This window comes from Oncorhynchus gorbuscha, linkage group LG19 (assembly GCF_021184085.1).
Source record: "Oncorhynchus gorbuscha isolate QuinsamMale2020 ecotype Even-year linkage group LG19, OgorEven_v1.0, whole genome shotgun sequence".
Taxonomy (NCBI): domain Eukaryota; kingdom Metazoa; phylum Chordata; class Actinopteri; order Salmoniformes; family Salmonidae; genus Oncorhynchus; species Oncorhynchus gorbuscha.
The window spans coordinates 19,333,357-19,621,714 of NC_060191.1; the positions used below are offsets into that span (position 1 = coordinate 19,333,357).

A 288,358-nucleotide genomic window follows, 5' to 3' on the forward strand; every position below is an offset into this window, starting at 1 on the left:
CCAGTTTCCCAGTCCCTGTCGATGAAAAACATCCCCACAGTATGATGCTGCCACCACCATGCTTCACTGTGGGGATTGTGTTCTCGGGGTGATGAGAGGTGTTGGGTTTGCATCAGACACGGCGTTTTCCTTGATGGCCAAAAAGCTAAATGTTAGTCTCATCTGACCAGAGTACCTTATTCCTTATGTTTGGGGAGTCTCGCACATGCCTTTTGGCAAACAGCAAACATGTTTGCTTATTTATTTCTTGAAGAAATTGCTTTTTTTCTGGCCACTCTTCTGTAAAGCCCAGCTCTGTGGAGTGCACGGCTTAAAGTGGTCCTATGGACAGATACTCCAATCTCGTCTGTGGAGCTTTGCAGCTCCTTCAGGGTTATCTTTGGTCTCTTTGTTGCCTTTCTGATTAATGCCCTCCTTGCCTGGTCCGTGAGTTTTGGTGGACAGCCCTCTCTTGGCAAGTTTTCTGTGGTGCCATATTCTTTCAATTTTTTTATAATGGATATAAATGGTGCTCTGTGGGATGTTCAAAGTTTTTGATATTTTTTTTAGAACCCAACCCTGATCTGTACTTCTCCACAACTTTGTCACTGACCTGTTTGGAGAGCTTCTTGGTCTTCATAGCGCTGCTTGCTTGGTGGTGTTCCTTGGTTAGTGGTGTTGCAGACTCGGGGGCCTTTCAGAACAGGTGTATATATACTGAGATCGCGTGACAGATCATGTGACACTTAGATTGCACACATGTGGACTTTATTTAACTAATTATGTGACTTCTGAAGGTAATTGGTTGCACCAGATCCACCATTATTTAGGGACTTCATAGGAAATGGGTGAATACATATGCACGCACCACTGTTACATTTTTTGAAACAAGTTCTTTTTTTCATTTCACTTCACCAATTTGGACAATTTTGTGTATGTCCATTACATGAAATCCAAATAAAAATACATTTAAATTATAGGTTGTAATGCAACAAAATAGGGGAAACGCCAAGGCGGGTGAATACTTTTGCAAGGCACTGTACATGTGAAAACAGTACCAAAGAAACAACAAAAAAAGTTACACCAACCTCCTGTGAGACACACAACTAACCTTGTGGGGACACACAATTTAGTCCCATTCTAAATCCTATTTTCCCGAACCCTAACCTTAAACCAAAAACCTAACCTTAACCCTAATTCCAACATTTGACCTTGTAGGGACTAACAAAATGTCCCCAGTTGGTCAAATTGTAGTTTTTAAAAACTATTTTTATATAATTCAACACATCCACACACACACAAACACACACTCTTGTACAACTAATCTTGTGGGGACACACAATTCACAATCAAAATCATATTTTCCCTAACCCCAAACCTAACCCGTACCCGTATCCTAACCTTAACTGTAACTGTAACCTTAACCCAAAAACCTAACCTTAACCCTAAACCTAACCCTAGCTCCTAACCTTAACCCTAAAAGTAACCCTAGTTCCTAGCCCTAACCCTAATTCTAACCTTAACCCTAAACCCCCTAGAAGTAGCCTTTGACGTTGTGGGGACTAACAAAATGTCCCCCAGTTGGTCAAATTTTTGTTTGTTTACTATTTTTGTATAGTAAAACACGTCCACACACATAAATGCACACCTGACAAAAACACACATATCCTCTCATGTGAAATCCCGATTTCCCCCTAAACTATTCACCAGGCACATCCTCAGAATAACATTACAATTATTATACACTGCTCAAAAAAATAAAGGGAACACAAACAACACAATGTCACTCCAAGTCAATCACTCTTCTGTGAAATTAAACTGTCCACTTAGGAAGCAACACTGATTGACAATACATTTCACATGCTGTTGTGCAAATGGAATAGACAACAGGTGGAAATGATAGGCAATTAGCAAGACACCCCCAATAAAGGAGTGGTTCTGCAGTTGGTGACCACAGACCACTTCTCAGTTCCTATGCTTCCTGGCTGATGTTTTGGTCACTTTTGAATGCTGGCGGTGCATTCACTCTAGTCGTAGCATGAGACGGAGTCTACAACCCACACAAGTGGCTCAGGTAGTGCAGCTCATCCAGGATGGCGCATCAATGCGAGCTGTGGCAAGAAGGTTTGCTGTGTCTGTCAGCGTAGTGTCCAGAGCATGGAGGCGCTACCAGGAGACAGGCCAGTACATCAGAAGACGTGGAGGAGGCCGTAGGAGGGCAACAACCCAGCAGCAGGACCGCTACCTTCGCCTTTGTGCAAGGAGGAGCAGGAGGAGCACTGCCAGAGCCCTGCAAAATGACCTCCAGCAGGCCACAAATGTGCATGTGTCTGCTCAAACGGTCAGAAACAGACTCCATGAGGGTGGTATGAGGGCCCGACATCCACAGGTGGGGGTTGTGCTTACAGCCCAACACCGTGCAGGACATTTGGCATTTGCCAGAGAACACCAAGATTGGCAAATTTGCCACTGGAACCCTGTGCTCGTCACAGATGAAAGCACACTGAGCACATGTGACAGACGTGACAGAGTCTGGAGATGCCGTGGAGAACGTTCTGCTGCCTGCAACATCCTCCGGCATGACCGGTTTGGCGATGGGTCAGTCATGGTGTGGGGTGGCATTTCTTTGGGGGGCCGCACAGCCCTCCATGTGCTCGCCAGTGGTAGCCTGACTGCCATTAGGTACCGAGATGAGATCCTCAGACCCCTTGTGAGACCATATGCTGGTGCGGTTGGCCCTGGGTTCCTCCTAATGCAAGCCAATGCTAGACCTCATGTGGCTGGAATGTGTCAGCAGTTCCTGCAAGAGGAAGGCATTGATGCTATGGACTGGCCCGCCCGTTCCCCAGACCTGAATCCAATTGAGCACATCATGTCCCGCTCCATCCACCAACGCCACATTGCATCACAGACTTCCAGGAGTTGGCCGATGCTTTAGTCCAGGTCTGGGAGGGGTTCCCTCAGGAGACCATCCGCCACCTCATCAGGAGCATGCCCAGGCGTTGTAGGGAGGTCATATAGGCACGTGGAGGCCACACGCACCACTGAGCCTCATATCGACTTGTTTTAAGGACATTACATCAAAGTTGGATCAGCCTGTAGTGTGGTTTTCCACTTTAATTTTGAGTGTGACTCCAAATCCAGACCTCCATGGGTTGATAAATTTGATTTCCATTGATACTATTTGTGTGATTTTGTTGTCAGCGCATTCAATTATGTAAAGAAAAAAGTATTTAATAAAAATATTTAATTCATTCAGATCTAGGATGTGTTATTTTAGTGTTCCCTTTCATTTTTTGAGCAGTGTATATATTTTTTTTAACTAGTGGGCTGAAATTGATTTCCTTTCATTATTTTTGTATGAATGCATGTATACATCTCATTCCAAAATCATGGGCATTAATATGGAGTTGATCCCCTCTTTGCAGCTATAACAGTCTCCACTCTTCTGGGAAGGCTTGCCCACTAGATGTTGGAACACTGCTGCAGGGACTTACTTCCATTCAGCAAGAGCATTAGTGAGGTCGTGCACTGATGTTGGGCAATTAGGCCTGGCTCGCAGTTGGCATTCCAATTCATACCAAAGTTGTTTGATGGGGTTGAGGTCACGGCTCTGTGCAGGCCAGTCACATTTTTCCACACCGATCTTGACAAACCATTTCTGTATGGACCTCGCTTTGTGCACAGTGGAATTGTCATGCTGAAACAGCAAAGGGCCTTCTCCAAACTGTTTCCACAAACTTGGAAGCACAGAATCATCTAGAATGTCATTGTATGCTGTAGCATTAAGATTTCCCTTCCCTGGAACCACAAAAAACAGCCCAGACCATTATTCCTCCTCCACCAAACTTTACATTTGGTACTATGCATTCGGGCGGGTAGCATTCTCTCTGCATCTGCCAAACCCAGATTCGTCTGTCAGACTGCCAGATGGGGAAGCGTAATTCATCACTCCAGAGAACATGTTTCCACTGCTCCAGAGCCAAATGGCAGCGAGCTTTACACCCCTCATGTCTACGCTTGGCATTGAGCATGTGTTAGGCTTGTGTCCGCTGCTCGGCCATGAAAACCCATTTCATGAAGCTCCCGATTAACAATTTTATACACCTGACATCAACGGGTTGTTGCTGAAATGTCCAAATACACTCATTTGAAGGGGTCCGCAATACTTTTGTATATATAGTGAATGTGTACGTATGCGTGCATATACAGTATATCATTATTTTCTTTGCTACTGCAGATGCAGTGTTTTATAAGCCCATGTGGGCTGGGTATCCTGAAGATGTGACACTATAGTAATAACATCAATCAAATCCCTGCTTTTCTTGAGGCATTTCCAGCTAAGACATACTTTGTCTGACACCAATAGTTCCTCTCCATTCCATGTAGACTCGTCTGTGTGTTCTCCCCAGCTTCAATTCATTAATAGCTTTGTGCTCACTTCAACAAATCTATTCCCTGTATTTCTTAGACAAAAATCCCAGTAGGAATAACCTCAATAATCTAATTTGGATAGGAGTGTAATAGTCAGAGTCTGCTCAGACATCATTAAGCAAGTGACTTTGAACCAAGAATAATACCTACAATGCAAGTGTCCCACTTAGCAACACTCTTGAGACATATTTTCAAGTTTGACAAGGAGAAATGTGTTGATGACATTTAAATGTATTAATGAAAGGTCTATTTACTAGAATGATGTTTAGTGGCTTTGGGGTCAGAATGAACTCGGTGTGACGAACATATATTCTATTTGGAAACATACCTAACTCCACGTCTCAGTAGTCTGACTGATTTCATGTGTATATTGTAGTAATATCCAATATGTTGTTGGATGGTGTTGATCTGTCAGTAAAACACGTGGTCTATTGAATGTGTAGTGAAAAAAAGTAAACCCTTGAATCTTGAACAAAATAAAGAAAATTAAATAAAGAGAATTCATTATTGACAGTTCATGCAACAGTTAACATGACATTTGTCCATCAGAGAGCTCATATAAGGGCATGGGAGGACGTCGCAAATGGATTAACAGTTGCTACGTTTCTATCCACAAGAGGGCAGTATAATATTATAAATCTCATGTACATATCCAAAAAGGACCTGTAACCAGACGCCATTCATGTAAAAAGCAGTAAATAAACATCTCAAATGTTTATTGACCATTGCCTAGATCCTGTCGAACATGGAATTTGCTGCTCTGTAAATTTGATTCACAACAGCAGCCCTGAAAGTGGCTTTTGTGCCTGGAAAATATCCTCCATGTACTGTACAGGAAGTTTGACAAGTGTTTCATTTCCTGAAGTGACTGTCTGGGAGAGTTGTGGCCTCTATGCTCTTGGCAGCTCTGCAGCAGAGCAGGCCCACTGTACACAACTGTAGAGCAGACCACTAAAAATATCAGAGTCCCAATCGCTCGCACGCTCTCTCTCTCTAAGTTATTACAGCATGTTTGCTTCTCTTCCATAAAACTCCATGTAGAAATCACTGTACTCTCATCTTTAGTGGTGATGTGGAGCTAGTAATGTCTGGATGCGTTTGACTTGATTCTGCTCTGTTTACAATGTAAATTAAGGGGATCACAAGCGCCTTTAAAGCATATACTTTGCTGTTAATTACCCTGAGTAATCAACCTTTCGATTGGCCACAACAGGATTCTATGATGTATCACATCATTTGAATTAATGAGGCAGAGAGGAGATACATTTGGTGTGAAAACAGAAATTAAATACAACATGAACTATCTCCTTCTCAGACTGCAGAATCCCTATTGGCGAGTATTCTTCATCACTCAAAGATTCCTCTGTTCTGTGGCCCATCTTTATTTTGTGCTCTTGTACTTTGGGGGCAATCTACTGTATGTAATATCCATTAGCAGATGAATGACAGATTTCTTTGTGAAAGTGAGAAATGTGTAATTACACGATACACACTTCTGTATTATCAGCAGCCTCGCACTATGCACGATGGACAATATACATTCATTCTTCACAAAAACAAGGTGAAAAATCTACGAGCTAAGGCTTCACGATCAATTCTTAGGCCGTGCTTCTGGTCTTCACGATCCCCTCTCTCATTCTCTGGCTTTTTACCTGATGGAACTGTAGAGAATCCGGAAATAGCCCAACTCGTTTAAAATGACAAAGACTAAAATGTTACTGCCTTAAAAGAAAATCAGCATTTCTCCAAACTGTCATCTCCTCAATCTCCCAAAGACAGTAATGATCCTTAGGCTGTGCAATTTAAGGAAAAAGTTAGTTTGGAGGAAAAAAAAGAAAGAAGGAATGATGTCTCGGGGAAGGATGGGAAGAGGTTCCGAATCATTAGCTCTGTGGAAGTGCCGCTGTTACGGGACTAATTGAGTGTCCGGGTGAGCCATCGTTGGGTCGGCCTCAAAGCGCCGGCGTCAGCATAACCAGGTGGGCGGCTGTAAAGCTAGGAAAATGAAGCCCCACTTCCAGGCAGGAATGCATTTTAATAGGGGCGACTTTGAGCCGATTCGAGCGGTGGGCGGCATGAAAGGTCATGAAAGGCAGAGCGAGGGAGTGTATGGCGTGTTAAGTGAGGTTAGGTACACGTACTGCTGAGTTAAGCAATTTAATTAGAATGTACAAACACCCGAAGATGTGTAAGGAAGTGGAAAAATGGTCTATTGTCACAGTACACTCCCCGTTCTGTTTGATCTTGTTCATTTCAACAATGACTTTAGAATCCAGGTCACACCGCCTTTCTCAGACACTGGAACAAAGTGAATGGTGGTTGAATGCTTTAGCAGGATCTTATCTTTCTTCAGTCCTTGCAGCCTAGAGTCTTGCAGAATCACCACACACGGGTGGAGGAGCCTTCAGCTTCATCACTTGTAGATCTTAACTTTTAGGATAATAATGATATCATTCCCTTGCTTCACATCCTGCAAGTCACATAAGCCATTTACATGACTCAGTGAACTTGACGTGAAGTTTATATACCCACTCTTTTTTTACGTCAAGAATTTAGAAATGATGGTATTCCTCAAGAGCTATAACCACATAGCTGCTAGACGAGCTACCCACTGAGCTGGAATTTGAAACCAGTTTCATAATCCATTGCACTTCATCATCCACAACTGGGCAGGACGTATATCTCTGCATTCAGGATTTCAGTGCAGAAGGGGGGGGGGGGGGGGGGGGCTGTTTTATAGCGCCTATCCTCTTCAGAGCCAAGTTGAGAACGGCCTCTGTTTAACACTAGGATAACGGGACGCGCTGTGACCACCACTAATGGCCCATGATGAGAACACTCAACCTGTCACTTCCTGTTTCCTCTGGCTCTGATCACCTCTCTGTTTATGCTCCCCGGCCGCTCCATCACAGAGGCTTTAATGGGGCAACACAGAACCAACCAAACAAACAATAATCACCCTGTCAGGTGTTAAAACCCGGAGGTGTTCACCACGTCACAAGGCAAGACACTCAACTTACCTTCCCTAAAGACATCGATAGTTGATGTCGTGGTGTTGCTGTCGGGATAATCGATTTTGGTCTGCTCTCGACTGCAACAGAAAGCCTTGGGTTCCTTGAGGACACAGTCTAAATATAGGTGTAGCTTCCAGGGCAGCTGTGGTTGGGGTTAAGTGTTATGATAGGTATCAGTGTGGACTGGACTGGCTGAAGGCTGTTTAGACTGGTTGTGCTAGGGGACTTCCAGTTGTCTGGCAGGTCTGAGGCCAGCAAGTATTGTGTGTTGGGGGTTGTAACTGTGACGGGATGTCCTGGTCTGGACAGGTGCAGGGTGAACAGGTTGAAACAGGCAGGGAACATGGGAAGAAATGGGAGGGGGCACGAAGGGCGAGGAGTGGGTGGTGAAGGAGGGGAGGGGCAAAGGGGCTCGTCAGAAACGGACAAGCACAGGTGGCTTCTTGTCTCCGGGTGAAAGTGTCAGAAGTGCTGAGTCGAGACCTCTACTGTGCCGGAACGGGCCGGATTGAACCAGCACCCTTCCCCTCCGCCCTCTGCCAACTGGGGGTGTGCTACGGTCCGCGGGTGCCGGACGTGCCGGGCGTGCCAACCATACAGCATAGCTCTCTACTGACCTAAGCCCTTATTGTGGCTGAGCCCAGCGCGACAAGCCTCCTCACCCCACAGTGTAAAGGCCACGTAGCTGGAACAGAGAGTGTAGCACTGTGGATATGGGCATATGTTTCACATTCCCCATTGAACAACATACACACAGTCTGGGGCTTTCACAATGGCTAGCTCAGAAAGGATTAATGAATAAGCCAGTGAATTTAGTTAAACATAATAACTTTCCTGTAAGCTCATTTTATCCAAGCCCATTTTAAATGTCCTGTATATATTTTATGTTCTAGGTCCAGGAAATAGGATCTTGTTTTAGGCAATAGTTGAAAATGTTGAAATAACACTTGAGGTCAGATTTGTGGGCAGAAAAAAAGGAAAGCAATTTAAAAAGCCCTGAAGAGAATTATCCAATCAATCACAAAACATGCAGAAGAGAAACAGAGAAACTGTCTGGTAAACCAATACATTTCAGAGGGAGACTTGATGGTACGTGGTTGACTGCTTTGCAGTGGTAGGAGGCCAGAGGGTAAGAGAGGACGAGGTCAGTGTGATCGTGTTGGGCAAGCTACTGTAAGACCTGCATGGGTCCAGAGTCAGATCAATGTTGAACAGGGGCCATAAGAGGCCACTATATGGTTAGTATTAGTGTAAAAATCCTCACCCCGTGAGACCTATAGCCTAGCTGATAGGATTTCACCCTTAATTCATAATAGGTATGCCTGTCAATTACCCTCGCACGACACATTTGTGTTGGTGATAATGAATTTTGAACAGAGAATGGATCCTATAGTATCTATGTGGTGTAGATGAAATACTATTACAGCACATTCCCCCCACATTATTTTCAGCATGAAAGGGTCTTTCATGAAAAGGCAATAAAGGAAGAAGGAGAGCATGAAAGAGAAATTTCATATTTTTCATACTGCAATTTTCAGGAAAATTAAATGGTTTTCACCCTAGTAGGAAAGAGACTAGAGGCTGCTTGTGTCTGTGCTGTTGAAGCCTTGTGTTTCTCCACCAGTGTTAATGGGTCATTTAAAGGCTCCAAATTCACTGTGGTTTGTGGCCTACTAAACCTTCCCAACTCCTCTCTGGGAGCGAGGCCAAACTGGGCCTACTGTAAAAACAAATACTGCAGAAATAGTGAGGAGTTTGAGTTACGGACACTAGTTCTGTGGATAGAGAGTTTTTTGGCTTATATGTCTGTAAGCTCTTCCATCGTTCTGGCATCCATTTTTATTTCACTGAGTATAGCTTCTACAGAGCTTAGCAATGATCTGGTCAATAAATGTTTTCATTTTTCAGAAGGAAAACCATTCTGAGAGGATCTATTGCACATACTCAAGTACAAGACCAAAACAAGATATTTGAGGATGTGTCCCTCTTCTTCTCAAACAAATAATAAATAGTATTCTTATCAAAGAGGAACATGATTAATTATGATTTTAAGCTATCTTGACTAAATGCACTAAGGGAGTCTTGTAAGGAACGTTTTGCATCTAAGAACAAGCATCATAGGGTACTGGACCAAATTAGTCATTTCAATAACCCCCTTATCTGATCAAATGTGTACTAATGCCCTTCAAAGCGTACCAAAGTTAATTCAAAACTGACTTGAAAAAAGCCTAACCATGGTTTCCTCATCCCCTTGTGATACATACTGACAAAAGATAGCATGCCACTGACTTTTAAGTGAAAACTTCTTTACTGTCAACTTCAGCAAGATGTTTCTGTCGCCAAATGAGATGAAAGCCTTGGTGGTGGAGAATAAAACAAGCTCAAATTAATATCCATTTTAATGAGGAGCTTCCTCCGATCGTTTCCATCGAGTCTTAGGGGCATTCATAAATGGAGTCCTTGTATTCTACTCTCTAGAATAAGCACAGGGTTGAATTTGCCCTCAGAAGGCTGGTCGTCCCTACATCTATTAGTTGAAGCACACAAGCGCTGACTGTGAAAAGAAAGTGAGGAACTTTGAGGTTAGAGATTTTACAGTATTTATCATTCACCAAATAATGTGCAATCAAATAAAGTGTGTTAATATTGTAAAGCCTGGATTCACATTAGTTGAGAACTCAATCAAAGCAGTGGGAAAAGCAGTGGGAAAAGCAGTGGGAAAAGCAGTGGGAAAAGCAGTGGGGAAAGCAGTGGGGAAAGCATTGGGAAAAGCAGTGGGAAAAGCAGTGGGAAAAGCAGTGGGAAAAGCAGTGGGAAAAGCAGTGGGGAAAGCAGTGGGGAAAGCAGTGGGGAAAGCAGTGGGGAAAGCATTGGGAAAAGCAGTGGGAAAAGCAGTGGGAAAAGACTCCACCGTATTTGTTTATTCTGTGGTCATATTTGTTGTCTGGATTGTCAAACAGCAATGCTGTGGTCTGCATAGTGACAACCAGGTGCAGTGAGGCCACATTCTTTGTTTAAGGCCAGTGACAGTGATGAATGGGACTATATGAACGGGCCACATAAAAACACAAGAAAGGTTGATGGAGGGAAAAGTATGAAAACAAGGAAGGGACAAGCAGCATTACACGTGTCCTGAAACCTGGATCAATGTTCTCAGCATCGTCTTTTTTTTGTGCAGGCAAAACCCTGTCAACTTTTCAGTGACAGTGATTATTTCACTGACAGGTCTCGCTGGTAAGAAATGGGGACTGCGTCTGCCCAGCCGTTCAGACGATCCGTTGGGAGACATGTAATGAATTCTGATGCCTGTCGCTAGGGTGGACACATCGGGAATAGGAAGTCATTTTAAGGCGATTCCATGATTCCACTGGAGCTATATTTGTTAGGGGAGGGGGAGGGGGATGGCTTGGGTTGTGGAGAGTGGAATGGGTTGGGGGGTACAGGTAGGTCACGATGGAATAGCTGACAGCATATAAACCTATTTAGAAGGAGAAAAATACATGGTTTGTGAAGTCAACAGTCAGGCGGATTAAGGGAGGTGTGGGACCATGCAAGGTAATTGGAAAATGTATTTTTCTGTCAATCATACGTGGTGTTTTCTTACATCGGTATTCTATTAGTTTTTCTTCGATGTAGAAAGTTGAAGGACCAATCTAGTCCTGGAATTTGCCAGACAGTGACTTATTTCAGGGCGTTTGATTTTTCTCATCAGGAGAAAAAGTGTAGGTGGTGTTCTGATCAAATTTGTTTCACATTCAGGGGTGAAATTCCTTTATTTGAGGCCAGAGGGCTTTTCTCATACACCTTAATTCAAAGACCAGACACACACAAAAAACAGTCTTCCCATATGGATTCAAGTCACACGTGTGTTAGCTTCATTTGTGTCAGATAAACCAGCTTTACGCGTAATAAACTGAATGCAAGCAATTGAATATAGTCTTTAGTTTCCCAAAGTAAAATATTTGCAGTTAAAAGCACCAAAATAAAGTTTATACGTTTAAAAGGACAGCTCTTTCATTAAGGTGCAAAGTGGTTTAAGTGATACGTCTCTGATGAGCCAAGTTATTTCAAGGGTCGTCTACTTATTTGACCACAGCAGTAGACTCCTATTAAATAAATAAAATGCCTCACCTCTGTGTGAGTGGGGCATTTTGACTCTGTAGACTCTCTTCACTCCCACCACTACACCCATGCTAATGCAGTCATGATTACCCAACAGGCACTGGGGATAATTGTGTACGCTAATCAATACAGTCCTGTCAGGTGGAGCCAAAGTCAAGCATTTTCAGCACAGCATTATTGTACCTCATCAACAACATGGAGGAGGTTTACAGCCAAGAGGACAATCCCAGGTCACATCAACACATGTAAACATTCCTCTAGACTAGGATTGAATATTTCCCCAGTATTTTACAAATTCTTTATCCCAAAAATAAATCACTTTTCTCCTGGGAAACCCAGTGTTTCCCGCTAAAACCGGAAGTGTCAATATTTAGCATACAAATACTGTATGTCTGGATTCGAGCTTTGATCGGCATGAAAATTCAAGCCGGACGCTGCCTGATAAGCCATAGACTATGGACATTTTATGAGCTCTACATTAAATACATTTTATGAGCCCAAGCCCAATGAAGCCCAAATGATTATGCAGTCATCCAATACATAACCTATGGTGACTCCCTGCTTATATAAAAGGTCAAATAAAATATATAGGTTACCTCACATTACACACGACAGAAAACACAAAAGCCCATAGATGTAGCTATTCTGTCTGAAACAAGCTCCAGTAGGCTACATTTTTTCTTTGAGTGTGGATCAAGGCCATTCAGAGACTTTCCTAGAAGCCACTCCTGCATCGTCTAGGCTGTGTGCTTAGGGTCGTTGTCCTGTTGGAAGGTGAACCTTCACCCTCAGTCTGAGGTTCTGAGCGCTCTGGAGCAGGTTTTCATCAAGGATCGCTCTGTCCTTTGATCTGTTCATCTTTGCCTCAATCTTGATAAGTCTCCCATTCCCTGCCGCTGAAAAACATCCCCACAGCTGGATGCTGCCACCACCATGCTTCACCGTAGGGATGGTGCCAGTTTTCCTCCATGACACTTGGCATTCAGGCCAAATAGTTCAATCTAGTTTTCTTCAGACCAGAGAATCTTGTTTCTCATGGTCTGAGAGTCCTTTAGGTGGCGTTTGGCAAACTCCAACTGGCCTGTCATGTGCCTTTTACAGAGGAATGGCTTCAGTCTGGTTACCTGATTGGAGGAGTGCTGCAGAGATAGTTGTCCTTCTGGAAGGTTCTCCCATCTCCACAGAGGAACTCTAGAGCTCTGTCTCTAGACAGTGACCAAGGATCATCGGGTCCTTGGTCACCTCCCTGACCAAGGCCCTTTTCCCCCGATTGCTCAGTTTGGCTGGGCGACCAGCTCCAGGAAGAGTCTTGGTGGTTCCAAACATCCATTTAAGAATGATGAGGCCATTGTGTTCTTGGGGATCTTCAATGCTGCATAAATTCTTTGGTACCCTTCCCTAGATCTGTGCCTAGACACAATCCTCTCTCGGAGCTCTACAGCCAATTCCTTTGACCTCATGGCTTGGTTTTTTGCTCTGATGTAAACAAGTGTGTGCCTTTCCAAATCATGTCCAATCAATTTAATTTACCACAGGTGGACTGCAATCAAGGTGTAGAAACATCTCAAGGATGATCAATGGAAACAGGATTAACCTGAGCTCAATTTCAAGTCTCATAGCAAAGTGTCTGAATACTTATGTAAATAAGGTATTTCTGTTTTTTCTAAAGACACATTTTTGCTTTGTCATTATGGGATATTGTGTGTAGATTGCTGAGGATTATTATTCTATTTTTAAATCCATTTTAAAATATGTTTGTAACGTAACAAAATGTGGAAAAAGGGAAGGAGTCTTTCCGAAGGCACTGCATATAATATACACTGAACAAAAATATAAATGCAACATGTAAAAAGTGTTGGTCCCATGTTTCATGAGCTGAAATGAAAGATCCCAGAAATGTTCCTTAAAACAAAGCTTTTTTCTCTAAAATGTTGTGCACAAATTTGTGGAAATCCTTGTTAGTGAGCATTTCTTATTTGCCAAGATAATCCATCCAATTGACAGGTGTGGCATAACAAGAAGCTGATTAAACAACATGATCATTACACAGGCGCACCCTGTGATGGAGACAATAAAAGGCCACTCTAAAATGTGCAGTTTTGTTACACAACACAATGCCACAGATGCTTCAAGTTGAGGGAGCATGCAATTTTGGCTGCTGACTGGCAGGAATGTCCACCAGAGTGGTTGCCAGAGAATTTAATGTTAATTCCTCTACCATAAGCCACCTCCGTTGTTTTAGAGAATTTGTCAGTATGTCCAACCAGCATCACAACCAGGCGTCGTGTTGCAGAGGGGTTTGCTGATGTCAAAGTCATGAACAGAGTGCCCCACGGTGGCAGTGGGGTTATTGTATGAGAGGCATAAGCTACGAACAAGAAACACATTTGCATTTTATCAATGGGAATTTGAATGCACAGAGATACCATGACGAGATCCTGAGGCCCATTGTCGTGCCATTCATCTGCCACAATCACCTCATGTTTCAGCATGATAATGCACAGACCCATGTCTCAAGGATCTGTACACAATTCCTGGAAGCTGAAAATGTCCCCGTTCTTCCATGGCCTGCATACTCACCAGACATGTCACCCATTGAGCATGTTTGGCATGCAGTGGATCGACGTGTATGACAGCATGTTCCAGTTCCAGCCAATATCCAGCAACAACACACAGCTATTGAAGAGGAGTGGGACATCATTCCATCGGCCACAATCAACAGCCTGATCAACTCTATATGAAGGAGATTTTTTGATTCACGCCTATACTTCTTTTTAATGGCGTCTTCGAACAACAGATGCACATCTGTAATTGCCAGTCATGTGAATTCCATAGATTAGGGCGTAGTTCATTTATTTCAATAGACTGTTTTAATTATATGAACTGTAACTCGGAAAAATCATTGAAATTGTTGCATATTGCGTTTATATTTTTGTTCAGTATATATACACATCTTGAATAGGATGATCTATTTGGGACGCAATTTGAATGAAATTGAACACCAAGTGCTCAAGTATCCACTGATTTAAAGCAATTATATTCAAGTGATAGGCTGTTAAAAAACTCTGCAGCTGCGAATAAAAATAAGGATATTGTTACAATTAAAAAGTAAAGTGAACCCCGAAAGATGTGTAAATTAGACATCCATTCAGTCCTTATATGATCCTACTGTGGCAAAGGCTATGCTGCAGCAAATGTAGACCTACCTGTCACAAGAAAAATAAGTTACCATGATAAGATCAGAGACTAGACTGCGCTCCATAGCCTACTGAGATGTCCCAACCCTGAGCGTTGATGATTGATCACACAGATAGTAGAGAGAAGGCCGGTGAGAAGCCAGATTTAGCCAGATACAATTTAACAGTTCAATTTCATGTCCTGTTGTTGATAGAAATAATTTATTACAATTGAAGGGTTTTTCGCAATTATTTATCCCGGGGGAAAAGGGAGTGGGTTTGGGCGGGAAGTCTCGGTAACCCTGTTCCCACTATTCAACCCTACTCTTGGCAATGCTTTATAAAGATGTTAAATACTTTTGCAATAAAACACAGGTAACTTCTATGTGAGAATAACGTGACACACATCAGAGTCAGTGACACACTTGCAATGTATTTTCTTTTATTTCTATTATAAGAGACATACAATGGTATTCTGTGAGACCAAATTCATAAAAGCCCAAGAGCTTCTGCCAAGAGAATGAAGAAATTCTGAATCAACGAGTCCCCCTCCCCCCCTCCCAAGATAATGTATTTACACTCTGTGCAATACTGATAGCTATTAAAAGTCAAATAGACCATTCCCTTTCCCATACAATCTCAATGCAAACTCAAATAAACTTCACTTCAACTCACCAATAAGTACTGTAGCTGCCCTTTTCCTGTTATGAGATATGGTCACATTCAAAATAAAATACTGGTTTCATGTGTAATGGGAGTGATCCATAATGTCTGTGAGGATTCCACTTATGCGTGTGTTGCATCCACACAACTAGTTTGCCTAAAACGCAAGAATGTAGCCATCTATAACGAATGTTGTAGTTTATGCTCATGTATCTATCAGTCAGCCCAAGGTGAATTCAAGTGTGAATGGTAAACTTGGGGTCAGACCAGCTTCATGAATCTAGGGCATGAATAGTATTTTCAGATACAGTAATAGTGTTTTTTTCTCTCTCAAATAATTGACCATGAATCCAGTAACCGATGAAGTAGCCCAGAAAGTGCAACAGCAGAGAGTTCCAGAGGGTGTGGTATTTCTGAGGCCAATCTGACTGCTTTCCCTCGCTCTCCCTGAGGAGAACGCCCGGTGGACGCTTCCGGTCTACGCTCATCAGATCAGGGAGTCCATTCAATTTCTACCTAAAACAATTATAACATCTTCCGATCAGACAAGAAAACTCTAAATCCCAACCTTGTGATCTTTTTCGCTACCTGTGGTGTTGAGGTTGAGACCAAGTGATATGTAGGGAGTATCAGAGAGCCTGAATAATATCAGAGAGCCTGAATAATCTTAACATCTGACGGACTGATGTCCCCCCTTTTAATCTATTGAGTAGCCTGCTGTGCTTACAAACAATCAAAAGGTAAAGTTAGCAATCAGGGAAAAAGCCAACCCAGTGAAAACACATGAAAAGGAGGCAAACAAAAAAGATGCAGCCTCAAGCTGTGGTAGTCGCTATGCCAGGGCTGGCAGGCTCACAGTTCAGGGATATCAAAAACCCTAGTTAGAAATACAAATCTACAATAGATATGACACATTCCGAACGACCGTAACAAAAAAAAAAAAAATCTAACACCTATTATATAGCATCTTGGCGCTTTGCATTTACCCCTACCCCATACCACATACTATATTAAATAAGGCACACATTTACACATACAATTAACATTTGGCTAGTATTATTCCTTTATTTACAACCAATAGCCAAAGTTAATAATTATAATAACTGCTGTCTGTACCATGTTGTGTTTTTTGGGGGTTGGATGGTCTGATCTTGATCCTGATTCTTTGGGGGTTGAGTGTCTGGTCCTCTTTGGGTGTGATACATGATAATTATATTATAATTTACGAGGATCAACTAAGCACCAATGTGATAAAAACATTCTTTAGGAATTGTAGTAGACCGTACTTCATAGACCAGCTGTATTAATGCCTTTCATCTGTTTCTCAGGACTTGGCAGGATAGTAGGGTCTCCATTTTCCAAAAAAGAGAACCGCCTAGCATAGTTGCTTTGAGTAGTTTCCTTTGCTTGTCAGTATCCACCATATTGGCTCTTTTTTTTGAATGCGAGTAGTACATTCACCATGAACTTGTTAATATGGTAAATGATGACTTATTCTCCTAGTCCACATACTAACCATGCTGAAACAGGGGCAGGCGGGGCCTTGCCTCATTTCGAGAACTTCTATTTGAGATGCCAAACACCAACCAGTAATGTATTTCAACATAATGGGTTCAGTTTCAAAGTAAGGCAAAAAGACAGAGCTACCTTTAAAGGAGTTTTGTTGATGTCATTTTACGGGATACATATACTGCATATGTATATGTATACATATACGGTGTAGATATAAACACACATATATATACACACACATGCATATATAGAAACACGTTAGGGGGATCAGGACTGTTTGTCAACACTACATAAGAAAAGGTAAGCAAAAGCAAGTTTCATAGGCATCGCAAGAAGCTCTAGATTCAATCTTAAGATGTCCGATGTTTGATGGCAAACCCTTCCATAACTAAGTTGCATGGTAAATCCACACTGAGGACATTGGCAGCATAATGTAAGGGGGTCGCGTTTCACCAACCATCGTCCCTCACCTTCTATAAGCAAGTAGTTGAGCAATACCAATATGGTACAAAGATATTAAATTGGACAAAAAGGGGGAAATCACAAGTTTGTTTGAGGTTTGTCGACAGCGAGAATGGCTGCCATAAAATCAAGGGCACGTCTTCCACTTTTCACCCATTGAGAGGAGAGGACGAGGCACAGTCACTCTTGTCCTGTTCTCCTCCTCTCCTCAGTAGTTGAAGTTTCCCTGTTGGTTGACAGGAGAGGAGGCAGGGATGAAGAGGGGTTTGGGAGGGACGTCGGGTTTGAGGGAGGTGGTCCGGCGGACTATGGCCCCTCGGTGGAGGTATCCTCCGGTATCCTCCTGTTGCTCTCCATTGTAGCTCTGCTGGCGTGTCAGGTACCCATTGGGGATGAGCGGGTAGTGGATCTCGCAGGCGCTGCCGGTGGAGTTCATTCGAGCCAGCATAGGGGGTGGTTGGTGCTGGTGGCCGTTACGCTGGCTGAAGCTTTGCTGTCGGTGAACCATCCCTCCACCACCCCCTCCGTTGGCAATCTTAGTGGCAGCGGTAATCAGTGAGTGTCTCTGGGAAGAGTGCCTCCGCTCCAGGGTGGACTGGTGGTGAGGGGGCATGTCTGGAGGTACGTCCATACGGCGGGTCAGGCTGTCTCGGGGCAGGGTGGACGAGCTGTAGTAAGGCGCCGACTCGGTCTCTGGGATGTGCGGCTGGATGCGGTTGGCAAAAGCTAGTTGACTCCCATGGCACCCGCCGCTGGCTGACAGGCCGGATGAAGTCATGACCTGGGTGTTCTTGCCGGAGTTGGCCTCGTGGATGTGTTTGAGCAGCTCGTCCAGCGATGTGACCTCCATCACCTTCTGCGGGTAGCAGGGGTAAGGCTGCTGGACCAACATGCGCTCAGTATTGTGGATCTTGCGCTCCTCCAGGTGCTGGGGTCCACCGACCAAGGCATGCCCATTGGCCAGAGCTTGCCCATTGGAAAAGCTGTGAGAGTATGGGTAGATCTGCTGGTGGAGCAGGCCTGAGCTGGGCCTGGAACCTTGTCCCATGTTGTGAGACTTGGGCTCCTTGGCATTGTTGCAGTTCTGGTTCTTCTCCCACTGGTTCTTGAAAGCCTTCATGTTCTTGATGGGCAGTTCAGGGGTGGAGTCTGGGGTGGGAAGACCAGAGAGCTCCGAAGAGTGGTGTAGGTGATGGGGGTGAACCAGGTCTCCCATGGTCATCCCTGGGTGGTGACCACCGTTCCGTCTGGGTGCTCCTTGACGATGCTCCTTCCCGTTCTGGAAGAAGGAGTTGTAGAGCTTGGGCGAGGACACCTCCATTTTATCCTCCTTGTTCTGGCTGTCCAGCAGGCCATTGAGCTTGGCCAGGCTGCGTAGGGACAGGGCGTGAGGGATGGGGGCCTCCGGGTCCTTGGCCAGCCTCTTGGTCTTGCTGCCGGTGTGGTTGCAGTAGCAGGAGACCAGAAAGCCTGAGAGGAAGGCTCCAAGGACAAAGGCCACCAGCACACAGGCGATCAGCAGGGTGTAGTGGACACTGTGGTTGGTCTTCTCCATCTCGGGAGGCCGTCGGACACCTTCACAGAAAAAGAGAGCGAGAACAAAATGGTCTTTAGTGTAATGAAACCAGATACCTAGAAGAGACTATAATTTCTATGAGGTCAAGCAGGCAGCAGCTGGAAAATACCGGTTGTGTTTACAGAAGCTCTACTACGTGGGAGGCAGCATTGCAGAGGTGTTGGAACTAGCCCCTTTGGCTTTTCTCCCTCTGTTAATGAATCAATAAACTATTTCTTGCCAAGACCTCATCTTTCGTCTCCAACTGCAAAGAGTGGCAGAGGGCAAGAGCTCCCCAGTCAGTGAGAAATCAACTCCAAAATGAGTTTGGGCTTTAAATATTGATGGGTGCACTGGCAGGAGTCGGATGTCTTTCACACTGGCTGTGCTTTGAAATGCATGGATCAGGGTGAGTGCACCTGTGATGAACTTGCCAAAAATAACCAACTCGACTAACTAGCTCATAGAATACATCACTCTTTAATTGAACGAGTGTCTGACTGATTCAAATTTTTGTTTGGGAAAACATCTGAACTGCCGCAACTAAGCACCTGAAAATCTCAAGGTTATCGCAACACTATGAAAACGCCCTTGGATGGTGTGACCCTGCCACTATATTTGCCTAATGGCATCTGAGATTCGACAGGAGGAGTGATACTAGCCACCTCTCTCGCAATCAGAGCTCATTTACAAAGGCTGCTGCCATCTGTGGTGTCAGGCCCTTCTCCAACCTTAATGATAGTCTCTGTGAAATTGATAAGTCTGGGGAGGGGAATTGGCCCGCACTGGGAGGAGAAATGCAGGTGTTTCAAATAGGCTAATTGCATCCCGTAATGAGAGCTCAGGTTAGGCAGTAATGGGCAATGATAGTGCCAGCTTTAGACGTAACTGTGGTGATGGGATGTTGAAGATGATGAGGAGGGGGTTGGGGGGGGTCTAAATGATTGGGCCCAAGAGAGACTTGTCGAGGGTTTCTCTCTTTCGATGAAATTACAAAGAGTTGCCACATGCTTCAGCTTTAACAGAGTGAGGGCACTTGATTAGAAGGGAATTTCACTGAGGGAATTTACAATTAGGCGTTTAGCAGAATCAAACATCTCGTACAAGAACTTCACTGACAGCAGTGTCTTACACTTCATAATTTCTTTAAATGGGTTTTGTTCAAATAGGTTGCCAAAACATTATTCTGTCTGAATAAGAAAAACATTGTTGGGTCAAAAACTGGAGTGTGTGAGGGTAAATGCAGGCAGCATATACCAATATAATTTGAAAGATATTCATTCATTTATAAGGGAAAGGGAGATGTGAATAATAACTCACATGAATACAACAAAAAATATCTAGTTAACAGAAGAAAGGAAGACAAAATAAGGACAAAAGAAGGACAGAAGAAAAAGGAAAAGAAAGAGGACAACAAAGTGAAACAGTCAGCACTTCTATTGCAACTTCGTATTTCGTCGTCCTAATGTAGTCTACACTGCTATCTGCCCAGCAGCTAGCCAGCTAGCAAACGTCCACCGTCTACCGAATAGCAGCACTGTAGAAACTATTACACTCAACTGAACGACTTGATTAGTGTAGTGTTAGCTAGCTACATAGTTGTCTTTGCTGTCTTCGTATCCAAGATAATTGTGTAGTTTAGAGCGTGTAGTCTTAGAGTGATTATCTTAATTTACCGAGGTTAGCTAGCCAGCTATTTGTCGTCCTTAACGTAGGAGACACTGCTAGCTAGCCAACAGCTAGCCAACGTCTACTGAATAGAACTTCCGCAATCAAACAACCCGGTCGCATTCCGCTTCGCTCCACAGGTAGTATCACATTTTTCATTTCATTTCATTACAGCACAACGGTTTGATTTGTTTGATCGTAGCTAGCTACATAGCCGTCTGTGTATCAAAGATAATTGTGTAGTCTAGAGTGATTTTCTAGGTTAGCTAGCCAGCTATTGTCGTTCTTTTAACGCAACGTAACGTAATCAACACTGCTAGCTAGCCAGCTAGCCCCCGAATAGCAGCACTGTAGAAACTATTACACTCAACGGAACGACTTGATTAGTGTAGTGTCAACAACGCAGCCACTGCCAGCTAGCCTACAAAGTCAACAACGCAGCCACTGCCAGCTAGCCTACTTCAGCAGTACTGTATCATTTTAATCATTTTAGTCAATAAGATTCTTGCTACGTAAGCTTAACTTTCTGAACATTCGAGACGTGTAGTCCACTTGTCATTCCAATCTCCTTGCATTAGCGTAGCCTCTTCTGTAGCCTGTCAACTATGTGTCTGTCTATCCCTGTTCTCTCCTCTCTGCACAGACCATACAAACGCTCCACACCGCGTGGCCGCTGCTACCCTAATCTGGTGGTCCCAGCGCGCACGACCCACGTGGAGTTCCAGGTCTCCGGTAGCCTCTGGAACTGCCGATCTGCAGCCAACAAGGCAGAGTTCATCTCAGCCTATGCCTCCCTCCAGTCCCTCGACTTCTTGGCACTGACAGAAACATGGATCACCACAGATAACACTGCTACTCCTACTGCTCTCTCTTCGTCCGCCCGCGTGTTCTCGCACACCCCGAGAGCTTCTGGTCAGCGGGGTGGTGGCATCGGGATCCTTATCTCTCCCAAGTGGTCATTCTCTCTTTCTCCCCTTACCCATCTGTCTATCGCCTCCTTTGAATTTCATGCTGTCACAGTTACCAGCCCTTTCAAGCTTAACATCCTTATCATTTATCGCCCTCCAGGTCCCCTCGGAGAGTTCATCAATGAGCTTGATGCCTTGATAAGCTCCTTTCCTGAGGACGGCTCACCTCTCACAGTTCTGGGCGACTTTAACCTCCCCACGTCTACCTTTGACTCATTCCTCTCTGCCTCCTTCTTTCCACTCCTCTCCTCTTTTGACCTCACCCTCTCACCTTCCCCCCTACTCACAAGGCAGGCAATACGCTCGACCTCATCTTTACTAGATGCTGTTCTTCCACTAACCTCATTGCAACTCCCCTCCAAGTCTCCGACCACTACCTTGTATCCTTTTCCCTCTCGCTCTCATCCAACACTTCCCACACTGCCCCTACTCGGATGGTATCGCGCCGTCCCAACCTTCGCTCTCTCTCCCCCACTACTCTCTCCTCTTTCATCCTATCATCTCTTCCCTCTGCTCAAACCTTCTCCAACCTATCTCCTGATTCTGCCTCCTCAACCCTCCTCTCCTCCCTTTCTGCATCCTTTGACTCTCTATGTCCCCTATCTTCCAGGCCGGCTCGGTCCTCCCCCCCGCTCCGTGGCTTGACGACTCATTGCGAGCTCACAGAACAGGGCTCCGGGCAGCCGAGCGGAAATGGAGGAAAACTCGCCTCCCTGCGGACCTGGCATCCTTTCACTCCCTCCTCTCTACATTTTCCTCCTCTGTCTCTGCTGCTAAAGCCACTTTCTACCACTCTAAATTCCAAGCATCTGCCTCTAACCCTAGGAAGCTCTTTGCCACCTTCTCCTCCCTCCTGAATCCTCCCCCCCTCCTCCCTCTCTGCAGATGACTTCGTCAACCATTTTGAAAAGAAGGTCGACGACATCCGATCCTCGTTTGCTAAGTCAAACGACACCGCTGGTTCTGCTCACACTGCCCTACCCTGTGCTCTGACCTCTTTCTCCCCTCTCTCTCCAGATGAAATCTCGCGTCTTGTGACGGCCGGCCGCCCAACAACCTGCCCGCTCGACCCTATCCCCTCCTCTCTTCTCCAGACCATTTCCGGAGACCTTCTCCCTTACCTCACCTCGCTCATCAACTTATCCCTGACCGCTGGCTACGTCCCTTCCGTCTTCAAGAGAGCGAGAGTTGCACCCCTTCTGAAAAAACCTACACTCGATCCCTCCGATGTCAACAACTACAGACCAGTATCCCTTCTTTCTTTTCTCTCCAAAACTCTTGAACGTGCCGTCCTTGGTCAGCTCTCCCGCTATCTCTCTCAGAATGACCTTCTTGATCCAAATCAGTCAGGTTTCAAGACTAGTCATTCAACTGAGACTGCTCTTCTCTGTATCACGGAGGCGCTCCGCACCGCTAAAGCTAACTCTCTCTCCTCTGCTCTCATCCTTCTAGACCTATCGGCTGCCTTCGATACTGTGAACCATCAGATCCTCCTCTCCACCCTCTCCGAGTTGGGCATCTCCGGCGCGGCCCACGCTTGGATTGCGTCCTACCTGACAGGTCGCTCCTACCAGGTGGCGTGGCGAGAATCTGTCTCCTCACCACGCGCTCTCACTACTGGTGTTCCCCAGGGCTCTGTTCTAGGCCCTCTCCTATTCTCGCTATACACCAAGTCACTTGGCTCTGTCATAACCTCACATGGTCTCTCCTATCATTGCTATGCAGACGACACACAATTAATCTTCTCCTTTCCCCCTTCTGATGACCAGGTGGCGAATCGCATCTCTGCATGTCTGGCAGACATATCAGTGTGGATGACGGATCACCACTTCAAGCTGAACTTCGGCAAGACGGAGCTGCTCTTCCTCCCGGGGAAGGACTGCCCGTTCCATGATCTCGCCATCACGGTTGACAACTCCATTGTGTCCTCCTCCCAGAGCACTAAGGACCTTGGCGTGATCCTGGACAACACCCTGTCATTCAAATCAAATCAAATGGTATTTGTCACATACACATGGTTAGCAGATGTTAATGCGAGTGTAGCGAAATGCTTGTGCTTCTAGTTCCGACAATGCAGTGATAACCAACAAGTAATCTAACTAACAATTCCAAAACTACTGTCTTATACACAGTGTAAGGGGATAAGGAACATGTACATAAGGATATATGAATGAGTGATGGTACAGAGCAGCATACAGTAGATGGTATTGAGTACAGTATATACATATGAGATGAGTGTGTAGACAAAGTAAACAAAGTGGCATAGTTAAAGTGGCTAGTGATACATGTGTTACATAAGGATGCAGTCGATGATGTAGAGTACAGTATATACATATGCATATGAGATGAATAATGTAGGGTAAGTAACATTATATAAGGTAGCATTGTTTAAAGTGGCTAGTGATATATTTACATCATTTCCCATCAATTCCCATTATTAAAATGGCTGGAGTTGGGTCAGTGTCAATGACAGTGTGTTGGCAGCAGCCACTCAATGTTAGTGGTGGCTGTTTAACAGTCTGATGGCCTTGAGATAGAAGCTGTTTTTCAGTCTCTCGGTCCCAGCTTTGATGCACCTGTACTGACCTCGCCTTCTGGATGATAGCGGGGTGAACAGGCAGTGGTTCGGGTGGTTGATGTCCTTGATGATCTTTATGGCCTTCCTGTAACAACGGGTGGTGTAGGTGTCCTGGAGGGCAGGTAGTTTGCCCCGGTGATGCGTTGTGCAGTCCTCACTACCCTCTGGAGAGCCTTACGGTTGAGGGCGGAGCAGTTGCCGTACCAGGCGGTGATACAGCCCGCCAGGATGCTCTCGATTGTGCATCTGTAGAAGTTTGTGAGTGCTTTTGGTGACAAGCCGAATTTCTTCAGCCTCCTGAGGTTGAATAGGTGCTGCTGCGCCTTCTTCACGACGCTGTCAGTGTGAGTGGACCAATTCAGTTTGTCTGTGATGTGTATGCCGAGGAACTTAAAACTAGCTACCCTCTCCACTACTGTTCCATCGATGTGGATAGGGGGTGTTCCCTCTGCTGTTTCCTGAAGTCCACAATCATCTCCTTAGTTTTGTTGACGTTGAGTGTGAGGTTATTTTCCTGACACCACACTCCGAGGGCCCTCACCTCCTCCCTGTAGGCCGTCTCGTCGTTGTTGGTAATCAAGCCTACCACTGTTGTGTCGTCCGCAAACTTGATGATTGAGTTGGAGGCGTGCGTGGCCACGCAGTCGTGGGTGAACAGGGAGTACAGGAGAGGGCTCAGAACGCACCCTTGTGGGGCCCCGTGTTGAGGATCAGCGGGGAGCAGATGTTGTTGCCTACCCTCACCACCTGGGGGCGGCCCGTCAGGAAGTCCAGTACCCAGTTGCACAGGGCGGGGTCGAGACCCAGGGTCTCGAGCTTGATGACGAGCTTGGAGGGTACTATGGTGTTGAATGCCGAGCTGTAGTCGATGAACAGCATTCTCACATAGGTATTCCTCTTGTCCAGGTGGGTTAGGGCAGTGTGCAGTGTGGTTGAGATTGCATCGTCTGTGGACCTATTTGGGCGGTAAGCAAATTGGAGTGGGTCTAGGGTGTCAGGTAGGGTGGAGGTGATATGGTCCTTGACTAGTCTCTCAAAGCACTTCATGATGACGGAAGTGAGTGCTACGGGGCGGTAGTCGTTTAGCTCAGTTACCTTAGCTTTCTTGGGAACAGGAACAATGGTGGCCCTCTTGAAGCATGTGGGAACAGCAGACTGGTATAGGGATTGATTGAATATGTCCGTAAACACACCGGCCAGCTGGTCTGCGCATGCTCTGAGGGCACGGCTGGGGATGCCGTCTGGGCCTGCAGCCTTGCGAGGGTTAACACATTTAAATGTCTTACTCACCTCGGCTGCAGTGAAGGAGAGACTGCATGTTTCCGTTGCAGGCCGTGTCAGTGGCACTGTATTGTCCTCAAAGCGGGCAAAAAAGTTATTTAGTCTGCCAGGGAGCAAGACATCCTGGTCCGTGACTGGGCTGGATTTCATCTTGTAGTCCGTGATTGACTGTAGACCCTGCTCAACTAACATCAAGGCGGTGGCCTGTTCCTGTAGGTTCATGCTCTACAACATCCGCAGAGTACGACCCTGCCTCACACAGGAAGCGGCACAGGTCCTAATCCAGGCACTTGTCATCTCCCGTCTGGATTACTGCAACTCGCTGTTGGCTGGGCTCCCTGCCTGTGCCATTAAACCCCTACAACTCATCCAGAACGCCGCAGCCCGTCTAGTGTTCAACCTTCCCAAGTTCTCTCACGTCACCCCGCTCCTCCGCTCTCTCCACTGGCTTCCAGTTGAAGCTCGCATCCGCTACAAGACCATGGTGCTTGCCTACGGAGCTGTGAGGGGAACGGCACCTCAGTACCTCCAGGCTCTGATCAGGCCCTACACCCAAATAAGGGCACTGCGTTCATCCACCTCTGGCCTGCTCGCCTCCCTACCACTGAGGAAGTACAGTTCCCGCTCAGCCCAGTCAAAACTGTTCGCTGCTCTGGCTCCCCAATGGTGGAACAAACTCCCTCACGACGCCAGGACAGCGGAGTCAATCACCACCTTCCGGAGACACCTGAAACCCCACCTCTTTAAGGAATACCTAGGATAGGATAAAGTAATCCTTCTCACCCTCCCACCCCCCCTTAAAATATTTAGATGCACTATTGTAAAGTGGCTGTTCCACTGGATGTCATAAGGTGAATGCACCAATTTGTAAGTCGCTCTGGATAAGAGCGTCTGCTAAATGACTTAAATGTAATGTAAATGTAATGAATCTACAGTACATGCAGAACACAGCACAGAATGACCTTGGATACATTTATTTAAAAAGAAATGCTTTTAGGTCAAGTGTGTGTGTATATCATTAGGTATACATGTGGAGAACAAGTATGCAGTGCACACACAGTATGTCCTCCGGTATATTCTGAATGTGGAGAACAGGTAAGCAGTGCGCACACACACACACTGTAGGCTGAAGAAATGAGTAGCAAAGCTCCACTGCAGCTTCAAGCACAAACTCGTCATGAACCTATACAAGTAACAAAAGCACAACAGGGAAAATCTCAATGTGTCAATAGAGGAGCACAGACATCAGCCTTGAAGCTCCTGGCACTCTGCTCGTAACTCTAAAGGGTACTTGTCACCATTACCGTTTGTCTTCGACAGCCTCTTAATACAAACAGAGAGAAGATGGGGCAGAATTAGCATCAAACAAGGATTGGTTCTTTGGTCTTGAAGGAGCTGCCGACACGAGTGTCTCTTTGCCTGGTGTTGATGGAAAGTTATATGTAGGTCACAAAGTTACAGGAGAAGTGTCTGCTCACGGTCTCTCTCTCTCAGCGCTATCAGGAAGTAAAGGCTTTTAGAGCACTGCAAAGCTCTATATCACTAGCAATTGGGCCATTTGCTCTACATCAGTGAGTAGAGTACTGAGTGCCATTCCGCTATAGAGAGATGCAATATACTGTACGATCACATCCTCCTGGAGATAATGTTAAATTCACAGAGTAAGTTTGACGTGCTGCTTTGAAATCGCGAGTTCTATCCATTCAAGTGCTATATCCATTGTATTTCTATGGCGTTGGCATGGCGATGCTTCGTTTATCCTATCTGTCCTAGGCCAGTGTGTCAGAGTGAGCCGAGGCAGTGTGGCAGCATGGGGGTTTTATGAATAATACAGGCCAGGATGCCCATGTCTCTGTGTGGCTTCCCCCAGCCTCCCTGTGGCTCCCAGCTCCCAGTCCTGTGACTCATCCGGGCACCCTGACCAGGACCCTATGACTATTGAAGGGTTCCACATGGCTGAGGAGCTATGAGTCAAGAGCCACAGTGGGGATACACAGATCTCCAACCCCAAGCACAACCTGTCACAACACGTTTGGGGCTGGAGTGGATGACTCAATCGGGCCGTATGCGTGACATATGGTGGCATGGTCACAGTGAAATTAATACCCACTGAATCATGGCATGGGGGGACTGGTGTGCTGTTAGATGTCGCACAGGAGGCATAGCATGCAGGCAAACAGTTGACGATAAAGCATTGCCTCAATACAGTGTTGAAAGAAAATACCTTTAAAAATTGTCATTGTCAAAATGAATCATTTTATGAGCCAATATTGTACAACACCTCTGATAAAGAGGTGAAACAAAAAGGTTTGAGAGCTTTGCTTTAATGTAACATGTGACCTTTCATTGGAGTTGTCTGCACCTGTGTAGTGGTAGAGTTGCATTAAAAATGTTAGTAAAATATAGGTGTGGTATATAAAGATATATGGTACCGCAGGATAATTGAAGCTACTCAAAGCAACAATAACCTCCTCTCAATGGTTTATATAATGTTAATAACAGTGTTTTTCCATGTTTGTTTTTCTCGGTTGTCACACTATATCTTTAGCCAAAGTGTGGGTTCAGCATGGTCTCTGCTGAACAGAGGCCTACTATACGTGTAATCCGTGACATACAGGAACACACACACATTAAGAACTCTCAAGTCTTCTAAGAAGGTAAACACACATATGGTTGAGATTTGACAGGAGGGAAGGAGAGGAGAAATGGTGACAGAAAGGGAGAGAGAGGGGGGACAGCTGGAAGTATTCATGCTCGAGAGGAAGAGAGCGACAAAGAGAGAGAGAGATACAGTAGGGAGAGAAAATATAACTTCAGTAAGAAACTGCCAGGCAACGGAAGAGAGAGAGAGCGGAACAGGACAGAAAAGAGACGAGCAAGAGAACTAGAGAAAATAAAATGAAAAAGAATGTGGCAGAAAGCTGGGGACAAAAAGTGACAGAAATAGAGTGTGAGAAAGAATGTGCAGGGAGCAGATTGTAAGGGGGAGGCTGGGAGATGATGATGGAGAGAGAGAGGTGTGTCAAAGTGAGTGACAGATTGTCAGCCTGGTGGGTTTTGAAGCCTCGCTCTCAGAAGCAGCTGTGTTGTGGTACGTAGAAGGACCCCGCTTGACGCTCTTTACCATAATGGTAAAAATAGACAAGGCTGTGCATTATGTAACTGAGCTAAAGCGATACGCAACCTGTAGTCTGTTCTGTGTTTCACTAATTGGGGATGGGTTGCGCGAGGAGCGATTCTGCAGTGTGAAGTGCTATTTCCACAGGTGATAAAATAACTCCAAAACAAACAAAAACAAAAGAAGTGAAACACAAACAACGCAACAGAGGGGTTTTCACCTTCGACTCACATCTAACCCTTCTCTGAGATGCTTAAAACCGATAGCTATATAAATCATACAGATTCATTTATTTCCATAAAATGCCCAAATGAACTACTACTTTACATACCTCAGAAGTGTATCAGCGTCATGCTGTGCTTTATTCTACTGTATGCATAGAATCAGTTAGCCATCTGCAGTGTTGGTTGCCAAATGGATGGTCTTGAGAATCAGGGATTTAGGATAAACTGGACAGCAACTGATTATTGAGCTGGGATACTACGGTGCTTTTGGTAATCTTGATTGCTGATACTCAACTATGGCGTGGAATGTTGGAATATAGACACGGCTCCACTTTGGGAGAATTCCAAGGTACAGTACGCAAATGTTGTTTTCAAAGTGAACTATCCCTTTAAAGATTGTGTCAATACACTGCTGCTCCATTGTGTCAATACTCTGCTCAAGCTGGCACTTACAGTGCCTTCAGAAGTACCCCTGTACTTACTCTACATTTTGCTGTGTTATAGCCTGAATTCAAAATGTATCAAATGTATTATTTTTCTTATCCATCTACACACAATACCCAATAATGACAAAATGGAAACATGTTTTTAGAAATGTGCAAAATGTATCGAAAATTAAAAACAGAAATATTTAATTTAATTAAGTATTCACACCCCTGTCAATACTTTGTAGAAACACCTTTGGCAGCGATTACAGCTGTGAGTCTTTCTGGGCAAGACTCTAAGAGCTTTCCATACCTGGATGGTGCAACATTTGCCCGTAATTTTAAGAATTCTTCAAGCTCCTCAAGAACGCTTCATCAACTTTCACGTCTTGCCATAGATTTTCAAGTAGATTTAAGTCAAAACAGTAACGTGGCCACTCAGGAACATTTATGGTCTTCTTGGTAAGCAACTCCAGGTGTAGATTTGGCCTTGTGTTTTAGGTTATTGTCCTGCTGAAAGGTTAATTAATCTCCCAGTGTCTGGTGGAAAGCAGACAACCAGGTTTTCCTCTGGGATTTTGCCTTGCTTAGCTCCATTATCTTTAATTTTTATCTTGAAAAACTCCCCAGTCCTTAAAGATTAAAAGCTTTACATTTTTTATGAATTGGTAAACATTTCGAAAAACATAATTCCACTTTGACATTATGGGGTATTGTGTGTAGGCCAGTGACCATACATCTAAATTTAATCCATTTGAAAATTCATGCTGTAACACAACAAAATGTTGAAAAAGGGGTGTGAATACTTTCTAAAGGTACTGTAGCTAGGCACTGGAAACGACTCCTGAGTACTGTATTTGCATCAAGTAAAGACGTTCCAAAATAGCCTGATTAGTTTCTGTTTCTCTACAGCTGAGGGAAGAATGTAATAGTTCCATTAAAGGGTACTTCATTCCATAGTGCCGCAATGAGTCAAAATGGCCCCAGGCTTCGCAGGCAACCATTAACCCCAACTAATGCCAGAGATGTATTTTCTGCTGTGGAAAACACAACAACAAATCATAGGCTGATATACTACAAGCACTGTGAGTGTTCTCAAAATTAGACACGAACAGGAGTCTGCTAACTAAAATTCGGAGTACTTTGACTGTTCAAATAGCTGATGCTTGGGTAATGATGAACACAGTTAACGCTCTGTGTTTGTGTGTGTGGTGTGTGAGCGTGTGCAAAAGGGAGTTTGGGTGTTCATGTGAATGAATTCAATCATGTACTCTCATTATTAAGAATATGCATAATATTACACATCAGTGCCCAACCAATTGGACGCGGCTTGATTTATGCACACACGAGGTAATATGATACGCTGTAATGTAACTGGTTCAGTCCAATTGAAAAAGAGTGCTAATGACATGATGCCATTTTATTAGAAGTGTGCTGATGCATGTAGAGCATCAAGAGGTTTCACTGAGGAGACTTGTGTTGAATACTAGTCAAAAAATTAAAAAAGGTGCTAATGGAGAGATCGAAATGTACACATTAGTTACCTGGAGGAAAATGGGGGCGGGTCATGCTTTTTCAATTTCAGTCAGGGGGAGGGTTTAGTGTAACAACAATATCATGGAATAAAATATAATAAATTAGGAAATGATAGTTTCTCATATAGACTGTTCATATAGGCCTACCTGTTATGTGGCTGCGGTGTTAAACAATGAGTGGCTTTTTCTCAAATTCAATGATGATCAGGTACTTCAGTTGTATCTGGTTCTGTTGCGATACATCTGAACAGTTGATCACTTTAGCACTGTTCCAAACTTAGACTATCCTCTTCTTTTGTGTGTTACTTTTACCCCTTTTTTCTCCCCAATTTCGTGATATCCAATTTGTAGTTACAGTCGTGTCCCATCACTGCAACTCGCCCACATACTCGGGAGAGGTGAAGGTCTAGAGCCATGTGTCCTCTAAAACAAGCTGCAATGCTTCTTTACACACTGCTCGCTTAATCCGGAAGCCAGTCGCACCAATGTGTCAGAAGAAACACTGTTCAACTGGCGACCAGAGTCCACCTGCAGGCACCCGGTCCACCACAAGGAGTCGCTAGAGTGCGATAGGACAAGGAAATCCCAGTTGGCCAAACCCTGCCCTAACCCGAACGACACTGGGCCAATTGTGCGCCGCCTCATGGGTCTCCCGGTCAAGGACGGCTGTGACACAGCCTGGGATCGAAACGAGTCTGAAGTGATGCTTCAAGCACTGCGATGCAGTGCCTTAGACCTAAGCCGACTATCCTCTTTTTGAACAAAAGCCAGAATTTAAATCTAAATGGCTTCGGTGCTGCAGCATGCGTTCATTCGTTGTCATGCTCTGTTGTGGTATAAAAAAATATTCTGCTAGTCTCCAGTCATTTTCATAAAAATGACATAGAATTGCATAGAAATGCATTTATAAAAAGACATTTTTTCATAGACGAAGTGAATAAGAGGATAGATTCATGCAGTGCTTTTATTATAATGGATATCTTTTCACACACCCTTGTCTGTGGTGGTTTGAGAAGCAACAACCTTCTGGCTACTTTGCATTGTAATTCTTACAAAAAAGGCTCTCGTCTGACCTAAGAGTGAGGGTAAACGGTAAGCATGTTTTTTGCTATCCACTTAATATTTTAATTATTATTTTGGGTATTGGGGAGTTTTTTATTTCTTTTTCAAACGTTCAGGGAGGGTCAGGTAAAAATATATTTTACTGAAGGGAAGGCCATCCATTTTAATTTCAGAGAGATACGATTTTCTCCAAGTATCCCTCATTACAAATAACATAGTCGTGGCCAAAAGTTTTGAGAATGACACAAATATTAATTTCCACAGTTTGCTGATTCAGTGTCTTTAGATATTTTTGTCAGATGTTACTATGGAATACTGAAATATAATTACAAGCATTTCATAAGTGTCAGAGGCTTTTATTGACAATTACATGAAGTTGACGCAAATAATCAATATTTGCAGTGTTGACCCTTGCATGCTGTCAATTAACTTCTGGGCCACATCCTGACTGATGGCAGCCCATTCTTGCATAATCAATGGATTATGGGGTTGTCAGAATTTGTGGGTTTTTGTTTCTCCACCCGCCTCTTGAGGACTGACCACAAGTTCTCAATGGGATTAAGGTCTGGGGAGTTTCCTGGCCATGAACCCAAAATATCGATGTTTTATTCCCGAGCCACTTAGTTATCACTTTTGCCTTATGGCAAGGTGCTCCATCATGCTGGAAAAGACATTGCTCGTCACCAAACTGTTCCTGGATGGTTGGAAGAAGTTGCTCTCGGAGGATGTGTTGGTACCACTCTTTATTCATGGCTGTGTTCTTAGGCAAAATTGTGAGTGAGCCCACTCCCTTGGCTGAGATGCAACCCAACACATGAATGTTCTTAGGATGCTTTACTGTTGGCATGACACAGGACTGATGGTAGCACTCACCTTGTCTTCTCCGGACAAGCTTTTTTCCGGATTCCCCAAACAATCGGAAAGGGGATTCATCAGAGAAATTACTTTACCCCAGTCCTCAGCAGTCCAATCCCTGTACCTTTTGCAGAATATCTGTCCCTGATGTTTTTCCTGGAGATAAGTGGCTGCCCTTCTTGACACCAGGCCACCCTCCAAAAGTCTTCGCCTCACTGTGCGTGCAGATGCACTCACACCTGCCTGCTGCCATTCCTGAGCAAGGTCTGTACTGAACCGCTCTCCTTTAAGTTCTTGATGATCTGATACATGTTTGATTTAGGTGCAATCTTACTGCAGGCAATATCCTTGCCTGTGAAGCCCTTTTTGTGCAAAGCAATGATGATGGCATTTGTTTCCTTGCAGGTAACCATGGTTGACAGAGGAAGAACAATGATTCCAAGCACCACCCTCCTTTTGAAGCTTCCAGTCAGTTATTCGAACTCAATCAGCATGACAGAGTGATCTCCAGCCTTGTCCTCGTCAACACTCCCACCTGTGTTAACAAGAGAATCACTGACATGATGTCAACTGGTCCTTTTGTGGCAGAGCTGAAATGCAGTGGAAATGTTTATTTGGGGATTCAGTTCATTTGCATGGCAAACAGCGACTATACAATTAATTACAATTTATCTGATCACTCTTCATAACATCATACAAACTAAGGCAGCAGACTTTGTGAAAATGTATATTTGTGTCATTCTCAAAACTTTAGGCCACGACTGTACAATCCCTTAGAACCTGGCAAGTAGAGACCAATTTGCCATAATATCTCAGTACAGTACATCACTCAACGCTGACTTTGAAAACCAAGATATTATCTGTCAAAACATGAGCGATAATACAGTTCAAAGACAAATTTTCTATTTCAAACAGCTTTGAAATAGACAGAGTTCAAGTAGTGTCTGATAGCCTCATCCACCATCAAATCAAGCATGGCACTACATGCAGTGGGACATTTCACATGCAGTTGCATCAGGAATAAAGTAAAGAGAATAAAGAGGGCATTCACCATTCAGCACCTGGTAAAGCTACTGTATTCCAGAGCCAATCCCTAACATAACTCCCGAAACAAACATTAACTGTCTGGATAGAAAAGCAGCTCTGGAAGAACCATAGCGTCCCCAAACAGTGGCCTAAAGCCACAGAGAAACAACTGCTTGTAGGCAACAAACACAAAAAGCACAGTTTCAGTCATAGGCTTTGAAACTGGGTAGAGATTTCACAGGGGGAAAAGGGGAAGAGAAGGAGAGGAAGATTCAACCAAGGAGGCAGATAAGGGTTAGTCAGTCCAACCGAAAACAGGCAGGTTAATAGAGAACTATTCCCCAGGGGTAAGGGGTCGAGGAGACAGAAAGGGATAATGGGTTGGGGTTAGGAGTCAGGACAACTGCGTGTGTGGATCTGTACACTGTGGGCCCAAACGTCACTGGGATACTCAACATTCTGATGTTGACTAACACTCTGGTCTCCATGGTGTTAACATGATAATAAAAATGTAATGGTGACACTAAGTACTCTGAACATGAGGGTGACAGTAAACATATAGGAAGTTTCCACAGACTCAGATTAAGCCTAGTGCTGGATTAAAAAGCATGCTCAATGGAGAATCACCATCAGCTTTTGTTGTTGTTGTCCAGGACTAGGGTTAATATGTGAACGGGAAACCAGTCCCTAATGTTGTCAAACAGGCAAGAACATGTTGTGAACAACTTTATGTATAGTGCATGTTGAGGTGTTCATTTTCATTTTGCTGCGTATGAAAAGATGTAGTATTGTGTACTGTATATGACCAGTGGGGAGGTGTACAGTACAGAGCCCTACAGTGTGTGTTTTCGTAGTAAAAGCTGATGTTAATCATAGCTGTTATGAAGAGCGAGTAATTCGGGCAGAATAATTAAAGGAAACTGTGGTCTAGTAAAAGTAACCTTTATTTAGTGTCATTACCACATGACTAAGTAGTGATGCTAAATTGGCTGGAACAGCTGTGACTGAGGCACTTTAGTGAGGTGGGTAACATTTTCCTGGTTATGATGAATAGCTTAATGTACACACCCAGCGTGAGGAGGATGCTGCATAGGATTGTTGATATGCCTAAACTATCCATGTTTTTTGAGTTTATAATGCACAACTTCAAATGGATTTAACGACATAGCATGACTGATGATCAAGAAGAGAGGTGATATGAGTGTTGAGTTGTATTGATGGTTAGACAGGAAGTGATGTAAACCTGGTGTCTATATTCCTCGAGCCACAGAGATATAAACAAGAGTAAGGAACTGGCATCGTCCCTCCAGGACACCAACCCCTTTTCAGCAGCAAAGAGAAGTTCAGCCTGAGTTCATTCTCTGCTCTTCTCCTAGTACTTTAATGAGTTTCAAAGCCCTGCCTGCTTGCCTCCATTATCGAGTTGTCTCCCTGTACTTGTCAGCTAAATTAGCTGCAAGCAAGGTTATTTTTTTGCCGTACCCACACAGGTCCATTTGAATATGGAGACGACCCCGGAGGTCTGTTTAAAATAAGCTAAGCAGGAAATAACACTGGGAAAACAAACAGCGAGGTCTAAAAGCTGGGTCTAAATAATGTGTGTTTGTGTAGGTTGAAGCATTCTGACACTGTAGGGAGGTAGGCGTTCTCCCTTGATGGAAACAGTGTCGAACTGCAGCTAAATGATTGCTGGAAATGTTCATAACAGCGAGGTCTCAAAAGGGGTGCTTGTACTTGTATTTTGGTCAGTCATAGTCTTTATATAATATATTGTTTCTATCCGTAGCTGGATGAATCATGTCACCTTGTATTTGCGTCTGTGTCGGCCTTACATAAAATAAAAACAAAAGCAGTTGGGATGCAATTCTAGAGGGCTGCAGAATTGCTATTACTAGCTTGCGGTAAATTGTTTTTGTTTATTGTGCCAAAGATGTTTCAAACCTGTCTCAAGGACAGCCTTAAACTTACATCAGCGCTATCTAGGCTCTTGTCAAATTAACCTCAGTTTACAGAAGTACATTACGAGTTGTATTGGTGCTGAGCTAGAACAAAAGCCTGCACCCACGGCTGCCCTCCAGGACCAGAGTTTCTTGACCCCTATTCTACCTACAGTGTTTGGGTGAATCAGAGAGAGAGGCCTTCCTGGAACTGCCACGCTGTTACTTCCAGAACAGTTCCTCTCTCGTCTTATCAGCCGGGTCCCCCGTGCTTTTGATTGAACCGGCAGCCAGGCGACACTAGCCCATGCTGAAATAGATTGCGTTGCCCAAGTTTCTATTACGGTTTCCCCTTGTCCGCACGCCGGCTGCTGGTTATTTATTTGTTACAGGCTTTTCTCATTTGAGCCTGGGTGGCTCATCATTGCAGCCGGAGACTCTGTCGGCCTGAATGGAACCCATCACTAGCAAGGATTTATGGACTCCTGACAAGGCGCCAGAGGAGCGCAGCAAGGAGAGCCTGGGCTAAAAGAAATAGCATCAACGAACAGTCTTCCCATCCTGCTGAATATTAGGAGCTCCGGTTGGTTTCCTATTGGGAGTAATCTGGGAATGACATTCAGGAAGCAGCGCTCTAGACAGCGTGAGAAGAGAAGACGTGCTTGGTCGTGTGTGATTATGAAAGTGTGTCCCGCTGGAGAGGGGAGAGTAAGATAACCTAGAATATGGACAAATTAAGAGATGAGGAGACAAGCAGGACTCATTTTGTTTGGACATTGATTTGAAGAGTTAATTGAAGGGTTAATTGGAGCCAATGCAGTATCTATTTAAGTGATTAAGCCTCTCTAACTCATGGTTGCTTCATTAAGTGAGTGGATATATGGTTAAACGTTCAGTGTCCTACACATAGTGTTAGAGTGTTAGTGATCAGCATGGTTAGCAGTGTGCAGTGAAGCTTCAGGGCCCATCAATGCAATCCAGTGCAGGTCAAAGTTCAGCAGACACAGACACCCCACCCCCTTACCCTCCATCTCCACACTGATTGGTTCCGAGTCAGGTGACCCCTGGTCCCCAACTGGGACTGGAGGACCGCCATCTGGACCTGTACCTCTTTCAGAGTCACCTGCCACCTTTGGGAATGGGGCCACCTGATTGGTTGTGCTGGCGGTTGTTGTGGGTGTAGTCTTCCCTGTTGTTGTGCAGGTGGGGGAGGGGTAACAAAGTAACCCGTTAGTGAAATGGAAATGCAGCACACAAAAACACCTAAATATAAAATGTTGTTTTATGACCAGGGAAGGATTCTTAGTGCCTTGGAGAAAAAACGTAAATCCAGCATGAAAAAAAGATTACTGTCATAATTACTGTGAAGCTGATGATGACAATGAGGACATTAACATAAAGAGTGCTTTGAAGATAATTGAATCCATGACTGCAATAAATAAAGTAGGTAGCCTATACATTACACGTAACGCACTCCTCCATAGGTGCAACATGACTCAGCGCTTTAGAACCAACGTTTTCCCCCACTGTTTAATGCCCTTAATAGATAAAACATTCAGGTGTTGCAGCAATTACGAGACATTGGAGAAATACCCTCAGGGGCAATATGGTCATGATTTGGCTGCAGTGCTGGCCTTAAGATTTCCAAACCTGCTGCCTTTGTTACCGAACCAGTGAGAAATCTCTTGACCCGGCACTGCAGCACAGCAAAACCCTGTTGTTGTGGACGCTACCAGCTGGTGCATGAATGACTCTTCCAGCACATACAAACTTTGATATACAGTTACCTTTCACAGCCGATTTTCTTTACTAAGTAGTTTGACAGATGAGGTGAAATGGATACCAGTAGCTGAGGTAATGGTAGGTAGTGATTTACAGCAACTTCCGGTTCTCTGCTTCACTAAACTGTTTTACAGGTAGTTACATAGGGAATTGTCTATGGAAAATGTGACAATGTCAACATATCCAATTAGGATCTATACTGGTACTGTGGGGTCTGAGTCTGTGGATCCAATACGGGTCTGTACTGTGAGAGACCTGGCAGAAGAAAGCACTGTCATCGTCACAACACCCATCATGAGTGTCTTCCTAATTCCCTGACAGTGGATGTCCTTGAGGCCTTGTGTGCAGCACGCCGCTATTGACGTGGACGTTTCGCTAATAAGCCGGCCATAATGTTAGCATACTGGAGGGTGCCAGCCCAGATTGAAAGCGAAAGGCCCGCTCTCGATGCCAGTTGATAGTTTTCATTCTGAATAAGATGCCCTGTCAGAGCACCATCTGCGCCAGGCAAATTAAAACGGCACACCGGGGGAGTTCAGCCGTGGGATGCCAGACAACAGCTCCAAGGGCTGCATTATTAGTTCAATTTATCAACATTATGTGTGTGCATTGTTTTCTCCTTTACAGAGAGAAAAGCACAATATGCAGTGGGGAATGGTTTGATTGTCCACACTGCTGGGTGTTTGTCTCTCGCTGCTTTCTCTATGGGATGGGATTGTTCCATTCCCGGGGAATAGTAAGAAAGGACTTAGGAACCAATGCACACCAGCGGGAATGGTATTGTTCAACACTATGGGGTGTTCTATTGTGGGGAAACCTTGATCTTCAGCTTGGACTCAAAGGTTTTTGTCATTCTGCAGGTCTGAGTCTGAAGTATGACAGTGTGTGAAGTATTTCAAACAGTGTACAGAAGCATGGATGGAGTAATCGCCTGGTGGAATTAGCCAGTGGGGTTGCTCATCTAGTCCCACTGCCCACTGAGCGGCACTACTTCCTTCAGCAGAGAGGATACGGAGAACAAAGGCATTGTGGGAATGTGGAGGTCTGAGGCTAAGCTGCTGTGCAGACAGTATTGCTTCTGTTCTGAAGTAGATGAAAAGCCTGGACTGGACACTGGATGGATGGTATTGTTGAGATATAATGGCCAGCAACTCTCACTAAGATGGTCTCAATGCTGTGTTTATCACTTCTATGGATAAGCGGCCACCATCAGTACCCATGGATAATTTGTAAGTTGACAAAGGGATATACAGTTGAAGTCGGAATTTTACATACACTTAGGTTGGAGACATTAAAACTCATTTTTCAACCACTCCACAAATTTCTTGTTAACAAACTCTAGTTTTGGCAAGTCAGTTAGGACTTCTACTTTGTGCATGACAAGTCATTTTTCAAACAATTGTTTACAGACAGATTATTTCACTTATAATTCACTGTATCACAATTCTGGTTCATTCTTGGGAGCAATTTCCAAATGCCTGAAGGTACAACGTTCATCTGTACAAACAATAGTACGCAAGTATAAAAACCATGGGGCCACGCAGCCGTCATACCGCTCTAGAAGGAGACGCGTTCGGTCTCCTAGAGATGATGGTGCGAAAAGTGAAAATCAATCCCAGAACAACAGTAAAGGACCTTGTGAAGATGGAGGAAACGGGTACAAAAGTATCTATATCCACAGTAAAACGAGTCCTATATCGACACAACCTGAAAGGCCACTCAGTAAGGATGAAGCCACTGCTCCAAAACCGCCATAAAAAAGCAAGACTACGGTTTGCAACTGCACATGGGGACAAAGACTATTGTACTCTTTGGGGAAATGTCCCCTGGTCTGATGAAACAACAATAGAACTGCTTGGCCATAATGACCATCGTTATGTTTGGAGGAAAAAGGGGGAGCCTTGCAAACTGAAGAACACCATCCCAACCGTGAAGCACAGGGGTGGCAGTATCATATTGTGGGGGTGCTTTGCTACAGGAGGGACTGGTGCACTTCACAAAATAGAGGAAGGAACATTATGTGGATATATTGAAGCAACATCTCAAGACATCAGTTAGGAAGTTAAAGCCTGGTCGCAAATGGGTCTTCCAAATGGACAATGACCCTAAGCATACTTCCAAAGTTGTAGCAAAATGGCTTAAGGATAACACAGTCAAGGTATTGGAGTGGCCATCACAAAGCCCTGACCTCAATCCTATAGAAACTTTGTGGGCAGAACTGAAAAAGCATTTGCGAGCAAGGAGGCCTACAAACCTGACTCAGTTACTCCAGCTCTGTCAGGAGGAATGGACCAAAATTCACCCAACTTATTTTGGGAAGCTTGTGAAAGGCAACCCAAAACATTTAACCCAAGTTCAACAATTTAATGGCAATGCTACCAAATACTAATTGAGTGTATGTAAACTTCTGACCCACTGGGAATGTGATGAAATAATTAAAAGCTGAAATAAATCACTCTACTATTATTCTGACATTTCATTTTCTTAAAATAAAGTGGTGATCCTAACTGACCCAAGACAGGATTTTTTTACTAGGATTAAATGTCAGGAATTGTGGGAAAACAGAGTTTAAATGCGTTTGGCTAAGGTGTATGTAAACATCCAACTTCAACTGTATCTATTTTTTTTTCTACCAGCAACTACTTTTAGGGAAAATTGTGGATTCCCATTGAATTAGACTGATACGTAAGTTTGAGAGGAGTGAGCCTGAATTGTTCACCAATTGTATCACTACCTACCTCACTAGTTAACTAACTAGTCGGCTAACTCAGCTAACCGAAAACCATTGAGCTACATCAATAAGAGCAGTAAACAATTCTGCTCTCTGACAGAAAACAGTCATTAAGTCATGGCCCATGGATGTCATTATCATAATTTGAAGATAATTCTACAGTAATTGTTTATTAATGCCACGTTAGAATACATCTCAGCTGAGAACGCTAGCAATGTGCTTTAGCGCCTGCTGCCAGCCACTGAGCTCTGTAGCCACCCTGCTCTATGGCCAGGCAGTGGGGAGTAATGGAGTGTTACAGGGATGATGATTCTCCTTAATAAAAGGGAAGTAGGCAGCTTGGCCACTGGCGCTGCTAGCCTGTTAAACATCCATGCTGGTGCTGCTGCCACGACTAGCTTTGGACAATAGCTCCAATGTTAAAGATAGCTGTTCGTGTGAGAGAGGTGGTGTCGCTGTTCTCCGCAACAAACGTTCCTGAACTTCTCATGTTGCATAACAACTTCAAAAAAGGGGAATAGAGATGTTGCTTACCAGGCGTTGCTAGCGTTAGCCTGTTTGCTAACAACCTCAGACAGTTCGACAAGCTTTAAAAATAGAGGATAAAGAAATGTCAACTGACCATATGCTGAATCAGCAAGAGTGTTTTGCTTGCGTGTGGTCGCCAGGACGTCTAGAGAAGAAAAGGGAAAGCAACAGACATATTGACAGAACAGTACATTGTGTAAGTCTGAGTACTGGTTAAACTCTCAAACTGTGCTTAGTTAAATGTATAATTGACTGCTTGTTTAACGTGCCCATCTGCAAGGGAAAATTGAGAGCAAAATTCCCACTAGGGTACTCTCTTCAGCTAGGAAATGACAGGCTACTTATACTTGTATTGAGTTGCTGATTAATTTCATTGTAATATCATGCCCCAGGTATGGCAATCACTTTTTCTGTATCATTTTGGACAATTAAACGCACTTGATAAGCTTCGCTTGTTATGAAAGAGCTTTTATGATCGCTCTGTGCCAGTAGTGGAGAGCCATTAAGAACAGATGATTGGTCCACCTTACCGTGGCAGCTATCTGGGTAGTGAGGGTAGCCGTTCTCCACATCCTGCTCATATCCGCCCCTGAGGAAAAACAAAACAGAAGAGGACAAAACGGCCTGTCAGCGTGTATGTGTCATTCCTCTTTCACCATTTTAAACACAACCTCCGCTTTCATTAATTGGGTACATTGTCAAGCTTTCCAAAATGCTTCTGTTGATGACAAAGACTTAAATGAATTGTGCTGCAAAAGAAAACCATTTAATTGGTTTTGTCTCTGCAAGGTCAGGCTGACTGTTTTGTTAAGTCACCCGAGTCCAAATTCAAATGGATGTGTCGTGCTATCATCTAGCTAGAATAATGTTTCACCACCTGTTGCATCCATGATGATTCTCTAGTTCTCCACTTTTTCTCTTATACAGCAAAATAAACACTGCATTTTTGTTGAGCTCCAGTGCATTGGACACTTTCTTCTATGAATCAAAGGCTTGTACACATTCAGAAATCATACATTCCCCCTGGTGAGTAATGTGACTGCGTTGATGCACAGTGGAGTGAGTGGCCCCTTAGTCAAGCAGAACATAACATCAATGACACTGAATCTTCTACAATGCAGTATCGACTGAGCAGGCAATCAAAGAAAATAACAGATATAAATACTCATGAACATTCACACATATGAAAACACACACACACACACACACACACACAAACACACAGGCAATCAAACACACACATCTACACACAGACTTTCCAGACGCGTCCAAAAACAAATGACATCTAAATGAGAAGCAGGCCTAGATGAGTGAATACAGACCCAGTGAGCAAATCAAGAGTGAAAAAATAAAACATGGAATTCAGAGGGGAGAAATAATAAACTCAGAGAAATAATAACTTCACTTATCTTTCTATGCTCAGCAGTTGGCCCACTGACAGCCGATAGCATTAGTTGTATTACCACAGCAGAGTGGGTTTGTTTGTGAGTGAATAGGTCGGCCTGGGGAATTTTGCGTGATTGTGTGTCCGTGTGTGTGGACCACAACTAGTTACCAGTATTACCATATGCCTCCATTCCCTTTCTGTCTGTTTTATTCATGTATTTCTTTCTTCTGAGAGATTGTGAGAGAAAGAGCCACGGAGAGAGACCTAGACTGGCCTTTTTGGCACGCCATGTCCCCAGGCGTTGACAGTGATGGGAGAAAGACAGGAAACCATGGAAACGGTTCACCTCTGCCCCCCCCCCCCCAAAAAAAGCAGCCAGAAGGATTTATGCCACCTCTGGAGTGAGAGAGTAAGGGAGGAGAGAGAAGGGGGGGGGGGGGATGTGTCCCCTGTTGCTCTCCAGTCCAGCCCCATTACAGCCTTTATGAGCTGTTGCATCTGTTCTGGAGGCATGGCCATGCTTGGGTTCTGACTATTTCACACCATATCAACTCTCTCTCGCTCTCTCTGACGTGGACAGAGCAGGCACAGCGTAATAGCTCTACTGACTGCATGTATAATATTTGCCAATCTCTTCGGTTCCACTCCATTGGCTTCCTGCATGGCACTGTCCCGCTGGTTAAAAACGTGATAAATCAAGCCTCAGTCCAATTCTGATTACCTGCCCAGCACGTACACACCGCCGCACACACATACACACTTTTGGAATCTTCCATTAACCTCTGGCTGTGAAGCTATGGCAAATAAAACCCATGGGTGGCCAATCACAGGATATGCAATAAGTCAATCCCCAGCAGAATAATCCATTTGAAGCAGTCCATATGACCATTAGGATAGTGGCAGCTGCCTTTACTGTGATGCCTGTCCACCCATCCACACTAAGTTTACAGCCCATGTTTGCAGAGGTGAATACCTACAGCAGGTGATTTAAAGCCACACTGAAAATCAGAGGAACAGCGACAGCCCAGTCCCTGAGTGTCAGGAGGCAACATAGGAGGTGAAATAGTGCGTTCTACTGCCTCTCCTCTACCTCTCTCCTTCCCTCCCTTACTCCCTCCGTTCGGAAGACAGTGAGGTACACACAACATGATTGAAATCCAGCCAGCTGAGCATTACTTTCGATTCCATGCTACAGTGCAGAAAGAGAAAGACAGTGGGTCAGGAGGGAGTCTCAGACAGAGGAATTGATTGGCTTTTTGTTTGCACACACACACCCTGCTTGGTGCTGACGCTGAGTCAGTCGATAGCTCTAAGTGTCAAATGGCCTCCTTCAAGTTCATCAGAATGGATCAGTAAATTACATTGAGGTCATTTTGATCGACACCTTTCAGTCCCAGCCCAGAGTGACGCATGACCCCTCCAAGCAGGTATCTGGGGTTTCATTTCCGAGTGATTGTTGACGTGATGTATGTCCGCCACTTAGAAATAAACAAGATGGATGCTCGTCCTATATGTGAAATGGAGCCGACAGACCAATGTTTTTACTGGAATTTAGAGGCCATATTCATCACGTTGACAATCTGGGCAAAGTCAAACTCCAGATTAGGTATCGATTATTGAAAGCATACAAGGAAGTGGTATGCAGAGTACTATGAAGCTACTGCTACTTCACTCATTTACTGTATGTTTCATGCAAGGTCATATCTATAGCCATTTGAGGTTGATAAATTGTCAGTAAAATGTTATTTTTCTGATTGAAGACTCAACAGTAATATTTGACACATAGTACTTAACAAAACCAGGACCAAGGAGTAGAGGCTAGGGATGGGTTTGGTACTTGGCCTCTAAACCTAATCTCTTATGATTGGCTGCGTGGTGGGGTGGTGCTTATGCAGCGTCTGTGACTTACCTGAATCCGGGCACCACCGTAGCACAGCTCCCCGTCCTCTGCCACACGCAGTAAGGGTCCCTCGAGGACAGACAGCTCCTGCGAGACAGACAGTCAGAGTTCGGTGTGTGAACACTATCAAAAAGTAATAGAGACCAAATACATATTTTAATGAAGACTCTTTGGTGAGGCATGACCTGAAGTGATATGTGATATCTATTCACCTATCAACACCCCCATATTCTGGAGTGTCTCATTAACATCACAGGCCACAGTCACACCAGACGAAGTTAAACAGATCAGGCCAGTGTGTCATTTTACCTCACAGGAAAAACCTGCAATTTCATTTTTTCAACTGCAGAGTGAGCCTAGCTTGTAACTCTCCTATCTAGGAGCTCAGAAAGAGGCAGAGATGAATATGAGAGATGGTCAATGTAGTGTGACTGGCTGTCGGTCTGTGAGGCTGCAGACAGCAGTGTTTGGTGAGAGGCCCCTGGGTGTCTGGAGCCCCCTGGGTGTCTGGTAGCCAGAGGCAGTCATGGACAAGGACTCAGTGACACAGCCCAACTAACAGGCCAGTATGTAGAATAGATGTAGGGAGCCAGAGAGGAGGACTGAGAGTTAGGTCAGTCATGCTCAACATGGTTTACAATTCAGAGGGCCGTGTAGAGTGGGAGGGTGGAGGGGTCCCCACCAGACCAGCATTGACAACATGTCAGAGTTAAAGGTAATGACCCCTATCTCTAGGGGTGACTTGAAGCATTACTGCCGGCTCCTTTTCTCTGTGCCTGTCAGGACATGATGAAGACACAGGTGTTCCTCTCACCTATGGGACCACTAGAGCTGTGTATGGAACCATTCATTAGAAACTGTCTGTCTGGAAGAAAGTCCACCATGTCTAGTCTCTCCTCTCTCTGTGGTGTAAATTCATGGTCTCTCCTCCCTACCTGTGGCTTGTCAGTTTTGCTGATTTTCTCTTCTTTACTGAGAATATCAGCCCTGGTCTGTGGTGTTACAGTTGACCTATTCTGGGTGTTCTCATTAATCCAGCACTGTGATGCAAAACAGATGCAAATGTGACAACTTTTTGTAACTTTTGTGCTTTAATAACTAAAAAGGGGGGAATCACAATGTTATGAACATTGTGTGGGTCAGAGGGTTGAGAATGTCACAACTTTTAATATCTCTCTTTGCCATCTTTTTCACTAAATCTCTTTTCTCTATATATTTCATTCAACGTGTTTCTGCTGTCTGAACCATATCCATTTCTGAAACCTAATAGAAACAGCAGCTGCAGCGAGAGCGAGAGATAGACAAATGGTTTTGCTTTGTGCAAGATAGAGGCTACAGTAAGGTGGAGAGATAGACCAAACCAACCAAACCTAATTTGGAGGCAGACAGATGGAGAGTGTGGAGAGGAGGATATGGGCCTGAAACCTGACCCCTGCAAAGCATCATGGGGCTTAAGGGGCCCCTAATCCCTGGTTGATGTGCACTGGGCTGTTTCAGAGGGATCCAGCAATGGAGAGGCTTTAAGCCCTCTAAAGTGAGCAGGCCCTATCCTTCTCCTCGTCGTGTTGAAACCCTGGCCGTGGGTTGGCCTGCCGCCAATCAGCTGGTTCCAATTTGTGCGTAAATGCTGTTGAGCACTTCTCTAAGGCTCGCAATGAGGGTTTAGCATGCTATGGGGGATACGCATCCCCGTTCAAATTTAATACAAATGTTTTTCTTGGGGGGTTGGGTAGAGGCGGGGGGGAACATTCCTCCACAACCCCAAAATAGGACACAAGATTGTTGAGTACACTAGGTCAGAAAAAAACATCCCTAACAAAACAAATCACCTCCAGTAGTTGCTCTGACTGCAAGGAAGCCCTTTTCACTGCCCTCATAACAACGTTGGCTACTAAACTCTTGGTGATTCATATTTTGAATATAAGTCTGTTGCATACAGCATATTTACAATTTGGCATAAACGATACCACCCTGCTGCTGATTGATTGTAAGTCACATAATGTGTAACTTCACATCACCATAGTAGCACTGGGGGAAGGAAGCCTCTGTAGCAGCAAACACATGAAAAACTGAATTCCACTGCATTATATTGACACACACTTGGCAACTGTTAACAGTGCAGTACTAGCTCTATATAATAGACCGGGTATCACTCACTCCTTGCAGGAGCCATAGTCGTTGCAGCGGCTCAGAGGTACTCGGATCACACAGCTGGAGAAGGCCACGAACAGGGCGTGATGTTCCCTGTCCAGCTCCAATCCCAGAACCCGTCTGTCCTCTCCGCGGATGTTACATCTAGGAAAGGGGAAACAACAAACACGACTCTTATTTCTGCTGGTGGATGGTGACAACAGCAGCATCCTGGGAGACTATGCAAACGAGAGAGGAGTTGAAAAGCTGTTCAGGACACGTACTAACAGCCCCACAACACATATCTCCATCTTATTACAGTGGAGTCGGCTTGAAAGCATCACATACAATAATCATCCTCTTACAGTGGTCAAAAAAAAGAGCGACTTTCGATTGTTGCTGAACCAATACAAGTGAATTATGAGAGGAGTGCACTGTATTATAAAACAAATAGTTTGTATCATATATCTGAAAGAGAATGGAGAAAGGGAGGCTGACTTGGTGGGGTTGTAGACATCGATATCCTCCAGTAGCTGTGTGCTGAAGGAGGCGTTGAGATGGGTGCTGGCCAGGATCTTTAGTACCCTGCCGTCCTCGCTCCCCAGGAACAGCACCGTGTGGTTCTTATAGGGCCCAGCTGACGTATCCACTGCTAGCTGGGTCAACTTGAACCTGGGTGGACACAACAACAGGGTTGTGGTGGTTCAGGGTTAACATGATGATACCTCCGAAGAGACAAAGCATCTGCAATTAAAGATGTGAATTATTGTCGGAGTGTGTCCATGCACTGCAACCTGACACCACTGTGTAAGATTATGCAGGACACTATTGTACGTAAAAAACCATCCTACTGCTCTCAACTTTCCTTCAGTCCCACACAAGTTGACAACATGTTTACTCAGAACGTCACACTAACTGGCACTACGCTAGTTAAATGACTCAACAAAGTGATGCATTCATCTTTGAAGTTCCGTTGTTCAACTCGTCTCGGGAGAGTTCTGAAGCAGATGTGACGTTAGGAGGCAGAATTGAGACAGACAGCGTGCCCTCCCTCCGCTGTGTGAAGACGCCTGGTTGTCTGTCAGACTGGCTCGGCTTCACCATGTAAGTCACGGCAGGGGATCGAGCTAGGGGGCTGTCTGACAGCCCTCTGACACCCACTCTACATTCAGCACCACTACATGTCTGGGCTTCTAATGAGCCACTGGAGCTATTTCCTGTGTTAGTCTGGTAGACCACAGCCGGATGTTGTTTTTAATTGATGCGCTTTTCAGCTTTTCACAGACCCCCTTCTGGTTGGATCTATAATTTGGGGAGGCCCTATCTTGCTTGTGTCGATCTTTGATGTGGTGTTCTGGAAGACCCCATCCTGACTGCGTCTAACTTTAATATTTAAAAGGGCTTTTCATGTTGATACAAGGGACCAACTGTTATCTATTTCACCAAGGAGATCGATTAAATAGTTTTCTACCCATCAATTTTCCCTTTTGTCTTTTCATCCCTCCATCCACCCTGCTGCTGTAGCTACCTGCTGGTTGTGCGTGTGAAGTAGGGCCGGTGGTTGACGGAGGGAACCGCCTCGTCCATCAGGGGATGGTTCTTGATGAAGGTCAGGGTGTCGTCGGGGAAGGTCGTGGACGACTTGTAGGCAGCGGCAGAGCCGTCGCCGGCACAGCAGCCTGGTCTGTGAGACAGAGAGGAGGAGAAGAAGCTTGTCAGTGGAGTTTCAAAGTCAGTGGGCTAGATTTACTAAGCATTCACGCTGAGGGAATATGATATTGTAGATGCAAACTTTTGTTGACAGTGTTTACACTGGTATAAAGTAAATATGTCTGGACTGAGGCTGTCAAAGCTCCAACTCATATGTATAGGTCTTACCTGGGTTTGGGTACCTGCTCCTCAGGCACGGGCGTCCAGGTTGACTCACTGTTCCTCTGCTCCTTGAACTTCCCATTGAAGGCCTTCTCAATGTCATCCATGTAGAATGCACATACTGCTGAGCCTGTGATACTGATGAGGAAAACAACAGAGACATTTGTCATGGGAAAGGCCCATATTAACCCAGGTTATAATGGATTGTATAGCTATAAAAGCATTCAAGACTGCTGCACAGGGTTGTAAAGGACATTAAACAACAATCTTATAAAAATAGACTTTTAAAAATATACAATATCAAGGGGTGATATTGCAAATGTGAACATGATCTTTTTTTCTTTCTATTTTCTAGAAGAAGAGGTACAGTAAAACCTCATTATACTCATATGAGTATGTACTGTATATCTGTATGGCCGTCTGTAATGTTGCTGCCTGGTACTGTGATTGACCTGTTGGCCTGTGTAGTGAAGACCCCCAGCACGGCTGGTACTGTGACTGACCTGTTGGCCTGTGTAGTGAAGACCCCCAGCACGGCTGGTACTGTGACTGACCTGTTGGCCTGTGTAGTGAAGACCCCCAGCACGGCTGGTCTGTGATTGATCTGCAGCACGTTGGTCAGCGACTGCAGAACGTCAAAGTAGAAGAAGGAATCGCCCGGCACCGAGCAGTTGAGCCGCGCTTTGAGGAACGACGTCCAGTAACGCTCTAGAACCCTGGGAGAACCTCCGTTGTCGTTCTTACATACACGAGCCACTCTGGAGAACACAACCTGAGGGGGAAAGGGAATGGAGAAAGGTTAGATTTGATAGGATTTTCCAACAAATGTTCATTCCTTTTGTGTTCATTCAGGAACATAACACAGTGACATTACACTGTTTCACATGACATTACAGTCTATTTAATACAACATTATTGTTCATATTTTACAGCGAACAACAGAAGTTTTGTCTTCTCAACACCCCCAGACAGCTGAGGTTCTCCCAGGGTTCTATAGTGTTACTGGACGTCATTGCTCAAAATAAAATTGATTGGACATGATTTGGGAAGGCAAACACCTGTCTAGAAAAGGTCCACAGCTGACAGTGGATATCAGAGCAAAAACCAAGCCATGAGGTCGAAGGAACTGTCTGTAGGCAGGATTGTGTCTAGGCACAGATCTGGTGACAGGTACCAAAACCTTTCTGCGGTATTGAAGATCAAGAAGACAGTGAGCAATCGGGGAGAAGGGTCTTGGTCAGGGAGGTGACCAAGGACCCAATGGACACTCTGACAGAGCTCCAGACTTCCTCTGTAGAAATCACTGTAGCACTCCATCAATCAGGACTTTCTGGTAGAGTGGCCAGACGGAAGCAACTCCTTAGTAAAAGGCACATGATAGCCCGCTTGGAGTTTTCTAAAGGGCACCTAAAGGACTCTCAGACCATGAGTAACAAGATTCTCTGGTCTAACGAAACCAAGATTGAACTCCTTGGCCTGAATGCCAAGCGTCACGTCTGGAGGAAACCCGGTACCGCTCATCACCTGGCCAATACCATCCCTACGTGAAGCATGGTGGAGGCAGCATCATGCTGTGGAGATGTTCTTAAGCGGCAGGGACTGGGAGACTAGTCAGGATCGAGAGAAAGATGAACGGAGCAAAGTACATCTCTGGAGAGACCTGAAAATAGCTGTGCAGCGATGCTCCCCATCCAACCTGACAGAGCTTGAGAGGATCTGCAGAGAAGAATGGGAGAAACTCCCCAAATACAGGTGTGACCAGCTTGTAGCATCATACCCAAGAAGAGTCAAGGCTGTAATCACTGCTAAAAGGTGCTTCAACAAAGTACTGAGTAAAGGGTCTGAATATTTATGTAAATAAGGTATTTCATTTTTATTGTGTTTTTTGTACATGATCAAAAATATAAAAAAACCTGTTTTTGCTTCGTCATTATGGCGTATTGTGGGTAGATTATTTTTTACTGGTACAGGGTGATCTTCAGATGGGTCTTGAGGCTTGTCGGCGTCCTGGAGCAAAACAACGAACATGTACGCATTTGTGAGAAACTCACCTTTCCACAGAGCGGTCATATTAGTGTGTAAACCAAACTGTTCGGACGTTACAGACAGAAGTTGGCAGGTCGGCAAAACAGAGAACACTATTGTGTTCGTGAGAGTCTCATCTTTCCATAATAGTTTGTCGGACGCTACAGATGTTTTGTGAGAAGATGGATTGGTCTGACACTCGAGCTCTGCCACCTTTCACCGCAGATGTGAAAGTGCGACATCAGCGGATGCAGTGGATTGAGACGCATCCAATGCAAAAAAAACATACAGTGGGGAGAACGAGTATTTGATACACTGCCGATTTGGCAGGTTTTCCTACTTACAAAGCATGTAGAGGTCTGTCATTTTTATCATCGGTACACTTCAACTGTGAGAGACGGAATCTAAGACAAAAATCCAGAAAATCACATTGTATGATTTTTAAGTAATCAATTAGCATTTTATTGCATGACATAAGTATTTGATTACCTACCAACCAGTAAGAATTCCGGCTCTCACAGACCTGTTAGTTTTTCTTTAAGAAGCCCTCCTGTTCTCCACTCATTACCTGTATTAACTGCACCTGTTTGAACTCGTTACCTATATAAAAGACACCTGTCCACGCACTATCAAACAGACTCCAACCTCTCCACAATTGCCTAGACCAGAGAACTGAGTAAGGACATCAGGGATAAAATCGAGGACCTGCACACGGCTGGGATGGGCTACAGGACAATAGGCAAGCAGCTTTGTGAGATGGCAACAACTGTTGGCGCAATTATTCGAAAATGGAAGAAGTTCAAGATGTTGGTCAATCACCCTCTCATCTAGTGGGGCATCAATGATCATGAGGAAGGTGAGGGATCAGCCCAGAACTACACGGCAGGACCTGGTCAATGACCTGAAGAGAGCTGAGACCACAGTCTCAAAGAAAACCATTAGTAACACACTACGCCGTCATGGATTGAAATCCTGCAGCGCACACAAGGTCCCCCTGCTCAAGTCAGCACATGTCCAGGCCCTGTCTGAAGTTTGCCAATAACCATCTGGATGATCCAAAGGAGGAATGGGAGAAGGTCATGTGGTCTGATGAGACAAAAATAGAGCTTTTTTGGTCTAAACTCCACTCCCGTGTTTGGAGGAAGAAGGATGAATACAACCCCAAGAACACCTTCCCAACAGTGAAGCATGGAGGTGGACGACTGCACCGTATTGAGGGGAGGATGGATGGGGCCATGTATCGCGAGATCTTGGCCAACAACCTCCTCCCTCAGTAAGAGCATTGAAGATGGGTCGTGACTGGGTCTTCCAGCATGACAACGACCCGAAACACAAAGCCAGGGCAACTAAGGAGTGGCTCCGTAAGAAGCAGCTCAAGGTCCTGGAGTGGCCTAGCCAGTCTCCAGACCTGAACCCAATAGAAAATCTTTGGAGGGAGCGGAAAGTCCGTATTGCCCAGCGACAGCCCCAAGAACTACAGGAAACGTATGATCTCTGTAATTTCAAACAAAGGTTTCTGTACCTAATATTAAGTTCTGCTTTTCTGATGTATCTAATACTTATGTCATGCAATAAAATGCAAATTAATTACTTGAAAATCATACAATGCGATTTTCTGGATTTTTGTTTTAGATTCCGTCTCTCACAGTTGAAGTGTACCTATAATAAAAATTACAGACCTCTACATGCTTTGTAAGTAGGGGCGGCAGGGTAGCCTAGTGGTTAGAGCGTTGGTCTAGTAAACGGAAGGTTGCGAGTTCAAACCCCCGAGCTGACAAGGTACAAATCTGTAGTTCTGCCTCTCAACAGGCAGTTAAACCCACTGTTCCCAGGCCGTCATTGAAAATAAGAATGTGTTCTTAACTGATTTGCCTGGTTAAATAAAGGTCATATTTAAAAAAAAAAGTAGGGAAAACCTGCAGAATCAGCAGTGTATCAAATACTTGTTCTCCTCACTGTATCTCTAGCTTAAACTGACTGATTTTGATGGGGATTTTTTTTTAATGCTAATTAGATTTTCATGGGGTCACGGAAATTGAATCTAGGGGGCAAAGGGTCTTGCTCAAGGGGCCAACGGTAGGGGAATGTCTTGAGGATGAGAACCCAGCAGCCCTCTAGTTGCCAGATCAATTCTACCCTTTTTTTCAGCGCCCGTCCCGGGAATCGAACCGGCCACAGGTCATTAGCCGCTGGGCTACCTACCACCCCCTTCTGTAGTATTTAACTACAACCCTCTTACTTTGCCAAGTGTGGTGTACTCCACAGCAATCTCACTGAAGAAGAAGTACACGTAGTTCCCGTACTCAATGGCATGGAGGAAATGAGGCTCTGAGGAGACAAAGGGAGAAATATGAAACAGTAGCACTGACTGTCTTACAAGGTATTCACAACAGTTAAGCATTAGGCAGTCAGTGTTTTGGTAGGAAGCATCACTCATGTGGGTACCATACTTTGATTTAGAATGAAATACTGCTCTAATATGTAATGTACTGCATACAAATAGATAATGATATTTGAGGATGATTTTGAGTAAGCTTCTAAAGGTAAATTGACAAGTTGAGACCTAAGGCCAAGGCCAGGGGCTCACCTCGTAGCCATTTGGAGTCGTACTTCACGGTACGAAGCACCGGGCTGCTCTCTCCCAGACTACGGTAAATTACTGCATCACTCGCCAGGAAGTCTGTCATGGTGGCCGAGTAGAAATCACCACCTGAGAGGAACAAAATCACTCATTTAAGAAAGGTTTGCTTTTTTCAAATTAACACAATTGCAATGAAGACTAGAAACCCATGCCTCCCAATGTGTATTTTTACTTCATGGCTACACTTTATGTCACAACGGTTTCACAACGGTTTGATTTGTCTTATCTTAGCAATTTCTTCTCAGCTAGCTACATAGCCGTCTTTGTATCAAAGATAATTGCGTAATTATCGTATTTCGCCGTCCTAACGTAGTCTTCACTAGCCAGCTAGCTAACGTCCACTGATTAGCTGCACTGGAGAAACTGTTACACTCAACTGAACGACTTGATTAGTTTAGTGTTAGCTAGCTACATAGCTGTCTTTGCTGTCTTCGTATCATCGTATCATCGTATCCAAGATAATTGTGTTGTTTAGGTTTAGAGTGTGTAGTCTTAGAGTGATTATCTTAATTTACCGAGGTTAGCTAGCCAGCTATTTGTCGTCCTTAACGTAGGTGACTCTGCTAGCTAGCCAACAGCTAGCCAACGCTAGCCAACGTCTTCTGTATAGAACTCAACTACCCGGTCGCATTCACAGGTTGTATCACAATTTCACTTCATTTTCATTACAGTACAACGGTTTGATTTGTTTGATCGTAGCTAGCTACTTAGCTAGCTACATAGCCGTCTTTGTATCAAAGATAATTGTGTAGTCTAGAGCGATTTTCTAGGTTCGCTAGCCATCTATTGTCGTTCTTTTAACGCAACGTAACGTAAACAACACTGCTAGCTAGCCTGCTAGCCCCCGAATAGCAACACTGCAGAAACTATTACACTCAACGTAACGACTTGATTAGTGTAGTGTCAACAACGCACCCACTGCCAGCTGGCCTACTTCAGCAGTACTGTATCATTTTAATCATTTTAGTCAATAAGATTCTTGCTACGTAGCTTAACTTTCTGAACATTCGAGACGTGTAGTCCACTTGTCATTCAATCTCCTTTGCATTAGCGTAGCCTCTTCTGTAGCCTGTCAACTATGTGTCGGTTTATCCCTGTTCTCTCCTCTCTGCACAGACCATACAAACGCTCCTCACCGCGTGGCCGCGGCCACCCTAATCTGGTGGTCCCAGCGCGCACGACCCACGTGGAGTTCCAGGTCTCCGGTAGCCTCTGGAACTGCCAATCTGCGGTCAACAAGGCAGAGTTCATCTCAGCCCATGCCTCCCTCCAGTCCCTCGACTTCTTGGCCCTGACGGAAACATGGATCACCACAGACAACACTGCTACTCCTACTGCTCTCTCTTCGTCCGCCCACGTGTTCTCGCACACCCCGAGAGCGTCTGGTCAGCGGGGTGGTGGCACCGGGATCCTCATCTCTCCCAAGTGGTCATTCTCTCTTTCTCCCCTTACCCATCTGTCTATCGCCTCCTTTGAATTCCATGCTGTCACAGTTACTAGCCCTTTCAAACTTAACATCCTTATCATTTATCGCCCTCCAGGTTCCCTCGGAGAGTTCATCAATGAGCTTGATGCCTTGATAAGCTCCTTTCCTGAGGACGGCTCACCTCTCACAGTTCTGGGCGACTTTAACCTCCCCACGTCTACCTTTGACTCTTTCCTCTCTGCCTCCTTCTTTCCACTCCTCTCCTCTTTTGACCTCACCCTCTCACCTTCCCCCCTACTCACAAGGCAGGCAATACGCTCGACCTCATCTTTACTAGATGCTGTTCTTCCACTAACCTCATTGCAACTCCCCTCCAAGTCTCCGACCACTGCCTTGTATCCTTTTCCCTCTCGCTCTCATCCAACACCTCCCACACTGCCCCTACTCGGATGGTATCGCGCCGTCCCAACCTTCGCTCTCTCTCCCCCGCTACTCTCTCCTCTTCCATCCTATCATCTCTTCCCTCCGCTCAAACCTTCTCCCACCTATCTCCTGATTCTGCCTCCTCAACCCTCCTCTCCTCCCTCTCTGCATCCCTTGACTCTCTATGTCCCCTATCCTCCAGGCCGGCTCGGTCCTCCCCTCCCGCTCCGTGGCTCGATGACTCATTGCGAGCTCACAGAACAGGGCTCCGGGCAGCCGAGCGGAAATGGAGGAAAACTCGCCTCCCCTGCGGACCTGGCATCCTTTCACTCCCTCCTCTCTACATTTTCCTCCTCTGTCTCTGCTGCTAAAGCCACTTTTTACCACGCTAAATTCCAAGCTTTTGCCTCTAACCCTAGGAAGCTCTTTGCCACCTTCTCCTCCCTCCTGAATCCTCCGCCCCCTCCCCCTCCTCCCTCTCTGCAGATGACTTCGTCAACCATTTTGAAAAGAAGGTCGACGACATCCGATCCTCGTTTGCTAAGTCAAACGACACCGCTGGTTCTGCTCACACTGCCCTACCCTGTGCTCTGACCTCTTTCTCCCTCTCTCTCCAGATGAAATCTCGCGTCTTGTGACGGCCGGCCGCCCAACAACCTGCCCGCTTGACCCTATCCCCTCCTCTCTTCTCCAGACCATTTCCGGAGACCTTCTCCCTTACCTCACCTCGCTCATCAACTCATCCCTGACCGTTGGCTAAAGAGAGCGAGAGTTGCACCCCTTCTGAAAAAACCTACACTCGATCCCTCCGATGTCAACAATTACAGACCAGTATCCCTTCTTTCTTTTCTCTCCAAAACTCTTGAACGTGCCGTCCTTGGCCAGCTCTCCCGCTATCTCTCTCTGAATGACCTTCTTGATCCAAATCAGTCAGGTTTCAAGACTAGTCATTCAACTGAGACTGCTCTCCTCTGTATCACGGAGGCGCTCCGCACTGCTAAAGCTAACTCTCTCTCCTCTGCTCTCATCCTTCTAGATCTATCGGCTGCCTTCGATACTGTGAACCATCAGATCCTCCTCTCCACCCTCTCCGAGTTGGGCATCTCCGGCGCGGCCCACGCTTGGATTGCGTCCTACCTGACAGGTCGCTCCTACCAGGTGGCGTGGCGAGAATCTGTCTCCTCACCACGCGCTCTCACCACTGGTGTCCCCAGGGCTCTGTTCTTGGCCCTCTCCTATTCTCGCTATACACCAAGTCACTTGGCTCTGTCATAACCTCACATGGTCTCTCTTATCATTGCTATGCAGACGACACACAATTAATCTTCTCCTTTCCCCTTCTGATGACCAGGTGGCGAATCGCATCTCTGCATGTCTGGCAGACATATCAGTGTGGATGACGGATCACCACCTCAAGCTGAACCTCGGCAAGACGGAGCTGCTCTTCCTCCCGGGGAAGGACTGCCCGTTCCATGATCTCGCCATCACGGTTGACAACTCCATTGTGTCCTCCTCCCAGAGCGCCAAGAACCTAGGCGTGATCCTGGACAACACCCTGTCGTTCTCAACTAACATCAAGGCGGTGGCCCGTTCCTGTAGGTTCATGCTCTACAACATCCGCAGAGTACGACCCTGCCTCACACAGGAAGCGGCGCAGGTCCTAATCCAGGCACTTGTCATCTCCCGTCTGGATTACTGCAACTCGCTGTTGGCTGGGCTCCCTGCCTGTGCCATTAAACCCCTTCAACTCATCCAGAACGCCGCAGCCCGTCTGGTGTTCAACCTTCCCAAGTTCTCTCACGTCACCCCGCTCCTCCGTTCTCTCCACTGGCTTCCAGTTGAAGCTCGCATCCGCTACAAGACCATGGTGCTTGCCTACGGAGCTGTGAGGGGAACGGCACCTCAGTACCTCCAGGCTCTGATCAGGCCCTACACCCAAACAAGGGCACTGCGTTCATCCACCTCTGGCCTGCTCGCCTCCCCACCACTGAGGAAGTACAGCTCCCGCTCAGCCCAGTCAAAACTGTTCGCTGCCCTGGCCCCCCCAATGGTGGAACAAACTCCCTCACGACGCCAGGACAGCGGAGTCAATCACCACCTTCCGGAGACACCTGAAACCCCACCTCTTTAAGGAATACCTAGGATAGGTTAAGTAATCCCTCTCACCCCACCCCCCCCCTAAGTTTTAGATGCACTATTGTTAAGTGACTGTCCCACTGGATGTCATAAGGTGAATGCACCAATTTGTAAGTCGCTCTGGATAAGAGCGTCTGCTAAATGACTTAAATGTAAATGTAAATGTAGTGGCTGTGCTGCTCTCAATGACACTGTGTGAACTATGTCTAAATGTCACTGGCAAATTGGCAAGATTGAGGGCAAGTTTACTGATCAAGTTGCTGCCCCCAGCTGACATGTCTCTCTGTCTCTGTCCAGAGCAACTCACCAGCGAAGAGGCCGACGTTGGATTGGCGAGACTCAAAGGGACAGCGGGCCTGACCCACCACCTCCTCACCGTCCTGTTCCAGTGTGGACATCTGGGACGAAAGAGAGGGAAGAGGGTACTTCATAAAGCTATTTATAGGAGTGTAACTAAAAAAAATAACTCCAAGGAGCTTATATTGAAAAACCTCAACTAAAATAACTAGGTCAGTGTTTACTGTTTTTCCCTTACTGAAAAATCGATTTCAGTCCAAACTTGAGTATTGTTCTGTTTTATATCAGGTTAGCTTTACTGCTAACTGCCAAGTTATAAAGTCGACCCCTTAAAGTCATGGACAGAATGTGCCTCTAGTCAACCCTGATGAATAAATAGGAACACGTGTCATAAATATACCTTTTATTTAGTACGTTTTACACTGCATTGTAACAACAGTAAAGTCAAAAGGTCAGGAGTAACACTCCTGTCAGCCTGCACTATGGCTGCTACTCTGGCAGCACTGTGAGGAGACAGTATCTCCTAACCACAGATCTTTAGCAGCTATTCCTGCCCCACCGTTAACAAGGTCGTAAACCTCGGCTCAGACAATATGTGTGAATCCCGCTGTGGTAGTGGGGGGTGGGGGGGGCTGCAGAATGCGACCAGGAAGAGAGGTCATTCTCGGCAGCTCCAGCAAACAGCTATCTTCACAAACACACACAGTGACAGCTGTCAACATCTGTGTTTATATTTAATGCTGTGTTCCCTATGGGTACACTCTCTAAGTGAGAAATCCACCAATGTTACTTTGGCTGTTACATCTCTGATCTATCTGCTAAACCATGGTTCTGGGGCTTCAGTACTACAGTACAGTGTGATTTAGACTAGAGGATACAGGTTTTCACTTCCTGGTCTAGCTACCACCTGATCACACAACCCCTGTCTTTGATCCAGCTGGCTCATTGGGCAGAGTGTTTTGTGGTGATCAATTTACATGGAAAATGCACTCTGTGCAAAATAAAACATTTTTCACCCTTCCACACCCACAATCCAATCCACTTCACCCTAACACGCCCCCTCTCCTGACCCCACTGCCCTGCTCAGTCTTTCCAAGGAATGCTGCAGACAGATTGGATGATATGATTTACACTTCAGCACACTATTCCCAGTTCTCCAGATAGTCATCGCTCCCGGTTTTTCTCAGACTGTAGACGTTACATCCCCTCTTCCAAAAAGCACACTGTGAATCATTGCCCAGAACCGTGATGTCATCTCAGCTCAACCAGACTTCTTTTGTATTGGTAGACATCCTGGGGAGTATGAATCCATCTATGCACCGTTGTCACGATTAACGTATCGCTATTTTCCTATTGTATGTTTCCACTCAGCCGACATCTCTCTCTCTGGCACACTTTGGGTTGTTAATCATTTGACCATTCAGATAGCAATAGAGTGTAGGTGGCATGAGTTCCTTCATGGAACTAAAGTAGTGGCTCCCCTGGGATTCTGACTAGTTTTCAGGCATGTTTTGTTTTCTCTCCCCCACTCTCTCTCTCCCCCACTCTCTCTCTCAGTGGATGACATGCTCTCAAATCATCTGCGGTTGCAGTTTATTCCTCAGATGTGTGAATAAAGACGGTTATTATCATCCTGGATCTGTGTTCAGTCAACAGACCGCTGCCAACCTCGGTTGAGTCAACATGTTTCTCCATCAACATCCAGGATAGCAGCACTCCTTTGAAGTGGTTCTGCATTCTGGAGCGCTATAGGGGTTTATCTGTGCACGACAATGTCGACTTGATGATTTTATACTGTAGATAAAGAGAGGACACTTTTTTTCTCACAAAAAGTTAGGAGAAAGTCAGGATGTCAACACCTGTAGGTGATGCCCTTAACTGCTAAACCTCCCCATGCTGACAATTGTTTTAACTAAGCGTATTTACCCCAGCTGTTATGTTTCGGAACAGTGCTGGGTATGGAGCTGGGGGCTTTAGATAGAAAGGTGACTGAGGTGTAGTGTCCTACCTTGTAGTTGCGGCAGGTGGGGTTAAAAGCGTTGGTCCCGCAGGCAAATAGCGTCTCATCGTTGCGTGGAACCAGAACTTTGATGTAGTTGTAGCATTCATCCTGTCAAAGGGAAACAAGCTGGGTTTCAGGGGACGGCAATGTGACTACTGGCTGCTGGTGTTATCACCCCACCTGCAGTGTCATTGCACAGCTTATTATGCACTGAATGGCATTTTGCTAAGGACACACACACACACACACACACACACACACACACACACACACACACACACACACACACACACACACACACACACACACACACACACACACACACACACACACACACACACACACACCCTCTCAGTCATACTTCTGTTCTTATTCTTGTCATTACCATAATCCCTGTGCTGATCTCTATGGTTTCACTAGAGCTCTGGGAGGCTGGCACTGCTGGTGCCAGAGACTGGTTCTGGAACTGCAGATACCTGTGGTGCTGATTTTGATAAGCAATCTATGCTATTGTTAGTGCTACCCTCCCACATCGCAGACCAGACAGTGGGAGAGCGAGAAACAGAGAAAAAAGGGAGAGAGATACTCACGCTGTTCTTCCCCCTCACTGTGCATTTATCCACATCTTTTGTCTTCCAAGTCAATTTCTGCAACACACAGACAGACAACCAACTGTCAGAGCAAGAAAGAGACCCTTTTTTCACCCAGCCATTCAAATGCTATTAGGAGACAGCTGTGATGAAAATCTCATCAAGTTCAATTAAGCTTCTGACAAACAAACATCTGAAACACACGAGGAGCTGTGTCTAACCTTGTCAGCGTGCAACTAAAAACTATTGTTCCTCTACAATCCATCTCCCATACAATCCATCCCAATCCACCTGTACTTCTTAACAACAAAACATCTCTATGGATAATTAGACCAACAAGAAGATCAAGGAATAAGAAAGGAATCTGCAATGCATTCCTATGGGAAGTAGATTGCCCTGATACTAGCTATCTATGGTCCTCCTGGACGTCCTTATCTCCTAGCATTGGCCCCCCAGTGGGCCCCCGCTAGTGGAGTGAATAGGAAGAGATCCATCAACTTGTGAACAAGGTTGCCTGGTTGAAGGTGGTTTAATGCACTGCCCACCAGTGCAGATCCACTGGTCCACTGCCGACTGACTGGGAGGGTGTTATGCTGATCCCGCTGTCCTCCCTGCAGGAGCTCCAAACTCATCAACACCATGGGGCATGCTGGGAAATAGGATTTATCCAGAGACTAAGGTGAAATCCCTCTTTTGGCTCAAGACTCAACTGCTACCCTTCTGGGCCTTAAAGTGGAGTGAAATGTATCCCCCAAGGCTCTTCTCACTTCCCTATTGAAGATCCAATATGATAGGATAAATAGGATAGACGTCAGCAATATGATAAGACCTCTGGCAGAGAGAGGTGGAGTTAGCTATTTATTGCTTTTGCCCATCCAGGCCTTTGATATACAGTATCTCTGAGTTGGGGATCATGGTGGGCCTGGTGAGGAGACTGGGGATTAGAACTGAAACTGGGCAATAGAAAAGGAATAGATCCATGATGAAGCAGACTGTTTTTGATTATGATCAGGCGCACACTAATGAGCTCACTGAGACAGATAAGAAGCATGGGAAGGTGAGAAAGCCAGGTTAGTATTATGGCCTGGCCCATTAGCTTTTCTGAACGCTGTGTTCCCTGCTCGCCTAGCATAGTAGTGATTTCGGTAAAATGTAAAAAAAGAGCAGCAATAGGTGATTTAAAAATTTTACCCCTTTTTTCTCCCCAATTTCGTGGTATCCAATTGTTTTAGTAGCTACTATCTTGTCTCATCGCTACAACTCCCGTAAGGGCGCAGGAGAGACGAAGGTTGAAAGTCACGCGTCCTCCGATACACAACCCAACCAAGCCGCACTGCTTCTTAACACAGCGCGCATCCAACCCGGAAGCCAGCCGCACCAATATGTCGGAGGAAACACCGTGCACCTGGCAACCATGGTTAGCGGGCACTGCGCCCGGCCTGCCACAGGAGTCGCTGGTGCGCGATGAGACAAGGACATCCCTACCGGCCAAGCCCTCCTTAACCCGGACGACGCTAGGCCAATTGTGCGTCGTCCCACGGACCTCCCAATCGCGGCCGGTTACGACAGAGCCTGGGAGCGAACCCAGAGTCTCTGATGGCACAGCTGGCGCTGCAGTACAGCGCCCTTAACCACTGCGCCACCCGGGAGGCCCCTATTGCTGCTCTTTTGACCCTATGGTCACTCGGCTACACAGCTGATGCCCCTAATTTTATTTACCTGTCGGCCCCAGCCTCAAACTCAGGTCCTGTATGTACCTAACTGAGCCACTCTGCCCATTCATCTCCATTTACCCGTTGTTGTCTTAGCTCTCCTGATCAACACCTGTGATTGCTTTATGCCTCTCTCTACTGTCAATATATTTATTTATTTAACCAGGTAGGTTAGTTGAGAACAAGTTCTCATTTGCAACTGCGACCTTGCATATGCCTTGACAACGGCTGTCTTGGCTAGTTCTTATTATTTTATTTCACTGTAGAGCCCTCAGTCCCGCTCACCTTGCCTTGAGATAGCTCTTTTGTCCCACCCCACACACATGCGGAGACCTCACCTGGCTTAAATGGTGCCTCCAGAGACGGAACCTCTCTCATCGTCCCTCAACGCCTAGGTTTACCTCCACTGTACTCACATCCTACCATACCATTGTCTGTTCATACCTAGGATAGGATAAAGTAATCCTTCTCACCCCCCCTCTCCCCCCTTAAAATATTTAGATGCACTATTGTAAAGTGGTTGTTCCACTGGATGTCATAAGGTGAATGCACCAATTTGTAAGTCGCTCTGGATAAGAGCGTCTGCTAAATGACTTAAATGTAAATGTAAATGTTCATGCCCTGAATCTATTCTACCATGCTCAGAACTCTGCTCCTTTTATTCTCAACGCACTAGACAAACAGTTCTTATAGCCTTTAGCCGTACCCTTATCCTACTCCTCCTAAATTCCTCTGGTGATGCAGAGGTTAACCCAGGCCCTGTAGTCCCCAATTACACTCCTATTCCCCAGGCGCTCTCATTTGTTGACTTCCGTAACCGTAAAAGCCAGGGTTTCATGCATGTTAACATCAGAAGCCTCCTCCCTAAGTGTGTTTTATTCACTGCTTTAGCACACTCCACCAACGCTAATGTCCTAGCCGTGTCTGAATCCTGGCTTAGGAAGGCTACCAAAAATCCTGACATTTCCATCCCAAACTACAACATTTTCCACCAAGATAGAACTGCCAAAGGGGGTGGACTTGCAATCTACCACAGAGATAGTCTGTAGATTTCGGTCATGCTATCTAGGTCTGTACCAAAACAGTTTGAGCTCCTACTTTTAAAAATCCACCTTTTCAGAAATAAGTCTCTCATTGTTTCTGCTTGTTATAGACCCCCCTCAGTCCCCAGCTGTGCCCTGGACACCATATGTGAATTAACTGCCCCCCAATTATCTTTAGAGTTTGTACTGTTAGGTGACCTAAACTTGGATATGCTTAACACCCCGGCCGTCCTACAGTCTAAGCTAGATGCCCTCAATCTCACACAAATTATCAAGTAACCTAGCAGGTACAACCTTAAATCCGTAAACACGGGCACCCTCATAGATATCATCCTGACCAATTTGCCTTCTAAATACAACCAGGATCTCAGCGATCACTGCCTCATTCCCCACGTCCGTAATGAGTCCGCAGTCAAACGACCACCCCTCATCACTGTCAAACGCTCCCTAAAACACTGCAGCAAGCAGGCCTTTCTAATCGACCTGGCCCGGATATCCTGGAAGGATATTGACCTCATTCTGTCAGTAGAGGATACCTGGAAATTCTTTAAAAGTGCTTTCCTCACCATCGTAAATAAGCATGCTCCATTCCAAAAGATGTGAACTAAGAACAGATATAGCTCTTGGTTTAAAATCTGGACTCCTACAAATCAGCTGGGCTAGACAATCTGGACCGTCTCTTTCCAAAATTATCCACCGCAATTGTTGCAACCCCTATTACTAGCCTTTTCAACCTTTCTTTCGTATCGTCGGAGATCCCTAAAGATTGGAACGCTGCGGTCATCCCCCTCTTCAAAGGGGGACACTCTAGACCCAAACTGTTACAGACCTATATCCTATCCTACCCTTTCTAAAATCTTCAAAAGCCAAATTAACTTCTTCGAGATAGGGGGCGCTCTTTTAATTTTTGGATAAAAAACGTTCCCGTTTTAAACAAGATATTTTGTCACAAAAAGATGCTCGACTATGCATGTAATTGACAGCTTTGGAAAGAAAACACTGACGTTTCCAAAACGGCAAAGATATTACCTGTGAGTGCCCCAGAACTAAATGCTACAGGCTAAACCAAGATGAAATTTCATACAGGAAATGCCCCATATTCTGAAGGTGCTGTGTTCCAATGTCTCCTTATATGGCTGTGAATGCGCCAGGAATGAGCCTGCCCTTTCTGTTGTTTCCCCAAGGTGTCTGCAGCATTGTGACGTATTTGTAGGCATATCATTGGAAGATTGACCATAAGAGACTACATTTACCAGGTGTCCGCCCGGTGTCCTGCATCAAAATTATTGCGTATTCTTTAGGTCCATGCGCGTTCCATTTCTTCAGAGGAGAAAGTCAACTGCCACGAATGATTTATCATCGATAGATATGTGAAAAACACCTTGAGGATTGATTCTAAACAACGTTTGCCATGTTTCTGTCGATATTATGTAGTTAATTTGGAAAAAAGTTTGCGTTGTAATGACTTAATTTTCGTTTTTTTTCTTACCCAAACGTGATGGAGAAAACGGAGCGATTTGTCTACACAAATTATATTTTTGTAAAAACTGAACATTTGCTATCTAACTGAGAGTCTCCTCATTGAAAACATCTGAAGTTCTTCAAAGGTAAATGATTTTATTTGAATGCTTTTCTTGTTTTTGTGAAAATGTTGCATGCTGAATGCCAGGCTTAATGCTATGCTAGGCTATCACAAATGCTTGATTTAGCTATGGTTCAAAAGCATATTTTGAAAATCTGAGATGACAGTGTTGTTAACAAAAGGCTAAACTTGAGAGCTAATATATTTATTTCATTTCATTTGCGATTTTCATGAATAGTTAACATTGCGTTATGCTAATGAGCTTGCGGAGAGAATTACACTCCTGGATACAGGTTTTTTTCGTAGACAAACGTGATGAACAAAACGGAGCGATTTGTCCTACACAAATAATATTTTTGTAAAAACTGAACATTTGCTATCTAACTGAGTCTCCTCATTGAAAACATCTGAAGTTCTTCAAAGGTAAATGATTTTATTTGAATGCTTTTCCTGTTTTTGTGAAAATGTTGCATGCTGAACGCTAGGCTAAATGCTATGCTAGGCTATCAATACTCTTACACAAATGCTTGTTTAGCTATGGTTCAAAAGCATATTTTGAAAATCTGAGATGACAGTGTTGTTAACAAAAGGCTAGGCTTGAGAGCAAATAGATTAATTTAATTTCATTTGCGATTTTCATGAATAGTTAACGTTGCGTTATGGTAATGTAAGTCGCTCTGGATAAGAGCGTCTGCTAAATGACTTAAATGTATGTAAATGTAATGAGCCTGAGGCTGTATTCAGGATCCCGGATCCGGGATGGCTAGAATCAAACAGATCACCGACCATTTAGAATCCCACCGTACCTTCTAGGCTATGCAATCTGGTTTCCGAGCTGGTCATGGGTGCACCTCAGCCATACTCAGGGTCCTAAACGATATCATAACTGCCACCGATAAAAGACATTACTGTGCAGCCGTCTTCATCGACCTGGCCAAGAATTTAGACTCTGCCAATCACTGCATTCTTATCAGCAGATTCAACAGCCTTGGTTTCTCAAATGACTGCCTCGCCAACTACTTCTCAGATAGAGTTCAGTGTGTCAAATCGGAGGGCCTGTTGTCTGGATATCTGGCAGTCTATGGGGGTGCCACAGGGTTCAATTCTTGGGCGACTATTTTCTCTGTATACATCAATGATGTCACTCTCGCTGCTGGTGATTCTCTGATCCACATCTACGCAGACGACACCATTCTGTATACCTCTGGCCCTTCTTTGGACACTGTTAACAAACCTCCAGACGAGCTTCAATGCCATACAACACTCCTTCCGTGGCCTCCAACAGCTTTTAAATGCAAGTAAAACTAAATGCATTCTCTTCAACCGATCGCTGCCTGCACCTGCCCGCCCGTCTAGCATCACTACTCTGGACGATTCGGACTTAGAATATGTGGACAACTACAAATACCTAGGTGTCTGGTTAGACTTTAAAGTCTCCTTCCAGACTCACATTAAGAATCTCCAATCCAAAATTAAATCTAGAATCGGCTTCCTATTTCGCAACAAAGTATCCTTCATTCATGCTGCCAAACATACCCTCGTAAAACTGACTATCCTACCAATCCTCGACTTCGGCGATGTCATTTACAAAATAGCCTCCAACACTATACTCAGCAAATTGGATGTAGTCTATGACAGTGCCATCCGTTTTGCCACCAAAGCCCCATATGCTACCCACCACTGCGACCTGTATGCTCTCGTTGACTGAACCTCACTTCATATTCATCGCCAAACCCACTGGCTCCAGGTCATCAAGAAGTCTTTGTTAGGTAAAGCCTTATCTCAGCTCACTGGCCACCATAGCAGCACCCACCCGTAGCATGCACTCCAGGAGGTATAGTTCACTGGTCATCCCCAAAGCCAACTCCTCCTTTGGCCGCCTCTCCTTCCAGTTCTCTGCTGCCAATGACTGGAACGAATTGCAAAAATCACTGAAGCTGGAGACTTATATCTCCCTCACTAACTTCAAGAATCAGCTGTCAGAGCAGCTTACCAATCATTACACCTGTACACAGCCCATCTGTAAATCCCATCTATATATTTTTTTGACCCTTTGCACCCTAGTATTTCTACTTGCACATTCATCTTCTGCAAATCTATCACTCCAGTGTTAATTGCTAAATTGTAATTATTTCACCACTATGGCCTATTTATTGCCTTACCTCCCTAATCTTACTACATTTGCACACACTGTATATAGATTTTTCTATTGTGTTATTGACTGTACATTTGTTTATCCCACGTGTAACTCTGTGTTGTTTGTGTCGCACTGCTTTGCTTTGTCTTGGCCAGGTTGCAGTTATAAATGAGAACTTGTTCTCAACCGGCCTGGTTAAATAAAAAAAATACACTATGTATTATGCAATGCACATATTGTTAGTGCTCCTAACTTTTTTTTAAATACATACGTTCTCTTCTGACAATTCTCTGCACTACACATCATTCTGCTCATGTATTTCCACTGTAATCAAATACAAGTCAATAACGTTAGATCTCATTGATGTTGAGTGGGTCCCTTATGGAGATGACTCAAGCTGTAAATGAATCTAAATACAATAGTGACAAGCAAACACAAACCCAGGCCTTAAAGTGATTTTTGTTTAAGAGCAATCGTGTTTGAAAAATGGGATTCAGATGGAAGAGAGCGCAGCACTTCAAAACCAGGAGTGCGCGACATAACTTCTATTGGATATCTGTCTGTAGTGAAATGGCTTTGTATCTGCTTGAATGAAGAGACCGACTGAGTAAGAAGAAAACAACACAAATAACCTATATTTAAAAGATGAGCAGAAAAATAGGAGCCATTGAACGACCAGTAATGCTCTTATGTCCAGCCAGCTGCTATGATACACTACTCTATGACCCATGAGGTCATGACTCATGTAAACAATGTGTTTGTGAGACAACATAAGGCTTACCTGTTGTGGGACGATCTGCTCAGAGGAGGTGCTGAGACTGATAGCAAACACATGATCTCTGTAAAAGGTCAAAGGTCAGAAAACATTTTAAGATGTCTCCTCTCTGCCCTGAAACCCAATCCCACCACACCACACCCAAGCTGCCTGTTCGCAGCCTAAATTAGATTGATTAGGGTCAGTCACACAGTTCTTTAACAGGCTTATTGATGTAGAAGGGCTTCTTGCTGAGCCTGAGGTACCTTTCACATAATAAACCTACAGTATGGAAATATGAACGTAACGGGAGCTATCCAATATGGTTGACTGATACAATGACAGAAATACTACAAAGGGATTCAATGAAGAGTAGTCAATACAGGGTTAATGTAAGGCAGTCCAGTGCATTGAAGATGAGTGAACAATACTGAGGCGTGTTGACTGACCTGGCTGCGATGTAGAGCATGTGGTTGATCCGGAGCATCCTCTGGAAGTCCAGGCCCAGTCGTACTGTATCGTTGTCCGACATGAGGCCATGGAAGCTTGGGTACAGGTAGGAGTCTGCATGGGGAGGGGGAAAGAGTAGCAAGCTCAATTCAGTGACAGTGTTAATCCGGGAGAAAAAATATCCATAATGACAAACCAAGCACTAAAGAAATCAAGGGTGTGAATCTGAAAATAAGGTGTATTCAAGCACAAAAATAAAGATTGTTTGAAAAAGTACAAGAGAGAGAGAGAGAAAATAGGTTGTTGACTTGATATAACCCTCTGATTGCAGTATGCTTTCTCAGTTTCTATTTTGTATGGTTTTCCTTTGCCCCACATTTGCTGCAGATGCCCAGATTGCAATTTGTTCTAACTGTCATGTGGCTGTTAATGTGGGCTATCCCATGACTCTATTCTGTGCTGCTAGAGATAATACACTTAACTGTAAATTAAGAGGGGGGAGCGGGAAGCATCTCTAGACCCTAAGTTTATCACAAGAGCTATACAAAACAAAAACACTGTAACAACTGGGACATGCTTAAACCACCTGACCAAGTCCTAAAGCAATGGGAATCACGTTATCTTCCTCAGATTATTACCAAACACCCCAAAAAATTATACTCTCCTCGATGTTATCCCCACAAATAATCCTGATCGGTATCAGTCTGGTGTCTTCTGTATTGACCTTAGTGATCACTGTTTTACAGCCTGCGTTCGTAATGACTGCTCAGCGAAACAACCTGTCCTGATTTGTCATAGACGCTTGCTGAAAAACTTTAATGAGCAAGACTTCTTCATGAACTGGCATCTGTAAAATGGTATAGAATCAGCTTGATCCCCTCTGTCGAAGATGCTTGGACCTTCTTTTTTGATATTTTCAGTGGTATTGTTAACTTCTTGGTGACAGGGGGGCAGTATTGAGTAGCTTGGATGAATAAGGTGCCCAAAGTAAACTGCCCGCTATATTATTAGTAGTATTGGATAGAAAACACTGACGTTTCTAAAACTGTTTGAATGATGTTTGAGTATAACAGAACTCATATGGCAGGCGAAAACCTGAGAAAAATCCAACCAGGAAGTGGGAAATCTGAGGCTTGTAGGTTTTCAAAGCTTGGCCTATCGAATACACAGTATCTATGGGGCCATTTGTCACTTCCTCAGGCTTCCACTAGATGTCAATCTTCTTTAGAAACTTGTTTGAGGATTCTACTATAAAGGAGGGGCTCATGAGACCTGTTTGAGTCAGTGGTCTGGCAGAGTGCCTTGGTCTCATGACGCGTGGTCACGAGAGAGTTAGCTTTTCTTCAGACATAGGAATTCTCCGGTTGGAACATTATTGAACATTTATTTTGAAAACATCCTAAAGATTATATGCATATGATTAGTATGTGTGGATAGAAAACACTCTGACGTTTCTAAAACTGGTTAAATCACGGCTGTGACTATAACAGAACGTGCGTTTCATCGAAAAGCGCAGGAAAATCTGATCACTGAAAACTGGAAAATATATCAATGCGCCAGTTGCCGGTATTGTTGATGGGAAAACAAATTACATGAAGCCGAGATTGCAACTCCTACAGCTTCCACAAGATGTCAACAGTCTTGTCATTTGCCTAGGCTTTGTTTCTTGGTCAAACGAACAAGAGACAGCCAATTTCTTCCGGTCTCCGACAGGATGTTTTGGTTGAGAAATATTTGGACATGATATCAGGACGTGGAGCTATTGAATATACATCGCCCCGTGATCATTTTGATAGATTATTAACATTTACTAATACCTAAAGTTGCATTACAAAAGTATTTCGAAGTGTTTTGTGAAAGTTTATCGTCAACTTTTTTAATTAAAAAAAATGACGTTGCGTTATAAAACTCAGTTTTTTCCTTGATTACACAGTCTTCATAGATCGATATCTAGGCTATATATGGACCGATTTAATCGAAAAAAGACCCAATAGTGATGTTTATGGGACATCTAGGAGTGCCAAGAAAGAAGCTCGTCAAAGGTAATGAATGTTTTATATTTTATTTCTGCGTTTTAGGTAGCGCCGGCTACCGCAAAATCTGTCGTTTTAGGTGACGTTCCAGTAATTTGGGGGTGCATGCTATCAGAATAATAGCTTCTCATGCTTTCGCCGAAAAGCATTTTACAAATCTGACTTGGTGGATAGATTCACAACGAGTGTAGCTTTAATTCAGTACCTTGAATGTGTGTTTTAATGAAAGTTTGAGTTTGATCAAAAACTATATGTGGCGCCCTTGAAATTTCCGCTGATTTGATCCCCGCAGAGGGAGCTAGTCCCTAACAAGTTTTAACCTGGCAAGTCAGTTAAGAACATATTCTTATTTTCAATGACGGCCTAGGAACAGTTAGTTAACTGCCATTTCAGGGGCAGAAATACAGATTTGTACCTTGTCAGCTCGGGGGTTTGAACTTGCAACCTTCCCTGCCGCCCCATTAGTTTGACATGTTTCTACGGACTGTTATATAACTTTTTGAACTTTTCGTCCGACGTTCTGCTGGACCTGCATGCGCATTTGGATTTGTTGGACATAAATGGACATTATCGAACAAATCAAGCATTTATTGTGGACCTGGGATTCCTGGGAGTGCATTCTGATATAGATCATCAAAGGTAAGTGAATATTTCTAATGCAAATTTTGACTAATGTTGACTCCCAATATGGCGGATATCGCTTTGGCTTCTTTGTTGTCTGAACACTACTCTCAGATTATTGCATGGTTTGCTATTTACGTAAAGTGTTTTTGAAATCTGACACAGCGGTTGCATTAAGGAGAAGTCTATCTCTAATTCCATGTAAGTCGCTCTGGATAAGAGCGTCTGCTAAATGACTTAAATGTAATGTAAAATGTATAATAGTCGTATCTTTATCAATGTTTATTATGAGTATTTCTGTCATTTGATGGGGCTCTAAGCTAAATCATCGCATGTTTTAGAACTACTGAACGTAACACGCCAATGTAAAATGATTTTTAAAAATATAAATATGCACTTTACTGAACAAAACATACATGTATTGTGTAACAATACAGTCCTATGAATGTCATCTGATGAAGATCATCAAAGGTTAGTGATTCATTTTATCTATCTATTTGTGCTTTTTGTGACTCTCTTTGGCTGGAAAAATGGCTGTGTTTATTCTGTGGCTTGGTGGTGATCTAACATAATCATTTGTGGAGCTTTGGTTGTAAAGCATTTTTTAAATCAGATGCTGTGGCTGGATTAACAGGAATTTTATCTTTAAAATGTTGCCTAATACTTGTATGTTTGAGAAATTTGATTTATGAGATTTAAGTTGTTTCGTATTTGTCGCCCTGCAATTTCATTGGCTGTTGGCGAGGGGTTCAACAAACACGCCCCCATAAAGGAAATGAAAATTAAAAACAGGTTCAGCCCCTGGTTCGACTGTCATCTTGCAGAATTACTCCATCTCAAGAATTACATTTGGCGAAAGGCTTGGCACATACATACTCACGCTGACTGGCTCCAGTTCAGGCAAATGAGAAATAAATACACCCAGGCTATCTGGAAGTCCAAAATTAGTTACTTTAAGGAGCAGTTCTCTCTGTGGGTCTAACCCCAAGAAGTTCAGGAAAACGGTTAAAGACGTGGAGAATTAACACCCCTCCTCACAGCTGCCCATGTCCCTTAATGTTGATGATGTGGTTGTTACTGACAAGAAGCACATGGCTGACCTCTTTGATTACCACTTCGTTAAGTCAGGATTCCTATTTGACTCAGCCATGCCTCCTTGCCCATCCAACATTTCCTCATCTCCCTTCTAATGCGACTACCCCCAACGCTCCTCCCTCTTTTTCCCCTGCCCCGCTACAAAGTTTCTCCCTGCAGGTGGTCACTAGGTGCTAAAGGTGCTAAAGGAGCTCCTGAAACTTCATCTAAAAAAAACATCTGGGTCAGATGGTTTAGACCCTTTCTTCTTTAAGGTTGCTGCCCCTATCATCGCCAAGCCTATCTCTGACCTTTTTAACCTGTCTCTCCTCTCTGGGGAGGTTCCCATTGCTTGGAAGGCAGCCACAGTTTGTCCTTTATATAGGGGGAGATAAAGCTGATCCTAACTGTTGTAGGCCTCTTTCTATTTTTCCTTGTTTATGAAAAGTGTTGGGAAATTTTTTTAATAATCAACTGGCTTTCTTGATGTCTAGGGTTAGGGTATTCTCTCTGGTATGCAATCCCTTAAAGGGTCACCACCCATGATTTTAGAATGTATGCACACATGACTGGCTGAAGTTTTTTGGATAAATTCCATTCGTCTGCTAAATGGCATATATTATTATTATTATATTATGCCTGTCATAAAGCTGATCCTAACTTCTCAATTTACATCAACAAGATTGGCAGTAGGCCTCTTTCTGATTTTTCCTTCCCCAGTTTAAATGAAAAAAGTGTTCTTGGTGTTCAAAAGATTTTTTGCCCTTAATAATCAAAAACTGGTCATTTTTGGAAGAAGAATGATGTTACTAGGGGGTTTAGAGCTTGAGGTATTCTCTCTGGGAGTATGGCAATCTGGTTTCAGCACATATCAAATCTACAGGTTAAATGGATTGGTTTCACTCTATTGATCTTAAAGGTCCTCAATGATGTCACCATTGCCCTTGATTTTAAGCAATGTTGTGCTGCTAATTTTATTGACTTGGCTGAAGCTTTTGATACAGTAGACCATTCCATTCCTGTCGGCTAAGGAGATCTGGTGTCTCTGAGGGTCTTTGGCCTGGTTTGCTAACTACCTCTGCCAGTCACATTCTGTTAAAGGTCCCCAAAGCACACACATCCCTGTGTCGCATATTTTCAGTTCGCAGCAGCTAGCAACTGGAACGAGCTGCAAAAAAAGACTAAAACTGGCCAGTTTAATCTCAATCTCTTCATTCAAAGACTCAATCATGGACACTTTTACTGACAGTTGTGGCTGCTTTGTGTGATGTATTGTTGTCTCTACCTTCTTGCCCTTTGCGCTGTTGTCTGTGCCCAATAATGTTTGTACCATGTTTTGTGCTGCTACCATGTTGTGTTGCTACCATGTTGTTGTCATGTTGTGTTGCTACCATGCTGTGTTGTCATGTGTTGCTGCCATGCTATGTTGTCTTCGGTCTCTATGTAGTGTTGCCTCTCTTGTCGTGATGTGTGTTTGGTCATATATTTATTATTATTTTTTAAATCCCAGCCCCCGTCCCCGCTGGAGGCCTAATGCCTTTTGGTAGGCCGTCATTGCAAATCAGAAATGGTTTTTAACAGAGTTGCCTAGTTGAAATCAAAATCAATCCGTCGAGGCTGGCCTGTGACCATCTTCTCTCCCATAGTGCTGCATTAACTGTTCAGGCCAGGGGTATCAAACATATGGCCCATGGGTCGGAGGGGGTACGACCCCTGGGAAAAATGAGTTCGACACCCCTGGCTTAGGCCTTCCTGTCCAACTTGGCTTTTGTAGCTGAATTAGCAGACCTCTAAAATGGGACACTATCTGAAATTACAATCTCCTCGGGGGAAGCATCTTTCCCCCAACCAAGCAAGTCCGACTCGACTGTTTAACGATTTCAACTTGGGGGTGATTGGGTCAAGCAGAGCAGTGATTCGCTGTGGGGCAGAAAGGGAGAGGGATAACTCCACCTCGGCGACCTCTCGTCCCTTTAATTACTCCTCAGCACTTTCACTTCCTTTAAAGTTTTGGGCGCCACGTCGCCATGGAAACCTCTAAACCAGTTCCTCCAATTAGCCTCTGTGAGGGAGATGATTTCGGCGGTGGAGCTGGGCGCTGGATGTATTACCATACATAATGGACATCCTGGGGAGTTGTGAGGGGTTCTGACGCCCAGACACCTTCAGACCTGCTGACAAATGGCCCTCATTACACCTGAGATGGGCTCCACATATAGATCTATTAGTGGGGCTATTTATGCTAATGTTCCACTCCTCCAGATAGATCAATTAAAGCGCCAGGCCTTAGTCTCCGTCAACTCTTAAATAAAGGATGAGGCTGGCGACTGCCAACGCCAGGACCTCCTTACCACACCTCCTACTGATTAGGTGCCACTGATGGGCTGTACGTGTAGGCCAATCAGATTTTGTATTATGTCATATAGCTAAAATGTATAGCTATTTTATTTCGATAATCGTAATTATGTATTTGAACAGGGCTGCCCAACCCTCTTCCTGGAGATCTACTGTCCTGTAAGTTCAGTCCAACCCTAATTTAGCATATCTGATTCAGCCAGTTAAGATCTTGTTGAGCAGCTAATTCGTAGAATCAGGTGTGTTAAATTAGAGTTGGATTGAAAACCCACAGATGGTAGATCTCCAGGAAGAGGGTTGGGCAGCCCTGTACTGACGTAGATCTGTAAGACGACTGACAAAATATGTGTACATACAACTGACAAGATGCTGTCCTTTAACGGTACATCAGAACTTCATGCCCCCCTGAACTAAGGAGCAACATTGCATCATGACGGGCTTGCACTCACGTTCTCTCCCCACAATGCTGATTGGCTCCAGGTCCTGGGGGAAGGGTGTGACTCCCATGGCCAGGTGAGGTAAGAGGGCTGTGAGGGCTAGAGCCAGGCCCACCGCCAGAAGGGGGAGGGGCCGAGGCGACCCGGGCACCAGCCTCATTTTGACAGGGGTTCACCACACCTCACCAGAACAGCATGGCCAACAGCGGGCACACCACCACCTAGAAGAGGAGAGAGAGTGAGAACAGGTTAACCTAGCTACAACCAAAGTTAGCTGTACCCATATCTGTTAAAACGGTCACAGGCTAATGTGAATAACTACAACAGCAGCATCGGCTTCATAATGATCACTATAATTCTGCCATCAAGTTCTACAGTAGCTGTTGGAACTTTCTGAGTTTGGATGCTAAGCTCTCATTAGCATGCGATGCTCATTGCCAGTGCGGCATTGTGATTGAGTATTAGCTGAACTGTGATGACAGTGTGAACACACAGAGAGACAGAGAGACAGAGAGAGACAGAGAGAGAGAGAGAGAGACAGACAGACAGACAGACAGACAGACAGACAGACAGAGACAGAGACAGAGACAGAGACAGAGACAGAGACAGAGACAGAGACAGAGACAGAGAGAGAGAGAGAGAGAGAGAGAGAGAGAGAGAGAGAGAGAGAGAGAGAGAGAGAGAGAGAGAGAGGAATGGAGAGAGAGGTGAGGCCACAAGGGCCCCTGACTGGGACACCTGGCTCATTTACTCCCAGCCTTCAGTCTTTCACAGGTGACTTCACACAATTAACCACCGCCCCCACAGGGGAACGAGACTCCCTCTGTCTGCACCAAGACACCAGGCCCAAGGGGAGGCGACAGGTACCCACTTTCACCTAATATACAAAACAAACTATAAATTGTTTGACTAGATGGGAAAAACGAGCAGCTCCTGTAAGAAGGTCAGAAGATTCAAGTTTGAGCAAAGTTTGCTCTCTGCATTATTAATCACTCAGGTAAGCTATGAGTCAGACCTGAATTGTCTCGAAATGCTAATTTCCACATCTGCTTGATTTCTGAGATGAGACCGGGACAGATGGATGCAGATTGCGCAGGGATTTGTTCAACTAAATCTCCAGAATGCTGTGACCTGTGTTTTGGCACCAACTTAATAAGGGCAGCGTGTCCTCTAAGGGTTTCAACTCAGCACAGCCCAGATTGATGTACTGCACCAATGAGATCCTGCCACACAGCTTTTAAATGGGGAGCCGAAAACAAAGTCAACAGAGATATGAACCCCATCAATATTGATAACGGGCTGCCTCATTCTGATTCAGAGGAGACGGTTGCATTTAGCGATGAGGTCAAGCGATGATCACAGTGTCATAAATCGAGGGGAGGCGGTGTCTGCTCCTGTTTACTTCATGAATTACCGCCTCCTGCCTGTCCTGCCTGGGCGATATATGAGGACATTACTCCCAATGGATTAACTCACAGGCTTTTAGGCTTCTCAGAGGAGGCAGACAGCTTGAGCAAACAGGATATGATGCTGTGGCTTCCTGTCTGAGCAGGCCAAACAGCATGTCCCCCTAAAACCACTGTCACCCCATCTAACCTGAATCTATCATTGAAGATCTAAGATCTTAGTACATGCTCTGATGGTTGAGCAATGCCCTCAAGTTAAAGAGTAGGCTCACATTTATACTGCTTATGCAAATGCTTGAGGGATCTTGAAATATTAAAAAAACACTTGGTAAAGTTGCAGCTAAAAACCATGCTACATAAACTCCATAAAACTATGAAATGATTTACACAACTGTCTCTCTGCTCTTATGAATATGCATAGACTAGACCGACGATCATAAACATGTAGAGTGCGAAAATCAAAGGTTATGGAGACTGGGCAGAGATCAAATATCGACAAATCAACATTTATCCAATGGCTTTAAAGCCAGGAAAATGCAAATATGACTCACAACAAGACAAGCACAGTGCCTGCAGGAGCTTAGGCAAGACAGTCCAACAAATGCCCTGACCCTACAGACCCTCTGAGGCTTCTAGACCTTCCACAGACTTCCACACAAAGGCACTGAGTGGATGAGCTTCTTGGCGTGTTTATCAGCAGCACCCTGAAGAGTTGCCGTTTTCTGTTTGTGAAGTTCTCCACATGTTGACGAGCCTCACAGCTGGGGATAGATGTGGAGCTTGTGGAAGTGGAAAATGCTATTACGAAATGCCCAACATAATCCAATTCAGTCCTAGCTACAGTAATGTAATATAAACCAGCATAAGTCCCTTTGATCTGCTGCATACACTGTTGTTCTGGGGTTCACTTCCAGACGGGTGCTGGTGGTGAGGATTTGGCAAGGAGCCTTTATCTATGGCTTGATGACAGTGACATGGTAGAAAGAACCCTATCATGTAGACTTGAAACGTACTGTATGTGAGGCACGTCCAGTCTTTCATGCTGAGTGAGTGACAGATGTGATGCTAAGCATCACTGCGAGAGCAGGGGCCGACTTCCACCTCTTTATAAGACATGCATAGACGGTCGACAGTGACAAAGTCAACATCTTTGGAAGTTGCAAAAGGGACAGAGACTCAGAGGCTCACTATGCTCAATCCCCATAAAGCCAATGGCTTCATTTAACAGTGTTTTAAGATGTGGTTTTACAAATATATTTGGGGACGGCCTTCAAATTGCCCTGCATGTGGAGCATCTAATGTGTTCATGTGGTTTATCGCCTCAACCCGTAAATTCTTCAGCTTCTTCTCAATGGGATATTTCTTGATCTAAAACCCGATACCAGGATCCAGCTGCTACCGCCACACCGAATGCCGCCCGCCAAAACATGCCAGTTCACAAACCCACCGCACCCTCCCCATAAACATGTAAACCATGGAGCACCCTTCAGGAATGTGTTGCTCTCCTTTTTCTTTCTCTAATCAATTGCCTTTTACAGAGTGAATGGGGAGGCAGGCTGATGAGCTGACAGCTGTCGATGGGAAATAATCCACTGCGACCCACACTCTCTCTGTGTTCTGTTTTGGATGGTAGGTGTGGGATCGTTATGTTTTTAATGAACTGGACTTGTCAAGCCATCTGGGAGATACTGGCAGTTGGGCCTCTTTGTAGGGCAAGGAATTGAGGGCCGCTGGGGCCGCACATTGATTATCTGACATTCATTTGGATTAGACCAGTGCTGGTTCTGTGGTTTGATGAGACGTCTTCAGTCTGGTGGTTTGAAGGTTTTTCACAGCACTGTGCGAAAAGGAAACTTCATGATGAGAAAATGGGAGCCTTTATGAGTGGTGGATGAGGCCACGGTGTCATCTTTAAAAAGGATCCATTTTAATTCATACATAAACAAGTCAATCTTTATGACCCAGCTTCAGTTTGGCCAGGGACCACTGTTCCATAAAAAGATGCAATTAGACATTAAATGTAAATTGAATCCTCAAATCAACCGCTTTATGCACCTGTCTGCTCCAGGGACGTTTATTTTCTGCCAACACCTGTCATTCAAACTAAATCGAGGCGCATTATCCCAATGCAGACCCACCCCCTCTGATATGCTGTGACCTCACAAACTGAACTCCGCTGACATTTCACTGGGGGAGGGGGGGGGGTGGCTAATCCCTCCATTGTTTTGGATAACAGGGCAATAGCTAGCCAACCCCTCTCACCTCCCACCTCTGTGCCTTGGGATGCCATAGGGCCCCAGAGAAGTAGGAATTGAATGAGTCCACCCCCAGTATACATGGGCCTACATAATGAGGGTGCAAGTCTCTGGCCATGGACCATTACCCACCCTGGGCTCTGCTGGGGACTCTCACATCACCATGGCGATGAGCAGGGACAGGGGGCCAAATGATCTGCCGCAGAATGTGTGTGTGGTCGGAGTGTGTAGCCCTTTGTGGATGTGTGTCTACCTCATTTGGGAAAGGGAACGCTGCAATGCCTGTTAAGCTCTCTGACCATGCATCCCGTGACTGTCGTGACTTTTCTCTGGTCTGTTTACTTTCAGCGATCCAATGATCTTCACAACTCATAGCTGAGGAAGCACATTGTTTATTCAAGACTGAGGTTACCTCAGGAATTGGCATTCAGTTTTCTTTTCATTCCAACAACCAAGTTTGACCAACACCTTATACATTTTCTGCTGTGCAAAAACAACTTCATTGGAAGAAAACTCATCCAAGACATGCATCTTGTGAGTGACCTTGCGCTACAAAAGATCCCCGTTGTTAAGAATGGGCAACATTGTCCTTGCCCTACTCTCAGAGAGTTCATCTGACTGTCAATATCTGAACACTGTCCCATGATGCACCATCACAAGGCTGACGATTAGCTGCTGCACAGAGACCGTTTTCTAGTGTCACACACAACTCTCCTCTTACCCCGAGACATCCACTCTCCTACAGAGTACTCACAGTGTGGCAGCATTGTATGCAGCTGAAGAGTCACATATGGTTTTCAGGAAGTATGATGCTCATCTTATCACTCTGAATTCTCAACTCTCTGCCTTCGGTAGATTTTGTGTTACATGCTACTTCTCAACAAGACCCTCAACTTCCCGGGGCCCTTTCAACTATCTACATGACCCCCTCAGACAGAGGAACTTCGCTAATTAGATTTCCAATGGCTAACCACACAGACGCCAATGAGGAAAATTGGAATTGGGATCAAGGAGCATTGGGCAATAATTGGGGAACAGACCCCGCAGGATACGGAGGAGATTTCTACGGGTGAATTTCAGACGACTACTATTGGTGGTGCTAGGAGTTCATCCTACTGTTGCTCGTAAATTAACTTAGTTTAAGCCTGGAGACTTTGAAAGCACGAGTTCAACCACATCTAGCAAGGCCAGCAGGCTTCAGGCAGTTTATAGCCTCTGCTGGTGTAACTACTTGCACAGTAGTTTTAAACATTTCTTTATCAGTTACTTCTAAATTATACTTTCAGTTGGTGGCAGGAGGGCAACAATTTTGGATGTCAGGGTCAGAGTTGCAATATTGGCAGGGTTTGACAGACCAAGTTCTGTGAATGAAGTCAACACTTGATCTAGATGAGGGACAGAAACTTAAACTTGCTGTTGAATAACAACATGTCAGTTGAAGTTGATGGGGAATTTTAGAGGCCCTGTAGTAGCAACATGAGAGCGGCTCAAGGGGGGTCTTAGAAAGCTCTATTAGCATGCCGGGTCAAGAGGGAGTGACCGCTGGTTGCTTTCCTTTGGCCCCCATAGTCCCTTAGTTCTGGAATTTGCATTTCAAACTGATGGGGGCAGTGTCGTGGAATCTCTCCTTATAGTCTTTATCTGAACAGTTGCATGGGCAGGAGGAAAGAGGTTGGGGGAGGGGAGCGAAGATGTGGGGCACCATGGCATCCAGGGTGAGATGTGTCTGTCAGTGGAGGTCAGGACCCTCCCTGCCACTCAACTTGCCTCAAAGGGATGCTGTGATGCCCTCCTCACCCATAGGGTTCAGACAAAGTGACGGGTCGTCCTGTGAGATGGGCCATCTATTGTCACCCTACGTAGGAGTGCTCTACGCCGTCCACATGGAAGGGTCCCCAGAGATTAAAGCCTGTTTGTCAGCCACGGGTAGCGCATCAAGCCTCCAACTCATCCCCACCAGCTCCTCTCTCTAGTAATGAATCAAGTTGACAGTGAGAATCAACTAAAGTTGTACTGTAGGAAGAAGTGATGCTGTAGAAAGTCAGTGCGAAAACATGTTCAGTAACCCTGGGCTGGAGGCCCTCTAAAAATGGGACAAAGGGAGTCCCTAAACATTAGGTTGAAATATCGCATCAATGTTCAAGGACCGAGAGATGTTGACAACCAAAACACACAACAGCAGTGATGCATAGAAAAAGAACTGGCACCAATTACTTTCTGTTTACTTGTATCAATCTCTGAAAAAAGTGCCTCTGCCACCAGTCTGGGCCTAAACCTGTAAGGCATCCCGCCAAAGTGGGCGAGCTGGCCAGACTTCAGAAAGGGATCTATGCGAGACACAGACACTGAGACGGTCGTCTGATCGATCGGGAGAACCGCTGAGAGTGTCATCCATCGTCTTTGTGTCTACTTGAGATGAAAAAAGCCCCAAAGGCTATCAGCGAGAGAGAGAGATCAGACGCACATTAATGTTATCCTCTACATTTGTCTGCTTCGTCTTCATTATTTATTTTTATCTTCAGACAAGCCCTGTAATTCACAGGCAAATCCCGCTCTCTCTATCCATCCATCTACAGTTGAAGTCGGAAGTTTACAAACACTTAGGTTGGTGTCATTAAAAATAGTTTTTCAACCATTCCACATATTATTTGTTAACAAACTATAGTTTTGGCAAGTCAGTTAGGAAATCTACTTTGTGCATGACACAAGTCATTTTTCCAACAATCTTTTATAGACAAATTATTTCACTTATAATTCACTGTATCACAATTCCAGTTGGTCAGAAGTTTATATACACTAAGTTGACAGTGCCTAACCTCTTGAAGCTAGGGGGCACTATTTTTATGTTTGGAAAAAATAACGTTCCCCAGGTAAACGGCCTATTTCTCAAGACCAGATTCTAGAATATGCATATAATTGACAGATTGGGATAGAAAATGCTCCAAAACTGTCAAAATATTTTCTGTGAGTATAACAGAACTGATATTGCAGGTGAAACCCTGAGAAAAATCAAACCAGGAAGTGGCTTCTATTTTGAAAACTCCATGTTCCATAGCCTCCCATTGCTCCATTTAAAGGGATATCAACCAGATTCCTTTTCCTATCGCTTCTTCAAGGTGTCAGTCTTCAGACATAGTTTCAGGCTTTTATTTTGAAAATTGAGCCAGAAAGATAACATCGCGTCAGGTGGTCACATGAGTTTTGCTCGCGCAACAGAGTTCGGACAGCCATTTCCTTTCCCTCTCCTACTGAACAAGACAGTTGCGGTTGATAAATTATTGATTATATATTTCAAAAACAACCTGAGGATTGATTATAAAAACATTTGACATGTTTCTATGGACATTCTATGGATATTATTTGGAATTTGTCTGCGTTGTCGTGACCGCTCTTTCCTGTGGATTTCTGAACATATCCAAAATACCTCCGATGGTTTGTCGCGTTATCAAAAAATAATCTTTATGGAACAAAAGGAACATTTGTTGTGTAACGGAGTCTTGTGAGTGAAAACACCAAAGACCATCAAAGTTAACCGATTCATTTGATTGCTTTTCTGATTTTCGTGACCAAGCTACCCGATGCTAAGTGTACTTAATGTTTTGTCATGCGATCGATAAACTTACAAACGCTTGGATTGCTTTCGCTGTAAAGCATAATTTCAAAATCTGAGACGACAGGTGGATTAACAAAAGGCTAAGCTGTGTTTTGTAATATTGCACTTGTGATTTCATGAATATGAATATTTTTAGTAATATTATTTGACTGGGGCGCTATGCTATTCAGCGGTTGCTGATGACAATTATCCCGTTTAAGGGATGGGTAAGTGTCAAGTAAACAGCTTGGAAAATTCCAGAAAATTATGTCATGGCTTTAGAAGCTTCTGACAGGCTAAATTACATCATTTGAGTCAATTGGAGGTGAACATGTGAATGTATTTAAAGGCCTACCTTCAAACTCCGTACCTCTTTGCATGGGAAAATCAAAAGAAATCAGCCAAGACCACAGAAAAATTATTGTAGACCTCCACAAGTCTGTTTCATCCTTGGGAGCAATTTCCAACGCCTGAAGGTACCACGTTCAACTGTACAAATAATAGTATGCAAGTATAAACACCATGGGACCACGCAGCCGTCATACCGCTCCAGAAGGAGAGGCATTCTGTCTCCTAGAGATGAAGGTACTTTGGTGCGAAAAGTGCAAATTAATCCCAGAACAACAGCAATGAACCTTGTGAAGATGGAGGAAACGGGGTTTAAACTATCTATATCCACAGTAAAACGAGTCCTATATCGACATAACCTGAAAGGCCGCTCAGCAAGGAAGAAGCCACTGCTCCAAAACTGCCATAAAAAAGCCAGACTACAGTTTGCAATTGTACATGAGCACAAGAATCACACTTTTTGGAGAAATGTCCTCTGGTCTGATGAAACAAAAATAGAACTGTTTGGCCATAATGACCATCATTATGGTTGGAAAAAAGGGGATGCATGCAAGCCGAAGAACTTCAGAAAATAGATGACATCATGAGGTAGGAAAAATATGTGGATATATTGAAGCAACATGTCAAAACATCGGTCAAGAAGTTAAAGCTTGGTCGCAAATGGGTCTTCCAAATGGACATTGACCCCAAGCACACTTCCAAAGTTGTGGCAAAATGGCTTAAGGACAACAAAGTCAAGGTATTGGAGTGGCCATCACAAAGCCCTGACCTCAACCCTATAGAAAAGTTGTGGGCAGAACTGAAAAAGCATGTGCGAGCAAGGAGGCCTACAGACCTGACTCAGTTACACCAGCTCTGTCAGGAGGGATTGGCCACAATTCACCCAACCTATTGTGGGAAGCTTGTGGAAGGCAACCCGAAACGTTTGACCCAAGTTAAACAATTCAAAGGCAATGCTACCAAATACTAGTTGAGTGTATGTAAACTTCTGAGCCACTGGAAATGTGATTAAATAAATTACTCTACTATCATTCTGACATTTCACATTCTTAAAATAAAGTGGTGACCCTAACTGACCTAAGACAGGGAATTTTTACTAGGATTAAATGTCAGGAATTGTGAAAAACTGAGTTTAAATGTATTTGGCTAAGGTGTATGTAAACTTCAGACTTCAACTGTATCTATTTAAAAAATATATATTTTTATTTAATCAGGTAGGCTAGCTGAGAACAAGTTCTCATTTGCAACTGCTACCTGGCCAAGATAAAGAAAAGCAGTTCGACACATACACAGAGTTACACATGGAATAAACAAAGATACAGTCAATAATACAGTAGAAAATATATATATACAGCATGTGCAAATGAGGTAGGACAAGAGAGGTAAGGCAATAAATAGGCCATGGTGGCAAAGTAATTACAATATAGCAATTAAACACTGGAATGGTAGGATGTGCAGAAGATGAATGTGCAAGTTGAGATACTGGGGTGCAAAGGACCAAGATAAATGTATAAATAAATACAGTATGGGGATGAGGTAGATTGGATGGGCTATTTACAGATGAGCTATGTACAGGTGCAGTGATCTGTGAGCTGCTCTGACAGCTGGTGCTTACAGCTAGTGAGGGAGATAAGAGTCTCCAGCTTCAGAGATTTTTGCAGTTCGTTCCAGTCATTGGCAGCAGAGAACTGGAAGGAGAGGCGGGCAAAGGAAGAATTGGCTTTGGGGGTGACCAGTGAGATATACCTGCTGGAGCGCATGCTACGGGTGGGTGCTGCTATGGTGACCAATGAGCTGAGATAAGGTGGGGCTTTACCTAGCAGAGACTTGTAGATGACCTGGAGCCAGTGGGTTTGGCACAATGTATGAATCGAGGGCCAGCCAACGAGATCATACAGGTCACAGTGGTGGGTAGTATATGGGGCTTTGGTGACAAAACGGATGGCACTGTGATAGACTACATACAATTTGTTGAGTAGAGTGTTATTTTGTAAATTACATCGCCGAAGTCAAGGATCGGTAGGATGGTCAGTTATACGAGGATATGTTTGGCAGCATGAGTGAAGGATGCTTTGTTGCGAAATAGGATGCCGATTCTAGATTTAATTTTGGATTGGAGATGTTTAATGTGAGCCTGAAGGGGAGTTTACAGTCTAACCAGACACAGAGGTATTTGTAGTTGTCCACATATTCTAAGTCAGAACCGTCCAGAGTAGTTATGCTGGACAGGCGGGCAGGTGCAGGCAGCGATCGGTTGAAGAGCATGCATTTAGTTTTACTTGCATTTAAGAGCAGTTGGAGGCCATGGAAGGAGAGTTGTATGGCATTGAAGCTCATTTGGAGGTTAGTTAGCACGGTGTCAAAGGAAGGGCCAGAAGTATACAGAATGGTGTCGTCTGCATAGAGGTGGATCAAAGAATCACCAGCAGCAAGAGCGACATCATTGATGTACACAGAGAAGAGAGTCGGCCTGAGAATTGATCCCTGTGGCACCCCCATGACTGCCAGAGGTCCGGACAACAGGCCATTCGATTTGACATACTGAACTCTATCGGAGAAGTAGTTGGTGAACCAAGAGAAGCTATCATTTGAGAAACCAAGGATTTTGAGTCTGCCAATAAGAATGATGTGATTGACAGAGTCTATATAGCATCCATCTATAGTATCCATCCATCCACAGTATCTATCCATCCACAGTAACCATCCATCCATCCAGCCACAGTATCCATCCATCTACAGTATCCATCCACCCACCCATCCATCCAGTATCCATCCATCCAGTATCCATCCACCCAAACTACAGTATCCATCCATCCATCCATCTACAGTATTCATCCATCTACAGTATCCATCCATCCAGCTACAGTATCCATCCATCCATCTACAGTATGCATCCATCCATCCACAGTATCAATCCATCCAGCTACAGTATCCATCCAGTATCCATCCATCCATCCAGTATCCATCCATCCAGCTACAGTATCCATCCATCTACAGTATCCATCCATCCATCCAGTATCCATCCATCCATCCATCCACAGTATCTATACATCCATCCATCCTTCCACAGTATCCATCCATCCAGCTACAGTATCCATCCATCTACATTATCCATCCATCCATAGTATCCATCCATCTAGCTACAGTACCCATCCATCTACATTATCCATCCATCTACAGTATCCATCCATCCAACTACAGTATCCATCCATCTACATTATCCATCCATCCACAGTATCCATCCATCCACAGTATCCATCCATCCAGCTTCAGTATCCATCCATCTACAGTATCCATCCATCCATCCAGTATTCATCCATCCATCCATCTACAGTATCCATCCATCCATCCAGTATCCATCCATCCATCCATCCATCCAGTATCCATCCATCCATCCATCCATCCATCCAGTATCCATCCATCCATAGTATCCATCCATCCAGCTACAGTATCCATCCATCCACAGTATCCATCCATCCATCCATCCAGTATCCATAATCCAGCTACAGTATCCATCCATCTACATTATCCATCCATCCACAGTATCCATCCATCCATCCAGTATCCATCCATCTACAGTATCCATCCATCCATCCATCCATCCATCTAGTATCCATCCATCCATCTACATTATCCATCCATCCACAGTATCCATCCATCCAGTATCCATCCACAGTATCCATCCATCCAGTATCCATCCATCTACAGTATCCATCCATCCATCCATCCAGCTACAGTATCCATCCATCTACAGTATCCATCCATCCATCCATCTACAGTATCCATCCATCCATCCATCTACAGTATCCATCCATCCATCCATCCATCCAGCTACAGTATCCATCCATCTACAGTATCCATCCATTCATCTACAGTATCCATCCATCCATCTACAGTATCCATCCATCCATCTACAGTATCCATCCATCCATCTACAGTATCCATCCATCCATCCATCCATCCAGCATCCATCCATCCATCTACAGTATCCATCCATCTATAGCATCCATTAATCTACATTATCCATCCATCTACATTATCCATCCATCCATCTACAGTATCCATCCATCCATCTACAGTATCCATCCATCCATCCATCCACAGTATCCATCCATCCATCCAGCTACAGTATCCATCCATCCACATTATCCATACATCCATCCATCCAGCTACAGTATCCATCCGTCCAGCTACAGTATCCATCCATCCAGCTACAGTATCCATCCATCCAGCTACAGTATCCATCCATCCAGCTACAGTATCCATCCATCCAGCTACAGTATCCATCCATCCAGCTACAGTATCCATCCAGCTACAGTATCCATCCATCTACAGTATCCATCCATCTACAGTATCCATCCATCCATCCATCTACAGTATCCATCCATCCATCCATCCATCCATCCATCCATCCATCCATCCATCCATCCATCCATCCATCCATCCATCCATCCATCCATCCATCCACAGTATCCATCCATCTCAATGTTCTTCTACTGTTTCTAGTGCGACATCTTCAGATGAGTGTAACCCCGGTTCACCTCATCAGACATACTGGCAGGAATATGCAGATATCGTTCAAGCTCCCTCCTCGACCCTCCTCCCGTCGTCTCCACCTCATAACTAAAATGGAATGTTATCTACCTCCTCCTCTCAATCTCCCCATCATCAATAATTCAAAGTGTTATTGAGAAATACTACCTGAACCTCTATTGACAGAAACTCAAGCACTGTCAGTCCCTCAAGGGCATCATAATTGAATCCTCAAAGTCTGCTGCAGCAGACCCAGGCGGGGGAACAGGAATCTGTGTTTATGTTTTTTGTTGAGGTGTCATTGTGTGTGTGTGTGTTTATTATTACATATGTATTTCAGTTCTCCAAACCGGCAGCCTCCAGACCCAACAGCACACAGCAGGAGCCATCCCATGCATAGAGTGACTCGGGCCGGGCTTAGGACCATTCCCCTCAGGGATGTTGTAAAAGGTGGGCGGGAAAGTGTTTGGTTATCTAGCACCGTGGAGAAAGGATTGTGGAGTCAGATTGGGAAGGACAGTGAAGCTCTTTATCAATTGCAGTAGTGCACTTTCTCAAACCTGGAGAGGGCAGTTGTTTGGCACAAGTCAAAAGGTGAAGAGAGGTGTATTGCAAACAGGAGTGACAGCTTTTGAGAAGCTTACAATTCTGAGAGCTTGATTTCACAAAGCAACAGTTTAATTAACTCCCACAGTACATGCTTAAAAATAACAGGTTCACCAGTATGACATACAATTATATCATAACATGCAGTATGTCAACAGCTTTAATATTTCAGTGTTGATGCGGGTGGTAGGACAAAAAAAGATACAGCATTCAGAGCTAGATTAAAGTTTAAACAACAGCGAAACTGTCAAAAACAGAACTACGGTATTCACACTAAACATCTTCAACGACAACGTCAGTAGTATTCAAAGCTTCGCTTTTATGCGCAATATACAAATATGGCAAACTCAATGGTGCTGTCGTGCAGTGTCCACTCCTCTGACAGCTCAATAATAGGAACAGAGATAGTGCTCCCTCCCACTACGCTTTGTAGACTGTAGTACCAGCAGAGCCTATCATTATTTCACCAGAACTGCCGACCGACCGGAGGGGAGGGGAAGCGGGTAGAGGAGAGAGCAGCCAGATGATGATGCTATTCACCACACTCCTGCAGGGAAAGATGAAACGCGCCACACCGATATAAGCGAGGGAGAGTAGAACGGGAGGAGAGGATGAGGTGAATAAGCAGGGCTGTCAGTGCTCATCAGGTTACTGATCGCTCAGCGTTCTCCAGTGGTTCTTTATTACCACCAAGGGGGGGCTAGCCCTGCACCCTCCTATCACTTAGGACCCCTGAGTTCAGCCTTGGTGGTACAGAACAGAGCAGCAGCGGGGTGGAGATGTGTCTTCCTGCTGGTGCCAGGGCCCCTTGGGTGGCGGTGCAAGCTAATGGGCGGGGGGAGCGAGCTAAGCGGCTGGTCTGGCTCCTTGTGATTAGATTTGGGCTCGTTGAGAGAGAGAGAGTGAGAGCGAGCAAGGGTGTGTGTGTGTGGTGCTGATCCCCCTCATCACACGGCTCTGATTAGGCACTGCGGTGGTTCTCTGGCTTGGCAAGCCGTCGTTCTGCTGCCAATGCAGAAAGCGAGCACCCAACATAAAGCCCGTCTATCAGCGCATCAGAGCCAGGCTGATTCTGAAGGACAACAGTAATTATGCTCACTGCAGAGCGATGAAAAACAGAAGAAACAAAGTTTACTGTTATGGCCAACCTTGAACTGTACAGTAGGTTTAAGAACTAAATGTTCTAACATGACGAAAGGAGCAATTCATGAAGGAGATGGAGTGTTCTCTGCAAAATTGTTTTTTGACTTTTCTATACCATGACCTTAAGAGGTATTGAGACTGAGCCCCATAGAAATGGGGTTAATTAAGTGAATAAAATGTTTTAAAACATGTGGAGAGCAACTTTTCTTTACGGTCCTTAATGGTGCTTGAGCTGAGGACTGCTGTGATGATGCTCTCATGACGCCATTGTATCCGTCTTTGTATTTAAGGTGGGGAACAATGAGAGAGTTCGACATCTCTATTAACAGAAAGCTCTTCGATCTCCATCTTTCTCTATGCTCTCCAGCAAATGGAACCCCCTAGGCACCAATTAGATGGGTGCACTGTTTGCACTTCAATCTCTGCGTTCCAATTCTGAAAGTTGGAAGACGCATGAATTATCGATGTTGCAGAACTTTTGATCCCCCTTGATAAAAAAAAAGTGAATTTGGAGTGTCACGGTGTTAGGTTTCATTTGCGAGTGAACTTGAGGTAGTGAAGGAAGATAAGTCAAACCCCTCAATTTACTCATCTCAGCCACATCGTGCCAATTGAATATCTTTCTTTTATTCTGTTTGAAGGATCTGCACCATGTTCGTCAGAACCATAGATAGCGCACTTATAACGCAGGACAAGCACACAATGATACGTGTGAAAACGTGTTGAAAGCACCTAGTCAAGGACTCAGGCGTAACATTAGAGACAGAGTAGTTGTGAAAGGAAGATAAATACCGTCTGCAATCACGCTGCCATCACCCACCAGATCCATCCTTATCACATTACCCGAAAATATCATTTAAAAAAAGGAAGTGGGCACACGCAAGACGGGTTGGTGACAGCAGTATGTTCTGAGCATCTTTAGCAGCCGGCGCACAAAATGGCCGACCTCTTTAATAAATGAAAGATTTTCCAATCTGAGAAGTCGATGCTGATGAAGGGACATATAAATCAGGTGAGGAGCGGCGGAGGGGTTCTGGAGAATATGCTCCTCGCTGTAATGGTATTATCATGCCTGCGTGCTTCACTGTTCCTGTGGAGATTAAACACTTTATCCTTGTCTTGGCTACAAACAGTCCCCATTCCCAACATACATCCCATAATCAAACACCTTCCCATTCAGACCCACCAGGCTGTCTCTCTTAACAGCACCATCACACACTGCCTGAGCGAGAAAGAGAAGGAGCGAGCGAGAGCATGGGGTTTCAGGGCATCCCTACGTTCGGGGTTATGGCCTCAGTGGATGAACCTGACATCATTAACGCCTTCTCACAACTGATGACATCATCGAGAGGCATCTCTGAGGCCCCGGGGACTTTTTGCTCCATTTATCTCATGTTATTGCTGTGGCACTTCTTCCTCAGCTCAAGAAAGTCCATGACCATCGGCTACTCATACACAGAATGTGAAGTGAGGCTCTTCTCAGTGTGCTGAAGGCTATATTGTGTCAGTCTGAAGTACTATCAAAATGCTTGGGTTGGTAGCGCAGGCCTGTCTGACTAGACTATGTCCTGGGGACATGTAGTCTAGCCCTGTTGTGCTGAGAAAGAACCAGTCGCTGTAAATGAGGATGATGTCTGTGACCTCTCAGTGCACTGATCTGGAATCAGCCAGGCAATCAATTCTCCTACTCAATCTCAGTTCAGCAGATGTACTGACAGCTCGACACAACATTGAGGTTAAGGTGCCAAAACAACAGCAGCTCACAAAACAGGCACACTAGAATAACACTACCTATAATATTTATTTTAGGACATATTTTATTTAATTTCTGGATGGTGTATTACATTAAACAATGAATCTCATGACTCTAGCCCAGACCAGAGCTAAAATTGCACCAGACCAGAGCTAGGGGTGCACTGGAAGGGGAAGGAGTCACTGAGTGATACTCGTTAGTATCATGGCAAGGAAACAAAACATGAAGAGGATTTAACTTCTTTAGGAAAACAACCCTAATGTTGAAAACAAATATCATTATGCTTGTCATCCAGTCAAATTCATTTGTTTTCCAAGCTACAGCATACAACATTTTACAAAGAGTTGGGTCTGCTTGGTGTTTTCATTTTTGGCATGGAAAAAAATATGACGATACTGGTATCGTCCCGGCCCTACTAGTTGGTAGTCTGTGTGTGTGTGTGTGTCTGAGCTGTTAAAGTGAATCTCTGATCACAGTGCAGATATTGTAGATCCTGCAGCCGTTAGGGAGGATAAGCTCTTATCTTTCGGCTAAATCCCAAAAGTCGTTAAGGGGCGCCGGAGCTGCTCAGAAGTCCAACTAATTAGAGTTCAAATCATTTTCGGTAACACTTGACACCTAGCGTCATAACCATGTCATAACAGCTGACATAACGTGTCATAATATGGTCATAACTCTGTCATGACAAATACATTTAGACCTGTTGTGACATATATTGCGTTATTTTTTACATTTTTATTATTATAATTTTTTACCCCGTTTTCTCCCCAATTTCGTGGTATCCAATTGTTTAGTAGCTACTATCTTGTCTCATCGCTGCAAATCCCGTACGGGCTCGGGAGAGACAAAGGTTGAAAGTCATGCGTCCTCCGATACACAACCAAACCAAGCCGCACTGCTTCTTAACACAGCGAGCATCCAACCCGGAAGCTCTCTGGTGGCACAGCTGGTGCTGCAGTACAGCGCCCTTAACCACTGCGCCACCCGGGAGGCCTATATTGCATTATTTTATGGCTGGTTATGACACCTACATAACAAGGCAAAACATTCCATTACACCATAGCCTACTTGTCAAAGGTATGTTTATGTTACATACAATTTTCAGAAATTGACCATATTAAATTATCATTGGAATTGCGCACAAATCAGACATGCACCTCCCCCAATGCTCTGTTGCTGATGACTGGGATGAATGCAGGAGAAGATTTCAGGAGGACCAGACACCCTCTTTGTGACTGATAACTGATATAAGGGCATGTACGTGATAGGTCTAACTGGCTCATATGATTATGATGGTCGTAATGCTTCTTGACAGTGTCATAAAGTGCATTTTCTACAAGTTATTTAAAATATGATGGGGGAAAAAATGACTAAAGAATTCATTACAACAACAAAGGACTTAAAGAAACAAACTTTCAAACAAAAGGACACTTCTTTGCAGGGAAAAAAACTATTGGAGAAATGTGGGTTTCATAACCAGCCATAAAATAGTGCAATATGTCACAACAGGTGTAAATGTATGGGTCATGACTGTGTTATGCACATATGACAGGTTATGACAAGTTATCAGCTGTTATGACATAGTTATGACCGGCCATAAAATAGTGCAATGTCACAACAGGTGTAAATGTATGGGTCATGACAGTGTTATGCCCATATGACAGGTGGGCATAACAAGTTATGTCAGCTGTTATGACATATGACATAGTTATGACCATGCCATGACGCTGCTGTCAAGTGTTACCAAATGTTCTCCTTCTAGATAGATCTTTATGATGGACATACAGTATAATACAGCTAGTGTATCCAGCCATTCTACCATTCTGTTGAGACACTGACTTTAGTTCACAAAGCACAATCAATGAGTTATCAAGTTAGCAAAAATATTGTACACTGCAGCAACCCTTGTTTCAAATGTATAGAAAACAAACCAGCCTGGTCATACTTGACAGATATTTCGTTAGCGTCGAGATGAGGTGAAAACCGTTGCAAAGAACGCTGCCCACAACAGTCACAGTGTGGATCAAAGCGCCAGATGAATACTACATCTGTCGAGTCTCCCGCTGCTCCTCCGTCCAGGCACAAACACTGATCTGCATTTGTTGTCCTGAAGTCAAAAAGCGAAACGTGTCAGTCACAAAAACAGACCAGACAAATCCACAGGGCGAGAATGAAAGATGGACAGAAAAACAGAGAGCGAGAGAGGCGGATAAAAACAAAAGCTGTCTGTTGCTTCCAGCATCCCCCAGACTTACCACCACCCACTTCTCTTCCTCCTCTCCCTCAGCAGCCCCTGGAAGCACAGGAAGTTGGTGGCACCTTAATTGGGGAGGGCAGGCTTGTGGTAATGGCTGGAGTGGAATTAGTGGAATGGTATCAAATACAAACACATGGATTCCATGTGTTTGATGCCATTCCATTTGCTCCATCAAGCCATTATTATGAGCCGTCCTCCCCTCAGCAGCCTCCACTGCTGGGAAGGTATGAGCAGGCAGCCGTAATGGAAAAGATAAGAGACCAACAGGCCCATCTATAACAGGCTAGATAGTGGTGTATGGGTGCTGTTATGCCTGGGCGATGGTGTCATTACGTGTGAGTACGTGATAAATGCACTCTGCTTGTCGTATTTGAGATTCTCTGTGTGCAGTAGGGAACCGGAGGCTATTACTCTTGTGGCTGCGGTGACTCCGCGTCGAGTGTGTGTCTGTATCTAGTGATTGTGCTTTGTTGTGTACATGAGTACGAAGGGCATGTGTGTTTCATGTGTGTGGCAATGTACAGCTGTGAGGGTGTGTAAAAGAGTTTGATAATAATCTCCTTCTGTGTGTCATGGTGAAATGCTCCTTAGGTGTGTACATACAATGAGTATACAAGAACACCTGCTCTTTCCATGACAGACTGACCAGGTGAAAGCTATGATCCCTTATTGATGTCATTTGTTAAATCCAATTCAAAATCAGTGTAGATGAAGGGGAGGAGACAGGTTAAAGATGAAGGGGAGGAGACAGGTTAAAGATGAAGGGGAGGAGACAGGTTAAAGATGAAGGGGAGGAGACAGGTTAAAGATGAAGGGGAGGAGACAGGTTAAAGATGAAGGGGAGGAGACAGGTTAAAGAAGGATTTTGTGTGTGTGCCATTCAGAGGGCGAATGTGAAAGACAAAAAAATGCGTTCAATATTAGGACGGCGTTCTTAATGTTTGGCATTATCAGGGTATCTAGGAAGTGAACGTGTGTTTTTGCTTTGTGTGTTGTGTCAGGTTTCTCAAATGCTCCCTTCAAGGTAGACAGCCACAGCTATAGCAGCAGCCAGCCGCAGAACGACCTGTGGGTCGTCTGGACGTCTGCTCTGCTCCAATCAATACTTGGAGATAGTGTCTGGCCAGGTGTCCTGTTACCCTGTCGTCCCTAAGCCTCCTCTCCCCCCTGCTCAACAGGCAGGCAGCCCTTTATTGGTAGTTGTTTATATCAGCGCTGGCTTATCATAGAACATCATAGGAAATGTGAGAACAGCTTACAGGTTGGTGACACTTTTAATTCGTCTCGGGTGATCGGGTTTGTCAAACTATTCCTGGGCCGCCTCATCATCACCGACCGCATTTGCTCACTTAGAGATTGACTTTCCCCCTCTTGTGAAATGTGGCGACGCTACCGCTATCTTGACCTTGATGTTGAATTGCATCATGTTTTGAATTTAATTTAATTTTCGAATAGGAAAAGTCCTCCAGAATGGAGACTACATTGTACTGAAATACATTCCGCACAACAACTAAGAAGGATATGAGAAGAGTTTAAGAGTTTTTAATATAGATGCCCTTTGCAGTATCTGCTCTTCAAATCATCAGGTTAGAAAAATAACTAGCTAAATCTAAATGAAGTGAGATATTTTTAACGATATAAGATGACACCATATAAATAGATCTCTGCTTGGTGTTTGCAGATGTCTAAGGATACAAATGAACCAATATGGAACTGGGGTAGAAATGAACTTTCCTAAATAGGTCTTCCAGATAAAGTGTGCAGGATATTCATTAAGGTGGCATCAAAATAGCTTTTAATGGATGGTGTACTGGAAATAATTTCTATTATATTAAATATTATTTTCATGGTTTAATCCTCAATCTGACCCAGGTCTTACATTGAATTACCAAGATAACATGCTATTGATTATTTGGATGGATATTACTTTGAAACAAGGGAAATATTATTAGAAAACAACTGAATCATAAAAAGCTGAGTTGAACTCAACTCTGCATGCTATAAAATAGCTCCTTCTGATAGTTGTATTGTTTATTTACACAAATCTGCCCAACAGACTACATTAGCGTCAATGTGTCAAAATGTGTAAACATGCAATAAAATATACATTTTATGACTGCACTCCTTTCCCCCTCTTAAATCTTTCAAATGTATGGTCTGGCATTCATCCAAATCAAAACCATTTTTTTGTGTGAATTGAAACAAGGACCCCACCCCCTACTTTCACTAGATACCACACACACACACACACACTTAAAAGGACCGATCAAAACATTCCATACAGTGCTAAGCTTGGTCGTTAGGGTTCATAAAATCCCCAAATAGCAAGTGATGCCTTGTAAAGCAAAGGATGACTTTGCAAGTCACGTCTCTTACACCATAACCCTACGATAGTTAAGTTTCAATCGAAACAGACTGGCATCTCTAACGAGACCTAGGTATAGTTACAGCCCAAATAAAAATGATCTAATGTTCAAATTGTCTTCCAGAGTAGAAACTATAACAATTTTATTTATTTTGGGAGTGGGTACAATTACATTTTTCTCTATCCTATTAAACTACTAATCATACCGTAAAGAGGCAAAAGTAGCTTCCTTTGTGTTGAATTAAAGTCTGGAAGAAGCAATAGTGACGACTACCTTCCATTACTTTACATCCCTGTGCCATCTAAAATTAGCCTTATGCTCATAGTCTCTCGCCCGGGTAGAGATACACTTTCATCTCTGTTATTTTTTTCTTCATTCCGAGGATTGGCGGTGCAGATATCTTTTCTGTGTGCTTAAGCTCCACAGCCATATGTTGCAGCTGCCCTGTCCATGACACGCACACTTTTAATCAGCGCTCAGTGATGGACCACATTGTGTCCTTTAGACCCAAAGCTTTGAGTCCTGGACTGATACCCCCGTGCTCTGAGCCGGTTGGCTGCCTGCATCCAGTGCTGAGCTTCATCACACACATTCCTGGGTAGCAAAAAGTTAATAACTGTGAGTTACTGTGACCCATAGGAGTCTCATTATATTTACATCTTTAAGTGGCTGGCATTTAACAAACTGAATATACATTTTACATTTACATTTAAGTCATTTAGCAGACACTCTTATCCAGAGCGACTTACAAATATATACAGCAGATAATGATAGAGGGAAAGTCCTCTATCCCTCTAGCCCAGGGAACATCAACTAGATTCAGCCACGGTCCAATTTGGTCTTCAGCGGATGGTCAGGGGACCGGAACATAATTACAAATAATTTGAAGACAGCAAATTGACTGCAAAAAGCCCAAACAGATACACTACATGACCAAAAGTATGTGGACACCTGTTCATTCCAAAATTATGCACATTCATATGGAGTTGGACTCCCCTTTGCTGCTATAACAGCCTACACTCTTCTGGGAAGGCTTTCCACTAGATGATGGAACTTTGCTGCAGAGACTTGCTTCCATTCAACCACAAGGGCATTAGTGAGGTCGGGCACTAATGTTGGCCGATTAGGTCTGGCTCGCAGTCGGCGTTCCAATTCATTCCAAGGGTGTTTTGATGGGGTTGAGGTCAGGGCTCTGTAAGGACTAGTCAAGTTCTTCCACAACGATCTCGACAAACCGTTTCTGTATGGACCTCGCTTTGTGCATGGGTGCATTGTCATGTTGAAACAGGAGAGGGCCTTCCCCAAACTGTTGCCACAAAGTTGGAAGCACGGAATCGTCTAGAATGTCATTGTATGCTGTAACATTAAGATTTCCCTTCACTGGAACTAAGGGGCCTAGACCGGAACATGAATAACAGCCCCAGACCATTTTTTTCCTCCTTCACCAAACTTTACAGTTGGCACTACACATTCGGGCAGGTAGCGTTCTCCTGGCATTCGCCAAACCCAGATTCGTCCGTCGGACTGCCAGATGATGAAGCGATGAATCATCCCGGAGAAGGCATTTCCATCTGACGCTTGGCATTGTGCATGGTGATCTCAGGCTTGTGTGCGGCTGCTCGGCCATGGAAACCTATTTCATGAAGCTCCCGACAGTCAGTTCTTGTGCTGACGTTGCTTCCAGAGGCAGTTTGGAACTCGGCAGTGAGTGTTGCAACTGAGGACAGATGATTTTTACGGGCTATGCACTTCAGCGGTCCCATTCTATGAGCTTGTGTGGCCTATCACTTTGCGACTGAGCCGTTGTTGCTCCTAGACGTTTCCACGTCACAACAACAGCCCTTACAGTTGCCCGGGGCAGCTCTAGCAGGGCAGAAATTTGACGAACTGACTTGTTGGAAAGGTGGCATTCTATGATTTTATAAACGTCATATATAGTGTATAATGTTTGACTAAAACAGTCATTTCAAACCTTGCTTACATTTGTATATGAACAAGTTTCTCTCTATTACGCTAGGGAATACTTGGGACCAGATTTCTTAAATTAAAGTCACGTGTAGCTGATTTCCTGATGTTGTTAGTCTTGTGTCCAACAAAAAATGTATGCTATTTTTTTTTGCTAAAAAAAACTTGCTCTAGCCTCTTAGGCAGCCAAGCCAAGGGGGTATGCAGTCAATTCAATCAGGAAAGGTGAAGTGTGAAAGATGCTTATGCGGATTAATGTTGTCAATATTGGCATAATAATGCAGATGGCAGATGAGACTTCACCCACACTCATGTTCCACTGTACAACATCAAATCAGAATTCCTACTCAGAATATACTGTACTTTAAGGACAGTGCGTGCAAACGTGTGCATGTGTGAATGCATGTGCCCCCGCCAATTATGTAGATTTTAAAAGCATTCTAGGTTCACCTCAATGCCCTGCACTGAAAAAGGGGCAATGTCAAGATGACAAGTGCAAACAGCCAAAAGCTAAAAAAGAACTTCCTATTAAAACTAAAGTATCCATTTTGGATGACAGCCAACCGTCCAAGTAAATCAATTTTAATTTGTTCAGGAGTTATCTGAAGGGTGAAAGTGATGTAATTTTAATAAGGAAATATGAACTTTAAGATGATTAAATGAATTTAGATTTTTTCCTTCAAAGTTTACATTATTCAATAGCTGAACACATTTGCATACATGCAGAAAACTCAGTAAATATCTTAAGTCAAATTGCAAAAACAAGCAAGTCCCATTACCTTACAGGCAAACCTGCATTTATTAATCTACTGAATTTTTTCATTAGTTTATCATAAAACATTGCAAAGGCTTTAGGACTTTCTAAATCTGCAAGAAAACCAGGAAGTTAGAGCCAACAAGCATCATATAGTCAGTCACCTTCTGAAATGAGAACACTTTCAGTATTTATTTAGACCTCAAACCAAGAGGCTGGCAAAGAATCACCCTGGGAGGTGGTTTAGTGGGGTATAGCAAAACACAATCAGGAAACCTGAATCTCCTACCTGACTGATGTCTTCATCCAGACTGGACGGTTTGGGAGAGGAGGAGGAGAGAGAGTAGGGCAGAGGGTAGTGGAGGTCAGATAGGCCATACATAACCAGCCTTGCTGTTGACATTGTAGAGCTCATTCTGTGGTTTTAGAGGCATTTCTCTTCGACTTTGGTGAGAGGATTTATTTACATGTCTCTCTCTGCAGCTTTCATTTGGCTAGATTTTAGGGAGTGAGAGCGTCCTAGCGTTTGGGGAGTAAGGTCTGCAGATAGTATGTGCTGACAGTAGAGCTGTTATCACAGAGGGAGTGCTGCTTGTCTCCTCACAGCTTAAGTACTTAAGTGTGTGTGTGTGTGTGTGTGTGTGTGTGTGTGTGTGTGTGTGTGTGTGTGTGTGTGTGTGTGTGTGTGTGTGTGTGTGTGTGTGTGTGTGTGTGTGTGTGTGTGTGTGTGTGAGAGAGAGAGGTTTGGATCGAACCCTACAGCCTGGAGTGTCTGAGAGGACACCTCATAAAAAATTCCAAGCTGTGTGAGGTTCAAATTTTTCAGAGGAACGTTCATTGGATGAATAAATTGCATCATTAATTTGCCCCCTTTAACATTCCATGTTACTTCGAACTCAGCAAAGTACAAAAGCAGAGCATGTCCGTAACTACATATGAGGATACCGAGGGCCAGACCCCAATCATTTTTTGTAATTGATAATGAAATTAATTAAAATAAAAAATATATATTTTGTAAACAAAGAAAATAAATAACAGGTCAACATCTAAATATTGCCCCTAGCATTCATCAAAGCTCAGGACGCTTAAATTCTTTGACCACTCTAATCGCACCTGCCTTTGCGAACAAGTGGAATTATGAACAGTGGTCTGTTCGTTATGATCACCTGCCTCCCTCCTGGATTTGCCTTTTTAACAACACATTCACCACTCTCTCAAACAGCTAACTCCACCTTCTCGCGGCACAGGCCGAGGGCCGAGTTATTTGACTTATTCCACATTTTGTTGTGTTGTTGTGTATGATTATTATTTTTACACACAATACCCCATAATGAAAAAGTGAACATTTTTAGGGGGGACATTTTAGCAAATTTATTGAAAGTGAAATATACAAATATCTAATTTAAGTATTCACACCCCTGAGTAAATACTTTGTAGAAGCACCATTGGCAGCGATGACAGCTGTAAGTCTTTCTGGGTAGGTCTCTAAGAACAAGTCAACCACTTTAAGGTCTTGCCATAGATTTTCAAGCAGATTTCATTCAAAACTGTAACTCTGCCATTCAGAAACATTCATTGTCTTTTTGGTAAGCAACTCCAGTGTAAATGTGGCCTTTTAGTTTATATTGTCCAGCTGAAAGGTGAATTCTTCTCCTCCAGTCTGGTAGAATACAGACTGAACCAGGTTTTCCACTTGGATTTGGCCTGTTCTTAGCTGCATTCCATTTCTATTTTATCATGAAAAACTCCCCAGTCCTTAACGATTACAAGCATACCCATAACATGGCGCAGCCACCACTATGCATGAAAACATTGAGAGTGGTACTCAGTAATGTGTTGCATTGGATTTGCCCCAAACATAAGACCACACCTTCAGGACAAAAAATGAATTGCTTTGGTACATTTTATACAGTATTACTTTGGTGCCTTGTTTTAAACAGAATGCACGTTTTGGAAAATGTGTATTCTGCACAAGCTTCCTTCATTTCACTCTGTCAATTAGGTTAGTATTGTAGAGTAACTACAATGTTGTTGACACATCCTCAGTTTTCTCTGATCGCAGCCATTAAACTCTGTAACTGATTTAAAGTCACCATTGACCCCATGGTGAAATCCCTGTGCTTTTTCCTTCCTCAATCAGACATTGAATATCCCGTTAAGCATGGTGAAGTTATTAATTACACTTTGGATGGTATAACAACATACCCAGTCACTACAAAGGTTCAGGCGTCCTTCTTAACTCAGTTAAGAAGGACGCCTAACTCAGGCAACTGAGTTAAGAAGGACACCTGTATCTTTGTAGTGACTGGGTGTGTTGATATACCATCCAAAGTGTAATTAATAACTTCACCATGCTTAACGGGATATTCAATGTCTGGTTGTGTGTCTTTTTACCCATCTACTAATAGGTGCCATTCGTTCGATTGGGTTCAAGTCCAGGCTTTGGCTCGGCCACTCTAGGACATTGAGACTTGTCCTGAAGCCAATCCTGCATTGTCTTGGTTGTGTGCTTAGGGTCGTTGTCCGGTTGGAAGGTGAACCTTCGCCCCAGTCTGAGGTCCTGAGCACTCCGGAGCAGGTTTTCATCAAGGATCTCTCTGGACTTTGCTCCGTTCATCTTTACCTCAATCCTGACTAGTCTCCCAGTTCCTGCCTCTGAAAAACATCCCCACAGCATGATGCTGCCACCACCATGCTTCACTGTAGGCATGGTGCCAGGTTTCCTCCAGATGTGACGCTTGGCATTCAGTCCAAAAAGTTGTTTTCATCAGACCAGAGAATCTTGTTTCTCATGGTCTGAGAGTCCTTTAGGTGCCTGTTGGCAAACTACAAGTGGCTGTTGTGCCTTTTACTGAGGAGTGGCTTCCGTCTGGCCACTCTACCATAAAAGCATGATTGGTGGAGTGCTGCAGAGATGGTTGTCCTTCTGGACGGTTCTGTCATCTCGACAGAGGAACTCTGGAGCTTTGTCAAAGTGACCAGCGGGTCCTTGGTTACCTGCCTAACCCAAGGACCTTCTCCCCGATTGCTCAGTTTGGCTGGGCGGCCAGCTCTAGGAGTCTTCTTGGTTCCAAACTTCTTCCATTTAAGAATGATGGAGGCCACTGTGTTCTTGGGGCCTTCAATGCTGCAGATTTTTTTCTTCCCTTCCCCAGATCTGTGCCTCAACACAATCCTGTCTCTGAGCTCTACGGACAATTCCTTCAACTTGCTGGCTCGGTTTTTGCCCCGACATGCACTGTCAACTGTGGTACCTGACATAGACAGGTGTGTGCCTTTCCAAATCATGTCCAATCAATTGAATTTACCACAGGTGAACTCCAATCAAGTTGTAGAAACATCTCAAGGATGATCAATGAAAACAGGATGCACCAAAGCTCAATTTCAAATCTCAAAGCAAAGGGTCTGAATACTTATGTAAATAAGGTATTTCAGTTTTCACGCTGTTTTTGCTTTGTCATTATGGGGTATTGTGTATAGATTGATGATAATTTGTATTTTATTTATCCGTTATTTTACCAGGTAAGTTGACTGAGCACACGTTCTCATTTGCAGCAACGACCTGGGGAATAGTTACAGGGGAGAGGAGGGGGATTAACGAGGCAATTTATTAATGCATTTAGAATAAGGCTGTAACATAACAAAATGTGGAAAAGGGAAGGGGTCTGAATACTTTCTGAATGCACTGTAAGTGTATGTTTGGTGTACAGAGATGAGGCAGTCATTCAAAAATCATGTTAAACAATATATTTGCACACAGAGTGAGTTCATGCAACTTATTATGTGACTTGTTAAGCACATTTTTACTCCTGAACATGGAGTATTTAGGCTTTGTTAGGAGGTGAATACCCTCCAAACAAAGGGGCTGAATACTTACTGATTCAAGACATTTCAGCTTTTCATTTTTATTTCGATTTGTAAAAATAGCAAAAAAAAACATACGGAGCAAAAATATTTAAAACCCAACATGTAACAATTTCAAAGATTTTAATGAGTTACAGTTCATAAAAAGATATCAGTCAATTTAAATGAATTAATTAGGCCCTAATCTATGGATTTATCGCAACTGGGAATACAGATATCCATCTGTTGGTCACAGATTCTCTGCCTCTAACCCTGTTACGGGGGCTGAGTCACTGGCTTGCTGGGGCTCTCTCGTGCCGTCCCTGGGGGGGTGCGTCACCTGGGTGGGTTGATTCACTGTTGTGGTCGGCCTGTCTGGGTTCCCCCCTTGGGTTGTACCGTGTCGGAGATCTTTGTGGGCTATACTCGGCCTTGTCTCAGGATGGTAAGTTGGTGGTTGAAGATTTCCCTCTAGTGGTGTGGGGGCTGTGCTTTGGCAAAGTGGGTGGGGTTATATCCTTCCTGTTTGGCCCTGTCCGGGGTGTCCTCGGATGGGGCCACAGTGTCTCCTGACCCCTCCTGTCTCAGCCTCCAGTATTTATGCTGCAGTAGTTTGTGTCGGGGGCTAGGGTCAGTTTGTTTATCTGGAGTACTTCTCCTGTCCTATTCGGTGTCCTGTGTAAATCTAAGTGTGCGTTCTCTAATTCTCTCCTTCTCTCTTTCTTTCTCTCTCTCGGAGGACCTGAGCCCTAGGACCATGCCCCAGGACTACCTGACATGATGACTCCTTGCTGTCCCCAGTCCACCTGGCCATGCTGCTGCTCCAGTTTCAACTGGCCTGGGCCCTAGGACCATGTCCCAGGACTACCTGACATGAGGACTCCTTGCTGTCCCCAGTCCACCTGGCCATGCTCCTGCTCCAGTTTCAACTGTTCTGCCTTACTATTATTCAACCATGCTGGTCATTTATGAACATTTGAACATCTTGGCCACGTTCTGTTATAATCTCCACCCGGCACAGCCAGAAGAGGACTGGCCACCCCACATATGCTCTCTCTAATTCTCTCTTTCTTTCTCTCTCTCGGAGGACCTGAGCCCTAGGACCGTGCCCCAGGACTACCTGACATGATGGCTCCTTGCTGTCCCCAGTCCACCTGACTGTGCTGCTGCTCCAGTTTCAACTGTTCTGCCTTATTATTATTTGACCATGCTGGTCATTTATGAACATTTGAACATCTTGGTCATGTTCTGTTATAATCTCTACCCGGCACAGCCAGAAGAGGACTGGCCACCCCACATAGCCCGGTTCCTCTCTAGTTTTCTTCCTAGGTTTTGGCCTTTCTAGGGAGTTTTTCCTAGCCACCGTGCTTTTACACCTGCATTGTTTGCTGTTTGGGGTTTTAGGCTGGGTTTCTGTACAGCACTTTGAGATATCAGCTGATGTACGAAGGGCTATATAAATAAATTTGATTTGATTTGAGATAGCTTAAAAAAAGGCATGGGTGTGTATCAGAAACCAGTCATAGGCGGCGGCGTAGTCTAGTGGTTAGAGCGTTAGACTAGTAACCGGCAGGTTGTAAGATCAAATCCCCAAACTGACAAGGTACAAAATCTGTCATTCTAGGCTGTCATTGAAAATAAGAATTTGTTCTTAACTGACTTGCCTAGTTATAAAGATAAAATATATATATTTTTTAAAGTCAATATCTAGTGGGACCACCATTTGCTTCATGCAGAAAAACACGTTTCCTTCTCATAGAGTTGATCGGGCTGTTGATTGTGGCCCGTGGAATGTTGTCCCACTGCTCTTTAATGGCTGTGCGAAGTTTCCGGATATTGGCGGGAACTGGAACACGCTGTAGTACAAGTCAATCCAGAGCATCCCAAACATGCTCAATATGTGACATGTCTGGTGAGTATGCAGGCCATGTAAGAACCGGGATATTTTCAGCTTCCAGGAATTGTGTAAAGATCCTTGCAACATGGGGCCATGGAGGCAGCTTATGGTAGAGAAATTACCATCAAATTATTTTGCAACAGCTCTGGTGGACAGTCAGCATGCCAATTGCACGCTCCCTCAAAAGTGAGACATCTGTGGCATTATGTTGTGTATCAAAACTGCACATTTTAGAGTGACCTTTTATTGTCCCCAGCACAAGGTGCACCTCTGTAATGATCATGCCATTTAATCAGCTTCTTGATATGCCACACCTGTCAGGTGGCTGGATCATCTTGGCCACGGAGGAATGCTCACTAACGGGGATGTAAACAAATGTGTTCCCAAAATATGAGAGAAATAAGCTTTTTGTGCGTATAGAACATTTCGGGGATCTTTAATTTCAGCTCATGAAATATGGGACCAACACTTTTTACATATTGCATTTATATTTTTATTCAGTGTAATTCCACTTTGACATTATGGGGTATTGTGTGTAAGCCAGTGACAAAAAATAAAAATAATCAATTTTAAAGGCTGTGACAGAACAAAATGTGGGAGGGGTGTGAATACTTTCTGAAGACATTGTCTGTCAGTCAGGTGGCTAGCTGCCAGCTCTGGTCTGGCTAGTATTACTTAGCCAGTTAGAAGGATGAAGTAAGAAGCTAACAATAAATGGAGCCTACCTCAGCAGGATAAAAAAATACGCTACTAAGTTCTCATTATAACTTTTCTTTACAGAGAGTAGGCTACTGAGACACAGTGATGTGGCGCTCAGTGGTGAGGCTGAGGCAGGCTGCAATGCTTGAGGGAGGAAGCAGAGGAGACAGACAGAACAGAACAGAAGCAAGCAAAGAAAGAGGTCAGTAGAGTGGTTCTGAAACTTGGGGTCAGGGACCCATGTGGGGTCCCCTGAGAAAATCTGTACTAATCTTATCAAACAAGTTAGGAACATAAACAAGAGGATATGTTTCCATATGAACATATCTACCCGACTATCTTCCCTCTATTAATATGCAATCAAAATGCAAACAATGCAGTTATTAAAGTTTTCGCTTCGTCGCCATTTAATTCCTTGAGAGGAAAAACACAGAGGAAATACCGTGAATGCTTTTCTAGCCTAGCTCGTTTCTTTCTCACTCATCTCCACTGTGTTGCTTCCCATGATCTCTATGGACCCGCCGAGGTTGGGGTGCATTAGCATTCCCACACAGAAGATCCCACAGATGCTCAGGGGAAAGTCCCACAGGATGCAATGATCTGTGGATCAATATCCGGAGCTTAACGCAGTGTGCTCACAGAATATTAAGTCATCGTGGGAAAGTTATCCCATCACGCTCCAGGTGAAAAGAGCCAAAGCCCACAATTATCCTAAGCCAGCCAGCCAGCCAGCCAGCCACCCACCACGCTACGGTTTGAGATGATCAAATGCAAATCGTATCAATGAACAGAGAAAAACTACTTTCAGGTAGGAGTCTGTCGACTTACAAAATGCGAGAGCTACATCTGTAAGCAAGACATTGATGCATAAATCAAAAGTAAGCAACATGCATCAACTTGCGTTGAAACGTAGGAACTGGATTTATTTGAATAGTGTCCACAGGGACTTTGGGCATTCAGACACAAACTCATTGCTCAAACGTCAACAACGGTAACTGTGTAAACAGAACATCTCGTTGTTGACATCCTGACATGTACAGTGCCTATATTGCTATAAACCCCAGAGTCCCCTAGGCCTTCCATTAGTCTGACTCTTGTCTCTGTCAAATCCCTCCTTGTCCCTCGCTTCTTTTCAAGGGGAGCGGAGCCTGTGACATGTTACGCGTGCATCCACTGCACACATCATTGATAGTAATGGGGAGGTAAAGTAGGCAGGGAGGGGTGTGTGTGAGAAAGTGTGTATGCAGGGGGGTTAGCAAGTCAGGATTACACAAGCGGAGCATGTGTGCCGCTCCGCGAGATCAATTCATGTCACCATGGCAAACGGCGTGACAACCAGTCCCCTCCCAGTCACCATCTGCCTTGTCCCCAAGCCAATTTGTCACAGCACATTCATGTGTGGCGATGCCCTCCTTCAACATTGAGGAAGATGGCTGTGGGGAAAAGGAAGGAAGGAAGGATGGGAGAAAGGAAGGAGAAAATAGCATTGACAGAGGGTTTAAACTTGAGCTCTGGAAACCAAGTGTGAACGGCGGCAGGAGTTCAGAAGGGTTGGCAAAGGCAAACTGGCTCATGAACTTTTGGGAACTACTGGCAGCCACTTATTGAGATACTACTGGTTTGGACTGGTGTCAGAACTTAATTTGCACCCAACTGAATTAGAATGACCTAATTGAGGTGAACACCCTCCAGCATTTTCTCACGTAAGATGCTGTCATTCTAATGTGACACACAGTTGCCAGGAGCCATCTGTCTAAACAAACGTGGAACTCATTTCTAAGAATCATGATTTTGCTCATCCGCCTTACACTAGTTCATAATTTTACACTCTCTGAACCTATGATGCACTGGCCACTACAGCAAACCATGCTCGATCAGCTGAGCCAACTATTGCTACCCTGTTTGAATAGCCATTAAAGTAGGTTGATGAAGTTGTAGGGCACCAAAGTTATGGGACTGTTCTAAGAAATCAGCATGCATCTGACTGACAGCTGGCACTGTGCCTTGCTACTTTGTAACATTTGGCCAACGCCATAACACCGCAGAGAGCAGTCAGCTGTGCTGCAAAACACGGCGCACTTGTCACGGCAAAACAGAAACTGCCTTATCATGGAAACTCACTAGTGCTATTGGCTAGAATTTCACTACACTAGCTAGCGTGAGTATTCAGCATTGAGTGTGTGAACTCGCTAGAATCTCTTTAATTTCATATGGATTGATTTGAGACTGGAAAGATGGTGCCGACAGACATAGCAGCTCTAATTCTAGCTCTTAAGCAACTTTGCAGTATTGTTTTTGTGTTATTTCTTATATTATTATAATATATGACACCCTAGACTCACTTCAATTTGGTAACCACCACAATAGATCCACATTGCACTGCACACTGCCCTATCCCATCTGGACAAGAGGAATACCTATATAAGAATGCTGTTCATTGACTACAGCTCAGCCAACACCATAGTACCCTACAAGCTCTTCATCAAGCTCGGGGCCCTGGGTCTGAACCCCGCCCTGTGCAACTGGGTCCTGGACTTCCTGACGGGTCGCCCCCGGGTGGTGAAAGTAGGTCCTCAACCCAGGGGCCCTACAAGGGTTCGTGCTCAGCTCCTTCCTGTAGTCCATGTTCACCCATGACTGCGTGGCCACACACGCCTCCAACTCAATCATCAAGTTTGCAGACGACACAACCATAGTAGGCCTGATTACCAACAATGACGAGACAACCTACAGGGAGGAGGTGAGGGCCCTGGCGGAGTGGTACCAGGAAAATAACGTCTCCCTCAACGTCAACAACATGAAGGAGCTGATCGTGGACTTCAGGCAAAATCAGAGGGAGCACGCCCCTATCCACATCGACGGGAGACGGTGGAACGCTTCAAGTTCCTCGTCGTACACGTCACTGACGATCTGAAATGGTCCACCCACATAGACAGTGTGGTAAAGGAGCAACAGCGCCACTTCAACCTCAGGAGGCTAAAGAAATTTGGCTTGGCCCCTATGACCCTCACAAACTTTCACAGATGCACAATTGAGAGCATTCTGTCGGGGTGTATCACCGCCTGGTACGAAAACTGCACCACTCGCAACCGCAGAGCTCTATATACATAGACATGGAATCACTATTTTAGTCAATGCCACTCCGACATTGCTCGTCCTAATATTTATATAATTCTTAATTTCATTATTTTACTTTTAGATGCATGTATTGTTGTTCATTATTACAGTATATATTTCTGCATTTCGCTATACCCGCAATAACATCTGCTAAATGTGTATGTGACCAATAACATTTGATTTGATTTCAGACAGCAAGCAGGTCACTAGTTACCTAGCGAATGTGTGTGCACATTTCGATTTTCATACTGATTCTACAACCACAAAACACCTCATCCTCAATGTACAATTAAGTAGTTAAGATTTACTCATGAACCCCCCCCCCCCCCATCAATATCAGCCACAGGCTTATAGTTTTTGGTAAGATGAACTGAATCTTGAGGATGAAAGGCAGTTCCGTTTTGTGGATGAAATGAGTGTTTTCTAGTTATCAGACAGATCAGTGAAGACCCTCCAGTGACAATGGAAAAGGTTGGATGAATGTCTTATATGAGCTGTTATAGAGTAGTGAGGTTTGGGACAGGGCAATAAACTGGTGCCAACCAAGGCATTAAAGGAGTACTACACTACAAATCAGAGCTTATTTCCTACCATCTTTCACTAGAAAAGGCAGTGAAACAACCTTTGCAGCGATGCCTGGAAGATCTGAATATAATTTTACACATTTATGCCACTGGGATGGGGACAGTGCTTTATTGTGAAGTGAGTGGGTGTCAAGGTATGAAAGCAAAACGAGACAGTCTTCTCATACACACACACACACACACACACACACACACACACACACACACACACACACACACACACACACACACACACACACACACACACACACACACACACACACACACACACACACACACACACACACACACACACACACACACACACACACACGGTTTGCTCTGACAATTCCTCCATTCAGTGCTCCGTCTGATCACATTTCATGCCTATGCTCCCACTGACTGGTGTTCCTTCCCATTTGACCGTTTGTGGCAGCCATAATGAAAAGCAGAAAATGTCCAACCATAGAGCCATCTGTAGACACCCAACTACTCTGCCAGTGACCAACTGAGCACAACACCTATATCCTCTTTCTACATGGCCAGCACACCAAACCCAAATGCATTGTTTGCCTGCTAACATATCTGACAACAATGCAAGTTGCTGGCTTGCACTCACTTTGATTGATGCACAATGCTACACAATGGCCCGTGGTGTTTGTATACATAGCCGGCCAAAAGAAGGCCATCAGTACAAAGCCAATGCACATAAAGGGGTATGAAAGCAGAGGTGTCCAATGTGAACCCTCGTCCCGTCAAAAGGTTGAACATACGGGCAACAGGGAGTGAAAAGGGTGACGGAGACAGAATGGCAGCTGTGTTGTTGTTATATAAAGCATTGAGGGCGGTTGTCCATCAAAGCCTGTACAGGTGGGCTTCAATGAAAGTCCTGAAGGGCTCATTTCCACGGCGGACAACAATCACATCATGATGTGAGGGCTCACGCAGTCAGCTACTGGTGTTATCCGGAAGGACATTGAAACATTTACAATAGGCATCATAGCACACCACTCTGTGACCCTTGAGTTATAGAACACCCATAAGATACGAGTCAGCATTTATTACACCCAGCATGTTTGACGTCATACTCCATCTAAACCCATGGGTTAGACTACTTGGATCCTGTTTTCAAGCCAAGTTTCTATGTCTGAAATGTAGACATGAAGAGGGAAGAATAATGATGACAGTACTCACTTTCTGTATCAGTACAGATGGATTACACCACCAAATGGCTCAGTTGATCTTTGGTTCCTCACAACAGATGTGAAGAATTCAGAGGGTCCGATCCGATAAATACGGAGGGGGAGGGGTTGTGCAGTTGGGGGAGGGTCAGGGGGTTGAACCCCCCTCAGATTTTTTCACAATTAGTTTTGCAATCCTCAGCAAACTTCCTGTGAGAGAAAAAAAACAAGAGACAAACAACATGAGCGGTGCGCTGCAGCAGTGACGGCCCAGTATGTAAAACAACGGGAGGGAGATTCTCAAAGCATAGCTGCGCTGCAGCAGTGACGGCCCAGTATGTAAAACAACGGGAGGGAGATTCTCAAAGCATAGCTGCGCTGCAGCAGTGACGGCCCAGTATGTAAAACAACGGGAGGGAGATTCTCAAAGCATAGCTGCGCTGCAGCAGTGACGGCCCAGTATGTAAAACAACGGGAGGGAGATTCTCAAAGCATAGCTGCGCTGCAGCAGTGACGGCCCAGTATGTAAAACAACGGGAGGGAGATTCTCAAAGCATAGCTGCGCTGCAGCAGTGACGGCCCAGTATGTAAAACAACGGGAGGGAGATTCTCAAAGCATAGCTGCGCTGCAGCAGTGACGGCCCAGTATGTAAAACAACGGGAGGGAGATTCTCAAAGCATAGCTGCGCTGCAGCAGTGACGGCCCAGTATGTAAAACAACGGGAGGGAGATTCTCAAAGCATAGCTGCGCTGCAGCAGTGACGGCCCAGTATGTAAAACAACGGGAGGGAGATTCTCAAAGCATAGCTGCGCTGCAGCAGTGACGGCCCAGTATGTAAAACAACGGGAGGGAGATTCTCAAAGCATAGCTGCGCTGCAGCAGTGACGGCCCAGTATGTAAAACAACGGCAGGGAGATTCTCAAAGCATAGCTGCGCTGCAGCAGTGACGGCCCAGTATGTAAAACAACGGGAGGGAGATTCTCAAAGCATAGCTGCGCTGCAGCAGTGACGGCCCAGTATGTAAAACAACGGGAGGGAGATTCTCAAAGCATAGCTGCGCTGCAGCAGTGACGGCCCAGTATGTAAAACAACGGGAGGGAGATTCTCAAAGGGAGATTCTCAGCTGCGCTGCAGCAGTGACGGCCCAGTATGTAAAACAACGGGAGGGAGATTCTCAAAGCATAGCTGCGCTGCAGCAGTGACGGCCCAGTATGTAAAACAACGGGAGGGAGATTCTCAAAGCATAGCTGCGCTGCAGCAGTGACGGCCCAGTATGTAAAACAACGGGAGGGAGATTCTCAAAGCATAGCTGCGCTGCAGCAGTGACGGCCCAGTATGTAAAACAACGGGAGGGAGATTCTCAAAGCATGCTGCGCTGCAGCAGTGACGGCCCAGTATGTAAAACAACGGGAGGGAGATTCTCAAAGCATAGCTGCGCTGCAGCAGTGACGGCCCAGTATGTAAAACAACGGGAGGGAGATTCTCAAAGCATAGCTGCGCTGCAGCAGTGACGCTTCTCAAAGCAGCAGTGACGGCCCAGTATGTAAAACAACGGGAGGGAGATTCTCAAAGCATAGCTGCGCTGCAGCAGTGACGGCCCAGTATGTAAAACAACGGGAGGGAGATTCTCAAAGCATAGCTGCGCTGCAGCAGTGACGGCCCAGTATGTAAAACAACGGGAGGGAGATTCTCAAAGCATAGCTGCGCTGCAGCAGTGACGGCCCAGTATGTAAAACAACGGGAGGGAGATTCTCAAAGCATAGCTGCGCTGCAGCAGTGACGGCCCAGTATGTAAAACAACGGGAGGGAGATTCTCAAAGCATAGCTGCGCTGCAGCAGTGACGGCCCAGTATGTAAAACAACGGGAGGGAGATTCTCAAAGCATAGCTGCGCTGCAGCAGTGACGGCCCAGTATGTAAAACAACGGGAGGGAGATTCTCAAAGCATAGCTGCGCTGCAGCAGTGACGGCCCAGTATGTAAAAAACAACGGGAGGGAGATTCTCAAAGCATAGCTGCGCTGCAGCAGTGACGGCCCAGTATGTAAAACAACGGGAGGGAGATTCTCAAAGCATAGCTGCGCTGCAGCAGTGACGGCCCAGTATGTAAACCAACGGGAGGGAGATTCTCAAAGCATAGCTGCGCTGCAGCAGTGACGGCCCAGTATGTAAAACAACGGGAGGGAGATTCTCAAAGCATAGCTGCGCTGCAGCAGTGACGGCCAGTATGTAAAACAACGGGAGGGAGATTCTCAAAGCATAGCTGCGCTGCAGCAGTGACAGTATGTAAAACAACGGGAGGGAGATTCTCAAAGACTGCGCTGCAGCAGTGACGGCAGTATGTAAAACAACGGGAGGGAGATTCTCAAAGCATAGCTGCGCTGCAGCAGTGACGGCCCAGTATGTAAAACAACGGGAGGGAGATTCTCAAAGCATAGCTGCGCTGCAGCAGTGACGGCCCAGTATGTAAAACAACGGGAGGGAGATTCTCAAAGCATAGCTGCGCTGCAGCAGTGACGGCCCAGTATGTAAAACAACGGGAGGGAGATTCTCAAAGCATAGCTGCGCTGCAGCAGTGACGGCCCAGTATGTAAAACAACGGGAGGGAGATTCTCAAAGCATAGCTGCGCTGCAGCAGTGACGGCCCAGTATGTAAAACAACGGGAGGGAGATTCTCAAAGCATAGCTGCGCTGCAGCAGTGACGGCCCAGTATGTAAAACAACGGGAGGGAGATTCTCAAAGCATAGCTGCGCTGCAGCAGTGACGGCCCAGTATGTAAAACAACGGGAGGGAGATTCTCAAAGCATAGCTGCGCTGCAGCAGTGACGGCCCAGTATGTAAAACAACGGGAGGGAGATTCTCAAAGCATTGCGCTGCAGCAGTGACGGCCCAGTATGTAAAACAACGGGAGGGAGATTCTCAAAGCATAGCTGCGCTGCAGCAGTGACGGCCCAGTATGTAAAACAACGGGAGGGAGATTCTCAAAGCATAGCTGCGCTGCAGCAGTGACGGCCCAGTATGTAAAACAACGGGAGGGAGATTCTCAAAGCATAGCTGCGCTGCAGCAGTGACGGCCCAGTATGTAAAACAACGGGAGGGAGATTCTCAAAGCACAGCTGCGCTGCAAACACACAGGCTAATAACCTCTGCCTTTTCAACGCACAGCCTCAGCAGGATACTGCAACGGGCCACTGACCCATGACTGAGGAAGACGTGCGGGGGGGGGGGGGAGGGGTGCGGCACACATCCTCTTAGCATAATCTCCTCAGTCACTTTACTGTCACAACATAGCAGCATAACACAAGCAGATGAGCTCTAAATAGAACCAGATGCATGGGGCTCCACAGGGGTAGAGGCGGTGAGGTGACAGAGGACGCTGTGGCGATACAATATAGTGAGAACTTATCTCTATACTAATCCCTTTCTTAAATAGCCAGTTTCCCCATAGTCCCAAATGATTTAGATTATACAAGCATCCGACAACAGGTGTAATATAGACATTAATGAGAAAAAAAGAGCTGTCAATCACCAAAGGTTGTTTGTTACATACAGTAGTAACGCTAACAGCCTAATGGTTCTTCATATAAAGTTGCTGCTAACAACTCTGTTACAAATGGTTATTCCAGTAAAGCTTGTTTGTGAGCTTCAGAGCCTCATCGGTTCGGAACTATCTGGGGGTTTGAATTATAACCGGCCTTGTCAGCTAACTGTATCGTCATGGCTTTACCATCGCTCCAAAAGAAACCCCCATGCAGAGATGGGAACCCGTGACAGATGAATTTCCCTTCAATCCCTTCCAGACTAATGGCATGTGGTCGATGCGTCTTGCACCCATTGCTAACGACCAGTGCTGACTAATGGCTTGTGGTCGATGCGTCTTGCGCCCGCAAATACACCCCCCGCCGCACATCCATTCATGCGCACAGGGTCGCACACAAATGGCTGCGGATTGCATGTCGTGACCCTGGAGCTCTCCCTTACATCCTGTGATTACTAACGTATGTCCACTCACTAAACTGACTCAACACAGCCCAGCGGATGAAGGACATCAATCTCTCTGACCCCCCTGGATATTAACCCAGCTGATAGCAGCTGCTATAGACTGCAGAGTGACTCAGGAGCCTAACCAACAGTGGTCTAATGCACCCATGAATAAGGCTATAAACCCAGAACCATCCCAGCATTCTCCACATTAACTAGGCTAGCGTGGGTTCCTTGGCATAACGACTCACAGTGACTAAACCTATGTGGTGAAGAGGGGGACGCGACCCTTCACTCACACGGTGTTGGTCAGTAAGGGGATGCATTTTGGTCTACATGACAGATGACAAAGGTTCCCAATCATGGGAAACAGAGGTTTGCTGTATAAGACTGATGTAAGTGCAAAAGAATTGTTTAAGATCACCAGGCTCAACTACAAATACCCTCTACCATTAATTTCCCTTTTCACATACTTAAGACCACACTTGTCACATTTGGCACAGAGCAGCCATTTTGGAGTCACACTAAACCATCACAGAGGCCCTGTCAACATGTGTTGAAAGACGACAACAACAAGCATCCTAGATAGGTAATTTTAGCAGCCTCTGGCACATAGGATAGCTCAAATTAAGGTCAGCTGATTTCGTTGGCACACAATGTGTCTTTTCAGAGTAGAGGCTAAGAGGAGGCATGAGCAAGGGGTTTGGTTGTTTTTGCTTGCTTGTTTTCCCCAGCCCAACATTGAATGACTTGCAGTATCAAATTTAAAAATAAAAAAAATTAAACTCTAGACGGGGTCTTTGCTTTTTTTTCCTTCTTAAAACAAACAATACCATGCCCTGGAACTGAAGTTGAGAGAATCGGTTTTGGTGCACACATAAATATGGAGAATATAAAGCATTGATCTTGAATTGGCCACACTGAGCCTCACTTTCCCCTGCCTTAGGGACAGCTTGTCCAACTTGGTGTCATAAAAAAAAGACAAATATTTTCACATGACCCTCCCCTTGTACTGTAACAAAAAATGTACACACCCTTCCCCTAACTGTAGCGACCCTGTGTTTATTAACGTGGATATAGACTTTGCCACATCAGCATGCATCAGAAGGTTAAGGGTTCGCCGACCACAACGGACAAGCTACTCTCCCTGCCTTTTTCATTACACCTACACTACGATCATAGCTGGCTGAAGATAATGATCAGCTAGGTGGAAATCAGATTTTCAACATTTTGATGCTATATTTACAATCATATAAAATATATATGAAACATATTTTCCACCAAAAGGTTTCTGTGCCAACGCATCACAACCAATAAGCAAAGCATACCGACTTTTGCCGCTTCATTGTGATGGTTTGCGATTTCAACACCATCATCTGCACAGTTTGGAGGCTGGAATTATATTTTGGACGAACGTGCACAGGTAGCCTACAGGAGATTTTTGAAGTAGTCTCATCAGATTAAAACATTGTAACTAGAGCTGTGATGATACCAGTATCTCAATATTTTTCCATGGCAGAAATTAAAACATGAAGCAGCCCAAACTCTTTGGTCTTTTAAAATCCTGCTTTATGTCAAATATTGTGTGCTATAGCTTGAAAAATTAATAAAATGTGACTCTGGATGACAACATGATGATCCCACTGGGCACAGATGTCAGTTCAAAATGTAGTTTTGATTTACATTTGGTTGAGTTAACTAACTTGAATTCAACAACAAATATGGATTTGGGTTAAAAGTCAGGTAAAATTAAAAGACAATGTTTTTACATGGATTACTTTTTGAAAATCCAATCATTTTCCCACGTTGATTCAATGTCATCCCTTTTAACTCTGCGTTGTTGTAAAATGACCCGTAAACATTTCACTGTTCGTCTACACCGGTTGTTTACGAGGCATACGACAAATTCATTTTATTTGATCACATTAATTTTCTTGGTTGAAATGATGGACACTAGGGATTTAATATTGTATTACTGTTCAAGTACTCGCATGATTTTTTTTGGTGTACGAGTCAACTAGTTATATTATGGAACACAATCTCCAAAAAAGTAGTAACCTCAGCATTGCTTGTAGAAGCCTATGACTGAAATGGCAAAGCTTTGCTTTGTTAATATAGTAGCCCTTATCTCCTGAGCCCTTATCACAGTCAAGACCCCTACAGTGGGGAGAACAAGTATTTGATACACTGCTGATTTTGCAGGTTTTCCTACTAACAAAGCATGTAGAGGTCTGTCATTTTTATCATAGGTACACTTCAACTGTGAGAGACGGGATCTAAAAAAAAAAATCTAGAAAATCACATTGTATGATTTTAAAGTAATTAATTTGCATTTGGAACAGCTATTCTCAAAGAGTGATCATTTGAAACATGGCGAGTTGAAATCACTTTCAATATACAGACGTTCCATTTAATATATTCAACCTGTTCTTTGGAATTTACAAAATGGATTAACAGTTCCACATTGAACACTGCATGGTGATAAATGATGGCCATTGCATCTGTTTGGTGAGCAGGTTTGTGTATTTTCAGTGTGAAACCTGTCTATGTTAAGCCTAAACTATTTTCAACTTGGCTTTCACCTGGTCAGTCTACATCATGGAAGTGTTTTGTACACAGTGTATTTTCCTACTTCAATCAACCAGTCCATTTTGAATTTGTGATAAAACTGTTGTCATTTGGCAAGGAATGTAGCTTGTGTATTCCATGAGATAAATCCGTTCTTATAGGCATTTCATTCTGTAGGCCTAACGGGAGCTTGTGTTGGCAATCAGCACATGTGTTTAGGGAGAGGACAGAACACAATTGAGGGAATGAGACATTCATTATGTGTGATTCTTCGCTAGGTTTCTTCTTTGTTGTGCCCCACAAATACACATGTAACACTAGAGTCAAAGCAAATTAACTTGTCAAGACAAAATTTAACTTTCCATTTTGGGCAGCCACAAAGCACATTCCACCAAATAGTTTTACAGCATTTGAAAAAAAAAGTGATCTCTGGTTAAAGATTGAGCTTTGACGAACTCATGCCCATCCCTAGTGGAAACAACGTTGATTCTACCCATTTTTGCCCAGTGGGATGTTTGTTTCCAATATTAGGGCAGTTTTCCTAAAGTAAATACATTTTTAAAAGTTCAATGACAAATATTTAGGATATATTGACGCTTTATTGGTTCTACGTGCGTAAGGACTATCGGAGAGGAGGCAGAGCACGCGCTAAGCTTTCCTGAATAACTGGGCCAGCTGGGAGCATGTGGCCACATTATTATAGGACGACTTGAGAGAATGATGATCCACAACAGACAGCGCATCTCAGTATCAGAACTTATTACAGCCAGACCTGCTTGCTACTGTGCCTTTCTATACCTTATAAACTGTTCATTAGACCCCTGATCCAAATGGAATGAAATATTCAAAATCACAGGGCATTATTCAAATGACATTTGCACGGCAGTTTACAGCCTAGAGTAGAATTTTGTACTCACTTGAAAACAATAATGCAATTATGCATTGTAAGGTGGTGTTGTAGGCTAGTCTAGGTGGGATAATTGTATTGTTCTTAAACAAGATCAATAAGGGAGCTGCGTGTCTCATGTCTTCACTGTTCTTTACAATTATATTGAAAATTGGTGCAGCTTTGAATGATTTTAAGTGTAGTATGATTGCTAGTTTGCATATTGCAGAACTGGACAAACGATCCACCTACCACTATTGTCACTATGAATGGTGGATAGAGGGCAGGATAGACAGCGTGGGAAGTACCAAAACACCTTGATATAGGAGAGGTACATTCAAGCAGATGAGAAAATTTAACTAGGATGGAAGAAATGATTTAAAAAAATAGTAAAACCTGCAAAAGGGCAAATGCAAACCAGGGGGAAAAAAGGCACTACCCTCCCCCTGTACGCAGTTCATCTCTGCCCTCAAATCCCTCCTTCTTCCCTTGCAGGCTCCTCACCTCTCACCTCCTATTCTCTTTTTTTTATCACTTCCAACCTTCACCTCTTAGCATTTATGTGCAATTCCTCCCGCCTTCCAAAAAACCCATTCAGTGTCCTCCTTAAGACTTTGCAAACCCTCTCTCCCTCCTCCACACCCTCCCTCCATCTCTCAGATCATTCTTCCCTCCAGATATCTCCCAGCAGGCATAGCACAGTGTGGTGGTTTGCTCTGCTGTAGAGGTGATCAATGGCCCCTGGCACCTCTGGGCCCCTGAAATGGAGGTATTAATAATGCAGGGCCCGGCTGTCATATCCTCCATTAGCTTGGGGGAGACATGGGGCCCGGACGGCTGATTGATTACTAATTGGATTAATTGCAGTCTTTTAGGGGAGGAGAATGTAATAGAGGCCTAGCTGGAAACTGAGAGGGGAGTGCTTTTGGCATGCTGGCATTCAGAGATAGGGATACCGAATGCTGAAATGGGTAGCGTAAACTGTGAGGGGGTTGGGTAGACTGTTGTTGCCTGTTCAGTTTCTTTGGTTGACGCCAGGGTTGAGAGTGTATGTCATTTGAGATACCGTAACATTTGTGCAACATGCACTTGACAGAAACGAGGAATTGATCAAGCGGCTTCTCAATAGAGGCGTTTTCCATTATTGCACAGTGTGTGTCTGCTGAAAGAAATTAACTCAACACCCTGTACACCAAATCACCCACCCTGATGATATCGTTACTTTCATTTGCTAGTTATTTCCTCCTCCTATTTCATTGAGGTATCTTCTTAGCCATCAACATCTGGCTACACACTTTGATATGACAGATGTAGATTTGGTACAATGTGTGTAATGAAAGTGTTATTCATCAGAAACATTCTGTAATCTGCCTCCCGAAAGGTGCGGTGGTCTAAGGCACAGCATCGCAGTGCTAGCTGTGCGACTAGAGATTCTGGGTTCGAGTCCAGGCTCTGGCGCAGCCGGCCGCGACCGGGAGACCCATGGGGCAGCGCACAATTGGCCCAGCATCATCCGGGTTAGCAGAGGGTTTGGCCGACAGGGATGTCCTTGTCCCATCGCTAACTAGTGACTACTGTGGCGGGCCGGGCACAGTGCACGCTGACACAGTCGCCAGGTGTTTCCTCTGACACATTGGTGCGGCTGGCTTCCAGGTTAAGTGGGAATTGTGTCAAGAAGCAGTGCGGCTTGGTTGGGTTGTGTTTCGGAGAACGCACGGCTCTCGACCATTGCCTTTCCCGAGTCCGTACCGGAGATGCAGCGATGAGACCAGACTAACAACCAATTGGATACCACGAAATTGGGGAGAAAAAGGGAGAAAAACATATATTTAAGAAAAAATAACCATTCTGTAAGCTTCTAACCCTCGTTTTGAGATGAGGTTTATTAACTTTATCACAGCCATGGCTAACAACTCAATCAGCACTGTAACAGTATTTCAAATGTAATCTATATGTAGATACACTTGGGTGTACAAAACATTAAGATCACCTGCTCTTTCCATGACAGACTGACCAGGTGAACACTATGATCCCTTATTGATGTCACTTGTTAAATCCACTTCAAACCAGTGTAGATGAAGGGAAGGATACAGGTTAAAGAAGGATTTTCAAGCCTTAAGACAATTGAGAAGACAATTGAGAAATGGATTGTGTATGTGTGCCTTCAAGGGTGAATGGGCAAGACAAAATATTTAAGTGCCTTTGTATGGGGCATGATAGTAGGTCCCAGGTGCACCAGTTTGTGTCAAGAACTGCAACATTATTGGGTTTTTCCAAACACAATAGTTTGTGTGTATCAAGAATGGTCCACCACCCAAAGGACATCCAGCCAACTTGACACAACTGTGGGAAGCATTGGAGTCAACATGGGGAATGCTTTCGACACCTTGTAGAGTTCATGATGAATTGAGGATGTTCTGGGAGCAAAGGGGGGGGGGGGGTGCAACTCAATATTAGGAAGGTGTTCTTAATGTTTACTATACTCTGTGTATACCCGATGAATTTACACAATATATACTAAGAATGATATGTACAGCAGTGGATATATTAGAGCAAGCTATGTCACGAATTCAGTATCTAAATACATATCCTGTGTATAAACAGTAACTACAAAACAATGTACAGTAGTAGACATGTTAAAACGAACTATGTCGAGAATACAGTATTTAAAACACATCATGAAACCCCATGGCAATATGGATAGAATTGCAGCTTCCGGACCAGATTCCGTGTGTGAGTGTGAGTGTGCGTGTGAGAGTACGATATATATTTACACACACACACATACATACTCAGTGGACAGATATTAAGTACACTCATCTAGTACCGGGTTAGACCCCCTATTGCCTCCAAAACATCCTGAATTCTTCGGGGCATGAGCACATTGCTGAATTGGTATCAAGGGACCAAACATGTGCCAGGAAAACCTTCTCCGCCATTACAACACAGCAAACAACCTGTACAGTTGACACCAGGAAGGATGGGGCCATGGACTGCTTACGCCAAATCCTGACTCTGTCATCAGCAAAACGCAACAGGAACAGGGATTCGTCGGACCAAGCGATGTTTTTCCACTCCTCAATTGTCCAGTGTTGGTGATTGAGTGCCAACTGGAGCCGCTTCTTGTGTTTAGCTGATAAGAGTGGAACTCAGTGTAGTCATCTGCTGCAATAGCCCATCAGTGACAAGGACCGATGAGTTGATGCGTCCCGAGATGCCATTCTACACTGTTAGCTTGCACCATTCTTGCCATTCTCCTGCGACCTCTCATCAACGAGCTGTTGTTGCCCACAGGATTGCTGCTAACTGGATGCTTTTTGTTTGTCGCACCATTCTCGGTAAACCCTAGACACTGTCGTGCGTGAAGATCCCAGGGCGCCGTCCATTTCTGAGATACTGAAACCGGCACACCTGGCACCGACAACCATACCATGCTCAACGTCGCTTAGGTCACTAGTTTGGCCCATTCTACAGTTCAATCGAACAGTCACTGAATGCCTCAATGCCTGTCTACCTGCTTTATATAGTAAGCCTCGTGACTCTTGCAACCTTACAGTTAACTAGTCCAACGCCTCTCTCTCGTTGCTCTCCACAAGGAGACTGCCTGTTACGCGAATGCAGTAAGCCAAGGTAAGTTGCTAGCTAGCATTAAACTTATCTTATAAAAAACAATCAATCATAATCACTAGTTATCTACACATGGTTGATGATATTACGAGATATTATATAGCGTGTCCTGCATTGCATATAATCTGACTGAGCATACAAGTATCTAAGTATCTGACTGAGCGGTGGTAGGCAGAAGCAGGCGCGTAAACATTCATTCAAACTGGTATAAATGGTATAGAGGGAAATAGTCCTATAATTCCTATAATAACTACAACTTCTTACCTGGGAATATTGAAGACTCATGTTAAAAGGAACCACCAGCTTTCATATGTTCTCATGTTCTGATTAAGGAACTGAAACGTTAGTTCTTACATAGCACATATTGCATTTTTACTTTCTTCTCCAACACTTTGTTTTTGCATTATTTACACCAAATTGAACATGTTTCATTATTTATTTGAGACTAAATTGATTTTATTGATGCATTATATTAAGTTAAAATAAGTGTTCATTCAGTATTGTTGTAATTGTCATAATTACAAATAAATAAATAAAAATTGTCCTTTTAATCGTTATCGGCCTTTTTGGTCCTCCAATAAATCGGCGTTGAACAATCATAATCGGTCGACCTCTAGTATGGACAGTATGTGAATAGAAAATGTGGTGTATAGGATGAGCCATGACTAAAAGGTTTAGGGCAAGGTAGTGGGTGGAGGCCAGCTAGTGGTGACTGTTTAACAGTCACCACCTGGAGACCTGAAGATAAACAGCTTCTGTCAGTCTCTTGGTCCCAGCTTTGATGCACCTGTACTGTCCCCGCCTTCTAGACGGTAGCTGGGTGAACAGGGCGAGGTTTGGGCGGCTAAGGATCTTGATGATCTTCTTGGGCTTCCTGTGACACCGGTTGCTGCAGATGTCCTGGAGGGGAGGCAGAGTTTCCCCCGATGATGCGTTGGGCTGACCGTACCACCCTCTGGAGAGCCCTGCGGTGCAGTGTTTGCATGTATGTGCATATTAATGTGTCTAATGCTGTGCTTATATGTGTTGCCCTTGGTAACTGGTGGTCAGGCATAGATCATGGTTGGAATAACTAGTGTGTGTATACTGTATATTTTGGCTGGTATGACTAAACTTATTACAACACGCCAACACCCACAATAGAAACAAATCCACTTATGCATGGATCTGACACATACCATTGTGTCTGTGTGTGTGCGCACACGTCCACATTAAAGCATGGCAAGTCATATCCTGCCAGCTGGGGCATAGAAACCTCAGAAGTGTGTGTACAGTGTGTGAAACAACACACCGTAATGTCCTACTTCCAAACTAATCAGGTTATTTTGAAGGGAAAATACAATTTACAAAGGCAACTCATTATTCCTGAATACAGTACAGCCGGACTGCATCATCCTTTCCCCAGTATAGAATGTCAGAGTGCTACACTACTGTAATGGGATTTATAGAGGAGGTCCTTTGTCTGATCCCCCGGTCTTATGAATCATTTGAAGATCCTAATCCCTTATCAGGATTTTTGACAGTATGAGATGTCATTCCGCTTTCTTCCCAACAAGGTGTTGTCAGGATTCCATCATGGTTTCAAACAGTAAGCCCATCTAAACATTAATCTCTTAATTTCACTCTCGAAGCGCACACACACACACACTTTCGTTCCAGGCATACAAACATGTTCTTCCTTGTGAAGTCGGGGACAAGCACGCCTCTCTTTCTCACTCTGTGTCTTTCTGTCTCACGCGCTGTGCTGCACCTGCTCCCCATCCCCTCCACCCACTCCGCTCCTCAGCCTCTACCGCCACCTCCTCCCGGGCCCTGTGGCTAGCTGCAGAGATGGCCCACTGCGCTAATTGAAAGCGACCCTGACTCATCCTTTCCCCCAGGCGCTCCAGCCGATGCCCCATTGTTTTCTTTCACCGGCCGTTGACAACTGGCCTTTCAGCCGCGGCGTGCTGCAGCGCAAACTCTGAACCCAGCGCTCTGTCCTCTGGAGCTAACCCCTCTCCCCCCCCCCACATCCCATTCTCAGGCCCACGGTGAAATGGAGAAACTGCAGAGTTGCAGATTTGGTTGTTGTTCTGCTTCTAAGGTAAGAATGGTTTGTCAAAATTAGACAGAATTGCATGTAAGTGCATTAAGTCATTTTAATAATGGTCCACTTATTGGAGCCAGCAACCCAAGAGGTGAAAATGAGACTGATGTTTAAATACTTTGTTTGAGTGCTGCTGATGATCATTCATTACTACATCCCCTTTCTAAGCGAGACTCCCCAAACCTTTAACGGATAAAACATTAAATTGGAACTCTGATACACCCACAACACAGGCAATGTGCTTAGATATCATTTCCTTGATAGAATTTCCTTTTTTGCACCCTGTGACAAAAACAGCAATGTCCCCCTGAAATGAGGCACGTGAACAGGGAGCTTTCCCATGGCGGTAGGCTGTTCTTATCACCCACACAGAGCAGAGCTGGAGCCCATAATCTAATAGCCTCGCAGCACAGTCATAAATCACCCTGGGAGACTGCATGCTGCAACACACGGACACTTCCAACCCGTGTCTTTATTAAAGACCACATTAGACGGGGGAGACCCCGTCTTCTCCCTCCCTTTCCTCCAACTATCCTCCATTGGAAAAGCATACTTCCTGTACACACACACGAAAACGTTAACAAACACACACAGAAGCTATACATGCCGTGTAAAATGTATGACATGCGGACTGAGAGGGGAGGGTCATGAATGCTAGCGTGATGGCTGTAGTTAAGAAGCACATTTCAGTGCATGCGTGCGTGTTTGTATGTGCAGAAATGCACACAGTATGGTTGGTTTTTGCCTGGCTGCCTGCCCGCCTACGTGGGTCCATGCATGCATTCGTTTCCTTTTAGTAATTTTGACAACATTTGACTGGAAAATGTCAACGTAAACATGGATTCTGACAAACCGTAAAAAATGTAAGGTCTAAGATTGCCATCTTAGGCTCTCTCGATAATTATAGCACAGTCACACAGAGAAATTACAACATAGCACATCCAAAATGGAGAGAGAACATTGGCCCAGGGACGTAATAAAACTAAATGAACAGGCAATTATAAGCCATCCCATCCCACAGGTCTAGCTTATCGAACCTGCAGGACCAGCAGGCCTATTATAAAAGCATTAACATTTTGAAGAGGAGACAATGATTTTGGTAACAAATTCACAGCTATTCTGTGCTCTTTCGATCTACGAAAGCTTTCTCTTTAAAGTTTGCAGAAATACTTTACCGTAGACTACTTTACTGTAGAATCTTTGTCAAGACACTAGATCCATTACTCATTGGGGCAAATGAAGCTTACTGTACATTTACCATCCCCTCACTGAGTACACGTCACTCAAGCTGACAAAGTGACATTTTGAGTTGAACAAACTTTGGTAGAGACATCTATTAGACTGTGTCTAATTTTAGAATGAAAGCCGTCGACTGTTTAAACTCACTGAGCGATGCATGTACCAATCAAATGAAAAATTCAGCTTTCGCTGCCTGCCTCAGTACTCTCAACCAAAATAATGCAAATTCCAAAAGGAGAGAACTCCCAAATACCCTTCTTCCCCCCAATCCGTGTGTACACGTTAAGTGGCCCTCTGTAAACATTGCAGGAGGAACATAACCTCCAAACCGAGCCTTACTGTGGAAAGACATTACTGAAGACATGATATTTAAATAGCAGTTATTCTGTAGCAATACCGTTGGAGAAATGGAAAATACAAAGACAAGAGTCAGGCCTGTTCTTGGGGTTTTCTTGTAATCCATTCCACTGTAAATGTGACCTGTGGTTCTGAACCACAAGAGACAAGTCTCAGAGGACCTTTCTCACACACAGAGCTTCAGTGTAGATCTTTATCACACCCTGCCGTGCTTCAGAACCAGACACCTCCAGTCTCTCTGCCAGCAGACATCCAGACAGCAGCCCCCTCACCTGTGTCAATACCACACATCCTCCCAGACCCACTGTGGAAACCTGGGCACTGTGCAGGCTGGACCACTCACAACCAACTACCGCTGCTGTGCTGATTGTGTTATGGCTCTGCAACAACACAGAGACAAACACTCACACAGTGAGTCAAAGTCTTGGCCGGTGTCGTTATCTCTGCTGACGTGGATCATTGACACAGACGACAGAATCGGACAGGTAATCCTGGATTACAGTCCAGTCGTGTCAGATCCTGGATGCCCTTTAGACGTGGGCGTAACCTCATCCATCCTTCCATCCTCTCCTTTGGTGCCCATCAACAGAGCGCCGTGCCCCTGCATAGATGGAGAAATAATGAGCTCTAGTTGCCTTGTCAACGCTGTCCTTTCTACCACCGTGCTCTAAAGTCCGTGTTCTTTTGGCCATTCCCTCCCCACCAGGCTCTTTGGTAATCATGGGGGTCCAGGAGGCAGATGAGATTTCATATTGTCTGAAATCCCTAAATCTCTGACTGGAAACCAGGAATGGAGCATGCTGGAATGGAGCAGCACCCTGGCTGCATAACTACACGTGTGGATTGGCTTCTTAACAGCTTCTACCCCCAAAGCCATAAGACTCCTGAACAGCTAATCAAAGGGCTACCCAGACCCTTCTTTTACACTGCTGCTACTCTGTTTATTATCAATGCATAGTCACTTTAACTCTACCTACATGTACATATTACCTCGACTAACCTGTTCCCCCGCACATCAACTCTGTACCGGCACCCCCCCCCCCCCCGTGTACAGCCTCGCTATTGTAATTTTACTGCTGCTCTTTAATTATTTGTTTCTTTTATTTTAAATTGTTTACTTAACACTTGTTTGTCTTAAAACTTCTTAAAGCATTGTTATTTAAGGACTTGAAAGTAAACATTTCACTGAAAGGTCTTGTTGTATTCGGTGCATGTGACAAATAACATTTGATTTGATTACTTCCACGCAGGTGATGATTATAAGGGGAACATGTAAAATGTTCCTCAAGGAAAAGGTCCCGCTTTGCCTCCGATCTCAAAGCCAGCAACCTGGTAATAACAATGACAATAGATGGGGTGTTTTATATCGGAGGATTTAACAGCCCTTTATATTGGGTGGAACGAACTCACCATGAGCAACAAAAATGACCTCGTCCCCAATTGGGTGACTCACTACAGCCAGTTTACACCAGTAAGCTCACCGCACAATTATCGCTATAGGGCGGTATCCAACCAACTTCCATAAAGTCATACATCAAACGGAAGAGAGAATTTGCTTGTAATTATGGTGGTTGGTTCTGGCTAGAAGTGGTCGACTTTCTGGTTTTGCTTCAAGCCCTCTTAGGTTCATCCCTCTACTACATGACTTGAGAAGACACAGCATACTATGACATTTCCTGTGGGGGAGCACTCTGTAACAACATGGCGTCAACCTCACTCCAAAACAAAACCTCACATTCAGACAAACTGAAAAGTTGTTTCCTCGTGATGTAGGCAGTCTGCCATAACTAAAGAAATGTCTTTAAATGTATGTAGAATGAAAAGTGTGTGATGTGTTGGTATTACGGTTCAGATAAACATTTACAGGTTGAGCTTTTCAGCATTTTCAACCTCTAGGTAACACAACACGTCCTCATACCTCAGGTTAACGCTCTACTTTCTAACTCCGCTTCTCTTAAGCATTTCATATGCATGACAGAGCATTTTTCAGACTAGCTTTTTGTATATTCATTGCTTAAGTGATTCTTACTTCTAACTGCCTTCAACTTGTGAATAAAACATGACATTAAAAAAGGTCAAACAGGAATAACTAGTATGGACTTTCTCAGTATTTACTCAACCTATTTGTCTTTTAAAATACTTTTAGAAAGGGACGTTCTACTAAACCAAAGGATGTGTGTAACTTCATCTACAGTCCCAAAAGCTTATTAGGCTACTTCGTACTCTGCATCCCTTCAAACATCCATTGGTGCTTAATGTACTGCTAATTTAACAGTTACTATATCAGACAGACTTGCAGTTCTGGCAGCAGGTTAGAATTAGCTCATGCTTCTCTCCCCATAACGGACTCATATATATTTGAACAAAAAAACAGAGATTTTTCCCTCAACAAAAGCAGCTGCTCAAACAAAGAGAAAACACATGCTGACATTCAGAAAAACAAAATGTCTCTTTACCGAGCTTGGTTAATTAACGCAGGCAAGCGAACCTCTCACCCAGTAGAGAAACAGTTAAAAGAAAGGAGAGGACTTGCTGAGCAGTGAAATTCCTACTCAAAATCAAATCAACACAAATTGTTACACATCCAGTTGTAAAAGGAGCATGTTTCCAATGTAATTCTAACATTTCACAAAAAGTACAATTCCCCAGCCCTGGATATGGAGATGCCTCATGTTTCAATAGCTGAGCAAAACATAGATTACATTATTTTTTTACTAGATAATACATTCATTTTTGACAGCCACTGAGTTACTATAAACCATTACTCATGAAATGTTCCAGAAAATACAAAAAAACCTGACCCTTGAACCATTGGAGGGTGCACATTAATGACCGCACTACCGTAGGTCAACATGCTGTTTGGATGAATGGATGCAGTGAGGGCCAGGGGGAAAGGGCGCCCATACACACTGACATGTCGTGGCCTGGCACGAGCCAGTGTTTTGGAAGGAGACTCATGGAAACCAGTGGGACACGGGCCGCCAGGCAGGCCCTCTACAGGACTACTCTGGTCTGCTAATGGTCCTCAGGGTTTGGGGCTGCCAATGTCGGCCCCACAGATGTGAGTGCCAGAAGGACCAGCCTCTTTCCATCGCTCCACCAGAGGAAAAATACTGCAGTCCCGCTGGCCAGCACTGCACAAACACACACCCACTCATAATGATCATACATACAAACACACGGGCATAGACATAGAATACTGTACACGAAAGGTGGATGTATTGCACATGGAGGAACATATCTGCAGCAGGACTGTACTCCTCTAACACAAACTAACCCACATACAAAGAGTAAAGCGACTTGGCAAACTCACCCCGTACCTGATACTTCAACAGCAGACACAGCCCAAAAAAACTGAACGCAAGATGGTCTGTTGAGATAGCCTGTTCCGATTCTTGGCGTGCTCCCAGCGCTTTACGAAAAATGTGTGTCTCTCTTTCGACTGATTCGTATTCAAGCCAGGCAAACGGGATCCCAACAGGAAACACTAAACCTCCCGTGAAGAGAAAGGGGGACAGAGAAACAAGAGTGCAAGAGAGGGAGCAAGCTAAAGACAAAATAACAGGAGAAAGCTAGAGGTTGTGGGGCCCCGTGTGTGCCCCGTGGTGGGCCATTTCACAGTCCCACAGACTGACTAACACGGACAGGTCAGCTGGAAGACTCGCTGCCAAGAGAAACCCACAGCGGAAAGATCCAGGCACAAGGCTGCACACACAGACCACACCTCCCAGCACAGCAAAACTATTTCCTTTCCAATCTGCCACACGATAACTGGGCCGCTGTTTATTGACCTTTTGCATGGGCTTTCATCAGGCAATCAGTTCCCTGCTCCAGATACAGAAATATAATCTAAGGCCTCTGCCCTCGGCTGTAAACTCGCCACCTTCCAGTTGGATGGAGCTGCTAACCCCGATTCTCCATTCACATCAGGGTACGTCAGGGACGTTGGGCTGCGAGCGCCTATGGGACTGTACGTCTCAGTACTGTCAGCTGTCACTCCTTTCAGAGTTGATAAAATCATCATGGGTGACAATGAGATATATCGCAATAATTAGTGGAATAACAAATCAATTAACTGTAATAAATGGAGCTGAAAGGCTCCATACACAAGGGGGTCTGAGAGACAATGTCTGAACGCAGCGCACACTGTTTGAGTCCTCATATGTCCCTGTGATTGCCATAGGAACACACATCATTCATTTATGGGGTGAATGTCAACATTCCATATTATGACAGTGTGAAATTGCATGCCACTTTCTGGTCTATGGGATACTGAATCTTTATAAAAACATACAAGGAAAAAAAATAAACAATAGAACAGAATGTGAAAATTATAGAACTACAGCGTTTCAGCATCACCCTTTCTCAGCGCCAAACTTTTGGAAAAGTTTTGGCAACAGGCTTTTCGGCAACAAGCTTTTGGTTTGACAGTTTACAGCAACACTTGTACGAGCAAGTCCAAATAAATGACTGCATTATTATCATTCAGAAGGTTCTCTCCTATTGTTTAAAGACCATCTTAGCAACATAAGCTACGTCGAACATACCATCGCTGTGATGCATAGGATGTTCAGCCATGTGGACAAGGGTTTTCTATTTTCAGTTCATTATTTCCATTACCGTCACTATCTGTGTAGCAGAAGGAGCTGTTCTGTTGATTTGGACTCTCGCCATCTCTCTCTGGGACAGGGGATTAGGCGATGGTTGGCGACGGGGGCCCCATCGCAGTGGATACCTGCCCGTCCCGCATGAATAACGGTGACAGTGCGAGTCCCGTTCGACTGACGAGCGGCAGGAAGCCAGGCGGGCAGGCAGGGGCTTATCTGCCAAAACAGCTGGAGTGCTCCGCATCCCCAGCTGTGAGCGCCGCCGCATCCCCAGCTGTGAGCGCCGCCGCGATTGAATAACCCCACGTATGGAGAGAGAGAGAGAGAAACAGTATAAAAAGAGGAAATTGGAAAGCGTAGTAGAGGGAGAGAAAACTAGGTGGGAGGAATCACACTCTCCTTCTCTCTCGCTCTACATTTTGTGCTCCCTCACCTGGAGATTACACTAGCCTTGTTCCGCTGTTCACTCACGGCTCGTTCCACCTCCTCTGCTGCCATTTCAATATAGTCCCAATGTAACGCATCCGGAACGCACAGGAATTCCATTTGGGGCAGCGCTCTGTGCCAAACTCATCTCCGGAGCCTGTGAAGGGTTGACTAAGCATGGGGGGCCACTGTCAGGGAGCTGTACTGGGCTTTGTGGAAGGTGTGAATGTGAGACCCAAGTGTCACTTTAATTGAGACTGAGATACTGCTGTAGAAGCAATACAACTGAATTGTGGGTGGACATTTTAACTTTGCAACAATGTATAACCTTACTGAGATAGTGGGACGAATAGCTTTTGCCTCCAAATAAACTGAAAGTCTCATCCATAAGTCACAGCCCGTAGTCCCAGAGAGGGTTAAGTCCCTAAACAGCAAAAGGGAAACAGTGGTCTGTCAAGGAGTCTGTCTGCTGCATCGGCACACTGGCTCCTCTTTCTGCCATTGTAATGAAATTACAGTGGGCCCCGTCTGATTGATGAAAGTGTCATGTCTGCGAGCACCTCTTTTACATAAAGGAGAGGCTCTCCCGCAGACTGCAATTCATCATCTGACAGTCGGATGGCTCCATTCGTCTTAATTCACGCCAGACCCAAAAGCAAGGGCTCGGGTCGTGCAGCCCTGCCTCAACCTCCCTGCTCGGGTTTGGGAGGGGTTGGCGGGGCTATCAAAAGGAGTTTACCCTTGTTATGTACTGCCACTCAACCTCCCTGCTCGGGTTGGGGAGGGGTTGGCGGGGCTATCAAAAGGAGTTTACCCTTGTTATGTACTGCCACTCAACCTCCCTGCTCGGGTTGGGGAGGGGTTGGCGGGGCTATCAAAAGGAGTTTACCCTTGTTATGTACTGCCACTCAACCTCCCTGCTCGGGTTGGGGAGGGGTTGGCGGGGCTATCAAAAGGAGTTTACCCTTGTTATGTACTGCCACTCAACCTCCCTGCTCGGGTTGGGGAGGGGTTGGCGGGGCTATCAAAAGGAGTTTACCCTTGTTATGTACTGCCACTCAACCTCCCTGCTCGGGTTGGGGAGGGGTTGGCGGGGCTATCAAAAGGAGTTTACCCTTGTTATGTACTGCCACTCAACCTCCCTTAAAACGGAGTGTATGCATTTTTCTGGGTCCAGTAAAAGATGAGACAATACAAACAACAAATGATTACTCAGATCCTGTGCTCTCTATGTATTCCTATGGCAGTCCCTACAATCTATATGAAGACAGGCCTACACCGCCCAGGGGTTGTGATGAGGGGTCATTGTAATAGAGACCTATTCATCCCTTAGTACCACCCAGACTGTAAGGAACATTCCCCCCAAAATCGGCCAATAACTCTGCCACTTTTAACCACCGCCACACTATACACAGAAATGTCACCTTCCCCAAATAGACTGCCACAATGGCATCCTGATCCAAATACTCACCGGCAGATAGAGGGTAATATGGTGTGATCACACACTACAGTGAATCCTGCTATCCAGGGTGAGGTAAGGAAAACCCTACCAGCCACAAAAGAGGAAAGTCTCATCTCCAACTCTGAGGGTAAACTGCTGGTCAGTGCCATCTTGGATATTTGGGATGTCCTTTACCCTAAATCCTAACTGTAACCCCTACCCTAAACCATTTTCACTTCAATGGGGGGGGGAGTGCCGGATAACACAGACCATACACTGCCAGCCTTATGCAGTTAGGCCAAGCCACATGTGAAAGAAACAAAGCCTATGGGTGCAGTCTATAACCTACCATTAAAAAACATGGTCATTTGAAATGTCATTACATTGCGTGACTGTTTCTTTTGACTCATGTAGTGAATAGAAATGGTGCTTTAGAAATGTGTTTGTCTCAGCAAGTGAGAAAATACCTCTATTTTTTTCTCGCTCTCTTTCATTGTTCTTGGCAAGTCAGCAGGGGTAATTGGCATGCATGCCCTGGCAGTGCACTCGACGAGCCAGGTCTTGAGTTTGGGCACGGAGCACAACGGCTCCGCTATGCCCACGTAATTTGTTTAAAGCTATGATTCAGCTACAGGCAGCGTCCTCTAGGGCTCAACTGATGAAATCCATCACTGCAAATCCATTTCTCTAGGTGAAAACAACTGATCCACACCGTTCTCTCCCCATACAACCCCCTGCAGCCAGTTACCACTCCTTACCACTCCTTCAGAGTAAACAGCAGGAACGAGGTGAAACTAAAGAAGGCTGGGAGGTGGCTAACCAGCCACTACCTTTACAGCCATGAGTCAAGCAGTCAAGAGAGAAAAGCAGTGGCGGTGATAAGGGGCTGGGGATGAGGGGGAGGGTTTCAAGGGGATCGCATCTTCTCATTAACTTTGGCCAGGCCCGGGGAGTGTGGGAGGATGAGGTGGAGGGAGGGATTGGTTTAATGAAGACTCCTGCCGTGAGGGTCCGTCTCCCAACTGCGCTGCCCTGTGAGTAAGCTTGGCCAACAGATGGGCTGAGGAATTGATCACTAGAGACTGTCCAGAGACCTGAGCAGACAGAAACGCTATATATAGGAGTTCATCCACAGTTCTAGATATGAAAACAATGATTTCAGGATCTGCACATTTTTTTTAATTTGACCTTTATTTAACTAGGCAAGTCAGTTAAGAACAAATTCTTATTTTCAATGACGACCTAGGAAAACAACTGATCCACAGTGGGTTAACTGCCTGTCCAGGGGCAGAACGACAGATTTGTACCTTGTCAGTTACTAGTCCAACACTAACCACTAGGCTACCCTGCCGCCCCATCAAGAGAAAAGGTTGTATTAGAAGTGGATGCACAGCTGAACTTGAGGGATGAGATTTTTACTCAAGGTGCACCACATCAGAAACACTTCTACTAATTCTTTATCAAAACAAAAAAAAAACATGGCAGACGCAACACCCCAGAGCGCAGGAGACCGATGAATAAACATGTCTGTGCAGGTGCGCTCAGGTCAGTATTCACCACGAATTAAGAAAGAACCGTCTGGCATTTGGTATCATCGCTGCCCTGGCGTTGTCACTCCGCTGTCCTTCTGAGAGCTGTCCTACTTTCAGCCTCTGTGTGACATCCATCTTTTCAACCTCCCTACCAGTCTCATTCTTTTGTTTAAGGCTCAGAGATGGAACCCGGCAATTCTGTCATCTGCAGAAGCTCAATACCTGCCTGCCCCACTGATAAGCAGACAGGTGCTAGTCGAGGCAGAAAACAGCACATGCAGTCACAGGGAGGGCGCCTATGTGTCCCATATAACCCAAGCAGAGCATTTTGAATCAAACCCTGAGGACAGGGAATATGGCTTTGTTGCGGGCACAGAATTCAAACCCTGCGTGAGTGACCTCTCAGGCTAAAGCTTCCCATATCCCTCCTGTGTTATTGCAAAATTCATGCCTAAGGGATATAAGGACAGTTGGGAAAGAGTAGAGCATCTGAAATGTTCATTTTGTTTAACCTATTGGTGATCTCATTGTATGTATAATTATTGTGTCGCTTGGGAAGTGAGCAGGTTAGATATGTATACACTCTCACTTCTGACAACACAGGCAGACAATTAGCATAGCACAGAAGGATTAACGTGTTACCACACTGCTAATTTTCCCTGGATTGTGCACTTTTGTCAGTGCAGACAGTGTTCTGGACTAGCAAATATGCAGACAGTGTTCTTTGTCCAGACTTGCAAATATGAGATGAAAATGTATTTTCTATTGACGTCAGTAGATGCTTTTTCTTACATCTCTATAACCCTTTAAAAACATCCTTGCAAGGTAACAAGCGCTGCTAGGCGCCCAGATTCAGATCGCTCAGTGGTACTCCCTGGGGGCTCTGAAACCTCTAGCTGTTCAGAGCACAGTCACCATAGTTACTACTGCTTGACGCTGCTGGAAAATAGACTGACCACAATGGGGTACACGGGAGGGCACTGCCAAACACGCTAAGGGTCTTCACACACAAACAGCTAGAGGGCACCAGAATCGCCCTTCTAATGCCATTCAGGGAATGCCAGTTGAGGTTAGTACTTTCAGGAAGTTGCCCGAATGCTTTTTTTAGGGGAAATGGACAACTACAGGGGAAGGACTTGCAGGCTAGGTGCCTCAGTCTCTTGGTACAGCGTGGAATGTTTAATTAGGCCTTAAAGAAACAGGACATCGCTCTCTTAAATGTCACATCCTTGTGAGGAAAACAGGGATGGCGGTGAGTTAGATTTGACTTCTGTGAACTGATTGATGTCAGTGTTTATTTACCTTTCCCTCGGCAATTCATGCTCCCCATCCCCGCCTTTCCCTCCGCCTCGCTCTTTCAGCGCTCCCTTTCTCCCTCTCCGTTCCGCTGTTTACTCTGATGTATGGCTTCATTTCAAGTTAGACTTTTTACCAGAATGAGATTACAATCTGTGCAATTGTGTGGAAAAAAGAAAGATCTAGCCCCCCCAAAAAAGTGGGGAAAAGGGGAAAGAATGTAAGAATGGACAGCAGTAGCACTTTTATAAGTCCTTCCCTTTCTGATGTACAATATTCTCTCCTTACCAAAACATGTCCTGTTGCATTGAACTTAAAAGTGGAGGTTCTGATAAGGTGTCCTGCAGACCAGACCGTGCTTAAAACAGACCATGGAAGAAGGTAGGAGGAGAGAAGAAACAAATATCAGAGTGGTTTGTAATGAGAGGCGACACTTGAAGAATGCAGCCGGCAGCAGCCTTTTTTAAATGGCAGGCCTCGTTACCGGGCTGGTTTCATACTGTCAGAAGGGCAGAGGCAAAGATAAAGGGAGCATCGTTAATGGATGGGGAACACGAAGGGCTGACATGCAGCGAATGAACTAGCCAAACTCGCAATGTCACAGAGGATACATGACAAAATACCACACAGTCCATGGATATGTAGGCTATTTGCGTTCATTTCCTGGTTCTGTCCTTGACATTGCTTTGAAATAGCTCTACTTTTCCTGAGTAATGTCTAGTGATACAGTATCAAAAGAGTGGCTTGGGGTGCTCTTTAAATAATTAAGCAATGCAAAAAAATTACTTGAAATAATAATTGCCTCTCTCTAAATTCCCACCAAATTAATCAAACAGGCACCAAAAAGATTGAAAAATGGAACATTCCTTAGCAGAGGTGAAAAGACTGACTGACTCATAGCAATGATTTGGGGCAATTTAGCTGTCATGATGGCTCGGGTGGGGACAACCTTTTAAAATTTTTTTTTTTTTTTTTTACAAACTTTGAAGCCTGTCAAAGCAATGACTCAGGAGTATGTTCCCAACCCTCTCAACAGAGGGAGTGCAGCAATTCCCACACACTGAAAACAATGTTTTAATATTCTAAACTAAATGTCACAGGGAGAATATGAAAAGACAGGGAATGAGTTTCATAAGGAAGGGAAAAAAGTGTGGAAGCTCTGAGGAGTTGAATGGGTTACACACAGGCTGCCAGCTCGTGTTTCATCTCAGTGTTACAATTTGTTTGGAGAGTGTCATGGACATGCTAAAAAGAGAGGGCCCACCCCGAAAGCTTCCCAATGGCTGCTGACTTGCTAAACGTCACTCAATCTTTCAGCCAACAGGGAGGGAGAAAGGGAGAGAACAAGAGAGGGGGAGAGAAGGAGAGAGACAGAGAGAGAGGCTCATGCATCCTAATCCGTGCCTCCTGTGGTGCTTGCAGTATAATCTGAGAAGAGACTGTAGAGTTCAGGTTTCAAAGCTGGGAAATGTCAAGGGATTGGACCCATTTTCCATTCTAGCCAGGCACACATGCATCTACATGCCAGTTGACTGTTCAGAGGCAGAATCTTTTGACTCTACAAGTTGGTCTCGTCTTTCGCTCTATCCAAACGTATCCCACAGGCGCTGAAAACCACTCTATATGTAGGACAATGTTCTTCTGTATCGGAGAGTCCACACATTTTTGTTGTTGTTGATGGTTGTTCCCTTCCCTTGGTGGTTGCAATTTAACTTGTTCGAATTTTGAATCGAATTGGCTTATATGAAGCTTTCATTGCCTAGCCCACACTGGTATAAGAGCCATGTGCAAGAACCAATGACTGTTACAAAGTTATCCCCATCTCAGATAAATATCAATCAGCTCTTGGTGGATTCAGCTGGATCCTATTATTTCCGCTGGTCCTGTAAAAACAGTGTCTGCAGGTGTTTTGGCTCAAGAACCAGGCGCTAATGTTGAACATGCAATCAAACGTCAATGTGCTTTAAGCATCAAATTCTGTGAATGACAGCGTGGTGAAGAGCCCCTTCTCTTGGCTGACATGGCTGCTTTGATTATCAAAACATAATGTAAAACGGTGATTAAAACTCAATTACAGCGCACACCAATGAAAAGTCAATTAGCACTTTAGAGGCTGGGAACGGGCAGCTGTGAATGAGTCAGATAAACACAGCCTCTTGAATTCTGGAGTCAGACTGCGAGCGCAATTTACAGTAGAAAAGGATTTCTGTCAGTCCCTTCACAAACCATCCATAAATTATGACCAATTTGCATTAGGAGGCGTTCAATTAAGAGCCCGATCCATTGTGGGACAAGCGGGGACCTTTTCTGATGAGGCCAGAAAAGAAAAAACAAAGGTCCCTTATTCAAAGAACTCCATTATACAGTCCCTGAGCTTCCCTCCAGGCCAAGTTCTTTCTGATTGATCCTGCATTACTTATTTATGCACCCGTAATGACTGCTGAATATAAAAAAAGAGAGAGAGATGGAGGGAGGGAAGCTCAGGCATGGTGCCGTGCGGGAAGCCCGCAGGGGAGTACTGTTTAAATACAGTAGTGGTGACACACCGTCGCAGGAGCCGCGTCGCCATGGGAGAGCAGGGAGAGGTTTAACAGCATATGTGGCACAAATCAGCCGTCACGTAGAGCCCCTTCCATGACAAACCAGCCTGCGTCCCCATGGACTGCCCAAATGGAAAATAAATACATAGAAATTAATATTCGGCAGTAGTGCTGCTTAACCCTTCGCATGAATTATTGAAAAATGGCTGAAATTAGTGATACACGCAAGGCTCTCGTGCTGAAGAGGTTTTTAAGAGGTTAATGAGAGGGTTAGAACAAGAGGAGATCATTTCAGAGAGCTGCCAACCTGGGGCTGACATGCGAAGTGGATATCTTTTGAAGTGTTTGGCTGCCTTTTAAACAGTTCATGGAGTGGAGGAATATTTCAGGGCCTGGTCTTTAAACGCATTGCATTTGCTTGTTACTCAAGATATTTGGTAGAATCCAAGACGGCATACACACATACACGCATGCGTAGACACGAAGTCCACACAGGGCAATCAATTGACGCACGCACCACCAGCAGGATTCCGGCACACACACTCACTCATCATCACCCAGTGAAAACAACCACAGGGTGAAATGTTTACTCAAAGCATTTTTCCCAAGATCTGAGGCCTGGAAAGGTCTGGGAATTCAGACCAGTGTTATCTGAAGAAAAAGTCTACAGGGTATCAATTAGGGTCACTGACAGTGCATGGTCCAGACAGCCAGCAGTTTCAACTGTACTCTCGCCAACAGCGCCAATGGCCATTGCCTCATCTGTCTGTGTGTGTGTGTGTGTGTGTGTGTGTGTGTGTGTGTGTGTGTGTGTGTGTGTGTGTGTGTGTGTGTGTGTGTGTGTGTGTGTGTGTGTGTGTGTGTGTGTGTGTGTGTGTGTGTGTGTGTGTGTGTGTGTGTGTTTAATAGAGAATGAAACACTCAATGGGCATGAATCACAAATAGAACAGGCCTCAAAAGCTGTCCTCCCTCTACATTAGTCTGTGATTGTTTTCTTGTAATGCTGGAATTATTCTTCGCTTCTCTTAGGATTTTTTAGATGGTGTGTGGGTGTATAAGACATGTGAGTGTATTTACATGCAAATTAGTTATTCCCTCCAATCTGTTTTTTTGTTTGTGTGCAAATTTTAAGCCACCACCCAATTACCTCAGGGGACCAGACTTGATAGAGCTCAAAATGGTTGGTTATTGGCAAAGTCCATCCGCAACACTCAAGGAAGAGTCACCCAACGATTCAAGCGGTTTATATTACTCCACAGAAAATTGCATCAGCTTCATTCGTCATGGTTTGGGCATTAGTCAAGGCAATACCAGCAGAAAGCTGCATAGGCATCAGCTGAATAAGACTCATTGCTTATCTGGATTCTCCTAAATGGGGGTGAGACAGAGAGGACAACACCGTGCACATGTTTTTCATTCAGCCTTCACTTCATTACCGCAATAACAATAATCATAGACCCTGGGTGTTGTGGTGAAAAGCTGGAGCCATCTCTCGAATGATTTAGCAGAGACCAGATTCTTGGCAAATGGCGGCCGATGCCTTGGAAACCCTGCGTGAGCGCCCACAAAGGAAAGCTTTTAGGAATAGAGTCAACTCTCGGCCAGGGTGCTCCAACATGTTCCCGCAGCATTACCATTTAAAAAAAGAGGAGAGGAACACACCAGGAGAGAAAGAAAATGACACAAGAGAGAAAGGGTGTGTTTCATCCCACTGACCTCTGGGAACCTATAGAAAACAGGCACAGTCCAATCTTACATTTTTTTACTGTATCTTGTGTGCTTTTCAAAGTTCCAGTTATAACCCTTTGATACATACAACACACAGGTATGATCATTCTACAGTGATCTCCGCAGCGTACACTCAAACCGGTGTGATTAGAACACTTCTTTAGAACGTCCAGTTACGATTGATGCAACTGTCAGCGTTTGAGCTGGCCACACTTTCTTCACAGAAACATTTTGCACAAACAGTCTTTACAATGTTATGTCCTCAATGTAGCAGTTTATTTTGGGATGCCATGTTCAGACCTTCACAGAAGTAGTGGCAACATAACACATTCTCATCCAAACCATAAAAATGTGGGCTACATTAGTCCTAGCGATGAGGAAAGAGTGACCTAACACAAGTGGTTATATTTAGCGAACTCTCGCCTGACAAACCACAATATGATTTAGTTAATAGCAATTACTATTTAACTTCACTAGGGTAGGGGGCAGCAGAATTTTGGATGAGAAAGCGTGCCCAAATTAAACTGCCTGCTACTCAGGCCCAGAAGCTAGGATACGCATATAATTAGTAGATTTGGATAGAAAACCTAAAGTTTCCAAAACTGTTAAAATAATGTCTGAGTATATATAGGAGTATAACAGAACTGACATGGCAGATGAAAACTTGAGGAAAATCCATCCAGGAAGTACTATTATTTTTAAAGGCCGTTTTTCCATTAAAAGCCTATCCACCATACAAAGACTTATGACCCAGTTCACGGTCTCTATGGCTTCTTCTACATGTGGCCAGTCTTTAGGCATTGTTTCAGGCTTTTACTCTGAAAAATGAGAGAGATACAGCACTTTCAATGAGTGGACAGTGGAAATTTCCAGACATGAGTCCAGCGCCTGATTGGGAGCACGTCTTTCTTGTTTCTCCTTTTCTATTGACGGAGGTTTTGTCCAGTTGAAATTTGATTATTTGTCAAAAACAACCTGAGGATTTATTTTAAACATCGTTTGACATGTTTCTAGGAACTTTTATTGTACTTTGACTTTTCGTCTGGATGTAGAGAGCGCGCATTGTGCCTTTGGATTACTGAACTAAACGCGCCAACAAAACTGAGGTTTTTGGACATAAAGAGGGACATTATCGAACAAAACAAACATTTATTGTCTAATATGGAGACCTGGGAGTGCCACCAGATGAAGGTCAGCAAAGGTAAGTGATTAATTTTAACGCTATTTTTGACTTTAGTGACACCTCTCCTTGGTTGGAAAATGGCTGTATGGTTGTCTGTGGCTAGGCGCTGACCTAACATAATCGTGTGGTGTGCTTTTGCCGTAAAGCCTTTTTGAAATCTGACACAGCGGCTGGATTAAGGCATTTATCTTAAATCCTATGTATAAAACTTGTATTTTTCATCAATGTTTATGAGTATTTCTGTAATTCTCTGAAATTTCACCAGATGTTTGTTTGAGACAATGATTACTGTACATAACGCGCCAATTTCAACTGAGGTTGTTGGACATAAAGAGGGACATTATTACAAAACACACAATTATTGTGTAAAATTAAGTCCTGTGAGTGCCAACTGATGTTGATCAAAGGTTAGTGATTAATTTAATTGCTATTTCTGACTTTTGTGAGCCCTCTCCTTGGCTAGAAAATGGCTGTATGGTTTTCTGTGACTAGGCGCTGACCTAACATTATCGTGTGGTGTGCTTTTGCCGTAAAGCCTTTTTGAAATCGGACACTGTGGTTGGATTTACAAGAAGTTTATCTCTAAAAGCTGTATAATACTTGTATGTTTGAGGAATTTTAATTATGGGATTTCTGTAGTTTTGAATTTTGCACCCTAAAATTTCACTTGCTGTTTTCGAGGTGGGACGGTACCAGAGAGGTTTACATTTCTCACAACACTGATGAGCTCACCAGTGATCAAAATAATTGAGTTAAAAAACACTTTCTAAAAGTCCAAAGTAATCTGACAATGGGTAGTTTGTACACGTCCTCATGTTTGTTTTTTCACGTCAACCAAGGATAAGAGGTGGCAAGATGAGTTGGGTCTGTATTCAGTATGCATGTTGAAGTGTGTGTGTCCACTTATTCCCTTACGGAAGTTTACGCAAAAGACGAGTGAACTATCCCTTCACCTCATTTTGTTATAACATCTTTATTCTGACAGACGTTTACATGACAACCAGAATGCATTGTATGATGTCAACAAACATGGTGTCACACATAGCTGGCAATTAGCTCATCATAATCAGTACAACCTTCAAAAAAGTGTGCAAGAATGCAAGAATCTGAATGCATGATTTGGTATCAGAACTTAAAAACATGTAAATAAAACAGTAAATCAAATCAGTAAATCAAATCAAACTGTCACATGCGCCGACTACAACAAGTGTAGACCTTACCGTGAAATGCTCACTTAGAAGCCCTTAACCTCTAGTGACTCCCAAACTAATTAGCATAACGCAACGGACATAAATCTTCCTAGAAAATGTTCCTATTCATGAAAATCACAAATGATATATATTGAGACACAGCTTAGCCTTTTGTTAATCACCCTGTCATCTCAGATTTTCAAAATATGCATTACAGCCAACGCTAGACAAGCATGTGTAAATTTATCGATAGCCTAGCATAGCATTATGCCCTGCTAGCAGCAGGCAACCGTGTCACGGAAATCAGAAAAGCAATCAAAGTAAATAAATGTACCTTTGATGAACTTCGGATGTTTTCACTCACGAGACTCCCACGTAGATAGCCAGGCTTTCGCCTGCAACATCAGTTCTGTTATACTCACAGACAATATCTTTACAGTTTTGGAAACGTTAGAGTGTTTTCTATGGAAAGCTGTCAATTATATGCATATTCTAGCATCTTGTCCTTACAAAATATCCCGTTTAAAACGGGAACGTTTTTTTTCTTCCAAAAATGAAAATACTGCCCCCTAGCACCGAGAGTTTGCTGAAAATAAACGTAGTTGACAGTGAGAGGATGTTTCCTTTTTTGCTGAGTTTATCTCAGATAAGGGGGAGTGAGGCCTAAGAGGGTTTTATAAATAAGCATCAACCAGTGGTTCTTGCGACGGGTATACAGAGATTACCAGTTTACAGAGGAGTATAGAGCACAGTGATGTGTCCTATAAGTAGCATTGGTGGCAAATCTGATGGCAGAATGGTAAAGAACATCTAGTCGCTCGAGAGCACCCTTAACTGCTGATGTATAAATTAATTCTCCGTAATCCAGCATGGGTAGGATGGTCATCTGGATCAGGATTAGTTTGGCAGCTGGGGTGAAGGAGGAACGAAGTCTAGATTTAACTTTAGCCTGCAGCTTTGATATGTGCTGACAGAAGGACAGTGTACCATCTAGCCATACTCCAAAGTACTTGTATCAGGTGACTACCTCAAGCTCTAAACCATCAGAGGTCACACCTGTGGGGAGAGGGACACTCTTCTTACCAAACCACATGACCTTTGTTTTGGTGGTATTCAGAACAAGGTTAAGGGTAGAGAAAGCTTCTTGGACACTAAGAAAGCTTTGTTGGAGAGCATTTAACACAAAATCCAGGGAGGGGCCAGCTGAGTATAAGTCTATCATCTGCAAATAAATGGATGATAGAGCTTCCTACTGCCTGAGCTATCTTGTTGATGTAAATTGAGAAGAGCGTGGGGCCTAGGGTTGAGCCTTGGGGGTACTCCCTTGGTGAAAGGCTGTGGCTGAGACAGCAGATTTTCTGACTTCAAACACTGCACTCTTTGAGAGAGGTAGTTAGCAAACCAGGCCAAAAGAGACACCAATATTCCTTAGCTGTCCCACAAGAATGGAATGGTCTACCGTATCAAAAGCTTTGTCCAAGTCAACAAAAAAAGCAGCACAACATAGCTTAGAATGGTGACATCATTGAGGACCTTTAAGGTTGCAGTGACACATCCATAACCTGAGCGGAAACCAGATTGCATACCAGAGAGAATACTATAGACATCAAGAAAGCCAGTCAGTTGATTATTTACAAGTTTTTCCAACACTTTTGATAAACAGGGCAAAATATAAATATGCCTATAACAGTTAGGATCAGCTTGATCTCCCCCTTTAAATATAGGATGAACCGTGGCTGCCTTCCAAGCAATTGGAACCTCCCCAGAAAGAAGAGCGAGGTTAAAAGGTTGGAGAAAGCCTTTGTGATGATAGGGGAAGCAACCTTAAAGAAGAAAGGGTCTGTACCATCTGACCCAGATGTTTTTTGGGGTCAAGTTTCAGGGGCTCCTCTAGCACCTCGGACTCAGTGACTACCTGCAGGGAGAAACTTTGTAGCGGGGCAGGAGAAAAAAAATAGAAGAAGCATCGGGGAAAGTTGCATTAGAAGGGGTGGGAGATGAGGAAATGTTGGACAGGCAAGGAGGCATGGCTGAGTCAAATAGGAATCCTGACTTAATGAAGTGGTAATCAAAGAGGTCAGCCATGTGCTTCTTGTCAGTAACAACCACATCATCAACATTAAGGGACATGGGCAGCTGTGAGGGGGATGTTTTATTCTCCAGGTCTTTAATCATTTTTGGGTTAGACCCACAGAGAGAGAACTGCTCCTTAAAGTAACTAACTTTGGCCTTCCGTATAGCCAGAGTGCACTTATTTCTCATTTGCCTGAAAGAGAGCCAGTCAGCCTGAGTATGTGTGTGCCGAGCCTTTCGCCAAATGCAATTCTTGAGATGGAGTAACTCTGAAATATCACGGTCAAACCAGGAGCTGAACCTGTTTTTAATGCTCATTTTCATTATGTGGGCATGTTTGTTAACAATACCACTGAAAATATCAAGCATCTCCGACAGAGGGGATCAAACAGATTCTATAACATTTTACAGAGGCTAATTCATGAAGGAACGCTTCCTCATTATTATTATTACTTTTTTTTTAGCAAAGTGTCTATGACAAATCAGGACAGGTTGTTTCACTGAGCAGCCATTATGAACGCAGGCTGTAAAACAGTGATCACTAAGGTCATTACAGAACACACCAGACTGAAACCTATCAGGATTATTTGCGAGGATAACATGAAGAGAAGCCTTTTCTGGGTGTTTGGAGTCAAACCTTGTGGGATTGGTAATAATCTGATAGTCTGTGTAAGCAATAGAGAGTCAGAGTCCTGAGAGTCGGAACAAACAGTCTGTTCCACAGTTGGGTAAAGAAAGTTCGCAGTTAACAAAGCATGAAGGAGTCATAAGGCAAATATCAATATGCACAATAAAAAAATATATATATAAACAACTTGGGGCTAGCCATTGTAAATTCAGAGTCACTCGCCAACAGTGCACGTGTGCTGGAGGCGAGGGAAAGCCTGGGAGAGAGACAGGCCAGGTCAGACGGTGAACAGATCGCCAGGTGGAATCCAAGCAGCAGTGCAGCAGGCAATGGGAGTAGGTGTCACCCACTTGGGAGAAGATTTTATTTCTGGAGGCAGATTTCTTGTAGAAAATGCCAGTGGATGGTCTCTGAACAGCAGGAGGGGCTTCAAGGCCTCTGGATCTGGGTGGGGTAGCCTGGGTGGGGTAGCCTGGGTGGGGTAGCCTGGGTGGGGTAGCCTGCCATTTGTTGGGCTCAATGGCTTCGACACCTCTGGCTTCACGTCAGTGCTAATTGAAGCTGTATCTCTTTGTCCTAGCAAAGCTTGGTAGCCTGAGCATTCAGTCCTTATTAAGTAATATATATATATTGTAATGCATTTTTCTTCTTGGCTTTTGAAAGTCCAAAAATTGCTTCAGACTAAGCATTACTCACTCAGCTCCAGGTTGGATGGGGTTTTCAGGTCTCAGGTTTCAGGTCTGTTTGTTTGCCAGATCATTTGATGTATAGTTTGGGAATAATAATCTTTGAATGTAGGAAGCATTCCAAGTAATTCCATCCAAAATCAGGTTGTAGGTTTGGAGTTTCAACTGGGAGTGAAGGTTATGTTGTTTAGGGTAGCATCCTGTATATGGCCATCCCAAAAAATCTAAGTTTGTCTAACTCTAAATCTATCTATTTTTAAAAACATACTGAAAATTGTGAGAGCTCATCTGCTCATGACCGCTATCAAGCAGAAATGACAACATGATATACAGAAACTATAATGACTAATGTTGTTAGGCCAGAGATGAAGTGTAGGGCCGGAAAACCGTGCCAATATATCCAAACAAGGGCTTTGGGGGCATTATCACTTTCATACAAAGGGTTACCAACATATTCAAATAATGATTGACACATTTTCATTTAAAAAATGTCATTTTTATGAATTTATTCATTCCATTTCATCCTTCCAAAACATATTGTCCCGAAACAAATCTAGGGTTGCTACCCAAGCCAGCTGGTCCTTCGATCATTGGTTCGGTTGCCAGAGATGCGACCCAGTCGTTCAGTCTTTTTGTTCTGTATCTATGGACGTGACCCAGTTGTTCGTTCTTATGTCCTGCTTGCCAGCTAGCTAACTACAGCTAACTTACAGTCACGTCAAACAGTGCAGACAGAATAACAACAGTAGCTGCAATTGTTTAAGCTCTTTTCTAGTGACATTTATTTGGATACACCCATAACAAATGAGCTAATGAGACACGATTTCGCCTGGCATAGAAAATGTGCTCTCTCGTTAGGACACGGTTGTTCAGAGGAGCTAGCCAACAACACAGCTAACACAATAACTTCAAACTGAAGCTGGAATGACTGCAAGCTAGCTGCACTTCGTTTGGCTTACCTTTTTTCAATTGACATTTCTTTGTATATATCCATAAAAATGATGCCAGTTGATTGATGATTTTGACTGGCTGAGAAACACTGCCTGCCTCTCTCTCTCGTCCCGACACGTTCATTATTATGGGACAGTTGGAGATCGAATTTGAATATTGTAACAATGTTGCAAATGTCAGGGACACAGCAAGGTTTATACAAATCTCCACTATTGAAAAATAAATGTTAAAATAAAATGTGAGATAATGTCTAGATGCTTTTTATAGTGAAGATCAAGTTTATAACTTCCCTGCCTGGGCTGATGAGACAATGGATTGCGCGCTCAGATGGAACAGAGTAAATAGCCATTTTAACGTCATAGATTTAACCGGTGGTAACTTGTGGAATAGACACTGGCTGGAATACGCATTTAACCAATCAGTATTAGACCCCCCCGTAATGAGGTGAAACACCTGAATTCAAACTGTTGTTAGAAAATAAACACTTTTAGAAAATAATTAGAAATTGACAAGTTGAAACAGATAATTAGCAGGCAGTCTACCTTGGTTTGAGCATGGGTTAACTGCCCTGTTGCATAACAATCACATTTTGGAACAGTGTCACTACCTGCATTCTGAATGCACATCACGCGCTGGGGCGACCGTTAGAGATATTTACATTTACATTACATTTAAGTCATTTATTTGGAACTCATTCACCTTATGACATCATTTGGAACTATTTGGAACTCACACATGAAAGGTGCATTCAAACATTTGACTGGAAATGGAGGAAGAATTTCAGAGATTTGTAGCAGAACCACTTAAACTCTCAAACATTCATTGCCTGGTTGAAATGCCACTGTTAGTTCTCCCGATCCAATCTCTACACCGTTCACCACTGCATTGTTGCCAGGGTTGGTGGAAATGTTTTGAGATAGAGGTGTGAAGAGTCCTGCATTTGCAGTAGACAAGTGTTATCAATTTCTCAACCTCGACTCCAAGAGACACTGGGAAGGGCAAAACATTGAGAGGAGGGAACTCAGAGTCACACACATCGTTGTGTTGGTGTCATCATTTAGCTAGTTTTTCTGAGAACTGGTTGGTCTCCTCCACCCCAGGGCAGGTGCCTGCAAGCAGGTAGTGACACCTGTTTCCACATGCTGTTGGGCGTTCTCCACCAGCAGTTCCATCCACTTTTCTTTTTAGTTGTTCAATGAGTTCCACCCAGTCAACAGCTGAATGCAGGCACCCACACATACATGCTCACCGACCGATCTAGAACAGCTATTTCACTATACACTGAAGCACAGACAGTGGCCACAAAGCCATATAGACTGAGGAATGGCTGTGGCTAATTGTTTCGCTGGTCTAAGCTAAACAACTTTGCCTGTTTCTTCCCTAAATCCCTTGGGATGCAGTTCTGGGTACGGCTGCAACGAAGTGTGTTGTCAGGAAAATAACCTCACACTCAACGTCAACAAAACTAAGGAGATGATTGTGGACTTCAGGAAACAGCAGAGGGAACACCCCCCCTATCCACATCGATGGAACAGTAGTGGAGAGGGTAGTACGTTTTAAGTTCCTCGGCATACACATCACAGACAAACTGAATTGGTCCACCCACACAGACAGCATCGTGAAAAAGGCGCAGCAGCACCTCTTCAACCTCAAGCAACCTTCAAGCACTCACAAACTTCTACAGATGCACAATCGAGAGCATCCTGTCGGGCTGGATCACCGCCTGGTACGGCAACTGCTCCGCCCACAACCGTAAGGCTCTCCAGAGAGTAGTGAGGTCTGCACAACGCATCACCGGGGGCAAACTACCTGCCCTCCAGGACACCTACACCACCTGATGTCACAGGAAGGCCATAAAGATCATCAAGGACAGCAACCACGAGCCACTGCCTGTTCACCCCGCTATCATCCAGAAGGCGAGGTCAGTACAGGTGCATCAAAGATGAGACTGAAAAACAGCTTCTATCTCAAGGCCATCAGACTGTTAAACAGCCACCACTAACATTGAGTGGCTGCTGCCAACACACTGACTCAACTCCAGCCACTTTAATAATGGGAATTGATGGGAAATGATGTAAAATATATCACTAGCCACTTTAAACAATGCTACCGAATATAATGTTTACATACCCTACATTATTAATCTCATATGTATACATATATACTGTACTCTATATCATCTACTGCATCCTTATGTAATATATGTATCACTAGCCACTTTAACTATGCCACTTTGTTTACATACTCATCTCATATGTATATACTGCACTCAATACCATCTATGGTATCTTGCCTATGCCGCTCTGTACCATCACTCATTCATATATCTTTATGTACATATTCTTTATCCCCTTACACTTGTGTCTATAAGGTAGTAGTTTTGGAATTGTTAGCTAGATTACTTGTTGGTTATTACTGCATTGTCGGAACTAGAAGCACAAGCATTTCTCTACACTCGCACTAACATCTGCTAACCATGTGTATGTTACAAATAATATTTGATTTGAGAGAATGTGGCGCTTCTCACATACAGTAAATAAATGCGAATACCCATTCTATGGAATAAGCACAAGAGACATTTCTCAGACAAAAAGGCTGGCGATCATTACAGGGAATCAACTAACCTTAGGGAAAGTGTCCCCCATATTCCTGCTCTGCCCAATGGCCAATTCTTGACAGCTTGATCCCATGTTCTATAGCCCCATGCGCTGAAGGAGGCCAGGAGTGAAAGACCGAACAAAACCTCTGCAAAAGTGTGCTTGACAGGGCAATCTGAGAGTAATGGAATTGAAGTTCTCTACTTAGAGCACAGAGAGTGGAGAATCTCCATGGAAACCCAGATGGTGGCTTGGCAGTTTTGTGCTTTCTGCAATTGAAATCCTGTTATTTGGGGGACCTTAGGTATGGTGCCATTTTGGAAGTGATTTCCTTCAGAAGTGTGAAAAATCCTGCTTACATACTGTACCTCACTTACACACTCTGATCTGCAAGGTAATCATGGCAGCCACACAGTTAGAGAAAGCCTTACCAGTGGGTGATAAATGCTGGGAGATTGTCAGTAGGCAGCATAACTTCCGAGCTGCTTGTTTCAGCAGTAATTATGGAGAGTGAACGTGTAAATAGCTTATAAAGCCGTTTGCTTGTGATGCAATGTCAACGAGCTACTGGAGGGAAGTCAATCGAATAAGTAAAAGTGACTATAAAGCCAAACAAAATGTCTTAAACAAAAACATAAGAAGTGGAAAGTGGAGAGACTGTTGGAGGGATGCAGAGGGAAGGGGGCAGGGGAAAGAGATTTGTTCAGAAGACTATGAATAGGGATGAGATTGGAGAGCACACCGCATCAGTGAACCAATCATAGGCATATTGAAAAATCTGGAGAGAGTAGAGATAAGGAAGGAGAAAAAGAAAGGAAGAGAAGATGGGAATAAATAATGGAGTGGATGAGAGGTCTAGCATAGCCACGGGAGCAGGTGATTGAAAATAACCACCAACAGGATGAACAGATTGATAGAGATATGCTGACAGAGAGCAAGGCTGTGTGTGTGTGTGTGTGTGTGTGTGTGTGTGTGTGTGTGTGTGTGTGTGTGTGTGTGTGTGTGTGTGTGTGTGTGTGTGTGTGTGTGTGTGTGTGTGTGTGTGTGTGTGTGTGTGTGTGTGTGTGTGTGTGTGTGTGTGTGTGTGTGTGGTCGCAGGTTGCTCCATCCTAATGCCCATCACAAAGTACATGGAATCGATCACCTCCCTCACCCCCCTGGTCTGCCCTAAGTAATCTCCTTTTCCCTCCACCTCCTCATCTGCCCTTCTTGTCCTCGTCTCATCAGTCTGCCCTCATCCTTCTCTCCCTGTGTCATACAGGTGCCTGTAAGGAGGGCGCTTAACCCATCTCTCAGGCTTGACCTGGCAGATATGGAAGGAGGGTGCCGGTGGAGCATGGTAGCAGCAGTAGGTACACCGTGTACACAGCCTGTAGAAAGGCTACACCCTCCTTGCATTTCTTAACGTTTTGTGTTACAAAGTGGGATTCAAATTGATGTAATTGTCAACGACCTACACAAAATACTCTAATGTCAAAGTGGATCATTTTTTATACATTTTTTTAAAAATGATTAATGAAAAAGAAAACACTAATATACCTGGATTAAATAAGTATCCACCCCCAAGTCAATACATGTTAGAAACACCTTTTGCAGCGATTACAGCTGTGAGCCTTCTTGGGTAAGTCTCATAACAGCTTTGCACATCTGTATTGTGCAATATTTGCCCATTATTATTTTCAAAAGACATCAAGCTCTGTCAAGGTGTTGGGGATCATGGCTAGAAAGCAATGTTCATGTCTTGTCAGATTTTCAAGCAGATTTAAGTCAAAACTGTAACTTGGCAGGTCAGGAACATTCAGTCTTCTTGGTAAGCAACTCCAGGGTAGATTTGGATTTGTGTTCTAGGTTATTGTCCTGCTGAAAGGTGATTTCTCCCAGTGTCTGGTGCAGGTTTAACTCTAGGATTTTGCCTGTGCTTAGCTCCATCCTGTTTTTCATCCTAGAAAACTCCAGTCTTTGCCGATGTCAAGCATACCCAGACCATGATGCAGCCACCACCATGCTTGAAAATAAGGAGGCTGTTACTCAGTGATGTGTTGGATTTGCCTAAATATAAGGCTTCGCATTTCAGCGAAAAAGTACATTCCTTTGCATTCTGTATATTTGTATTCTTCTTTTCACTCTGTCATTTAGGTTATGTGGAGACGCGACAATATTGTTGATCCATCCTCAGTTCTCCAATCAAAGCCATTAAAATTACCAATGGCTTCATGGTGACATCCCCAAGCAGTTTAGTTCTTGTCATGCAGCTCAGTTCAGAAGGACAACTGCATTTTAAATTGGATTTATTTCACCTTTATTTAACCAGGTAGGCTAGTTGAGAACAAGTTCTCATTTGCAACTGCGACCTTAAGCATAGCAGTGTGAACAGACAACAACAGAGTTACACATGGAGTAAACAAGTCAATAACATAGTAGAAAAAACAAATCTATATACATTGTGTTCAAAAGGCATGAGGAGGTAGGCAATAAATAGGAGTGAATAATTACAATTTAGCAGATTAACACTGGAGTGATACATGATCAGATGAACATGTGCAGGTAGAGATACTAGTGTGCAAAAGAGCAGAAAAGTAAATAAAATAAAAACAGTATGGGGATGAGGTATGTAAATTGGGTGGGCTATATACACCAATGGACTATGTACAGCTGCAGCGATCGGTTAGCTGCTCAGATAGCATATGTTTAAATTGGTGAGGGAGAGAAGTCTCCAACTTCAGAGATTTTTGCAATTCGTTCCAGTCGCAGGCAGCAGAGAACTGGAAGGAAAGGTGGCCAAATTAGGTTTTGGCTTTAGGGATGATCAGTGAGATACACCTGCTGGAGCGTGTGTTACGGGTGGGTGTTGGCATTGTACCCAGTGAACTGAGATAAGGCGGAGCTTTACCTAGCATAGACTTGTAGATGACCTGGAGCCAGCGGGTCTGGTGACGAACATGTAGCGAGGGCCAGCCGACTAGAGCATACAGGTCGCAGTGGTGGGTGGTATAAGGTGCTTTAGTAACAAAACGGATGGCACTGTGATAAACTGCATCTAGTTTGCTGAGTAGAGTATTGGAAGCTATTTTGTAGATGACATCGCCGAAGTCAAGGATCGGTAGTCAGTTTTACATGGGTAAGTTTTGCAGCGTGAGTGAAGGAGGCTTTGTTGCGAAATAGAAAGCAGACTCTAGATTTGATTTTGGATTGGAGATGTTTGATATGAGTCTGGAAGGAGAGTTTGCAGTCTAGCCAGACACCTAGGTACTTATAGATGTCCACATATTCTAGGCCAGAACCATCCAGGGTGGTGATGCTAGTCGGGCGTGCGGGTGCAGGCAGCGAACGGTTGAAAAGCATGCACTTGGTTTCACTAGCGTTTAAGAGCAGTTGGAGGCCACAGAAGGAGTGTTGTATGGCATTGAAGCTCGTTTGGAGGTTAGATAGCACAGTGTCCAAGGAAGGGCCAGAATTATACAGAATGGTGTCGTCTGCGTAGAGGTGGATCAGGGAATCGCCCGCAGCAAGAGCAACATCATTGATATATACAGAGAAAAGAGTCGGCCCGAGAATTGAACCCTGTGGTACCCCCATAGAGACTGCCAGAGGACCGGACAACATGCACTCCGATTTGACACACTGAATTCTGTCTGCAAAGTAGTTGGTGAACCAGGCAAGGCAGTCATTAGAAAAACCGAGGCTTCTGAGTATGCCGATAAGAATATGGTGATTGACAGAGACGAAAGCCATGGCCAGGTCGATGAAGACGGCTGCACAGTAGTGTCTTTTATGATATCGTTTAGTACCTTGAGCGTGGCTGAGGTGCACCCGTGACCGGCTCGGAAACCGGATTGCAATGCGGAGAATATTTTTTTTTTAGTTTAGTTTATTTTATTTTTACAGGGACAGTGCACATTAATCAACGTTTCAGTAAAAGTGCCGGTTTTAGCCAGCCGGCTAATTTTCAACCGCAGTCCCTGGGCAGGTTATTAAAAACAATTACAATATAGATAATAGCACCATAGAACAAGCAAGACATAGCAACATAGGACAAGCAAGACATAGCATACAGACAGAGCAACATAGAACAAAAAGCAGCAAAACAAAATTCATAAAAGCAACAAAGTGTTTCCACACCTCACAAGCTACAGACAACAAACAACATGGAAAGCGGCAACACACAGCTAGGGACCATGTTCACAAATCTGATTGACCTTTAGCCAGGTCTTCAAGCATTTTGTGAAAGTGTGATATGTGGTGCAGTTATGTGTGTCTGATGGCAGTGTAGTCCAGACATGGGAAGCTCTCACAGAGAATGCAGATTTACTAAAGGTGCTTTTCCTTAGGGGAACTATACAGTCACCTCTCATGGCAGACCTTGTGGATCTGCTGCCATATGTCTGGGTTTTCTGTTTAACAAAAATATTGAGTGGAGGGGGAGCCAGGCCATTTAGGATCTTGAATACAAGACATGCGTCGGTGTATTGCACAAGATTTTCCCAACTCAAGAGCTCATGCTTTAAGGATGTGACAATGATGATGGCTATTGGGCTTCCTATCAAGCACTTTGAGAGCCTGTTTGTAGACAGACTGAATAGGTCATAGGGTGAATGCACCAATTTGTAAGTCGCTCTGGATAAGAGCGTCTGCTAAATGACTTAAATGTAAATGTAAATGTTGTACAGCAAGCTTGGGCCCAACTAGTCAAGCAGTATGTTAAGTGGGGGAGTATCATAGAATTGAAGTACAGTTTTGCTACGGATACGGTGGGATTTGAGATGGCCAGTGATCTGTTTGTTGACTTGGCTTTCAAAGACCTTAAGATAGGCAGGGCAGGATAGATATAGGTCTATAACAGTTTGGGTCCAGGGTGTCTCCCCCTTTGAAGAGGGGGATGACCGCGGCAGCTTTCCAATCCTTGGGGATCTCAGATGATATGAAGGAGAGGTTGAACAGGCTGGTAATAGGGGCAATGCGACAATGGCGGTGGACAGTTTCAGAAATAGAGGGTCCAGATTGTCAAGCCCAGCTGATTTGTATGGGTCCAGGTTTTGCAACTCTTTCAAAACATCGGTTATCTGGATTTGGGTAAAGGAGAAGCTGGGGAGGCGTGGGCGAGTAGCTGCGGGGAGGCGGAGCTGTTGGTCGAGGTTGGAGTAGCCAGGAGGAAGGCATGGCCAGCCGTTGAGAAATGCTTGTTGAAGTTTTCGATTATCACGGATTTATTGGTGGTGACCATGTTACCTAGCCTCAGTGCAGTGGGCAGCTGGGAGGTGGTGCTCTTGTTCTCCATGGACTTTACAGTGTCCCAGAACTTTTTGGAGTTACAGGATGCAAATGTCTGCTTGAAAAAGCTGGCCTTTGCTTTCCTGACTGACTGCGTGTATTGGTTCCTGACTTTCCTGAACAGTTGCATATCGCGGGAACTATTCGATGCTATTGCAGTCCGTCAGGTCTGGAGTGAACCAAGGGCTATATCTGTTCTTAGTTCGGTATTTTTTGAACAGAGCATGCTTGTCTAAGATGGTGAGGAAGTTACTTTTAAAGAATGACCAGGCATTCTCAACTAATGGAATGAGGTCAATATCCTTCCAGGATACCCGGGCCAGGTCAATTAGAAAGGCCTGCTCGCAGAAGTGTTTTATGGAGCGTTTGAGTGATGAGGGGTGGTCGTTTGACCGCAGACCCGTAGAGGATACAGGCAATGAGGCAGTGATCACTGAGATCCTGATTGAAGACAGCAGACGTATATTTGGAGGGCAAGTTGGTCAGGATAATGTCAATTAGGGGGCCCATGTATACAAATTTAGGGTTGTACCTGGTGGGTTCCTTGATGATTTGTGTGAGATTGAGGGCATTAGGACCATGCCTCAGGACTACCTGGCCTGATAACTCCTTGCTGTCCCCAGTCCACCTGGCCATGCTGCTGCTCCAGTTTCAACTGTTCTGCCTGCAGCTATGAAACCCTGACCTATTCACCGGACGTGCTCCCTGTCCCAGACCTGCTGTTTTCAACTCTATAGAGACAGCAGGAGTGGTAGAGATACTCTGAATGATTGGCTATGAAAAGCCAACTGACATTTACTCCTGAGGTGCTGACCTGTTGCACCTTCGACAACCCCTGTGATTATTATTATTTGACCCTGCTGGTCATCTATGAACATTTGAACATATTGGCTATGTTCTGTTATGATCTCCACCCGGCACAGCCAGAAGAGGACTGGCCACCCCTCATAGCCTGGTTCCTCTCTAGGTTCCTTCCTAGGTTCTGGCCTTTCTAGGGAATTTTTCCTAGCCACCGTGCTTCTACACCTGCATTGCTTGCTTTTTTGGGGGGGTTTTGGCTGAGTTTCTGTACAGCACTGAGATATCAGCTGATGTAAGAAGGGCTTTATAAATACATTTGATTAGATGTTTTATAGTTACCCATGTAACAATCACTGCACTTCTCTATGAGGATTTCGGAAAGCTCTGTGGTCTTTGTACTTGAATCTGTGCTTGAAACTCAATACCTGACTGTGGGACCTTGATGTTGTATGTATGGAGGAGAGATCATATAACTTATGTGATTTGTTAAGCCAAATTTGACTTCAATTAATTTTAGGCTTACCTAAACAAAGGGGGTGACAAGTTTTTAGTGATAGAATTTGTATTAATTAGACATTATGGAGAATTGTGTAGATCAATGACAAAAAAAAGAACAGTTCAATCCATTTCAACCCCACTTTGTAATGGAACAAAAGGTCAAAAACTTCAAGGGGGTGTAGACCTCTACAGGCACTGTACATGATCTGGAAGAAAATGGATATTGAATGCAAGAAGGGACAGGGGCCCCGGTGGAAGATCATTTCACCCACCCACATAGGGAGCAAGGGCTATGAGCAAGTCGATAACATTGAGTATGGGGAGGGGACTCCGCACCAAGAGGTTTAGTGACCATGTCCAATCCACCGGTGTCGGCATCCATAGAGAGGTCATTCATCATGGGACAGACAAACGGCAGTGGGGGAGGGAAGGTTTGGGATAAGAATGGGAACCTCCGGATTGCACTACAAACTCAAATGGCTGCAAAAATGCAAGTTTGTGGTTCGGTAGAAAAAGTAATATAATGACATGTATTATAAACACGGAAATAGGAAATGTGAAATGTCCTTGAAATGCACAGCCACGTACGAATGGAACTGAATGGGAGGAGTCAAACAAATGTGGCGAGAGGTCAAGTAAGGGAAAGCAACTATTTTATTGCCTGTATTTATTAATGAAATGGGCCCGTAGTACTTCCATATAAATAAACTCCATTAAACACAAGCAGAGTGCATTTATATTCCACCAAACTGCTTGCAATTACCTATTTAAAAGACATACGTGTGCAATGAATACAGCAATCCCTGTAATGCTGTACCTAGGGAATGTATAAACATCAATTATATTAAATAGGAGAGTCAATGAGATAGAACTTGTAGCCTGCTGCAGCATTCACAGCATGACACCACTACCAGTAAACATCCCCCTCAACGCTAACAAATGCTCCACTGGACAAAACCATCCAACTCCACCATGTCATTTCCAAGAGAAATTCTGATTGGGGGTTTTGTGATCTACTAAAAATACCAACAGTCTTCACATTGTAATAACCCAGAAGATAAAGGAGGAGGAAAAACAACCTGCCACTGTAAATCTCCAAGCCCTGCTCCCCTGTCAATATCGCTCATCAGACTGGTTCTTCCACATGATGCAGACAGCTCCAAGTCCATTGCTGCTTACAGTATCAGTCTTTCACATAAACCATCCGTCTCATGGACCAGATCAATACACGCGGTCTCTCCAGCTCCCTGCAAAGGGTAGGCACTGTTTTTGTGGACGCTGGACAGAATACACTCCAAAACACAGGGCTCTACAGTGCGACCATTTTACACGCACACAAATATGTAGGCGCATATGCGACCTGGATTTTCTATTTAGGAGCAATAGTGTGCCTAGATTTTTTTTTTTTACCCAGGTGATAATTGTTGCAATGATCACACGTGCTCCTTGTTAATAAGGTAAGAGTAGAGCCCTGGTACACAATACAGACTCTAGTGGCAGTATATTATCAATGCAGTCACTTTACCCCTACCTACATGTATATATTAACTATTTTGGAGCAAATATTTTCTTAGTTAAGGGCTCGTAAGTAAGAATGTAACAAATACATTTTGATTAGAAATTTCAAAGCTGACATACAGTGGTTGCTCCATTAAAAGTTTTACGATTATGCTGCGGGACTTGAGGTAATTTGTGGTTTAGTACGGTACCCTGCGCCACTCCTTCATTGCTCCAGCCCAGTGCAAGGGGGAGTTGGGACCCAAAATCATAATCTGTGATCTAAGGCGCTACTCTGTCTCTGTATTACTGTAGCCTACTCCCGACTGGTCTCATTGTACAGCACTTGAATGGCGCAGCGGTCGAAGAAACTGAATTGCAGTGCTAGCTGTGTTGCTACAGATGCTGGTTAAATAAACGTGCCAGCCACGACTGGGAGACCCATGAGTTGACTGTAGGTTTTTTGGTTTCTCTCCCTCTCAAAACAGAAATTTAAATAATTCTAAATAACAAACTGGCTTTATTTACAAATTAGTAACCTTAGCTCACCCCATGTTCAAAAACTGCCCTTTTCCTCGCTCATTTTACATTATTTGAAAACGAAATAATCAAACAAAGAGTATTATTAATTTAGAATTATATAAAAGCCCCTTGGATATTCTCACAGATGTATTATTAACCAGACAATATATATTGGTCATGGCTCCCGAGTGGCGCACAAGTGGATTGCCTTACAGCTCTCCAGCTGTATGTACTGAAATAGCGGTGGGCAAGCGAGGTTCAAGGCACGAGGGCAGGGGGCACGGGATGGGCCACAGAGCCGCGCACAGAAGACGGACCTAGCCCATGGGGAAGGGAGGAGGTAGCAGAGGGGAGCAAAGAGCAACACTTTAAGGGGCGTTGCACTAATGGCGCTGACTAGGGAAACGTTCCCACTGTTCTTAGTGCCTGTCTGCACGCGTGAAAAATGCCTCTTAGATATGAATTCGGAGGGCAGATATGATTAAATATTAAAGCCTTAGATCGCTCACTAAAGGCGTCACTCAAAAGTTAATTAAATCTGAACTGGATTTAAGAAAAAATGATGTGAGAAGCACACATTTGTAAATCCCAAACACTAAAAGTAATTGGAAAGGTAGATACAAATTATTTGTAACATTGTGGTTACAATAAAGAATGTAAACAAGATATTTATTATTTACAGTAGTGATGGACAGCTGGTGGCATTTTGAAAACAGCTTTTCAAACACTTGTAGCCTGATTAGCAGGACAAAAAGACTCTTTATAGCCCGGCTACTGTAGGTGTGAAAGTCACACGTTTCAAGTCCTCCTCACACCGCACCAAACTCACCCCCTTAACACAGTTACCATTCAAAAACTAGCTGTTTATCAACAACAACAAAATGACATTGTGACCAAGGAGAACAGACTAAATGCAATTTGTTTTCATCAAGCCAGGATCTTTCTATGGTGCTACCTTTTCCAGGGTTAGGACCGTAACCACAATTTGAAAATGAGCCGGAGCAGAGAGGATCACCAACACTTAAGGTATTTTGGTTTCAGTGCATTTTCTTAAAGAAAAATGTATATAGCCTATCAATGTGTAGGCATACTGTGTAATACAATCGATAATGAAATAATTGTTAAATAAAAATGATTGTGTACTAAAACATGAGTGTTTTTGCAGAGCATAAAACCATGTCGACAACCATCCGTGGAGATCAGTGGACAAAGGGCTGGACAATGGGCCACCCTGAAAAAAACGCACGATTGCCAAGAAAGTGGTTAGTTTTGCTAGATTCTTAAAATGTGTACGTAGCATTTGTGTGTTGGAGTCACTTTTAATTCTTAATTGATATACCGTTTCAATCATAGACCACTGTAATCGATGGGGCTCAGGGCGGTACCATTCTGCTCATCTGATAAAGGTGCACATGGATCGGATTCAAACTTTGAAGACAGAGTCATTGAAGGCAGACCAGTAGAAAGAGAAACATTATCTGAGGGCAGAGATACGGGCTACAGCTGATACATTGGTCCAGAGCCAGGCGGCATTGGAGGAGAGTCAGGCGGAGAAAGGAGTCTTTATCCAAAATGTTGGATAAAGCATATACTGTACAGTACTGTATTTCTTCATCAGCATCTTTATGCTTTCGTTAATAATCAATAAGAATACCGACCACTTTGAATCCCACCGTACCTTCTCCACTATGCAATCTGGTTTCAGAGCTGGTAGTGGGTGCACCTCAACCACGCTCAAGGTTCAAAACCACATCATAACCGCCATCGATAAGAGACATTACTGTGCAGCCGTATTCATCGACCTGGCTAAGGCTTTCGACTCGGTCAATCACCACATTTTTATTGGCAGACTCAACAGCCTTGGTTTCTCAAATGATTGCCTCGTCTGGTTCACCAACTCAGACAGAGTTCAGTGTGTCAAATCGGAGGGCCTGTTGTCCGGACCTCTGGCAGTCTCTATGGGGGTGCAACAGGGTTCAATTCATGGGCTGTATACATCAATGATGTTGCTCTTGCTGCTGGTGATTCTTTGATCCACCTCTACGCAGACGACACCATTCTGTATACCTCTGGCCCTTCGTTGGACACTGTGTCAACTAACCTCCAGATGAGCTTCAATGCCATACAACTCTACTTCCGTCCAACTGCTCTTAAATGCAGGTAAAACTAAATGCATGCTCTTCAAATGATCGCTGCACACACCTGCCCGCGAGTCCAGCATCACTACTCTGGACGGTTCTGACTTAGAATATGTGGACAACTACAAACACAGAGGTGTCTGGTTAGACTGTAAACTCTCCTTCCAGACTCACATTAAACATCTCCAATCCAAAATTAAATCTAGAATCGGCATCCTATTTCACAACAAAGCATCCTTCACTCATGCTGCCAAACATACCTTCGTAAAACTGACCATCCTACTGATCCTCAACTTCGGCGATGTCATTTACAAAATAGTCTCCAACACTCTACTCAACAAATTGGATGCAGTCTATCACAGTGCCAACCGTTTTGTCACCAAAGCCCCATATACTACCCACCACTGTGACCTGTACGCTCTCGTTGGCTGGCCCTCGCTTCATACTCGTCGTCAAACCCACTGGCTCAAAGTCATCTACAAGTCTCTTCTAGGTAAAGCCCCACCTTAGCTCACTGGTCACCATTGCAGCACCCACCTGTAGCACACGCTCCAGCAGGTACAGTGGGGCAAAAAAAGTATTTAGTCAGCCACCAATTGTGCAAGTTCTCCCACTTAAAAAGATGAGAGGCCTGTAATTTATCATAGGTACACTTCAACTATGACGGACAAAATGAGGGAAAAAAATCCAGAAAAATCACATTGAAGGATTTTTTATGAATTTAGTTGCAAATTATGGTGGAAAATAAGTATTTGGTCACCTACAAACACGCAAGATCTCTGGCTCTCACAGACCTGTAAACTTCTTCTTTAAGAGGCTCCTCTGTCCTCCACTCGTTACCTGCATTAATGGCACCTGTTTGAACTTGCTATCAGTATAAAAGAAACCTGTTATCAGTATAAAAGACACCTGACTAAATACTTTTTTGCCCCACTGTATATCTCACTGGTCACCCCCAAAGCCAATTCTTCCTTTGGCCGCCTCTCCTTCCAGTTCTTGGCTGCCAATGACTGGAACGAACTGCAAAAATCACTAAAGCTGGAAACTCTTATTTCCCTCACTAGCGTTAAGCACCAGCTATCAGAGCAGCTCACAGCACCTGCACATAGCTCATCTGTAAATAGCCCATCCAACTACCTCATCCCCATACTGTATCCATCTTGCTCCTTTGCACCCCAGTATCTCTACTTGCACATTCCTCATCTTCTGCACATTCTACCATTCCAGTGTTTAATTGCTATATTGTAATTACCTCACCACCATGGCCTATTTATTGCCTTTACCTCCCTTATCCTACCTCATTTGCACATACTGTACATAGACTTTTTCTATTGTATGTTTGTTTATTCCATGTGTAACTCTGTGTTGTTGTATGTGTCGAACTACTTTGCTTTATCTTGGCCAGGTTGCAGTTGCAAATGAGAACTTGTTCTCAACTAGTCTACCTGGTTAAATAAAGGTTAAATAAAATAAAATAATGATGTTAATTTAGTTATGGATCTATAACTAATTACTATGTGAATAAATATCACTGAATTACAGAAATATTGGAACAAGGTTCTCTAATGAAGGTAAACAAATAGTTGCTTACTGAAAAATACTCTTTCAAAACACACACTGTCATGTTGTACAGCGCCATTATGGCTATTAGCAGGTATCTGGACAATAGACTTGCCTAGGAGGAGGGTAGGGGAGAATTATATCGTCAAATGTATTTCTTAGTCAAGTTGGCTGTGATTGGTTGCAATTTCAGTTTAATCCACCAGAAAAGACAAAACAAATAATACCACAAAAAGTATTATTAGTGATGCACCGATATGACATTTTTGACGGATACCGATATCAGTTATTTTCCTTGCAAAAAAAATGGTGGCCTTTTAAGCATTCTAGTACAGTTAAATAGTTAACACACAGACACACACAGACGCAGCAGTCTAAGGCACGGCATCTCAGTGCAAGAGGCATCACTACAGTCCCGGGTTCGAATCCAGGCTGTATCACATCCGGTCGTGATTGGGAGTCCCATAGGGCGGCGCACAATTGGCCCAGCATTGTCCGGGTTTGGCCAGGGTAGGCCGTCCGTCATTGTAAATAAGAATTTGCTCTTAACTGACTAGCCTAGTTAAATAAAAGTCACACACACCACACTTACCAAAAAGTTATTTTGTTGGCATTTACGCATGTCCCCGTTACCAGTAAAACATAATCAAAACCTATTTCTTTCACTTACTTGCTGTGCTGTTTCGTTGGTCATTTGTTCAGTCGTTTCATTCTCAACCAGGATTTCTATGGAACGCCGTTTGGATCTTTGCTATGGAACGCAGTTCGGGTTTTTGCGTGTCAAAAAGAAAACAATGAGCAGTAGATAACACTATTTGACATGTCAAATAAGCTTGCTGACCAATCAGGACCGGAATATGACTTCACGTAACAATAATTTAACAAGTTCATTAATTACACTATCACTTGCATTTCATGTATGCTATGATGCTGGGGAAGTTGTATTGCGCACCTACAGTGCTAGTCATAAAAAAAGCTAGCTAGCTCATGGATGTAAACAATGTTCTTCCCCAAAAACATAGTAAAACTACATAATCTGTTTCAGTAGCTGTAGTTAGCTAGCTAACTATATAGCTAGGTGTCATCATCTAAAATAACCCTAATGTATAAGAGTTTTTATTTGATTAATGGTGGTCGGACCCATCTATGTGAAGCTAGCCACAATAAGGATTAGCCATAATAGTAGACTTTGTGGTTAGCCTTCAAAATAAAAGTATGGCATAATTCTTCTATTTGTATTGTCGTTTTAGGCTGGGTTTGTGTACAGCACTTTTTGACATTGGCCGATGTAGAAAGAGCTGTATAAATACATTTGATTTGATTACCAACGCGGTATTGTAAACACATTGTTTTGTGGTCGTTGTTTGCAGTCTTTTTTGTACATCTTTGACAGTGCTACTGTATCTTTTTTGACACACAAAGACCCAAACAGCGTTCCATAGTATGTATGTCTTGAAGCTAATAGCAGTGACGCTATTACTGTGTAACTCCGGTAGGGCAACATCTAGAAAATAGTGCACTTGGTATTGTGAACCGGTGCTCGACCAGTCAGTAAAAGCCAACATCACCCACGACAGAACGGTTGATTGTCAAGGGCAATGAATTCCATTATCTTGGCTTTAATGGATTTAGTCTTTGAGTTCTCTCGCTGAAATTGTCTTACTCTTTCAAATGACTGCTCGACTTGTTGACTGCTTGACCCACACAGCAGACATTGTGGGCTAGGTTATGAATGCTGTGTTGCACGTGTAGCGCAAAATTGTATGTGGCGTCATTACGGCATGTACCTACGTTATATAGGTATGCACATCAACTTTGACATCGGTTTTGCACATCGGCTTTAAACTAGACAATACCGATGTTGGCATTTTTAGATAATATCGTCCGATTCTGATATGTTTACCAATATATCGTGCATCCCTATTTATTATTATTATTATTATTATTATTATTATTATACATCACATCTGACCATGATTAGTCCATAGGGCGGAGCACAATTGGCCCAGCGTTTCTCCCACTCTAAAAACAGAAATAAATGTTTTGGCCTTTACAAATATTATTTTGGCCACAGATTACAATCGCTCACTTTCGTTAAAAAAACAACAACAAAATAACCTCCTAAATATAATGATATATTATCAAGTTGATGGCACAGTCCTATAGCCCGGCATCTACATAAAGCTGAGTGACTCACTCATTCATGGCTTTGGATCAAAATAAGTGCCAACATTCTTCCTGATAGTCTTTAATAAAGAAATGTTTTTGTTCTCTTGACCTGGACACCATGTACAGTATTAAAACAGCCCTCCTGATCGGGGTCTAAGACACTGCATCGCAGTGCAAAATGTGTTGCTACAGATGCAGGTTCGATACCTGTGCCAGCCACCACCGGGAGACCCATATGTAATTATTGGCGGTCACATCATTGAACAAAATATTTTTCGATATACTGTAGGCGACATTAGTCTCACTAATGTTGAGTAATGTGCTGTTAAAAGTGGTGTAGGTCTTATTTATTTAAAGAGCAATAGGATTTGAAGCCATAACATACATACAACTGCACTGCTCAAAAAAGTAAGGGAAAACTTAAAAAAACACAATGTAACTCCAAGTTAATCACACTTCTGTGAAATCAAACTGTCCACTTAGGAAGCAACACTGATTGACAATACATTTCACATGCTGTTGTGCAAATGGAATAGAGAACAGGTGGAAATTATAGGCATTTAGCAAGACATCCCCAATAAAGGAGTGGTTCTGCAAGTGGTGACCAGACCACTTCACAGTTCCTATGCTTCCTGGCTGATGTTTTGGTCACTTTTGAATGCTGGCAGTGCTTTCACTCTAGTGGTAGCATGAGGCGGAGTCTACAACCCACACAAGTGGCTCAGGTAGTGCAGCTCATCCAGGATGGGACATCAATGCGAGCTGTGGCAAGAAGGTTTGCTGTGTCTGTCAGCGTAGTGTCCAGAGCATGGAGGCGCTACCAGGAGACAGGCCAGTACATCAGGAGACGTCGAGGAGGCCGTAGGAGGGCAACAACCCAGCAGCAGGACCGCTTCCCCCACCTTTGTGCAAGGAGGAGCACTGCCAGAGCCCTGCAAAATGACCTCCAGCAGGCCACAAATGTGCATGTGTCTGCTCAAACGGTCAGAAACAGGCTCCATGAGGGTGGTATGAGGGCCCGGACATCCACAGGTGGGGGTTGTGCTTACAGCCCAACACCGTGCAGGATGTTTGGCATTTACCAGAGAACACCAAGATTGGCAAATTTGCCACTGGCGCCCTGTGCTCTTCACAGATGAAAGCAGGTTCACACTGAGCACGTGACAGACGTGACAGAGTCTGGAGACGCCGTGGATAACGTTCTGCTGCCTGCAACATCCTCCAGCATGGCCGGTTTGGCGGTGGGTCAGTCATGGTGTGGGGTGGCATTTCGCCATGTGCTCGCCAGAGGTAGCCTGACTGCCATTAGGTACCGAGATGAGATCCTCAGACCCCTTGTGAGACCATATGCTGGTGCGGTTGGCCCTAGGTTCCTCCTAATACAAGACAATGCTCGACCTCATGTGGCTGGAGTGTGTCAGAAGTTCCTGCAAGAGGAAGGCATTGACGCTATGGACTGGCCCACCCGTTCTCCAGACCTGAATCCAATTGAGCACATCTGGGACATCATGTCTCGCTCCATCCACCAACGCCACGTTGCACCACAGACTGTCCAGGAGTTGGCAGATGCTTTAGTCGAGATCTGGGAGGAGATCCCTCAGGAGACCATCCGCCACCTCATCAGGAGCACGCCCAGGCGTTGTAGGGAGGACATAAAGGCACGTGGAGGCCACACACACTACTGAGCCTCATTTTGACTTGTTTTAAGGACATTACATCAAAGTTGGATCAGCCTGTAGTGTGGACTCCAAATCCAGACCTCCATGGGTTGATAAATCTGATTTCCATTGATAATTTGTGTGATTTTGTTGTCAGCACATTCAACTATGTAAAGAAAAAAGTATTTAATAAGAATATTTCATTCATTCAGATCTAGGATGTGTTATTTTAGTGTTCCCTTTATTTTTTTGACCAGTGTATTTTAGCACCGTTACAAACACCATAATATTAATCAATTGAATTCAGCAACATTTCTCAAAATACTATGTTCTTACAAAAAAAGGCTAAATTATCTAGTACAGCCACTATTGAAGGCTATCAAATTATTCTCAAAGATGCCCTCTGGTGGTCAGGCTAGCACTAACTAGCTTTAATGTTTACAATGGCGGACACTTAAATAACGTGCCATAGAATTCTGTGGCACCATGCAAGCTGTGCTGCAGTACGCTGCAACTTTTAAAGGACGAACCACTGTAGAAATAAAGTATTTTTATCACCTAACAAAGGAGGGAAAAGGTATGTAAATCAATCTATAGAGAATGATCTGCACTAAATAATAGGCTAGGGTTTGCTAATTGAATAAGCTCAATGAATTGTAAAAAAAATCACATTTACTAATGTATCTGTAGTTAACAGAACCTCCTCATTATTCTACTAAACCTTGCTGACCTCTTACACTGAGTTAGCCCAGGGCAAAGCTGTCTCAGAGCATTAGGACAGAATCCCACTTGCCACACATCCCAGCACTTTCCTGGTCGGGAAGGCAAAAAGCATCATCTGGAGCCAGGGGAGTTCACTTAAACTAATTGCCAGGTTGCACGGGCACGCTGCATTCGTTAAACAAGCGAGCAGCCAAGTATTCAGGAGTAAGGAGTCCTTCACTGTAATCATTCCTTTATTCTAATCAAGGGTCTAAATTGAGCAAGCCCTCTCAACCGTCCAAGCAACAAAGACTTCTGATTACATTTAAGTAACGAGACAAATAACTCAAGAGGATGACAAAATGAGGACAAATATTTTAGAAAACTGGATTTCCACTTGGTCGGACTAACAAACATTTGTACTTAAACACTTTGAATTTGAAGCCCACAAGATTAGTCATGCCATTTAAAATAACAAGTATGGTATTGTGTTAAATCATTTCTAAGAAAGGGCGACAGATGCTGAACAGAAAACTCTGAGAAAATGCATACTAACAAAATTATTATCACAGGCTTGTTAAGACAGTAAACTACTGTTGATCACAAAAAAATAGTAAGTACAATGACCCTGAAAATCCTACTAAGCTGGCATGAATCCTTGCAGCTCCAATCAAGCAAATTGTTATGAGAATCTAACTGAGTATGAGGACCCAAAAATAATGTACATGGTAGTAATTGGAGTGATTCTTGGCAAAGGAGCTGTAAAATTATAAACAGTGAGATGTCGCACAATTAATACCTCCAGAGTCAAAATCCTGACTCACGATACATCCTATACACAGATAGACTTGAATTAGGAGTTTGTCAGTTCAGGAATTTTAAAGACTTAAAAGGAAGGGAGAAAAGGGCTTTCCATGCATTTATTTTTTCCCTGTATTTCACTTGGAATTGTACCTTTCAATTTGGTAGCAGCTCTTCAAATTGAGAATAATAGCTTCACAGCCCTGCTATCCTTCTGTCAGGTTTCACATGTTGTGGTCAGAGAGGGCCTCCACACACATCTGACAAACCAGCTATCCCCCACCCAGTACCCCAATCAAGAAAGCCATCCCCTCAAGACTGAACTCCTCAGTGTTGCCTTGGGGAAAGTGCATAGGTAACGTTTGAGGTGACCCTCATAGCAGGTTTGCTCACAGCAGACCTCATTCGCCAAGCCCACTTTCTCAAGCCTTGTATCGCTGTGACTTTGAAGTCTGGCCAGAGACGGGCTTTGAAAAGCCAGCAATCTCCCCACCATGACCAGGCACAGGATTAGCAAGTCCCTGTAGGATTGGGTAGGAGGACAGGGGGTCGTTTTTGGGGGGTAGTGTGTGCGCAAGCATTTCCCCTCCGGACAGAGCTGGGGATTAACAAGCTACTAAGGAAGCAGAGAACAAGGAGCCAGCCTCTTTCTTGAGTTCCTCAGAAACCAATTTGTATTGGGAGGAACTGAGGGAGGCAGCTAATTCTGCCCGTGACCTCTCCGCATCAACTTTCTCTTGTTTTGCTGCTCAGAGTCTAAAACTATTTTCTCAGGAAAAGAGAGCTGTGTCCAGGCTGTCAATGTCCCTTTCCTTCACAGTGGCTTTGAAAAACAAGCCTCTACAGGGCATAGCAGAATAAGAGCCTGAGCGAAGGGAAGACTTCAATGATTGAGCATTAACAATTTAGCATTTACTGTTTGAAGAACATAATAACACATTTCTCCAACTGATGACATCACTGACAAAGTGTCGTGTCAAACTGGCTTTGAAACAAATAAAAAAGCCTTGAAACTACTGAACACACTTGCATATTAACTAATCAGTCCTTAAAACATAACTATCTGACAGAAGCATATGTTTTCAACTGGAACTGTGTCAACCATTTGGACACAGGACCATAGATAGCTTTCCCACTAGCATTTGTAGATTAATGAGGTATTTGTCTTTTCTCTGATTGAAAGGAGCCTGAGGAGTTTGCACTCTGTCTTTGTTGAACAGAGACTCTTATGGAAATGGAAGATTGGCCTGTATGTGTGGGTGTGTGGGAAAGCAAGGTGGACGGGCCACATCCAAGTTCAACTGACTTAATAAAGCTTATCTCCATCTACCCCGAGATCTCCTCACCCCAATTATACGCCTGACACCTCTAACCTCACCCCCGGTCCCCAATCCAGCTCTTGTCCTGCCCCTCCCATCACTGCTCTTAAATCACTCTACAGGGCTGGCGAGTGTTGGGCTGATGTGGGAGTCATTCCCCAGGCTCCTCTCACTCAGTTTCTGGATCTGGCTGTTTGAATTGGGCCAGGGTTGGGGCATCTCCTCTGAGCCCTGGATGGTCAAGTGGCAGGTGAGATGGGAATTATTGAGAAGAGAGAAGCTGCTGTTTAAGCAATAGAAGGACACACTCCCCAAAGACTGCATATGTGCAGAAATTGCTCTAATTATACCTGTATGTCCTCAAAATGTAAAATAAAATGTAAATCGCTCACTAACAGACACCAAACAATAACAAAGTACTGTAAATGGGTCTTAGACTGATATTATGGACATGTTTTTTTAGACATTTGCACTGGTTCTACCCTCAGATTGGTCCAAGGTCACAGCTAGATTGCATCTGGCCAACCATCTGTTCAGACCCATCCCATGAGATGGCCTGTCACCAGCACACCTTGGCCCTGTCCTCTACTGTCCGTGGTCATGGTCGCCAGGGAATGTCAGACTAGACAGGATGCCTCTTCATCTAGGCTACAGTCACTAGGGGAATCTATGCAGTTGTTTTTTTCAATACCCGCATGACTGGCAGGTTGGCCATAACGCAATTTAAGACACTTTCCATCACGGCCTATTCCTCAATCTGCTATTGTCATGCTAATAAACACATATTATCATGTTATATCTAATCTACTTCTACAAAAACAAAAAGCAAGGATATTTCAAAGTTATGAAGAGGAGTTACCCCCTACATTTGCCCATGAAAATTACTCAGCTCTGCAGACTGATTAAAATATTGTATAAAATCTAATGAATAATATATGTAATTACAATTAAAATAGTGGCTTAATAACCTTTCACACTGATTCCATTTATCAATCTGTCACTGGGTGCCTCCAGCCAGCAGAACTTGCACTCATCCCATCAAACCACTCGTATCCAGAATTATTAAAGATCAAACAGTAAGAAGAACGTTCATAGCCAGAGCTACAACTCCAAATCAACATTCATCTCACTGCAATTAAAATTCACAGCAGTCTTACCTTAAACTTTCAACAAATTTGACTGTAGAGATTCAGCCAGCTGACACAGATAGATGACTGGCTGGTTATGATCGCCACCCCAAGTGAAGACATCCGCAATCTAAACAAAAACCAAAATAACAATTATTTAAAACGGGCAAATTCAAGATGGACTTACACTCAGACATTCACCATATGTAATGGTCTATTTCTCGGCTAGACCATCTGTTCCATTTGGTCAAAATAAATATTTAAAAAAAATATCAAAAAAAATATTTAAAAAAAAAACATTTTTTTTTTTTATATATATATATAAATAAATAAATAAATTTAATCAAATAAAATTTAAAAAATCTTTAAAAATAAAATAAAATAAAAATATTTAAAAATAAATCTGGCTTTTAGCGTAAATTAAGATCTTCACACCTCGAAGGTCCTGCATGTCACATCAATCAAATCCCTCTGCCGCTGTCATGCATCAATTAATATATTGTGAAGCAGGGTTCCCAAAGTTCCTTTAGAACACAGACAATTATATTAACAAGTGGACTTCTTCTTAAAAACAAGCTGGAGCAGGTCAATAATATTAGAACTGGACAGTCAAGAAACTGTATGAATGAAGGGCTATTATCATTTCTACACAGTTAGTTTAAGCCTTTTAAAAAGTAATATATATATCTATCTATCTATCTCCCCTTTTAAGGATCCACCCCTTTTTTCCCCAACTTTCGCCTAAAATGACATACCCAAATCTAACTGCCTGTAGCTCAGGACTTGAAGAAAGGATATGCATATAAAGGAAACACTTTGAAGTTTGTGGAAATGTGAAATTAATGTAGGAGAATAACACACTAGATCTGGTAAAAGTTCAAAGAAAAAAAACATGCGTTTTTAATTGTATTATTTTGTACCATCATCTTTGAGATGCAAGAGAAGGGCCATGATGTATTATTCCAGCCCAGACACAATTTAGGCTTGTGTAGACTGAGCCAAAGAACCATTGCATTTCTGTTAAAATGTTTGTATCAAGACTGTCCAAATGTGCCAAAGTTGGTTTATTAACTTTAAGTTCATAACTGTGCACTCTCCCCAAACAATAGCATGGTATTATTTCACTGTAATAGCTACTGAACAGTGCAGTTAGATTAACAAGAATTTAAGCTTTCTGACAATATCAGATATGTCTATGTCCTGGGAAATGTTCTTGTTACTTACAACCTCATGCTAATTGCATAGCCTACGTTAGCTTAACCGTCCCAGGATCGGTGGGTCCCCCACGGAATGGTTGAGCTAACACACACACAAGTTTGGGGTCACTTAGAAATGTCCTTATTTTCCATGAAAACATACATGAAATGAGTTGCAAAATTAATTGGAAATATAGACAAGGTGTTGACAAGGTTATAAATAATGATTTTTAGTTGAAATAATAATCGTGTCCTTCAAACTTTGCTTTCGTCAAAGAATCCTCCATTTGCAGCAATTACAGCCCTTTGGCATTCTAGTTGTCAATTTGTTGAGGTAATCTGAAGAGATTTCACCCCATGCTTCCCGAAGCACCTCCCACAAATTGGATTGACTTGATGGGCACTTCTTCCGTACCATACGGTCAAGCTGCTCCCACAACAGCTCAATAGGTATGAGATCCGGTGACTGTGCTGGCCACTCCAGTATAGACAGAATACCAGCTGACTGCTTCTTCCCTAAATAGTTATTACAGTTTGGGTCATTGTCCTATTGTAGGAGGAAATCGGCTCCAATTAAGCACCGTCCACAAGGTATGGCATGGCGTTGCAAAATGGGGTGATAGCCTTCCTCCTTCAAGATCCCTTTTACCCTATACAAATCTCCCACTTTACCACCACCAAAGCACCCCGAGACCATAAAATTTCCTCCACCATCATAGACAGATGGCGTCAAGCACACCTCCAGCATATTTTAATTTTTTCTCCGACTCACGAATATTATTTTGTGATCCGAACACCTCAAACTTAGATTAGTCTCTCCATAACATTTTTCTCCAATCTTCCTCTGTCCACTGTCCAGTGTTCTTTTGTCCATATTAATCTTTTCTTTTTATTGGCCAGTCTGACATGGCATTACTTTGCAACTCTGCCTAGAAGGCAAGCATCCCGGAGTTGCCTCTTTACTGTTGACGTAGAGACAGGTGTTTTGCGGATACCATTTAATGAAGGTGCCAGTTGAGGACTTGAGGCATCTCTCTCAAACTAGACACTAATTTACTTGTCCTCTTGCTCAGTTGTGCACCAGGGCCTCCCACTCCTCTTTCCATTTGGTTAGAGCCAGTTTGCACTGTTCTGTGAAGGGAGTAGTACACAGCGTTGTACGAGATCTTCAATTCCTTGGCAATTTCTCGCATGGAATAGCCTTCATTTGAGTGACTGATGAGTTTCTAGCCATTTTGAGCCTGTAATCGAACCCACAAATGCTGATAGTTCAGATACTCAACTAGTCTAAAGAAGGCCAGTTTTATTGCTTCTTTAAATCAGAACAACAGTTTTCAGCTGTGCTAACAATTTCAAAAGGGTTTTCTAATGATCAATTAGCCTTTTTAAATTATAAACTTGGATTAGTGAACACAACGTACCATTGGAACACAGGAGTGATGGTTGTTGATAATGGGCCTCTCTACATTATGTACAGTCGTGGCCAAAATTTTTGAGAATGACACAAATATACATTTTCACAAAGTCTGCTGCCTCAGTTTGTATGATGGCAATTTGCATATACTCCAGAATGTTATGAAGAGTGATCAGATTAATTGCAAAGTCCCTCTTTGCCATGCAAAGGAACTGAATCCCCAAAAAAACATTTCCACTGCATTTCAGCCCTGACAAAAGGACCAGCTGGCATCATGTCAGTGATTCTCTTGTTAACACAGGTGTGAGTGTTGACAATATGGAGATCACTCTGTCATGTTGATTGAGTTTGAATAACAGACTGGAAGCTTCAAAAGGAGGGTGGTGCTTGGAATCATTGTTCTAACTCTGTCGACCATGGTTACCTGCAAGGAAACACGTGCCGTCATCATTGCTTTGCACAAAAAGGGCTTCAAAGGCAAGGATATTCCTGCCAGTAAGATTGCACCTAAATCAAACATTTATCAGATAATCAAGAACTTCAAGGAGAGCGGTTAAATTGTTGTGAAGAAGGCTTCAGGGCGCCCAAGAAAGTCCAGCAAGCGCCAGCACCGTCTCCCAAAGTTGATTCAGCTGTGGGATCGGGGCACCACCAGTACAGAGCTTTGTCCTTCTGTAGCTCAGTTGGTAGAGCATGGCGCTTGTAACGCCAGGGTAGTGGGTTCGATCCCCGGGACCACCCATACATAGAATGTATGCACACATGACTGTAAGTCGCTTTGGATAAAAGCGTCTGCTAAATGGCATATATTAGGAATGGCAGCAGGCAGGTGTGAGTGCATCTGCACGCACAGTGAGGCGAAGACTTTTGGAGGATAGCCTGGTGTCAAGAAGGGCAGCAAAAGAAGCCACTTCTCTCCAGGAAAAACATAATGGACAGACTGATATTCTGTAAAAGGTACAGGGATTGGACTGCTGAAGACTCTGAGGAATCCCCTTTCAATCCCCAATTCTTGGGGGCATCCGTAAAAAAGCTTGTCTGGAGAAGACAAGGTGAGCGCTACCATCAGTCCTGTGTCATGCCAACAGTAAAGCATCCAGAGACCATTCATGTGTGGGGTTGCTTCTCAGACAAGGGAGTGGGCTCACTCACAATTTTGCCTAAGAAACCAGCCATGAATAAAGAACGGTACCAATATTTTGGGTCCATGACCAGGAAACACCCCAGACCTTAATCCCATTGAGAACTTGTGGTCAATCCTCAAGAAGTAGGGGGACAAACAAAAATCCACAAATTCTGACAAACTCCAAGCATTGATTATGCAAGAATGGGCTGCCATCAGTCAGTATGTGGCCCAGAAGGTAACTGACAGCATGCCAGGGCGGATTTCAGAGCTCTTGAAAAAGAAGGGTCAACACTGCAAATATCAATTCTTTGCATCAACTTCATGTAATTGTCAATAAAAGCCTTTGACACTTATGAAATGCTTGTAATTATATTTCAGTATTCCATAGTAACATCTGACACAAATATCGAAAAGACACTGAAGCAGCAAACTTTGTGGAAATTAATATTTGTGTCATTCTCAAAACGTTTGGCGACGACTGTAGATATTCCATAAAGAAATCTGCCGTTTCCAGTCATTTACAACATTAACAATGTCTACTCTGTATTTCTGATCAATTTTATGTTATTTTAATGGACTTTTTTTTAAATAGCTTTTATTTAAATGTAAATTTAAATAAACAAGGACATTTATAAGTGACTCCAAAACATATATACTACCGTTCAAATTCTTATATATATATATATAATTATTTTTTTTACTCAAACCATCCGTGGGCAGGATTCGTATGTTCGATACCCCTCTCAATAATATAGCCAGGTTTATAGTGGAAGGCAAACAATGATTTTTGAAGTAAAGGAAAGACCCAAGCAGCAACAAAAAGAGATGTAAATGTTCTGTGCTTAAAATGTCAGAAGAGAAATACCATTGACTAACAAAACAGAAGAGGACAAGTTTCTTTACGGGTTCTTCTCTATTCAGAGAAAGGGAAGTTAACAAAATTGCACTTAGTTTACATTGATAATGGGCAGATTATGAACAAAATCTGTTGACAAATCCTAGAGAGAGTTGGAGATGGCCAAATCACAGGGCATCTCAGAACACAATCTGTTCTGGCAATCTGCTTAAAGAGAATTAGGCTTCACTTTGCCAGTTCTCCTTTCAGCACAGAGCGGTTTGAGAAAGCTTTGGATTTCTCTCTTTGAATTCTCCACTCTGACAATATGGCAAAGAGATCTTTCAAACAGTGACAAATAACAACCTGTTGGTTTAGTAACTGATTTTGTTCCTCTGGATAGGCTGACACCTAGATTTAGGTCTGATTTTTTAAATGATGCCAGAGCATGTCCATGCTCTTGCAGTACACGGTTCATGTTGTGAATTATAGCACATTAGGAGGGTTATCCAAGTCCTTGGCCACAAAAACATACACTACAGAAATCCCAAATCAGGACAAGGCCTTGCTTAACTTTTTTTCTTTAAATAATGATTTCACCTTTATTTAACCAGGTAGACTAGTTGAGAACAAGTTCTCATTTGCAACTGCAACCTGGCCAAGATAAAGCAAAGCAGTTCGACACATATAACAACAGAGTTACACATGGAGTAAAACAAACATACAGTCAATAATACAGTAGAAAAATAAGTCTATATACGATGTGAGCAAATGAGGTGAGATAAGGGAGGTAAAGGGCCATCAAACATGAGGGCCATCAATCACAATTAACATTTTGTAAACACATTAACCTAGTCATTGTTCTGGAAAATTCCTTCTGCTAGTCGATTCAGCAGAGCCTCAAGAAAGTGCATTTTCCCTCCCATTGCAGTGGCTATTTATAGTTAGACTGAACTTGGTCGGTCAAAATCATCTGCAATTGAACATTTTTGGGGGCATGATTAGAGACAATTGGCCTAAATCCAACACTGGGACCTTATCTATCCTAGACAACTGGTCAAGGTCGTGTATGTGACTTAGTTCCCCCAAAACACAGCAGGTAGTTCAACCTGTAAAGACATGTTAAAAAAAGAAGCCACTGGACTAAAAAATTTTTTTTTTAATTAAAAAAAAAAAACAGACCAGCTGGCAGCCACATGCTAACACTGGTTCATCTATTGTCTCAAATTCTATCATAGCTCTGTTTATTTGTACTTTCTTCTATTTTATCTATGCCCCCAGTATCAGTGAAAAAGGCCAAGAGCACCAAGAAAAAAAAATCTAAACTGTAGTGTATCAATAACAGCCTATTTGTGAGTTGCGTGATATGCATGGGCTTCTGGCCAATATTCTATTGTTTTGCTCTTTTTTGGTCTGTAGCAAAATGTTGATCGATGAATGCTGGTACTTGCCATCTGTAAGAGCTGTAATGGATCAGTTCAGATTTCAAAGCACAGCCTGGGAAAGAACAAAACAAAAACATATTCAGCACTTGTGTGCAGTGAAACCCAAATTCCATTTCCATTTCAACAGCAAAACATGATTAACTCCAAGGCACTAAAAGGTCCCAGACTTCAAATTGCTCCCAAATGCCCAGTAGATTTATTTTAGAGGGTAGGACTATGTGTTTTATTTTCCTTTGGAAAAGAGGAGAAAGTTGCACAGTTTAATCAACACCACGGATCAATAAGCCACCTGTTAGTACGAGCATGATCCCATCTGATTGGTGCACTGCGATCAACTCATCAACACAATTTCAAAATGTATTTTCCAGGAGTAAGGGAAAAAGCAAGCATCTGTTCAGGGTTCAGTAAACTTTCTAGGCTCTTACAATATCGTATGTGGAGCTCAATCTTATTTTACTTTAAAAATAAGAAAACTCGCCTCAATCTAAAAGTATGATATGCAAGCCAGCATAAGAGTAGCATAAAGTAAACACCTAAAAAAGGAAAAACGGAAATGTGAATTGGAAGGGAAAAAAAGATCTGAGAGGGCTTTGAGATAATGGTGCCAGCATAGTCTTTTCTGAATGGGTAACATTAGTAGAGAGGAACGGGTCCACCACCAGAGCTAAGGCAACAAAACTGTTCAGCCTGGGCTTCCTCTCAACTCTGTGATAACATGTAAACACCGTTACAAAATCCACTGTTCGTAATCACAACTTGGTACGTAATCATGTACAACTCTGGCCGCTGAAACATTTTACAGGATGTTTGTTTTATTTGCAACTTCATTACACTCTTTTCAGAAGCTTCCATATATGGTTGGAAGGACAAACAAGCAGCTCACACACCTACATGTTAAACATCTGTTAGGGATAGGGGGCAGCATTTTCACTTTGGATGAATTGCGTGCCCATAGTGAACTGCATCCTACTCTAGATGCTAATATATGCATATTATCAGTTTACTATTGGATAGAAAACACTCTGAAGATTCTAAAACTGTTTGAATTATGTCTGTGAGTATAAGAGAAATCATAGGGCAGGCAAATGTCCAAACAGGAAGTGGAAATTCTGGGGCTGGTCGAAGATCAAGTCATCGCCTATTTACATCCAAACAAGATATGGATATGTTCGGACTTCCAACGCCTTCCACTAGATGTCAACAGTCAGTCGAACGTGGAATGAAGCCTCTAATGTGATGTATGGGAGGGGAGGGGAATGAGTCACTGGTCTGGCAGAATGCCAGTTCCTGGTTGCGCACATTACTGTTGATATCGCCTGCGTTCCATGACTCTGTAGACAAAAACGAATGCTCCGGTTGGAACGTTATTGGATATATATGAAGATAACATCCTGAAGATTGATTCTCTACTTAGTTTGACCAGTTTATTCGACCTGGAATATAACTTTTGAAGTTTTCGTCTGAGTTCGCCTGGACCAGCGCCAGCTTTTGGACATGTGAACTAACCGTGCTAGCAAAAGCAGCTATTTGGACACTAGTAATGGACATTATGGAACAAAACAACAATTTATTGTGGAACTAGGACTACTTGCACTGCATTCTGATGAAAGATCATCAAAGGTAAGGGAATATTTATGATGTAATTTCGTATTTCTGTTGACTCCAACATGGCGGAGAAATATTGTTATGTCTTAGCACCGTTTTAGATTATTGCATGGCATGCTTTTTTCGTAACGTTTTTAAAAAATCTGACACAGCGGTTGCATTAAGAACCAGTGTATCTCTAATTATATGTAAAACATGTATCTTTCGTCAAAGTTTATGATGAGTATTTCTGTTATCTGGATTTGGTGGTGACCTAACAAATATATGTTGTGTTTTCGCTGTAAAACATTTTAAAAATCTGACACGATGGGGGGGTGGGGGCGCTAGCGGAACCCCTAGCCATAAGAAGTTTTTAACGTGTGTTGACATGAGCATGTGCGATTCTGCATCGATTCTGAATATGAATCTTCAACAGTGAAAGAGATACCACATCTCCAAAGAAACCAGAAAACCTCAATTAACCAGCAAAATAACACAAATGACAACCACAGATCTCACCACACGGAGGAAGAGATGAAGGAAAGGAATAGAGGTTAGGAGAGGACAGATTTCTTCCAAACCCTGTGCTCCCGCCACTGACCTGGTAGTAGTTTGATTAATCACAGAGACTAAAGAGGGAAGACTTAGCTGCTCATTATCCAGGACCAGGGTGCAGGATCAGGACCAGGGTGCAAATTACTAAAGGCGAGAGTGCCAGAATTTCTATTTTGACAATGTTGATGATATCTCTGATTACTTGAGAAGAGGAGAGACATCTAAATTGTCAATTAAAATGTAGACTTTTGAAAGGGACTAACTTGGTGCACATAATTGAGCCCTTTTTCTAGAAATGCATGAAGGACCATCTATATGTGAGCCACATATAGACACTCATAGATCATCAAAATATCACCAGTTGAGTTCAAGCTAAACCCAAGAGCTCTGTTGTGCATGTCATCTCATTGCATTGTCAAAACAACTTTACTAGGAGAAAATGCAAGACAAGCAAGGGAGTTTTTCGGCTCTAAATAACATTTTAAAAGAACTGACCACAGAAATGAGCATATCTACAAAATACCAAAAACATGTTCATCGGGCACACATAAGAGTACCCTGTAACTGTCCTTCCTCCTCTCAGCTGTCTATTAGTGGGTCAGTGAGAGTGAAATCACAAGGAGCACACACACAGTCCAGCAAAAGGGCGAGGCATGTTGTGACTACTTGTCTCTCGCCATTCCTTCACCACATTCCCATACCTCTGTCTTAACAGAAGATAAGGGTAAATGACTTGACCTCTCTCCTAACACGGCAAGCTTCCCCAGATAACCACAAAGAAAATCAATCAGTATTCAGATCAAGCCACAACTCCACCTTAACTCCTGACCCCACCCGGCTCTTCTCAGACCATGACGGAGGTTTGTCTGCACTGCCTGTGTCAGGCTTTAACAAAGTCCTCGTGTCAAGGGGAGGAGCAGCGGTCTAACCCTGTCAAGGCCAACACAATCAATCCAGCGGAGGAGATCAAGGTGGTCTGACCCACACCTGACCCTGACGCTGAAACCATGGCAACAAGATCAGCCAATGATTTTCCCGTCAAACCCCCACCACCACAGAGAGTGTCTGAGAAACAGTTTGGAGTTTTTTATTTTATCGTTGCTCTAGTTTCACCCCATCTACAATAACGTGACATAGTCTAATCTGCAAGGCTGAACAACCCTGCTGCAGGTATAACTGGGGACCAAGGGGAGGGTATTAGCATAGCATAATTACACTGGGGAAAGATCCATGGAACAATAGTGTGGACACCAGGGAGCAACACATAGCCCACAATTTGCCATTGTGCTCCTTCTCCCTTTCTTACCCCATTGATATTGGAGAATAATGCCAGAATTCAGACTGTTAGTTTAACCGATGGTGCATTTAGTATAATAATACCAGGCGGTGCACACGGTTAATGTGATTAGCAACCCTGTGCTGACACCTCACCATCCTCCCCCCGTGGGGTATTATCATGCTAATCTAAAAGAGAAAAAAATTGATTTGACTGAATGGAAAATATAGGAGGAGGCAGGGACCTCGGAAGCCAAGTGAACACAATGCCTGCGTATTCAGCCTAGTCTGCCAAGGCGAGTGGGTAGACAAATGGACATAGACATAATGCTCACTGGTTAATTAAAATAACATAATTAAAAAGGTCTTGTGTGTGAATGGTCGCCTCAATTGCAATCACTGACCTGATTGTCCCATACATGTTCCTCAGAGCTCAGTCTGTCTCTCTCCATTACGACTCCATTAGCACCTCAGAAGTGTTCCGACTGAGAAAAGGGAAAGACCAAATGGGACAAACTATAGAGATGTGTAGTTCATTGTGGTGGTGGGGGAGGGAGGGCTTGCTGGTTAGATGAGACCTATCCCATCTGGACAAAAGGAATACCTATGGAAGAATGTTGTTCATTGACTACAGCTCAGAATTCAACACCATAGTACCCTCCAAGCTCATCATCAAGCTGGAGGCCCTGGGTCTCAACCATGCCCCCAGGTGGTGAAGGTACGAAACAACACCTCCACTTCACTGACCCTCAACACTGGGGCCCGACTAGGTTGTGCGTTCAGCCCCCTCCTGTACTCCCTGTTCACCCACGACTGCGTGGCCATGCACGCCTCCAACTCAATCATCAAGTTAGCAGACGACACAACAGTAGTGGGCTTGATTACAAACAATGACGAGACAGCCTACAGGGAGGAGGTGAGGGCACACGGCGTCAGGAAAACAATTTCTCACTCAACATCAACAAAAGAAATGAGATGATAGTGGACTTCAGGAAACATCAGAGGGAGCACCCCCCTATCCACATCGAAAGGACTGTAATGGAGAAGGTGGAAAGTTTGAAGTTCTTTGCCGTACACATCACAGACAAACTGAAATGTTGAAGGCAGCGCAACAGCGCCTCTTCAACCTCAGGAGACTGAAGAAATTTGGCTTGTCACCCAAAAACCCTGACTAACTTTTACAGATAAACAATCGAGAGCATCCTGTCGGGCTGTATCACAGCGTGGTCCGGCAAATGCACCACCCTCAACAGCAAGGCTCTCTAGCGGGTGGTGCGGTCTGCACAACGCATCACCAGGGGCAAACTACCTGCCCCCCCATGACAACTACAGCACCCAATGTCACAGGAAGGCCAAAAAGATCATCAAGGACATCAACCACCCATGCCACTGCCTGTTCACACCGCTACCACACCGCTCCAGAAGGTGAGGTCAGTACAGGTGCACCAAAGCTGGGACCGAGAGACTAAAAAACAGCTTATATCTCAAGGCCATCAGACTGCTAAACAGCAATCACTAACTCAGTGGCTGCTGCCTACCTTGAGACCCAATCACTGGCCACTTTAATAAATGGATCACTAGTCATTTTATACAATGCCACTCTAAATAATGTTTACATATCTTACATTACTCATATCACATGTATACTGTATTTTATACCGTCTATTGCACCTTGCCTATGCCGCTCGGCCATCGCTCATCCATATACTTATATGTAAATATTCTCATTAATCCCTTTAGATTTGTGTGTATTTAGGTAGTTGCTGGGGAATTGTTAGATATTACTGCACTGTCGGAGCCTAAAAGCACAAGCATTTCGCTACACTCGCATTAACACCTGCTAACCATGTGACAAACCTTTGGAACCTTTTTTGTAACCATCTAAAATAGTCACGGACACAGACTGTGATTATAGTAGTAGGTAATGGAACCATGTTTAGAGTGTGACAGTGGGAGGTAGGGGTCATGTCCGCTGTGGTGGCTATTTGGGTCCTTTCAAGGTGACTAAAGATATACCCGGTTTACTGTACCTCTCTCTCATCTCTCTGAGACGAGGCATTAAAGCAGTATCAGGCTCTGCAGTTGGAGACTTGTTTACCTTGAGTTGTCTTTCATACCGTCCGTCACCAGTGATTGCCCCCCCCCCCCGGGAGAGACTGGTCGAGGCAGAGAGATAATGTGGGAAAGCAATAAAGGAGGATCAAATGAAGACGCCTTGGAGGCACTGGGCAGGAGAAAGAGAACCTGTAGGACTGCGTTTGTGTGTGTCAACACAAATATGTTTACTGTATCTGTGTAAAAGACTAAACACATGGTAAACATCGTAACAGCTGTTATAACACGCAAATACCCACCACACACACACACACACACACAGCTGCATGTATGAGTAACCACATGGTTAACCTCTAGGGTAGGGGGCAGCATTCGGAATTTTGGATGAAAAGCATGCCCAAATTAAACGGCCTGCTACTCGGACCCAGAAGATATGATATGAATATAACTGGTAGATTTGGATAGAAAACACTCTAAAGGTTCCAAAACTGTTAAAATAGTGTCTTGAGTATAGCAGAACTGATTTGGCAGGCAAAAACCTGAGAAAAATCCATTCAGATTTGTTTTCTTTTTTCGTTTGACATGTTTCTATGAACTTTACGGATACAATTTAGATTTCTTTGTCTGCCTGTTTTGACTGCGTTTGAGCCTGTGGATTACTGAAGAAAACGCAAACAAAACGGAGGTTTTTGGATATAAAGAGACTTAATCGAACAAAAGGAACATTTATTGAGTAAATGAATATCTTCTGAGTGCCACCATATGAAGATCACCAAAGGTTAGGGATTAATTATATCTCTATTTCTGAGTTTTGTAACGCTTCTGCTAGGCTAGTTTCTGTTTGTAATAATTTGTCAAGTGGGCTATGTTCTGGGATAGGTATTCTTTTGCCGAAAAGCATTTTATAAATCTGACACCGTGGTTGGATTAACATGAAGTTAGGTTTAAAGATTATGTAAAATAAGTTTTGTTTTCTGAATTTTTATAATGAGCATTTCTGTATTTGAATTTGTAGCTCTGCAATCTCACTGGAAGTTGGCCAGATGGGACGCTAGCGTCCCACATACCCAAGAGAGGTTAACTGGCACGCCCATGAAATCGGACGATTGCAGTGAAAAGGAGGGCGGGGGGGGGATTGTACACACCCTGGCCGGGTGCCATGGGTAGAATTATTTGACACTAACTCCCTGGACCTCTACCCCCACAGAACGGTTTAAAAATAACCCTGATTCAGGCGAAAAGGGCTGGAGTTCTGAGAAACCCAGGAAAATGAGAGCGATAGAAGTCTGTTACTGAACTAATCTTGCACCTCGTCCAAACCAAACGACTGATAGCATTATCACCACCAAGAGATGTAGACCTATACTACAAAAACCAACACATACACATGCATAAACACACACACATACACATTGACGTTAAACAAAGCGAGGACTAGCAGACACTTGAATGCAATCCATTGTCATCCCTTACCTAAGTGCTTAGATGTAAAGTAAAGTCTTGATAGACCCCGGCCAAGTTTTCAGTAACAAGGTCGAACAAGACAGTGATTTATGGATAGTTGGGGAATTCAATGCAGGGTTTTGAACAAGCTAATAAAAACCCAATTGGCAGTATGCATGTCATATAACACCAATGTGTGAGACTAGCATATTTATTTTTCAATAGTCGCATGATACCATTCAACAAAGAAAAAAAACTAAGCGATTTAATGAAAACACTTTTGTGTAAATGAATACCATTCACCTTTAAAGTGCTTGCAGAGCCTGAATCGGGTATGATGAGGCATCACTGCATGAAGCAGCGGCTTTAAGCGGGAAAAACAAGCTTAGGTTTTTAATTTCCTGCTTCATTTCACGTTTCGGGCCCATAAAAATCCTAATTTCCAAAAACTGCAATAAACTACTTTGAGACATGATCATGACTCAGAATAGGTTCTGCAGTAGCTGTACTCCGCATAGATTTTTTCCCATGCAGTTATTGCTTTACAGTATAAGCTATATCTGTGACAACAGACACAATAACTGTGCCCCAGATTCTAAGAACACAAACAAAGACTAATAGGGGGAATTCCGACCAAAGTTAAGCACGCGTAAATGGAACTTTTTATTTATTTTTATGCACTTTTCTCTATATCCGTATTCTGATGTTACACCTAAGAATAGCATGCTATTCAGCTACTATTCGTTTGGGGTAGAGATCAAAGAAATTAAGGTGTGGCAGAGGTGTTCACAGACACACTGTATTCTAGAGGTCGACCGATTAAATCGGAGTGGCCGATTAATTAGGGCCAATTTCAAGTTTTCATTACGATCGGAAATCTGTATTTTTGGGCGCCGATTTTGTCGATTTTTAAAAATATTTTACACCTTTATTTAATCTTTATTTAACTAGGCAAGTCAGTTAAAAACACATTCTTATTTTCAATGATGGCCTAGGAACGAGGCAGAACGACAGATTTGTACCTTGTCAGCTCAGGGGATCCAATCTTGCAACCTTACAGTTAACTAGTCCAACGCTCTAACCACCTGCCTCACGGGGAGCCCGCCTGTTACGCGAATGCAGTAAGCAAAGGTAAGTTGCTAGTTAGCATTAAACTTATCTTATAAAAAACAATCAACGACTGTCGTTGCATCAATTTGTACTTAGGCATAAACATCAATGCCTATCTTAAAATCAATACACAAGTTTATATTTTTAAACCTGCATATTTAGCTCAAATAAATCCAGGTTAGCAGGTGATATTAACCAAGTGAAATTGTGTCAGGGTATATGCAACAGTTTGGGCCACCTCGCACTTTGTGAACTAACTTGCCAGAATTTTACGTAACTATGACATAACATTGAAGGTTGTGCAATGTAACAGGAATATTTAGACTCATGGATGCCACCCGTTAGATAAAATACGGAACGGAATAAACGTTTTGTTTGAGGTGATAGTTTCCGGATTTGACCTAAGGCTCGTATTTGTGTGTGTTTATTATAGTTAAGTCTATGATTTGATATTTGATAGAGCAGTCTGAGGGATGGTAGGCAGCAGCAGGCTCTTAATAGTCAAAGGTATATGGTTTAGAGAGAAATAGTTGACGCGTATAATTCCTGTAATAACTTGCGGCTAAACTTGAAAGGGGTTCCTTCGTTATTTTACCGTTCATGTCTTCCATAGAGAATGTCTTGATCTACCCTATGGAATAAATGAATGAAGGAACCGCTTTTCAGATTTTGCTGTCATGGGAATTATGACTCGCACTTTGGTAGTCAATTTTTACCATGTCCATTATTAAAATAGGATTTCCTGCATATAGAAATTACAGTTTTTGTTTTCAACATTCATCACAGGTAACTTAAACTATTTGTCTCCTAAGCAGACTCTTCAGTATCATTGTCACTTCAGAGCTGTATGTGTGTTTTACAGATGGCAGAGAAAATCAGAGCACCAGTGTGGGACTATTACATGGAATTGGCACCAGGGAAAGCAAGGTGTCTTATTTGTGATAAAGCTGTAAGCATGGGGTCAGCAACGACTAAATAAATAAAAATACCACCAACCTGTGGAATCACCTTAAGAACACCCATCCAAAAGACCATATGTATTATATTAAGTTAAAATAAAAGTGTTCATTGTTCATTCAGTATTGTTGCAATTGTCATTATTACAAAAATTTGTAATAATATATCCAGTGGGGCAAAAAAGTATTTAGTCAGCCACCAATTGTGCAAGTTGTCCCACTTAAAAAGATGAGAGGCCTGTAATTTTCATCATTGGTACACTTCAACTATGACAGACACAATGAGAAGATCCAGAAAAATCCAGAAAATCACATTTTTAATCATTTATTTGCAAATTATGGAGGAAAATAAGTATTTGGTCACCTACAAACAAGCAAGATTTCTGGCTCTCACAAAGGCTCCTCTGTCCTCCACTCGTTACCTGAATTATGGCACCCGTTTGAACTTGTTATCAGTATAAAAGACACCTGTCCACAACCTCAAACAGTCACACTCCAAACTCCACTATGGCCAAGACCAAAGAGCTGTCAAAGGACACCAGAAACAAAATTGTAGACCTGCACCAGGAAGGGAAGACTGAATCTGCAATAGGTAAGCAGCTTGGTTTGAAGAAATCAACGGTGGGAGCAATTATTAGGAAATGGAAGACATAAAAGACCACTGATAATCTCCCTCGATCTGGGGCTCCACGCAAGATCTCACCCCGTGGGGTCAAAATGATCAAAAGCTCAACTCGTCATGTTTGGAGGACAAAGAATGCCGAGTTGCATCCAAAGAACACCATACCTACTGTGAAGCATGGGGGTGGAAACATCATGCTTTGGGGCTGTTTTTCTGCAAAGGGACCAGGACGACTGATTCGTGTAAAGGAAAGAATGAATGGGGCCATGTATCGTGAGATTTTGAGTGAAAACCTCCTTCCATCAGCAAGGGCATTGAAGATGAAACGTGGCTGGGTCTTTCAGCATGACAATGATCACAAACACACCGCCCGGGCAACGAAGGAGTGGCTTCGTAAGAAGCAATTCAAGGTCCTGGAGTGGCCTAGCCAGTCTCCAGATCTCAACCCCATAGAAAATCTTTGGAGGGAGTTGAAAGTCTGTGATGCCAAGCAACAGCCCCAAAATGTCACTGCTCTAGAGGAGATCTGCATGGAGGAATGGGACAAAATTACCAGCAACAGTGTGTGAAAACCTTGTGAAGACTTACAGAAAACGTTTGACCTCTGTTATATACCCTTTGTTGGCAATGACAAAGTATAGAGAAACTTTTGTTATTGACCAAATACTTATTTTCCACCATAATTTTCAAATTCATTTAAAATCCTACAATGTGATTTTCCTGATTTTTTTTCTTCTAATTTTGTCTGTCATAGTTGAAGTGTACCTATGATGAAAATTACAGGCCTCTCATCTTTTTAAGTGGGAGAACATGCACAATTGTTGGCTGGCTAAATACTTTTTTGCCCCACTGTATACTATACACTTTTTTTTTTTTTAATCGGCAGATTATTGGAGGACTAAAAAGCCTTGAAAAATCATAAATTGCTCGACTTCTACTGTATTCTGATGTTGACTTAATTTCATCATAATTACAACACCTTTACGCAAAATGAAATGATGAATAAGGTCAAGCCACCTGTCGGTTCCAAGTGCAACAACATCTTTCTTAAACAAATTTACAGAGCTATTTGAGTAATCCGTTTGGATAAGGGAATTGTACATATGACAATTGTTTTAGATCTATTTTACCCTATGATCCCTGGAGACAAATGTGAAACCAGTCATATTTCAGCAAACTAAAAAGCATGTCAACATGACAGGTATTTCGTACTCTTTTCCACAGTGACGTATAAATAGCTTTGCCGTTATTTAGAATTCTAATTGTAGGCCTTAAAGCTTCATCATTTGTGGGTCTGAAATTTGGAGACCCAAGCTGAGGCTCTAGCCTATGAAACCCTGTGCGCACTGACAGTAGCTGCGAAGCTACCGAGTTGATGTATGCACTCCAGAATTATTTAATTATATTGCCGGACATTTTTGTATTTAAAAAATATTTTATTTCTATCATATTAAATACTAGCCGATATCAGTAGCCACCATCAGTAATACCCACAGAAATAAGCCTACAGTGCCTTCAGATAGTATTCACACAACCCTTGACTTTTTCTCAATTTTGATGCGTTTCAGGCAGAATTTTAAATGGACTAAATTGAGATTGTGTCCCACAATACGCCATAACGTCAAAGTGGAATTATGTATTAAAAATGTAAAACGGAAATGTCTTGAGTCAATAAGTATTCAAACTCTTTAATATGGAAAGCCTAAATAAGTTGAGGAGTAAAAATATGCTTAACAAGTCACATAAGTTGCATGGACAATGATGTGTAAAATGATTTTTGAATGACTACCTCATCCCTGTACCCCACACATAGAGATGATTGTAAGGTCCCTCGGTTGAGCAGTGAATTTCAAAAACAGATTCAACCACAAAGACCAGGGAGATGCTCCAATTCTTCACAAAGAAAGGGACCTATTGGTAGATGGGGAAACACAAAAAAGCAGACACTGAATATCCCCTTTGAGCATGGTGAAGTTATAAATTACACTTTGGATAGTGTATCAATGCACCCAATCACTACAAAGATACAGGCGTCCTTCCTAACTCAGTTGCCGGAGAGGAAGGAAACAACTCAGGGATTTCACCATGAGGCCAACGTTGACTTTAACAAAGTAAAGAGTTTAATGGCTGTGATAGGAGAAACATAAGGATGGATCAAAAACATAATTACTCCACAATACTAACCTAAATGAAATACAAACAGAATAGAATACAAACATTCCAAAACATGTACGCTATTTGCAATAATGCACTAAAGTAGAACTGCAAAAACTGTCCTGAATACAATGCATTATATTTGGGGCAAATACAACACGTCAGTGAGCACCACTCTTCGTATATTTAAGCATGACGGAGGCTGCATCATGTTATGGGTATGCTTGTCATTGACAAGGACTAAGTAGTTTTGTTAAGGATAACACTAAACGGAATAGTGCAAAGCAGGCAAACCCCTAGAGGAAAACTTGGTTCAGTCTGCTTTCCAACAGACACGGAGACACATCACGTAATAACCTAAAACACAAGGCCAAAAATACACTGGAGTTGCTTACCAAGAAGACATAGGAACATTCAATGTGGCCTAGTTACAGTTTTGACTTAAAAATTTATAGAAAAGAATCTATGGCAGGACTTGAAAATGGCTGTCTAGCAATGATCAACAAACAATCCAAGTTAAAGTATTTTTGTTAAGATAGATTATCTTATACTTCCTAAAATCACATTCCTATCTCATATAAACTGTCCATAAGTAAGTAGCCACGCCCCGAGTGAGGTTGGTGAGCATGTCAGGTGGACGGCGCCGTCCCCTTTCACCAGAGTGCATAAAAAGCCTTGTTAACGGAATGAACATTCGACCAGGAAACGTGAGATGTTAGCTACATGTTTGAAACTTTGAGCCTCAACGCGAAGGGGAAGAAAAACTCATCTTCCCTTAGACCAGCTAGACGAAAAGCTGCAGCCCTTTTCCATAGTGGTCTGAATCCTGAACCCTGAAAAATCAACGGAGGAAGAAGTGACAAACTACCCTCTCAGAAAATCACTGGTACAGCTGATTAGCTGTCCTGAGTCAAAGATCTCAAACTCTTCAAACCATCCCATCCTACTACAAGTCTCAAATCACCGTAGTGGGCTACTCTTATCACCCCACTGGAACCATCGGCACAGCTGGAAAATCTTCAAATAAGCAGCTTCAGGAGCCAATGGCAGAGAACTCTTTAGTTCGGTTTAGGACTACACATTGGACAAAGGCACCCACACGTAAATACATCAATGATTTCTTATTCCAAACGGGCGGCGGTTTGTGTGCAAACTATATGATTGTGAGAATGGTTCTAGAATATGTCATTCTCTCTCTCCGTGTGTCTGAAAAACGCCATGTTGCATCAGTCCACTAGGGACTTTCTTCTCATGTATCAAGTGGGTATGTTCTCCTGTTATTATTTAGTTAGCTAGTAAATCAATAATTAAACAATTTTCTGTAGTACTGAATAATGAGCAAGGCTGGGGATATTGCAAATCCAAGAAGGTTACAACTGGTCAGAATAATGATAAGAGGTAATGATTAATAAAAACTTTATCGATTAAATAGATATATACACATTTTTAATTTAACCTTTATTTCACTAGGCAATTCAGTTAAGAACTCATTCTAATTTACAATGACTGCCTACCCCAGACGACGCTGGGACAATTGTGCACCACCCTATGGGACTCCCAATCACAGCCAGATGTGATAAAGCCTGGATTTGTACCAGGGACTGTAATGATGCATCTTACACTGAGATGCAGTGCCTTAGACCGCTGTTGCACTCGGGCGCCTTAGAGTTTAATTTGGGAGACGGTAACTCTTAAAACAACCTATTCCGTGGTGCCCCAATTCCCAATGAGTTAATTGTTGCATGATTAATAAAAAAACATTCCTGAACAATCCTAGCCTTGTGGCACGAGGCATTATCCTGCAGAAAAAAATGAAGGGATGCACCTGATTGGCAATGATGTTTAGATATACTGTGGCATTCAAATGTTGCTCCACTTTTATCAAGGGGCCCAATACGTGCCATGAACCCCCCCCCCCCCCACTCCCATTACACCATCACCACCCTGCAATGTTGACACACGGCATGATGGATGCATGTACTCATGTGGTTTTCTCCATGCCCTAGTCCTGCTATCCGCGTGAAACGGGATTCATCAGACCAGGCAATGTGTTTCTGACTCTCCAGTATTCAGGGTTTTCTCCATTTAGCCCACTGCAACCACAGTTTCTTGTTTTTGCTGAAAGAAGTGGAACTCTGTAAGGTCATTGACCTCCATACCCCATTCATTGTCAAGGTACAATGAGTTATGAATTATTTTATTGTTTTTTGGGCACCAATGTTGTACTGGACTGTTAGTAAACAAAATGTACAATTGTGTCAGCCTCCTTTGTTGAAGTGGATTTAACAGATGACAACAATAAAGGATCATAGCTTACACCTGGATTCACTGGTCAGTCTGTCACAGAAAGAGCATGTGCACTGATTGTACAATGTTCTGTACACTCAGTGTATATTCTAGTGTATAATTAAAAAGTTAAAGTATTTAAAGGGATGGTTTTAGATGCATGTACTGAAAACACTATTGAATCTAAACTCCGCAAGAAAATCTGTTGGCAAGCAAGTGGGAGGCTTTCAGAGATTCAATGTAATTGATTTAACGCCCACAAGGGAATCACACCTGAAAAGCCTGTTATGCACCTGCATAAGGTAAGTCTGAATACCAACTACTGAGAAGTGCCTAGGAAAGGTGTGCATAAAAAGGTGTACATTTCCTAAGTCTGCATCGGGCCCTAAATGCATAAGGATTACATGTATTTTGTGGCATGAATGATGGACTTTTGTTGATGTTATTCTCCTACTTACTCTGCCTATTTCTCAATCTCTCTCGCTCTCCCTCTTTTACTAATGTCCTCCTCACACATTCTCTCTCTGAGGAACAGATCTTTCCTGCATGCTAAGAAATTGTGGGTCGATTTCCAAGAAAAACACGCTCCAGTATGCACCCACATGTAAAATTCCTGGAACAAAGTTAGTAGAGTCAGTTTTGTATTTTATTTCTAGCCTAAAAATAAAAACCTATTCTGAAATCATGCAGGAACTAGGTGGTTTTCAGCTATAGTGAAATCCATTGCATGATCACCAAAATAGACTATACAAAAACTGCATGAATGCACCACCAGAAACAAAATCAACTTAACCCATTATAAGGATTTCAGATATAGCTGAGCCCAAACACCAGCGAATCCAAAGTAAACATTTAGTGAAGTGAAGTGGACGGACTGCTTCGGTTTCAACATGAGCAGCTAATCAATGAGGCAGGATGGAGGGAGGCTGCCCTCATTATGAAGTGATTAAGAGATAATTTGGAACAAAAACCACTGCACCTTTAGCCCCACTAGGACTGCGCCAATCAATAAAGTGTATGTGTGGCCAGCACCAATTTACAGGAGGGCTTGTTTCGTTAACTTGCATTCTATCATAATATGAGCAGCAGAGTAGCAAGATTGTGGCAAAATATGTTGCTTCCTGCATCAAGTAGCCAGTGGGAAAGTGTTTTGATACAAGTTTACTGATACCTGTTGGTACTGTATTAGAGGTCGACCGATTATGATTTTTCAATGCCGATACCGATTATTGGAGGACCAAAAAAAGCCGATACTGATTAATCGGACAATTTTTTAAAGATTTATTTGTAATAATGGCAATTACAACAATACTGAATGAACACTTATTTTAATTTAATATAATACATCAATAAAATCCATTTAGCCTCAAGTAAATAATGAAACATGTTCAATTCGGTTTAAATAATGCAAAAACAAAGTATTGGAGAAGTAAAAGTGCAATATGTGCTATGTAAGAAAGCTAACGTTTCAGTTCCTTGCTCAGAACATATGAAAGCTGGTGGTTCCTTTTAACATGAGTCTTCAATATTCCCAGGTAAGAAGTTTTAGGTTGTAATCAAATCACTTTGATTTGAGAAGTTTTAGGTTGTAGTTATTATAGGACTATTTCACTCTATACCATTTGTATTTCATTAACCTTTGACTATTGGATGTTCTTATAGGCACTTTAGTATTGCAAGTGTAACAATATAGCTTCCGTCCCTCTCCTCGCTCCTCCCTGGGCTCGAACCAGCAACAACGACAACAGCCACCATCGAAGCAGCGTTACCCATGCAGAGCAAGGGGAACAACTACTAGAAGGCTCAGAGCAAGTGACGTTTGAAACACTATTAGCGCGTGCTAACTAGCTAGCCATTTCACTTCGGTTACACCAGCCTCAACTCGGGAGTTGATAGGCATGAAGTCAAACAGCGCAATGCTTGACGCACAACGAAGAGCTGCTGGCAAAACGCGAAAGTGCTGTTTGAATGAATGTTTATACGCCTGCTTCTGCCACCACCGCTCAGTCAGATACTTGTATGCTCAGACAGATTATATGCAACGCAGGACACGCTAGATAATAACTAGTAATATCATCAACCATGTGCAGTTAACGATTGATTATGATTGATTGATTTTTTATAAGATAGGTTTAATGCTAGCTAGCAACTTACCTTGGCTTACTGCATTCGCGTAACAGGCAGTCTTCTTGTGGAGTGCAACGTGAGAGAGGCAGGTCGTTATTGCGTTGGACTAGTTAACTGTAAGGTTGCAAGATTGGATCACCCGAGCTGACAAGGTGAAAATCTGTCGTTCTGCCCCTGAACGAGGCAGTTAACCTAGGAACGGTGGGTTGTCATTGAAAATAAGAATGTGTTCTTAACTGACTTGCCTAGTTAAATAAAAAAGGTATAAAAATTAAAAATAAATTACAAAATATTTTATTTTTAAAATTGGCGCACAATTTTTTTTTATTTCCGATTGTTATGAAAACATGAAATCGGCCCTAATTAAATCGTCCACTCCGATTAATAGGTCGACCTCTATACTGTATGCATATAATAGTATCTCAATGCCTGAATATTGCCCTTGAGTTTGTTAATGGTGCATTGGGGGCTCTGGGGGATTGTGGGTGTCGCAGTTAAATGTGAGTTTAAAAAAGGCAATGGTTTTAGTCATCGCTCAGCAATCCTCAGGGAGGATGAGACTCAATGTGCAAATGAAGAAGTAGCTACCTCCTCAGATGAAATATGCATGAAAGGGAAAGACTTTTAATCTCAACAGGATGTATTTCTTGCCCAAAACTCTTCTCCCTTACCAGCCCTGAGGGTACGGAGCACAATCTTCCCGTCACACTAATCAAACAGCCGTGTGTGTGTGTGTGTGTGTGTGTGTGTGTGTGTGTGTGTGGCCAATCTCTTTTGAGGAAGACAAAGAGGTAGTGGAATCTAAAAGGATTACTCAACTGCAGATTATAATTCTGTGATTTGGGAAGATGTTTCAAACAAACATAGACAAGCCACTCTGACAGCATGATTTACATACTAATATAACACAAATAAAGTAGGATGACAACATTTTGACATGTAAATACGTTTTTAGGGGATGGAAAACTTTAACTGACCTGAATACATAAATGAGATACTGCTGACACAGGTTACATCCCCCCTGTAATTGCTGGAACCCTTCCACTTCAGTTCATGGAGCTTAACCAGACAGTTACCCAGCATTCTCGGCCCGTGGCTCCTGCAGGTTAGCTGAGCAGCCTAAGACCATGTTTGACAAGGGGTTAACACTGCTGAAAAACGCTTTATAAAACCACAGGAAGACAGCCAGTCTGGAAAGGAGGACCGAGGCCTGTCACTTGTCCAGAGTGTTCTTTTTCATTCTATCCTTTGGTTGAACTCAACTCTTTTTCCTCCCAAATTCACGCACTCACCAGCTCTGGTATGATTACCCGTACAGTGCTAACCGCTGCGGTGTGAGAGGAGGGCAGCCATCACTCGCCTGTTTTTATAGAATCAGAGCTAATTACTGCCCTGTCAAGGACTATATTTAAATGACTGCTACTGATGGGGCTAATAGGATAAAACAGTGTCAATATTGAACACAGTCAATTAAATCAGACATTTATTTTGGGCACGCAGGTCCTGGTATGAGTGCTGAAATTAACATAGGTGATATCATGAAAAGAGGTGATATTCAAACCAATACTAGAAAATGCAATAAATCATGCCAAATCTATGATGACCAAATACAGTGAAGCTTAGCATTGCAATGAGGACTCAGTAAAACAAGTTTCTGCATTGTGAAGAGCAAACGGCTGAAACACAGTAAAGTACATTCCCCCTACTGGTCCCGGACAATGACTGAAGACCCCCTTCAGCTGCCATGGCAAAGCCACGAGGCTTTCCTGAACCCACCATTTGTAATGCTTGATGCTACATGTTAATGTGATTTTCTCCCATGGTCCGTTGGAAGGGCCAGACCTGAAGGTCAAAGCCTGGTGGTCTCAGCAGATAGCTGGGACAGGCCTGTCCCGTGTCAGCCTTGGGTTATGGATGATGGGGAGGCTCTGGGGCTGACAGGTAATAATTCACTCCCCAGGGTTCCGGAACCATTCGCTGAACAGAAGCAGGCAGGCAGGGAGGGTGGAAGAATGCACGGCCTTGCAAAACCCTCCTTTCCTTATCCCCCCCCCTTGCACTCGCCCCTAAGCCAGATATGGGGTCCCCATCAGCTGCCCAGTTGCCATGGGTAACAAACTACCATCAATATGAAATATGAGACGCCACAGCCCAGTGCTTCACTCCGGTGCAGGGCCAAACAAAGTCCCATATGCTGGGGGTGGGAGGCGAAGATTAACTGTTGCTTCTTCAAGCCAAACATAGTCACACTGCCCATTATTTAAACCCTAGCAGCCACACTGTCCATTATTTAAACCCTAGCAGCCTTCCAGTGCCATAGGTAGTACTTCAAAGTCACCTCAGACATATTGGTTACTGTCAATCCTCTACACTTACAAAAAATATACTATAAAAGTCATATTGATCTCAAAATGGAAGTTATCAACACAGAAGGGACAGATCACAGTATTCAACCACTGCAATTGATGTGCCAGGGCATCTGGGGTCTCTCAGGTTCCTAACCGAAACCATTCAATATAATATTATGGATAGTATAATGGTACCGCAGTCTTCCGCAGAAGACAGTTGACTCAAAAGACAGTTGCTTCTCTAAACAGTACAGTAACTTGAGTCTGGGCCAGTTCTGAAGTGTGTTGGAACAGTTGGAGAGGCAGCAGAGTTGGATGAGGGAATATCTGCATCATAGGGGTGACCGTGGGCTGGGAGGTATAAGCTGTACTGTACGTCCCACAGGACCATAGTCCTGGGCCGGAGCCTATTTCTGCCCTCATTACCCCACAGACCATTACAGAGACACAGCCATCCACACGTCACAGCCCAGCACAGCCCTGAAGCAGACCTCCCGTCATTTAATACAAAACTACAGCTCCATCGGAAATTGGAAATAAAATTACACCCTAGTCTAAATGCACCATTAGCCATGCTAACCGAGCGCCGGCTCTTTCAGGGCTGAAATGAGAGCCGGACAACATGCAATTTGGGAGCCGACAGAGGGAATGGGCTGCCGACACTCGCCTCTCTCAGCTCCAGTCATTTACAGCCATCACCCACCAGCCTGCAAGACCTGAGTTACTTATTGAATGGGGTTGTGTAATAAGAAAGCGGAGATGTGTGTTTCTGGGAGGTAGAAAATGAGAAAGCGGGAGAGAGCAAAGTAAAAAGAGTTCAGAGAGGGCATACTGGTTGGGTAGGAGTTACAAATAATATGATAAACATATTATTCAAAAATGACAAAACCAGAAAAAGCTACAAACCTGTAGGATATTCCAACTCTGGTGAAGGGAAGCAATAGCACCGCTTGTTGATTAGGCTATGACATCTAAACTACCTACTGTATAACAGTACTGTCATGTTCTCTGACAGAGCAGCCTTGCCCTGACGACAAGGACCTGTGAAAAACTAGGACACCAACTACAACTTTGATTTCCTTTTTAACATGTCAAAGATGTGGGTGAATATAGTTAATAAAATATCTGCGGCAAGAAACATTTAAAAAGGATAAAAACAACCTTGTTTGTACTGTAAGATAATGATACCCTAGAGCTGGTGAGTTTTGCACCAGATTAACATGAATATTTAAATTTCTTCTAAACTTTGGAATCTAGACACAGTAATCACACATCCACATCACCAAAAGTATTATGGAGGGGAAACACAGTGGCATTAAAGATGTGTCTTTATGTTAGTTGCTGCCAGTGGCGTCATGACCATCGGGGGACAAAGGCCCCCTAATATGTCACGGTTTGAAATGAGTTATCTTCATTTTTAAGCCAGTGTTTTATCATAATTATTTATTTTTAAAAAATCTGTCAGCGGTATTTTACAGAGGGGACACACTGACTGGACTAGGCAAAGAATACCCCTCCCCCATTCTCCCTAGTAAGTGGCCCAGTCACAGGTGCACCGAGAAAAGTAAGGTAGGACACTATACTCTAGTCCGTGTAGTATCGTCAGGAGGAGGAGGAGAAAGTGTACAGTAGAGTGACACACAGCGTTCGATTTGATTTTAGCTGACGGTGCTGGGTCGAAGGTATGTTTTTTTAAAGAATGTGATCAAGCTATGTAGCCTGTTGATTTCTTCTTCATTAATACATCAAACAAAAATGTTCTGTTTGTCTGCTTCTACATCTGCATTGCTTACGGTTTGGGGTTTTAGGCTTGGTTTCTGTATAGCATTTTGTGGCATCAACTGATGTAAAAAGGGCTTTATAAAAACATTGGATTGATAATACTAGCCACCTAGCAATTTTATGAAATTGGATTTAGATAGCCAGCTAGATAGATTCCCAATCTCATAACTAGCTACCAAGCCATGCCAGGCTATCAATTAAATTAGATTAGCCTGTCTAACCTGCCTGCAGGCCAGGTTGCTAGACTTTAGAAAAGCAAGAAATTATTAAATGTACAGAATAAGACTCACAATCCTTTCAATCCTTGAGCCAAATTTGAGCAGAAGAGCAGACCCCCCCCCCCACACACACACACACACACACACACACACAGGTACTTCATGCCATACTTTGGTCAAGATATTTGACTTGCAGATATAATCCTACTAAAAGCTTATCTCTGTTGGGCATAGCTGAGAATGGTTCTAAAGAGCATAAAAGAACCTATTTGTGTCTCAATCCAAGTTTGTAGGCTACACCCAGACCTGTACCTTCAATGTCCTCCCACCCGGAACTATTGGACATTGTTCTCGCTACTTTGACACAATATTGGCTATTATATTTTGGCTAGTGTTTATCAAAACGCATTAAACTACATGAAAACAACTCATATCAACATGTAACTCGAATCAATGTAGCCTGAAAATACAGCTAGAGGCTATACATATGTGCACAAACTCAAAAACCATAAAACAATGTAAGAATCAAGTTAATCAGCCTAAACATACAATCAAATGATTCATCATTTGTTTCATTGCATTAGGACAGACTGCAGTTGTTGTGGAAAATTCTAAATCATCCACAACTAAAATCCCCCAATGCGCATTTTAATTAAGCTGCTGTCAAAATGACAAGACATTGCTCTATAATATAAGGCTGGTGAACCAAGTAAGGTAAATCTAGGTCTACAACAACAAGTTTGTCATATCACACAAAGGACTGCGAAATCTGTGAAATCACCCAACTCGATACATCTTGGCGCACGCAGCTACGCATTTCAACTTACTCTTAACTGGCAACAATTTTCTACCAACGCGATCTGGTATTCACCTTGTTCAAATGTCTCAATGAGATTCTATAACAGCGTTTGAAAGACGTTTGGTTGCAGGTCTATTATATAGCCTACTCAAGTCTCATTTTAATTTCTGTAAACTATAGTCTACACAAATACAAACAGACGTCCGTCTGCACAACGACAAAACACAATCATATAGCCTATCCAAATACGGATAGAGTATTCATAGTATACTATTTTTGCATATTTATTTGCTGACAAATGCTCTTATCGCATGCATTTTGCTGAAAAGATGATCGAGCTGTAGCCGATGGTTTAGGACAGGGTTTCTCAATCTCGGTATTGGGGCCCCTCCTGGGTGCACGTTTTGGTTTTTGCCCTAGCACGACACAGCTGATTCAAATAACTAACTCTTTATCGAGCGTTGATTATTTGAATCCGCTGTGTAGCGCGAGGGCAAAAAAACAAACCGGAGGCAGGTGGTCTAAACTGGCCAAACACGTTATGAATGGTAGACCTTCCTATAAGTACCTACTAAGAACTAGAAGACGACATCGTTTTGTTTTGAATAGCCCAATGTCCTCTATGTACTATGTAGATACTGGGGCAAACTTGTGACACCACAAAATACTCCGATGCGCAAGTGAAATGTAGGTGCAGCAACCGAGACAGTCAGCTAATGGAGAAAGTGCCGTAGTATAACTCTTACCTTTTTCTTTCGTTTTGGCTATCTTGTTTCGTTGACAATAATTTGATTCTTGCAGGACAGAGACCAGTGTTACAGAAGCGTTGGGACAAGATTAGTTATTTTTTTCCAAAAAGGCTCGTATTCCCAGAGCGCGAAAGAGCGCCCTTTGTTATGACAGAGACCCGCGCACGCTCGAGCTGGACTGCAATCACAACATACTTCACCCAGCGAAGAGCAGCGTCGGCGAATACACGCCCAAATGTGTTGAATTGGCAGCCACTCGGTCCAATGGCAAGGGGGTGGATAGTACCAGACCTTGTTTGAGACGTGTTTCGTTCAAACCTTTTCTTTTGACTTCTCCCTCCACATCTCATTTTTTGTCCAGTTGTTTGGATACCTACATATTTGGACCCTTGCAACCCGAGCCTGCAGCCAGTCTCTCCGCCAAGGGTATTTAAATCGAGATATCATTGAGCTTCTTTCTGAAGGAGGTTACTTTGCTCCACATATAAGAAAACTGAAGAAAAAAAATACTTTCATTCTGTCAACAAGTTTCTTCTCCGTTGCCTTCTGTTATTAATTGTTGTCCAAATATCAACTAGCATGGACCTAACTTACTCCATGTTTTGCTCATACATCCCCATAATTACATACACCGTGCCGTTTTAATAGCATTTAGAGTTTTCACATTAAATATGTGTAATAGCTTCCTCTGTACTGTAATAATGGTTAAACAGTAAAACTGTTCTTCTACAGATTATCAACAAAAAAAAGCGGCGCACTTAGTATAGGCTACACAGAGTCAATAGTCTATGCATTTCATTTCTGTTTTCAGTAGGCCTTTTAGGTTCAAAATGTGTGCAGCCTATCATACAGTATGTCAAAGTACTAAGTAGAGCTGTCCTGTCTATCTTGACAGGCAGGGAATTAGGCAGGAGGAAGACAGAGTGCATAATGAGGGAACCAGTAGGGTTAATTGGTGAAAGAAGTTATACTGTGTGAAGCTATTGCTCCCCTACTGGGGGATTCTACTGATCTGCATAGCCTTGCTGATCATTATAAATGATCCAACTGCAAATCACTGTCTAGTGGAGATAGTAATAATGTAGATAGACATTATTAAATATTCCGGTCACATCCTGTCTTTTAGATCAAAAAAATATATACATTTTTATTTATCACAGATGTCAGCTGTTAATGAGATTTTATTTTGTATAGCTTCTTCTTGGTTACACAAATAACAGATTCACTTTAGTTTTATTTTGACGGTTTGTATCCACTCTTAACATGCTTAGTCATGAACATTTCATTGGGTTCAGGGCGGCTGGAACCACAAAAAATGGCCGATCATTTTTGGTGAGTTTAGGGTCAATGCTGATAGATTTACTCCAGTTATTTCTCTTAGCAGTAAAATAGAGTCTGTGAGCCTGGCCATCGTGGTAAGGTGCCTTCAGGAGTAAGGAGAGGACAAGCTCCCAAGTCCACGATCTGAGTGGCACGTTAAATCTCAGTAGGCACATGTGCAGTGTCAACTTTGCCAATAGGGTTTTACTGGTTTTGGCAGTCTGAAATAAAAGAGCTGTTCCACTTCATTTTCTCATTTTTAAGTTCAATAGGGCACCAGTGGAGTTTCATGATAGTGTGTAATACATATATACCAAATATCTTCAAAGCAGGACAAAATGTACATTGACAAATTATTACCCCTCACTGGCACAGTTTTCAACCCATACCAACTCACCTTCTTGCGTGAGTAGGCAACACATTCTGGGTAAGGTTATTAGAGAACTAGGTTAAAGATATCCAATCAATAATATCACGCTATCTTGCCACACCATGGGATTGCAGAAAACAGACACACTGTATTTCTCCTATGCCAGCAAGCAAAATAAAAGAAAGGCCAAGAAGCACTGGCTGTTATCAAAAAGACCAGCATTCTAAAACTGGTCCAGCAACATATTGACACTTTTTTTTACACAATTGAATTGCAGTGAGCCAATGGGTGCTAAGTGAGGAGAAAGCATGTGAGCCCATCAGCACAACAGCTTAATTAATATAAACTTGTGAGTCCATGGGAATGACTAGAGGACTCTTGTCCGGATGCGATGTATCCATATTACCATGAGGCTCTTTTCAGAGGGTTGAGAAAGTGAATGGCATTGAAAGTAAAAGGTAAAGCATCTTGAATAATGCTGATAGTGATACTCCGCAAGGACACTGTGCTTGCATGCTGTGAGGACTGAATACCTAAGGGTCTTCAAATCTTCCAAGGAACAATGCCATTTGAGTGTCAACTCTGTCGTTAACAGGAAATGGGTGTAATGCCAGCTAGCTTATACTGTCCAGGGCATTTGAGAGCAGACCGAATGGACTGTGATTCTTCCCCTCTCTCTCTCTCTCTCTCTCGCTTCCTGTCAACACCTTCAGTGCCTAGCCTCAGACAGCTTACTGCTGGTCTGGGTCTGTCACAAGACATCTTCTCCACACTGTCTACACACACTAAAACATATAGACACATGAACTACATGTGAACATGTATGTTTTTGATTTATACATAGGAAAATATGCTCATGCATGCCGGCACACACACAGAGTATACAGTTGAACTTGGAAGTTTACATACACCGTAGCCAAATACATTTAAACTCCGTTTTTTGCAATTCCTGACATTTAATCCTTGTAAACATTCCCTGTCTTAGGTCAGTTAGGATCAGCACTTTATTTTAAGAATGTGAAATGTCAGAATAATAGTAGAGAGAATGATTTATTTCAGCTTTTATTTCTTTCATCACATTCCCAGTGGGTCAAAAGTTTACATACACTCAATTAGTATTTGGTAGCATTGCCATTAAATTGTTTGTCTTGGGTCAAATGTTTCAGGTGGCCTCCCACAAGCTTCCCACAATAAGTGGGTGAATTTGGCCCATTCCTCCTGACAGAGCTGGTGTAACTGAGTCAGGTTTGTCGGCCTTCTTGCTCACACACTCTTTTTCAATTCTGCCAGCAGATTTTCTATAGGATTGAGGTCAGGGCTTTGTGATGGCCACTCCAATACCTTGACTTTGTTGTCCTTATGCCATTTTTCCACAACTTTGGAAGTATACTTGGGGTCATTGTCCATTTGGAAGACCCATTTGCGACCAAGCTTTAACTTCCTGACGGATGTCTTGAGATGTTGCTTCAATATATCCACATAAATTTCCACCCTCGTGATGCCATCTATTTTGTGAAGTGCACCAGTTCCTCCTGCAGCAAAGCACCCCCACAACATGATGCTGACACCCCGTGCTTCACGGTTGGGATGGTGTTCTTCTGCTTGTAAGCCTCCCCCTTTTTCCTCCAACCATAACCATGGTCATTATGGCCAAACAGTTCTATTTTTGTTTTATCAGACCAGAGGACATTTCTCCAAGAAGTACGATATTTGTCCCCATGTGCAGTTGCAAACCGTAGTCTGGCATTTTTATGGTGGATTTGGAGCAGTGGTCTCTTCCTTGCTGAGTGGGCTTTCAGGTTATGCCAATATAGGACTCGTTTTACTGTGGATATAGATGCTTTTATACCTGTTTCCTCCAGCATCTTCACAAGGTCCTTTGCTGTTTGTCTTGGGATTGATTTGCACTTTTCGCACCAAAGTACGTTCATCTCTAGGAGATAGAACGCGTCTCCTTCCTGAGCGGTATGACGGCTGCATGGTCCCATGGTGTTTATACATTTACATTTACATTTAAGTCATTTAGCAGACGCTCTTATCCTTATACTTGCGTACTATTTGTACAGATGAACGTGGTACATTCAGGCGTTTGGAAATTGCTCCCAAGGATGAACCAGACTTGTTGAGGTCTACAATTTTTTTTCTGAGGACTTGGCTGATTCCATTTGATTTTCCCATGATGTCAAGCAGAATGGCACTGAGTTTGAAGGTAGGCCTTGAAATACATCCACAGGTACACCTCCAATTGACTCAAATTATGTCAATTAGCCTATCAGAAGCTTCTAAAGCCATGACATAATTTTCTTGAATTTTCCAAGCTGTTTAAAGGCACAGTCAACTTAGTATATGTAAACTTCTGACCCACTGGAATTGTGATACAGTGAATTATAAGCTAAATAATTTGTCTGTAAACAATTCTTGGAAAAATTACTTGCGTCATGCACAAAGTAGATGTCCTAACTGACTTGCCAAAACTATAGTTTGTTAACAAGCAATTTGTGGAGTGGTTGAAAAATGAGGTTTAATGACTCCAACCTAAGTGTATGTAAACTTCCTACTTCAACGGTATATAATTCATCCTGTTAACACAGGATATACCCTGTTTGAAACACATGACAGGAACACACACACACACACATTCCAATCAATCCTTCTGTGGACGTCATGCCTTGCTGTGTGGGTGTCATCATCTTCTCCTGTGCATCATGTGCTCACTCTTCCAGGAACCTGGTTGCAGTGAACAGCAAGTGACATTGTTGTCAGAGTAGGGAGTTATAACAACGGGAAAATACTATCTGTCAGGCTTATCTTTTCTTGTTTGTGTTCAATCACCAGAAAGAGCCAAAACTTATAGTATCGTGCTTCACAGGACAGTAAAATGATAAAATTCAAGCACTTATCAGGAGAACATCCCTGGTCATCCCTACTGCCTCAGATCTGGCGGACTCACTAAACACAAATGCTTCGATTATGAATGATGTCTCAGTGTTGGAGTGTGCCCCTGGCTCCCCGTAACTAGAGAAAAAAACAAGAACATTGTGCTGTCTGGTTTGCACAGAGTTTCTAAACCCAGAGACACAACATGGCGAGACTTCCGGGCATGCTTGCGAAGCAGACCAAGGAGTCCAGACCAGGGTTTGGGGTTTGAGAAGTCATTGAGAGAAGTGAAAAATTCTTAGTTGGCTGTGAATTATCTTGAAATCTAAAGGCACAACCTAGTCTGTCTAGGTTAATATCGAAGGAGTGCCTTTGATTTGACGGCCTGCACATGCGCAGTTCGATGCGAGATGACCATTAGACCCAAGACTTGTTTCTGAGCATGAGCTTAGCGAGCCAACGTCGCCATGACATCGCTTACAAGCGTGATCTGGGATTTCTATTGGATAAACAGTTTTAGCCTGTCTTCATACTGTGCCGTTTTTGGATATATTATGCAGAAATCACTCTACCATTTCCTGGTTGCTAAAATGTTAAACTGAAATTAGAAAAACTATTATGTGACAAAACAAGCAGTCATCCTGTAGACTGTAGAGAATCATTGTACCATATAAACCACTGTTGAATATATTTCCCTTACCAAAAATATTGTATTTTCAGCTCTTCAAAGCTGGTGTACAAAAAACTGAAAGTAAAAAAATGCAAAAGGAAACTTATGAACTGATACGGTAAGCATAGAAATAGCGCATCTAGAGCAGATCTACTGCTTCTTAGACTTGCTTGTAATGAGAATGAAAGGCCTATAACTCACATTTCTATGTGAATTTGGTCAGGCACCTAAGTTAAATATTGTAGCTTTCATATAAGGAATTTTAAATAATTGATACATTTACTTGTGATACTTAATTAATTGCTAAAATATACTTACATTTTGATACTTAAGTATAAAAAAGTTTCAAAAGTACCAGTCAAAAGTTTGGACACCTACTCATTCAAGGGCTTTTCTTTATTTGTACTATTTTCAACATTGTAATAATAGTGAGGAAATCAAACTATGAAAAAACACTACTAAAGTACACCAATAAGAAGAAGAGACTTGCTTGGGCCAAGAAACACGAGCAATGGACATTAGACCGGTGGAAGTCTGTCCTTTGGTCTGATGAGTCCAAATTTGAGATGTTTGGTTCCAACCACTGTCTTTGTGAGATGCAGAGTAGGTGAATGGATGATCTCTGCATGTGTGGTTCCTACCACGAAGCATTGAGGAGGTGTGATGGTGTGGGGCTGCTTTACTGGTGACACTGTCAGAGATATATTTAGAATTCAAAGCACACTTACCCAGTATGGCTACCACAGCATTCTGCAGCGATACGCCATCCCATCTGGTTTGCGCCTAGTGGGACTATCATTTGTTTTTCAACAGGACAATGATCCAACACACCTCCAGGCTATTTGACCAAGTAGGAGAGTGATGGAGGGCTGCATCAGATGACATGGCCTCTACAATCACCCGACCTCAACCTAATTGAGATGGTTTGGGATGAGTTGGACCACAGAGTGAAGGAAAAGCAGCCAACAAGTGCTCAGCATATGTGGGAACTCATTCAAGACTGTTGGAAAAGCATTCCAGGTGAAGCTGGTTGAGAGAATGCCAAGAGTTGTGCAAAGCTGTCATCAAGGCAAAGGGTGGCTACTTTGAAAAATCTCATATGAAATATATTTTGATTTGTTTAACAATTTTTTGGTTACTACATGATTCCATATGTGTTATTTCATAGTTTTGATGTCTTCACTATTATTCTACAATGTAGTAAAATAAAATAACGTAGTAAAATAAAGAAAATCCCTTGAATGAGTAGGTGTCTCCAAACTTTTGACTGGTACTCTATTTAAAACCAGATACTTTTACTTAAGTAATATTTTACTCGGTGACTTTAACTTTCACTAGAGTCATTTTCTATTAAAGTATCTTTACTTTTACTCAAGTATGTCAATTGAGTACTTTTTCCACCACTGACAGAATTACTTAACTATTGAAGTATTTAGATATCATTTTGAAGACTCAAAAAACAATGTGATAGCTGTGAACAATCAAAATGATCCAGCATGGGACAACAATAGAAACAATATTTGTATTGACAGCACATCACTTGTCATGTTACACTCACAATCACATGTTCTCTCATTAACTATTTTGCTGAGTAAACATCTCTGGAAAGTTGTGGTCCCATCCTAATGTCCAATTAATATGCTGGAAAAGCTCCCTTTTACAAGAGGAAAGCAACCAAACATTTTATTTTGGGGAGAAATGCAGAGAATTTGACAATAATCTTGGTGAAAAGTATAATGCCATTAATGACAGAATAGAATAGAAGGATACAAACTGAGGATATGGGATGATCTCTGAAATGTCAATGCTTCAGAAAAACATCCACTTTGCAGCCAAGAGCCAATTTACGGCTTGAGGTAGAACGGGGACTATATACCCAGCATCAAGCCTTTTTGTGGCAGAGTAGCCAAGACCACCCTCCACACTGCACAATTACCTGGGGATGAAGGAAGAGTCAGGTCACTGGGGAGAGAGGAGAGGAGGGAGGAGGGGAGAATGAGGAACCAGCTTAGTAAGGACCTGTCTATTATTACGTCTCTAATAGTTCAGATGAATGGGATTTCACTCAACTGCCATTTATTTTGGGGCCATTTAGAAAGTTACAATCAAAAGTGGGCAAAAGTTGTTGAAGACTTTAAAGAAAATTACTTATTCATATCCGTTAAACTACCCACCGCCTCTGCTCACCACCATGATTGTAGCTGGCTCAGAGACAGAGGCTGGCCTGACCCAGAGGATGATGGAGCCGTCTCCATCGGGCATGTGAATAACAATTAGGGAAGATTTTTTGGGAGGTTGGTGGGATGTTAGGTTAGATCAGTTGGGCTGCTTAGCCGTGCCCTTGGGTGAGGGTCGTGGCTGAGTGAGCAACCTGGATGCCCTGCCCTGGGGTACTACTGGCCAGACTCCGATGCTAACTTTGGGCTGACATCTGCCTGCTGGCTCCTCTGCTCTTTCACTGGTGGGTAGTTAAACGCCGACTCATATTATAAAACTAGCCTGAGACCCCCTGGCCCTGGGCGGATATAGGGCTGTATTTTAAACAGATTAGATCACACCATCCTGGCCCTCGTGGTGTTCGGTGAATAAATCTGGGCCTTTTAAAGAGCGGTGATAAAATGTTTTACTGGGTCCGTCTGCTGCGACTCAGGAATGAGGACTGGTTTAGTTCAGAGAAATTAAATAAAATCCTGGTTTTACTCAGCATTGTTTAATGGCTTACAATGTTGATGGCTTTTTGCTCTGCAGACATCCTCTTGAGATGTCCTGAGTCAGTTATTGGCCATGATATTAACGCCTAATTCCTCCAACCTTCATTGTCTGTTTATCTCGGGAAAGGTTAGCTAAAAGCTCCTATTTGTTTAGAACTAAGAGAAGTCCTTGCAGATGAGCTGGGGAAAGTGCTTTTTTTTAAATGTCAAGAGAACATCGTTTAATAATTTAGAGGACCATGGGATTTTACAAAATACAAATGCCTCATACCCTACTACACTGCAACATGACACTTTTCTCTACCAGCAGCAGCTAAACAGTAGGCTTGTTTACATGGAGCAGACAGCAGGAGACAAACAGCAGTTGGTGTGGAAGGAAAGAGAGGGCTGTAGATGGCATCGTTAGAGCCAGTGGCTTGGGCTGGGAGCGGTTGGTGGCATGGTGTTAATCAAACCAAGGTGGCAGTATGGGAGCAGGGGGAAAGAGGGGAAAGAGGTAGCAAGGGAGGGGTGATTAGTAAAGAGGCAGGGCGTTGATGACCCATAACTCCGGAGGGCATTTCCCACTCCCCACCCCATTCTAACACTGTATATGTGTGTACACACACACACACACACACACACACACACACACACACACACACACACACACACACACACACACACACACACACACACACACACACACACACACACACACACACACACACACACACACACACACACACACAGAGAGAGAGAGAGAAACATTACAGCTCAGAGCCTGTACTAAATAAGACTAATTAGACTGTCAGAGGGACAAGAGGGGGGCTGTACCCCACCCACCACCCTCCCCCCAGTGAAGTGAAAGCAATTAATTCTGTGCTGAATGTGGCTGTAATGGAAGTCCCCATCCTGGAGGTGACAGGCACACTGACACCTCACCGTACCCCAACCCTGTTCTGTCGCCCGTAGTGGAAAACAACAATAACAACAACAACAATAAACAGCAAAGATAGACTGGGAATGAGGCGTTCTAGGTGCTACATATTCCACTGCTGTAAATATGGTACACTGAATGAGTCCACCCTAATGGAATATAAACACCACACAGACAGAAAATCTGTGCAATCTGACAAATTATCTGAAATTAGTGTAGCCTGCCAAATGATTATGAATGACCATACAGTAAATTTAACATAAATCCACACTGTTAAAACAGCTGTCATAAAATCTGACAAATAGTCTAACAGCAGCATATTCAGACAAACTGAAAAACATGGATTCTAATTATAACATACTGAAATATAAATGTAATCTCATCATCTGAAAAAGGTAGGCAGATGAAACTGTCTCTCACATGCACAAGTGTCCACAGTATCTTGACAGTTGCCCTCTGCTACTGATCTCCTCTCCTCAGTGCTCCATTGAAAGGCGACGCACGTACCTTTCCACCCTGTTGTACCTATCGTCTCGTATAATACCTCAGTGACTGTACTACTGCTGGTGCCCTGTGTATCGTATATATCTGCATAACAATATGGGGCCTGTTATATTGCTGTGTAATTTCCGTCAGATCCCTGACCTGATTCATCTAGCGGGTCTGCTGCTTTTCCGTAATTGTCGTCCTTGTAACAATTACCTTGGGTGAAAGAGGGGCCGTTGCATGAGCTAACACGTGTAGATAAAATAAAGGTTAGAGAGGAGAGAGGGAGAGAGGAGGGATGGAGAAAGAAGTAGGGCAGGCCTACTGTTCATCTCAGCAGGCTCCATGGTTGTGTGATAACCAATGCATTCCTATCACACCCTTTAACTGTAATAGTACATCCTAAGATGTACTTACTGCAACAGTAAGGCCTCACCCAGCATTCACACTCACACTATCTACAGCACATCATGGCTGAGAGCAAGTAGCTTCCTGTCCAGGCATAATTCAATAATATTGACACAGCGACATGCTACGGCCGGTCGGCCACTCAATCCCCTGCTGCTCATTCTCTCCATTGGGAGATGAGAGATGGTGATTGCACTCTGTCACTTCCAGTTTCGCTCTCTGTAGAATTGCAGAGGACCAGCCAGATGTCTGCATTTGATCAAATCAGACTCTCACAATATCCCCGCACCGCTGGCATTTGAATATTTCAGACATGATGAGGAGGAAAGGGAAGAGGAGTGTCAAAATGGTGACGTTTCACTAGTGTAGATGACATCACTCTGCTCACAGCTTTCCTTTCAACTTTCCTAAGGGAATGAGGTGGGGAAGGTAGGAGATACGTCATCCACTAGAGCAGAAATCAGGTCAGGTAAAGCAGGTTTAGTCATAACACTCCTTCCACCACCACCAACTTCCTAGATCCTGGGCCATGATCCCCTCACCTCTGCCTCCCTCTGGTACCCAGTTTTGGCTGGTCAGACTCAGACCTGCTAGGTGTATGCAGAAATATGGATAGAGGCAGTTTTATCCAGGGGCCTCTAAAGGCACCCAGGGTGTGAGATAATGACCGGTTAGTCTTATCCTAAACAATAAGGGGGGATTCAGCAGTGAAAATTAAAGACAGGACTAAACCTAAGAGAAAACCCTATATTGTCATATTCAGCTTTCTATTAATGGTGTATTTAATGGGAGTAACCCAGCAAAAAGCTAACATTCAAGGAAAGTTCTGTGAAAGCAACCAGATAACGTTCCTGGAAGGTTTCATGAAGGCAAACAGTTAACGTGGCTGGAAAGTTCTGTGATAACAAACAGCTAACGTTCCTGGGCCTGGTTTCCCAAAAGTATCTTAAGGCTAGGTTCATTGTTCAAATCCAAGACCTTTGAGTTGTTTCCCAAAACCATTGTTGCTAAAGTTGTTCTTGAAAATGCTTGTTATTTAACGACTGACTCAGACCACTTGTAGAACAGCTAAGTATGTTATTAGATGCTTTTTTGACCTTCCGCCTCACTTTATACACAGGAGATATCCACTAAACACAATATGTGTCATGTTTGTCATTTATTGTCATGTCTTGTCCCTGTGCTCCCCATACTCTGCTGGTCTTGTTTGGTTCTAACACAATATGAAGATGTTTATCTCTCTTTCCTTGACCGCAGATAACAAATGAGTCTGTCACACCCTGATCTAATTCACCTGTTGTTGTGCTTCCCCATTATCCCCTGTGTATTTATACCTGTGTTCGCTGTTTGTCTGTTGACAGTTTGTTTTGTTTCGTGAAACCTTTAATATTTATTTATTTATTTCACCTATATTTAACCAGGTAAGCAAGTTAAGAACAAGTTCTCATTTACAACTGCGACCTGGCCAAGATAAAGCAAAGCAGTGCAACAAAAACAACACAGAGTTACACATAAACAAGCGTACAGTCAATAACAAAATAGAAAAAACAAAATTGAAAAATCTATGTACAGTGTGTGCAAATGTAGAAGAGTTGGGAGGGAGGCAATAAATAGGCAATAGAGGCTAAATAATTACAATTTAGCATTAACACTGGAGTTATATATGTGCAGATGATGATGTGCAAGTAGAGATACTGGGGTGGAAAAGAGCAAGAGGGTAAGTAATAATATGGGGATGCAGTAGTTGGGTGTGTTATTTACAGATTGGCTGTGTACAGTTACAGTGATCAGTAAGCTGCTCTGACAGCTGATGCTTAAAGTTAGAGTGGGAGATATAAGACTCCAGCTTCAGTGATTTTTGCAATTCGTTCCAGTCATTGGCAGCAGAGAACTGGAAGGAAAGGTGGCCAAAGCAAGTGTTGGCTTTGGGGATGACCAGTGAAATATACTTGTTGGAGCATGTGCTACGGGTGGGTGTTGCTATGGTGACCAGTGAGCTGAGATAAGGCGGGGCTTTACCTAGCAAAGACTTATAGATGACCTGGAGCCAGTGGGTTTGGCGACAAATATGTTGTGAGGGCCATGTGAGTCTGGAAGGAGAGTTTACAGTCTAACCAGACACCTAGATATTTGTAGTTGTCCACATATTCTAGGTCAGAACCGTCTAGAGTAGTGATGCTACTTGGGCGGGCGGGTGCGGGCAGCAATCGGCTGAAGAGCATGCACTTAGTTTTACTAGCATTTAAAAGCAGTTGGAGGCCACGGAAGGAGTGTTGTATGGCGTTGAAGCTTGTCTGGAGAATTGTTAGCACATTGTCTGCGTAGGGCCAGATGTGTACAGAATGGTGTTGTCTGCATAGAGGTGGATCAGAGAATCACCAGCAGCAAGAGCGACATCATTGATGTATACAGAGAAAAGAGTCAGCCCAAGAATTGAACCCTGTGGCACCCCCATAGAGACTGCCAGAGGTCCGGACAACCGGTCCTCCGATTTGACACACTGAACTCTATCTGAGAAGTAGTTGGTGAACCAGGCGAGGCAGTCATTTGAGAAGCCAAGGCTATTTAGTCTGCTGATAAGGATGTGGTGATTGACAGAGTCGAAAACCTTGGCCAGGTCGAAGAAGATGGCTGCACAGTACTGTCTTTTACCGATGGCGGTTATGATATCGTTTAGGACCTTGAGCGTGGCTGAGGTGCACCCATGACCAGCTTGGAAACCAGATTGCATAGCGGAAAAGGTATGGTGGGATTCGAAATGGTCGGTGATCTGTTTATTAACTTGGCTGTCGAAGATTTTAGAAAGGCAGGGCAGGATAGATATAGATCTATAACAGTTTGGGTCTAGAGTGTCTCCCCCTTTGATTAGGGGGATAACCGCGGCAGATTTCCAATCTTTGGGGATATCAGGGTTGCAAGAATTTTGGCGGATAATTTTAGAAAGAGAGGGTACATAGGTTTAGCCCAGCTGATTTGTAGGGATCCATAATTTGCAGCTCTTTCAGAACATCAGCTGTCTGAATTTGGGTGAGGGGGAGGCTTGGGCAAGTTGCTGCAGGGGGTGCTGAGATGTTGGCCGGGGTAGGGATAGTCAAGTGGAAAGCTTGGCCAGATGTAGAAAAATGCTTCTGGAGATTATCGTAGATTTATCAGAGGTGACAGTGTTTCCTATCCTCTGTGCAGTGGGCAGCTGGGAGGAGGTGCTCTTATTCTCCATGGACTTTACAGTGTCCCAAAACCTTTTTGAATTAGTCCTTAGCTTTCCTAACTGACAGGGTATATTGGTTCCTGACTTTCCTGAAAAGTTGCATATCTCTGGATCTATTCGATGTTAATGCAGAATGCCACAGGGTGTTTTTTGTGCTGGTCAAGGGCAGTCAAGTCTGGGGTGAACCAAGGGCTATATCTGTTCTTAGTTCATTTTTTTGGAATGGGACATGCTTATTTAAAATGGTGAGGAAAGCACTTTTTAAGAGCAACCAGGCATTCTCTATTGATGGGATGATGTCAATATCCTTCTGGATATCCGGGCCAGGTCGATTAGAAAGGCCTGCTCGCTGAAATGTTTTAGGGAGCATTTTACAGTGATGAGGGGTGGTTGTTTGAGTGCGGACCCATTATGCACGCAGGCATTGAGGCAGTGATCAGCAGAGGTGTATTTAGAGGGCAAGTTGGTCAGGATGATATCTAAGAGGGTGCCCATGGTTACAGATCTAAGGTTGTACCTGGTAGGTTCCTTGATCATTTGTGTGAGATTGAGGGCAACTAGCTTAGATTGTAGGACGGCTGGGGTGTTAAGCATGTCCCTGTTTAGGTCACCCAACAGTATGAACTCTGAAGATAGATGTGGGGGTGATCAATTCACATATCGTGTCCAGGGCACAGCTGGGCACTGAAAGGGGTCTAACAAGCGGCAACGGTGAGAGACTTGTTTCTGGAAAAGTGTATTTTTAAAAGTAGAAGTTCGAATTGTTTGGGCACAGACCTGGATAGTATGGCAGGACTCTGCAGGCTAACTCTGCCCCCTTTGGCAGTTCTATCTTGCCGGAAAATGTTATACTTAGGGATTGACATTTTTGTATTTTTGGTGTCCTTCCTAAGTCAGGATTCAGACAAGGCTAGGACATCAGGGTTGGCGGAGTGTGCTAAAGCAGTGAATAAAACACACTTAGGGAGGAGGCTTCTAATGTTAACATGCATGAAACCAAGGCTTTTACGGTTACAGAAGTCAACAAATGAGAGCGCCTAGGGAATGGGAGTGATGCTGTGGGCTGCAGGGCCTGGGTTAACCTCTACATCACCAGAGGAACAGAGGAGGAGTAGGATAAGAGTACAGCTAAAGGCTATAAGAACTGTTCGTCTAGTACGTTCGGGAACAGAGATTTAAAGGAGCAGATTTCTGGGCGCAGAAGAATAGATTCAAGGCATAATGTACAGACAAGGGTATGGATGGATGTGAGTACAGTGGAGGTAGACCTAGGCATTGAGTGATGATGAGAGAGATTTTGTCTGTAGAGGAACCATTTGAGCCAGGTGAGGTCACCGCATGTGTGGGGGGTGGAACAAAAAAGGGCTAGCTAAGGCGTATTAAGCAGGGCTGGAAGCTTAACAGTAAAATAAGACAAAAATCACTAACCAAAACAGCAATAGACATGGTATATTGACATTAGGGGGAGGCATGTGTAGCCGAGTGATCATAGGATCCAGTGAGTAGCTAGGTGAGCTGGAGACACATCGATTCAGACAGCTAGCAGGCCGGGGCTAGCAGGTGGGCCTCGGGGGGACGTCGCAATGGAAGAGCCTGTTGAAACCCCCTTGGACGGTTACGTCGGCAAACCCGTCGTGATGGATCGGCGGGGCTCCGTGTCGGAAGCAAAGGGTCCAGGCCAATTGGCAAAAGAGGTATTGAAACCCAGGAATTGTCTGATGGATCTCTTCGGCTAGCTACAGGCTAACTGGTGCATGCTTTGGGACAGAGACGTTAGCCAGGAGTAGTTACTCGGATAGCAGCTAGCTAGCTGTGATGATTCAGAGTAAAGGTTTAGAGCTTGCGGTAGGAATCCGGAGATGTGGTAGAGAAAAAGCAGTCCAGTATGTTTTGGGTTGATATCGCTCTGTGCAGGCTGGCAGGAATTGGCCGGGCTGAGTTTGGCTGATGTCCGAGTTAACGGTGATAGCCGCTAGCAGTGGCTAACTGACTACTAGCTAGTAGCTAGTTAGCTGGCCAGCTCCTGATGGGTGTTCCGGTTCTAAAGTATAAAAAATAGTAGATCCGTGCCACATTGGGTGAGTCGGGTTGCAGGAGAGTATGTTCAGTCTGTAGATGGAAATTGAGTTTAAAAATATAGACAAAATATAAACAAATAAAACAATATATACATGGGACTGGACAAGACTGCTGGAAGAGTAATCTGATTCAGCTAGTTAAGGTCTTGTTGAACAGCTAATAAGTAGAACCAGGTGTGTTAAATTAGGGTTGGAGTGAAAACCCAAAGGATGGTAGATCTCCAGGAAGAGGGTTGGGCAGCCATGATCTACATAGATTGGTACTGCCAAGAGTGTGCAAAGCTGTAATCAAGGCAAAGGGTGGCTACTTTGAAGAATCTCCAATATAAAATAGATTTCATTTATTTACCACTTTTTTTGGTTACTACATGATTCCATATGTGCTATTTCATAGTTTTGATGTGCATTATTATGGGGTACGCATTAGAACAAGACACCTCAATATTTGTAGACATAGGTGATATCTCTCTAGGAGCTGATCCATTTTCAGTATTATGGAATAATTCTAATGTTAAGGTAAGATTGGAAAGGGAGAACCCTGATTCAAGAGCAGTGCTTCCTTTCTTTCGATCCTATCAGTATCGACACATGCCTCAACGATGCACTTATCAAATGTTCTCTCTGCATGGTGTTTTGGAAAACGCATGTTACGACTTCGGCCGCTGTAGGAAAGAAACATCATTCAAACACACATAAGCCTAAGTTCCAGAGCAATTGGGAAACAGGTCCTGGACAGTTCCGTGACAGCAAACGTCCCTGAAACGTTTGTTTACAGAAGTCAGCTTCTATTAAACTTCCTAGTCATGTAGGAAATCTAACAGAGGGAAACGATGCTGGTGCAAAGGATTATGGGCTTTGTCTGACCTTTAGGCCTAGTGCTCCTGTGTAGGGCAATGAGGATCTCTCTCCAGAGCAGAGTAGGAGACTATAGCCAGACTGGCAACGTTCAACACATTAACAGTATCCATATTCATAAAGGCGTTCAGCTGTCACCTGTTTTCCATTGATCTACATTTGTATGTGGGAAGCTGACAGATGTATGAGGATGCGTTTAGTCTTCAAACGACACTGTGCTGCCCTGAGGCGGCGCAGTGGGTAGAGAGCAAAACTCAAAGTTAGTCTCTGTCTGGGCCACTCACCTGGCTGTCAATGATCACTAAACAATGTCTCCACTAGAACATTCATTGAAGTGCTCATTTGAATGGGTGTATTATATTTGTGTGTGTTTAGATGAATATATGATTCACACGCAATCCAGTGATCCTCTGTGGCTAGGATACTAAGCCACAGTGAAGCTGTTAGACATTTGTTTGACTATTAACCTTCCTGTAATTAGCGATTCTGAAAGGTAGTAAATGGGAATGGTTTGATTTATCTGAAATTTGTCTCTTCTCATTTTCAACCAACAGTGCCTTTGGCTCGGAACTTTGAGCATTTGACAACCCCCCTCTTCCCACCTTTCAACATGTAGACACCCAGTTAACCTTAACTGTGATAAAAGGCTGATTAGTAATTATGAACAGGGCCCCATGTACTTGGCCTTATTTAAGACAAATATACTGTAAGAGGAAGGCAGTGGAGGAAGGCAGTCTTGATTGGCTTTAAAGGGGAAATCAGCTGTTGATACAATAACAAAGCATATCCCCGCTACTCTTTTTCTAATTATCTGAGAGATGTGGCTGGAGAAATGTAACCATTTACATGATATCAAAATTATATTTGTTTACATTTTTAGGCTATATGGTGTTTGTTTACATGTACATTGTTTACAAAGATTGGAGTAAAACGTATTATATTTTGGTTTCTGATGGGGTGTGACAGTTGAACTAAGCTCATGAGGCATTTATAAGTTTCTTCAAGAATTAATGGGTACATATCGTTAACTTATATGTCCAAAAATGGATGTAGCAAGTGCAGATTGCCCCTTTAAGTATTTAGGCTGTGACTGAGACTGAGTCATGGTAAACTTAGTGACACTTTGCGTTTACTTAACTTTAGCCTGAGGACCATTTCCTGACAGAAGCATCAATGAGAGTGGGCAAAAAAGCTCTCCCCAACTTCAAGGGTACACCGGAAGGTCAAATATTATTTTAAAGGGTGCACTGGCCTTGGGCACCAATTCTGGAAAAAATTCCCTAATTTAACCTTCTGTCAGAATCTGAAGCTTTTCAACTCCCCAAATGTGGAAGTGATCAGACAACATCATATGTGAATCTGCTAACCCCAACTAGACCCTCTCAAATATGACTGGCTTCAAAGAGGATGTGAACTGAAGACATGAGCAGAGAAGAGGGCTCCTCCGTCCGGGAGAGAATCATATCTAATTCACAAACCCAGAAACACACTCTGGGTGTGAGGTTAACAAGAGCCCTGCATGTGTTTTGCTCAGAATAATGAATTCATATCACCCACTCCAACCAAGGTTACAGGGGTGGAATCATTGAAAAAACTATCTAGAGAGTTGGAATACTATATATACATAGGTACAGTGAACTTTGATACTTTCAATGTATAAAGTACTTGAAAGACAAAGAATCAAACATTGGGCTTACTTGGTACTCCTTGGTTGTATTCCACATCCTGTAGGTGTCGAGACTGATGATTTGGAGACGTGAGATCAACTTTGAAGTAAAAACCCTATTTTGCCTTTAGAGAACTTTACTGTTATGTGAATGTCTTCCCCGCTTCATCAATAAACCACTGTTTGGAGAACATCAGAGTTGGAAAAAAAAGTAACCTTTATTTAACTAGGAAAGTCAGTTAAGAATAAATTATTATTTCCGATGACTGCCTACCCCATCCAAACCCTAACGACGTTGGGTCAATTGTGCGCCGCCCTATGGGACTCCCAATCACGGCCAGTTGTGATACAGCCTGGCACTGAGATGCAGTCGCTTAGACCGCTACACCACTCGGGAGCCATACCGAGCTCATAAAAAGCGAATAAAAAGTTACCTATATAAACCACTGTGTCTCAAGGTCCTATCGGAGCTTTTTGTGATGAATACTCTAATGGTGTGACCTTGTTCTTTCCCTTTCAATGTCACTGTAGGCATAAAAGCAACACTTCAACAACAAGAGATATTCATTTGTTGGTGAGGCGGTGAAATATGTTAATGCTGTTTCTGTTTATGCCGTATGGATGCTCTAACCTTTTCCGCCCACGCAAAGGCTGTTTCTCCCAGCTAATGTGTTTAGTGAGCGTCGCTGTTTATGTTTCCAACCTGCAGCTTCTCCTCTCTATATTAAATGGTCTCCGTTTCTAAAAGAATAAGTAACATTCTTTTAAATGGCAGGATACAGACTTTCATTTTCAGAAATAGCAACAGATCTAATGACATGAATGTACGAGTGTGTCAAATCCAGAGAGAGAGAGAGAGAGAGAGGAAACAGTATTTTTTTTTAACCTTTGAATGAGTTTGAGGTTTGAGGAGTGAAGCCATCATTTATTATACATGGACTGTTTTATTTGATTTTGCGAGGTCACATTTCATTTCGTTGTCAAATGTTGATATAGAATGAATGGTATTACTTTGGCAAATAGAAGTGGAGGAAGTGACTGTTTCAATGCCCCCCCCCAAAAAGCCAAGGGGTATTTTATAATAGAAGAATGATACAGTGGACTCTCTAAACTGGTCACTAGAATCTGCCTATTATACACACTGATTCTTACACACCCAGTTCAACTCCCATTATCTCTTTCTACCTCCATCTCTCTATCTGCCTGCATCTCTCTCTCACTCCTCTCTGTCTCTCTCTCTCCCATGGTTGACCTCCGTTGCATGTGAATGAGCTGAAGGTGGCATCAGCTTAAATCTTTCCCGGAGACGCCGCTGGTTCCTATTAGAGAGAACATAAATCAGGCTGGTGCTGCATGGAGTGGTACGGAGCCCCTGCGGGCATGGTGCCAGGCTCGCGTGGCAATGGCACCCACACCCTGTGCTCATTACTGTCACCATACAAGGTGTCCTAGAGGGTTCCTGTCTGCAGACAGCTAGGCTGGAGTGATGCTCTTAGTCTATTCCCTGACATGACCAAAACTGTGCCTAGGAAACCACTGCAGGCATTATGGTGTAATGTCGGATTGTCACAAGACTCTGTCCACCTTTCAATACCTGGGCATCCGCTTTGATGTTTATCCCCCTTGGATAATATACACTCAATAACGCAAACCTGTTTGAAACAGGTTTGAGCACAGCTGTGCGTGAATGAGACAACATTCCTGAGTAAAGAAAATTATTCGAATTGGAACAGTCTTCTCTGCCTGACAGAGGACAAACTGAGATTAAAAGTCAAAATGTCTGCATGCAGATTTTAAAATAATGTTGTTCTGCTATTGGCTACACCACCCTGTATCCCTCCGCTGGCTTTCATCTGAAGCTAAGCGAGGTTAGACCAAGCCAACAGGATGGCAGACCACCTGGGAAAATGAGGTTGCTGCTGAAAATGGTGTTGGAGGGTCAGTAGAGGTGACTCATCCATCTGGTCTGAAGGAAAACCTGAATCACACAGGGCAGTGATGAGGAACCCTATCCTGCAAAGAACTTCCAGGTCCTGTTCCCAACCTTGACAAGACTCGTTGCAAGTACAATATGCTATAGGTCTAGTAAAAACGAGGAGGGTGCATTTTCAGAAAGAAAAGTAATGTGGTGTTGAAAGGTCAGTAGACCATACCAAAGCAATGAACCAGTCTCTTTATTACATAACCTATAGAACTAACCTGAATCCTCCGAGTAAATTGCTAGGATAATTAATACTAATGCTGTCACTTCTACTGCGGCTGCTAATGTTGAGTATTATTGATGAGAGTCAACACTCTGAAGATGACATGTGTTTAATCAAGAATTTCAACTGGTCTTGCAACTTCTGGGCTATGTGCATGAACACGAGGGTGTTCATGTATTCTGGTGAATTAAAGGTTAAATTGCTCAAGTAAATAAATAAAAGCCAGTGGCACTGGGTTATAACAGGTGGCTACTGCCATTGGCTGTAAACTATGTATGCTCTCTCTAATTCTCTCTTTCTTTCTCTCTCTCTGAGGACCTGAGCCGTAGGACCATGCCTCAGGACTACCTGGCATGATGACTCCTTGCTGTCCCCAGTCCACCTGGCCGTGCTGCTGCTCTAGTTTCAACTGTTCTGCCTGCGGCTATGGAATCCTGGCCTGTTCACCAGACGTGCTCCTGTCCCAGACCTATTATTTGACCATGCTGGTCATTTATGAACATTTGAACATCTTGGCCATGTTCTGTTATAATCTCCACCCAGCACAGACAGAATAGGACTGGCCAACCCTGATAACCTGGTTCCGCTCTAGGTTTCTTCCTAGGTTTTGGCGTTTCTAGGGAGTTTTTCCTAGCCAACGTGCTTCAACACCTGCATTGCTTGCTGTTTGGGGTTTAAGGCTGGATTTCTGTACAGCACTTTGAGATACCAGCTGATGTACGAAGGGCTATATAAATACATTTGATTTGATTTGTGGAAGCTTTGAAATTCTACCTCCTCTAAACCCCTCTCTGGTGCCCCTCTTCACAAAACTGGTTTTGATTTATAGAAGCAGGGCATTTCTGTCCACAACCCTCTCCTATAACCCTACCATAAACTTTTGCTGCCTTACTATGCCACAGTCAAGTCCCATTAGCAGTGGGGCTAGTGTGTCTGTAGAGCCCCAGGCCCACCAGTAAATGACTTCTAAATGAAGACCAAATGTTGGTTTAGGGGGAGGAGAGGGACGGCACTGTGAAGGAGTGGGACTTGGTAGTTCATTTGGGGAAATAAGCTGGGTTTAAGGGTTAGGGGACGTGGGGAGACCCAGGGGGTGATTCTATAGATTTGGGGATATCGTGGGAGTGCGGGGTGAGGAATTATAGCTCCTAAGTGTTGACACACTGAGAGGCAAGTCATGGGGAGAGACAAATGTGCCTCTTGTTCAACATATGTGCTAATTATATGAGACGCTGTGTGTGCTGCTATAAATGTCCATCCATAGTGTATTCTACATCAATGTATTCTACACATTTATTCAAAACACATGATATTTTATCTAAATGTATGTTTCCTCTGTAAAACTTAACCTGGGGGTAGTTCCCTGAAAACATTTACAGTAAGATGGGAAACTTCATTGCATGCAGTCTGCAATGAAGTGTAGAAATTCAATGTGGTCTCATGGGTCCACTTTTATTGAATCGAAAGTCGCCTGCTGCAGTATATTAAAGAAAAAAGGAAGGATCTTGAAACCATTACCGCACCACAACAATATACTGTATGTATATGGCCATCGTAATTCATCCTAATTTGACAGTACACAAAGAACTTCTGCGAAGACATTTTCACTGGAAAAACTGCGGAAAAACAACTATTATATATAATTATAGATTAATATCCAGGAATTCCACAAAAAGGAACAATTGCATGTTAAAAAGTACAATGCCTAAGACAGTCAGTAATGACAAAGAGTTTAAATTGGAAGAGATGATCAGTAACGCTGGCTTCGTCAAAGTCACACCACAACTCAGTGCTAATATCTTCATGCCAGAGGGGATGTATCTCTCAGAGGGGCTCCATCTCTGCATGAAGTGTAAACTGTGATGACTTCTCTGCTCAGCTTGGGACTGGGGATGTAACTGTTACAGGGGACTGAGCCAGACACCAGACGCTCTGCCTACACGTTTATCAAACCCGACTATCCAGCTCACTATTTTAATTGATATTATTCAGCAATACAATACTGCTTCCAGGGAAACACAACTTAAATAAGCTATCTTGCACATTATGGTAACGATAGATCTAATTACTGACTTTACATAGACTTAAATGCAAACTAGTCAATGGACCATTATATACCAGGCAAGATCATCAAGTTCTTTGATAAGCAACCAAGCTGACAGGTTCCCAATTTTAGTAGCTCTGCTTTTGGTCTAAAGTTCTAAGGAGATGTACAAGAAACCACAACTATACTTGTAAACTTCTACTTCAGTTACCCGAAATCTGAATGTATGGGCAATGTCACTCTGTCTCACAGTTCCCTGACAGCTTAATCAGATTCAACTCCCCCCACCCCCCCCAAAAAATCCCCCCGTCGGGTAGCCTTTCTGCTGCTCAATCACACCCAGGGCCATTTCCAATGCATACACAATAAGCTGCTTTGGTGCTGGTGTCAGACTGGGAGCGGTAAAGAGAGCAATGCATAGGGGTGACTAGCTGAGCTGAGGGAGAGGCTGCCTCAGAAAGAATGCATGAATCCGAGAGTAGCCTGAGATAGATAGGGAGACATTAGATGGTTGTGGGTTGTGACCGTCAATTGGTCCACTGGTCAAGTCTTGCTGCTAAAAAAAAATCACACCCGGAAGGAAGTGACACCGATCTGTCATGACATATTTTCAAACCACGGTTGTCACCAAACCAGGGGCGGTCCAATTTAATGGCGAGTGGGTGGCGACGGGATTCGGAGGGAACTCAATGAGGTTGTCCTGACCTTGCAGAGGCTGTGTGTGGTTTTGTATTTGCGTCACTGAGGGAACATGACAGGATTAGTGTCCTAGCGAAACGCAGGAGTCTGTCGGCAGAACGTAAACAGTCTTGTCTTACCCTCTGTTGGCTACTTAACCTGCATGACAGCAGCAGCAGCATAGGAGAGGGATGTGGTAACACATTGAGCCATGAGCCATGAGCTGAATGCACTGCAATTGAAGATGAACTTTCTCATTCAAAGGGAATCATAGCTTGAGCAAAATATACAAACTTGTGAATGAAACAACCGCCACTTCCTGGGTTCAGGTGTTGGAACATGAAGTAAATAAAACTAAAACTCAAGAATAGGGTTAGTGCACATTGCAACAAAACGTGACTTAATTCTCAGGTGTCCACACACCACATCTCCAAGGTCACATGACAGGCATGATAATTCTCAACTTCTGTACTCTGACACTAAGTTAGACTCTAGTTGAGAATCCTGTTACATGTAACTGAACAGTCAAACATTACAGTGACAAAAGTTAATCTGGTCAGTCATTCATTCTGTATGGTAGAAACCATCAAGAGACTATTTCACACACAACTCCTTACAGCTATCCTTTAAATGTCACAATTATCTATAGTATTTCCCTTTCATGACCTGCTGGAAGCTTTCAGTACTCCTCCTGCCTGTTGTTTGTAATTTCCTGGAGACGCATCATGTCCACACTTTTATAAAGCTAAGTGTTTTTGCCTTTAAAACCTTGTGACTGATTTACAGTAATTATTCAATCCTGCTTCCGAAATTGCTGTACCGAGAGTTTCTATTTCATTCTTGGAAAAAATAAAGTGGACATTTTTCATATTGCTCTGAAAAGATAAATTCATGTGGATATTGGTCTGAAAGGGCTAAGTCTGTCTACACCTGGTCTCCAAGGTTGTCCTACCTCTACTCTTCGTACTCGTTCTCCTTTCTATGCTCCCTCTCTTCATAACACACACAAGATGAAGTGGCAAGTTTCTATCTGTCAGAAATCTTTCCTAAATAAGGGTCCTTGACTCTTTCAATTGTGTCCTTCAGCCTTTGAAATGGCTTTGATTATACTCACTATAATGCTCAAGAGACGGTATGATTGCAGGGCAGGTAGGAACTATTATCTTCACTCTTGATAATCTAAACGATGCATGTGGTTGTGGGTGGATAGTATATTTGTGTGAGTGTGTGTGAGTGTGAGCGTGATTGCGTGCAAGTGCGCGTGGATGTGTGTGTGAGAGAACTTTAACATAGTTGTAGAAAGCCAACCCACCACCTTCCCTCTCCTACCACATCTCCTTCAATGACATAGGTCATTACTAACATAGAGAGGGTGACAGGAACAAAGAGCAGGATAGAGAGGGAGAGAAAGATTAAGGGGATGAGGAAGCAAGAGAGACAGCAGGAGAAAGAGAGAAGGGAGGAAGAACAGGCTGACAGGAGAAGAAAGGAAAGATTGAAGATGAGGATGACAGAGTGGGAAGGACAGAAAATGGAGGCAGATTTCAGGAGTGATAATGACTGAGAAATAAAAAGAGAGGAAGGAAGAAACCAGGAAGAGAAACACGGGCATTAGTAAAAAAATGGTGGTGACTTTTTATCCACTCTCAACCATTAACCTCATCAGGTCCGAAGAGCCCAGTAAAATTCAGCGTTTTTTTTGCGACTTTCATTTATTTGCATGTCCAGCACTTATATTTAGCATCACAATTAAGTGTTTTACAATTGTCCTTTCAGAACAACAAGGGCTACAAGTAGAAAATAAAACAATTTGACAAAAACAGTTGTTTTACTATTTTATTTTCAGGACAACCAGAGTTACAAGTAAAATACAAAACAATTTGACAATCTTACATAAACAGTTTCCTTAATGAGTTTTATTGACAAATAGAACATATATACAAAATAAAGTCCTATTTTAACGAGCATTACTGTTCATCTCTTCCAATTTAAACTCTGTCATTACTGACTGTCTCAGGCATTCTACTTTTTAATTGTAATTGTGTGGAATTCCTGGATATGAATGTATTATTATATATAATAGTTGTTTATCCGCACAGTTTTTCCAGTGAAAATGAATGCTGCAGGTACAGAAATGGTTTCCTCAGTAGGAAATGAACATCCAACTAATTAGTAACAACTGTGTGGAGTTTGTGACAGCAACTATGTGAGCTTATTACAATATTATTGACACTATGTCCTGGGATTTCCTATGATGTTCTAATAACTACTTACCTTCTAACTACTCGTGTGGTTGGTTTCTAAACAACTAACTTACTTACTGACATAATTGTCCCCATGGGAAATGTTGTTGCAGTGTGTCACGTTCTGACCTTAGTTATTTTGTTATGTCTTTGTTTTAATATGGTCAGGGCGTGAGTTGGGTAGGGTGTCTATGTTCTTTTTTCTATGATTTGGGATTGCTGTGTTCGGCCTGGTATGGTTCTCAATTAGAGGCAGCTGTCAATAGTTGTCCCTGATTGAGAACCATACTCAGGTAGCCTGGTTTCACTTTTGAGTTGTGGGTGATTATTTCCTGTTTAGTGTTTTTGTTTTTCACCTTACGGGACTGTTCATTTGTTATTTATTGTTTTGTTCAGTGTTCTAGTATGTCATTAAAAGCTATGAAAACTTACCACGCTGCTCATTGGTCCTCCTCTCTTTCTCCCAACGCCAAACGTTACACAGTGTCACGTACACATTTGAAGTGGCGTTTAAAATACAAAATAAATTGACAATACAACTTTCATAACAGTTACATACCAAAAATAATAATAATAATAATAATAAATAAAGAAATACAACTTCTTTTTTTAAAGCCTGCTGGCCGATAGGAACATTAGCGCGAGCTATTTAGGAGGGATATCACACACAAAGTCCAGGTACAGGGGGTGGCTTGGGTCTAAAATGATTTTGTGAGTCTTACGGAGGATCCTGAACATAAAGATCTCATCCAGGCCTGACTGTTTGACTCCAAGTACCTTGCTTGCTGTGTTAATAATCCTTCTCAACATATTTCTCTGGCTGACATTGGCATTGCCAAACCAACAGGCCAATATTCTACATAATTTGATACAGAAAACGTGGTAATTCACTACAATGACCATAATCCATTGCACTTATTCATCCGATCTGTGTGGGGCGAGAAAAACGTGCAATGGAGAGAAAATATCTGAAAATACAGCGCCTTCAGAGAGTATTCACCCCTCTTGACTCTTTCCACATTTTGTTGTGATAGCCTGAATGTTAGATTTTGTGTCATAATGTGTAAGTGGAATTAGGATTTAGAAATGTAATTTTTAAAATAAAAAATGTAAAGATGAAATGTCTTGAGTCAATGAGTATTCAACCCCTTTGTTATGGCAAGGCTAAATACGTTGAGTATAAATTTGCTTAACAAGTCACATAATTTGCATGGACTCACTGTCTGTAATAATAGTGTTGAACATGATTTTTGAATGACTATCTCATCTCTGTACCCCACACATACAATTATCTGTAAGGTCCCTGAGTCGAGCAGTGAATTTCCAGCACAGATTCAACCACATCTACAGGGGAGGTTTTCCAATGCCTCGCAAAGAAAGGCATCTATTGGTAGATGGGTTAAAAAAAGAAAGCAGACATTGAATATCCCTTTGAGCATGGTGAAGTTATAAATTACACTTTGGATGGTCACTACAAAGAAACAGGCATCCTTCCTAAATCAGTTTCCGGAGAGGAAGGAAACCAGCAGGGATTTCATCAATACAAAAAATCAAAAACATGCATATTGTTTACAATAAGTCACTAAAGTAAAACTGCAAAAAAATGTGTTTATACCCTGAATACAAAAAGTTATTTTTGGGGCAACTCCAACACACCACATCACTGAGTACCACTCTTCATATTTTCAAGCATGGTGATGGCTGCATCATGTTACATGCTTGTCATCGGCACATGAGGTTTTTTTTAAATGAAAGAAACAGAATAGAGCTAAGCACAGGAAAAATCCTAGAGGAAAAACTGGTTTAAATCTGTTTTCCGACAGACACTGGGAGACAATTTTACCTTTCAGCAGGACAATAACCTAAAACACAAGGCTAAATATACACTGGAGTTGCTTACCAAGAAGACATTGAATGTTCTTGAGTGGACTCGTTACAGTTTCGACTTAAATGGGCATGAAAATCTATGGCAAGACTTGAAAATGGCTGCCTAGTGTAATGTTGTTCGTCTGCTGTTTGAAGAGAGTCAGACCGAAATGCAGCGTGTAGGTTACTCATGACATTTAATGAAGAAAATACGGTACATGAAATAACTGAAAATACGAAAACAACAAACGAGTGAAACTAATTACAGCCTATCTGGTGACTAACACAGAGACAGGTACAATCGCCCACGAAATACAACGCGCACTCAAGCTACCTAAATACGGTTCCCAATCCGAGACAACTAGAATCAGCTGACTCCAATTAGGAATCGCCTCAGGCAGCCAAGCCAAACTAGACACACCCCTACTAATACACACTCCCAATTAATACAAACCCCAATACGAAATACAACATATAAACCCATGTCACACCCTGGCCTACCCAAACATATAACAAAAACACAAGATACAATGACCAAGGCGTGACAGAACCCCCCCCTAAGGTGCGGACTCCGGGACGCACCTCAAGAGCATAGGGAGGGTCCGGGTGGGCGTCTGTCCATGGTGGCGGTTCTGGCTCGGGACGTGGACCCCACTCCATAAATGTCCTAGTTCCTCCCCTTCGCGTCCTAGGATAATCCATCTTCTCCGCCGACCATGGCCTAATAGTCCTCACCCTGATCCCCACATAACTGAGGGGCAGCTCGGGACCGAGGGCAGCTCGGGACCGAGGGGCAGCTGGCCAGACAAAGGCACACAAAACATCAACTTGCTAACCAGGCGTCTGCCCCTCCCAACCATCACCCCCAGTCCCCGCAAGCAATAAATAAATGACAGAGGGGCAGCTCGGGACAGAGGGGCAGCTCGGGACAGAGGGGCAGCTCGGGACAGAGGGGCAGCTCGGGATAGAGGGGCAGCTCAGGATAGAGGGGCAACTCAGGATAGAGGGGCAGCTCAGGACAGCAGGGCAGCTCGGGACAGAGGGGCAGCCCGGGACAGAGGGGCAGCCCGGGACCGAAGCAGCCCAGTACTGAGAGGAAGCCTAGTACTGAAAGGAAGCTCAGTACTGAGAGGAAGCTCAGGCAGGTAGTAGGCTCCGGTAAATCCTGGCTGGCTGGTGGACCTGGATGATTCAGGTTGTCTGGCCGATCTAGAAGATCTTGGCAGACTGGCACTTCTGGCGGATCCTGGCAGACTGGCACTTCTGGCGGATCCTGGCAGACTGGTGACGCTGGGCCGACTGGCGGCGCTGGGCAGACAGGAGACTCCGGCAGCGCAGGAGAGGAGAAAGGCTCTGGCTGAGCTGAACAGGCGGGAGACTCCAACAGTGCAGGAGAGGAGAAAAGCTCTGGTTGCGCTGAACAGGCAAGGCGCACTGGACGCGCTGGGCCGACTGGTAGCACTGGTGGCGCTGGACAGACAGGAGACTCCGGCAGCGCAGGAGAGGAGAAAGGCTCTGGCTGCGCTGAACAGGCTGGAGACTCCGATAGCACAGGAGGGGAGAAAAGCACTGGCTGTGCTGAACAGGCGATGCGCACTGGACGCGCTGGGCCGACTGGGAGCACTGGTGGCGCTGGACAGACAGGAGACTCCGGCAGCGCAGGAGAGGAGAAAGGCTCTGGCTGCGCTAAACAGGCGGGAGACTCCGATAGCGCAGGAGAAGAGAACAGCTCTGGTTGCGCTAAACAAGCGGGAGACTCCGGCAGCGCAGGAGGGGAGAAAAGCACTGGCTGCGCTGAACAGGCGAGGCGCACTGGAGGCCTGGTGCGTGGTGCTGGAACTGGTGGTACTGGCGTGAGGACACGCACAGGAAGCCTGGTGCGGGGAGCTGCTACCGGAGGACTGGTGTGTAGAGGTGGCTCTGGATAGACCGGACCGTGCAGGCGCACTGGAGCTCTAGAGCACCGAGCCTGCCCAAGCTTACCTGGCTCGATGCCCACTCTAGCCCGGCCAATAGGAAGGGCTGGTATGTGTCGCAGCTGGCTCTGCACCCGCACTGGAAACACCGTGCGCTCCATAGCATAACACAGTGCCTGCCCGGTCTCTCTAGCCCAACGGTGAGCACAGGGAGTATGCGCAGGTTTCCTACCTGGCATAACTATTCTCCCTTTTAGCCCCTCCCAATATTTTTTTGGGGGTGACTTTCCGGTTTCCAACCACGTCGCCGTGCTGCCTCCTCATACATGCGCCTCTCCGCTTTAGCTGTCTCTATTTCCTCCTTGGGAAGGCGATATTCCCCCGGCTGCTCCCAGGGTCCTTGACCGTCTAATTCCTCCTCCCATGTCCAAATCTCCAAATGATGCATTCTCTCTCATTGCAACTGCTCTTCACGATTAACAGGGAGAGTAGGCTCAGGTCTGTTTCCTGACTCAGCCACTCTCTCTCTGCGCTTTCCCCTGTTACCTTCAGTTTTCGCTCTGTATAGCAATGCTTTCCTTCTTGATTCCATACGTGTATAGCCCTCTTCGCATTGCTGTAGGGAATCCCAGGCGGGCTCCTGCACTCGCTCTGGGTCGGCCGCCCACCTGTCGATTTCTTCCCACGTCGTATAATCCTTGCTTCTGTTGTCCATAACGTCCACCTTCAGATCCTGCCAGTTCACACGCTGCTCGGTCTGTGAATCGTGGTGGGTGATTCTGTAATGTTGTTCGTCTGCTGTTTGAAGAGAGTCAGACCGAAATGCAGCGTGTAGGTTACTCATGACATTTAATGAAGAAAATACGGTACATGAAATAACTGAAAATACGAAAACAACAAACGAGTGAAACTAATTACAGCCTATCTGGTGACTAACACAGAGACAGGTACAATCGCCCACGAAATACAACGCGCACTCAAGCTACCTAAATACGGTTCCCAATCCGAGACAACTAGAATCAGCTGACTCCAATTAGGAATCGCCTCAGGCAGCCAAGCCAAACTAGACACACCCCTACTAATACACACTCCCAATTAATACAAACCCCAATACGAAATACAACATATAAACCCATGTCACACCCTGGCCTACCCAAACATATAACAAAAACACAAGATACAATGACCAAGGCGTGACACCTAGTAATGATCAACAACCAACGTGACAAAGGTTGAAGAATTTGAAAAAGAACAAGGTGCAAATATTGTACAATCCCGGTGTGCAGAGCTCTTAGAGACTTACCCAGAAAGTCTCACAGCAGTAATCACTGCCAAAGGTGATTCGAACATGTATTGACTCAGGGGTTTGAATAAATATCTAATCAAGATATATTAGTGTTTTATTTTTCATAAAATAAATGTTTACGCCCCCAAAAATATTCCATTGACATTATGTCACGTTCTGACCTTTATTTCCTTTGTTTTGTCATTATTTAGTATGATCAGGGCGTAAATTGGGGTGAGCAGTCTATGTTTGTTTTTCTATGATTTGGGTATTTCTATGTTTCGGCCTAGTGCTTACCGGGGGGCGAGAGAGACCGGGCAGGCACCGTGTTATGCTGTGAAGCGCTCCGCGTATCAGCCGGGCTAGAGTGGGCATCGAGCCAAGTGCCATGAAGCCGGCTCTACGCATCTGGTCTCCAGTGCGTCTCCTTGGGCCGGCTTACATGGCACCAGCCTTGCGCACGGTGTCCCCGGTTCGCATGCATAGCCCAGTGCGGGCTATTCCACCTCCAGGCACTGGCAGGGCGACCGGGACCATTCAACCGGGTAAGGTTGGGCAGGCTCGGTGCTCAAGAGCTCCAGTGCGCCTGCACGGTCCGGTCTATCCGGTACCACCTCCACGCACCAGCCCTCCGGTGGCAGCCCCCCGCACCAGGCTGTCTCTCCGTCTCATCCTTACAGGTGCTCCCGCCTCTCCAGCGCTGCCGGAGCCTTCCTCCTCTCCAGCGCAGCCAGAGTCTCCCGCCTGTTCTGCGCTGCCAGAGCTCCCGCCCCTCAGTCCAGAGGCACCAGAGCCCCTCATTCCAGAGGCGCCAGAGCTCCTTAGTCAAGCGCTGCCAGACCCTTCCTCTCCAGCGTTGCCGGAGCTTCCCGTCTGCCCAGCGCCATCTGAGCTACCCGTCTGCGCCACCCGTCTGCCCAGCGGCGCCAGTGCCGCCAGTCTGCCCAGCGCCGCCAGTGCCGCCAGTCTGCCCAGCACCGCCAGTCTGCCCAGCGCCGCCAGTCTGCCCAGCGCCGCCAGTGCCGCCAGTCTGCCCGGCGCCACCAGTGCCGCCAGTCTGCCAGGAGCCGCCAGTGCCGCCAATCTGCAAGGGGCCGCCAGTGCCGCCAGTCTGCAAGGGGCCGCCAGTGCCGCCAGTCTGCCAGGAGCCGCCAGTGCCGCCAGTCTGCAAGGGGCCGCCAGTGCCGCCAGTCTGCAAGGGGCCGCCAGTGCCGCCAGTCAGCCAGGGGCCGCCAGTCAGCCAGGGGCCGCCAGTCAGCCAGGGGCCGCCAGATCCCCTCAGCCCAGAGGCGCCAGAGCCCCTCAGCCCAGAGCTTCCGCCCCTCAGCCCAGATCTTCCGCCCCTCTGTCCCGAGCTGCCCCTCTGTCCCGAACTGCCCCTCTGTCCAGTGGGGTCATTGAGAAGGGTTGCCATGGTTAGAAAGCCACAGAGGCGGACAATAAGGCGGACTAAGACGATGGTGAAGTGGGGTCCACGTCCCGCGCCGCCACCGCCACCGCGGACAGATGCCCACCCAGACCCTCCCCTATAGGTTAAGGGTTTGCGGCCGGAGTCCGCACCTTTGGGGGGGGGGGGTGGGTACTGTCACGTTCTGACCTTTATTTCCTTTGTTTTGTCATTATTTAGTATGGTCAGGGCGTGAGTTGGGGTGGGCAGTCTATGTTTGTTTTTCTATGATTTGGGTATTTCTATGTTTCGGCCTAGTATGGTTCTCAATCAGAGGCAGGTGTCATTAGTTGTCTCTGATTGAGAATCATACTTAGGTAGCCTGGGTTTCACTGTGTGTTTGTGGGTGATTATTCCTGTCTCTGTGTTTGCACCAGATAGGACTGTTTTGGGTTTTCACATTTCTTGTTTTTGTTAGTTTGTTCATGTGAAGTGCTTTATTAAACATGAATCAAAACAACCACGCTGCGCTTTGGTCCGCCTCTCCTTCAAGTCAAGAAAACCGTTACACATTAGAGTATTTTGTTTAGATTGTTGACAAAAAATGACAGAGGAAATCACTCATGTTTTGCCTCCAGGACAAGGCTCATGGTAATAAACGTCAACCTGCATAAAAGTGTGCCTTATTTCTTTTGAAGAACTATAAAAAAAATATATGATTTTGTCAGACAGCATAGGCAGCAGCTCTATAGAGATTAGATGATGACTTGGAATTAAACAAAGTAATAAAATAATATACACAACAACGGAATATTTTCTTAATGTGAATAAATGGGGGTTAAGAAGTAATAAGCAGTAATGGGAAGTCACTACCATCATGAGACTTCATTTATTGTTTTATACTGGGTTGTTACAGCATTCAACCAACATAATGCATAGTGCATTTAATGTGGAGGGGGAGATTTTTCAGGGGGTGGGGGACTGTCGGGGTGTCTCGGATGGTTCAGGGGCAGCTCTCGGGGAACTGTGGGGAGATCTTGTATGGTTGGGAGCTTGGGTGTAACAAACTCACTGGTTTGGGTCCCCAACTTGACTTGGTGGGAGATCTGTCAAAGTGCCCTTGGGCGGGACGCTTGACCCTGGTTGCTCCTGTGGGTCGCTCTGGATGGGAGTGTCTGCTAGATGACTGAAAGTAACGTAAATGTTGAGCAGCTTCACTGCAGGTAGATTGTTTTAAAATTCAATTAAAAAAATATACAGTTGAAGTCAGAAGTTTACATACACCTTAGACAAATACATTTAAACTCAGTTTTTCACAATTCCTGACATTTAATCCTAGTAAAAATTCCATCTTAGGTCAGTTAGGATCAACACTTTATTTTAAGAATGTGAAATGTCAGAATAGTAGTAGAGAGACTTATTTCAGCTTTTATTTCTTTCTTCACATTCCCAGTGGGTCAGAAGTTTACATACACGCAATTAGTATTTGGTAGCATTGCCTTAAACAATTTAAACTTGGGGCCTCCCGGGTGGCGCAGTGGTTAAGGGCGCTGTACTGCAGCGCCAGCTGTGCCACCAGAGACTCTGGCTTCGCGCCCAGGCTCTGTTGTAACCGGCCGCGACCGGGAGGTCCGTGGGGCGATGCACAATTGGCATAGCGTGGTTAGGGAGGGATTGGCCGGTAGGGATATCCTTGTCTTATTGCGCTCCAGCGACTCCTGTGGCAGGCCGGGCGCGGTGCACGCCAACCAAGGTTGCCAAGTGCACAGTGTTTCCTCCGACACATTGGTGCGCTGGCTTCTGGGTTGGATGCGCGCGCTGTGTTAAGAAGTAGTGGGGCTTGGCTTGGTTGGGTTGTGTATCGGAGGACGCATGACTTTCAAGCTTCGTCTCTCCCGAGCCCGTACGGGAGTTATAGCGATGAGACAAGATAGTAGCTACTAAATTCAACAAATTATTTGTAAAAATTGGTATAACTTGGGTCAAATGTTTCAGGTAGCCTTCCACAAGCTTCCCACAATAAGTTGGGGGAATTTTGTCCCATTCCTTCTGACAGAAGGAAGGCCTCCTTGCTCACACACACTTTTTCAGTTCTGCCCACACATTTTCTATAGGATTGAGGTCAGGGCTTTGTGATGGCCACTCCAATACCTTGACTTTGTTGTCTTTAAGCCATTTTGCCACAACTTTGGAAGTATGCTTGGGGTCATTGTCCATTTGGAAGACCCATTTGCAACCAAGCTTTAACTTCCTGACTGATGTCTTGAGATGTTGCTTCAATATATCCACATAATGTTCCATCCTCATGACGCCATCTATTTTGCACCAGACCCTCCTGCAGCAAAGCACCGCCACAACATGATGCTGCCACCCCCACAACATGATGCTGCCAACTCCGTGCTTCACGGTTGGGATGGTGTTCTTCGGCTTGCAAGCACCCCCCCTTTTTCCTCCAAACATAATAATGGTCATTATGCCCAAACAGTTCTATTTTTGTTTCATCAGACCAGAGGACATTTCTCCAAGAAGTACGATAATCGTTGTCTCCATGTGCAGTTGCAAACCGTAATCTGGCATTTTTATGGTGATTTTGGAGCAGTGGCTTCTTCCTTGCTGTGCGGCCTTTCAGGTTATGTCGATATAGGACTTGTTTTACCGTGGATATAGATACTTTTGTTTCCTCCAGCATATTCACAAGATCCTTTGCTGTTGTTCTGGGATTGATTTGCACTTTTTGCATCAAAGTACATTCATCTCTAGGAGACAGAATGCGTCTCCTTCCTGAGCGGTATGACGGCTGCGTGGTCCCATGGTGTTTATACTTGCGTACTATTGTTTGTACAGATGAACACGGTACATTCAGGCGTTTGGAAATTGCTCCCAAGGATGAGGTCTACTATTTTTTTTTATATTGATTTTCACATGATGTCAAGCAAAGAGGCACTGAGTTTGAAGGTAGGCCTGGAAATACATCCACAGGTACACCTCCAATAGACTCAAATGATGTCAATTAGCCTAACAGAAGCTTCTAAAGCCATGACATCATATTCTGGAATTTTCCAAGCTGTTTAAAGGCACAGTCAACTTAGTATATGTAAACGTCTGACCCACTGCATATGTGATACAGTGAATTGAAAGTGAAATAATCTGTCTCTAAACAATTGTTTGAAACATTACTTGCGTCATGCACGAAGTAGCTGTCCTAACTGACTTGCCAAAACTATAGTTTGTTAACAAGAAATTTGTGGAGTGGTTGAAAAACGAGTTTTAATGACCCCAACCTAAGTGTATGTAAACTTCCAATTTCAACAGTATATCTTTCTTTTAAAATAACATCTTTGCTACACTGAACAAACAGAGAGAGACACTCATCTCCTCCTCCTAAAATGGTGTCTAGGAACATTTCCCCTAACAAAGCCCCCACATTGCTACTCACCCATTTAGAAACCCACTCACTCCAAACTCCCCATACATAGGCAGGGAGTGGGAGGACGTATGTAATTGGTTATTAGATAGATTTCCACTAGGTCGGCTCATTACAAGGGGAAATGGATGAACCTAAATGGGCTACTTTCTCGCCCATTTCCCAACCCTAAAGAGCTGCTACAAATGCTGCAATTCCAACAACTGGCAATCACAAATGCCTGTCAACATCTAATGGCTAGAGTGCTGTGTGTGTGTGGGTGGGTGACTTATTTTATTTTTAAACCTACCTAGTGGGGGAAATTGTGTTGCTGCCGGTGTGTTTTTAGAAACCATATCCATAATATGCAAATACTATAGGTTATGTCAAATGCATAGTGACCAGGGTACTAATTACAGCAATTTCACCAACACAATAATGATACTATGATGCCACTCAAAGAATATAATTCCAACAGTAAACAGGGTCTAGAATTATACTAATTACAGCCTATGGTAGCTTGACAAGTAGGAGTGTTACTTCCTTTACTATACAGTATTTGTGCTTCTGGCTGTGGTCGACTTGAATTTAAATGACTGGCACCAAGTTGTTGCTGGAGGTAGTCGAGACCAGTGTCCAGTACCAGTAAATGAGTCATGCTCCAAAGATGGGGTGAGCATCCAATACATCAAGCACTTCTCAACACCACTTTAGAAAACATTGAATGTGAATCATTTCAGTGACCAACGTCCTTCAATGGTCCCAATTCAATTGTTTGTCCCTGCTAATACAATTGTTCAGCTATTTCATTTTATTAGTGGCAATGAAAGCATAATCCTTCTTCATCCTCAGCCTGGATCATTTATTTGTTTCATTGTTTTATGAATTGATTTGGAATTGACCAGAAAGGTATTCTTGCCAGTGTGAAGGGTAGAACATGGCAGTGTTTGTGAAGTTCTGTTTGTATGGGACAAGGGGGAGTGCTTGTCCATGTGAGAGTGTGTGTGCACTCGTGCGTTTATAAATATGTATGTTTGCAGCAAGTCGCTGGGGAATTAGAGGAAAGCCTGTCTGTTTCACCTGACTATTTCATTTCCTAATCGCGGCTTATCGATTGTTTGGCTGCTCGATCAATATTTGTTTTCCATGGTGTTTTTCTCCCGGTAAGCATTTCAAGCCATGATTTTACTGGGGTTTCTTGTCGAAACTCTAAGAGACATTGTAGAGCAAATTTGTACAAATTTGCATTGCTTGCTCATTGTGGGTTTTAGGCTGGTTTTCTGTATTAGCACTTTGTGACATCTGCTGATGAAAAAAAGGGCTTTACAAATACATTTGATTGATTGATTGAATGATAGATACAGTGCCTTGCAAAAGTATTCACCCCCCTTGACGTTTTTCCTATTTTGTTGCCTTACAACCTGTAATGCAAATTGAATTTTATTTGGATTTCATGTAATGGACATACACAAAATAGTCCAAATTGGTGAAGTGAAATTAAAATAATTACTTGTTTCAAACAGTACCCCCAAAACAACGGAAAAGTGGTGCATACAGTTGGGAGAACAAGTATTTGATACATTGCTGATTCTGTAGGTTTTCCTACTTACAAAGCATGTAGAGGTCTGTAATTTTTATCATATGTACACTTCAACTGTGAGAGACGGAATCTAAAACAAAAATCCAGAAAATCACATTGTTTGATTTTTAAGTAATTAATTTGCATTTTATTGCATGACATAATAATTTGATACATCAGAAAAGCAGAACTTAATATTTGGTACAGAAACCTTTGTTTTCAATTACAGAGATCATACATTTCCTGTAGTTCTTGACCAGGTTTGCACACACTGCAGCAGTGATTTTGGCCCACTCCTCCATACAGTCCTACTCCAGATCCTTCAGGTTTTGGGGCTGTCGCTGGGCAATACGGACTTTCAGCTCCCTCCAAAGATTTTCTATTGGGTTCAGGTCTGGAGACTGGCTAGGCCACTCCAGGACCTTGAGATGCTTCTTACGGAGCCACTCCTTAGTTGCCCTGGCTGTGTGTTTTGGGTCATTGTCATGCTGGAAGACCCAGCCACGATCCATCTGCAATGCTCTTACTGAGGGAAGGAGGTTGTTGACCAAGATCTCGCGATACATGGCCCCATCCATCCTCCCCTCAACACGGTGCAGTCATCCTGTCCCCTTTGCAGAAAAGCATTCCCAAAGAATGATGTTTCCACCTCCATGCTTCACGGTTGGGATGGTGTTCTTGGGGTTGTACTCATCCTTCTTCTTCCTCCAAACACGGCGAGTGGAGTTTAGACCAAAAAGCTCTATTTTTCTCTCATCAGACCACATGACCTTCTTCCATTCCTCCTCTGGATCATCCAGATGGTCATTGGCAAACTTCAGATGGGCCTGGACATGCGCTGGCTTGAGCAGGGGGACCTTGCGTGCGCTGCAGGATTTTAATCCATGACGGCGTAGTGTGTTACTAATGGTTTTCTTTGAGACTGTGGTCCCAGCTCTCTTCAGGTCATTGACCAGGTCCTGCCGTGTAGTTCTGGGCTGATCCCTCACCTTCCTCATGATCATTGATGCCCCACGAGGTGAGATCTTGCATGGAGCCCCAGACCGAGGGTGATTGACCATCATCTTGAACTTCTTCCATTTTCGAATAATTGCGCCAACGGTTGTTGCCTTCTCACCAAGCTGCTTGCCTATTGTCTTGTAGCCCATCCCAGCCGTGTGCAGGTCTACAATTTTATCCCTGATGTCCTTAAACAGCTCTCTGGTCTTGGCCATTGTGGAGAGGTTGGAGTCTGTTTGATTGAGTGTGTGGACAGGTGTCTTCTATACAGGTAACGAGTTCAAACAGGTGCAGTTAATACAGGTAATGAGTGGAGAACAGGAGGGCTTCTTAAAAAAACGAACAGGTCTGTGAGAGTCAGAATTCTTACTGGTTGGTAGGTGATCAAATACTTATGTCATGCAATAAAATGCTAATTAATTACTTAAAAATCATACAATGTGATTTTCTGGATTTTTGTTTTAGATTCCGTCTCTCACAGTTGAAGTGTACCTATGATAAAAAAAAATTACAGACCTCCACATGCTTTGTAAGTAGGAAAACCTGCAAAATCATCAGTGTCAGGACCCGGTTCCGAACCCGGGTCTCCGGAGTGAGAAACAGTCACTTAACCAACTGAGCCACGAATAGTCGGCAGAACCCAGAAGATGAGGCAGACACAGCAGTACTTGAGACGGTGTATTTAATGAAGTAAAAAGTGAAGTTCTTCAGGAAAACATGTAACTCCACAACCTCAAAAAGGAATTCCATAAGAACAAAGGTAATCCTCCAAGACAAAAAGGTAAATCCACAAGGTGGAAGGTATAGCACAAAAAGCCTCAAAAGATACTCAAAAAACAAACAAACAAGAACAAAAAACAGAATTCCTCAAGAGAGTCCACCGGGATCAACAAGAGTACACAGAGTACTAGGGCTGGGTGCTAACATACAAACACAGAGCACAGAACTGAGGAAAACAAAGAGTTTAAATACAATCAGGGGAAACGAGGCACAGGTGCAAATAATAATGGGGATCAAGGGAAAACAAAAGGTCAAAAGGCACAATGGGGGCATCTAGTGACCAAAAACCGGAACAACCCTGGCCAAATCCTGACAGGCAGTGTATCAAATACATTTAACATTACATTTAAGTAATTTAGCAGACGCTCTTATCCAGAGCGACTTACAAATTGGTGCATTCACCTTATGACATCCAGTGGAACAGCCACTTTACAATAGTGCATCTAAATATTTTAAGGGGGGGGGGGGTGAGAAGGATTACTTTATCCTATCCTAAGTATTCCTTAAAGAGGTGGGGTTTCAGGTGTCTCCGGAAGGTGGTGATTGACTCCGCTGTCCTGGCGTCGTGAGGGAGTTTGTTCCACCATTGGGGAGCCAGAGCAGCGAACAGTTTTGACTGGGCTGAGCGGGAACTGTACTTCCTCAGTGGTAGGGAGGCGAGCAGGCCAGAGGTGGATGAACGCAGTGCCCTTATTTGGGTGTAGGGCCTGATCAGAGCCTGGAGGTACTGAGGTGCCGTTCCCCTCACAGCTCCGTAGGCAAGCACCATGGTCTTGTAGCGGATGCGAGCTTCAACTGGAAGCCAGTGGAGAGAGCGGAGGAGCGGGGTGACGTGAGAGAACTTGGGAAGGTTGAACACTAGACGGGCTGCGGCGTTCTGGATGAGTTGTAGGGGTTTAATGGCACAGGCAGGGAGCCCAGCCAACAGCAAGTTGCAGTAATCCAGACGGGAGATGACAAGTGCCTGGATTAGGACCTGCGCCGCTTCCTGTGTGAGGCAGGGTCGTACTCTGCAGATGTTGTAGAGCATGAACCTACAGGAACGGGCCACCGCCTTGATGTTAGTTGAGAACGACAGGGTGTTGTCCAGGATCACGCCAAGGTTCTTAGCGCTCTGGGAGGAGGACACAATGGAGTTGTCAACCGTGATGGCGAGATCATGGAACGGGCAGTCCTTCCCCGGGAGGAAGAGCAGCTCCGTCTTGCCGAAGTTCAGCTTGAGGTGGTGATCCGTCATCCACACTGATATGTCTGCCAGACATGCAGAGATGCGATTCACCACCTGGTCATCAGAAGGGGGAAAGGAGAAGATTAATTGTGTGTCGTCTGCATAGCAATGATAGGAGAGACCATGTGAGGTTATGACAGAGCCAAGTGACTTGGTGTATAGCGAGAATAGGAGAGGGCCTAGAACAGAGCCCTGGGGACACCAGTGGTGAGAGCGCGTGGTGAGGAGACAGATTCTCGCCACGCCACCTGGTAGGAGCGACCTGTCAGGTAGGACGCAATCCAAGCGTGGGCCGCGCCGGAGATGCCCAACTCGGAGAGGGTGGAGAGGAGGATCTGATGGTTCACAGTATCGAAGGCAGCCGATAGGTCTAGAAGGATGAGAGCAGAGGAGAGAGAGTTAGCTTTAGCGGTGCGGAGCGCCTCCGTGATACAGAGAAGAGCAGTCTCAGTTGAATGACTAGTCTTGAAACCTGACTGATTTGGATCAAGAAGGTCATTCTGAGAGAGATAGCGGGAGAGCTGACCAAGGATGGCACGTTCAAGAGTTTTGGAGAGAAAAGAAAGAAGGGATACTGGTCTGTAGTTGTTAACATCGGAGGGATCGAGTGTAGGTTTTTTTCAGAAGGGGTGCAACTCTCGCTCTCTTGAAGACGGAAGGGACGTAGCCAGCGGTCAGGGATAAGTTGATGAGCGAGGTGAGGTAAGGGAGAAGGTCTCCGGAAATGGTCTGGAGAAGAGAGGAGGGGATAGGGTCGAGCGGGCAGGTTGTTGGGCGGCCGGCCGTCACAAGACGCATACTTGTTCTCCCCACTGTTCTCCCCACTGTATGTATTCACCCCTTTGCTATGAAGCCCCTAAATAAGATCTGGTGCAACCAATTACTTTCAGAAGTCACACAATTAGTTAAATAAAGTCCACCTGTGTGCAATCTAAGTTTCACATGATCTGTCACATGATCTCAGTATATATACACCTGTTCTGAAAGGCCCCAGAGTCTGCAACATCACAAAGCAAAGGGCACCACCAAGCAAGTGGCACTATGAAGACCAAGGAGCTCTCCAGACAAGTCAGGGACAAAGTTGTGGAGAAGTACAGATCAGGGTTGGGATATTTAAAAATATCCCAAACTTTGAACATCCCACAGAGCACCATTAATCGGCTCATTCATCCCACTCATCTACCCTGTAACTATTCCCCAGGTTGTTGCTGCAAATGAGAACGTGTTCTCAGTCAACTTACCTGGTAAAATAACGGATAAATAAAGTAAAATAAATTAAATCCATTTTTTCATAATGGAAAGAATATGGCACCACAACAAACCTGCCAAGAGAGGGTGGCCCACCAAAACCCACGGACTGGACAAGGAGGGCATTAATCAGAGAGCCAACAAAGAGACCAAAGAGAAACCTGAAGGAGCTACAAAGCTCCACAGCGGAGATTGGAGTATCTGTCCATAGAACCACTTTAAGCCGTACACTCCACAGAGCTGGGCTTTATGGAAGAGCGAACAGAAAAAATAACCAAACATGTTTGGTGTTCACCAAAAGGCATGTCGGAGACTGCCCAAACATATGGAAGAACGTACTCTGGTCAGTTGAGACAACAATGTAGCTTTTTGGTCATCAAGAAAAACGCTATGTCTGGTGCAAACCCAACACCTCTCATCACCCCGAGAAGACCACCCCCACAGTGAAGCATGGTGGTAGCAGCATCAATCTGTGGGGATGTTTTTCATCGGCAGGGACTGAGAAACTGGTCAGAATTGAAGGAATGATGGACGGCGCTAAATACAGGGAAATTCTTGAGGGTAACCTGTTTCATTCTTCAAGAGATTTGAGACTGGGATGGAGGTTCACCTTCCAGCAGGACAATAACCCTAAGCATACTGCTAAAGCAGCACTCGAGTGGTTTAATCGGAAACATTTAAATGACTTGTGATGGCCTAGTCCAAGCTCAGACCTCAATCCAATTGAGAATCTGTGGTATGACTTAAAGATTGCTGTACACCAGCGAAACCCATCCAACTTGAAGGAGCTGGAGCAGTTATGCCTTGAAGAATGGGCAAAAATCCCAGTGGCTCGATGTGACAAGCTTATAGAGACATACCCCAAGATACGTGCAGCTGTAATTGCTGCAAAAGTTGGCTCTGCAAAGTATTTACTTTGGGTGGGGGAGAATAATTATGCACGCTCAAGTTTTCCATTTTTTGGTCTTATTTCCTGTTTGTTTCACAAAAAAATATTTTTGCATCTTCAAAGTAGTAGGCATATTGTGTAAATTAAATGATACAAACCCCCAAAAGCCAATGTATAGGGAATCACCACTCTGGAACATGAGCAATATCTCCTTCACAAGGTTGGGTCTTCAAATATTTGCATCTGTTTGGTCATAAATGATGTGATCACAGGTTAGTGTAAGCAGTAATATCTGTGCTCAACATCCTCCTAATGTACAGATATTTTTTAGCTGCTTTTATGTTGGCAGAAAATCAAGGCCGGGCTAGCTTTTAGATATCCCTCCATAATTTCACTGCTGTGTATTTCCCTACTGACAGAGAAAAGAATTACTACATAATGCAATGTCTATAGGGCATTACCAAAATACCTGGCTGCATTTGTAATGTTGCACATCCTTTCAAACTGCTGTTGTTGTTTTGAGTTGTTTTGAGCTCTAAATGATCAAGATAATTGACTCATTATCAGCAGAAGCAGGAACAATAATCTAGATAAACATGCATTTATACACAAATGCCTAATATACACACTCACATGCACACTCTTCCTAAACTTCTATTTAAAACCCCAGAAGGTAACCCAGGATCTACTATTCATATGGGACAGTGCTTGTCACACCCTGATCTGTTTGACCTGTCTTTGATTGTCTCCACCCTCCTCCAAGTGTCACCCATCTTCCCCGTGATCCCCTGTGTATTTATACCTGTTTTTCTGTCTGTCAGTTCCAGTTTGTCTTGTTTGTTCAAGCCTACCAGCGTTTTGTCTCAGCTCCTGCTTGTCCCCACTCTTTTTCTCACCCTCCTGGTTTTGACCCTTGCCGTGCCTGCCTGACCTGAGCCTGCCTGCCATACCTTTGCCCTACCTCTGGATTACCGACCTCAGCCTGACCTGAGCCTGCCTGCCATACCTTTGCCCTACCTCTGGATTACCGACCCCAGCCTGACCTGAGCCTGCCTGCCATACCTTTGCCCTACCTCTGGATTACCGACCTCAGCCTGACCTGAGCCTGCCTGCCATACCTTTGCCCTACCTCTGGATTACCGACCTCAGCCTGACCTGAGCCTGCCTGCCATACCTTTGCCCTACCTCTGGATTACTGACCTCAGCCTGACCTGAGCCTGCCTGCCATCCTGTACCTCTCCCCCACTTCTTTGGACTATTGACCCCTGCCTGACCTGTCTATTTTGCTTGCCCCTTTGGGATTTGGTCTGCATCTGGGTCTTACCTTCATACCTGATAGGTGCTGCTAAATCCAGTATAGGTCATTAACATTCCGCCCCGTCCCAATTCCAAAATCAGAGGCATCGTATTGGTTTTCTATACAACACATTTTCCACAAATCTTTCTCCTGAGCAAACCTTTAGAACTGTCAACAACAACAACCACATCTTTAATGATGACTAATTGCATCCAAAACTCATCTGTTTTCCCCCCAAAAGAATAGAGAAAAGAAACCATCAGAATAACAAAACTATGATACGCCGCTATTCATTTAGTAATTAGGGAAGATGGATTAATTATAGTACCTGCTGAGAGGGTGAGAATACTAATGTTTCAGAAGAAATCCCAATACTGTGTCAATCTAGCCACAACAGGTGTTCCAAACTTTGATCCACAGATATGTATGTGCTTATGGGTTATTGACCATGGGGTAGATTGAAAGGGAATGGCTTACAGACTAAACAGAGAAAAGTGGTGAGGATAAAAGTGATATTCAACAGTATTTCTATGCAGTGAAGTACTTAAGTCATTTTTGGGGGTATGTGTACTTTACTTTACTATTTATATTTTTGACAACGTAAAAGTTTACTTCACTACATTCCTAAAAATTCTGTTATTTTTACTCCATACATTTTCCCTGACACCCAAAAGTACTCGTTACATTTTGAATGCTTAGCAGAACAGAAAATGGTCCAATTCGCACACAAAAGAACATCTCTAGTCATCCTTACTGCCTCTGATCTGGCGGACTCACTAAACACAAATGCTTTGTTTTTAAATGTTAATGTTGGAGTGTGACCCTGTCTATCCATAAATACAATTTAAAAAACAAGACAATTGTGCTGTTTGGTTTGCTTAATATAAGGAATTTTTAATTATTCCTACTTTTAGACTTTTACTGGGTGACTTTTTCACTTTTCCTATTAAGGTATCTTTACTTTTACTCAAATATGACAATTGAGTACTTTTTTGACCACTGCTCCTATGTAGAATTCTGATAAGAAAATGGTATCAGAAAAAACAGACAGTAAGTCATTGAATTACAAATCACTTAAATATAATTAAAAAACTGTGAAGGCCCTTTCACTGAAATGCTGGCTCAAAAAAGAGACTAACCATACTACAAAATGTAAAAAAAATAATATAGAGGTGATATTGATTTGCTGGCTGCACATGGCCCTCTCACCACCTTCATAATCATATCAACCTCTTCACAACCCATTGTATTACTCTACCACTATCTGATAGGAGGCCTTAGAAAAGAGATGGGAGATGAAGTCAGTGGCTTTTCCATTTGAAAAGCCTGACATATGACCCAGCAGAGCTAGCCTCTTATCAAAAGAGAAGACAATAAGAGGAATTCTTGAAACTGACATGCCAAGTGAGGACATGCCAAGAGTAAGGACATGCCAATACCCGCTTTGACGATGGGGAAAACGTGGGACAACTGTTAAAAAGGTATAATCAAGTTATAATCCTCTGCTTACTGTCAGGAAAAATGTACAGCCTTTCTAAGGACTGTAATTTATGGCTAATGTAGTGTACAGTATAATAATTGTCCTATTCGTGAAATTGTCGGCTATGCAGTGCACAGATTATGACTATTTAACTGTGAAATATGCCATGGAACTTCCAAACTTTTTAAGATTATGAATAAACATTTGACTTTTCCATGGAAGCTCCATCACTACATTGAGAAGGGAGGATTAGAGCAGAGTAACTTTGCATTACAATGAAAATAGTACGTACCTAAATAATAGTCCTAGCCTCCACTAATACCAATGGTTTCCTGGACACAGAAGCACATTCAATGGAGAATCTCTATTAAACATGCTTTTTAGTGCAGGACTAGGCTTAATCTGTGTCCGAGAAACCCTAAAACCAAATGGTTCTAAAATGTTCATGTTAGTGAAACAGTCCCTGCATGACTGAATAAGTCACATTATTAAATTGCAATCCATGGAATTCAAACTTCTGAAAAACATCTCTGCATGAGGTCTTTTGCCTTTTGGTAGGCCGTCATTGTAAATAACAATTTGTTCTTAACTGACTTGCCTAGTTAAATAAAGGTTTTTCCATTAAATAAACATTTAAGTCAATCAATTACTAACTCACTCAATCCATCACTTACTCACTGACATAGCACAATAACTCTCCACTAACTTCTGAGCTCATTTCTCCCCTGAGTCGTATGGTGGGCAGGGCATGGCGTGTCAGACAGTGTGGCTGGGCTGGGTGATGCCAGTGACAGGGGCATGCCCCTGACTGTCACCAGCCTGCATGGCACTTCCAAGGGACAGAGCACAAGCTAGAGGGAGAGTGTGTAAGTAAAATACCCTTCAAAGTCTGTCTGATGATACAGACATACAACACCTCACTCTGTGTCAGAGCCTCCCTGATGACATGCAGCACCAGCTTTACATACAGTATGGGAGAGTACGCACAGAGAAACTGTATCAGACTATTGTGATCTGGAGTTTTCAGTTAGTGCCATGATAGATTTTATTGCACTCGTTCACATCTTTATTCGTTTGCATGTTACATTGATCAAATGTCAGCCATAGTGGAAACACAAGCAGCCTGGTATCATGGACTAGACATAACATAGTGGACATAAATTCGGTACACTCAAATTAGTGTGACATATATCTATATCAAACGTAACATAAGACTGAAGGTTCTTTAGGAAAAATGAAAAGAAGGTTGGTTGGTCGGGGTGGATGGGTAGACGTAGAACGAGAACGTCTGGTAACCCAAAGGTTGTTTGTTCAAATCTCATTAAGGACAACTTTAGTAAACTAGCATACTTGCAACTACTTACTACTTTTGAGCTCCTTTGAATCTACTTAGTGTAGGAGAGTTAAAAAGGTTATTCCATCAAACTTCAAATTATTAGAATAGTACACAACACAGAACAGAACAACCAGGTTGAGGGTCAGTGGCCAAAGCTCGTGAACAGGAATATTCCAAGTTCAGACAGAAGGGGGTAGTCAGATCACTATGATCGCCATGAACTGTACTTTTGGTGTCTCTTTTTAATTGTTGCATTACTGGTGCTGCCTGTTGATGTTCGGTAGGCAGCTACAGTAGCTGAATGATGTTAACATCTTCGGGTTGTGTTTCATTAATTGTATTTTATTTCATCTGGGTGCTTGCGTCACCTACTAACACCCTGGTACTACCCATAGCTCCCATTCTTCTCAGTCCGAGAAAACACTGAGAGAGAAAGGTATATGTTGCAGATTACTCCTTTGTCGAAGTCCATAATGTGAAATAAATAAAACATCCCAAGGTTAATGCTGTAGATATTATTATAAGGGAGTTTGAGACTATTGAAACATGTAACTTTCAGAGTTTTATTGTTGTTATTAATATAGCTTACAGAGTGCTAAAAGTGCTGCTGTTGCTAGCTAGCATGCCTTTCTGTGATGCAGACGGTTAGCTGAGCTGCCGACTGGTGATAGCGTTGCATTATGGGAGATGTCGTTTTGGCACTCTAAGGTCTGAATGGGCTAGAGGTGATTTCACGTTGTAACTTGTTTGTACATGAGTTGTTGTATTTTGGTACGGTCAACACTGAAAACACCTAGCAATGTATTGGGGATGTGAGACTGGATATGTGTTTTACCTTTCTTCATGCTCCTGTGTAGAACAACTTGTCAGATGTTGCATTGGAGACTGATGTGTTCCTGTCTTTTCACAATACTATTGCAGGTATGGTTCTATTGTCTAAGAATTAAGACTATAGATTTGTTGTATTAAGGACTGGTTATTATTTTATACTATACATTATGGCTTTATGTATGAATGTGATTTGTGTGAGTCCGAGAAAACACAGAGAGAAAGAACAACTTGTCAGATGTTATGTTTCGAACCCATGAGAAACCCCCTCAGCCCCAGAGTCAGTGCATGTAACACGCCAGCGTCTGGTGCATTGGAGACTGATGTGTTCCTGTCCTGTCTTTTCACAATACTATTGCAGATCAACATAAAAGCCTAAAAGACAGCCGTGGTGTCGCTCTTCATTTCTTGGTTCTCCTGTGGTACATAAGAAACCAGCTACATTGGCATTCCAGCTAACCCTTCCCCTAAAACTAACCTTCAAATTTTAACCTAACTCCTAACCCTAACTTTAATCCTAATCCTAACCTTAATGTTAGCCACAACAAATTGGAATTCGTAACATATTATAAATTCGTAACATACTGGACAAATTGCAATTCGTAACATATCATACGAAATGGATGATGGACGTCCACAAATTAATACATACCATACCAAACGGAACATATCATACTAATTTGAGTTTACTATCTTACGTCTACCCCTAGTCCAGGTTGACACAGGATATGCTCAAGGTAATTCAGTGGTGTTCCACTGTTATATCTCTGAAGCATTTAGCTTCAGAGATAGTTACCGCTTACTGCAAAGTTACCGCTTACTGCAAAGTAATGTTCGTGAATGTGGATGTTGTTACCATGGGGGAATGAGTTAGGAGACATAAGTAGCTATTAGAGGTGTTTAAACAAAATGCTGTAATATAAAAGACTCTTCGGGTTCTTCTGCCCTTTGGCTGTGAATCACTTGGGGTCCCAATTAATCGTTGGATGCCTTGAAATGGGTGTAGCTATGATGTTATGAGAAGAGTGGATACTGAGAGAGCAGACGTATCAGGGAAATAGCTGGCCCGAGGCTAGATAACACAATTGCAGCACTCTCATTCTCTCCACAGCTGATAAAGGCTTGGGCTGTCTGTGTCTGCATAGAGTGTAGCTGCCTTGTGAGAATGGGAAAGATTCTCCGGCTTGCAGGCAGGAAGCTGTTCATTAAAAACCATGCAGAATATGACACAAAGCAGGAAGCTAAATATGCCCTAGTGGATGGGTGTTGACAATTGAACAGCTGTTGGCTTCATCGTACAATACCAATCGATTAGATGGCAGGATATGAATCCCTGTGCCTGGTAACTCTAGGTGTGTATTTTCTCTTGTCTGGTTGAAATTGAAATATATTGTGCGTGTGTGTGTGTGTGTGTGTGTGTGTGTGTGTGTGTGTGTGTGTGTGTGTGTGTGTGTGTGTGTGTGTGTGTGTGTGTGTGTGTGTGTGTGTGTGTGTGTGTGTGTGTGTGTGTGTGTGTGTGTGTGTGTGTGTGTGTGTGTGTGTGTGTGTGTGTGATTTGAGAGGTGTGTATAATGCATTAGAATAGATGTTGCCCCAGTAACAACAGGAGTTTTAGCCCTGGCCCTTGCACATCATTGTCCCAATGTAACATTATGGGATGTTATTGCTCCTTTGCTCAGCTGTTGCTCTTTTTACTCAACTGTAAAAGCACTTTAAAATCACTCCATTAAGCCAAACTAAACCCACAGACTATAACAGGAACTTGTATTATCTGTATGATAATTCTGGACTTCCGAAGCGACACACTATGTCACTTGAAATCACTGTAGCATCTCCGGAATACCAACCAGAGGATTAGGATGGGAGAGACAATGACTTTTAATAAATCGGTTCATATTTTCCACCCATAAAAAACAAGTGATGCAAAAAATCGGCTCCAATCTCCTCTCTTGTCAAGCAATCCACAAGCCGCACAAGACGCGATTACGCCTGAGATAAGAGGATTTGGGCTATTATTCACAAGGAGATTGTGTCTTTTTTGGACTGCAAAAATCAAAATGGGTCTGCCGATCAGAATCCCCTATTTCTGTCTCAGTGGTTGCTAATCCATGATGATACTGAAGACTGCACACTCACGTGATCTTGAATATGTTTCAGAGAACTACGTCAAACTAACACTGGACCACGCCTAAACATTGGGGAAATGTTAAAATGCCTATTGCTCTGTGATCCTGTCTAAATGAATCCCAGTAGAGTTGGCCAGTTCTAACACAGATGCACTACTCGTTGTCACCACACTAATAAACTGTCTCTGTAACATTCAGCCAAACCCTGTCCACGTTCACAATCCATCAGTGCTTTTTAAAGGCTTAATAAATGACCATGTCTAATGCCTAAGACATACTCAAGGCCTCAGAGCAGCCTCAGAGATATAAGCATATTCTAATAAGCACTCAGACAGTCAGGGTAAAAATGATAACCATCTGGACATTTCCATATCTGTCTCATCATTCTCCATTCATTTGCCTTATGACTGGCCCTGTTTTCTGAATCTGTTCCAGCGGTATGAGACAGCCAAAGGACAGACAGTCTTTGAGAGCTCTCTTAGGGTTCCGGCTGCAGACAGAGAAGCAGTCACAATACGGGCCATTTTCTCACTGTAAACACTTAACCCAAATCTAAGGGTGAAAAGTTGATTGTGACTATTGAAAGAGGGGAGGAAAGGGAATGAGGGATGGGGGTGGGGGAGGGAAGGAAGGAAGGAGTAAGGGAAAATGAAGTTGAAAATGAGAGCAATAAAGAAGGTGAAAATGAGAACAATAAAGAAGGTGAAAATGAGAACAATAAAGAAGGTGAAAATGAGAGCAATAAAGAAGGTGAAAATGAGAGCAATAAAGAAGGTGAAAATGAGAACAATAAAGAAGGTGAAAATGAGAATAAAGAAGGTGAAAATGAGAACAATAAAGAAGGTGAAAATGAGAACAATAAAGAAGGTGAAAATGAGAACAATAAAGAAGGTGAAAATGAGAACAATAAAGAAGGTGAAAATGAGAGCAATAAAGAAAAAATGAGAACAATTGAGAACAATAAAGAAGGTGAAAATGAGAACAATGAAAATGAAAATGAGAACAATAAAGAAGGTGAAAATAAAGAAGGTAAAATGAAGCAATAAAGAAGGTGAAAATGAGAACAATAAAGAAGGTGAAAATGAGAACAATAAAGAAGGTGAAAATGAGAGCAATAAAGAAGGTGAAAATGAGAACAATAAAGAAGGTGAAAATAAAGAAGAAAATGAGAACAATGAAAAAATGAGAACAATAAAGAAGGTGAAAATGAGAACAATAAAGAAGGTGAAAATGAAAATGAAGAAAATGAGAACAATAAAGAAGGTGAAAATGAGAGCAATAAAGAAGGTGAAAATGAGAACAATAAAGAAGGTGAAAATGAGAGCAATAAAGAAGGTGAAAATTAGAGCAATAAAGAAGGTGAAAATGAGAAAAATAAAGAAGGTGAAAATGAGAGCAATAAAGAAGGTGAAAATGAGAGCAATAAAGAAGGTGAAAATGAGAGCAATAAAGAAGGTGAAAATGAGAGCAATAAGGAGAGAGGATTGGCACACATATTATTTTATTATTTTAACAACAGTGATCTGGATACGTATTGCATTAAGAGGAATATGTGGAAAATGTCATTTCCTCCTCTCTCTGAATGTGCATATTTTGGCAAATAATATTGCCTGAAGAGCTGCAACCACTTAAACATTTAAACATAAGAGCATATATTCCACCAATTCGGTGCCTTCTGAGAAATAAAACATCTGATTTCACAAAAAATGTAATTTCTGTCATATATATATATATATAAAAAATCTTTAAAAAATGATTTATTGAATTCTCCATGTGGTCTTTTTTACTTCATTGACTATAACAGGCTTTTAAAATGCTTATTGGTGCACAATTTCTACTTCAAATATTAAAGGGTCACTCATTCCATGGAACGACATAGTAACGTAAAATACATGTTGGGTTATTGGTTTCTATTCAGCTCCAATATTCCCTCATACGGTATAGGCTACAGTCAAGACAAATTACTGGAAATGTTGTGCTCAAAACACTGGAATGCCCATCAAAACCAACATTAACAAAAACTGCATGCATGTAAAACTGACAGCGATCTAAGCTAATCCGCAATTCCATCAACACTGGCCTGCTTTCCCCACTGAGCTGAGGCAGTATACAACCAGTATCAGATTCCAGTCTGAAGACAGTAAACGTGGCCATCAAACCACCCATAAAAAGCAAGTATCACCAGGCTTATGGTGACACATTGAAGTTTTGAAGCCCAGTTGTGGTTGACTGGATCTGTGGGTAAAGTCAGGAAATCCCTCCAAGCTGGTGCTGAGGCTCCATAATGATATAATGGGGCTGTGGTGCATTCAACAGAGACGTTTTGGGCCATGATACAGAGGAATGGAGCCATAAAACCTAGATCATCGGCTTAACGTACCGGACTAAAGCTATACGCTACTTAATCTGAGGAGAACTTGTCTATCACTGTTATGGAGTCGTAGTCCTTACAATACCTTGCAAGAGTATACATCTGGCTGTCTTTTTCAAGTAAAAAGATACTATGTTACTACAGTACACTCACAATCACAATATACAAATCCAACCTATATTATGCAGTCAAACATTTGCTTTGCTGTTGTTGAATAAACAGATGTGTATTCTTGCGAATACTCACGCACAGATGATATCAGTACTCCACACTGCTACAGTGTGACTCATTACAAAGGTGCGCCATGACAGAAGAATACTTGATACAGAAGCTCCCCTGCTGCCACTGAGGTGCAGAGTGTAGTCATCCATCTTGTTCCCTGTAAGCCAGGGTTTCATCTCACAGGGCTTTTGACAGATGGCTGCAGGGAACTGTTTCCCTGTGAAAGGTCAGGATCTCTCCAGATCTCATATGTGGTGTAGACTCTTCATGTCACAGGGGGAGCACATAGACATGAGAGGGGAGAGAGGTGATGCTATCAGATACAACCTAGCTTTATGTGATGTTTACTAAAGAAATGTTGTATATGATCAAATTGTATTTATAGTTTAGAGGCCGTATGTTTCTAAGATGGGGTAATAGCCTAATATTGGAGAATTAATTATACAGTTAAAGTTTATGTAGCCAATTGGAAGGTCTCACATCTATCCTATTGCATAATGAAACGCTTCTCTCTCCTGTGCACCCCGTGAACATCATCACCACTCCTTACCGCCTCACCCAAGCTGAGAGACACTAATTAAAAAAACAGGTATGGAGGGTGGCGTCGCTGCCGAGCGCAACACAGTCACAGCCGTCAAAAACCTCATCTTGGTAATTACACCCCTCAGTTCCGTAACATTTACAGCGTGGCACTAATTGCTTTCTCTGTAATTGTGTTACTTTTTTTTATTTCCCTGTGAGAGATAATGAAGGAGAAGTCATTGGCCATCTGCGCCAGAGGTACCTGAAAGAGCCTGGTAGAGATTGGAGGATCAACACTGTATGCATCTATAATACATTGACAAATATGGGTCCATTTAGCAATGCTAAGCAGCTGAGAAATGACTTCTTTATTATGATGACAAGGCGCACAGGTGAATTATGGGTGTTTAGCGCAGCACGCCATGGGTGCGGTGCCTGGAGCATCATTTTTTATACTCACAATTTAATTACATCCCTGTAATCGATACAGGACTTTTGATGAATGGTTTAATAAGAGAGTAACTTCAGTCACATGCACACAGATGTGCGCACATACAGTACACACACACACACAAGCGCCCTAAAATGACGCCAGATGAAATGGCAGCAGTTTTAATTGGGCCCAACCAATTGTGCTATTATGTGGGGGATTTTCACGTTATTTGTAACTTATTTTGTACATAATGTTTCTGCAACCATATCTTATGGCAAAAAAAGATATTCTTGATATCAGGACAGAGATCACACACCTCGGATTAGACAAATATTTTTTCTACAACCTAGACGACGCACAAGACATTCTCCAAACACCAGGACCAACATCCCTGTTATTTGCAACAGGAAGCGACGCAGATAAAGAGGACAAAGAGCCGGATGCCTGGTCATGACCCGGTGAAGGTGACTGGGAAAGCTGCCATTACCGTCAATACAACTCACCAACATGCAATCATTGGACAATAAATTAGACGAGGTACGATCACAAATATCCTACCAACGGGACATCAAAAACTGTAATATCTTATGTTTCACGGAATCGTGGCTGAATGATGACATGGATATTCAGCTAGCATTCAGCTAGCGGGATATACGCTGCAGGGAGGGGGGGGGGGTGGTCTGTGCATATTTGTAAACAACAGCTGGTGCACGAAATCTAAGGAAGTCTCTAGATTTTGCTCGCCTGAAGTAGAGTACATTGTGATAAATTGCAGGCCACACTACTTGCCTAGAGAGTTCTCAGCTATACTTTTTGTGGCTGTTTATTTACCACCACAGACAGATGCTGGCACTAAGACCACACTCAGTCAGCTGTATAAGGAAATAAGCAAACAGGAAACCACTCACCCAGAGGCGGCGCTCCAAATGGCCAGAGACTTTAATGTAGGGAAACGTAAATCAGTTCTACCAAATTTCTATCATGTTAAATGGGCAACCAGAGGGAAAAAAATTCTAGATCACCTGTACTCCACACACAGAGACGCGTACAAAGCTCTCTCACCCTCCATTTGGAAAATCCGACCACAACTCTATCCTTCTGATTCATGCTTACAAGCAAAAATTAAAGCAGGAAGCACCAGTGACTCAGTCTATAAAAAAGTGGTCAGATGAAGCAGATGCTAAACTACAGGACTGTTTTGCTATCACAGACTGGAACATGTTCCGGGATTCTTCCGATGGCATTGAGGAGTACACAACATCAGTCACTGGCTTTATCAATAAGTGCATCAAGGACGTCATCCCCACAGTGACTGTACGTACATTCCCCAATCAGAAGCCATGGATTACAGGCAACATTCGCACTGAGCTAAAGGGTAGAGCTGCCGCTTTCAAGGTACGGGACTCTAACCCGGGAAGCTTACAAGATATCCTGCTATGCCCTGCGACGAACCATCAAACAGGCAAAGTGTCAATACAGGGCTAAAATTGAATCATACTACACTGGCTCCAACGCTCGTCTTATGTGGCAGGGCTTGCAAACTATTACAGACTACAAAGGGAAGCACAGCTGCAACCAGTGACACAAGCCTACCAAACAAGCTAAATCACTTCTATGCTCGCTTCGAGGCAAGCAAAACTGAGGCATGCATGAGAGCATCAGTTGTTCCGGACGACTGTGTGATCACACTCTCCGTAGCCGACATGAGTAAGACCTTTAAACAGGTCAACAAACACAAGGCTGTGGGGCCAGACGGATTACCAGGACGTGTGCTCCAGGCACGTGCTGACCAACTGGCAGGTGTCTTCACTGACATTTTCAACATGTCTCTGATTGAGTCTGTAATACCAACATGTTTCAAGCAGACCACCATAGTTCCTGTGCCCAAGAACACAAAGGCAACCTGCCTAAATGACTACAGACCCGTAGCACTCACATCCGTAGCCATGAAGTGCTTTGAAAGGCTGGTAATGGCTCACATCAACACCATTATCCCAGAAACCCAAGACCCACTCCAATTTGCATACCGCCCAAACAGATCCACAGATGATGCAATCTCTATTGCACTCCACACTGCCCTTTCCCACCTGGACAAAAGGAACACTTATGTGGGAATTCTATTCATTGACTACAGCTCAGAGTTCAACACCATGGTACCCTCAAAGCGCATCACTAAGCTAAGAATCCTGGGACTAAACACCTCCCTCTGCAAATGGATCCTGGACTTCCTGACGGACCGCCCCCAGGTGGTGAGGGTAGGTAGCAACACATCTGCCACACTGATCCTCAACACTGGAGCACCACAGGGGTGCGTGCTCAGTCCCCTCCTGTACTCCCTGTTCACCCACGACTGCATGGCCAGGCACGACTCCAACACCATCATTAAGTTTGCAGACGACACAACAGTGGTAGGCCTGATCACAGAATATGACGAGACAGCCTATAGGGAGGAGGTCAGAGTCCTGGCCGTGTGGTGCCAGAATAACAACCTATCCCTCAACGTAGCCAATACTAAGGAGATGATTGTGGACTACAGGAAAAGGAGGACGATTCACATCGATGGGGCTGTTGTGGAGCAGGTTGAGAGCTTCAAGTTCCTCAGTGTCCACATCAACAACAAACTAGAATGGTTCAAACACACCAAGACAGTCTGGAAGAGGGCACGACAAAGTCTATTCCCCCCCAGGAAACTAAAAAGATTTGGCATGGGTCCTGAGATCCTCAAAAGGTTCTACAGCTGCAACATCGAGAGCATCCCTGACTGGTTGCCTCACTGCCTGGTATGGCAATTGCTCGGCCTCTGACCGCAAGGCACTACAGAGGGTAGTGCGTACGGCCCAGTACATCACTGGGGATAAGCTGCCTGCCATCCAGGACTTCTACACCAGGCGGTATCTGAGGAAGGCCCTAAAAATTGTCAAAGACCCCATCCATCCCAGTCATAGACTGTTCTCTCTACTACCCTATGGCAAGTGGTACCAGAGTGCCAAGTCCAGGACAAAAATGCTTCTCAACAGATTTACCCCCAAGCTATAAGACTCCTGAACAGGTAATCAAATGGCTACCCGGACTATTTACATTGTGTGCCTCCCCCCAACTCCCCCAAACCCTCTTTATATGCTGCTGCTACTCTCTGTTTATCATATATGCATAGTCACTTTAACTATATATTCATGTACATACTACCTCAATTGGTCCGACCAACCAGTGCTCCCGCACATTGGCGAACCGCTACTGTATATAGCCTGTCTTTTTACTGTTGTTTTATTTCTTTACTTACCTATTCTTCACCTAACACCTTCTTTGCACTATTGGTTAGAACCTGTAAGTAAGCATTTAACTGTTGTATTCGGTGCACGTGACAAATAAACTTGGATTTGATTTGATTTGATACCTTGTTCAGTTCCTTCATACTGAAGTGTCGTTGTCACTGAAATTTGTAATAGCGAACCACTTTCTGAACAAAATCTTTGAAAGGATGTTAAAAGGGTTTCATAGCAATAAGAGAGGAGTATCTAAACTGAATAAACAGTTTATATCTTTTTAAACTCAAATATAAAGTGCTAAATCTGAAGGAATATGAGATAAACAAATAAATCATATTTGAAATTCTACCCTTCACGGACAGAAGTGTTTGGAGTAATTTAGACTTGGGTTTCTTTCATGTTTTGTGGTCAAGTCATTTTCTTACTATTCTTCCTATGTTACAGTTACAAAATGTGCTGATAAGGCTCTGGCTCTGTGAGCTTATTAAATCGTTAATATTTTTAAAAATTCTTAGAGCTTTCCTTGGATATTAAGCATTTCATATTAATGGGAATATCCCACATCAAAGTTCTTTTTGGATTGGGGACAGAAATGACTGTCGCAGAAGTGAGGTGCAAAGTGTAAGTGAAGTTTGGCTTACATCCTGCAACCATATCCCTCCATATAAAGAATAAGCTGACGGATCATAAAAATGAGAGGGATTTTAAAGTTCTGGAGCATATCCAGTCCAGGGACTGGAACTGATAAATTTTAAGTTATAATAAGGTCTTTGAATCCCCTATGGATCTCTCTCTCTAAATATTGAACTACCTTTATGGGAGGGACAGTGCTCGGTGTTTTGTGAGGACTGTTTTGTGCGGAGAACATCAACAAAGACAAAGAATAAACTCATCCAACGCTTGGCACACTGTAAGTTTATTTGACATCAAAATATCCATGGGTTAGCTTTCTCACCACTGCACCTGTCACAATATTATGATGTAATTTATCACATGATAGAAATTCCAGTTGATGTGTCATATTTTGAATAGTATTCTGTGGATATTTGAAAGTGGACTTTCAACATAAATCCTGTGACTGAAAATATTGTGACCTCAACAGAGGTCAAACCGATCTGGAGCAGTGTTTTATCTCCAGTACTAACGGTCAATGGCTTGTGACCTCAATAGAGGTCAAACCGATCTGGAGCAGTGTTTTATCTCCAGTACTAATGGTCAATGGCTTGTGACCGGCAGAGATGCCGTGGAAATAAGGCAGCCTTCCAAAGCCTGACGGCTCTTAAGAAGGTCATTGCTTCACACCAAAACAATGTGAAGTCACACTTGAATGTTTGATCTCATTAACCACAATGCATTGCATACCTCATTGCTGGTTTAATGTACCTCAGCTTTTCCTCCTACACATCCCCAGCAAGGTAATGGCTGTAGGGAATATGAAATCTGACAAATCCTCCAATGACACAATTAGCGTTGAAAATGTTCTCCCTCCAGAAGGACAGAAGAACATGTCTGGTAACAGCAACTCAAGGTGATCAGTTACGGATCCAAACTGTACAATTACATTTGTTGACATGCCAATGAATGCTAATGGCATTCTTACTTCTAGAATTGCCACAGTTATCGGGAAGTACTGAATTATTACAGAAATATGCTAATATGTTGCATGAACATTAGGAATAATGGAATTGTTATCATATAGCCTTGCTACTTAAGGTATGTTTTATTGTCAATATTGCAAGGTCTTTACCAGATGTACTTGCAGACAGCCAGTTTGTCACCAGTTCTGCAGTGATTCAATGGCACTTACCATCTGTGCAGCAAACTTTGTGGCAGCCAGTTCTCAGTCAATCTCTTTCCTCATTAACATGACCCAGATACGTCTAGCATTTACTTTTGGCGCTTTTGAAAATCAAACAAGGAAAGTAGTCTCGAGACTACTGTTAAGATGGTCATGCTAAGCTGCGAGAGCACTTACAAAACCTGCTGGATCGCTTCCATTTAATTAACTAGTCTCACCATGGAAACCACAGCGCCAGACTATAGACCTATTACTGTGTTGAACATTGATATCAACTCCAAATCGAAACTGAAACCCTCCTGACAATCCTGCCACAGTGCCTCTTCTCCCGGACGATGAATCAATACAGAGAAGTCCCAATGCAAGATGGAGAGGTATATGAATGCATGGTGAAATGATAGAGGAGCCAATAAAAACAGTACCAGAGAACATTTCAAGCAATAGCTAGCTCCCTGCACCCCTTGTATATAATAAGGTTTTGCCTTCGACTGGTGTAATCATACAGCACTCTGTAGTGGAGTCTTGAAACAGGCGGTGGGCAGGAATCATTATGCCGTCTCATCAGGGATTACCCATTTTAATTACTTCCCCCTCTCAGCTATTGACGTCTGCCTCAGTCTGGATGGGCCTCCTCAAGCGACATGCTATTCAAATCAATTGCTGAGATCTGCACAATGTTTGCATGACAAGCTACACTGAGGTATTTTCTGGGCTTTGTAATCCAGTTTGCATTGAATAGATAAGGTTTATTGCTTGCTGGGTAATCTTTAGATGTCTGGCACCATTCCGATTTATTCCAATGAGTTTGCTTACCAAAGGCGTCCAGTACAGCAAGACCAACGGATAGAGCAAATAATTAGCATGTTTTGATATACGTACATGCTAACTATATAATGTACTTTTAAGTTACCCTACAATACCAGGTTGAATCATTACACACTGACTGCATAATGTTTACGGACGGTTATGCTGTGCCTCAATCAATCCAATCATTGGTTCAAGACGGCAATTACTGACGCTAGCGGCAGATGCCACGGGCTGAATATGTAAGAAAACAAGGCTATTGACAGACACATGCCCAATGCAAGATGTACTGTAGATATGCTGAACAGGAGATCAATCTTCTTGACTAGGATATATGAGTGTGTTGGTGTACAATGTTCTCTACCAGAAGTATGATCATAGCCTAACAACTGGAGCTAGTTAGGACCACTTTCCCAAACACCTGTTCCAACAGCTAGCAGATGTTTGTTAGGTCCACTTATGATTATGGGTATATAGTTGCCGTTACAGTTGGAAGTAGATATGTAATATTGATGAATTTGACCAAATGTGCATTTGGCCGATGATTAGCATGGACAGAATCTTTTAAATAACTGCCAATAACAACAAGCACAAACCACCCATGAGCCGTATAGACACCTCCATACGAAGGAGACTGGTCAGACTATTTGATAGAGTAGAAAAGGCTCATTAAGGTTTTCTCACTGTCAGTTTCAATGGTTCGAACGGCACTGACTATGCTCTGAAATACTTTAGTGGTCTCACCAACAGCAGCCTCACTGACTGAGAGAGGGAGTGGGGAGGAGACAGGGGATTGAGAATAAGAAAGGAGGGGGAGGAAGAGAAGAAGAACAAGAAGAAAAGATAAATAGAGAGATAGCGGGTGAGACAGAAGGTTAGCTTTAAAAGTGTCAACGGGGTATAGAGTGAGAGGGAGAAAGAAAGAAAGAGAAGCTCATCAGTGTTAGGGGTGCATTAAAGAGGGTCACAGCAAAGAGACTCAACTCCACCATGTTAACAATGTGTCTATGCATTAGTCCAGAGATGGCCTTATTTAAGCAGCAGACAGGATCAATTGGGCTCCTAATGCAGCACAACGAGATGGCCGCCTCCAGCAAGACAGGGTCAAGCACTTACCGCAAGTCTGGTGAGCACATCTTAATTTGAGTTAATAATGTAGATGTGATGCGATGTGGAGCCTACTGACGTAGCAGGCGCAAATAAAAGCCCATTTGTTTTTGAGCAGTGTTGTCTTTAAGCACAGAGGTTGCTTTCTCAATAAATCACCGCTCCGTATTAGTCACCATGGATGCGGGTGCCAGGCAACTGTGACCATACACGAAAAAATACAAAATGTCTGCCTTCAGCGTGTGGTTTGACGAATGTGCTTTGTTCGTTGACAATTGTAGAGCTCAAGCTAACGGTGCCAACATCAGGAATGAGTCACAAAACTTCAAGCCTGCTGTAAAGATAACGTCATTACAGTTCCTTCAGAGAATTTAGGAGAATAGTCAGGCTCATTTGCGGCCTGCTTTGTTTTGGTCTGCGTGATTTGTGAATCCGATCACTTAGCCTGTGCCTTTACAAGACTCAGTGGCTATGATGTCATTGATGACCCATGAGGCACATCCACTGTCTGTAATTTTCCAATCAAATTAGAGGCAATAAAACAAAGTACATTTTCTTACTAGAACAGTGTGCTTCTCTAGTAAACATCAAAGAAACAATGCTGTATAGCAAATTAGAAGGATTAGAAGGATTTCGCAAGATTTTAATCTATTATAATTGTCGCTTATTCAAATATTTTGACTTTGTTTAAGCATACATGTTCAGTAATTATGTCTACATTCATGTTTTTGGGGATTTTCTTGGAAGGGCAGACCAAAAGCCAAGCCAAAGTTTTTGCATGTATTTCTTGTGTAAGTGAATTGTCTGTTATTACATGTCTGTTAATGCTCTCTTTTCTCATCCTTAATCACATTAGGCCCCGCAAATTGCTTTTGGATATTGTCTTCTGTAACGGCATTCTTCCTCCTCTTCTGAGGAGGAGTAGCGAGAAGGATCGGAGGACCAACGTGGTAAGTGTCCATAACATTTATTTTAAGACATAAACTGAACACTATGAAATACAAAACAATAAACATGAACATGAACGAAACCGAAACAGTACCATATGGCAACAAACTCTGCTCTCAAGACAGACTGGCAGCTCTGGCGGCTCAGGACAGACTGGCGGCTCTGGCGGCTCAGGACAGACTGGTGGCTCTGGCGGCTCAGGACAGACTGGCGGCTCTGGCGGCTCAGGACAGACTGGCGGCTCTGGCGGCTCAGGACAGACTGGCGGCTCTGGCGGCTCAGGACAGACAGGAGACTCTGGCGGCTCAGGACAGACGGGAGACTCTGGCGGCTCAGGACAGACGGGAGACTCTGGCGGCTCAGGACAGACGGGAGACTCTGACAGACCTGGGCAGGCGGGAGCACCTGTAGGGAGAAACCAGAGAGACAGCCTGGTGCGGGGGGCTGCCACCGGAGGGCTGGTGCGTGGAGGTGGCACCGGATAGACCGGACCTTTCAAGCGCACTGGAGCTCTTGAGCACCGAGCCTGCCCAACCTTACCTGGTCGAATGCTCCCCGTAGCCAGGCCAGTGCAGCAAGGTGGAATAGCCCGCACCATGCGTAAGGCTGGTGCTATGTACGCCGGCACTGGAGACCAGATGCGTAGAGCCGGCTTCATGGCACCTGGCTCGATGCCCACTCTAGCCCGGCCGATACAAGGAGCTGGAATGTACCGCACCGGGCTATGCACCCGCACTGGGGACACCGTGCGCTCCACCGCATAACACGGTGCCTGCCCGGTCCCTTGGGGCTGCCTCTCGGGCCTCCAGCTGCGCTGCCGTGCTGCCTCCTCATACCGGTGCCTCTCTGCTTTCACTGCCTCCAGCTCTGCTTTGGGAAGGCGATATTCCCCTGGCTGAGTCCAGGGTCCTTTGCCGTCCAGAATCTCCTCCCATGTCCAGGAGTCCTGCGTTCTTTGCTGCTGCTGCTGCTGCTGCCCTTTACCATGCTGCTTGGTCCTTTGTTGGTGGGTGTTTCTGTAACGGCATTCCTCCTCCTCCTCTGAGGAGGAGTAGCGAGAAGGATCGGAGGACCAATGCGCAGCGTGGTAAGTGTCCATAATGTTTATTTTAAGACAAACTGAACACTATGAAATACAAAAACAATAAACGTGAACACGAACGAAACCGAAACAGTACCGTGTGGCAACAAACACTCACACGGTAACAAACACCCGCAACTCAAAAGTGAAACCCAGGCTACCTAAGTATGATTCTCAATCAGAGACAACTAACGACACCTGCCTCTGATTGAGAACCATTCTAGGCTGAACTCAAAACCCCAACATAGAAAAACACACATAGACTGCCCACACCAACTCACGCCCTGACCATACTAAAACAAAGAATAAAATAACAGAACTATGGTCAGAACGTGACATCTTCTCTGATATTTGACCCTCATAAGAAAATAGCTGTTTATCTGGTGGTGGGTGATGGTAACTTCATGTTGTGTTAATTAATAGATTGTTCTCAACTGCTAATATTGAGATATTAAACAAGAAATCAGGCCTTACACAATCAATCAAATTATGTAATGCTGACAAATGAAATGTCACAGAAATGCCAGGTGGTAAATATGTAATAGCCACTAAGCCAAATCACAAAATATACATTTCCAAATTCTATTTCAGACTCCAGTCCAGCACTGGGCTGAAACTGCTTCATGTTACTTAATAATGTCTCCAATTAATCCCTTTGATTAAGGAACAGTTTGAAAATTATTCACAAAATCTGTCATCCTACCCAATGTCCACAATGCACGACAGGGAACTTCCTGGAAGAAGTTCTATCCATATCAGCCCCTCATTTGGTTTCCCAGAATTCACCACTTTTAGGACAGCGAGAAGCCTGAGTTAGCGCCTTCACAAAATCTGTCATAATCTTGCAGCAGTAAACAGAGCATGAATGAGAAGTGGTCTCAGTAGCTAGTGATGACAGTGCATTAGAACAGGATAAACCAGATCCTCTGTGGCAGAATGGCCCTGTTGGATTGAATAGATGCCATTGCAGAACAGCGGGATCCAAACCATTACATGTAAGGGGATTTTCGATGTATCATCTACATGAGGACTTGATATAATTCCATGTTCCAAGGAGGTTGACAATCCAATAACTGGGAAGGGATTCAGAGGAGATGTGCAGGGACATGTCTGGAGGCAGCAGACAGTAGGCTATCACAATATTGCCAACCTCTTTATAGTTTATATTTAAGGCAGCATTTTAGTTACCGTACAAGGAGTCAATATTTCACAATTGGGTCAGATTTGAAGAACTATCATATCGCTGCTGTTTAAAACACAGAACACAAGTCAAAAGTTTGCACACACCTACTCATTTAAGGGTTTTTCTTTATTTTTTAAAACTATTTTCTACATTGTAGAATAATAGTGAAGACATCAAAACTATGAAATAATACATATGGAATCACGTAGTAAACAAAAAAGTGTTAAACAGATTCTTCATTTGCCATGATGACAGCTTTGCACACTCTTGGCATTCTCTCAACCAGCTCCATGAGGAATGCTTTTCCAACAGCCTTTAAGGAGTTCCCACATATGCTGAGCACTTGTTGGCTGCTTTTCTTTCACTCTGTGGTCCAATTTATCCCAAACCATCTAAATTTGGTTGAAGTCAGGTGATTGTGGAGGCCAGATCATCTGGTGCAGCACTCCATCACTATCCTTGGTCAAATAGCCTCCACACAGCCTGGAGGTGTGTTTTCAGTCATTGTCCTGTAGAAAAACAAATGATAGTCCCACTAAGCACAATGGGGTAGCATATCCCTGCAGAATGCTGTGGTAGCCATGCTGGTTAAGTGTGCCTTGAATTCTAAATAAATCACTGACAATGTCACCAGCAAAGCACCCCCACACCATCTCCTCCATGCTTCACGGTTGGAGCCACACATGCGGAGATCATTCCTTCACCTACTCAGCATCTCACAAATATAAGGTGGTTGGAAGACAAAATCTCAAATTTGGACTCATCAGACCAAAGGACAGATTTCTACCATTCTAATGTCCATTGCTCATGTTTCTTGGTCCAAGCAAGTCTCTTCTTCTTATTGGTGTCCTTTAGTAGTGGTTTCTTTGCAGCAATTCAACCATGAAGGCCTGATTCACTCAGTCTCATCTGAACAGTTGATGTTGAGATGTGTCTGTTCCTTGAACTCTGTGAAGCATTTATTTGGGCTGCAATTTCTGAGGCTGGTAACTCTAATGAACTTATCCTCTGCAGCAGAGGGACCTCTGGGTCTTCCTTTCCTGAGGTCGTCCTCGTGAGAGCCAGTTTCATCATAGCGCTTGATGGTTTTTGTGACAGCACTTGATGAAACTTTAAAAGTTCTTGAAATTTTCCGTATTGACTGATCTTCATGTCTTAAAGTATTGATGGGCTGTCGTTTCTCTTTACTTATTTGAGCTGTTCTTGCCATAATATGGACTTGGTCTTTTACCAAATAGGGCTATCTTCTGTTTACCACCCCTACCTTGTCATAACACAAGAAAAGAACATCAAAGAATCTCAAAGATAAAATACATTTAATTTTTTTAAACTCTTTTTATGGTTACTGCATGATTCCATATGTGTTATTTCCTATTTTTGATGTCTTCACTCATACTCTGCAGTGTAGAAAATAGTAAAAATAAAGAAAAGCCCTTGAATGAGTAGGTGTGTCCAAACTTGACAGGTACTGTATGTTGGATGTTTTCATCTTCTGCACCGTGGTCGTTATATCTTTCTCAGAGGGACAATTTTGTGCAGTGTGGGGGCGTAATATAATATTTGGGGATATTGAAAAATATTTACACGTTTACTGGGTCTTGAATTGAGAGGGAAATGTGATCATGGCTCCCTGTTGAAGAGCTAAGCCACTGTCTGTCTGAGCCTCTGCAGTGACCCCATTTAAAAACAATTTGGTTGCTCGGGTACCCTAAATGTTTATCCCAGTTCACATCAGCAGCTACCTACACAGTCCAGCTGGAGGCCCCAGGCTTGGCGGAAAAAAACATGCTGCTTTCTGAGGAGAGAGACAGTTCCATCTGATTGAAGTGAAGGACAAAATGAAGTGGGGTGATGCTTAATTGCCTAATGTTGACGGCAAAGGTGTTCACGTGTTACAAATCCCGTGGGGAGGGTTATGTAGCTGTAGGTTGTCTAATGATGAAGCCAAGCAGGCAGGGAGGGATGCTGATGCGCTACCAGTGGGAATAGAAGCTACAGCCCAGAGAGGCTTGTCTACTGCACTCAGGGCGCTGGTGTAAAGGGTGCCCAACTCAATATTGACTTAAGGTTCTCAGAACATTCCCAGAACGTAAGATAAAGGAAACTTCCTCAATGTAGGTTTTAGAGCTGTTAGAAGGTAATGTTTTCAGAGCAGCAAAAGTGAAGAACAGTGATTTATGTCCTGACTGAAGTTTGTAATGCAACTGATGGAACTTAATAGGAACGTTACCTAGTGGGGGGGGGGGGGGGGGGGGATTCAGCGCCAACTCTATTCTGCCTCAGTCGTGTTCCTCCATCAGTGGTTGGCCTGGCTGGATAATCCCCACCAATCAATTACTCTTCATAGGCAAAGTCAATCAGGCAAGGCTTATTTCGTCAGTCCCCGAATCAAGGGGAAAATGAGAGAAGCATTTAAGCGCAACACACTCATTCCCCAACGCTGTATAGCTTGCTAATGGAGCTTCGAATACTGCTGAATCCCATGTGACCCTCGCTCAGGAAGTGATGGATTCAGGTGGATTAATGGTGGTCTCCTGCTTTCATTTGTTCTGTTTTGGTCACTTCTTTCCTAAATACGGCTATTTATTATAAGTGGATGTTAGGCTTGATGCTGTGAAGGAGAACTATTGCACAGGCTTGGCATAGCAACTCACAAATTACTGATATTGTACTCAGTTTTTGAACCCGGCCTCAGACGTTTGTGTAGAACTAGTAAATTGTGATTATTACATGAGTCACAACATCACACTTGATATTTCTTTAAGTTAACCAGCATCAAAGCCAGAAGGACACCTTTTAAATACAAGATCTCACTTCCACTATTTGTCTTATCTTCTAAATCCAAAACAAATCCCCCAGTACTCTAGTGGAGTCTACGGGGCTTAAGGCAACACACCACCATAGAAATCTAATGGCGATAACATCTGAGGACTCAAACTGTGTGCTCCTTCAGGCATAGTCGCACTGTATTTCATATCCATTAAGAAAAAGGATGTGTATTACCCCCACTGTTGGCGTTCAATGCAATCTCTGCCAGTTTATTCTACAGATGATACAAGCACTAATCTAACAACAAAAAGAAGGGGAAATTGCCACTCTCAAACACTCTGTTACAGTGACCCTCAAGGATGTGTGTGTGTGTGTGCGCGTGTGTGTGTGTGTGTGCGCGTGTGTGTGTTTTTGTGTACTACTAATCATTATGTGAATGAAGGATAATGAGGAATATACAGGGGGCTCTTAAAATATTGGCACCCTTAATAAAGATGAGCAAAAATGACTGTATAAAATAAATAATTCAAATACTAAGCTATATTGTACGCTAAACAAATTGGGAAATGATACTGTGTTATAGTAATACAATTGCTCATAGAAATAGATTTTGGATCATTTTTTTCTCAAAAATATAGGGGCCTGTTTTCAATACCTCACTTTGTGAGGATAATGGCACTGAGACTTTTTCTAAAATCTTTTATGAGATCGGAATAAATATTGGGAGTGATCTTAGACCTCTACTCAATACAGAATCTTGCTCTGATGGACGGCCCTCTTCAATTCAAACCACAGGTTTTCAATGGGATTCAAGCCCGAAGTCTTGCGACTGCCATTGTAAATGTGGATTTTGTGTTCAATTAACCATTTCTTTGTGGATTTTGCTGGGGGTTATTGTCTTGCTGTAAGATCCACTTGCGGCCAAGTTCCAGCCCCCTGGCAGAGGCAATCAGATTTTTGGCTAAAATGTACTGGTACTGGGTAAAGTTCATGGTTCCGTTGACCTTAACAAGGGCCCTGGGACCAGTGGAAGCAAAACAGCCCCATAACATCAAAGATCCACCACCATATTTTACTGTAGGTATGTTTTATTTTTTAATCTGCTTATGCGTTCTAATTTCAATGCCAAACCCACCACTGGGTTCTATTTTGATGTCATCCAAGACATGTAAGCGCCTAGAGTAAAGCTAAATGGAATTGGCACTTGGATTGAAACCGGTGCTATGGTCAGATAGATGACATGAAAATAGAGCTCTTTGACCACGCACACCAGTGGTGGGTTTAGTGTCAAAAAAACAAGGATACATAAGAAGAAGAAACAACATAATACAATATGTTTGATTATTTATTTTATACAGCAATTGTTTTGCTCATCTTTATCAAGGGTGCCAATATTTTCACTGTACACTACTTAGAATTTTGGACCTTTCATCTGTGTCCCACTGTTTACATTCATATCAAATCCAATGTATTTATACAGCCCTTCGTACATCAGCTGATATCTCAAAGTGCTGCACAGAAACCCAGCCTAAAACCCCAAACAGCAAGCAATGCAGGTGTAGAAGCACGTTATAGTGGAGAGTGAGTCAGTGAGTCAGTGATTTCTGTAAAATGGTGCCTTCCACCACATTGCTCATCGTTTCCCCTTGATACACTGCAATCCTGTAAAATCATGTCAAGCTGACTCTCTGTCCTCATGACATGTCCCCCTGGTGGTCTGCCATGACAGAGGACTGATCGTGTGTGAATGTGTGTGTACATGTGAGCCACATCAATGTCCGTGCGAGACATAGCATATGAAATTGTACGTTACCCAAAACATCCCTGCTCCCTAGGACAGAGCCAACATCGCTTCATTAACACCCACCTGAACCTGCCTGAATGGACCAGACTGCTCCATTGAGGCAGCAAAAGGAGACAGAGCACTCATATGGGTTAGGAGCAGAAGGATGGAAGGGGGTGGGCATGTCACTCTCCTCCGCAAGGGACAATGAGCCGTTTTGTGGGGGACGGAGGCTAAGAGACAAGCCATTGACCCGCTATAGTTGGTCACTGAGGAACCAGAGCTATTGTTCCCAGGTTCGTTTTGAGGATGTTTTGTCAGAAAGAAGGGATGAGAAGCTCTGTGACAATGAGCTTGATGGATGTCCATGTCTCTACCCCTAACATCTGTGGTAAATTATTATTTTTATAGGAGCTTGTGGTTTTGTTGGATAGTGACAGAAAGGAAGGATTGATCTTCAGCCAGATACTCATATTGTACGAAATAAAGTTCCCAAAAGTTCTCACAATTGATGGAAAAGCTCCGAATATTTCTACATTGTCATGCTCTTCTAGGTGTTTCAACTTACTGCTTTCAAAACAACAGCATACCAACTAGCCGGGCACAGTATCATTAATACTAAAGCATATCCTAATTACACCTCCAAATATCTGAAGTGTTGGTGCTGCCTCAAGCCAATACTGGTAACTATAATTGGTCTATTCTTTGAGATACAGTATGCTAATCAAGCATGCTGATGGTTGTGATTGGGCCTACTCTCCAACTGATTATGGGTCTGATTGGATAAAAACAAGAGTAGACTTACCGGTAGCATAAAAGAGGTAAACCTGTGTTAATAATACTTTCTGAAATGTGAAACAATGCCTTTGCCCTTGTAGTCCACTCTGTCGCTGTCTTTATATCATGAAAGTGCCTTCATAAATGTAACCGGTAATCCGTGACCACGTCCAGTTTGTCATCAAAAGATCTATGAATGACAACAAAATCATAATGATAGGGAGCATAGCAAACCTCTTCCAGCCTTCAAAGTTTTATTTGAATTGATGAGTAGGTGTCAGGAAGAGAGACAACGACACAACACAGTAACAAACAACGTCATTGCCTTTGTGACACATCTTACTGAGATGGAAAGTGCTGAATCGGACTTTGTCAGCTCTCCCTTTGTGCAAGTCCATTTATGCTAACCCTTTCTTACCACTTTTTGTATGCTTTTCCGCACTAGCTTATATTAGCATACGGTGATATATGTATTTTATGAAGTTCTTTACATGTTATTTAAAAATATGTATACAGTACCCGTCAAAAGTTTAGACACACCTACCTATTCCAGGGTTTTTCTTTATTTTTACTATTTTCTACATTGTAGAATAATAGTGAAGACATCAAAACTATTAAATAACACATATGGAATCATGTAGTAACCAAAAAAGTGTTAAACCAATCAAAATATATTTTATTTTTTGATTCTCAAAGTAGCAACTCTTTGCCTTGATGACAGCTTTGAACACTCTTGGCATTCTGCCCCAGTCGGTCTGGATAAGTGTCTTCTGAATTACTCAAATGTCAATGTGAATGTAAAACACAATCATACAAAAAAACCACATTCCTCAATGAAAAGGTCTTCAATCACCCAACCAATAAATCCAATTTTAGAGAGCCTTGGAGATTATTCCAAAGTAAGGTGCAATAAAACCTCTAATCAGATTCACCTAAATCAGTGGAGATTGAAGTGATCTCCAGAGTTAGCCATCCCTGAGACCGGCTCTGCTATCTTGTACGTCTGTCTATAAGTTAACAGTGAAGTAAGGTACCGAGGAAGTTTATGCAGGAGGGCTAAACAAAAGAGTGCAACACATTGATCTACGAGATTTCAAAAAGGGCCAGCATTCTCTTGATACAGAATGCATTGATGCGCACTGGGCCTATCGCCCATAATAAAGCACAGTGCATTTTGATAAACTTTGTCCAATGGCATCAATACAGCGGCAGCTGCATTCAGGAATTAATTAAAGCTGTACAAGCAGTTAATTAAGTTGCACAGGTATCATCGAACTACAGTTGAAGTAGGAAGTTTACATACACTTAGGTTGAAGTCATTAAAACTTGTTTTTCAACCACTCCACAAATGTCTTGTTAACAAAATATAGTTTTGGCATGTCGGTTAGGACAGCTACTTTGTACAAAATTACACAAGTCATTTTTCCAACAATTGTTTACAGACAGATTATTTCACTTATAATTCACTGTATCACAATTCCAATGGGTCAGAAATTTACATGCACTAAGTTGACTGTGTCTTTAAACAGCTTGGAAAATTCCAGAAAATTATGTCATGCCTTTAGAAGCTTCTGATAGGCTAATTGACATCATTTGAGTCATTTGGAGGTGTACCTGTGGATGTATATCAATGCCTACCTTCAAACTCAGTGCCTCTTTGCTTGACATCACGGGGAAATCAAATGAAATCAGCCAAGACCTCAGGAAAATAATTGTGACCTCCACAAATCGGGTTCATCCTTGGGAGCAATTTCCAAACACCTGAAGGTACCACGTTCATCTGTACAAACAATAGTACGCAAGTATAAACACCATGGGACCATGCAGCCGCCATACCGCTCAGGAAGGAGATGTGTTCGGTCTCCTAGAGATGAACATACTTTGGTGCGAAAAGGGCAAATCAATCCCAGAACAACAGCAAAGGACCTTGTGGGGAAACAGGTACAAAACGATCTATATCCACAGTAAAACACTGCTCAGCAAGGAAGAAGTCACTGCTCCAAAACCACCATAAAATATGCCAGACTACGGTTTGCAACTGCACATGGGGACAAAGATCGTACTTTTTGGAGAAATGTCGCCTGGTCTGATGAAACAAAGATAGAACTGTTTGGCCATAATGACCTTCGTTATGTTTGGAAGAAAAAGGGGGAGGCTTGCAAGCCAAAGAACACCATCCTAACCGTGAAGCACTGGGGTGGCACGATCATGTTGTGGCAGTGCTTTGCTGCAGGAGGGACTGGTGCACTTCACAAAATAGATGGCATCATGAGGATGGAACATTATGTGGATATATTGAAGCAACATCTCAAGACATCAGTCAGGAAGTTGGTAGCAAATGGGTCTTCCAAATGGACAATGACCCCAAGCATACTTCCAAAGTTGTGGCAAAATGGCATAAAGACAACAAAGTCAAGGTATTGGAGTGGCCATCACAAAGCCCTGACCTCAATCCTATAGTAAAATTTGTGGGCAGAACTGAAAAAAGCATGTGCGAGCAAGGAGGCCTAAAAAACCTGACTCAGATACACCAGCTCTGTCAGGAGGAATGTGGTAAAATTCACCCAATTTATTGTGGGAAGCTTGTGGAAGGCTACCCGAAATGTTTGACCCAAGTTAAACAATTTAAAGGCAATGCTACCAAATACTAATTGAGTGTATGTCAACTTCTGACCAACTGGGAATGTGAAGAAATAGATAAATAAAAGCTGAAATAAATCATTCTCGCTACTATTATTCTGACATTTCACATTCTTAAAATAAAGTGGTGATCCTAACTGCACTAAAACAGGGAATTTTTTTACTGGGATTAAATGTCAGGAATTGTGAAAAATTGAGTTTAAATGTATTTGGCTACGGTGTATGTAAACTTCCGACTTCAACTGTATATGTTATTGATCTGAGCTTAGCATACAGGCCTGAGGAAAGTATACGGAAACAACTGTATATGTTATTGATCTGAGCTTAGCATACAGGCCTGAGGAAAGTATACGGAAACAACTGTATATGTTATTGAGCTGAGCTTAGCATACAGGCCTGAGGAAAGTATACGGAAACAACTGTATATGTTATTGAGCTGAGCTTAGCATACAGGCCTGAGGAAAGTATACGGAAACAACTGTATATGTTATTGATCTGAGCTTAGCATACAGGCCTGAGGAAAGTATACGGAAACAACTGTATATGTTATTGAGCTGAGCTTAGCATACAGGCCTGAGGAAAGTATACGGAAACAACTGTATATGTTATTGATCTGAGCTTAGCATACAGGCCTGAGGAAAGTATACGGAAACAACTGTATATGTTATTGAGCTGAGCTTAGCATACAGGCCTGAGGAAAGTATACGGAAACAACTGTATATGTTATTGATCTGAGCTTAGCATACAGGCCTGAGGAAAGTATACGGAAACAACTGTATATGTTATTGAGCTGAGCTTAGCATACAGGCCTGAGGAAAGTATACGGAAACAACTGTATATGTTATTGAGCTGAGCTTAGCATACAGGCCTGAGGAAAGTATACGGAAACAACTGTATATGTTATTGAGCTGAGCTTAGCATACAGGCCTGAGGAAAGTATATGGAAACAACTGTATATGTTATTGAGCTGAGCTTAGCATACAGGCCTGAGGAAAGTATACGGAAACAAGTATATAACAATTTGGGCCACGTTGGTAAAGTTAGAGAGGTATACGATTGAGCAATTTAAGTCATCTGTTATGTGTCACATGCCCTGCAACGTACCCTAAATGCATTATCATAAAGATGTATGCATGCATTCTGCTTTGCATTGCAATCTCATTAGCGTCTCAGTAAGACATGGACATTACCTTCATGCTCCATCGGTGGCGAATGCCCCCACACTTAGAGCTAGTGGTTTATTCATCATTTTCAGAGAAACAACACATTATGCAAATGAGGCAAAAAAGGATCCATTCAGCATATTCCCAAAAGCCTTTTCCTGTTCTTTATTCAGTGTCCGTTGTTGTGCGTTGTTTTGTGTTTTGATGAATCAAGCGAAGCCACAGGCTATACATCACTCCATGTCTGACAGAAGGAAATGAATGGTTATTTGTAGCCGTATTTAAAGCTTTTGTCTGCCATCCCCTTTAAGATAGGAAGGAGACCAATGACAACAGGGGATGGGATTGATCAGTGATATTACAATTCATTATACATTTACATTTAAGTCAGCTTAGCATACAGGCCTTAGGAAAGTATACTTAAACAACTGTATTCATTATTGATCCAGTGGAACAGCCACTTTACAATAGTGCATCTAAAAGTATTTTAAGGGGGAAACAACTTTATCCTATTGAGTATTCCTTAAAGAGGTGGGGTTTACAGGTGTCTCCGGAAGGTGGTGATTGAAACTCCGCTGTCCTGGCGTATTGAGGGAGTTTGTTCCACCAGGCCTGAGGAAAGTTTACTGGGCTGACAAGTAACTAACAATTTGGGCTCAGTGGTAGGTAAAGCAGGCCAGAGGTGGATGACGATTTGGGTGTAAGCCTAATCAGAGCCTGGAGGTACTGACATGCCCTCACAGCTCCGTAAATGCACCATGGTCTTGTATGCATGCATTCTGCTGGAAGCCAGTGGAGAGAGCGGAGGAGCGGGGTGACGTGAGAGAACTTGGGAAGGTTGAACACTAAGACATTCTGGATGAGTTGTAGGGTTTAATGGCACATTAGCCCAGCCAACAGCGAGTTGCAGTAATCCAGCTCCAAGTGCCTGGATTAATGCGCCCACCTGTAGAGCTAGTGGTTTATTCATCATTTTCAGAGAAACAACACATTATGCAAATGAGGCAAAAGGATCCATTCAGTATTCCCACGCCAAGGTTCCTGTTCTTTATTCAGTGTCCGTTGGAGTTGTTTTGTGATTTGATGAATCATGGAACGGGCAGTCCTTCCCGGGAGGAAGAGCAGCTCCATGTCTGACAGAAGGAAATGAATGGTTATTTGTCATCCACACTGATATGTCTGCTAGACATGCAGAGATCTGCCATCCCCTGGTCAAGATAGGGGAAAGGAGACCAATGTGTGTCGTCTGCAACAATGATAGGAGAGACCATGTGAGGTTATGACATTATGGTTATGATTATGAGTTAACACATGGCTGTGACTGTGTGTGGCAGTAAAGAATACACTTCAGTTGTTCCCAGGAATTGTCTACGGAAAAGGTACCTTAATGATAAATCTATTGAGACCATTGAGGTCAGTCACAAATGAATAAGTGCCGAAATAAATGACAAGTTAATTTATTGTGCACTTCTACTGTAGACAGGAAAAACGATCAAACAAAACCATCAGTGTAAATCTATGCTGGGTTTGGACATATTTTGTGTGCTATAATTCTATCCCTCCCACCACCTTGTCGTTGTCTTCCACACTCTCTTCCTGAAGGTCAGATGTTCCTTGTGTTCATCCCTCCTCCCCAACCCTTCCCACCACACAACCCCCCCCCCCATCTCCATCTTGCTAATCTGAGAGTCAACATTAGATGTACAGCCCCTACCGTGTACCTAGAACACAAACACACGAACACCCACACACGCACTGGAAGCTGAGATAGTCCGTCTGAAATCAGAGTGCGACTGAACATGTCTGTAAATATACATTGGGAATTAGGGAGAGATTGTGATGGGAGACAGTTGAGTCCCCTCTCTGCTGCTCTCAATCAAACTTCACTGATGACAGGTGGCAACAATCCCTGACGAACAGACAGGTGCTGTAACAGTTTCTCTGGCTATTAGGTTGCTAAACAACATTGATATGCTCTTGTTACTCCCCACCAGTATATAAATGAAAGCAGACCTTTATTGTTCTGATATACCTGTTTTGTTGTGTATTATTATAGAGTGAACATATTGGAAATAACCCAAAGCATCTCTGTATTCTCATGTTACTCTTATTGTAGGACCAATGGCCTGGAGACTATATCATGCCATCCAATGTCAGTCTGACCATGTGTGACACATACAGACTTTACCGTGGCTTCACACTGCCACTGTGCATAATCAATGCATGAAACACAAACATCCATTAACATCATTTGTGCCCACTGAACAAATGAGTATGCCGAGCACACCTAGGTTCACAGAGTCCATATCCATACTGAATCACTGTAACGTCAGCCACTGTAGCACGCGCCACACACTTGGAATTGCCACAAACAGAGTCACAGTCACAATATCGCTCGCCTTCTGTCTCACATTAGAACAGATATCAGAGCTTCAAGGTCTCGAGAACAGAATTTCATGCATACATAAAATATGAGCACTAATGACTATTGCCTCATTACTCCAATGTTCAATTAGCATTATAATGATTTGCCATTTATTTGCTTTTACAGCGATGTGAAAGAATTGGGTTTCATTAATAATTTGTGAATGTGAAATTAATTGAAAGATACTGCCATAGCAGCTGTGTGTCCTGTTTTGCATAGGGGGGCACAATTAAATGACGCCTCTCTGCCATGTCGAAATGTGACCTGGGTTTGAAGACCAAGGAGGAGGTGGCGGGATGAAAGGGGGGGGAGGGCATGGAACATGGAACATAGAACATGGAACAGACAACTCACACTGATCAACTAATGTGGCCTGTTAGGCTTGGCTACCTTCATTGTGTCATCTCTCACAGCACCTTTTGGTTGTTTCCCACCACGGTGCTGCATACTGATTGGCTCTCCTGGCTCCCAGAGAGAGGGAGAGATATGGTAAAGTAAAAGAATCACCTGTCCTCTACAACCCTGCTGACAGCTGCCTTCCCTTTGCCATAGAGCTGTTCTCCTCCACTCCCTAACACCAGACCTTGAGGCTGTTGCAATAGTTATGCTGCTCACTTTTGATATAGACGTTTCACAAATATCAGCTCTGCATCTGTCGAGGACAATATTAGAGGTAGATATTACAGTACTAGAGTAGCTTGGTTTCATTTTTCAACTGAGCCTTTTTCAAGAATAAAGCATGTTTACACGGGTAGAGGTAATCTGGGATACAGCCGGCAGAAGTACACAATCCACCATATATTCCCCCAAATGTGCAATGAACATTATATGAGAAAGATATATAGTACACAACATATATTGTTGCATTGTATGGTGTTTGGATATATATTGTTGCTCCTGCAGATTCATTGTGATTCATTGTGTATCATCTCTTCAGTGGGTCATATGATTGAGTGTAGTCTGGCCCAGGAGTGGGAAGGTGAACGGAAAGGCTCTGGAGCAACGCACCGCCCTTGCTGTCTCTGCCTGGCCGGTTCCCCTCTTTTCACTGGGATTCTTTGCCTCTAACCCTGTTACGGGGGCTGAGTCACTGGCTTGCTGGGGCTCTCTCGTGCCGTCCCTGGGGGGGGTGCGTCACCTGGGTGGGTTGATTCACTGTTGTGGTCGGCCTGTCTGGGTTTCCCCCCCCTTGGGTTGTACCGTGTCGGAGATCTTTGTGGGCTATACTCAGCCTTGTCTCAGGATGGTAAGTTGGTGGTTGAAGATTTCCCTCTAGTGGTGTGGGGGCTGTGCTTTGGCAAAGTGGGTGGGGTTATATCCTTCCTGTTTGGCCCTGTCCGGGGTGTCCTCGGATGGGGCCACAGTGTCTCCTGACCCCTCCTGTCTCAGCCTCCAGTATTTATGCTGCAGTAGTTTATGTGTCGGGGGCTAGGGTCAGTTTGTTTATCTGGAGTACTTCTCCTGTCCTATTCAGGTGTCCTGTGTGAATCTAAGTGTGCGTTCTCTAATTCTCTCCTTCTCTCTTTCTTTCTCTCTCTCGGAGGACCTGAGCCCTAGGACCATGCCCCAGGACTACCTGACATGATGACTCCTTGCTGTCCCCAGTCCACCTGGCCATGCTGCTGCTCCAGTTTCAACTGGCCTGGGCCCTAGGACCATGTCCCAGGACTACCTGACATGAGGACTCCTTGCTGTCCCCAGTCCACCTGGCCATGCTCCTGCTCCAGTTTCAACTGACCTGAGCCCTAGGACCGTGCCCCAGGACTACCTGACATGATGGCTCCTTGCTGTCCCCAGTCCACCTGACTGTGCTGCTGCTCCAGTTTCAACTGTTCTGCCTTATTATTATTTGACCATGCTGGTCATTTATGAACATTTGAACATCTTGGTCATGTTCTGTTATAATCTCTACCCGGCACAGCCAGAAGAGGACTGGCCACCCCACATAGCCCGGTTCCTCTCTAGGTTTCTTCCTAGGTTTTGGCCTTTCTAGGGAGTTTTTCCTAGCCACCGTGCTTTTACACCTGCATTGTTTGCTGTTTGGGGTTTTAGGCTGGGTTTCTGTACAGCACTTTGAGATATCAGCTGATGTACGAAGGGCTATATAAATAAATTTGATTTGATTTGATGGGAGAAAAAAAAATCACAGCTCAATCAACATTGATTAACAAGCAAATAAATGAGAGCCCATGTCTTGTTTTTTTTTATTTAACCTTCATTTAACTAGGCAAGTCAGTTAAGAACAAATTCTTATTTTCAATGACAGTCTAGGAACAGTGGGTTAACTGCCTGTTCAGGGGCAGAACAACAGATACCAAGTAACCGGAAGGTTGCAAGTTCAAATCCCCGAGCTGACAAGGTACAATGCAATTCTGTTCGTTGTCTGTAGCTTATGCCTGCCCATACCATAACCCCACTGACAGCATGGGGCAGTCTGTTCATAACGTTGACATCATGCATTTATATTTTTGTTGACTATAGTTAACACTCAAAATGAAAAAAGAAAGACTTCAGCCAGAGTCTTCAGAACAGCATTAGAAGGAACCTAAACATCACAGCCACTGGTCCAATAAATTGACTGTCAGGAGTTAAATGGACTTGACATGGGGAGAGTCATTGTGGGAGGTTTTGAAAACTAAAGTAGGAAAATTCTGTACTGGGAAGCTAATCTGAATATGTGCTTCATATTATCACATAGGCAGAAGACCTATATATTCTCATGTGTGTGTTATATTCCGATAGTGTGATATTTGTTCTACTGCTACATTGATGTCTTGAAATGATATGAAATTCGGGTCTCTTTTAAGCCCCACATATTAGTATGTGTGCAGATGCATATGGCAGGTGTTCTGCAGTGGTCTAAAAATGTTGCTGTAAATTGATGTCTAGAAAATTATGCTAAAAGAAATTCTGACTTGTATAGATGCGGGGCTTACACAAGAATGGCGCAGTCCAAACTACCAATGCTCACAGCAAATTAACGTTTGTAAAGGTTATAATATTGTATAGAACAATCAAATGATTAATTATATGTAATTAATAATGACATAGGACAAAGAATACTACGTTTTGACATACATTTCGTTGCACCCTCTTGAATTGCCTCCCGGATCGAGAGCCTTGTTGTCTAATATTTGTTTTGTGCGTGCAGAAAACTGTTGTATAACTTTGTGAGCTGGGATGTCTGTCCTGCAAATAGTTTAGGTCAGAGACTGTATAAAAAGTTAGCAATGTAATCGTTAGCATTTAGTTAGCATTCTCTATAGGATTTTAATTATACCTTGAAGCTATTTTATCGCCCACAGAAACCTCCTTTTACTCTCTGTTTCGGACGTCCTAGACGACCAATTCTCATAGATTTTAGCCGTACCATTATCCTACTCCTCCTCTGTTCCTCTGGTGATGTAGAGGTGAATCCAGGTCCACTCCTATTCCCCAGGCGCTCTCTTTTGATGACTTCTGTAACCGTAATAGCCTTGGTTTCATGCATGTTTACATTAGAAGCCTCCTCCCTAAGTTTGTTTTATTCACTGCTTTAGTACACTCTGCCAACCCGGATGTTCTAGCCGTGTCTGAATCCTGGCTTAGGAAGACCACCAAAAACTCTGAAATCTCCATCCCTAACTACAACATTTTCAGACAAGATAGAACGGCCAAAGTGGGTGGTGTTGCAATCTACTGCAGAGATAGCCTGCAGAGTTCTGTCCTACTATCCAGGTCTGTACCCAAACAATTTGAACTTCTACTTTTAAAAAAAACAACTCTCTAAAAACAAGTCTCTCACCATTGCCGCCTGCTATAGACCACCTTCTGCCCCCAGCTGTGCTCTGGACACCATATGTGAACTGATTGCCCCCCATCTATCTTCAGAGCTCGTGCTGCTAGGTGACCTAAACTGGAACATGCTTAACACCCCAGCCATCCTACAATCTAAGCTTGATGCCCTCAATCTCACACAAATTATCAATGAACCTACCAGGTACCACCCCAAAGCCGTTAACACGGGCACCCTCCTAGGTATCATTCTAACCAGCTTGCCCTCTAAATACACCTCTGCTGTTTTCAACCAAGATCTCAGCGATCACTGCCTCATTGCCTGCGTATGTAATGAGTCAGCAGTCAAGCGACCTCCACTCATCACTGTCAAACGCTCCCTGAAACACTTCAGCGAGCAGGCCTTTCTAATCGACCTGGCCTGGGTATCCTGGAAGGATATTGACCTCGTCCCGTCATTAGAAGATGCCTGGTTATTTAAAAAAATGCCATCCTCGCCATCTTAAATAAGCATGCCCCATTCAAGAAATTTAGAACCAGGAACAGATATAGCCCCTGGTTCTCTCCAGACCTGACTGCCCTTAACCAACACAAAAACATCCTATGGCATTCTGCATGAGCATCGGACAGCCCCTGTGATATGCAACCTTTCTCTTTTTTTTGCAACACAAACTCAAAAAAGTTCTGGGACACTGTAAAGTCCATGGGGAATAAGAACACCTCCTCCCAGCTGCCCACTGCACTGAGGATAGGAAACTCTGTCACCACTGATAAATCCAATATAATTGAACATTTCAAGAAGCATTTTTCTACAGCTGGCCATGCTTTCCACCTGGCTACTCCTACCCCTGTCAACTGCCCTGTACCCCCCACAGCAACTCACCCAAGTCTTCCCCATTTCTCCTTCTCCCAAATCCAGTCAGCTGATGTTCTGAAAGAGCTGCAAAATCTGGACCCCTACAATTCAGCCGGGCTAGACAATCTGGACCCTTTCTTTCTAAATTTATCTGCCAAAAAGGTTGCAACCTCTATTACTCGCCTGATCAACCTCTCTTTCGTGTCGTCTGAGATTCCCAAAGATTGGAAAGCAGCTGCGGTCATCCCCGTCTTCAAAGGGAGGGGGGGACACTCTTGACCCAAACTGCTACAGACCTATATCTATCCTACCCTGCCTTTCTAAGGTCTTCGAAAACCAAGTCAACAAACAGATTACCGACCATTTCGAATCCCACCGTACCTTCTCCGCTATGCAATCTGGTTTCAGAGCTGGTCATGGGTGCACCTCAGCCACGCTCAAGGTCCTAAACGATATCTTAACCGCCATCGATAAGAAACAATACTGTGCAGCCGTATTCATTGACCTGGCCAAGGCTTTCGACTCTGTCAATCACCACATCCTCATCGGCAGACTTGATAGCCTTGGTTTCTTAAATGATTGCCTCGCCTGGTTCACCAACTACTTCTCTGATAGAGTTCAGTGTGTCAAAACGGAGGGCCTGTTGTCCGGGCCTCTGGCGGTCTCTATGGGGGTGCCACAGGTTTCAATTCTTGGGCCGACCCTTTTCTCTGTATACATGTTGCTCTTGCTGCTGGTGAGTCTATGATACACCTCTACGCATACGCCACCATTCTGTATACTTCTGGCCTGTAACGGCGTTCGTCTGTTGAAGGAGAGTCGGACCAAAATGCAGCGTGGTGGTTACTCATGTTCTTTAATGAAGAATAGACATACATGAATACTTATTTTCCACCATAATTTGCAAATAAATTAATAAAAAATCCTACAATGTGATTTTGGGGATTTTCTTCGCTAATTTTGTCTGCATAGTTGAAGTGTACCTATGATGAAAATTACAGGCCTCTCTCATCTTTTTAAGTGGGACAACTTGCACAATTGGTGGCTGACTAAATACTTTTTTGCCCCAATGTATCTCCCTCACTAGCTTTAAGCACCAGCTGTCAGAGCAGCTCACAGATTACTGCACATGTACATAGCCCATCTATAATTTAGCCCAAACAACTACCTCTTCCCCTACTGTATTTATTTATTTTGCTCCTTTGCACCCCATTATTTTTATTTCTACTTTGCACATTCTTCCACTGCAAATCTACCATTCCAGGGTTTTACTTGATATTTACTTCGCCACCATGGCCTTTTTTTGCCTTTACCTCCCATCTCACCTCATTTGCTCACATCGTATATAGACTTGTTTTTCTACTGTATTATTGACTGTATGTTTGTTTTACTCCATATGTAACTCTGTGTTGTTGTATGTGTCGAACTGCTTTGCTTTATCTTGGCCAGGTCTTAATTGTAAATGAGAACATGTTCTCAACTTGCCTACCTGGTTAAATAAAGGTTAAATAAAAACATAAAAATGTATTGTACTTGTGGGCATTTCTAACCTTCGTATTGGGGGTTGAAAATAGAGCCCCTTGGGTTCAATAAATCAAATGTATTAAAAAAGCCCTTTTTACATCAGCAGATGTCACAAAGTGCTTTACAGATACCCATCCTAAAACACCAAACAGCAAGCAATGCAGATGTAGATGCATAGTGGCTAGGAAAAACTCCCTAGTAAGGCAGGAGCTTAGGAAGAAACCTAGTGAGGAACCATGCTCTGATGGGTGACCAATCCTCTTCTGGCTGCGACGGGTGGAGATTATAAGAATACATAGCCATTAAGACCAGATTTTTCTTCAAGATGTTCAAACAGGCAGGATATAACCCAACACATTTTGCCAAAGTACAGCCCGCACACCACTAGAGGGATATCAACAGACCACCAATTTACTACCCTGAGACAAGGCTGAGTATAGCCCACAAAGATCTCCTCCATCGCGCAAACCCGAGGGGGTGCAAAATCAGACGGGAAGATCACGTCTGACTCAACCCACTCAAGAGACGCACACCTCCTAGGGATGACATGGAAGAGCACTAGTAAGCCAGTGACTCGGCCCCCATAATAGGGTCAGAGAAAGAGAATCCCAGTGGAGAGAGGGGTGCCTGCCAGGCAAAGACAGCAAGGGCGGTTCATCGCTCCAGTTCCTTGCCTTTCACTTTCGCACCCCTGGGCCAGACTACACTCACAGGACGTACAGAAGAGATGAGTTTTCAGTAAAGACTTAAAGGTCAAGCCCGAGTCTGCATCTCATACATGGATAGGCAGACCATTCCATACAAATGGAGCTCTATAGGAGAAAGCCCTGCCTCCAGCTGTTGCCTTGTAAATTCTAGGGACAATAAGGAGGCCTGCATCTTGTGACTGTAGCATACGTGTAGGTATGTACGACAGGACCGAAACAGAGAGATAGGTAGGAGCAAGTCCATGTAATGCTTTGTAGGTTTGCAGTAAAACCTTAAAACTCAGCCCTAGCCTGAACAGGAACCCAGTGTAGAGAGGCTAGCACTGGAGTAATATGATACAATAGCAGCCGTGTTTAGCACTAACAAAAGTTTATTTGGTTCTTTATCCGGGTAGCCGGAGAGTAGAAAAAGTCTTGATATGTTTGTCAAAAGAGAGATCAGGGTCCAGAGTAATGCATAGGTTCTTCACAGTTTTATTTGAGACAACTGTACAACCATCAAGATGAATTGTCAGATCCAATAGCATATCTCTTTTTTTCTTGGGACCTAGAACTAGCATCTCTGTTTTGTCCGAGTTAAAAAGTAAAACATTTGCCTCCATCCACTTCCTTATGTCTGATATACAGGCTTCCAGGGTAGGCAATTTTGGGCCTTCACCATGTTTCATCGAAATGTACAGCTGTGTGTCGTCTGCATAGCAGTGAAAGTTGACATCGTGTTTCCGAATGAAATCACCAAGAGTTAGAATACATAGTGAAAACAATAGTGGTAATAAAACGGAAACTTGAGGAACGCCGAAATGTACAATTGATTTGTCAGAGGACAAACCACCCACAGAGACAAAAGCAGCCCTAATGTCTAGAAGCATGCCATCATCTGATGCCATTACAAGGTCATTTACCGCCTTCACGAGGGCAGTCTCAGTGCTATGATGGGGTCTAAAACCAGACTGAAGCGTTTTTGTATATATTATTTGTCTTCAGGAAGGCAGTGAGTTGCTGCGCAACAGCTTTTTAAAAAAAATGTTTAGAGGAATGGGAGATTCGATATATGCCAATAGGTTCTTCATTTTTAGGGTCAAGGTTCAGCTTTTTCAAGAGAGGCTTTATTACTGCCACTTTTAGTGAGTTTGGTACACATCCTGTGGATATGGAACAATTTATTATGTTCACAATAGGAGGGCCAAGTTCAGCAGTTCAGTGCCGGTATTACCACATATCCTGGTATGGCACAAGGTCCGTATGAAGGTATGACAATCTGGACACCGCCCAAGCCTACACTGCATCACCCTGCTCCAGAGGAGATAAATACATGTTCCAGGGTACCTTCTCTCTCCCTCTCTTTCTCAGGGGTCATGTGTCAAGGGCATACACACAGTACAAGCCAGCCCATATATTGCACAATGATTCATAACACAGCAGAATAGAAATAAGACACTCTAGGGAAAGGGAGAGATCGGCAGTTCAGTGGTGATGTCTAGTGACATGTTGGGATTTGTGCTGTAGCAGTGGTCAAAGCAAGATTGTGGTGAATGTGGTGAATTTTGAGTTTATTGTTTGAATTTGCCCCCGATCAAAGGTAAAGCACATGCTCAGAGTCTGATATCAACTAGAAGGGATTATGTATACTATAATCTATAATCCATAAAAAGGACAAAATACCTGAGGCACTAGCTGCGCCTCCACAAAGTCCACATAGATGAGAATATTTACAATGCTGACTGTCAGTGTGCTCATTGTTTGCAACATAAAAGCTGTTTCCTCGTTTTCTTTTTTCAAATCTTGTATCTTTCTCAAGGTCGGACATCTCCTCATGGGGAAACAACAGTAACATGATGAAAATAAGTCTAGATCTTCTCCTTAGCCAAACACACAGATAGTTACTTGCAACCTGGCCCAACCTTGGTGAAACAACATAAAACATCAATAGAAAAGCTTTACAAAAAGCATGTTGACATATTTTCCCTGATTTTAGAGCTTTTTGTGTTATTGAGTGAATTAATTTGAGTAGACTCATGTTCATGACATGGTTATTTTTATCTGGGTCTTTTTCTCTCTCATTAGCAGTAATAGCAGTATTGGTTGCATTTCAGTTCCAGGGAATATTTTCCAGTTTCTGAAAGGTGGGCATTAGTATTAACAATGTTAAAGGATATTGATTTTTGGTCTTCTGCTAAGATACTGTATTGGATTGGCCCTAAAACCCCACAGGCTTACCAAGAATACAAATGACAAAACATGAAATGACAAAATCTCAATCAGACAAGTAGAAAACCCAGTCTTTTTATTTCATTGCACATTTTACACTATTATTTCCCCTGTTTGGACCAGATGAACCCCTTTCACCTAGATCTGCTCCATTCACTAACACCAGCACATTCATAATGATTAGATGCTGCCATTTCCACCAGGGCTCCCAGGAGAGAAGTGCAGAGGAACAAATGCTATGTTGCCATGATGATATTTGAGGAAAAGGTTACTGTTATTGCACAAGACAGAACAGGGAAATGGAAGGGGGCGTCATCAAGCTCTCTACTAAGGAACACGCTAATAAGATGGTTGCATCTGGTATTTTCTGAATGAAATAAATACAAAGGTCACTGGTCTGAGCCAACCGTGCAAGGCGTCATTGTCCAAAAACCTTTCCATTCTGATGTTGTAAGATGGTGTCCTATGAAGCTTTTGGCGTTGCTGTCATGTCAGTTACTTCCGGGTAGCATATTTGACACACAGGCTTGATGGTTCTCAAAACAATCAGAGAAATATCAATTTTTTCAATTGCTCAATTACTGCCAGGACACAGTAACTTTTCCCCACAATAGTCTAAGGCTAAGGTCTAAGTACCCGTTTTGACAACACAAAAAAAGTGTCACTATGTCCAAGATACCATAATACTCCTAAATCCATAATTATTCAATCATCCACAGAAGCCGGCGAAAATGTATGCACACAATACAACCACAAAACCTAGAATAAATGCTGGTCCGACTATTTGAAGAAAGACTGCTTATTTTGATAACACTGCTGCATTGTCATCCTGTTAAAAACACAGGGGTTGAGAGGAAGTCTCACTTGGCATCCAGACGGCTTTGGAATCACACCCGCTGCTCTTTGCTTTATAATTATCCCTGGACAGCAACGCCCTCAGGCCAAAGGCTGCTGCACTCATTCACTATGGTCACCCTGCTAAGATAGGCATCATTCTGGCTAACAGTGGAATAATGTCATCCCTTGCCCACGTTTTTATAACTAAAGTACATGTGTTGTGCCTGTTCTTTGAAGTAGAAATAATATACCTTTTCAAGGACGTTCCTGCTTGGGAAGTTCACTGCTTCATCAGATGGTGTTGATGTTTCAGAGGACACAGGCGAATAATGCTAGGTTAGAATGTGGCTGTCTTTACCATCCATCGATGAACCAATCATCCCTTTCAGTGTATGCTGTGCGGCTCTGCAGTGTGTTCCAAACAAGACAAGTCCACCATGTTATTTGTCTTCTGTCACTAGGGTCAATTGGACCTCGGGGAGCAACAGATCTTTATGGACTCAGAGAGGTGGCTGGGAACTGAGGAAGCAACATTCCTGTTACTGCTCTATTGCAATGAAAAGGTGTCTATGTACTTACTCAACCGTATACAGTAATTGAACGGTTTTCTGAGCCTTTGACCACATCATCAAATTGGGGTCCGACTTAGAGGGAAGCAAAAGAAGGTAGGTAATCATTATAACTCTTTACTCTGATGGGTTAGTGACAGCCATACAATATGAAATGCTTTGAAACCTACTGAGAGAAGCTAGTTGGAATTCATTAGTATTAGTATCATTTCTCACCAAGGCTCCCTCACTATCAGCCCTCGTCGCCTCCCACCAGGCTTACATCCCTCTGTGCATCTGTCTATCCATACGTATGGAGGAATGAGCCCGAGCACACTGCCTCATACAGCCCATCCATCCGTAGCTCCATCTCCATGGGCCAGTGATGGATGGAAGTCAGCAGATTGTTGCAGCCTTAACCAGTTTATCCAGGAATGCCGTGACATCTATTTCTAATAACATCTGCGTTCCCTGAGAATCAGCCTAACACACTCTGACAGACACATATGTCAACACTGTGCTTGTGCGATTTCTACTCTCCTAAGCCCAACTGTAAATTAAAGAATAAGAAAAAAATGGACAAATGAAAAACAGATAAAACACATCTACAGTATGGACAGTAAAGTTCTAATTAGTCATTGTGATGATTAAAGAACATTATTTAATCAAACTGGTTAGAAATTTGGCATTTTAGTTTAATAAAAGGAGCAGAATCGTTTTGATATCAAGTGAACCGGTAGCAGTGGTGTGTATTCATCGATGCCATGTGAAGCCAGGCTTCCCCACAAAACAAAAGAAAAAAGAAAAACACAAAAAACCATACTAAATAATTTATCTTTCATCTCTCTGTGTTTTATACAGTTCCTTCAATTCGCAAGAGGCTGAATGTATCTCACTGGGGAAAGTATTCGAGCGAACGAAACAGCACCCCTCTGTCTCAGTATGTGTAGCGCATCTATCTGACGCTGTCTGGTCAGAAAGAGTATGACAATGTTGCCGCATGTCGCATTGAATGCAAGGGAAGCCAGCAAGCATTTGGCCTCCCTTAATAATTAAATAAAAATAGCCAATCAGCTTTGAGCTAAACTGAGTGAGCTAAGCTGTGAAAAGTCCAGTTGCACACAAAAAAATTGTCAAAGGACGCCAGTTTGAATTTGGCCAATCACATCACAAGCCAAACATCAATAAAAACTTGAATTGGTGCATTTTGTTGTGTTGTTGCCCTTCAGTGGCTAGCTAGCTATCTAAAATCAACCCTTTCCTGTCAAGACCCGGTTACGAGCTCGGGTCTCCGGTGTGAGAAACAGTCACTTAGCAAACTGAGCCACTAATAGTCGGCAGAACCCAGAAGATGAGGCAGACACAGCTGTACTTGAGACGGTGTTTTAATAAAGTAAAAAGGAAAGTTCAGGCAAAAATATAAATCCACAACGTCAAAAGTAATTCCAAGAGAACAAAGGTAATCCTCTAAATCAAAAGGTAAATCCACAAGGTGGTAGGTACATGGACAGCCACATCATATTTAGCTTACATTGATTGGAATAAATCGTTTTTGGTATATTTTAGTTGCCCCTGTAGTAGACTAATCAGAGGTAATTAAGTTGTGTTGAAGTTGAAATGGTGCTGGAACAGTGGAGGCAGCTCCTGTGTTCTTTACGACTTGCGGTAACTCTCAGTGGTTCTGAATCAATAGTTGTTTACTAGTGCAAAAAAATGTGGAAACATTACCCTGCTTGACCATGCTGTAGGTCATGTAACTGTTTGTTACAGGCAATATGCTTTGTGGACTTCACCAGACAGATGTTGCTCTACGGTTTTGTAATGAAACAAAGGTGTGATTTAATTTATTCAGCCACTGTGTCTTCTTATTGTCTTGGCCTTAGGCCTATATATCAGGGTGTCAAGGCATATGAACTAACAGGTTATATAGCAAACAACACAATTATCATGACACATATGTTGTAAAAAGGCTTTTTTTCCTGGATTGGATTCCCAAGTGATTTTACCCACGCAACGCTACTGACAGGTAGACACATGGGACTAAACCAGTTAGACAGGGACCACACTGGGACTTTCTCCTTTAACAAGATCTATGAATTCAAATACAATTTCTAAAATTAAAGTCTGCACATTTCCATTCAAAACGGGAGGAAAAAGCAATATGTTGATCCTGCTCATTCTGTCCAATTCCAAAGCAATATACATCTCTGGGTCATCATTTTTTTTTTATAAGAGATTAAATTCAAATCACAGCTCTGGTCATAGCACATTTAATCACTTTTTTTTCTCACTCTTTCTTTACAGTTTTCATTATTGTTGTATAACACATTTGAGATCAGTCTCAACACTTCCTGCCTCTGAAAAAAGCTCTTTATTCATTCAGTCCAGAGCCAGCCCCATGCTCTGACTTTCCCCTGACTCGGCAAGGCCGTATGAAATAACACTGTTTCAATTTAGACCGCTCATCCAATAACGAGATGGAGTTCAAAAGGTGCTTAATCTCACCTGCCACTCAAGAGACTTGGCAGGAAGACTGACAAGAATGGAGCGCAAAATGGTGGCCGGGTGTGGACACTGTCTGCTGAACTAGCAAGAGTGCTTTTTAATGAAACATCTTAAAAGACAGTTTGTGGATTCACTCCAGTCTTGCAGGACACATTTTTTTTGTTAGTCCTAAGCTACTATACTCTTGATTGGTCTGATAAAATGTAAGCCTTATCAACATCAACAAAAACAACAACACTACAGTGCAAACATGGATAGGTATGGATAAGTATGAAATACAGACGTTGTATATTAAAAATACGCAAGTGCATTCAAATGATCAGGCACAGTACGTAATGCATAATATAGTCCTTATATATCCAAATGTATGGCTCATTATACAGTATATTTCAGGTCTGCACTGCATTTTAAGGGAGCCATACTTCTGGTGTGACTCGCTCCTAAAGGCCCATCATTCTCTTTTGTCGCCAAGCTCGTAATCAGCGTATAAATATGCATGAGTCGTGCTCCAAGTGCTTCTGGAGGTGTAACTCTTCACAATGGAACAGACCTCAGACCTGCCACAAATCCTGGCCAGAAGTCAGCAAGTTGTTAGGTGGTGAAGAAATAATTGTATGAACGTTTTTGACATGAGAAATAATGCAAAAAGAATATGTAGGCACCTGACTCATTTCTTTAGCATTCCACAAACAACCTCATGTATTTCTTCTCATTCATTTACAAAGGGTGAAATATGGGATGTCAGAATGTGAACAATTATGAAAAACTATAAATGTTTGACCAATTTGGACAAGGGTATGAGCATGTCAGGGAGCTGAGAAGAATGCGTTTTCAATTTGGCATCTCTTAGTGGCTGCCAGGTTCTCTCTCCCTGCGGTAAAGTGCCATTTCTCCTTGTACTAATTGAATACTCCCCCCGCACCATAATGTCTTGCTCATCTATCATTGTTTGCTGGGAGCCCGTGTGGTGTCCTTTCCCTGACTTTGAGAGAGCACTTCATCTTATTTGTTTGTTCCCTGACACGGTCATGATGCACTCGACCAGGCTGGCCATTTAGAAGCTGGGTAGCGTTCAAGAATGGAATACTTTATCATAGAACACAACCAAGTGTGGTAGATTTGTAAGAGGACTATCTATAGAGGTTATTTGTCACACGAGTAAACAAAACCATACATCACGGATTCACTTTGGAAAATATAGTTTACTGATAGTAGTGGTACTTGTAACAAACAAAATTGTAACAGATGGTCATATAGAGAACAATATTTCCAAGAGTACTTATTCATATATTGATGCAATCAATAGTCTAGCCAACACCAGAGACTATCCAAAACCCGTAAAATCCTTAAATCAGTCCAAAATATCAACTGAAAACCAGCAGACACTGCAGGCCCTAAAGACTGAAGCTCCTGTGCTATAATATAAAAGTCACTGCAGCCCCAACATGAGCACACAAGCAGAACCCCTAGGGACCCTGACAACACAGTGTACATCTGATGAATATGCAGAGGGGACAATCAGGGGGTGGTGAGGACTGGAGGCTTCTGGGGGAGTATGGTTCTGTGTAGTAAACCCTCAGGCATAGTGGGGCGATATGGAAGGACATGATTTCCCTAGATATGAGGTAACATTTATTTGCAGTGCATTTTCCATCACAGAGCCTTCAATTAGATGCAAGTCACTCTCTGGTATAATCTATTTACCTGCAGCCCCCATCTGACATCGATCCCCCGCAGTGCAAACTCTGACCGGTGAAAACAGAATGAGAGGTAGGTGATTGCAATATGGCCGCAAGCGTTGTTTTCAGATACCACTTCAAACCATTTTGTAGCCTCACTCAAAGCTATTTTTTCTATTAATTAACTAATGTAGAAGACAAACAACAAGACTCCATATGCTATCAACATATTGGTCCAGCTCTAGATGATGGATTCGTATTAGCTTTGATTGTCCTGTTAGGGACTAGAGGTCCCACTTATCTCATTTATAATGATGCCCCTTATAGGCCTAACGATGATTTTGTTATCACGTCGGGGTCACCGACGATGATAATGATGTGGGGGAAACCTTGACATCTATTTGGGCTCTGACTTGTTTTAACTATGTACAGTATGCCCTTGGTGTGCCAAAACCAGCATGTCAGCCCCATAAACTAAAGTATTGACAAAGCAACGGGTATTGTGATGATAGCCTGCCGTCTTTTACTACCACTGTGAAAGAGCCCAGCATGATAAAGCACTGAGTAACCTTCCTGTAGCTTATGTTTTTTTCCCTCCCATTTCCAGTTCAACTGAGGCTCTTGTTCCAGGTCCCTCACATGGGAAGTGTATTTAGGCTCTTTTTTTCTCTCTCTCTATGTTATTCTCCTTCTCTTCTCTGATGATATTCATTGCTGCAGCTGGACGATGGTAGTTTTTCAGGGAGTCGTGGTTTGTTTCTTCACACCACCGGTCAAGTTATACCCCTCTTATGATGGGTTGAGTAGGTAGAGCCGTCGCTAATGAAAACCACAGGGCAGCTCTTTGCTCTCTGGGATGGAGTCCGTTTGACCTCCAGTCCAGTTCGACCCCTAGCTGTGTATTACTTTTGATGGTAGCGGAAATGGACCCACATCTGGTGCTAATTCCGAAATTCACTGCTGTTTAGAAGAAATGGACAGCAAAAGTAAAACAGTTGCATATTTGAAATAAAATGATTATTTAGTCTAAACAGTGTTCAGTTTGACTGGCCATGAATGCATCTTCATTTAGAATTCAAATCAACATCTGTTCGGTACAGTTATTTAGATTTAGTTTCATTTGTGTTCTTGGATAGACTGATGCAGGGACATGACAACTCCTTCATTTAACTCCCTTAAATGTTTGTAAATATTAAGTAGGCGTAGTATTTTGAGGCAAGTAATTCCAATGAAAATGTTGCATGCTTATACAATCACAGCAATAGACAATGCTGATAACAATCTCTTTAAATGACAGAAAGCAGATCTGGGAAAGGCTAGGCTCTAGGCTCTATATATTCTGACAGGGTTAAACCAGGGACTTTGCTAAGGTTATATGCTTAGGCAATCGGCATATGAAAATCTGTCAACCATTTATTTTAATTTGATTTAATTTCCATAATGCTCAGACAAGTGAAATGTCCTACTTAAATATCAACTCAAAACCCTCTAAAATAATTGTGTTCTACTTAGCTACATCACACACCCTCACTCGGTTGCTGATAATATATCTTAAAGGATGACAAATACAATCTGTGGCTATATGAAAAAGTAATTTCCTTTTCTTTTCCTGCACCACACATCGCAAGCATCACTTGATTAGCAACAGTGCTTCGATTATCCATCACATTGGCATAGGAAATATATCCTACTACACTATCTGAAAAGAAAGACAAGGCTGGTCCAGCATCTTCTCTTGTCAGCATGGGCTCATATTGTGTGCAAACACAATTACAAACTTCGAAAAAGGCTTTTGAAACATCAAATACACTACAACTTAAACATGTCCTGCATGGCAGGAAAGTTCTCCTGCAACAGGGTGATGGAATACAGATCCTACATCTGTATAATGTACTATGAATGTCTGCTTAGGCCTTATGCCAGCACATCACCCTCTGGCATGGCCATGGTTCAAAGGGAGTCCACATAGTCCTCTGGCAATTCTACGGTTTGGTTTGTTTATCCTAATGTTTTATCCACCTGGGGGAAAACAAGATAGGGCATCATAATCAAGTGACTGATGAATCTTCGAAGAGAGTTTGGGGTGAATTTGGTTGGTAAGTGGAAATTCCAGGACAAGAGGAATCTATTATTGTATCTTTACAAAAGGCCTCAGGTACAGGTATTTACATCAATATGGTAATGTATATTATGGGCCAATGACTCTACACCAGGGGTGTCAAACTCATTTTGCCCCGGGGGACGCATTCTGGCTTCAACGAGATCCGGAGGGCCGCACAGAAAATGTGTTATATTTCCTTGTGCAAAAATTGTCCTCTATATATTGTTTTTGGAATTTCCGAATGCTCTCTGACTCTATAGCTTTCATTTCAGTGATTATTAACGAGCTGGGGATAGTCAAGAAACAGTATTTTTTAATTTTACCTTTATTTAACCAGGCAAGTCAGTTAAGAACATATTCTTATTTTCAATGACGGCCTGGGAACAGTGGGTTAACTGCCTGTTCAGGGGCAGAACGACAGATTTGTACCTTGTCAGCTCGGGGGGTTTGAACTCGCAACCTTCCGGTTACTAGTCCAACGCTCTAACCACTAGGCTACGCTGAATGTAGGTCCATTATCATTTTTACACAGGTTCAATTCGGTTTTAGTCCTTTTAAATTATGTTGAGTTCGTTCCCCCCCAAAAAATTATTGTGTTTTTAAAAGAAAATCGCTCCTGGGAGTAACTGGACCACTTTGAGTGTGTTTGACATCCCTACTCTACACCATGTCTCAACAAATGTGCTGTTATCAAAACTGTAACTATCACATGCTGACGAGTCATCCAGTGATATGTAGAGAGGCGGGGGAGGGGGGGGGGTGACAGAAAGAAAAAAGAGTAATGACAACTGGGAAAACAGAAAATGAGGGTGCGGGGAGCATCCCCTCAACCAGATATTGAGGTCATCCCCAAAAATATTTTATTTTAAACCTCAGTCACTGTCACCCATTCCAGTATAATTTCAGCCCATTAGCATTGGTCGTATTTAGTAAATCAACCGCTATTAGTAGAAGGTGTATACATTTTAGCAATGCTATTTACAATCATTACCTTGAATTTGGAATTTAGTGTGTTTGTGCTACTGTTACAGTGTGTGTGATGATGTCACTAATTGACTGTATTCTCCTGGCAGCCAGAGTTACTTCAGAGAAGCCGTTGTGTGGAGTTGCTCATTGCTCAGTGCCGTGCACAGATGTGGAGTAGACGACATTTGCACATTTGCAAAGTGCTGCGTTGGCATTCCATTTACAGCTAAGGCACCAGACGGTGTGGTTTGCTGCTAACTATGTCGATACTGCTGATACTCTACAAGACGGAAAAAAACAAAAAATAATAACAACTACAAACCCTGTCATAGTTCATGGGGGCAGGGATCATTTAAAACACTCACTTTTCACATGATCTCTGTCTATGCACAACAAATCCTAACGGAATGCACCCAAATCAATCAAACTCCAATTCAAATCATAACATTCTAAAGACAATGGCAATTTTGGTCATGATGATTGGATATCCCTGTGGAGGGCAGCAATTGTAATCAAGCCTTTATTATCCTAGAATGGATTGTGACATTTTGGTTGGGACATCTGATGTTCTATGTTGGGTGATCAGGGGCTGGGAAGCATACATGCCTGCTCCCTATCCTGTGAACCATACATCCAGAACCACCCTCTGGGTCAGACGAACAAACGTCTGAGAAGAAAAGGGACAAGGAACAGTTTGAAGAAACCCTGTCGCATCCCAATGTTTTGTGTCTCTCCTGTGCCAGTGGGAGGGAGAAGCTGTCTGTCAGTGGTGGAGAGGTGACCTTGATGAGAAGGGAACGGGGCGTTTGGGGGTGCGTGGGGGGGGATTGATGCCAGGCCTTGGCCCGCTGTGGTCTGTCAGACTGTTATCAATACAATTGAGCTCTGACGGTAGGAGGGGGGTGAGAAGGGAAAGGAGAGACATTGACAGAATAACTGGAAATAGAGGGAAAGGGAGGGAGAGCTGAAGGTAAGGATGGATGGATGGAGGGGAGGAGGTATATGCAGGAGATGGCCCGAGGTCGTGGCATTGTTTGTTCCCATGCTGGCTGTCAGCCGGCGGTAATGAAGTTAAATGAGGGCAGCAGCTCCGTGGAGGGGATGGGGATCACCTCTGTGCAGAAGAAAGGAATGTGGAGGAGAAGGAAGGGAGGTGATTGACCGAGGGAGGGAGGAGAGAGGGTCGGTGCGGTGCTGGTTCAGTCAATCAAAAGCTTCTTTTCTCTCCAACTAACCACCTCCACCTCCGCCCCCCGTCTCTCCTGACCATGACAGGGGAGGCTCTTCGTGTGTCTGCATGTGTCACCAGGCTTAAAGGGAAAGTCACATTCTCCTGTCATTTAATAGGATTCTTTAACAGAAGAAGCCTCCCTCTCGGGCTCTAATGCAGTTCTCCATGTGCTGGGAGCCAGGTGGTCCAAAGTCAGTGAAGACTTCCCTTTTAGATAATCTCTCAAATGTAGAGGCACAGCCCACAGACAACTACAAAGTGGCTAGTGTGCTCATCACATCAAACCAAGCAGCACTCAGTAAATCAGTATCTGCACTTAAATAAGCCCTTGTACTACATTGATAAGATGACCAATATCTAAATATACAATAAACATATTTATCATACAAAAGAGCCCAAACTCTCAGTGAAGTTTCAAATGTTTACTCAGCGAAGACATCCAGCTGAATATATCCATTCAATACAGTGCCGTGTCCACTTATACCCTTAGCTCTCGCCCCTCCCTTCCACAAAGATGTACTGCAGGACTTTTCCATCACCCAGGATATCTCCGTGCTCATCCGTGCATATCACAGGACTTCTTATCAGCCAGGAGTAGGGCTGTTGCAGTGACCGTATTACCGCCACACCGGCAGTTATGAGTCATGACCGCTGTAAATTTTGAGTTAAGGTAATCTGCTCTTATGCACTCTGGACATTGCTAACGATCATCGGGTCCTAATGGCCTGGACCCAGGGCTCTGTTGTCCCTCTAACCAGTCTGACATCAATGCAAATGAAATCTAAAATTACATTAAAACACTTATCATCAAAACAGTATTGTGCTTTTAAAAACTCACCTCACTGTGATTGATCAATTTGAAGAAAGAATTTCAACAACAGGTTGAAACTGAGTGGAAAACATGGTCGTTGTGGATGTTGTTTCAAAGCCTAACACAACGAAATGGACAGCACTTTTTAAGGTGATGATTAATTCAAAACACCCATATTCATATTAATGCTCATGCATACACATAGGCCTATATATGAGCCCAAAAACTAAATTCAAATAATGATTGTGCCATTATGCAATACATAGCCTACCGCATATTATGCATGGCCCAGGTACTTCCAAACTGGGGTATGCATAACATCGCAGGTATGTCAAATAAAAATGTGATTTAAGTTCCAAAAAATTATTATAATAATAAAAACAATTCTTCACATTTTCAAACAGTCCGTTTATATTTTTCCAACAGGGCTATACATTTGGGTGATTTTCTCGCCTGAATGATCTGTATCTAGGATTACAGGGACTCCGCAACTATATTCAATGTGCGGGACAAAATTGAGGCTATGATTAAGTAGTTGGAGCTCTTCTCTGTCCGCATTAACAAGGACAACACACGGGTCTTTCCATCATTGTATGATTTTTTGTGTGCAAATGAACTCAAGCTTACGGACAATGTCGTGTGATGTAGCGAAGAGAGCCTCATCGAAATTGCAGACTTATGTGCATCCTTTCATGCACACCCTTCTCATTAACCTGTGGTGAGTTATTCACAATGTAAGTTGTGAACAAATAAAGTTTTATATGTAAGATGGCTAAATAAAGAGCAAAAGTATTGATTATTATATTATTATTTGTTCCCTGGTCCAGAGAGCTCTTTGTCACTTCCCACAAGCCGGGTTGTGACAAAAACCTGTACTCATTCTTATGTTTAATAAATGTATCGTATAGTGTGTGTGTGTCAGGCTTACAATGATGGCAAAAACAACATTTGAGAGTGCGCTGACCCTGGTGCTAGTTTTAATGTTTGAAGGGGTACGGGACGATAAAAAGTTTGGGAACCACTGGTCTAGCCTATACTAAAAAATTAAACCAATTCAGAGTTCGCCTACAACTATAATGAATTTGTATTAGATTTTGAATAGCCTGGTAATAGGGAATTGTTTGAAATTGCATTTTTGTCCCCCCAAGTTTTATCATTGGAATGTGATACAAAACGAGTTAATAGTGTGCTTTAGGACCATGTGGACGCCTCAGAGCAGTAGGGTAGGCTGT

The 288,358-nt window shown here is 43.5% G+C and overlaps 1 protein-coding gene across 8 annotated transcripts; it reads right to left on the minus strand.

Moving 5' to 3' along the window:
• Positions 1-15,282: 15,282 nt before the first annotated feature.
• LOC124005112 (semaphorin-6D-like) lies at positions 15,283-194,045 on the minus strand. 8 transcript variants are annotated; one of them, XM_046314053.1, is made up of 21 exons: positions 193,701-194,041; positions 165,655-165,754; positions 107,954-108,150; positions 73,675-73,883; positions 67,142-67,256; positions 66,720-66,777; positions 59,465-59,521; positions 58,881-58,982; positions 56,883-56,973; positions 52,537-52,659; positions 52,189-52,277; positions 48,479-48,696; positions 47,931-48,062; positions 47,581-47,736; positions 46,551-46,724; positions 46,080-46,217; positions 43,932-44,009; positions 41,166-41,224; positions 40,730-40,780; positions 36,619-36,783; positions 15,283-18,937 (listed from the first exon to the last, which is right to left on the minus strand). In XM_046314053.1, the coding sequence occupies exons 4-21, from the start codon at positions 73,820-73,822 to the stop codon at positions 17,571-17,573; spliced, it is 3,321 nt and encodes a 1,106-aa protein (XP_046170009.1). In that variant the 5' UTR covers positions 73,823-73,883; positions 107,954-108,150; positions 165,655-165,754; positions 193,701-194,041; the 3' UTR covers positions 15,283-17,570. The 8 variants fall into 8 exon arrangements, with proteins under 8 accessions (XP_046170009.1, XP_046170017.1, XP_046170016.1 ...); XM_046314061.1 differs by lacking the exon at positions 36,619-36,783 and having other exon boundaries at positions 193,701-194,045; XM_046314060.1 differs by lacking the exon at positions 107,954-108,150 and having other exon boundaries at positions 193,701-194,042.
• Positions 194,046-288,358: the final 94,313 nt, after the last annotated feature.

Excerpts from the sequence above, each read along its gene's own strand:
- LOC124005112 (XM_046314060.1), bottom strand. The coding sequence starts at position 73,822 with ATGAGGCTGGTGCCCGGGTCGCCTCGGCCCCTCCCCCTTCTGGCGGTG. Across the intron at positions 56,974-58,880 it reads CCACCTGCCGCAACTACAAG|ATGTCCACACTGGAACAGGA; the intron begins GTAGGACACTAC and ends CTTTCGTCCCAG. Across the intron at positions 40,781-41,165 it reads CTACCCAGATAGCTGCCACG|ACGTCCTGGCGACCACACGC; the intron begins GTAAGGTGGACC and ends TTTCTTCTCTAG.